Here is a 288358-nt window from a genome sequence, read left to right as displayed (position 1 = left end):
TCCTTCCCTTAAGTAGGCAACTTGGGGAAGTTCTTGACTGGAATGTTTGTGCAGATGCAAATGCTGTGACTTCCTTCTGGCAGGAATTTCAACCCTGACAGGATACAGAGAAAAGAAAAATCCCAGTATCTACTTCCCAGCAGCTCTAGAAAAAATGCTGTCAGTTGTGTTTAGGCCAAATGAGGCATATGAGTTGGTCTCTAGGGTGAAGATGGTAGACACACAGAACCTGAGAATATTAGAATTGGGATCTTAAGGCTACCAGTTCAAACTTGTCACTGGACAGTGACTGACTCCCCAGGAGGTCAAAATGACTTGCCAAATGTCTCATAACTACTCAATGACAGAATTCATTGAGGATTATAGGATTATAACCCACTTCGTATGATTCCAAGTTTAGTGTCCTTTTCCCCTATGATGACATAGAAATTTTTTCCCTCATTAATTCATTTATACATCAAATATTTATTCAATACCCACCATATGGCAATCACTGTTCTGAGTGCTAGAAAAAGAACAAGGAGTGAGGGAAAGAAAAACCTTTTACCTCAATTAGCTTACTTTCTAGCAGGAGAGAATAACAAATTCAGATAAATAAATATATAATATTATGTCAGGTAGTGGTAAATGCCTCAGAGCAAGTGAACAAAGGTCAAAAGATAGTGGGGGGCCAGCTATTTAAGAGAGAGGGTGATTGGGGAAACTCTGGGGTGATATTTGAGCAGAGTCCGAATGCAGTGAGGGTGTAAGCCACACAAACAGCTGAGAGAAGAACTTTCCAGGCAGAAAGAACAGTGTGTACAAAGCCCAGAAAGCTGGAATGAGTTTAGTGTGCTTGGGGGGTTGGATGGGGAAGGGGTGTGTGCCTGGACTAAATGAAAGGGAACAGTGGGGGTGAAGTCAGAGAGGCCAATAGAGGGCTTTCAGAAGGGGAACAACTTGATTTTAGATTTTTAACAGGCTATTCTGGTTGTTAGGTAAACAGATTAAACAGAGGGGAGAGAGAAGGAGACCAGGGAGCCCAATAAGGAGGCACTTCTCTAAGACAGAATTTAAGTTCCTTGAGATCAGGCATTTTTATGTAGCTTGTTCATTGTTCCAAAATCAGCACCAAGAAGAGTGCCTGGCACATTGTTGAGGTCTTAGAGGTGTTTACTAAATGAATGGCTACCTGAGAAGTGAGACAGAGGGGAAAAGTGACAGTGGCTTGTATTAGGATAACAGTACTAGAGACAGTGAGAAATGGGTAGATTTGGGTGATGTTTTGAAAACAGAAGTAACATTGGGGCACCAGAGTGGCTCAGTTGGTTGAGCGTCTGATCCTTGATTTTAGCTCAGGTCATGATCCCAGGGAGTCACGTGTCAGGGTGGATCCCACTGAAGATTCTCTCTCTTTGTGTGTGTGTCTGTCTCCCTCTGCCACTGTCCCCAACTTGCTCTCTCTTTCTCTCTCTCTAGACAACAATAACAACAACAACAAGAAAGAAAATAGAAGTAACAAAAAGTTTCAAGTTTGGATATGTATACTTAGTAAGAAAGAAACCAAAAATTGCTCCTAGTTTTTAGCTTCAACTCTCCAGATAAATAGTGGTGAATTCTCAGAGAGAAACAGATTCAGTGGGGAGAATTCTGTCTTGATCATGTTACATGTGAGCTGCTTATTAGCCTTTCAGATGGAAATACTGTATTGGGTAAGCAGTAGAATTGAAGTGTCTGGAGCTCAGGGAAGATATTAAGGTTGGAGATATAAGGGATACTATTTAAAACCACTGAACACTACAATGTCACCCAAATAATAAGTATTGATAGGGAACTGATGGGGTCCAAGGAGCCCCCGGGACGGACATTCCAGTGTTTCCAGAGGGTAGTAGAAGAAGAACCAGCAAAGGACTGTGGCCTAAGATGAAGCAGGACAGGCAAAAAAGCTCGACAAGAGGAAAACCAGAAATTGAGGTATCCTAGAAGCCAAGCAAAGAAAGTGTGTTTCAAAAGGAAGGAGTGATAAACTGTTTCAGTTTTTCCTGAAAGGTCAGGTGAGGCCTGAAAATTAATCACGGTATTTGGTCGCACAGGTCATTGGTGACACTAACACGTGCAGTTTCAGTGGCATGATGGAGACAAAATCCTCACTGGAATGAGTTCAAGAGGAAAGGAGAAAAAAGGACGGGGAGGGCACAAGAATCGACCACATCTTTCTGGGTAATTTGCTATAAAGGATGTAAAGACATGGGGAATGATTTGAAGAAGATAAGGGAATCAAGGAAGGGTTTGGGGTTATTTTTTTAGGAGAGGGTCATTACAACAAGCTTGTATGCTGATAGGCAGATCCATTGGAAGTGGAGGAATTCATGGAAAGAAACAGGACACCTATAAGAGAAAAGTCACAGTTAGACTAAAGAAAATGGAATCCACTGCACAAGTGGAGACCTTAGCTTTGGAACAAAGCAGGTGTCATTAATCTGAAAGGGAGGAAAGGCAGAATACTGGTGAAGATATAATTTGGTGGCATAAAAGACAGCAAGCCCAATCTGATTGCTTTTTTTCCAGTAATATAACAAGGTCATCCACTGAGAACATGGGGAAGGAAAGGGTGTCTGAAATCTAAAGAAAGAGGAGGAGATGAGGTTACAGATGTGGAAGACTGATTCCCAGAAAGGCACTCTGTGCAGCACCAGAATCGAATGCAATAACACTAGATAATATGAACACTCATCCAGTTGCAAAATAAATAAATAAATAAATAAATAAATAAATAAAGTTAACACTGGTAGACCAGGTGTGGGCACTTAGGGGGAGAGCGGCTCCGTGAAAAAATAATGTGCAGAAAGAAGCCGCAGGAGGTGTTTTAAACAATGTTATAGCAGCCCTATAAATTTCAAAGAGAACATCAAGATGAATTATATCAATGTTGCCTTTCATGTTTAAAATATTTAAAAGCAATAAATTATTTTTTTCTGAATTTAGGAGGAAAACACTTGTTATGCAAAAGCATTAGTTCTTTCATTTATTAACTTATAATGAAATAATATAGAGCCACACTTTGAACCAGCAACCATGAACACATATTAGGACATTTAATTATACAGTATTACGTCCTGTACAGAACAGAAAATTAATAACTTGTTAAGTTGAAGCAATTATCTAACAATAATAATAGCAACAATGACAGAATTATATGTTCCTTCAGAGTGCTTTAGAGTGTAGGAACTGGAAACACTCATTTAATCTGAAGAGTTCTATTGTTTATTTTCTATGGTAGTTTTTATTTTTAGCTGCCTGATTTTTCATGGAAGGTTTTAATTAATTCCTTTTACTGCTTTATAAATCTTTCTCTTAAGTACAGTTTTAGATAACACTGCAATTCAAATCTCTGAGTACTTTGAAGGTTTCCTTTTTCCTTCAACACTTTTAAAACACATAAGTTCCACTGTGAGAGATCCAAAAAAAGCAATATAAATAGCTTAGCAATTTTGGACCTTCTTTGGGTTAAAAGAACCACAACATTGCCAGTTTCAAACCGGCTTCTCACCCCACTTTGTGAGGTAGGGGATTAAAAAACAAACCACACACACACATCTACTATCTTAGTTCTTTCAGGCTGCTATAACAAAAATACCATAAATTGGGTGGCTTAAACAACAGACAGTGATTTCTCACAGTTCTGGAGGCTAGGAAGTGTCAGGGCAGGGTGCCAGCATGGCTGGATGTCTGGTTCAGTTGCTGACTTCTTACTGGGTCCTCAATGGTCTTTCCACATGGTAGAGGGGTGAGGGAGCTCTTTGGGCATCTCTTTTAAAAGGTACTAATCATGAAGACTCCACCTTCCTGACATAATCACTAATCCTAATTACCTGCCAAAGGTCACATCTGCTAATATCACTTGGGAGGGTCAGATTTCAACATATGAATTTGGGGAGACACAAACATTCAATCCATACATAACACACACACACACACACCCCTTATAGCTTTTTTTCAAACTCGATGAGATTTAGAGCAATTCACTGCCTATTCTTTAGATTTCATTGCAATAAAATGCCCTCATAATTTACTTTCATTTTTATTCTGAATTAAAAACAAGCTTTCTATCTGAAACATCTTGCATTGTGCTAACCCAGGTCTTGATAGAATATTTTCAAAGCGGTTCAATATATTCTAAGCTGAAATTCTTTTCTGACTTTCAAAAGAAAATATTTCCTTCATTTCCACTATTAAATTTCTCCTACCTTTTTTGCTGATCCACACTAACATTGGGTTTTGGGAAGAATATCACTACACACACAAGATAGCACCTTGTTATATCCATCTGGATTCCCTTGGGTGAAGTAGAAGCCCTCTTGTCCCACACAACCAAGACCGCAGCCAGGTGAACTGAACTTTGAATGAGCTGAACTCAACAGGACAAAAAAGACAAAAGGATTATTGTTCTACACTGTTCACTATGATCAATGCCCTCTATCGACACTGTAATCAAGTAAACTGCACAATTTCAGGGCTGACCAGGAATCTGAGAGGATGAGGGTTAGGTGAGATAAAGGCTTAGAAATCCAACCGAGTTGCAGAAATAGGCCTGGAATGGGTAATTAGCTAATAATCCAATGTCATATAATGTTAAAAGCTTAGTCTTTGACATCAAGCCTATATTCAAGTCCTAGCCATACATGTTGGTGGGTGTTTAATCTTCAAAATGTTATTAATTTTTTCTGACATTGTCAAGTGGGGATAATGGTCTTACGTTAGAGAGTTGTAAGGATGAAAAAAAAACAATTTTCATGTAAGGTATTTAGCATAAGGGACTGGATTATGCTTTTGTTGGCCCACTTTGTAGAGAATGGATCTCAGTTAATACTCAAAACAGTCCTGTGAGGTAGGCTCTATTATTACCACCTCTGTGTTATAAACAGATAAATGGAAGCACAGAGAGTGAGAGCAAATTGCTAAAGGGCACAGAGCTAGTCAGAGTCAGAGACAAAATTTAAACCCAAGCACAATGCGGCTCTGGAGTCCGTCCTAACCACTGTATTAAACTTTGCTCATAGTTCTTTGTCCTGAAATGTCTGTTGAAATAGAAGTTAAAGCTGTGATTAGAATCAGTCTGTAGGTAGGGGACCTGGGTGGCTCAGTCAGTTAATGATCTGACTTCAGTTCAGGTCATGATCTCACAGTTTGTGGGTTCGAGTCCTGTGTCAGGCTATGTGCTGACAGCTCAGAGCCTGGAGCCTGCTTCAGATTCTGCATCTCACTCTCCCTCTGCCCCTCCCCAGCTTGCACTCTGTCTCTCTCTGTCTCTCAAAAATAAATAAACATTAAAAAAAAAAAAAAAAAGAATCAGTCTGTAGGTAGAAAAGAGGACATAGCAATAGTGGTACCAGCAGAAGTCAACTTTAGCACCCAAATAGGCAATATGTGCTGTTCTGGGTGATGTATCCATATAAGAATGGACATCAGACAATGGGCCAAGAGCTAGCAGGAAAGGCTAGAAGAATCTTTGGGTCAGCCAACATCTCCCCAGTATCCAGCTCTCAAAAAATAAGACTTCAAACCAGTGTATAGACATGAACAATGCTTCAACTATAGGATATGAAGGAAGAGACCTTCCCTTCATTGCCCTAAATCCTAAGTCCAATTGGTGGGGGAAATGACTTGGTGCACATAAGATAGCTATAGACTTCAAAGAAAGAGAATCAAAGCAAGGACTGGCACCATCAATTCCAGGGCATCATCCTTAATATGGCAAGAATTATTGCAACCTTTCCCAACAGCAGCAGGAGATTTTATACTTTCCACTGGTTAGCACTTGATAGTTACAGATGTAGGATATTAGTCTGGATATGCTTGGCTGAGTTTGCTTAATAGCAATACAACCAGAGGCTCCAAATGAGACACAAAATATTATGCTGTCTTTGTCTTCTTTTTTCTAAACCTCTGAGTGCCTATACCCTTTTACACAACCTCCACCTTCTCTTCTTAAATTGTACAACAGCTTGAAAGTATAAAGTTATAACTAAACTTCCTTTTACTACAGTTCTGACCTCTCACAAGGTTGTTTCCTTCAATAGCTTATTGGATATATGGCAAAACAATTCCAGGATCAGGTTGTGTCTGGTTTCCCTCATATAGTCAAGCTGATATTGAGATTCTCCCTTGATTACCTGGAAAGGGGCTAGAAAAACAGCCGCCAAACTGGACATCTTTACCCAATTTAGAATTAGATCTATGCTATTCGTCTCCATTCCTTTCTTCTCCCTTCATCTCGTATTCTTTTCTCTCCCCAGATTCCTCGAGATAGGACTCACCAACACTACCAGCTGATTAACACACACTTTTTCCTGTTCCCTGTAGGGCAAACAAGCTGTGGGCAGTCAGCACCAAAACTGAGGACAGCTCCTTTCCCTGGGGCTTCCTAGCGTGGTTCCCAGTTGTGGTTTTACTGCAGGACTTTAGTTGGTAGCTAGGAGGTTCTCCAAATCTCCCACCCTCACCGTGGCTTTTAATATCAGAGTCTGAATGAACTATTAAGTTTATCTGCTATAATATTTTCAGAGCTCTCAAGGTCTAATGGTAGATAAATAGAGTCAGTAGAGGCTCACAGGAAATGTTTCATCCAGTCTTAAGTTAGCACTTACAAATCAAAGACTCTCCACTGCTGTTTTCTAATCTAATAAACCTCAGATGGTTGCTTAGGTACACTTACAATAATGGAAAGGGGTGGGAAAAGAATAATAACCTCTGCATCAGTATGAGTCCATCCTGTTCTGAGTTGAATATGCTAGGTTGAGCTCCTGGAATACCTACCTCACTGCCTCTAGGGCCTCACTAGGTTTTGTTGATACTTCTATAAACTTCCAAAATGTCAGGATATATACTTCCAGTGCTGTTTGGACATACCTTAGAAGCTTAAACTAGCAATTCTAGAGTTATTTGAGCATGTATCAGGACATACCCCACTTTTTTTGGTATATTTTAGACAGTCTCTGGCATTCCCATCTCAGGCTTATATGTCCTCTGTGGGCAACCACAAGTGACTGAGTTGTAATGTGGTTCAGAAGCAAGGGATGCTACATTTGGGGGAGTCCATATTCCCTGGGGAAGCTTAAGGAGCCAGTTAAGACTCCTCAGGTAAAAAGAGACACTAGAAGATACTCTGGTTTGGGAACACTAGCTATAACAGAGAGTATTGGGTTGTTGCTGAGTAATCACTAGATTATCCAACCTACCTGCCCTAGCTCATGGAAAAATTTGGGACCAGAAATACCACCTAGGTAAAAAAAGTTTCTCCTATGTGAATTGTACTAATCATGTCAATATTCTCCATACATGCAATGATAACTCCTGTATGTGTCAAAATTACTTGAAGTAATGATGTCTTGAATGTTCTACCAACTCAGCTGGGTTTCCAACATGAAACCTTCTATAATCTCAGGCATGGGGAGGGAGGGCAGGAACTAGTGAAAGTATATTCATGGGAACTGACTGACTACAGACAAAGTCTTGGCCAGAGTAGCTGAACACATTTATTTTGGAATTATAAGTGTATAGATGTCAAGTGATACTCCGCCAGACTTGATCTCTATTTGAAGTCCCTGTGAACCCCAGAAAGAGTAGACACATGGATTTAGAGCTCAAGACCAAAGCCAGAGCTCCAATTCAATCCCTCATAACATCCACAAAACAAAGATAACTTTCCAAAATCTGACAGGGCCAAGAAATTTCTTGAAAATCCTAAGTGGATTTGCAGAATCTGTCAGTCAACTAATACTACAATAATACTACATAACAAATATCCACAAAACATCACTGACATACAACAATAAGCACTTATTTAGTTCCTGCAATGCAAATTGACTGGAGGTTAGCTAATTCAGATTGGACTTGGCTGGACAGTTCTGTTCCACACGTCTCTCAACATTCTCCTGAGACTAGCAATAGTCTGGGAATGTTCTCATAAATATAGCAGAAGCACAAAAAAGCAAGTGGATACATACAAATACTCTTAAGGCCTAAGCCTGCAACTGGCACATGGCACTTACACCTGATGCTATTGACCAAAACAAGCCTCAGAACCAATCCTAGAGTCAGGAGATGGGGAAATAAACTGTAGGCCTTTAACAGGAGAAACGGAATAGTTACATGGCAAAGAAGAGAAGTACAGGGAATGTGATCTGCCACAAAGGTGATCAACGAGCACACCAAATGAGAAGCCGGCCATAATGAGACTTCTGCACAGATGTGACGATTACTAGCAGACCTGTTGTCCTAGGTCAGGGTTGCTTCTGCAAAATGCATTCCTTTCATATGACACCAGTACTTTGTTACTACTGACTCCAGAGCAAGAAGAATGAATATTTAATCAAATATCATCTGGTCAAGGCATATCTTCCAAAATAGCTCTTTAAGAATGAAATGGTGTTCATCCTTCCCCCGAAACATTAGTCTTTAAATTCACTTAGCATACCACTAATATATGTGAATGAGTAAAAATATCCCAAATGCCTTATAAATCTTTTATTACCTGGACACGGAGTGTACTCACTAGTTATTATACAATAATTACATGGAAAATAGACAAGCTCTCTGTCTTTGCCAGGCTTTGACAATCTGACCATCTGGGTGTGGATAGAATGAACTTTGAAATTTCTCTTCAGAGATTTCCAAATGCATTAAATTCTCAGTAGGTTTGGCAGTAATTGTAGAAGTGATTGTGTTATGACTACCAAGTGAGAAATCTAGGTCTATCATTTGGCTACATAGAAATTATTATAAAATTAAAAGCAATTCAGTAGGGTCTTGGCAACTTAATATCATATCCTTGAATTTTGAAAAGGGTATGAATCCATTTAAACTGGCTTTCTTGAGTATGATTTTCTAGAATCATAGAGGAATTAAGACAACCCTTGCCATTTCTTTGATTTTTGGATCATACCTTAAAGATTGTTCTGTGTCTTCACAAACTTTCTTACTTGTTTTTCTCTTTTATGTGTCTTGCCAGAATATTTTATCTCAGAATATTTAACCAAGTGCAACTCAACAGCTGTTCTCAGTTAATATCTTCAGGTTAAATCAGTACACATACTACAAACTAAATAAAACCTGCTTGGGGTGTTTGTTTTTAAAGTCAGTAAGTGCATGAACAGCTTTGAGACTTATATTCTCACCCCTCCACCACCCCAGCATTCTCCAAATAATCGGGATGTTCCAAGGAGATCAGGCAGATCATTGTACTTGCAAGAGAGTATAGATTTCAAAGACATAATCATCATTAAGGAAAATTATGCTGCGTATTGTGTTGATTACCTGGATTACCAATGATTGTTACTAGAAAATGGGTCTGCCTGTGTAACTGTAAACACATCTAGACATCATTAAATTTCATTCACTAGTAACCCCCTTTATTTTTCTAAACAAGGCCATGTCACTTAGTTTTAAGGACAAATTTCAAAATATTTTCTCTATCATGGCAGCTAACAAATATAATCTGACCCTATATGGCTAAACTATATGAAGGCTATTGTGACATTTTAATATTTGCTAAAGTAAGGAGATAGGCCATCAAAAAATTCCACAGGACATTTGTGACAGTGCAACCAGAAGGCACAGTCATCACATGAACTCATGAACTCTGTTCCCACTGGCCTAGACCAGTGGCCTTCACACTTTTTTGACCAGGACATACTGTAAAACACACATTTAACATCACAACTCAATATACATACTCACATCCTCAAACACACACACATAACTGAAATAACAGTTTCAGGAAATGGTACTTGACCTCACTACATATGATACACTCTGATATTTTGCTTCTCTTATATTTCATTATGTTTCCAAATGCTAATGGCAGTGTACTGAAAATGATTTCATAGCCTACTAATAGATGGGGACACCTGTTAGAATATTGGAGGAGTTGAGCCTTTGTGGATGTCAAAGTCCAGGTTCCCTGGAAATTGGACCCCAAGGCAAAGCTTTAGGGCTTTGGAAGTTTTATCTCAGGAAAGCAAGAGTGAGAGGAAAAGGAAGTGAGTCAGGGAAAAAGAACACATACAAAATGGTGCATTGCCAAGCTGGCCACAGCTCCATAGGAAAGCACAGCTGGTTACTCAGTCACAAAGGACGGACATCTCCAGCATGTCTGTATGGAGCCCTTTTTGGAGAGTGGAGGAGGAAGGCAAGCTCTTTCCCATGGGTATTCTCCTCTTGGTCAAAATTTGCCCCTCAAATTCCCTCCCCCCACATTTCTGGATTGTGTCGCCCAGTTCTTGCAGGCAGAATCTCTTCTAGTAAGGTCAGACCCCATGCCAATGCTTCTGGGGAAGAGATGGAAGAGATGCTGACACCCAGATCTTACCCCTAAGGGAGACTGAAATAATCTGAGATGAAGGGATGATTATGGCAGCTGGTTTTTAAGACCCTGGAGATGACACAAGTTGGCACTGTTCTCTAGCCAGGAAGTGGAAGGAGCAGCCGAGGCCCAGGAGTCATGTAGAGCTGAGCACATCTGGGAAGCCCCCAAATCAGGCCACTATTTTGGGGAAAACAGATTGTAGAGTTAGGAAGCCTAAGTTCATATCCCTCTACCTCCACTTCCCATATATGTGGTATCTGTGTAAATTGCTTTACCTCCTTGATGGATGATATTAATAACCTTGCAGAGCTGCTATAAAAACTAGAGATAATATAGAATTCACTCCAAAAAGGACTTTTATATCTTTTGTTAGGCTTATTAATAGATAGCTTATATTTTATGCTACTATAAATGGTATCTTTTTTCTTTTTGTTAATACAATTAAATTTATGTACAGCAAACTTGCTAAGCTTTTGTTAATTTTAATATTTTATCTCTAATTTTTTATTCTCTATGCAAAGAATCATTATCTGTTAATGAAACTTTTGCTTAGTACTTTCCAATCTTAGTGCTTTTTCCCCTCTCTATTTTACTTTCTGTGCTAGCTAGAGCCTTCAGTACAACACTGAATACAATTATAAAAACAGGCACACTTGTCTTATTCCTAATATTGAAAGGAAAACTTTCAGTGTTTCATTATTTAGTTTATTTGGCTTATGTGCTGCAGGCTTTTTAAAAATTCAATTTAATTTTAAAAAATAAATAAAATTTAATTTAATTAAAGAATGACAAACACCTTTTTATTTCTAGTTTTTTTCATGAATGGATGGCGAGTTCTATCAATTCATTTTTTTCAGTATGTATTGACACATTATTTGTTTTATCTGTTAATGAGGAGAATGACATTGATTTTTCTATTTTTTTTAACCTTGCATTTCTAGGATAAACACAACTAAATATCTATGATGGATTATTTTTTTAACATAGCTGAATTGACTTTGCTAATTATTGTATCTATGCTCCTGAATGATATTCACCAGCAATTTTTCTTTCTTCCACTGCCCACATCAGATTTGGGGGGTCAAAGTTACACTAGCACCATAAAATGAGTTGGGAAATATTTCCTCTTTTACTCTATTTTGAAATAGTTCGTGTAAGATTGAAAATATTTGTTCCTTGAATGTTTGGTTGGGCTCCATGATATAACCATCAAAAGCCTGGAGTTTTCTCTGTGGGAAGATCTTCAACTACCTGTCAATTTCCTTAGTGGTCAGATAACTTTTCATGTGTTCCTTTTCTTCTTGACTCCATTTCATTAAGTTACATTTTCCTAGGATTTTATCCATTTCATATAAATTTTCAAATTAACTGGCATAAAGTTGTTCATACTATCCTTTGATTATCTCCTTAATTCTGGCAGTTACAGCCCCTTTTATGTTCTTCAAATTGTTTAGTTGGAACAGTTCTTTTTTCTTCATCAATCTTGTCAAAATTTGTCAATTTTATTAGACTTTCCAAACAACTAAAGTTGATTTTGTTCGTCCATGTTTATTTTCCATTACATTAATTTTGGCCCAAGTCTTCATCATTTCCTTTCTTCCAGATTCTTTGCATTTATTCTGCTCTTCTTTGCTGATCCTCTTAATACATCACTCATTAGCTTTCAATCTTTGTTTTTGTTTTGATATAATCATTAAAAGCTAAAATTTCTTTCTAACTGCTGCTTTATCTCCATCTCATAAGTTGTGATAGCAGTATTTTCACTATCACTCCATTCTAAATGTTTTCTAAATAAATATTTTCTTTGATTGTGATTTAATGTATTTTTTAATTTCTCTCTATATGGGGTTTCATTGATTATCTTTTGGTTATTGATTTCTAACTTAACTTCACTGTGTTCAAAGAACAATACAGAACATTGAAGATTACTGAGATTTTAGTATATGGCCAATTTTTGCAAATGTCCTTTTTATTCTTATACATAATGTATATTAAGCATTGCATGGGCATGTTTTTATACATGCCCATTAGGACATGATTTTTAATCATATTGTTTAAATCTTCATTTTTCTTACTGTATTCCTGTCTGTACCACCACTCAGTTTCTGAAAAGTATATTAAAATCTTCTATAATTGTGAACTTATTTCTTTATTAGGTCTGTCAATGTTTTATTCATTTTGATATATTTCATCAGGTACACACAGATTTTAAATTATTATATTTTCCTAGTGAATTAAATATTCTATTACTAAGAAGAGATTAATTATGCTTTATACTTTAAAGTACATTATGTGTGACATAAAAATAGCTACAGCATCTTTCTTTTGGCTAGACTTTGCCTGATACATTTTTCCATCGTCTTTTGTTTTATTATCCAGTCTAATAACCTTTATATTTTAGGTAAAGCATTTCCTTTACATGTATATTTTTTGTAACTGACACTTTTACTTATATCTGCTATCTTAATTGGTGTTTTCTATGCATTCTGCTTTTTCCATATTCCCTTTCCTTCTCATTTCTTATCTTTTAAAAATTGATTATTTTTTTTCTCACTTCTATTTTCCTTTAGCAGTTTAAGTTGTGTACTGCTTCTATTCCTTTACTGGTCTTCCTAGAAATTACAGCATATATGCCATAAAAATAAATGTCTTTACCTCCCCGCACAACACAATTTTAACTTCATTCATTTCCCTTCCAACTTAAGTTTGGTTGTTTTCTACTATTTTAGCTTTGCTATTTCAGCATTTTGGTTTTAACCTACTTCTCATCCCTATCTCTAAGTTTACCAATATCTTTGCTCACTATTTCTTACAAAATCTCAGATTCTCCATCTAGAATCATTTACATCATTGCCTAAATATATCCTTTATAAATTATCTTAGTGATAATCTTTTGGAAGTAATATTGATACAGGTTTGCCTGAAAATGTTATTTTGCCTTTGTTTTCATAGGATATTTTTAGGGTGGCGCAGTCGGTTAAGCGTCCGACTTCAGCCAGGTCACGATCTCGCGGTCCGTGAGTTCGAGCCCCGCGTCAGGCTCTGGGCTGATGGCTCAGAGCCTGCAGCCTGTTTCCGATTCTGTGTCTCCCTCTCTCTCTGCCCCTCCCCCGTTCATGCTCTGTCTCTCTCTGTCCCAAAAATAAATAAATGTTGAAAAAAAAATGTTTTTAAAAGAATTTCTAATTTTTGTTACATTCACACAGTGAAATACTAGTGAGCAATAAAAAGGAACAAGCTATTGATTCATGCAAGAACCTGGGTAAAGCTATAGAGAATTATTCTTAGTGAAAAAGCCCACTGCAGAATGTTAAATACTGCATGATTCCATTTACATAATACTCTTAAAATGACAAAAGTATAGAAATGGAGAACATACTAGTGGTTGCTAGGGCTTAAATAGTAAGTGCAGGGTGGGAGGAAGTGGGTGTGACTATAAAAGGGCAATATGAGGTGTCCTTGCAGAGATAGAACTGTTCTCTACCTTGACTTCAATGTCAACATCATGGTTGTTGCTATTGTACATAGTTGTACAGATTTATAATATGTCACCATTGAGATAAACAAAGTAAAATGTACAAGGGATCTCTCTGTAGCATTTCTCACAACTGCATGTGAATCTACAATTATGTCAAAATTAAAGTTTAATTTAAAACTGACTTTAAAATATATTATGCATGCATTATGTATGATTCCATTTATAGAAAGTTAAATACAGCTGCACATTAAATTAAATTCTTCATTGGCAATTATTTTCACTGGCTTCTGGCTTCCATTATTGTCATAAGAAATCAGCTATCAACCATCAACCATCTCTTATTAGTGATCCATTTGCTCCTTCTGACTACCTTACAGATGCTTTCTTTGTGTTTTGTGTTCTCTGGTTTCAAGCGAACGTGTTTCAGTGAACATTTCTTTTTAAATATCTGCTTTGGATTCATTGGCTTTATGTATCTGAGTAATTATGTCTTTAAACAATTCTGGAAAAATTTCCCATTCTCTGTATTATCTTTTTATAAAATGCCAATTAATCTTGTGGTAGATATCTCACTCTCTCCTTTGTGTCTCTTACTCTTTTCCATATGTTCCATATATTTGTCTCTAAGTGGGGCAGGCAGCATTTTCCAGTTCACCTTTATACTGAGGGCAAAGTGCTCTTGTCCCAGCTTTCTAAAAGAGGTTCCTTTATTAGACTTCACACCTGAGTTTTGTGTCCTGTCTCATAACTCTGTGAGAAAGCTGAAGGTTACTAGCTTCATTAAATATCCTCCAGACAGAATGAAAATCTAGAGGTAGCCTAGCTCTCTGGATTTTTATCTTCACCTGTCTTGATTTTAGTCTGATAATTCCTTACTTCTGCATACCTGGCCCACCATATTATAAGAAACAAAAGGTAAAATTATTCATGTAAATTGTCAGGTACACATAAGGCATTCGATAAAGATTACCTGTTACTATTGTTCAATGTCATTCTCCTAGCCTAACTAGCCTGTTACCTTCTTTTCCTCATGGAATCATCATGTATTTTAATCAAATTATATATTTTTAAATCAGTTTTTAAACCAATTCTTCATTGGTTTTTCTATTAATAGAATTGCCAAGGCTAAGTTCTGAATTCTAGTAATTTGAACCAGAAAAGCAAAAAGCCATAGTCACTTCGAAACAGCATACCTGTATCCCGTGAACATAAGGGAAGGGAAACAAAAATAATGTAAAAACAGGGAGGGGGACAAAATAGAAAAGACTCATAAATATAGAGAACTAACTGAGGGTTGCCAGAGGCATTGTGGGAGGGGGGATGGGCTAAATGGGTAAGGGGCATTAAGGAATCTACTCCTGAAATCATTGTTTCACTATATGCTAACTAGTTTGGATGTAAATTTTAAAAAATAAAAACAAAAAAAAAGCCATAGTCATACGTGTGTTCCAAGGCTCTCTAATAGGACAGGAAAAAGGAACCAGCTCCACTGACTTTAGATTTGAAAACAATACCTTTTATCATGCAAAATACAGTGAAGAGTTGAAAAAACAAAGACAAAACAAAAAACTAAACACAGATCAAATTACACAGCAAATTTCTTCAGGAAAAGAAAATAAAAGACCTATTTTCCAAGTCATAAATTTTATTTGATTAATATAAAATAAAATGAGTTTCATGGCTGTGTACCTGTATCTGATCAAAACTCCAATGTTGGTGAATGTTGCTGTCTCTGTCTGGAGGAATGGGAAAGAGGTTTGATGCTGGAATTTCAGAAGTTCTAAACCAGACAGGGTCACTGTAAGGATACATGAAAGTCGTCATAATTCTAAATCACAAAAGTAAATATGAACATGCCTAAATGCCAATATCTCCTTACTATCATCTCTTGCCAAGTTTCTACTGACAGAACTAATTAAAGGAAAAGTGACATTTTTCCACATTTATCTCATTGGCAAAATATCAACCATATGACTTGCTTTTGAACTGTCAAGAATGGCAACATTTAACACTTCTCAAGGGAATATGTCAAAGAAAGACCCAAACTGCTACTTAATGCTATTGCCCCTTTTCAGATGTGAAGCTATGATTCCAAGGACAGCAGTATGTTAAGAATGGCACATCTGTAAAAACAGAATCAATCATGATAGAATAGTTCTTTTATTTATTTGTTTGGTTTTGACCAGATATGTTATATGGTTCAAAGTTACTGAAACCCTAAACTCTTAACAGCTCTGAATTATGAAACAGTAGTTAACTACCCTATGGAAAGATATAAACATTTATGAGCACTTGGATATTTCCTCACAAGTACAAGAATCATAAGGAAAGAGAGCTTGGGGTCATGTAAGGTGCATCCCCATTCTCAACTGAGAGATAGGTGGTAAAAGGAGGGGAAATAAGCCAGTCAGGAGACAGTTTGGAGTTAGTGCAAAGTGTACAGGACCAGTTGTTTGCAAGTTCCCAAAACCAGCCCCAGGAGAGGAACTGATAACTGAACTAGTGGAGATCAAAAGAATGAGGAGGCAGGCTTCAGACACCTGCCTGGCATATGTGTGAACTTTATTCTAGAGTATCAAAATGCAAAGGCAGGACCAGGACACCCTGTACAATCTGGAATAGTTACAGGGGGATAAATATTGGTAACTGGATTGGACACTAATATGAGTCACACTAAGGCAAGAGCACTAATTATGCATAATTATATTAAAATTTTGAGCAGATATAATTGCTGAGTTTGCTTTACACCTGAATCATATGCTGATGTTTAGAGAATTTGAATCATGAGCGATAAAGACTCACAGTTAATCTTAGTTCCAGAACCAAAGTAGAAATACTGTATTTTACGAGAGAGGAAAAAACCCATTGCATTTAAAAGATTTTTCTCATCTTTACCTATAATATAAATTGAAAGCCAAACCAGGAACCAGAAAGTATTCTCTAAAGCATGATTTTCAACATACAATGAAGTCTTTAGCTTTTTACTCTCTAGCACTGTGTACTGTTGAGCCAACAGTATTATAAAACCATTCAGCTTAATAGAACAAATAGGGGCTGATACCTATTGTGTGCCAGGAAGTTTTCACCAAACAGACGAATAAAACATGGAACTTAGTATTGGAGCAAACATTCTTTATCAACAGGCCATAAAGCCTCAAAGAGGAGCCTTGTATAATTTCTTACTTTTAGTAGTATTGAGTGTGTGTGTCCATGTGGCTCTAGACATTTAGACACCAGGCAGGGGCTCCATAAATGTTGCTGAATGAAAAAGTACCACTTATTTGGCCCATATATTAGTTTTCTATTGCTGCTGTAACAAATAACCACAAATTCACAGGCTTAAAGTGATACTCACTATCTTGAAATTCTGTGGGTCAGAGGTGCAGGCATAACATCTCTCAAAATATCTCTACTCAGAGATCATAAAGCAGGTATTAGCTGGGCTGGGACTTTATCTAGAAGTTCTGAGGAAGGTTCCACTTTGAGGTAGAATTCATTTCCTTGTTAATGTAGGACTAAGATTCTCATTTCCTTGACATGTGGTTCATCTTCAACCCGCCAATAGCACCTCAAATCTCTGACTTACTCTTCTGCTACAAGGCAGAAAGATCTCTGCATTTTTAGGGTTTGTGTGATTAGATCAGACCAGCCCCAGATAATTCTGGATAGTCTCCCTATTTTAAGACTAGCTGATTAGCAACCTTAATTACATTTGCAAAGTCCCTTTTTCTATGTAGCATAACATTCACAGGAGCAGCATCAGAGGGCCAAAATGTTCTGCCTACTGCAAATCATTTGATTCCAAGTGGTATAAATGGTAGTTTAAACCAAAAGGGACTTACTAACTGGGAAGTTAAGGAATGATGCTGCCTTTATCATGGATGAAACCATGCCTGAAGATTTAGATCTTAGACTCCATCTCTAAGCTTTGTCCCCTTCTAGGTATGGGGAGAATGGCCTCATTTTCTCCTACTACAGATTGATTTACTTCAATTCCTATTTTGTATCCTCCCAGATTAGTGACCCACAGAAAAGAGGAACTTCTTTATTCTAATGTCCAATCAGAGTTTCATGTTTTGGACTCTGAATTTAAGCAGATGAATGGATAAAGAAGATGTGATATATATATATATATATATATATATGCATGCAATGGAGTATTACTCAGCAATAAAAAATAATGAAATCTTGCCATTTGCAACTACATGGATGGAACTAGAGGGTATTATGCTAAATGAAATTAGACAGAGAAAGACAAATATCATATGATTCACTCATATGAGGAATTTAAGATACAAAACAGATGAATATAAGGGAAGGGAAGGAAAATAATATAAAAACAATAAGGGGGACAAAACATAAGAGACTCTTAAACACAGAGAACAAAATGAGGATTGCTGGAGGGATTGTGGGTGGGGGATGGGCTAAATAAGTAAGGGGCATTAGGGAAGACACTTGTTGGGATGAGCAGTAGGTGTTACACATAGGGGATGAATCACTAGAATCTATTCCTGAAATCATAGCACTATATGCTAACTAAATTGGACAGAAAGAAGGAAAGAAAGAAAGAAAGAAAGAAAGAAAGAAAGAAAGAAAGAAAGAAAAAGAAAGAAAGGAAGAAAAACAAAGAAAGATTTAAATCCACAAAAGACACACTCTTAGATTTGGTGGTGTTGAAACCCAGTGGTGAGAACCACATCTGCATCAGATGTGATATCAGAGTCAATGTTTAAGAATGATGGCACAGTGAAGAGCAGCACCAGAAGTAATGTAAGGTGGTGGAAAGTGCATGGGTCTGCAAGGCAGACCTGCCTCAGGGCTTGGATCTGCCACTGCTGACTGCTGACTTTGGGCAAACCATATGATTCAGCTGGACTGTAATTTTTTCAATGTATAATTAAGTCAGAAGGACCTATAGTGACCATTCGACCTCCAATTCCCTCTGTATCCCTAATTTAAAAGTCACTGAAGGGACACATGCACCCCAATGTTTATAGCAGCACTACCAACAATAGCCAAATTATGGAAAGAGCCCAAATGTCCATCAACTGATGAATGGATAAAGATGTGTTGTGTACATATATATATACACACACACAAACATACACATACATACAGTGGATAACTACTCAGTGATGAAGTGGAATGAAATCTTGCCATTTGCAACATGGATGGAACTGGAGGGTATTGTGCTGAGCCAAAAAAGTCAATCAGAGAAAGACAGATATCACATGATTTCACTCACATGTGGGATTTGAGAAATTTAACAGATGATCATAGGGGAAGGGAAGGAAAAATAAGATAAAAAAAAGAAAGAGGGAGGCAAACTATAAGAGACTCTTAAATACAGAGAACAAACTGAGGGTTGATGGGGAAGGGGGAAGGAAATGGGTGATGGGCATTAAGGTGGGCACTTGTTGAGATGAACACTGAGTGTTTATGTAAGTGATGAATCACTGACTTCTACTCCTGAAGCCAAGACTACACAGTGTGTTATCTAACGTGAGAAAGAAAGAAAGAAAGAAAGAAAGAAAGAAAGAAAGAAAGAAAGAAAGAAAGAAAAAGAGGAGTTAATGGGAAGGTGGTTGGTTCTCATTCATGCTAATACCATAATAACTCATTCTGATACTGAGACCCACTATATCCCTCAAAGCACTCTGGGTCTTGACCTTTCCTGACTCTTAACTTCTTGCTCCTCTATAGTAGTTCTGTGGTACCCCATCTATAACCCCTTTATCAGCTAGTGTATCTACTACCCAGCCTCTGTGTGTGCTGCATCTAACAGCTTATACCTGCAACTTTCTCTAGCACATTGCCCTTGGCTGATTGGGATATCTCATTCGGAGATGCCTGGGAGGTTTCAGTGTCCCCCACTTGAGGTAGCCAATGATTGACTGATAGGGAGGTATATATACACCTCCAAGCCAAATGTAGACTTTACCTAAGACCACATCTTTGCATAGCTCTTTGCTCTTAGCTATACCACTCCCCTCAGTTCCTTACAAGTTTTCCTGAAGAGCAACCCCTCAATAAACCATGGACACTTCAATCCTTGTGTCAGGCTCTGCTTTTAGAGAACTTACCTAAAACACTTTCTAACTCTAACTGCCTTACTGTCCCACCCAAATTCTCATTTTTGCTTACCTCAGCCAGAGTTCATTTCTGTTGCCTAACAATCAAAGAACTCCAGCTAATACCCTTAAAAACAGGAAAGGAGAGAAAAGGAGAGAGTGCTTCATGATCACAACACTACTAGGGCCACATAAAGTGGAAAAAACAGGTTGTGGTGAGAAAACTAGTTATTTTTGAGTGTCTTAAATCCCTGACTAGTTTGTATGATCCAAGACAGCAAGAACCATGCTTGCTAGCTAGTCACCTTTTTTTAATCTTCCATAGCATGTAGCACAAGTCCTTGAACAAAGCAGATGTTTAATAAATATGAATCAATCAATTTCACAAAGGTAAATTCCCCAGAGTGCTTATTCCATCACAAGACAATGTGAAAACAGATCAATTGGAAAGGAATGAGAGTGTTTTTCTTACATGGATCATATTAATTACAACTAATATTTACCTAGTAAACTATAGTTTGCAAAGCATGTCTACATACATTGTTCAATTTACTCATTTCAGCAATCATGTAAGGTGAGTTTTAATAACAGCCTCACTTTACAGATGAGCCTCAGAGAGGCAGAGATTTGTCCAAATGGCATAGATAGTAAATATTTAACAAGAACATCTGCTCCAAATCCTATATTTCTTCTTCTGAGTTAAGATCTCCCTGGCAAAGGGGGACACACACACACACACACACACACACACACACACACACCTGGTCTTGTATTTTTCCAGAAAGGACCTTATGCTTGGTGTTCTTGGAACCTGAGATTGAAAAGAGTGACTAGGCTGTGGAGACAACAAAGTGTGAGGTGTCTGCAGTCTGTCACTTCTTTCAAAAAAAGAGATTAATAGCAGCATAAAGAAAAGCCACAAGATGCCTGAATGATGTGTGAAAGACAGCAGGATGAGGCAATCAGAGGTATATGAAGAAGCAAGGAAGACTTTGCCCCATTCACAGATCTGAGTCAGATGTTATTGTTATTCTCCTCTAATTCCTGGCATCTATTGTTTCAAGTGTTGAGCACTTTGAGTTTCTTCTCCTAGAAAAAAGCAAAGCCCATCCAGTTTCTCTTCAATTAGAAAGTTTCACTCACATCCTTTAAAACATAATTAATCAGGGTGGTGTGTGGCCACTTCCAAACCAGGAACCAAAACTTTTCCTTTAACCATTAGGAAAACCTCTCCCACCCAGGGAGAGAGCTCTCCTTGCTCATTCTCAATGCCAAAAAGCAGAGAGTGAGAACAGGTCGTCTGTCTAAAGTCTACAGGTATCATGTGTTCTAGATATAGGTATCTAGTCCTCGAGGTCTGAGAAAACACAGGTCATCTGTCTAAAGTCTACAGGTATCGGGGCGCCTGGGTGGCTCAGTAGGTTAAACGTCCGACTTCGGCTCAGGTCATGATCTCGCGGTCCATGAGTTCGAGCCCCGTGTCAGGCTCTGTGCTGACAGCTCAGAGCCTGGAGCCTGTTTCAGATTCTGTGTCTTCCTCTCTCTCTGACCCTCCCCTGTTCATGCTCTGTCTCTCTCTGTCTCAAAAATAAATAAACGTTAAAAAAAATAAAATAAAATAAAAATAAAGTCTACAGGTATCATGTGTACTAGATACAGGTATCTAGTCCTCGAGGTCCAAGAAAACACAGAATCCATCTGAATAGCTCCTGAAAACGTCTCTGCAAATGAAATTGTCTGCTGGCTAGAGCTTTCACATTCACACTGATGGTGTCTGATTTTCCATTCTTTTCGTTAATAATATTCTTCTACCTAGGACCACTTATTTCAGGCTATTTTATTCTAGGGCTGTTGGGCTTCATTCCAACTAGAAAAACAGGCAAACGTTTCCCAGGCACATTCCCCTGACGGTCTACCACCCACCTAAGTACTCACCAGGAGTCACTCTGATCTTGCCTGGCAATGTCCTCAATGTCAGCCAGAAGATCCTTCCAAGTGGATTCCAAGCACTCACAGATGACAAAATTATCTGCCTTGATCTATTTGTCCTTTGACCAAGAATTTTAAAGCACCTCTCCAAGAACCCAAAAATGAAACCTCCCTCCATAGATAGCATTTTGTTGGCCAGCACTATTACAGCCAAAAGGGTCTCAGCCACACATCTGCATACATTATGATTTAAGGGTGAGAGAAGTTAGGGAATGCACCCTAAATCAACCAGGGGTTAAGCAGTCAAGGGTAGAGTTTCTTGTCCACACTACTCTTCCTAAGTCTCAGCATGGTTGTTTACAAATACTATTCTCTGTAAGTTTTTTCATAAGTCAAACCAGTTATCTTGGTAACAGATTCCAAATATAGGACCACTTCACTACTCTTTTTGTCTTTCATCTTCATTGTTTAATATGTTTTCTTTTTAACTAAAAGAACATCTAATGCTCATATATTTCATGGAGAGAGGATGTAGGGCTGAGGAGAAAGGAAGTAAAATCCATTGGTGGTCCCAAAAAGAAAGTGAAGACCTACTCTAAGTAAGATGATTCAGAGAGAGGTATTTCAGCAAGATGATTCACTAATGTGTGGATTTAGGGGAGCTACAAAGGTGAGTGCAATAACCTAGAGACAGTGGCAGTTGAGGTCTTACCACTGGTGTACCTGAAGAGAAAGGTGAGAGAGTTATCGGAATTCAGCAGGAGAGAGAGTTGGGTGCAGTCTGCTAGCTTGTGAAGAATTGTGACTTGTGGTAAAGGGACACAGAGCCAGGTCTCACAGGGAAGAGGGCAAAGGAATATACCCCTGAGCTTGCTGTCATCCCCTTCCCACAGCTTCCTGTAAGGGCTTCCCTTTGGCCAAACCTGAAAGAAAGCTTGTGGGCTTGGAGAACCCTGGTGATGTAGTCTATACAGGTCAGCCTCTCAAGGCTGACAATTTTACTAGGTTCTTGAGATACTTAGAAATGATAATACCAAAAACCTGATAGGTACCAGGTACTCTTACTTTATTTCTTCTTTACCATCTTCTATTATAGGCATTTTATATCTGTCTTACAGATGTGGAAACTGAGGCTCAGACACTTTCAATAACCCAATATGTCACAAAACTGGTAAGTGCCCCATCCTGGTTTTGAACTTCATTCTGTCTACCACCAAAACAAGTATTCTTTCTGGTTTGTCCCATTGCATATCAAGTGGCCATCATTGTGTTTAGTAAATAATAACGTTCAATAAATGGTAGCTTGACAAGTATGTGCTATGTACTGTGCTAAGCCCTTTATATATATAATATATATTATATATATTATATATATATATATAATTATATATATATAATTATATATAATATATATATATATAATATATATATATATATATATAATTATCTCAGTTAATCTTTAAAACCACCAATAGATCTTATCCAAAAGAAAAGCTTCAATTATCACTGAAGAGATGCACAAATTTTTACCAAGGACTATGTGTTGGCCATAAAAAAAAAAAAAAAAAAAAAAAGCCTCACAGAACTCCTTCTTCAGGGAGTATAATTAAGAGTCCTAGGGTCTGTATTCTGAAATTTCATCATTCCCTTTACTCTGAGGTCACAATTTCCACCAGCTACTCCCAATTAATGACTGAGTGCAAAAGGGACACTAAAGTCAAGCCCTTTCCTGGGAGATGTGAGATTCATTTGATAAGAAACTTTGGCTTGAGGACTCCTCAGTGGCCTCACCAAACTCTTCTTAGAATCAGTCTAAGATGTTTTTGCCCAAACTTCCTTCCCTCTTTCCCTCATTTGGTATCAGACCTGCATTAGTCTGAAGTCTCTCCCAGACTTTCCCAGTTTCCTCTCCTTTTTTGCTCACAGGCATTTCTCCTAAAATTTTCTTGCAAGTTTAATTCTGTCTTGGTATCTATTTTTTTTAGCCTATCTGATTCTTAGCAGACCCTGCTAACACAGGAGTCTCACTGAAATTGTAGTCTTAAATATAGCATTTTATAGATAATTGTTGAGTATCTGTTACTCACAGAGCTGTATAAAAGGTAAAAGAGAAATCAAGCCAGCACCTATCCACAAGTAGCTTACAATCTAGCAATGAATTTGTTATATACAAAGATACGCTATTAGATGGTTACCTGATACGCCAGAAGGAGAAACCATCGTGGGCGGTCAGATTCCATCCTTTTGTGTTTTATGCTATTATCAGTGGGAATTCCATGCATGTTCCCTGGCAGTGTGTTTCTTTGAAAACTTGGTTCTAAATCCAATATCAAACTGTGGTTTTTTGAATTGTAAGTGGAAATGGCTTGGCAGGAAGAAAAAAATGAACCAGCTGTCTTTGTCCAACTGTTTGAAATATGTATTTTCCAAGTATCCATTCTTTCCACTATTTTTTTTTTCCAACAAAGACCCCACAAAATATGTTTGCACTCAGGAAGTCCTCCTCTCCTCTGAGGTAGATGAAGGTAGAAACAAAGTCATTGACCTAAAGCATTCCTTTCTGTTTATAATAGACTACTTTCTGCATCCCCCCAACCCAAATAAAAAAAGAAAAAACTTTCCATGAAATTTTCTTATGTAGATATTTGACCAGTATTCTTTTCTTTCCTCATAAAGAATGTTTGGGGTATTTGTAAAGTACACACACACACACACACACACACACACACACACACACACAAACACACTGAGAGAAAGATAATTCTAGTTGCCTTTTTTGTTGAGTCTGAGAATTAAGAAATGAAAGACAATTCCAATTTTCTATCATTTTCTTGCTTGAGGGAAGTCATGGACTTTTATTTTAAAAAATAGCTATTTTCTTTTTGTGAAGTCCTGAAAAATAACAACCACCTTTTGACTGGCATGGAATCTATAACGACTGATTAATCATTCTGGAGAAAGGATGAAGGATGAATATAGATCATTTCAGTAACTTCTAGTTATGCTAAATTAGTTTAATGACAAGTGATTTCTCACCTTTGATATGTTATTTTAAAAACAAACACATAAAAATTTAGTCAAACTATTGTCTGAAGGGACATAATGCCTCGAAACTTTAAGATGTCTTCTCAACTGCTAGTATGCCTCTGTTTATACAGAAAACAGCCTACCAAATATAAGTAGGAGGTTAATGGGAAAAGCCTCTGCTTTTTCAGAGGCCTATTAATGATCTGGCTAGAGGTCTTTAGTTATTACACTTGTGGATCTAGCTGATTCTGAGAATCCCAGCATGAGTTCTGACAAGAACTCAATGGAACATGGGTCCCAAGCTGGGATGACAAGGATCATCAACTAGGATGACAAGTGATACCTCACCAGCTTGATCTACCAAAGTCTCTGTCAGCTGCCTGGCATCCAGGACACCAATCTAGCTGAAGGAGCAAATCTGTTCTATCTTATGTTTCACTCCAAACAATTACCCTTATTTGAAAATAATTCTTGACAGAAGTAGAATAAAAATAAGAAAGTGTTGAAAACTCAATGAAATGAATAAAATTTCATGAACGTTATTACATCTCAAGAAAAGCCTATTCCTTTTACAGAACCTTGTCTCCCTACTCTGTGGTCTAAACTTCCACGGTCTTAACACATACAGCAGCTCCCCAACACCTGTGGGGGATAATTTCCAAGACCCCTAGTGGATGCCTGAAGCTCCAAATAGTATTAAACTCCATATATACTATGATGTTTCCTATACATACGTACATATGATAAACTTTAAAATATAAATTTAGTAACAGATTACTAAAAATAACTAATAATAAAAGAAGACAATATACTATAATAAAATTTATGTTTAGTGTGAAGAAGAGGTGAGAAGAACCCCTGAACTGACCAAGTCCACGTGCCCGTGTCCAGTGCCAACGCCCCACTGCTGTCACCACCAAGCCCAAGTGAAAGTCTGAAAAGGGGATGCTAAAGGACATAAAGCCGTGGTGAAAGATGAACCACAGAGAAAATCCTCAAGGTTATCTACTAAATCTGCTCCTCCAAAGCCAGAGCCCAAGCCTAAAAAGGCCCCTGCAAAGAAGGGAGAGAAGGTACCCAAAGGGAAAAAGGAAAAACCTGGTGCTGGTAAGGATGGGAATGATCCTGCAGAAAACAGAGATGTCAAAACAGACCAGGCACAGAAAGCTGAAAGTGCTGGAGAGTCCGAGTGAAGTGTGTGCATTTTTGATAACTGTGCATTTCTGGTAAATGGACAGTTTGAAACACTATTTTTTATCAAGTGCTATAAAAGTGCAGAATTTTTTTTACTTTTTTAAAGCTATGTTGTTAGCACACATAATACTATATTGTTGTTTGGTGGGAAGGGCATATGTCACTAATTAAGTATCTCTGAAGCTAGACTGATAACAAGTTTGCAGGGTGGACACCTTTCCTTGCTAGTTTTGAGAAACTTCCTCTTGGTTCCCAGGAGGAAGGATTCCTTGATGTCAACAGACATTAGCCACCTTGGCACAAATGCCTTGTGGTGTGGAAAAACTAAAGTTCATTTTTTTATGTCTTCTTCTCCCTCTCTGTTGGAACCTGACTCCAATATACTTCCCAGTATATTAGGCAATCTGGACTTTACTGTCACTATTGAGATGGCATTCCTCAAAAGAGTTCTTTAGCTTATGGATCTTCGGATTGATAATTCTGCCATTTTCATGTTATTTCCTGAAAGTCAGGGTTGGCTTGTGAAAAGTTGTTGCACAACGTGCTAAATGTGAATGTCAACCCTCATTCCTTTTTTTTTTTTTTCAATATATGAAATTTATTGTCAAATTGGCTTCCATACAACACCCAGTGCTCATCCCAAAAGGTGCCCTCCTCAGTACCCATCACCCCCCCTCCCCCCCTCCCACCCCCCATCAACCCTCAGTTTGTTCTCAGTTTTTAAGAGTCTCTTGTGCTTTGGCTCTCTTCCACTCTAACCTCTTTTTTTTTTTTCTTCCCCTCCCCCATGGGTTTCTGTTAAGTTTCTCAGGATCCACATAAGAGTGAAACTATATGGTATCTGTCTTTCTCTGTATGGCTTATTTCACTTAGCATCACACTCTCCAGTTCCATCCATGTTGCTACAAAGGGCCATATTTCATTCTTTCTCATTGCCACGTAGTACTCCATTGTGTATATACACCACAATTTTTTTTATCCATTCATCAGTTGATGGACATTTAGGCTCTTTCCATAATTTGGCTATTGTTGAGAGTGCTGCTATAAACATTAGGGTACAAGTGTCCCTATGCATCAGTACTCCTGTATCCCTTGGGTAAATTCCTAGCAGTGCTATTGCTGGGTCATAGGGTAGGTCTATTTTTAATTTTTTGAGGAACCTCCACACTGTTTTCCAGAGGTCAACCCTCATTCCAAACTTTCCCTCTTGAGAGCATCAAATGAAGACTTCATTGGGGTTTATAGTGGCTTTCTGATTTTGGTAGTCCATTGAAGACGGGAGTTTGAAAATTGTTGTACACTCTTAACGATTGTCTCCCATGTCCTGCCTGAAATACCATGATTGTGAAAAGTATCTTTAAAAAGCTGGATATGGTTTGGGGAAAAAAGTTATGTGAACATGTCTCTTTTTCTTAAAATATCTTCTTGTACTGTACTCGCCCTTCCTGTGATGATATGCAATGAGAAAATGCCAAAGTGATGAGATGAAGCAAGGTGAATGACGTAGCATTGTGCTACTAATTACCTTCTGAAAGTAAGTCAGAAGGTGACCGCAAGTAACTGAGACGGTGGGGGGAAATTAGTCCCAATCTGCTTTAAGTGAGCAATTCTTAGCTTCCTTTAATGTAGCTCCTTGAGGGTAAGAATCAGCATGTATCCTCCTGCCCTCTTAACCACCCCACCCAGAAAAGTACACAGTGATTTGCACATAGACCAATAAATAGGAAATGAAAATTGGATGTCCTAGGAAAAATAAATCAATTATTTTTGCCTTCGCATATATTTTAATTTTCTGGACTACTGATTGATGAGCAAATTATTAAAAGAGAAATACTTCAAAAATCCACAAAGATCTTTTCTTTAAAAAATATAGACAGACATTTGTAAATTGAACAATATTTATCTTTAAATTTCTATAACCAAAATTATCTGTGTGACCACAGAATTGTTAACTGGTTACTTTTGTCATTTAGAGTCATTTTTTAATCACTTTCTCTTTCAAGAGAAAGTCTCTTTCAAGACTTTCTGGGAAATTTCCCTTTCAGATTGGGTCAAAGTCGGTGGATTTCCTACTTTCTGTGAGACAGCCCACTGGAGGAAAACACTAACTGACCAGGATGGGTAGAGATAAAATTCCTGTGAGGAACAGTTGAGCTTGAAGAGGCATTCCCAGGGTTATATTGGAATGACATTTCGAGGTGGTTAAGTCAGAATTGTAGTGGTTGGAAGAAATCAAGATTATAGCAGGAAGGTTAAAGCATTTAAAAGCTGAGGCAGCACTGATCAAGATTTAAGGAGCCATCTGGGAAGCAATTCTGACTCCACAAGCAGCATTTGCCAGTCTACCCCTTTTGTTTCATGCCCAGAATTTTTGGAGAGGAGTTGATAAGAGGAGAAGCAGTGCAGGAAGAGAGAAAGTGCTTGCCATGCTAGTGGCTTTTCTCTTCCTTTCATGTTCCTTAACTCAGCAACAAACTATAATCCCTATTAAACACAGATACAACGGGGGCCTTTTTCACCTGAGAGGAATTGCACTCTATAACTGAAAGCTATCATATGCTTTTGCTAGCACATTTGGTGTTACTAATGACTTGGAATACTGGAAGATTTTTCCAGTCCCTCACACAAAAACAGAAGTGGCCACATCAGTAAGGCAGCACTAAAGAGAATTTTGAGCATCTGGATATTTAAGTAATTAAGATGGCCCAGAATACTTCAGTCTATTATTCAGCACAAACCAAAAAAGAAGTCGTTTCCACAATTCACAGCTATATTCCCAGACTTATCGTACTTATGTCTTCTATAGGCTGAACACTGGACTCAGAGCCCCAAGAACTGCAAATGAGCCTGATACCACTTACTATCTTGTAACTTGGGCAAGTTACTTAGTCTCTTCAAGCCTGAATTTCCCCACCTATGAAACTAGAATATTTTTATCTGTTGTACTTAGACAAGAGAAACCTTGTAAAGCTCAAAAGAGGAAATGGATATGAAAGCATTTTAAAATTCTAAATCACTATGCAAGAGATGGTGTTAAATGAATTAGTGGGGGTCCTTTGCTGATCTTTGATTAAGTTCCACTAACCGTCCAACATTTGGGTGGTCCTGACCTGACCATTATCCAGTCCTCAGGCAGACCTTTCACTGTCTGAATCTAGTATTGGGTGGAGCATGAATTAACTGAAACCAAATCAAATCTCTGTCCTGCTTGTTCCTGACAGACCTCCTAGTAATTAGCATTCCAGAGTTGCTTTCAAAGATGAGAACTGCAAGAGAAATAATAATTGCATGGTTTTTTAAACTATAGGGAATTGTCCATCTCATGTATTCTATTATCTGGGAGCATCCAAATTAATGATATCAGTTCATGTATTCCATAAGAATGTACATAAATATACATGTTCTTTGCTCGAGTTCTAAAAAAAAAACTGTAGTGAAAAGTATTCCTTTGCCCCTTGGATTTCAGTAAAGATGTTTTATTCTTCCTACTAAATCATTTCAAATTATGTTCCATGCCCGTAGTGTGCATTATATATCCTGCCAGTCAATAGCTAGACTGCAATGGCATTCATCCAGATACTCATTTTTACATAAATGGTTTTAAAACACGTTCTCTATATTACATCCTAATCTCATGCTGGCCCAGCAAAATATACATGATTCAATATAATGCAAATAATATTATGATGAGAAAAAGTTACCAAGGAGTCAAAATGGTGTTATAAAGACTTACTATAAAATCCATATGCTCACTCTGAAAATGTTCCAAATAAGCACTAGAAACTGACAGTTTAATGTGGTACTGAAAAGGTCAGATCAAGAAGCAGGAAGGCTCATGAAACCAAAGCACATGCAAAAGAAATAGCCAAACGAGTATCATGACTCCTGTAAAGAATTCCATATAACACAGGACCTGAATTTCTAGTCCCAAACTTAATTTACTTCTGTTCATATCAGAGACAAAATATCTTTATTAGAAATACTGGAAAAGCAGAGTAATGTAACTATTGTGTGTTTGCATTAATCCAAATGAACGGAAAATTTAGCCACAAAATACCTTCCTTAGAATAAATGTGAACACCTACACTTTAAATCTCCCCACATACCAAGATTTTACATGTCCATCTGCCATTTAATTCAGTTGTCTGATGAGAATTCTCCATGTGCATCACACTTGACTATGTTTTCTGTACAGTTTGCAGCTGGCTTTCTAGAATAATGTTTCAGGCATGGTTATTGGCTTATATATTCCTATGGTGCTTTCTCAGAGTGAATATCTTAAATAATTTTCACTTACCTAAGTGTAGCTTCAAATATGCTTTTAAAAGGGACCCTGAAGGATTTGCCAAGACCTTGTATTTTAAATTTATGGCCTATTATGACACCATCCCTATATTTTATTGCGTTCCCACATTCCTGATGGAGAAACTGAGGCAGAAAGGGGAGACTCTGATTCAAAATACTCAGCGATTGAGTCCAGCAACGGAACTCAAGTTTCCAAATTCCTTTTATTATAATAGTTTTCTCAAGTTGCCTTAGAAGATCTTCCTCCAGGCATGATCAGAACTCTGACAAACAACTAACTGCTTTGAAAAACAAGAAATTATCTGCTGGAACTCCCTTAAACTGGCATATGTGAAATCAAAAGCCAAAAGGACCAAATAATCTTGGCTCAGGCTGCATGATAATTCCGACAGTAAAACTCTGAAACGCAAACATGCAACCGTTCAGAAAATAAAATAAAATAAAATAAAAGCTTCAACATTTCTCTCAATCCAACATAAATCAAAACAAACAATAATGGTCATGAGAGGTTTCCAAACTGGCCTGGATAGAGCAAATCCCTAAGCTCCAATGTAAAATAATTGAGGAGAAGCTCTCTTCTCTGAATCAGGCAGCAAATCCCAGGGTAACAGGCCCTCTTCTCTTCTACTTTCCCACCAATAAATACAGCCACCTGATCAGTGGGAATCAGGGTGTACCTGCTCCAAAGGGAAGTGGCAGCCAGCCCCCAAACTCCATTTAAATGAAAATAGGGGTCAACAAAGTAGTCAATCAATCACGTATTTTTTGTATGGAGGGAAAGCACAAGAAAAATAAAAAGGAACATAGAAATCGTAAGCAGAAAGCAGTCTAACCCAGCTTTCTCCTAACTCTAGAATGAGAACTTGGAATTATGACAAGAAAAGATTGAATTTTGAGGATTCTTTGGTTTGTGGCTACTGCTAAGTACCCTTATATTTTGATTCAAGTTATTTATTGACTCTTACAGCAATACTGGTAGCAATGTGCACTTAGGAATTCGACCTTTTTTAATTCTAAAATTGATAGACCTTTTCTGCCTCAAAAATATAGAATGAGAATCAGTAAAAGACAAACAACAATGTCACAGCAATCAGTTGTAAGTCAGCAAAAATAATAGCAATAGAAACAAAAATCCTAACTTGCTAGCTCAGAGACACCATTCCCTCCCTTCAATAATGTTTATTACAGTATAGGTATAATTTTATGTGTACTTTGTGATTCTTTCATGACAAATTCTGCCTCCACGTAGGAGTCATTTTGAAAGTGTTTTGAATGGCAAAGTGTGTTTTGAATCATTCAAGAATTCATAGCAAATTAAACTATGCAAAACCAAATTTCATACATCTCCTAGAACTATTTCTAAACTGAGAGCCATTCAAAGAAATTTTGTGTTCATGTATATTCCATCTGTTACAAATTCATGACTTTTTAAAGGAAACTGTTTATAACGAGCATAGAATCATAAGCTTGTAAACGAAGTCTTTGGAGACCACCTACTACAACCCGCTCAACAGAAGAGGAGACTGGGTTAATAGGCCAAACCCTTACCTTCAACATGACAGTTTAAAATAGAAAATAAATCTATTAAGGCATTGCTAATGGCTTTTTAAAACATATTGCAAGCTATTACTCTTCCATTAAAGGCTTGTTCTGATTCTTTCTAACTCCAAAAGAGAAGTGTGCAACTTGCTTCCTAAACATAAGCCATGTGTACACTTAGCGAACTGTTTATAATTCTGATTTTCATACGTTATTTGTATTTTATTATCCCTTAAGGTATCATTTTCTAAATAGTAAATGGGAAATGTGTATGTACATGTGTGTATATGTACATGTGTGTGCGTGCGCACCTTTAAGAACTATCATAGGCACAGAGGAAACTTGAGTAGTTGCCTCTTTGTGGCCTCTGGAAGACAGCAAGAATTAATATTCATGGCTGCATGTAATGAATTTTCACTGTCAAAATCATTGTGACATTTCAAGGGAAAAAGCCCCACAATTTCTGAGTAGCTATAGTGAATGTAACATAAATTATACCAACTGGTTCTACTTTCTTCCTGCAAAGAGAATGAACCGAATTGGTGGGTGTAAGCCAACATCTTAGAATGTGCCAGTTCGTGGATCTCCTTTCACCCAAATAAGAGACTCCATTTGATAACTATTCTTTTATGCCAAATAAATCCAGATCTTAAAAGCCGTTATTTCAGTAAAGTTGAAGGGCAGAGACAAAACAGCACGATTCCTGCAAATCCTTGGAAACAGAATGAAAACTTATCTGTCAAAGAACTGCAGAACTCTAAACTTGAGACCATCTTGTTCAACATCCTCATTTCAAAGATAAGAAATCTCCAGCTAGAGAGGTGAAGGGCCAATTCAATGCCCCCCAGACAATAAAGTGTGGCTCATAACTAGAACTCTGAAGACCCATCTACCTGAGTGGTTTTTCTGACTGACAAATGCAATGAGAGAAGTGGCTAATTGTGGTTCTTCCTGAAATCAGAATGTGACCTCCACATATACTCACATCTTTTCATCTCTGATTTTCATATTGATATTCACATGTTTATAAAATAAGCCTACACTCAACTCCTTTAGACTATTCCTATTTAAAACAAATATTTTGTTTCCTCAAACTCAGTAACCTTGCTCTTAAAACTTCCACATAAAAGTCCCCTCTATAATTTAAAGATCTCCTACATCCATCTCCTCCATGATGATTTCCTACAGGATTCAGCCAGAAAAGGAACCTTCTAAGCCCTAGGATATCCCATTCACATCTCTTATTTAGCATCTGTCACGTGCTTCGTCATAGTAATGTTATTCTATGTGCATTTCATCTGCCTCACCATGTCTAAAACACCTGGAGGTTAAGTCAGAATAGTATTTCTCCTTCAGTTACATTTGTAAAGCACAACATTTGTCTTTTGGGGAAGCCTGTCAGCCCCTGTGAAGTCACAATCTGATTTGTATCATAGTGAATTATTTATGAATCTGGATCCTGCAACAAATTAAGAAGCCCTCACTATCTAGGATTATGTTTGTTTTTAAGATTTTTTTTTGTTGTCCTTTTTTTTTCTTTTTTTTTTAGAGAGGGAGAGAGAAAGGCAGAGAGGCAGAGAGAAGGGGAAAGAGATGCTCAAGCAGGTTCCATGCTGTCAGCACGGAGCCTGAGGTGGGGCTCCAACTCATGAACCGTGAAGACCTGAGCCACAATCGAGAGTTGGACACTCATTTGTTTGTTTTCAAAACCTCCTATTGCACATAATTTAATTAATTAATTTTATATATTCTTACCATAAAAAAATCACCTGGATATGCATAATTGTGCAATAAAAATGACAGGGCTTGTCAAGGTAGGGTCAGGGGCGCAACATACAAAAAAAAAAAAAAAGAAAACATTAAAAAAAAGATAAACTAAAAACAATGGTAGCACAATTTTAAATATGATAAGTGGTTAAGAAATACATAAATATTACAATAGATATTTAGATATAGCACTCCACCTGGAATTTCCTTGAGGAAGTGGGCATCAGAAGCACTGTACCTTGTGAGTTACTGTAAAGTGGTAGAAGGAGGGTTATCTGGAATCAGATGGAAAGTTTAACACCAGATGTGGATGGGTGTGGCTCCTGACACACACAGAGAACTGAGGTAGCTGGAGATGTATGAGGTGTCCATGTTTTGTGTTTTCCCAGGCCACTTGGTTCAGCTGGGTGCAGTTTCCTGCCATCCCTTAGTATTTCTTTCAGAGGAAATTGTACATAAGCCCAAGCAAAATTCATGTTATGCTCAAAGTGTTCCCTAATATATCAATTGCACTGGAAGAAACTCACATTTTTAAAGTAAAGCGTTACAGCAGAAGTGACTGCATGTGTATCTTTAGATGCCAATGCTTTCATTCCTATGGATTCGATTTCCAGGACAGAGATTGATGGGTTGAAGGATTTATGTCTGTGGTTTTCGTTTTGTTTTGTCTCAGATATTGCTAGATTGCATCTTGGTTTTAACATTTTAAGATATTTTCTCTTTTCACATCCTTAGAGAAAACAATTCAGTCCCATACTGTACACCTCACATTTTTCCCAATTTGAGATAACAAGTGTGAGACTGGATGAGATTTTCAAGACGGGATCCTAGATCTTGCTTTGCACTAGCCAAAGCAGCTAAACGGTTAAAGAACAAGGCTTTTTCTAGGACATCTAGGGAATGAGCCGCTCTTACTCATCTGCCCTTCGCTTCCATCTGGGTAGCTCAGGACCAGAAAAGAAGATTCTTAGAATATTCTTCAGACCCCAAGGTACTTTTTAAAATAAATTTTCTTCAGATTATAAAAATTAAAAAATTCTCTTTGGGACAGGGCTAAAACAGATTTTAAAAAGAAAGAGAAATAACATTTACTTATGACTCCACCAAGTGGAGATAACCATTTTTAATATATTGGTGAAGTCTATCACATGTTGACATCATATGATATTTAGTTCTATCTTGACTATTTTCATGTCAAGAATGAAATTAATATAAATATAATTTTATATTTATGTTAATATATTATTAATACTATATTTATAGTATTTAATTATATTTTATATAATTATTTATGTTTATATTAATACTATATTAATTATATTACCTAGAAGGATTTCTGGAGCATATGGTAGTTCATGTTAAACTTTGTAAGAAACTGAAAAACTATTTGCCAAGTGACTATAGATTTTTGAATATCTTCTAGCAGTTCCAGCTGCTCCAAACTCTGTCAGGACCTAGTATTCTCAGTTACTTTTTTTAACCATTCCTATATATATATATATATATATATATATATAGAGAGAGAGAGAGAGAGAGAGAGAGAGAGAGAGCTGTCAGCACAGAGCCTGAAGTGGGGATCAAAGCCACAAACCATGAGATCATGACCTCAGCCAAAATCAGACGCTTAACTGACTGAGCCACCCAGGCGCCTCGCATAGGCTTTTTAATGTTGCCCTTCCCTACACACAGATTAAGCCTTTTGTTTCATAGACGATATAGGAAAGAAGTGTCCTGGTGGGCTTCTGGACATTCTTCAGTGATAGCAGCTCTAATACAATTAATGAGTGAGATCCCATACTATCGGGCTTATGCATAACCTCCATCCCTGCCACCATAGCTCATTGTGTCAGCACTGGAGAAACCAAGCAAAGGCTAACTGACAATAACTGGCCAAGACACTGTGTCCACTGGGGTTTAGTGCTTATTCTACGGGTGATGCCCTCTGGTAAGAGATAACATTTCATAAAAAGACTTTCATATTTTCCCACCTCGTAGGTCTATCCATGCGCCTCTTTCCCAGACGTCCTTTTCTCCATTCAGCATATCCACTTCCACCCTGGCCCAGCCACCAAACCATTAGTTACAACTCAGGAGTCCATGTATATTCTTATTTTGGACTGCTTTTCTTTCCACACAAAGTGGAATGACCAAAGCTCTGCTTATTGGGAGAATATTCCTTCCCTACTCCCTTTCAGCACTATCACAGGTGAGATAGCAGGAATCCTTTTATAGCTTGCCCCTATATATCAAGCCTACACGTATGTGAAACAAACTCTGCTTTTATTCTCCGTCCATTGGCTGATTTTAAGGAACTCCTCATGACTGTAAAACGAAGGAGAGAGGTTCTGGTACATGGTTTCAGATGGCAAGTGTCTACGGACCACCACTTCAGGCTTGACCCCAGATGTGCTACTCCCTTCTTAAAAAGGATTACTGTTCTCCGTCTGACCTTACAGCTTCATGAGTCTGACAATATTCTGCTAATGATAAGCAGCTCTAGCTGCAAGATCACACTGTGTCTCAAGGTGAGACATTCCACCTCCACTCACACCCAGCAGAAAACCAAGAGCTGTTTCCAGCCGGTTTGTATAGTTCTCTACTGCAGATACATTACAACATCTACTGCATTACAATAATTACAGATGGTATTCCCCTGTTTCAAAACCACAATCGACATTGTGATTCTCCTACTGGAGTTTTTCATAATCTCCACAGGACATCTTGCCCCACCACACATACATTATTACCAAAAGGTCTCCTGAACTGCAGGCCCAACTGGCAGGGCTTATCCTATAGCTGAGCTGCCACCAAAACCTTTCCTGCTCTGGGCCTCACTCAAAGCCAGCAGGCTTCTGTGTTCCTGGGACATATTACCAGAGTAGTATATCCAAGTATAAAGTGTGCTGTCTCTGAACCAGAGAGGCCCTCAAAGCACTGTGCTTTATTCTTAATGGTAGGAGTTTCCTTTACATTGGAGGGATATCCTAGTCACCTCACTAATGTGCTGGGAAAATGAATCTGAAGAGTTTATTTCCTACCATGTTTTGTACCAAGGCCTCCAACATACTTATTTGTCTAGTCCAAATAACATGGTATCATCAATAAATCAATGTGATGTTTTATGGGACATCCAGGTGGTCCAGGTCCTGTTGGGATCACATTGTGACAGAAAGTGAAAGTTAATAGGGCCCTGATGTAAGACCATAAATGTATACTGTTGTTTCACTCATGTGAATGAGACCTGCTTCTATCTTCCTAATAGGTATCGAAAATAATGCATTTTTCAGATCAGTGGTTGCATGCCTTGTACCTGAGGTTCTTCTCTGGCAAAAATACAGCAGCTATAATTGAAACTACCCTTTGGTTGAATTTACTCTCCTCTAGGATCCAATCTGGTTTTTGTAGGGGCCAGATAGGTGAATTAAATGAAGATGTGATAAGGAACCCTTCCCCTGACACTAAGTCTGTCACCACCCCCTCTACTCGAGATATATATTGTTTTAAATTCACTGGTTTGACAGTGGAGTGGGGGCCATTTTCAGATGCATCCCCTAAATCCTTCCCAGTGGAAATTATAACAACAATTACCCAACATGCTTAGAAACCAGTATGTATATTCTTCCAACTACCGAGTATGTATATTCCAATTATACATTCAGGGACTGAGGAAATAACAGTGGGGTGAGTCTATGGTTCTAGTGAATCCATGTGACCTAGTCTTGGGCCAGGACTCCATCTCTTACCTGGATCCCACATATCCCCACTCTGATAAGGATACCATGATGATATTTAGTACCAAAGTATCAATGTCAACTCGGACACTGTACCCACTAGCCCTCAAAATGTCTAGGTATCACCTTTTTCCCAATGGACAGTTACCTGAGTAAATATTCTAAGTCCCTTTGGGAAAGGGCTGAGTAAATCATTGCTGTATACACTTGCCACGGTGTTGTGGGCTCCTTCCTCATGGAGACCAGGCTTCTCGTTGTGTCAGTGGCTCCAGGAAGCACAACTTTCCTTTGGGTGTCTGCTTTGACATCTCGATCAACCACTCTTGATTTCTTTTGTTAGCATAAGTTAGGTAATACTCTTAGTGGCTGCCATCTATCCTGCCCCTGGAAACATTGATTTTTTTTTTTAAACCATCGCCAGAGATCTATGCAAGTCAGGTCCCCTGGCTGCCAAGCCAACCATGCTATTCATTATGATAACTGCACCTACCTTGTTTATGGTTAATTGCTACCACATGGTGGTTTTACCATCCCCAACTTAAACAGGACAGCAATAAGCTTCTCAGCCATGCAGGTGCATGTCTCCAAAATTCTTTACCACTTTGGTAAATAGCATGTCCATAAGGCCTTCCTATGGGGCATAGTCAGCTGGTAGATGTTCCAGCCTTATTTAGATATCCACTTGAGCAGGCCCTGATCCCTCAGTCTTTTGATCCCTGCCTCTACCATCTGCCACAGGAGTCCCAACATTTCTACTTCACTTAATGTGGTCTGTCATTTCTCTGAAGATTCTGAGCAGCATATTAGCTCTATCTCCTGGGTTCTTGATAGGGTGTCAAATCTTATAACCTGGAAGAATGCTCTCATGCAGATAAATTCTCCCTTATCCAACTTGATGTTCTACCTCCACTCCTTGATCCAGCACCTTCATGATATAAGTACATCATACACACCCTCCTGACTCCTGCCAGTACATATTAGCCGGGCCCAGTAGTTCCTCGGGTATATATTCTCTTTGCTCCCTTAGCAGGCCCAGCCCTCTCTGGCTGGGTTATGTTGTGAATTAGCCCTAGTTCTCGGTCTGGTGTCCAGGGTTAAGGATGGTTCCTGAAAAGAGCGTGTAGTGTCTCTCAAACCCTGTGTGTCATCTTCAAGCAGCAAGGAGGACTAGCATTTAAAATGTGGAGTGGGCCACTTCTGTGGGTCCAGAGCTTAAGAAGATCTGAAGATTCAAGGTTTTTAAAGACATAAACACAGATGTTCCCATTTCAAGCCTCAAAGTTCTGCATTCTAACCAGGGCCCTAATCTTGTTAAAGTAGACTTGTAGGGGTTGAAAATTAACCTTCTCTGAAATTCCACTAAGCTCATAATCAAGTCTTGGGCTCGATCCTCAAATTCTTCTTCCTCTGCTTGTAGGAGATAAAATTCTTTTTGTATGCTTCCAAGGCAGCCCTCTGGCCTGCACACTTCACCTTAAATTTTTGATTAGCCATCCTTAACTTTTAATTGTTTTTCTCCAACGCAGTGCTTATGCACAGCAAAAGCCAGCTGATTCCATTGGCTTAATAATCACTTATTTACTGCAACTTCTCAAAGGCGTGGGATATTGCTCCTACCAGAATATTGCCTTCCACTGTATCCCATCTTAATTCACCACTTGAGAATGTTCTAACTGCACTGCCACACATGCCAGAGGCTCAGTGTCCAAGCCACCATCAGGGACAGGGTTCTCACTGCCCTCCAGCTAGCAGGTGATCCAGCTCTAAAATTCCATTGTAGAGGCTCAGACCACCACTGACCAACTAGTATTTAAGCTGGGTTCCCTAGAAAACAGACTTACAGGCTGAACAACACCCATAAAGAAGGAAGTTGACCTGCAGTACAGTTGCAACAGGGGCCTCAGCCAATCCTGCAAGAAGCCCTGGAACTAAAATAGCTTTTTAGAGTTTTCTAGAATTAAGCCAAGGAGGCAGGGTCTCTGTACCCCCACATATTTCAATTATTTAATATGAGCGGTCTCCAGGAAGAGAGGTACCCTTGAACAAGACAGCTCCCTTTATTCTACAGCAATGTCCAGAGATACTCAGCTGTAAGTTGTTTACAGCCATTATTCCCCACAGGTGTGGGAATGGGTGCCACAGACCTGTAGGGCGAATCTGGATGGTACATCACCGTGCTCATTACTCACTTGCACAACAGCAACATTACACACTTTTCCAAATATCTTGGAAAAGATATTTATAAAAGTCAATATGATGATCAGGTAGGAGAAAAAAATGACATCCTAAATGGGGAATTCAACATGCTCAAGCAAAAGTGGAGTTTGAATATTACAACTATCAGGAAAGATGTTCACAGAAGTCCACATAATGAACACAAGTGAGAATAAACTGTTATAAATGGAAAGATATCATCATATAGTCAAGTAGTAAGTAAAAATAGGAAGGACCAAACAAACTCTGGCTGAGATGAGCTCTCATGGCACCAGAGGCAGTGTTAGTCACACAGTCTCCCCAGGCCAACCACCTTCCAGTTGTTACAGTGTATCTAAACAGATTTTCTCTGCTTACCTTCTGTCCACTCACTGTTCTGCCTCAGGGGCAGGGACAGCAGTAATGATGGAGGTCTGATTCTAAAATGGATACTGTTCTGTGCAATTACATCAACTAATACTATCCAGTCATCTCTCTATTTTAACTGGGAAAAACTAGCAAAGAGAAGAGATGGGGATGGGACATCTAGTTGCTGGTTCATCATGCAAGGAGATTGGAAGCCACCACTCTGTCCCAACAACAAGCAACAAGTTGAACAGACTAAAAAAATCAACAACTCATCATTTATCCGTAACAGAGGAGAGGACACAGGGAAAACCACTGCCTCCAAGATTAGAGAGAGGCAAATACAGGGAGTCACGGCCCCCTGGAACAGAGACTTACCTTGGGAACCAAGTGCAGGGCAGGAAACAGGGAACTGTAATTGACAGATTTCTGGAGGCTCCACACAGACAAGTTCGAGAGTTAAACACTCCACAGGGACCCCGTCACAGAGGACCCCTACAATATTGTGAGATTTACTTCCACAAGCACCAACCAGACTCCCTCAGAAAACATCAGGAGAAAACACTCTCTTCTGCTTCCACTGGAGGGAGGAAGAAAGGAACCATTTTGAAATATCCCAGAGAGCTCTGTTCTTCTCTGACATTGGGGAAGAGAAATACCCAACTCCAGCCCTCTCTAGCCATCCTGTACCACCTAAGGGGAGGAGAAAACAAACAAAAAAACAAAAACAAAAATAAAACAAACCTGAAAAACACTTCTAAGTTCACAGTCGAGAGGCACAGGCTTACCAAAAGACTGAGACCTAATCATAAGACTGTAGAATGCTTCTACTCCCCCAGGACCTCACCACCACATTACTAAAGACTGATTATATAGCAATTCCTTTTACCTGGTACGTCATGTCCAGCCACCAAGAAAAAATTATAAGGCACAAGAAACAGCAAAAAACAATTTTAAGAAGCAGAGCAAGCATCAGAACCAGACATGGCAGGGATATTAGGTTTATTTTTAAAGTTTTGTTTTAAGTTTATTTATTTATTTTCGGTGGGTGAAGAGGGGCAGAAAGAAAAAGAATCTCAGGCAGGTTCCATGCTGTGAACACAGAGCCCCACGCAGGGCTTGAAACCACGAAGTCAGACCTTAACAGGCTGAGCCGCCCAGGCGCCCCTGATGGGTTTATGAGTAAACTAGACACAGCTGAGGAAAGAATCTCTGAGCTTGAGGATATCTCAAAAGAAACTCTCAAAACTGGGGCGTGTGGGTGGCTCAGTCAATTGAGCATCTGACTTTGGCTCGGCTCAGGTCATGATCTCATGGTTCATGAGTTCAAGCCCCGCGTTGGGCTCCGTGCTGACAGCTCAGAGCCTGGAGCCTACTTCGAGTGCTATTTCTCCCTCCCTTTGCCCCTCCCTCTCTCATGCTCTCTCTCTAAAAAATAAAATAAATAAAAATTTTAAAAAAAGGAAACTCTCAAAACTGAAGAACAAAGACTAAAAAAACAGAACAGGATATCCAAGGACTATGTGACAATTATGAAAGGTGTAGCATTTGTGTAATGGGAATACCAGACAGAGAAGAAAGGAATAGAAGAAATGTTGGAAACAATGACTGAGAACTTCCCCCAATTAATATCAGATACCAAACCACCAAACGCAGCAAGCTCAGAAAACACCAAGCGAGATAAATACCCAAGAAAAGAGATTGAAATTACCTGAGTCCAATCTAATATCTCCTCCCAATCTGAGGGTTATTAGCACAGATTATAGGAAGCATGCATCTCAAAATTCTGGCCAGTTATTTAGATCAGTCTTCTTTCAATTTGGTGTGTCAACTATTATAGTCAAAAACACTTGAGATCCACCAACCCCACTTACTCTGTTTGCCATGCCAAAGAAAATTCTTAACCCCATTAATGGTAGGAAGAGTGCAATTTTAAATAAAGAGAGCTGAGTAAGGTATTTTCTGAACTTTAAGAAAGTCATAGATAAATATCATGCTACAAAATGTAAAGAAGTTATCATATTGTAAATATAAATATTCTACTAACCCACCCAAGGCCAACTTTAAACTCTGCAAACTGGCAATACAGATCAGCATGATCTTTAGATTTAAATAAACCTAGGTTCAAATCCTGGCTCCACTTCCTTGTAGCTTTGTTTTCATGGGCAAATTCAACCGGTCTAAGCTTCAGTTGCCTCTTACATAAAACAGATACATTACTGATGCCTATTTCCATTGAGTGCAGTAAGGATCATTTTGCAAAAGCATATGCAAATAGCACTGGATTTGGCACTTAGAAAGTCTTTCATTAACAATACATACACTAATTTATTAGTGGTAGTGTTAATATTAGTTACTGTGTAAGCAGTCTCCTTTCTCTGTGTTCCTGGTTTGTCAGAACACAGCCTAACAGAAGCAAGAGTTCGTTTCTTAGCGTTTTAAATTGTGGCCCTCCAGAGGACCAGCAACCCAACTGTGCTTGTTTAATGTGGTTTTTTCTGCACCATATGCGTGTGGGCTTTTAATAAATGCTATTTGATGATGATGATGAGTTCCTGGAGACAGAGCTGTGTTCAGTAGTCACTACATTATGCTTGGCCTAACTTTCTGCTACTCAACTCCAGGAATGCTCTTGTGAACAGTACAGAAACTTCTGAAATTTCCATTTGAGGTGAAGTACCACTGCCAGGAAGCCTCACAAAGGGAGTCATTAACCCTCACCCTTTTTTCTGGTGGCCCCTTCCAAACTGACCCTCAGAAGGGCCTTCTCAGCAGGCTGCCCTGGAGCTCGCAGAGTTCGGTGCATTCCACAGCACGCTATCTGCCGTGCTTCCCGGGAAAGCAAGGGGCTCATGGCTGCTGAGCTCAGTGGGCCAACTCCCAAAGTCCAAATGATGGAGAATAGTTTATTACAACTCCACCAAAAGGAAAAACACGACCAAGGCCTCACAGACCTCAGCCCCTAATCGATACAAAAGGAGATTACAGGGATTCAGACAAGGCTTAAACTTTTAAAAAATATTTGCATTAAAAACAGTAATGTATTAAAACACCAAGCCCGACAACTAAGATCAAAAGCAAAGACTTTTTCTCCTCATAACTTACATGAAAGTGACTGGGAGGTATGAAGGGCTTTTCATCCCATGGGATTAGGCTGCTCAAAAGAGCACAGGCTCTTTTCATAGGTAGTTTGCTTTCCAAGCCAAGAGGGCCTGGGTTTTCTGTTGGTAAGTTCTCCTCACTGCTATTAAAACTATATTTGCCAAATACATTTGAATTAAAAGTCTGTTTTGTTTCAGATGTGCACCCTTATTTTTAGAAGATAAAGAATTTCTTCTTGGGTGAAATGTAAACTTTCTTACCTATGAAAACTTCTACCCTCCTGCCCAAGACTCGTAGTTGGAAGAGGTCTAGTGACCCCTGGTACAACCTTTCCAAGTAGGATGCTTTGAACAGAGTGCTGTAAATGAACAATGCTTCCTTTCAGACAACCTGGCTTCTCCAAACACAGAGATAGCTGTGATGCTTTGCCAGACCAAGAAAGAGCCCTGAGTTTAACAGTGATGACCGGGACTTGCAGCAAAGTTATGAGCTTTGCAGACAGTCTGTCTATGCAGGCTTAGACCTGGTTTCCAAGGTTCACTGAGACTACTGCCTGAAATAGCAGGGAAGAGTGAAAAGTGATTCAAGAGAGTAGAAGGACATCAAATTACATCTGAGGGCAAAAAAGACACAGGGAGAGGCCCGAGACCACTGTGCCTCTCCTTGGAAAACAACAACAAGATTATAAATTTAATATTGCAAAAGTCATAGAAATGAGAAATTTTGACTTATTGCACCTAAGTTTATGTTAGCTGTTATACTCCAAGCCATTTAATCAAATTTTACAGTCACTTGATCAATCATTTCATCAAGTTTTAAAATTCATCCACAGAGATTTTGCAACAATATCCTGGAGATTTTTTTTTGTATTGTGGACTAGTCTGTTGTTACTGGCAATGCGTGTAGGAACTAGTCCTGGTGACCTCTCTGTGAACCCACCAGAAAGTCAAAATTTGCAATTTCTTGTTCAGTGTAAAGCTGAGCTTTGACCTTGAGGACTTTGTTGTGGTGGCTTTCCCCAGGAAATCAAAGAGACTGGTCATTTCCCAAGTCCCCAGAAGCAGTTCTGTTGTGAGAATCTATCAGAGGCCTCTGAGTGAGCATCTCTCAACTTAATGGTTCAAGTACAAATTTTCATTGGTATATAGAGGCTATCATCTAAATCTCAAGTCTTGTAAGAGGTAACAGGAAGACAAAAGGATGAGGGGAAAAAAAGGAAACTTTTTGAGAAAAGAAGAGGTGAGATGTTATAAACTGTAATAGGAGAGTGTCTGTGCTGCATGACAGTATCAGTCTTTCTATCTTTTTGGAATGTCTCACTTCTTTTGTCCAGTACCTTCCATTGTTCTCGCTGGCTCTTCTCATGTTGAGAGCAAATAGTTTCTCTGCCAATTGCAATTGAATGTCTTACACCTCTGCTGAGAACATTCTGTAGATTGGACTTCATTCCAATTGACTTGGATGCCCTTCCTGTTGGCCTTATTTTCCTTGTGTCTCACTTATCAGCCCTCCCTAAGAAGTCGGGGACTGCTAATCTACACCTCAGATGTTGACATAACTTTTGTCACCAGCAATTCGACTTGTCAAGAGCAGTTATGCATGCAATCAGATATCCAGAGCCCAGAGGTTCATCCTTATGATAAACTTCAGTGAGATGTTCAATTTGTAGATTTATTCACTCCCATCCTCACATCCTCTTCCTTTTTTTACCCAACCCATGGGATGACTTCTCTCTCCTAGAAGCACAAGGCTTTGTGAGGGCCAGCATCAGTAAGACAGTATTAATTGAATCCATTATTTGCTAAAACTTTGTGAGAAAAACAAAATATACATCATGAACAGAGCTGAAAGGGACCCTACAGCTTCAGTCTAAAAGTGTTATGTTTCCGACAAAGAAATTGGGATCCACAAAAGTAATTTTTTCAAATCATCCTGCAGTATTGTGGTGGGACTAAACAAGAAAACGGTTCTTATCGCAACTGCTGAGCTCCCCCTCACACGATCATGAGGCTTCCCATTTACTTGTGATGACACCGTAAATTCTGTAACATTATAACCCAGAAAAATTTCCATATAAACTTACACGGTGTCCTCCAGTTAAAACAAAAGTCTATGCTGTTTGAAAATGTTTATTGATGGCTCATCTTCCTGATCAGATTCTCCACAAAAGCGAACTCTAAAGAGCTAATGCATTATTTTATTCTTTTCATTGTTCAAATTCTCACTGACCTCAGAGGACCCAGGGAATCTTTTCTATCAACAGTCCTAAGAGAGTCATAAAAGAATACACAAGTCAGCAGTGACCTCAGTGAATACAGAGCTGCATATGACAGGAGATCTGAGTGGGAAGCTACATGTAATAATTGAAAGATGGTAACTCTTATTCTGAGCAGCAAAAATTATGGCAAATTAGGCTTAGTAAAGCATGTAGTTATATCCAAAATTTTAATCCAACTAACCCATTCACTACTAAACACATGTGTCTCAAGTTCAGTCCAGAGTTCCTTTGAAGGAAGCATGTGTGTGTGCATGCGTGTGCATGCATTTCATCCATACAACTTTCACTTAGTGAGAATTTGTGGAATAACTGCAATGTGAGGAATAGAAGGATTTAGAGAAGAAACAAGAGAGCAGAGTCCCTGTATAGAAGCCATCTTGCTCAGCCGTCAGTGCACTTGCCTTCATCCAAGTGTCTCATCTTTTGACTTGAACTAGATATAGCCCAGATGCTGGGAAGGAAACATAAAAAGAACAGTCTTTACTTCAAATTTTCCCTACCAATACTTCATCTCTGCTAAAGCTCATTCTTGCTCCTGGTGTGTGTGGTCCTACTTTTTCAGATCTTTTCAGTCAAATCCTTAGCCCCTTGTTGTACAGAATCACGGTTGGTATTACTAAGGCTACATTTTCTGATACTGCCTGGACCCTTGAGTCTTTAAGGGTCTCTCTGTTTCCTGGTCTGGCCTCACTGTCTCTGCAGCCCTCATTTCTTACTGACTCTAACTCAAGATACCTACTTGTGTTATCTCTGGACTTCACCAATTGTGCCTTTGATACTGTCATTGCTAGACCCTCCTGACATTCCAGTATCTTCTATTCCTGATATTCTAGAAAGAAATTAATGTTGACAGATAAGACATGTGAATGAGGTCTTAAAAACAATATCAGGGTGTAGATAAAAACCCTCTGGATACCAGCATGATCAAAAGTCATTCATTAACCTTTAGAACTGCTCATAAATTAGCAGAACCTACATAACTCTGACTTCTAAACAATCCAAACATTTTTATAACATTTTCAACATTTTGTCTGAATAATTAAAAGGCATTAAAACAGACTTACATAAAGAATTTTGTCTAAAAATTTTGTCCTAGATATATGTTCTGGGGTCAGGACATATTCAGAAAGATCTCTTGCATTCTATCTAGTCAATTCCAGAATCTCACACCAATGATCCTGGAGCAATGATCCTCTTTTCTTCATTTATTTAAGATTAAAATGGCCCTGTGGCCTTGTACAAACACACGGTAGTAGCAGATATCAATGTATGCTGAAATAATTTTCAATTATTTGATTCAATTGTTTGATCTCTTAATCTTTCAGGAAAAAAATTAATTAAACAGACAACATTAACTTCTAATATTCCAGTTAACTGAAATGTTTAAATATTGAATACAGTGGAAATCTATTATAACTTGCTTTGCTAAATGACTTATATGTCATTTAACTGACTTGTAAGTGTCAGTTCCCTAAAATATGCCTGAACTGAGAAGACCTCACCAATTCTGCATCTACCAGTAACTATATTTAATCAAGTAAATTGAAGCCTTTAAGCCTCAATTCTCTTACGTGTAAAACAGGGTGGTAGACATTCGACTGAATGAAATTTAAAGTCCCTTCCCAATGAGAAGTTGTTTGATTATGTGGATTTTATAACACTATTTGTGTATCACCCAAATATTAACCCTGTTCTTTGGCAAAAAAAATTTTTTTTAATTAAAAAAAAACATAAGCACAACATAAAGGCTCCTACAACATCTCAGTGTGCTAAAAGCCTGCAATTCTCATTGACTCTGAAAGGAGTTCTGCAGATGTGGAAGAACATAAATACTGGGGCTCTGTGAAGTGAAACTGAATGACTATGAACCAGCCAGCTGCACCAAGACTGACTTCACTTGAGCTGTGCTTTGGTGCCTTGTACTCACACCAGCTGTGCCCCAATCTCTGATCCAATTTTAGTTGGAACAAGAAAATGTTAGGAGAGGCAAGAGAGATGATTTACCTGTAGGAGATTAGACATTGCAAAATACCACAACTAACTTGCAAGTCATTGGTGATTAGGAAATTTCTCAGAGATATCTGCTAGGTTTCAAACTAATATCCAGTTGAATATCGACTATATACCCGACTCTGTAGGACTGGAAGGATAAATAAGGCATAGCTCTTGCCTTCAACTCTGTAAAAGAGACAAGACTTACACAAATAGATACAGCAAAATGCAATAGGGATTGACCCACAAATAACTGATATGACATTCTCCAAGAACTCCAAATAGGTTTTTGGCTTATCATGATCAGATCACTGTGATATATATCACATACACATAAATGATATGTATATACACACACATATATTGCAAGTCAAGAAATATGACCATGGTAATTAAATATTTTTAAAAGAGCAATACATAACTGAGTAAACGTGGGGAAAATTCAGTGTGGCATGTAATTATAACTCTAATGACTTTGTCTTATGTCACTAATAAAAGTGTTGGCATTTGTTACCTTAACGGAGATCAATAAACATGTCCAAGGTAGACAGACATTTCATATATGTCCCTGTATTAAATTAAATGTTTCTTGGAAGCACTTAAACTAAAAGCAAAATAGATGACTCCACCCCTAACACATTGTTCGTTGGGATTCCTGACAATCTTGTTAAAAATTAAAGGATTACAATTTCTAATTTTCATTATTTTCATGCAAATATTTTTTAATGGAACCTACAATATCTTTAATGGAAATGGCATATTAAGTAGAAAATACAGAATAAACCTGGATGTCTGTAACAGTTTAAACTTCCTTATAAGATTGGCCACATGCATATAACTCCTCTCTTCAAAAATGTGCTAAATGTCAGCAAAGAAACTAAAAAATGTACATCTTGGAAGGACAAAAAAATGCGAAAGAAAACAACAGAGTTTGAGAGAGTTCAACAACTTTTTGGAACACTGATGGAGCATGGTAATTAACACCTGATGAAGGAGTAGTAACTAAATTAACTACAATCTGGAATGCTTAAAAAATGAGGGCCTGAAGTCAAGTTCCTTAGAAGCAGAGACTGAAATAGGAATTCCTGCATATATGATTTACTGATAGATTGCTCTCAGGAGAAACTTGTAAGGGCAATGAGGGAATCAGGCCAGAGCAGAAGAAAAAGTGAGTCAAACATGTGATTTTAGAGGAAGTCTAGCCCAGCCTGATCCCACAGAGAGCTCTGGAGGATAAAGTGTATTAAAAAGCTATCCCATCCAGACAGTAGAAGGCTGAGCTCTTATACCCCTGCATAGTTACTCCATGGCCTAGGAGCTGCCCCAGGCAGAGAAAGAAAAGTGTCATCTCCCTTAGTCCAGGACCATCATGCAAAGAACTATGTGCAGCCAGTATCTGCAGCAGCAGGGGCTGGTATATACCTCTAGTAAAAGGGATTTGAGCAGGGTACCACCAGTATCTTCTACAGTACACCCTTGCCCAGCTGAATCCACTTGTTTCTTATATAAAATTTACTACATCTGGTCCCTGCTTCTCCAGAATTCTGGAAGTTCTACAATTTCCAGTACAACTTACAGGAGGAGAGTTAGTGACATGAGCTATTATCTCCCTGCTGAAGTTGTTCCTAAAACCATATTGACATACGTTTCCCTCCACTGTTGATATATGCAACAACACAAACAGCATGGCTGAATCTCACATAATTATGCCAAGTGAAAGAAGTCATACAAAAAAGTGTACATCCTGTATGATTCCGTTTATACAAAATTCTAGAAAATAAAATCTAATTGATAATAAGATTAGGGGTTGCCTGTGGAGAAATTATGTGGACAGGAGAAAGTGATTACAAGGAAGCAAGAGGAAACTTTTCGGGGCAATATATATGCTCACCATATTGATTGTGATGATAGTTTCATGAGTGTACATGCCCAAATTGTATACTATAAATATGTGCAGATTACTATAGTCAGTTATAACTCAATAGAACTCTCAAAAAATACACTCAAAAACGAATAATTTTCAAATAAATATAGGAAATAAGTAACCCATATTATGCAGATAATGTAATTAATTAATTAATTCAATAGTTACCATATGGCTACTGAGTGTGAGGCACTGCATTAGATGTTGGGATCAGAAATATTTGTAGAATATGACATGCTTTCCCAAGGATTTCACAGATTTGTGAAATAATAGTCACCTACCAGTTGAGAAAGATAAGCTATGATATTTATTTCAAAGATGATAGTTAATGTTCCCTATATTTCCTTTATACCAAAATATTGAATAAATCTAATAATGTTTGCAGTTCCTTTCACATAAAGCCTTCTTTTATTAGTAACTGTTTCTGTGTTATCGTCACTTTGCTAATCATTGCTCCTTGGATGGCCATAGTATCTTCACCTTTCAACACTAGTATATTAATATTCCAAAATCATCATTACTTATTGACCATCACTAATAATGCAGTCACCTCTTAATCCATATTTTGACAGTGGATTTTCCAGGAACCTAGCTTTGGTCCTTGCACCCTTCTGCTACTTGCATTTGGGGGCATTTCGTTGCTTGTTAGCCTCTCTATAAAGTAGGAAAAAGGAGGTAAAAAATCCATCCAAAATTCTGCTGAGAATAAGAAAATCTTAATATTGGAAGTAATCTCCAAAGCTATCTATTCCAACAACTACCCAATACTAGAATCTCCTCTAGCCGGTCACTGACATATTCACTCAAACCAGATCCTGCTTGAACATTCTAAATAATAACAGAGCCAATACTTAGCTACTACAATAATAAAATTTATGGTGCCCTAGTTTAGCTCTTTTCCATGTTGGCGGTTCAAATAGAAGCTCTGAGGGGTTATTGGAAACAATATTTAAACTTTGGTTAGGAAATAGTAATATGTATCTTAGTTATATATGTACACACACACAATGTTTGGCAGAAAGAAAGAAAGAAAGAAAGAAAGAAAGAAAGAAAGAAAGAAAGGGAGACAGGGAGACAGGGAAGAAAAGAGAAAAAGGAGAAGGAGGAGGGTGGGAGAGAGGGAGGGAAGAAGGAAGGAAGGAAGGAAGGAAGGAAGGAAGGAAGGAAGGAAGGAAGGAAGAAAGACAAGCATTCCTCCAAAATATGTTATAAAATACCTCACCCCCAGTATTCCCTGTAAGTAGAGGATGAAGGGTGAAAGGGAGGGAGGGAGGGAGAGAAGGAGGGAAGAAAATGTTAAACTAAAAGAATGAGTCCATTCGTGCTATGGGCTAAATTGTATACCCCTCCAAATTCTTTTGTTGAAGCCCTAACCCTCAATGTGACTGAACTTGGAAATAGGGCTTTGGGGTTAAATGGGGTCATAAGGGAGGGTTCCTGATCTGATAGGATTAGTGGCTTATAAGGAGAGGGAGAAGAAAAAGGTCTCTCTCTTCATCACTTGAGGACACAGTAAAAAAGCAGCCATCTGCAAGTCAGGGAGAGCCCTCACCAGAACCTGACCATGACTCAGACTTCCAGCCCCCAGAAATGTGAGAAAATAAATTTCTGTTATCGGAGCAAACCAGTCTATGGTATTTTGTTATTGCAGCCCTAGCCGACTAACACATTTAGTCTTAGTAAGACTTTTTTGAAGTCTATCAAGGCATTTGAGAGCTCAAAATACTTTTTTGTAAACCTCAGGTCAATTTAAAAAATGTTAAAGACTCACTTTTGTTCAGACCACTTATTTAGTCTTAACCTGATTTTTTTTAATAAAGCAAAAAGAATATGGATGAGAAAGGAGCCCGGTAAAGGGGAGATAATTGATGCTCAGTTACTCTTCAGTAAAATGAACAACTGAAATTTAAAGTGACCCCAAAGTTTTCCTCCATTTACAAACTCTCTAAACATTTAAATTCAAAAGAATCTTGCAATATTGGAGGAAAAGGAACAGATTTGTAGTCAGTTTGGCTAAATGTATAAAGCACTTTGTAAAGATAATAGGGAATGATAACTACTTGCTAACAATGAACATTATGGAATTCTCCACAAGGAAGCTGAATTTTTCCTATTAAGGATTAAAGTACCCTAAAAGTGAATCTTACTATTATTTGGAGCTCAAGTGAAAAGAAAAATTATAGTTGAGGCCTCCAAAACTTTAGTCTGTAATTTTCCCCTCTATCTGAAATGATTCATTCATCCAACATACACTGAAGACTGAAGTACAAAGACAAAGCCTCCCAAAACTGGGAGTCAGGAACTGGAGAGCACACTATTATTAGTCAGTTTTTCTAATGAACTCAATAAACATTAATAAGTGGAAGTGTATATTTTTTATGTACAATATAATCTCCCCATTAAATACAACAAAATATGCACACTGAAAGAGACAGATATCCTAGATTCAGGGAATTTTAATGTGGGAGACACTTTAGATATGCTTGTTCTTTTTTTTAAAAAAATTTTTTTTTCAATGTTTATTTATTTTTGGGACAGAGAGAGACAGAGCATGAACGGGGGAGGGGCAGAGAGAGAGAGGGAGACACAGAATCGGAAACAGGCTCCAGGCTCTGAGCCATCAGCCCAGAGCCCGACGCGGGGCTCAAACTCACGGACCGCGAGATCATGACCTGGCTGAAGTCGGACGCTTAACCGACTGCGCCACCCAGGCGCCCCAGATATGCTTGTTCTTGAAGTCACTTCATACGGCCTCAGGGACAGCAAGCTGCCCCCTTGTAGGAGTTTCCACAGTATTTGATTCTCTTCCTTGTGACTGCATCTTGTTACATTATAATATCCTTTTTTTTAAGTTTATTTATTTGTGAGAGAGAGTGTGCGTGCAGGGGAAGGGCAGAGACAGAGGGAGAGGGAGAATCCCAAGCAGGCTCTGCACTGTCAGTGCAGACCCTGATGTGGGGCTCGATCTCATGAACTGTGAGATCATGACCTGAGCCAAATTCAAAACTCGGATGCTTAACCTCCTGAGCCACCCAGACAGACCCATTATAATATTCATCTAAATATGTCTACATATCAGGAGGCATCAGGCACAGGAACCAAACCTTATTCATCTTTGTTTCCCAGGACTTTGCACCACATCTGACACATAGCTGGTGCTAAATACCACATTAGTGGAGTAAAGAATAAACTTGGCTGAACTGCATGAGGAGGCTGAGGTTCACAAATACTTGTCCAAGGTCTCATAAACAGGTATGGCAAAGCCAGATTCAGGCCCCGGATCTCAGGCTCACAGTTCAGTGTTCTTGCCTTCAAAATAGCTTGCAGGTAAAAAAAAAAAAATGGTACCTCACCCAAACCCCACTTCTGTGTTAATTTGGGGATAACCAGAAAGACCAGCAGTATAAAAAAAAACAACAAAATTTAAAACAAGAGGAGATGTGTAAAAAGAAAAGAAACTGATTTGAATAGAAACTTCTCTAAAGAAGATATTCAAAAGGCCAATAAGCACATGAAAAGATGTTTAACATCATTAGTCACTGGGAAAATGCAAATAAAAACCATAACAAAAACCACTTCATACCCACTAGGATGTCTGTGATCAGAAAGACAAACAATAAGGCTATAATAAAAAAAACACAGGCAATAACAAATGTTGGCAAAAATTTGGAGAAATTGGAAACTTATACATTGATGGTGGAAATATAAAATAGTGCAGCCACTTGGAAAACAGTCCAGCAGTTCCTCAAACAGTGAACAAAGAGTTACTATATAACTCAGAAACTCTACTTCTAGGATACTCGAAAGAAATGAAAACATATGACCACACAAAACTTGCACATCAATGTTCACAGCAGCATTATTCACAATAGCCAAATAGTGGAAATAATCCAAATGTCCGTCAACTGATAAATGAATAAACAAAAATGTGGTATATCCATGCAATGGAAAAGTAGTATGGCAATAAAAAGGTAGTTGGAAGTACTGATATTACATGTATACATGCTACAACATGAACGAACCTTGAAAACATCATGCTAAGTGAAAGAATCCAGACCTAAGAGACCACATATTGTGCGATTCCATTTATATAAAGTGTGTAAGACAAGAAAATCCTTAGAAAAAGAAAGTAAATTAGTGGTTGCCAGGAGCTTGAAGAAGGACAGAATGGAGGATGACTTCTAAGGGTCTTTGGGAGTGATGAAATGCTATGGAATTAAATGGTCTGCATGATTTTGTTAACATGACAATCATTAAATCATACACCTCAAAAACATGAATTTTATGGCATGTGAATTATATCTCAATAAAAAATTCAAGGAAACTACCTAAAATGGCTGAATTATGTGAAATAAGTGCCTTTATAAAACAATTTTTTAAAGGTACAGTCTAGAACCTGTACAAAGTAAAATGAAACATTAGTACCCATGGGGCACCTCGGTGGCTCATTTGGTTAAGCATCTGATTCTTGATTTCAGCTCAAATCATGACTTCATGATTGGTGAGATCAGGCCCCATGTCAGGCTCTGTGCTGACAGCATGGAGCCTGCTTGGGATCCATTCTCTCTCTCTCTCTCTCTCTCCCTCTCTCTCTCTCTGCTCTTCCTCCACTGACACACTCACATGTGTGTGCTCTCTCTCAAAAAAAAAAAATTAAATAAACATTTAAAAAAAGAAATAATAGTACCTATTACGTCTCATGAAGGAAACTGAAGGAACCTAGTGTTTATTTAGAGCCTAGTTGTGTCAGGTCCCAGAATAAATGCATTTTCTATATTTTCTCATTAATCTGTCAAGCAATCTACTACTCATTTTACAAATGAGAAAAAAGTCACAAAAAGGTTAACTAATTTTCTCAATATCACACAATAATGTAGGGCAGACATGGAAATCCAGTTCAGATATACCTAACCCCAAAGCATATATTCTTTCCATTCTGGCATAGTTTCCTTAGGTAGTTTTCAAACTCCACAAAATTCAGTTTCTTGCAAGTTCCTCTCGAACTTGTGAAGTAAACTAGAACAAACCTATCTTCAAAGGCTTATGCAAATGCTGTGCAAAACTGATAAGCTCAGTGGACTCCTTTATTTTTCCCACCTGCCTTCTTGATCACCTTCTTCATGATTGTCAGAGTTGGGGAGAACAGTTTACTCCAAAGCCCCTGACTATAGCTGGTGGACACTGTATCTCTGTAGGATGTCTGGTTCATCATTATAGTTCAAAGAACTTGGTTGTACTTTACATTCAGTAGAAGTTCAATGAATAATTGTGGAATATGAGTGAACACACATTTTCTTACCCTTAAAGTACTCATAATCTATTGGGGAGAAAAGTATTGAGGATATAGTAAAGTTAGCCATTTTACCATTTTATGACCAGATGAACCCCAAGGAACTTTCTTTGCAGGAGATTATCACTGTGGACAGACTTGGTTGATGGAAAGCCATTCCCCAATCCTTCTTATAGAGGGTTAGAGACTGACAGAAATGACCAACCTTTACATAATTGATAGGATTATATCCTTTAGTCCTCTCCGGCGGGACCATATGGCCAGTTCTGGAAAACAGGTTGAAAGTCAAAAGAACAGATACTGCTTGTGGATTGAACATAATTGCTGATCTCATACACACCTCTCTTTTCTGCTGCATAGAGACCAGCAGTTGCTGAGATAATAGCTGCTCCATCAGTTACAGAAAGAACTGTGGAACAGAGCCCCCCAACTGGCCCACGCAGAGATTTCACTAGTCACTGAAATTTTGAGATAGTTTTTGTTTCTACAGCATGACCTAGCCTGTCCTGACTGATTCAAGTCTCTGGAGTCAATATTATGTGTTAGAAGCAGTGCAATTTAACTAAAATGTGCTTGACCATGATAGGATCAGAAAGATAGTTTGGGGTCAAATAATACTAAGCCTCGAAATTCACACTAATGTGAAAGGTATATTGAAGGAGGCAAGTACTACAAGAAGGAAGAGTTGGGGCGCCTGGGTGGCGCAGTCGGTTAAGCGGCCGACTTCAGCCAGGTCACGATCTCGCGGTCCGTGAGTTCGAGCCCCGCGTCGGGCTCTGGGCTGATGGCTCAGAGCCTGGAGCCTGCTTTGGATTCTGTGTCTCCCTCTCTCTCTGCCCCTCCCCCGTTCATGCTCTGTCTCTCTCTGTCCCAAAAATAATAAATAAACGTTAAAAAAAAAAAACTAAAAAAAAAAAAAAAAGAAGGAAGAGTAATGGCATTAAATCCATAGAAACTATTAGAAGGAAAAAACTAAAAGCAGAGGAATGCACATTAGTAGCAGACACTGAGACATGGATGATGCCTTTGCTTTGAGAGCCAAGAAGGACTAAAGGTAGATAGCTGAAGACAGGAAGTGGCCACTAGGCAGGAGATGCTAGAAGTCAGTCTGAGAAGTACAAAAGCCCATGGCTAGGAAGGGAACTGCATTAACTGTCTATTTCCATCATGTCAAGTTACCACAAGTGTAGTACCTTACAACCACACAAACATTATCTTACAGCTCTGTACATGAGAAGTCTGACCTGGTCTCACCGACTAAAATCAAGGGATCAGCAGGTCTCCATTCCTTTCTAGAGGCTCTAGGGCCTCACCTAACTTCTAGCCACCACTTGCATTGCTTGGCACTGTCTTCAAAGTCAGCAAGGTAGCATTTCTCTGACCTTTATTCATCTGTTTACATCTTTCTCTCTTAACACACTTAGGAAAATGTTCTCTGTTTGTGAGGACTCATGTGATTATATTGGGCCCACTCAAATAATCCAAGATAACCCCATCTCAATGTCCTTAACTTAATTTTATCTGCAAAGTCCCTTGTGCCACATAAGGCAACATACTCGCGGGATCTGGGGATTAGGACCTGGCCATCTTTGAGAAGCCATTATTCTGTCTACCCCAGTAACGAAGTATTAAGAGTGAGGAAGAGTCAAGGTATCAAGAAACTAGAGTGTGGCACAAGATGGGAGAATGGCTCCATTTTTATTTACTCTGAACTACAGCAGGCCAGCCCACTATGCACAGTGGCTCTTGTTCTGAGGCCCCAAAAGGGTAAGTTCAATGGTAAGAATGAGAAGTGATTAGGCCTTTACTTTGTTAGTGATAGGGAATGCATACTGCAGATAGCAATGCCCATAATGCCCTGAGATTACCCCGTGGCATGCACATCACAGAAGTTTAATAAATAAGGCTGAATGAATGGATACGTAAATGAAATGCTGACCAAATAAAAAGGACTCAAAAATAGTCTGGATACAGAAGGCACAAGAAAGAGAAGAATAAAAATATTTGACAACCAATGAAGCATCTAGGAGCAGTACGAGGCTAGACCTTTAAAAAACATGGGAGAGAATTACACAGAATTTCTTCCCCACTGTGCTCTGAAAATTTTATTGTTTTTCAGAATTTAATTTCTTTTACATAGCTGAAGGCGTAAATATGCTGGCAGATAGATGTAAGCCAGAGAAATGTAAGAAATCATATTCATTATATGTTTAGAAAGGGATTATTGGGCACATGCTTTTCAGGAAACCAAAACTAGACATAATATCTGTGAGAAAGAATTGGGGAAACTTCTAATTTGAAGAGTGTGATCACTTTTAACGTTTTTTTTTTTTATTTATTTATGGGACAGACAGAGACAGAGCATGAACGGGGGAGGGGCAGAGAGAGAGGGAGACACAGAATCGGAAACAGGCTCCAGGCTCCGAGCCATCAGCCCAGAGCCTGACGCGGGGCTCGAGCTCACGGACCGTGAGATTGTGACCTGGCTGAAGTCAGACTGCTTAACCGACTGCGCCACCCAGGCGCCCCGTGTGATCACTTTTAAAGGAGATTTTATCTTTAAAGAAATCTGAAGAGACAGGACCATGTTTTAATTATGAAACAGTGTTTCTGAATGTGTGTGCCTTAGATCTCTCCAGTCGAGGTATTCCACATCTGGATCGATTGAGTCAGTAACATGTAGAGAAAACTGAAAACTATAATAAATTACAACCCCCGTGGGCAACACCCGATTAGATTTCTTTTTGGCTTTTGCACAATGGTGGCAATGGCTGTAATCCAAAACATAAACAAAAACTCACATGGAAGCAACAAACACATTTTTTTTAATTATATTATTCCCCAGTCCAAAGAACTTTTTGTCTAAGACTTTGTCTGTGGTTTATTTATATTACTGAGTAACTCCACCCAGTGAACATAAAGCACAGATGACTCCAAAAAGGCAGCATTTACATAGTCTAATGACTCCCATGTATGGATGATAGATGTGGACGCCAAGAAGTTGGGCAATTCCTTTTGGGAAATTGACTTAATAAGATGGTGACAAGTGAAGTGTGTGCATGGTCAGTCCCATGGTAACCCAGACATTTCTATTCTCATCGCAGGAAAAGCAAGCCATTCATTCTCCATTACCAATGTGCTTTAAAGCAACATGTAAATAATGGGCAAACTGCCACAAGTTGGATTTGCTAAAAACAGTCCCATGGTATAAATAGAATCCAGAGCTATAAGCATTCCTAATGCAATATGATAGTTGATGAGAATGACATAAGTCTTAAACCTCTTGTTTCTTGAAACTTAATCTAGAGAACTGACAAACATCGATAAAACAAGAACCAGAAAGAATCAATTTGGCCTGTCGCTTGAATTATGAGTTCTTCCAGATATCCACGTACATTATCCTAGATTGTCTCTGGTTAAACTTTAACCTTATGCTGGTTTTCCCTACCACCCAATACATTCTTGTTTACCGGGAATCTGTGGATGAGAGTCCTGCCTTACCTAGGAGCACTACCTACACAGGAGGTGAAATAAGATTTGAAATTCCCATTGGGTCTTTCTACTACTTTATCAATATCTAATGGGACCTGCATAATTGGGGATTTTATAAAGATTAGTTGAGAAGAGCTGACCCCCCTACTATGGAATAGTTAACAAGCTCATGCAGGTATACATACATATGACTTACAAACATGAGAGTATTTATCTGGAGTTTACCACCAATCCATAGGCCTTTAATAAGGGAAGCTACAGTCATACTCTTAACACACTCTTGGGTTTCTTCTGTTTCTATTTCCAACACTATGTCACTTAATCCAGACAACTTGGTACAATGAGCTTTCATCATTTAATCTTTGATGCCCTCTTAGACTGGTAGCACAACACCCTGATTTCCATCTTCTTACTTACTTGGTGCCTGTGTCATTTTAATTTGTTGATCCATATTTTCCCATAAATGTTTTTTGAAATAACTCTGTGTACAGGCACCATGGCAGGCACTAGAAATGTACTGGAGAACAAGACAGATGTTTGACTCTCAACTTTCCTTGGCAGATCAAATCTTAGACTGATTCTTCCAGCTATGCCCCCTCCATCTTGAATAGTTCAATGCCCCAAGAGAATCTTACGGCCCACTGTCATGGGATTGGCAATGATCATCAGGCAAGCATACCAACCAAGCTGCCCCTGAGCCTTCAATGGGGGCATAGAGAAAATCTATACAATGTTAGACCTCTGCCCTGTGTTGGCACTTCAACGTCCCATGCTATATTGTCTCTTTTTGGTGCCAAGGCAGATGCTACAAAGCATTTGTAGCCACTCACCCTGCAATTTCTCAAAGGTCAATGCCTAAACTATGTTGAAGAACTCCATTGCACTTACTTATTTTTTACATTAGTTATTTTTAAATTTCTGTCTTTAGTAGCTCTGCGTAAATCTGTGCTATTCTGGGGTATCAGGAGATGAATCTCTTTGGTACTACTCACTCCTTTTACACAATACCACTGCCTTCTGTTTCTGGGATGTACATGGAAAAAATGGATTAGGTGGGTAGAAAGGAATGTATTTTTAGATAAATGCTGTCTAGAAGACTCACAAGCCGTTTCCTCGCTGTCTTTACAAATGTCCCTTCAAGAGGAAACAAAAACAAAAACTCTGGTTACTAAACTAAGTATACAGGGGCGCCTGGGTGGCACAGTCGGTTGGGCGTCCGACTTCAGCCAGGTCACGATCTCGCGGTCCGTGAGTTCGAGCCCCGCGTCAGGCTCTGGGCTGATGGCTCAGAGCCTGGAGCCTGTTTCCGATTCTGTGTCTCCCTCTCTCTCTGCCCCTCCCCCGTTCATGCTCTGTCTCTCTCTCTGTCCGAAAAATAAATAAATGTTGGGAAAAAAAAATTAAAAAAAAAAATAAACTAAGTATACAGATAGATAATTGCTGTTTAACTTTTGCTTGCCCACAACATGTTATTTATACCCACCCAGAGAAAGTAGCCTCATGTTAGTATTAAATGAAAAACAAATCATAAACATTAATGGAAATTTAGCACAAACTATACACATCAAAAATATATGGATATCCAAATACAAATTAGGGACAGAGGGAAGTTTCTAAACCATCCCAATGAGTTGTCTATGTTAAGAATTTCTTACAAATCTGCACAAAATTTCCTGTCATAAATAAAATGCTTTTGTCAAATTTCAAACTTTTTCTCCAATTTTCTCCCATTATATTATGGTCTAATATTGAATCAGTCTGTTTTACACAGACAAATGGATTTGGCACATTGACACTGAGTCATATCTCCCTCCACATGGGACAGTATCTGAAATTATGCATCACCACACACAGTAGAACAGTTTTCTCTAGGAAGAGTGTTTAAAGGGAACAAAATGTTTGCAAAATAAAAAAAGAGAAAACTCTATCCTTTAAATTCCAAGAATTCTCTAGCCATGGACCTGTGTTCTCTTTACTTCTACCCAACTCAATAATTTTCTGACACACTAACGCAACAACTATTAGAATAATGTCTCTCTTTTCTCATCTACTAAGGTGCCCTACATTAATCACAGCTAATGAAAATGAAATGAGATTATGTATGTGGAAATGTTTCAAAAAGCTTCCAGTGCCATCCATACTTATGAGGGAGGAGTGACAGTGGTGGTCCCAGTGGTGGGGATGTGGCAATTTCTTTGACAGTGTTTCCCCATTTAGGGCATACAGAGAACTAGTTCTGTGAAAAGTCCCTTGAAGAGTCAACTCAGTGTGGGCTTGGCTCTGTAACTCGAATAATCTTAGAAAACACTATGTATAATACGTCTACCTTTCAGAATTTGAAAGAGCACATTAGCCACTGAAGGCTTAGAATAGCCCTACAATGAGGAAATTTTATTAATAATACAATAATTAATTTTAATAATCCAGAATTTCTGAAACATAAATGCTTTGAACATATCCTTTCTATACAACAGCTATTAATATTCCTAGGCACTAGAGTCCCACAGAGTGTTGTTGTTATTGTTATTATTATTATTATTCAGAAGGAACTTCTGAACAGCCAATTTCTTTCCCTCGTGAGACCCCAACCTCTTGCCTATACTAACAACATGACAGGTGAAATTCTTAATTTATGAGTAAAACTAGTGATATGGACATCCCCTTCAAAAATTAAGCCCCAGATTGGAACCTAAAAAGGATGTTCCAAATACCCATAATTTATCATTTTTTATGTGTATGCCTATACATACTTTTGTCATAAAGAGGAATATTCAGATGAAAATATATCCATAGATTTTAAAGATGGCAGTCTTCATAGTCTCAAAATGGAGATAAAGCAACAAGAGTTTACTAGTGCAGTCAGGCCTACACCAGTGCTTTGAGCAACATGATTTCCTGCTTTGAAGGAGCTTGCAGTCTTTTTGACTTCTCAATTTGAGGAGTTTATAATCCAGAAGGCAGAAGTTAGCGCAAGATAACACAAATTAAAATAGCAAATAATATTCATTTGTGTTGATACAAACACGCATTATCATCAGAAATGTCCAGTAAGAAATAGTCTTGGTTTAGTTGTTGAAAGTGGGAAAGGAGGAAATCCATCTGATCCTGAACAACGCTCTTCCTTGCCACATAGCCAGATGCGATACCAGTATCCCCCTGGAACTCCCTGACAGTAGGTCTAACACAGAAAGTCTAATAAAAACCAAGGTTCCAGAAAGGATGCAAAATATACACAAGATAAAAGTAAATTGAAAAACTAAGAGAATAAAGAATTAGAACACGGGAGAAATGAGGATGTGAAAAATAATATGAGACTAAAAGAGGGTGGCACAGACTGTTCTCTAAAGTCCAATGGAAACAAAGCTATAAGTAACAACTTACAAGAGTTTCAAGAGATCTGGCCACTTTTTGTATAGAAATTTAAGTCTCACTTCTTAACAGGTCATTTCTCTTCCTACCCCCTTACATAGTAATCTAAAGCCCATTTAACCACATGTCGATAGCAGTGATGTTGTTAAGGTTTCTTGCAGATAGACTTAACTATTCCCTTATGCATGGAGTGAAACTCCAGGACTGTGACTCTCCTTCTAGGAAAACAAGTAGGCTGCCAGAGATGAAAAGATCTGGTATTGGCACACTGAGTATATTCACAAAACCATATGGCGGCTCTAAGCAGAAGTGACAAGGGCTAACCATTATACATCCACATTTAAGAAATAAATTCATGAATAACATAGAAGCCAAGGTATGTAGAACTCTAAATTGTTCCCCTTTTTGTCATGGAAGCTCTATAAGGACATCTTGTAAAATGTTTCCCTTAAAAGGAAATAGATGGGAACGAGACACCATGCGATGGTATCCAGCCATCACGGAGGGTCCAAAAATAAGTGGCCACAGTTCTTAAGGGCATTCAGCATTAGCTGCAGACTGTTGTTTACTCATTCAGTCAATCAAAAGTCTTAGATTGTGAGGGTGTATACCAGGAGAGTGCACTGGGACCCTTTTTATTTCAAAGCAATATTGAAACACATCTGCTCAAATAACCTTTGTACTTCAGCGGACTTACTTACCAAGCAGGAAGACTCGGTTTGCAGGCCAAAGGCAGACTGACCCTCCTGATCCCCGACCAAAAACCATAAAGTATATTATTATATTTTCACCCAAACAAATACCAAGAACTAAGCTCTTCTTTTTTGTATGTTTCTTGATTCCATCTTCTGACTTACATTTAGCATTCTGAGTAACCATTTCAAAACTCTCCTAAATGAGCAAAGGCCTCCTCTGAGCCCTGTCATAGACCCCAGTACTTATTTCACCCGTAGAATTGGCCCTGTTGAATACAAATGGTGTATTTATCTGTATCCCCTACAAGACTGTTTAAATCCTCAAAAATGGGAACCAAACCATATTGGTCTCTGGAACTTCAGCTTCTATAATGCTGCCAGAAATATACCAGCAGCTCTAAATGTTTTGTTGTTGTTGTTGTTGTTGTTGTTGTTGTTGGTTGGTTGGTTGGTTTTTGAGCTGAATGTAAGGGGCACAAATAGAGAAAGGTAGGGAAGATTTAATTTTTTTTTAAAGTTCTACAATCCACAATACATATTGACCACCTATTCTATGCTGGGCCTAGCTTCAAGAAAAGGGGTTAAACCTTCAGGGAGAAAGCAGTGAAGTTAAGGAGAAAAGAGGTGAGCATATGTATAAACCAGTAGATAGTGGAAAATGTCATAAGAGATGTACCAACCTCCCTTGGAGCTTCAGTAAAAGAGAAGACATTTCCTGAAGAAGGTGGTATTGAAGTAAATGGATAAAGGAGGTGAGCACGTGTTCACGGGCGAATCTGGCAATAGGAGCTACCACCATATAAAAGATGAAGAGTCGACGGCACAGACATTGTAAAAAGCAAATGGTCTCCCCTGACAGAATCACAGGGTATGTGAGTGAGATTAGAAATGAAAACTGGGCTTGAATCATGGAGGAGAGACTTAAATACCAGAATACGAATTCAGATTTTTTTTTTTTTTTTTTACAAATCGGGTAATGTGCTGCCATCAAAGGTGTCTGCAAGAAAAAAAGAAAAAAGAAAAAAAAATTTTAAAAAGGTTGGGGGGGGGCACCTGGGTGGCTCAGTTGGTTAAACATCTGACTTCAGCTCAGGTCACGATATCATGGTTTATGAGTTCAAGCCCCACGTCGGGCTCTGTGCTGACAGCTCAGAGCCTGGAGCCTGCTTCGGATTCTGTGTCTCCCTCTCTCTCTGCCCCTCCCCAACTTGCACTCTGTCTCTCAAAAATAAATAAACACTAAAAATTTTTTTTAAAAAAAAGGTGTCTGCAAGAAGGCATGATGTAATCACTGCTGGACGTAGGGAGACTCCTTTTGGGGCAACATGCAAGGTGATCTGTGGATAGGATGTGGTAGTCTAAGGTCAGGACACGTGTTAGATCTCTCATCTCAGATAAATATTTTTGTCGGTCAAACTAGAGTTTCTCATGAAAATCTTAAGTTGTGTAAGACATAACTCAGAGCAGGAAATATAGGATTTATTACAACTGAACAGGAGGTAAATATTAACAAGGACCTAAGAGAGTAAACCACAATGAGAAAGAACGGAGGGTAGAAGATAAAGCAGAGTTAAGAATTATTTAGCGAGGGAATCCTGGGATCAAGACAATTCCCAGACTGTAGACAGAGTCTAAGGTGCATAAGTAAGGGTGAACTATATTTTACTAGCACCCTGGAAGGCCTTTACTTTTCCACTCCTGAGTAAGAAAAAAATCCCTTGACTATATTACCCCTTCTTCATTGCACTGCCCCTATGAGAGAATTCCTACAGTGAATTTTTTTTTTTAATTTTTCAATTTTTATTTATTTTTGAGAGAGGGAGAGAGTCACAAGCTGATGTCAGACGCTTAACCAACTGAACCACCCAGGTGCCCCCAAATTTTTTAAAGTATAAAAAAAGAACAGAATGGGCCGTCTGGGTGCTCAGTCTGTTAAGCGCCTGACTCTTGATTTCGGCTCAGGTCATGATCTCCTGGTTTGTGGGTTTGAGCCCCGCATCGGGCTTGCTGCTGTCAGCGCGGAGCCTGCTTCTGATCCTCTGTCTCCCTCTCCCTCTGTCCCTCCCCTGCTTGTTCTCTCTCTCTCTCTCTTTCTCCCTTTCTCAAAAATAAACACTTAAAAATTAATTTAAAAGAGCAGAGTGACTCTAGTTGTCACTGGTTATGGGGAAGGTGAGGGTCAGAAAAAGGCTCAGAGATGCTAGAAAAATCTAATAGTTTGGGAAACTAAAGGAGCTATAACAATTTAGACTATATTGAAAAGGGCATTCAAACTTTTCCTCATTAAAGTAATAAAGGGGTGAGACACTGGGGAGATGAAGGAATTTACAATGGGAGAAGATAGAGAGCCTCTTAGGAAATCAAATTGATCAATTTGGATATCAAGTAAATCTGGCACCATGGGTAGAATTTTCAGAAGCTAGGAATAGGTGTGGTGTGGTCCCACTTCCACCAGGCAAAAGGAGGATTACTACTCGATTCAGAGAAAGAGAGTTAAAGGGCTTCCAGGTTTAGACGCTGACAGCTAAACCCAGGGGACTTCTGGGTGACTTAAGGTCACTGTAAGTAGTGCTTATAGTTAAGAGCCAGCTGAGTGACAGAAGTACACCCCACTTCGGGATTCTATACCTAGAACACAGACAAGGTTTGATATTGGGGTGTAATCCCCTTGTAGCAAACACTGGACTAATGCGTTCTGAGCTCTTAGTCCCATGCCCAAAGTTGAGCATGTGCATCTCTGAATGTTGAGTTGACATCATGGGGGAAGAGTAGAAGAATCATCTACTGACTGGCACAAAGTAGACATCGGAAGGGTAGAAAGAAGTTTAGAGAATGTCTGGTTAAGCCTTCTTATTTTATGCACGGACACTAAATCCTAAAAGGATAAAACATCAGCCCGGAGTCTTCACAGGTAGTTAGTGACCTAGCTGGGACTAAACCCCAGATTTCCTGACTCTCTGTGCAGTGCTCTTTATAAAGCCAGCGGGAGCTATGAGGCAGTTGTCCGTAGGATCACCCAAGTCAGCTCTCTACCATCTGGGCCAACAAGGAAAACGGTGACTCACAGAATCCAGCCTTCCTTTGGAATGCAGGAGAGGTGTGCCTTTCTCCTGTGCTATAAGCCTTTTCAATTTTTGTAAATAAAACCCTATTTTAAATTCCCTGGGAGAGCTGGCAATTGTGAGTGCCTTGCAGGCCAAGATCATATCTAGTGATACTTAGAACAAGCTTAGGCTGACTGACCGATGGATCATTTGGTAGATAGAGAGCAAACGTCTATACATCAAACTTACTTCATGTTGTCAATGATTATTGCTTAGACTAAAAGTCATGTTCATTTGCATTCTAAAGTACTTAGGAGTGTCAGAAAGAATCAGGCTGAAATTTGCCACGGGTAACACATATAAAACAATTGAAAGTTAGCTGTTTAAAAGCATACATGTGAAGGTACAGCTTTTAATGCCAGGTTCCATCGCTTTCTAATCCAGGAGCCCTTGAAAACTCAGTGATCTCATTCACCAGACCTACTCAATCTGGGAGTAGATACTTTTTGAGAACCTCAAAGCTACCACAGGGAAAGAAGAGTCAGGCTTCCTTGACACAGAGCAGACACCACCCTTCACATGAATCCCATCTGTCATCCGGGCCATACCCTGGGAGGGCGGGGGGTGGAGGGGTCCTGTCTTTCTCTCTCCTTACAACCACATAGGGCACCGACAGAGACAATGTCACCACTCTTTCTGCCACCTCACACAGACAGGCCTCCAAGTCCGCAGGACAAAGACACTCCCTTTTCTTTAAGTATGCTAATGGCCTTAGACATACCATACACATTTATCTGCAAAGCTACCAGAAAGATCCTTTTCAAAGAAAAGTGAAATCTTAGTAATATGCCATTTCCATCATGCCATTGTACTGCTCAGAAGTGTTCAATGACTTCTCACGGCCCACAGCTATGACAACAACAACGACGACTACTATTACTATTACTACAGTTCAGACTACTGAGGTGATGTAGAAGGCCTTCCATAGGCAGGTCCCACCTCTCCTGCCCTGTTTCTTAGCCTCATTATTTTCCTACATAGACCCTTCCCTTTAGTCATGCTGGCCAATTCACTATCCTCCAAATATCCCTGTGTCTTCCTCAGCTGAACACATTCCCTTCCTTGCCCTCCTGTTCATCACGCATGTATCCAAACACTACTTTCCACGGCCGAGCTCAATGCCAGCTCCTCCTCAAAGTCTCTCTGCTACCCAGCTAACAGGATTTCATGCTTTTTTTTTTTCCTTCTATGAGAACAGATCTACATTCTTATTTTCCTCTGCTTTGAATACTCAACACTGTCTGGTATCCATTCTTAATCAATATTTGTTAATTATTACTTCTAAATGAGCAAAAAGAAAAAGGGGGGCGTTCCATATCCAAAGCTGTTTAAAATAAGGTAATAATCTGGAGTTGTTATTATATTATCCACACAATGGAAACTTCAGAGCATCTAGTGTGTTGTCATTGGATTCCTTTCTTTCCACAGAAGACCAAACTAGGTCATTTCAAACCTCAGTCACCTTCAGAGAGATTCTAGAAGGGCACGCTAAGAACCAGCAAAGGAATCACATTCCTGGATTCCTTACTTGTTGTCCAGATCTGCTACTGAATCAGATTCAGGCAAGTGTGAACTAGAGAAATGAACTAACCATTAGCACCATCCAAACAAAATGAAAGGAGCTCTTTTGTTATCTTGGCTGCATATTCAGGTTTGAAAGGAGGGAGTAAAGGAAGAGAAAGGAGATAAAAAATACAACCATCAGTTGCCTTCCCTTCCAACGTGCTTTTCTTGCCTTTTGTTTCTATTTTTCACAACTCTGTGATGAAACTGGACTATTTGGAAGGCATAAAATTGGGACTGAAAGGATGATTTGCTGTAACCTAATGAGGATGTTTACTAATGTGTTAACCACACAGATGCTCCTCTAACTGGGTCCTGTGTAGTTTGTCCAGAAAACATTTCTTTCCTAAGTTAGAAAGTGCCAGAAGTGGTACCCTGCCTATAAAATCACATCTGATTTCAGGGGTCTGCCCAGCAGCATCAGGCAGTTCTCTTTCTAGGACCAGTAACAAGGGTTATTCATTTCATAGACTTAATTTAATGTGTTTGGCCACATCCTCAAAAGACAAACATACTATTTGGAAAGAGGAAAACTGAATTATGGAGGATGAGAAAACAGTAAAACCAAACAGCAAGTGGGCATGAAAGTTAATGTGAAAATTCTACCTTTCTAAGTATTCATTCTTTTTTTCAATCATTAAGCCAATAAATATTGTCCACTCTCTATGTGTCAGTGCTCCATAGTGTCATTTATTCAATTACATGATATGTATCCAGTGAGTACTTATTTTCTGCTAGCTAGTTAACCACTAGATACAATTTCTTTGCAGCCAAAAATTTACTGACTATAATGTAAAATAGCAGGGATACACAGATATGAAAAATTATAAATATTAAAACAAATAAGCAATGTCTAAAAAATCATAATATTTGGAATAATTATTCCAATGTCAAATTTGTTTATGATAAACTTTAAATTTTTCATCTAATCCTCCAGGCACATGGCTTTCTACTTTGTTGATTTTCACATGTATCCAACGGAGAATAAGCTTAGTTACAAATAAAGCAATCAAAGCTTTGGGCTCTAGAGGCAGACAGATGGGAGTATGAATATGTAAAAAACTAAGTCTAGTGTAAACTTAAGACATGTGACAACTAGTATTATTGTTACCCAAATGCCACTATTGGGTATTTTCCTAATGGATTTCTTTCAATCCTTTTTTATAGGTGTGACCTTTAGACCAATGTTTCTTACAGGGAGGAGAGAATTTTGCACAAACACACACCCCCACCACCACCACAGGGACATTTAACTAAGTATAGGGATATTTTTGGTATTCACCCCTTAGGAAGGATAGTGATACTGGCATCTGGTGGGTAGAGAGGCTGCTCAATATTGTGCAGTGCACAGAAGAGGTCCCCACCACAAAGAATTACCCTGCCTGAGATGTCATAGAACCTAGTTTAAGAAACCCAGCTCTTGGCCGTCATTTTTCCTTCTCTCAGAGCCTGGGAATCCACAGACATCAGGATCTAATCTGAGACCAGGCTAGGTGTTTTACAGGACAGCCTCCTGCACAGAGTGCACGAGTTTTGCAAGCTCACTAGCTGTGACTCTCCATTCATCTTGTTGGTTTGAGCTAATTCCTTCACCCCTGTAAGATTAACTTCTTTAAAAACAAACAACCAAAACTACACAATACTTAACTTCATAAGGTTGTGGTGAACCCTGAATCACATTGTATCTCTCTCTCTATATATAGATACATTCATGTAGAGAGCTGTTCAGTGAAAGTCCTTTTATTCTTCCCAGCCCACTTACCCCACTCCTCCCTTTTTCCCCTCAGTAATCCCCCCCCCCCCCCCCCCCCGCCCATTCTTCAGGTTCAGGTTCTCTCTTTTTAAATGTTTTAGTTCCTTTGGTGGCAAAAATCGAGCTTGGACTGGGAAGTGAGTCACCACTCAGCAGCTAAAGGAGCTTGTTTTTCTTTCTCTGAATGTGTTTCTTAAGAATTTCAGCCTGATCCTTCTGCCGTTTGCTGGTTGAATCCTCTCTGAATGTTTAAGACACACAGAGAGTGAGCTGTGGCACCAAGACGTTTTCCAATTGTTAGGAATGAGAGTTTTTTAAATACCGAAAATAACCAGAGGGCAGAGTCCTGAAATCCTGTTACATAAGCAGATGTTGGAGGACCGAGGCTGGGTTTGAGGTTCCTTTCCCCACAAGCCAATCTCAGCTGATCCTCCCGAACCTTTGCTGGATTTACCTTAATGCTGCAGAAGTCTCAAGAGGGGCCTCGGGATGCTGCACAGTACCGGCAGCACAGGGAGACCTTTCTTGTCAAATAAGCTCTGGTGGGAGTGAGGAGTGGAGGGCGGGTTTCACCCGCGGGCAGACGGGACGCACGGGGGCTGCCGGCGCCGGGGGCGCGGGGGGCGCCTGCTGCGCGCACTGCGCTCCGCTCCGCGCCCGCCGCTGCCGGGTGGGTGTCCGCCAGCGCTCGGGCCGTGCTCCTCGGACGCCCCGCTTCCCCTCCGTGGCTCGCTCAGGAACCCTTCCGTTTCCCTGAACCGTTATTTAGTGTTTCAAATTCACAGAAAACACCTTTAGTCATCACAGTCACCTACAACTCCCCTCTCAAAAAAAAAAAAAAAGTCATACAAAAACAAAATAATTCAATTCCCTTTTCCTTCCAGATCTTGCTGGTCTCTCTGTCTTCTGTTCATTTTCTCCCCAACCTTTTTTCCCTCTGTGATCTACATCCTTTCTCTATTTCTCTTCGTTCTCTCTCTCTCTCTCTCTCTCTCTCTCTTTCTTTCTGTTTCTCCCTCCCTCTCCCGTTTCCATTCCTTCCACCGCTTCTACACCCCCCCCCCCCCTCCGTCTCTCCTCCCTCCTTCGGGCTCCTGCTCTGCCCTCTCCGCCCCTCCCCAGAGAAGAGTGTCCAGCTCCACCCAGGGCTGCCCGCCCGCCGCTCCTTTCCTGCCCACCTACTATGAGGAGCAGCCCCTCCCACCTGCCCATAAAAGCCAAGTGCATGTTACCAGCCGAGGATCAGAGCACTCTCCGGGTCCTCTCCTGTGGGAGCCCCCAGCCTCTCTCCCGGATCTTACGTGCTCAAGGTAAGAGAACACTTCTGCAGGCATCTGACCTAATGGGGGTTGCTGCGGGGGTGGGAAATACGTCTCCTCTGGTCAACATGCTTACCGTTGGGTTCGACCTGATTCTTATGGATGCCAGATCAGCTGCTCCTTTAACTAGCAACTGGTTGGAAAACAAACTTCTGTTTGAACGGTAAAATAAAAGTTCATTTTGGGCAAGAAACAGCAGCATAAATACTGCAAAAAAGCTTCTCTCTTTTTAAATCACTTTTCCCCATTTGCTGACTGTTGCTGAAGTTAAAATGTATCTGTTTGGGGTGTTTTACGCTTTTCATTGTAACTATCTCATATATCAGTGGGGGCAAGGAAAACTTTGTCCCATTGTCAAAAACGTACTTTAGAAGAACACAATTAGTTTCCTAAAAATAGCAGTCAAAAGGTCTGCTAACAATTTTGCGATGTTTTCCAAACCCCCTAAGACAGCTTCTGTGAGTCCTTTAAAAAGTATCTTTCCAGGTTTAAGTGCTTGGAAAAAATGATGTGAACGGGTGCCCTTTGCACAGGGACAGTAATCAGGTGGCTGGTAGATAGGAAAGAACAAACCCAAATTTACAAGCTGGGGCAAAATGTGCTCTCACAAAGCTATCTTTTCAAGACTTTCTAAAATGAGAACGGTGTCAGAACCCAGAAAGTGTATAAAGGAACTTCATGAATTTCTATACATACACCTAAACATAAAGCGTTTCAATATGTTTCACAGCAAGAGAAAAATACAGGCCAGATTATACAATTCTTCTGTGTACACCAGACGGTTGTAAAAAAAAAAAAAAAAAAAAAAAAAAAAGATCAGCTTGAAGGCTTTGGAAGTTTGAACCCTGCTTGCCACCCTCCTTTCCCTCATCTAGTAATTAACATCGACCTGATTAGGACTGGATTCTAGAGCTACGCAGTAGTTAAGCTACCATCATATTTAAAGACTGCCATACCTTCCTGTTTCTGAGGTCGGAGAATGAATACCGTGCACCTGTGAGAGCTTCTGTGAGTAGCTCCACGGCTACTCCTGTAAAACCAGACGCTTGGTCCATGAAGTTTGCCATCAAAATCTGTGGGCTGTGTGGGATGAAACTCTCTCATGTGGGAGAAAAACCCTCTTCAAATATTTCCTCTGGGGAATTAATTGCACAAGACTGCTTAGAGACGGCAAACCAAAGGTTTGGTCAGGAAACCAACCCACTATTTCAGCCCTTAAGATTCTTAAAGTAAAAGAGGAAAAGCTTCATTTTTTTTTTCTTTTTTGGTTTGTGTATATTGTTTCACTTAAAAAGGGAAAAGTCACCAGAGCTGTAAATAATTCTTCACTATTAAAGTAGAATCAACAGAAGTTTAACTGAGGGTCTTTCAAAGCTTTTCTCCGTATCATTTGCATATCAAAGGAAATAATAAAGATGTATTAAAACTCTGCTTGGCAGGGAAGGAATTCAATGCTGTGATTCAAATGAAAGAGTTACATATAAAGGTTTCTGTCATGTAAAATTTTGCTTCATTGGAAAAAATTATTGCAAGGAGTGTGGTTTCCTTTAAGAAAATGATATAAAATTACTATTGGCTGAGATAGTATGTGACCTGAGCATATTAAAATACCTTTCATCTTCAGCCACAGTGCAGTCTGCTTGCTTCGTATCCGATGTAAGTGGGTAATCAACCATGACAAGAGCACAGGTATGGGACAAGGCCAAACCAAGTGTGTGGTATGTCCAAGTTAATTCTTTTTTATGGTTATGCCGGACTCAAACCCATCATCGCAAGAGTGAAAATGCACTTCATTCACCAGATTTCCCTTGAGGGAAGTTATCTTTTCTGGGAGAAGAAAAAAAAAAAGTGTTTCCAATGTAAAAGAGCTCCTGTTATTCCTAAATTTGGGGATGAAAAGTGTTCTCCCAGAGTTTGCTTCTGCTTTTCCTGGCAGCTAATCCACTCTACCAGCTACGAACCATTTAACAGTAACTGCCTTCCCCATGTGCCATCAAGTTCAACACCCTAAATAACTGGGTGAGATCATGTAGATGGCTCATGACCTAACTTTCCCAGGGCCCTTTACTGGACTCCTAAAGTGAGTCTTTCCCTAGAGGGCACATATCAGGCAAGACGAGACTTCTTAAGTCTTTAGAAAAATCAGTGCTGGGTTTCACATAGTAGCCATCCCAATGTCTCTCCTTTGCACACAATGTGGCGACTTCACATGAGTCTTTGCTCTCTGCCGTTATATAGCTGCCCCTGAATTGGGTTCATGACCATACCTATCTAACACCAATCGAGCTGGCTTGACCAACTCCTTTAATGTTTCTCAAAAAAGAAAAAACGGGCAGCTTCCTTTCACTAGAGACACAGAGAAGGTGTTCTGCTCACTTCAAGGGCCTGCTAACCCTAGGGAAACACACATTTGGATTGTTTTCCTATTGTCACAGTTACAAAACAGTATTAGTCTTCCAATGACCAGAAGTGTATCCCACTTTATGTCCATTGATACCCATGAAAATCAAAGAGGAGAATGGGGATGAAACCAAGTGGGAAGCCGAGAGGAATGTCTCCTAGGAAGTGCCCCGGGAGAAGAGAAAGAGCAGAATCTGTTACAAAAGCAACTTCTTTTTGCCTTTATTTGTATGAAATATGAAGAGGTGCAGAAGAGCAAATAGTCATATCTGCTCTTGGTTTTTGTCTTAAATCAATAAGAATAGTTCCACCAATACGCTAAGGTCCATCTCTTCTGTGCCCTACTCTAACAGAGGATAGCCCAGTTCTAAAGACCAAAACGATTTCAGGTCTACCTCACATTAAAACCCCTAGGACTTTGCCACTTACAGCTTTTTTAAAACTATATTATGAGTATAAAAACCCTCAGAACATTAATGGGTGGTTCACATCAACAAACCCACCCCTAACCTTCCGAAAGGGCCCAAAGTTGGGTGATTATTTGCAAGTGAGAAGTTAGAAGCAGCAAATTACTCCTTCTTATCTATGGTCACCCTCTTTGGTATGGCAACTTGCAGAGTGATTGAGATAAACACTTATTTCCCAACCTCTGGTCCTCCCAGTAATCCTCTGAAAACCAAGCCTTTTTTCATGCCTTGACTTCCTTCTCATCCATCAAGTCTTCATAAACACACATATGCATAATTTAAAGAAGGTACAGATCTTGAGACTAGAATCCAGTCTTCTGAGAGGTGCCTTGTTCTAATTATGAGTGAAAAGAAAAAAAAAAAAAAGGAGAGGAGAGGAGAGGAGAAGGTTAAGGGGAGAATGAATGCTCTTTGGAATTTAGAGAATGTTTTACTTTAGCATTTTGTGAAATGGACCTTTTGCTACCCAAAGCATGTAGAACTTAAAAAATAATAATAATAAAAAGATCAGCTCACAAATGGTTACAAAATGCTAAGGATATAATGAAAAAGATCTTCCAATGACCTGGCAGTCATTAACACCAGTTTATACCCCACAATACTAAATGAGAGCTCTGCTAAACTTGCCCTTTCCAGAGAGGCAAGGAGTGAAGAGTGGGAGAGAAAATTAACCACACTTCAGCACCAACAAACAGAGAAGGCACTAATCAGACATTCCACTATCACTTTGGCAACGGTGTTCTCCATTTGAGGAAGGGGGTTCTTTAGAATCTATCCTTAAGCAAATAGATTTGTGGGAGGGGGGTTAAAGGGAGTCACACAAGGTCAGAATGTCTATAATCTGGGGGCCCTGTGTATGCAAATCCACAAAGCCATTGAAATTGCATGGAATCAAACTGAGGTGACTGAAACAAAAATGTTTCCCAAAACTGATTATAGAGTAACCAGCTAAAATAATAATGAATTCTAACTGCTCAGTGTAGCATAATGGCAAAAGCAACTCAGAGCACCTATAGCTGATTATATAAAATATTTAAAGACATCTGATGGTTCACCTTCAATCTCCCCTATTAATTTTGGGTCCACTTCCATGGTTCTTCCTAGAAAACGAAAACTGCCCTTTTCTCCTTCATCATGGGATTTGCAAATGCATACGTGTCCCCTCCCCACCCCCACCTGCCCCGTGCTACCCCATTTTTCTTTCAGTGGAAGAAATCTCTTTTCAATGATTACAGATCAAGTTTCTAGAGTACCACTCATATTTGTGGCTTTTCTCATTACCCAAAGTCTCATACTTCTCTTAAACAGACTGTAAATTTTTACTCCGACAAATAAAAAGGCTTTACATTTTTGTCAATCTTCATTCATCTATCTAGAAGAAATCTAATTTAAAATTGCTACTTGCCTCCAACAGGCCCTCTGCAGTGACGTTTCTAAACACTTTATCTAGTCCTTATTCCCCTTTCTTGGGTATTAAACTTATTGAGAGAAACACAGAATATAAATGCTGGAAGGATCTTTGGGGCTAATTTTAACTAATGTTAATTTTACAGCAAAAGTCAGAGAGGTCGATGTCATGCCCAGGGTCACCCAGACGTGTGTAGCAGAACCAGGAATACATTTCGTGCAGTCAAACTCTTCAAACAATGGTCTGTCTTAGATAACTATAGTGTGTCTTTCCCACACAGTATGTATCTAAGATGTCTTAAAATCTGGTTCCAACATTTATGTGACAGAACAAATGTTTTCTTGTATAATAACCTTCTTCTTCTCCCACTCAATAGACAATGTGTTGCCAATATAACCACCTTACACCTTCCCAGGTCTTTAATGAGAAAAAAGACAAAATATGCGTAAAGAACAATCAGAGGAGACTTTGAGGGACATATGGTTGGAGGGGTGTAGGCATGAAATGTGTCACGTCAGAGGAGAGGCGTTAAGGGGCCAAGAGTGTAGAGACAGGATGCTGTAGCTAAGAGGGCTCATTCCCTTAGACAGAGGAGAGAGAAACTCCATAGAGTTGAGGTGCTAAAGAAGCGATTTTTAATGTGTCTGATCCAAGAGCCTGTCAAATGTTTGGGAGATAAAATCCTATTTGGGTCAGCCTCCTTTCAGTATAACGCCAGTTGAGGACTGACTCACATGGGTAAAAGCTTTACAAGTATTACATCTTATTAAAACTCTTCTGAACCCTTGACTGAACTTCTGCTGGGAAAAAGAGCCTTATCTGACCCCTGACTTGACTGACCCAGCAATACTAACTCCATGGAAGTCATGCCATCACAATGCTCTCTGCTAAGATACAAATACAGTTTTTGGTGATACACAAAGTTAATCCAACATAGAAAATGATGAAGGTAAAAGGAATATTCTTGTATCATTTCTGGAAACAATTTGCCCTGAATAAGTAGACAGATGTTACCCCAGATGCTTCTTCACTTTCCCCTAAAGCCTGACAATTGTTTGCGTATCTTTGAAATAGTACTTTTGTTTCTGAAATTGATTTATTGTATGTTAAAATTTACATAGTCTATGACTAAGCATCATCATGAAAACATTCTTTTAAGTAAATTTCTTGAAGAATGCGTCTCTTAAGCTCTCTATTGATGTGTTTACATCACAGGATATTTAGGCATTGGCATCACTTGATGTGCTGAGATTAAAGACAGTCACTTCATGTGCTACTTTTCCAACTCAAACTGAATAGGCCTGGGTGTGGGTGTCAGCTGTTGGCTTCTCTGGGAAATAAAATGTGTCCAGCCTGTTGGGGCGCCTCTCCAGTCCTCTCTGTTAGCTAGATAAAGCAGCTGTTTTTCTGAAAGACTGAGCCAATGACCTCCGTAATTCAGGTTTCATGTACTAGGGCAACTATGGCTGGCTTATGCAGAAATTATGCTACCCTGCAGCCGAGTGGGTAAGTCACAACTGCCTTCAGTTCCATAGGAGGACACTGAATCCTAAAATCTGGCTCAAGAGCATTGTCCTGGGGCAGCAGGAAGACAGCTTGGCAGCAGCTGATCCACTTCATATGTGCCTCCAACTATCATGCCATGTGAACTCTAAAAAGATAAATCTAAACTTGGTTCATAAATTGAAAGTGATGACTGTATACCATTATATTTCTTTAATGATCTTTACTTAGCGATTAACTAGTCTTCAAATCCAGAGGTCATGGTGTTCATCAGTGCTATAAATCCAAACAAGTGGCCTCTTGTTAAAAGGCAGATGAAAGATAAGGCCAAGACCTACATGAAGGGAGATGCTAGGTAGAGCTAAGACTTTGTGGCTTAGGTGGCCAAAATTGAGGTTGGAAGAAGAAGAGATAAAAGGAGATCTTTAGCAAAAATATGCTATTGGATCCATAATTCCTAATTTAATGACATGTCTAGTTCCCCTTCTAGCTCCCAGTTTATTCCAATCACCTCAGGTTCAAAAGAGTGGGGAGAGAAGTCATTGACCAGTAGAGGGAGCCACGGGGCTGAGTGTCTCAAAATAAAAACTGACTTGTTCCTAGAGGGGGCCTTTTAGATTTGAATTCTTCTTATAAAAGACAGAGCCAGGTGTCCTTTGTTACCAGTGGCTAAAGTGTACAATAGGAGCATATCACATTGTTGGTTTTCTTTTTGAAAAAAAAAAAAAATACCAATTTAAGCCTCTAGGAATAAATCACCTGCGCTTCAACAATGCCAGAAATGTCCAGGCTTGTAGAGGTTTATTTGAAAGAAAACCAAAGCAATCTTAGAAAATGTTCTTTCCAAGGCCACCACCAGCCAAGACTAAATGCTCCAGACTAAATGCTCAACTCAGTGAGAAAGAAACTCTGGAAGCTGGGGGTGGGGTCAGGGAGAGAAGAGCAGAGAGGCTCAAGCACTGAGAAGATTTCATGAGTTTTAAAGGGGAAGTCCTGGTGTCCTGCCATGACCAGACCCTCCTGTCAACAAGAGCAGGAAGGGAGCCTAGAGAAAGAAGGAGCCAGAAATGGGCCCAACGGGTTTCTCTGAGATGGCCCAGAATCTGCACTCCTGGATCCGGGTCTCTCCAGGGAGCAGCCAGAGCCTTGCCTAGACTGAAGTGAATACCTTTCCGTTGAACATTTCCATTGCACAGCTGTGTTGGGGATGGCTTGTTAAGACTTGAGACACTTGCATAATTCAGAACCCTTTGGGGGATAGAGATCAATTAGGACCATAAAAGAAAAATCCCTGGCACACCAGAGAAAGGCTGCTTGCTTTTTAAAACTTATGACATCCACAGGAATACAGAGCAGTCCTCTTTCTATTTCTGAGGTCAGTGGAGACGAACCTATAAAGTTTGTGTGCACGTAGCCTAAGAAGTCCCCATTTGAGAAAATCTTGCGTTTTAATCTCAGAAACACCTTGACTCTTTCTGGGATCTTTGGAAAGCCACTGATCATCTCTGTGCCTTAATTTATTTATCTTAAATAGAAGAGCAATTTTCAAATAACCACTGTCTTTGTCATTTAGAGACACTTGAGGTGTTGCCAATTATTTTGCAGACTGATACTCCTTAAACATACATGGTTGCTGTTACTTATATAGTGAATGGATTATACTCACAACACCTGGTAATGGCTCATGGTATTTATGCAGAATCAGGTCAAAATGGAATAAAATTCCAAATAAGCACATAACCTTCCAAGATGTAGCAAGAACATTTTTGTTTCTTAAAGTACGAAAGACAATTCCTCATGTGTCCAGAATCCAGACAAGGTCAAGGGTAAGTAGAAGAGGGAAAAGAAACAATTTATGGCTTAAGAATCTCAAAAGGCCTATATGTTCACTTGTCCATATTTTGACATCAATTAAAAGCTAATTCCCCACACACGGAAGAGTTTTTGTGGTTTTAAAATTCTACTTTAGCTAAAGAAAGATGATATTTTCAATAATGATGTTATATTATGTAAAACCCAAATGTTACTTCTTCAACATTTTCCAAAGTGTGCTTCAGAAACAGTAGTACCTGAGATATTACTATGTGTTTATACAGAAAAAGCTTCTATGGTCTATTACATTTCAGAAACAGTAAAACAACGTGATCAGTTTTGTTCACTGCTAGACTTCACAAAGACCTTAATATGCTAATTATATTTTCATTTTTCGAAAATGTTACAGTCAGTAGTGTGCCCTAAACTTATTTGCTGACACCTTCCCACCCTGAGAGCATCTCTTGGAACCAGTATTCTATGGAAAAATTTGGGAACAGTTTAGGAATCACTGTCCCACGTCATTGTTTCAAGATCTACTGGGACATAGTAAAGTCAGTATTGCTAGTCATTATGTAATACACATTGAGTATCACAGATATAACACAAATTATGTGCTATGTCAAACCATAAAGTAAGAAACAATCCCAGTGTAATTTCCAAGCCCAGCTGAAAAAGGAACAAAAGAAGATGATGAACCTGTCTTGGTTCAATGGCTCAGTTCTTCATAGTAAAAGCAATAGCAGAAATGCCAGAATAATTTAAGATTTTGAAAAGCTAGGAAGATAGATGATGGGAAGGAAGGCAGGAAGGGAGGGAGCGAGGGAGGGAGGAAGACTGGACAGATTGAAATGATCTCTTCCTTCCTTCTTCTTTCTCATTGTCTAGATATTGTAATGATCATCAATAAGCAACAAGTTTGGTAAACAAGGAGCCTATGTAATTTCATGAATTAGCTCAGTAGTCTCTGATCTGATCATTGTTTCACCTTAACTACTATTAATGACCAAGATCATTAGCCAAACTTCTTCCTTGAGCATTTACTTTCTCACTATAAATAGGGAGCTAACTCCTATAATAAGATCACACTTACTGATATTCTAGTATATCATGCTATATCAGGGATTCTTTGGTTTATTGATAACACTCAGACCTCCGACCCCTATCAAATTCCCTGTTTCTCTTAGAGCCTTACTCTAGTAATTCTCTTTCCCCTTCACAAAGATTATACCTGGAGGCCAGTGTCCTAAAAGTGTCAGAATGGAGCATCCTCTCCTTTAAGAAAATGAGTAGTTCACAGTCACTCAAAGGAGAACTGAAGCTCATCATTTGTAGTTACAGTAATAGATACTATTTATTAAGTGTCTAATAGGATCAGACCTTGTACTGGTATCTTTATCTCTATTCCTTAAATCAACCCTACAAGAGCAATATTATCATTCTCAATTTAAAGAGGAAAGAAACGGAGCCTCTACTTGGTCAAGCAACTTGCCCAGGGTCACACAGCTAGGAAGTGGCATAGCCAGTATTCCCATCAAGGTCACATTCCAAACTTCAGCCTTCCTGCTCCTCCACACTGCCTTTCATGGTGTCTTCTAGTGTTAATAAAAGAGAGAAAAAACATCAATTCCCTGTGACAATGCTTCTGACTCATAAAGAAAGTGAGAGAATTCCAGTGGCTCTGTTCCTAGACACTGCCGACTGGCTCTGTTTCTTGTTTAATACTGTGATTTTAATTTCTTTTTCTTTTCTGTATTTTTTCCTAAAAGCATGCTGTCATTTTGGAGCCAAAAAAGTAAGGGCTGTGTAACTAGAAAAACCAAAAAAAAAAAAAAAAAGCTATCATTTCTCCCTAGAGTAATTTTTAAGGGCTAAGGTTTCTCCATAAATTCTCCCCAAGTGATCCCAAGTTGCTTGGCATCAGTCTGGGAGAGAGAGTGACAACCTAGCATGTCATTCCTAAGGCAGTAGAAATTCCCATGGTTATATGAGAAACAGAACAAAGACATTACAGCACGTTAAACAAACTTGAATCTGGCTCATCAGATCATTCTCTTTGGCGTTACTTTTAGTAGCATCCATAGCCAGCTGACGAGAGTCAAGACAACTTAAATGATTCCCTCAGCCATGTGAGTCACCTAGAAAAGTGTCTATATTGTCTACACCTGCTCCTTAACCTGCTGTGAGGGTCTATATAGAAATAAGTATACCTCAAGCCCTTCCTTTGTGTTATGCCAAAGACAAAAGAAGAAACAAGGGCTGGTTCTTTCCATATGATCACATTCTGCATACTTTTTTGCTTTTGTCCTTGATCTTCCCTCTCTGCATGTAGTATTCCCCACTAAATCTATGGAATTAATCTGTACTCCTCCTCCAAGGTTCAGATCAGGTATCTTCTACTTGGAGAAGACATGCCTACAACCTGCCTTCCCCAGGCTGCATTGCACACCTCCACCACGCTCCCTAGTACTATGTGCACAGTCCAGTCATGGCCGTGTCCACTCTGTAATAGCACGGGCTTGTTCTCTGTGCAGAGCTGTGAGCTCCTTGAAAAAGGATTCAGGTCTCATTTACCTCTGCACCCTCAATACTTAACACATAATAGGAGCATAATAAATATGAACAAGAGGAAAGAAAAAAGGGACGGGGGAATAAAATACAGTGATGGTGAATGAGAAGCCTCTTACTTTGCTTTTCTCTATCCCTGTAGATGGTTCCAAGAAAACATAGTTTTACCGAAGTTCATTAACACCAGTGCACACACATATAGTGTTACTAGTGTTACACATTGACGTACAGTGTTACTCCACCGGAGCTAACCATGGGGCACAAGATGAAGTCCCATTTGTAAGCTACTATTAAATATTGGCCTTCCATATACAAAATTATGTAAGGAAAAATTACTTGTTAGGTGGTGCCACTGTCCCAAGACTGTCAGTACTCTGCTCAAAAATATGAGTGACATTATGAAACATAGAACAAAAACCTTAATTTGCCAGTCAAGTATCTCAGTCTCTCTCAACCTAACCCATGCTTCCATCTTCACCTGTCTCCAGTCTACAGCAGGAATTTGACCTAAGCCACAAGGGCTATTATTCGCCCAGACATTCTCTTTCCTTTTCTCTACTAAGTGTCCCCCACTTGCCCAAGGAACCATAAACTCAAGGTCTTCTTAAAGTCATCCCAAATGTTGCAGTCTGCATTGATCCTTCTCACTTCTCAACTGACAAGCACTTACTATAAATGTCACTTAATGTGTTGCCTGTACACTGTATTGAAGACATCGGAGCTCTCTGCTAGAATTTTCTGTAGTGATGAAAAAGTGCGATATCTGAGCCACCCAACACGATAGTCACCAACCACATAATGGCAACTGAGCACGTGAAGTGTGCCTAGTGGAACTGACGTACAAAATTTTAAATTTTTATTTTATTATAATCTATTTTTTTAACTTTATTTATTTTGAGAGAGAGAAAGAGCACATGTGTGTGTGTGTGTGTGTGTGTGTGTGTGTGTGTACACACACACGTGGAGGAGGGGCAGAGAGGGAGAGAGAGAATCCCAAGCAGGCTCCATGCTGTCAGTGCAGAGCCCAACGGGGGGCTCAGACTCACAAACTCTGAGATCATGAGCTGAGCTGAAATCAAGAATTGGACACTTAACTGATTGAGCCATCCAGGTGCCCCTTATTATAATCTCTTTAAATTTAAAATCAAATAGCCACATGTGGATAGTGCCTACTGTATTGGGCAACACAGAATATTTACATTTTGATGTGCTATGTCTTGTATCCCTTGATGAGCATATAAGCTACCAAAAAAATTGAATAAGAAGCTTTTATGTATCCCAGGGGAATGCCATGACCACAGCAGTGCTCTTTAAATTTCGTGTTCAGTGCATTGCTTGACTACATGCCTGCCTCTAATTGTTCTATTATCTTAGAGAAGTCCTCTTCCCTACATATATAATTTTAACAAAATACTACAGATGGTATTTCCTTTTTTTTAGTGGCTTAAACTCACACAGAATGGCAGTGTACTGCTATCTGGGTCCTTTATCACTAGACAAATAAAATTAAATATAGACTGATTTCAACTGAATCTCTCCAAGAGAAATCTCCATTATTCATTTCCACCTCTTCTCTTTTCCCTTTTGTTGGAAAAACATGTTTTAAATACCTGCATGTAGAAATGCTTCAATTTTATGTGTGACTGTTCTACAGAGAAAGACTATCTCAGGTTATCTGAAACAAGTTCAGTAATAGATTTTTCTTTTATCTCCCCCCTGAAACCCCAAGACCTTCTGAAGGAAGGTAGTTCTATATTGTAGATTTTCCCAGAGAATTTTTGTCTCTATTTCTAGTGAACACCCTGAGGTTCTTTGAAGAAGGCTCAACCCTCTACTAGAAGGTCAAGGGAGGTCACATGTCTTTGGAATTTAACAATGATGTGCCCCTGGCACTTGCTGGCTTACCAATGGCCCTTCAGGAATCATCATGCCAACAGGCCAACCATGCAATAAAATCCTGTGGCTGGCAAAGCCAAGAGCAAAGTGATCAAACAGTCTGGCTGCAGATTAGATTCTAACTTATTAATAAGGCTTCAGAAAATAAACCAGATTGAGTCTTTAACAGCAACAGTTTACAGGAGATGTTTAATGATTTCGGAGGTCGGCCACACCGCATGCCTTCCTTCTGACTCAGTGAAGAGCGGGACAAGGGCAGAAGACACGCTCAAGAAGCCAGAGCAATCAGCTGTATCTTTTCCATTTACAGCTAAGTTTATTTGGAGTGACTGGAAAAACTTTCAATGAAATATTTTTTTAAAAATAATAAAATAAAAGAATTTACCCAACTATCATGAGCCAGACAACATCGAGAAATAATTATGGGTGTGTATTTTCCCCTGCCTTGTAAAGTATTTACAAATTGTAGCATGAGCAAGCTCTAAAGTAAATGGTAAAGATAGCAATAACATTTAACTTGTAAATTTTTTATATTTAGCCATAAAAGAATCACCATGTGTTTAAATCACATTTGAATACATATAAATAAAATTCTCATCTGCAGACGTGAGCCAGTGGCTAAAGAAAGAATCCGTGACTCCTTCTCAACAGAGCAAAAACACTGGAGAGGCTTAGTACCTTGTTTCTATAAAATAGAATTCATTGTCACCACATCAGCAAAAGTGTTAGTATCTTAATTTGGGAACTTATAAAAATGAAGACATTGATAGTGACAATAATAAACTTTGTAGAGAAATTTACAGTTTATGGTGTGTTTTATATACCTTCCTTCATTTGTATTAGATAGAGGATGACTTTATCTACATTTACACAAGAGACAGTGGAAGCTTAGAAAGATTAAGTAAATTTCCCATCATTCAGATAGTGAATGTTGGAGCTAGAATATGAACCTGGCTCATCCCACTCCTGAAGTCCTCTTCATTCTACTAATTCAGGCTGAGCCTTAACAGTATCACATCCAGATCATCCTGGCAGCATAAAGCAGAAACTGCAGCAAAGGAAAGCAGAATGATCTGAAAGAGTTAGTTAGCAAAAAGGATTCAATGACTGAGAATGTGCTTTTCAAGAAGATAGAATTCAAATAAGATATTATTCAACAGTAATAGCATTAATGTGTATTGAAGATTTACTCCATGCCAAACAGAATGCTAAAGCTTTATATATATATATATATATATATATATATATATATATATATATATAGTATTGCATTTTATCCTAATCATTTTCCTTATAGACAAGAAACTATGTAGGAGAGTTAACTAATTTCCTCAAAGTCATATAGCTGTGGGTAAAGGACCAAGAATGTAAAACCAGTAGATGAGATTCCTGAGTTCTCCTCTTTAACTGCTACATCAGTGACATTTTGTCCCCAGAGAATCACTCATAGCATCCCATTACTAATCTCTAGCAAACAGATTTGCAGTGGTGATAGGACAAGGGACATAAGAAACGCCACTGATAACCAACAGGAATCATTTTATAGGTTGTCTTCTGTACAGTTTATGATTTTAAAGGACACACAATCCACTTTAAATCTGACTCTAATTTTTAAAGGGTATTTTTTAAACCCCCTTTTGATTAATACCAAAATGCGTGTCATTTATGGGGGCAAAAAACCAAAAGATCTTAAATCATCTATGAGAAGCCATTGTAGTGTCATGTATAAAAGCACTGAGTTAGACGTAAGAAGTCATGGGGTCAAGTCCCATGATTTCTGAGGGAATTACTGAATCATGGCTGAATGTAATTATTGACATATTTAGTGGTGTCTTTTAAGAATTAAAGAAATTTCATATTTTAAGTAGATGTTATCAAAACAAACATATTTTGATCCTCACAGTTGTAAAATATCAGCTTTGGGAAATTTTTAATTATCTAACATGTCTCATTCTCTAAAAGATTTGGGAAGGTTGAAGCTATTCTAATATATATGAGTGTGTAAACACACGCACACTTATGCATATAAATTATATGAAGTAGAATTTATGTTAAGCTAGAAAATCTCATGTCCCTAACATGCAGTATAACGGATTATTAACTTTTTGGTTGTCAGCTTCCAATAAAAGCATGATCAAAGTAGTTACCTGGGGGGTGCCTGGGTGGCTCAGTCGGTTGGGCATCCGACTTCAGCTCAGGTCACGATCTCGCGGTTCGCCAAGTTCGAGCCCCGCATCGGGCTCTGAGCTGATGGCTCAGAGCCCGGAGCCTGCTGCCGATTCTGTGTCTCCCTCTCTCTCTGCCCCTCCCCCGTTCATGCTGTGTTTCTCTCTGTCTCAAAAATAAATAAACGTTAAAAAAAAATTAAAAAAAAAAAACAAAAAAAAACAAAGTAGTTACCTGGAATCCAAAACCTTGAGTTCATGCTTTCTTTTCATCTAATGCAGCCGAGATCAGGGAAATTACCTCACTGCTCAGTGACTCAATTTATCTATTTGTGTAATGAGAAAAACAAAGGGTCTGGGGGACTTTGTTCCTGTTTCAAAATTTGAAAATGCTTAATGTAAGTCCCAATAATAGTCTGATTTGGGGTTATTATTTTTTAAGCAAACATCCCTCAAGGAAAAGATGCAAACTAGTCTTTCCCTGCTTTTCTTTCCTTACAATCTTTCCTTTCCAAAGATCACCACAAAGAAACAAAGAGCCAAACACACTGACTCACGTCTTTTTCTAATAGTGTTGTGGTCAATTTGCTCCCGCATAAAAAAGTAGTAGTGAAGCTTTGAACTCTGGGTTTTGGAAGGCCAAGAGTGGAAAAACGTCTTTAGCAGAAAGAACAGCACATTCCAAATCTGTCCAAATCTGTCCAGTGTTAGAAAAGTCTGCTTAGGCATGCAGTTCCCATTGAAGCCCTTTTCTGTTATCAACTTTCTGACAGAAGAAGAGGCTGAACTTTGCCCCTTTCAATGATATCTTGAGTTTGCAGGGGTTTTTTTTTGTTGTTTTTTATTTTGCTTTGTTTTGTTGTTTGTTTTGTCAGACCTTACTCATACAAGCCTTAAGATGGTTTCTCAGTTTGAACTTGCCTTTAGGACAAATGGGAAAATGGTGTAGTTTTGCTCCTAGAAAAGCTGGTTCCATCCTTTTTTTGGGAGGAAAAGTTGTACATGGTACCGAAAGTTGAAGATACACTGAGAGTCTTCACTGAGAGATTTCTGATACTGAAGTTGGTTATTACATTCTATCATTGATCAGATGTCATGATTTTTGTTTTCTTAGATGCTGCTTTCTCAAAGTCTGTTGCTATCTAATATAGCCATACAACTTTGTAGTGTACAAAAGTACTTTCATAATCTGAAATATATATGTATGTAAGTCTTGGTACATTTCTAAGTCACTAGTGTCATTCTTTGACTACTAAGATTGAGCAGCTGGCTTATCCTACATATCACCCAATTGAAGAAATTATCTCAGTACTAAAACCCTATCACCTAAAGTGCTGGAAGGATGTTTCAAAGGTCTTCACTCTTTTCTCCCTGGGAGGAAGTTTCCATAAAACCACTCTCACCATACTGTTACTCATCACACATCTTACCTGCAGGCCATCCTGGCCTTGGCTTCTTCCCTCCTGTCAGTGGAAGAGACATTTCTCACATATTTTCTGGGTGCACCTCTCCACCCCTCCTGCCTTCTGGGGCCTTGACTCTGAATCATCTGCACCATTGGTCTATTGCAGCTGTAGTGTTCTGCAGTGCAGCCCAGGTTGTGACTCACCCCTGTTGAAAATTTTTCAGAGCTATTACTTGGCCCTCAAATTAGAGTCCAAACTCTATCACGAGATTTGTAAGGCCTCTCGTGGTCTGGGCCTGCCCAACTTTGCAGATGCCTTCCTTGTTATACCTCCTGCTGTCACCAGGCCCACTCTATAGTCACAGTTCTCTCTCTCTCTCTTTATATATACATCTCTTTTTTTTTAATTAATTTTTTTTAGAGAAAGAGCAGGAGCAGAGGAGGGACAGAGAAAGAGGGAAAGAGAGAATCTTAAGCAGCCCAGTGTGGAGCACCATGCGGGGGGCTTGGTCTCACAACAGTGAGATTATGACCTGAGTGGAAACCAAGAGTGGGACACTTAACCGATTGAGCCAACCAGGTGTCCCCACAGTTTTCTCTTAAAGTGTCATAGCTCTCATCTTTTAGGGCTTTTATCCACACTGTTCTGTCTTTCTCCCTGGAATACTCTGCCTTCTCATCACCTCTCAGCTCCCTAATCATTCCCAGAAGCCTTCTGTGTGGCCAGGACTGGATTAGCTGACCCTGCTGTTTGCTCTTACATTGCCCCAACCTCTCTCTATGGCATCTAACACTCTCACTATGCCTATTTCATTAACTGACTGTCTCTTCTGCTGGTCTATAAATACCATTATGGCCTGAATTGAGTCTGCCTTACTAAGCAGTGTGTCCCCAGCACAGGATCTGAAACTGGTATATATATATATATATATATATATATATATATATATATACCCACCCAATATTTGTTGAGTGAAGGAATAAATGAAGGATACCTGAATGATAATTAGAGAAACACAGATAAGAGACAAAGCAGCAGATTCAAGGATCAACCAGAGTTTTAGAAAAGGAGAGTGGTCAAAGTCTGGCCAAAGAAGTCAGAAATCAAGAAGTCTTTAGCAACCAACAGGGTAAGGTAGGAATAAAAGGTGTCTAAGACAGGCCCATAGACATAATATATTGTTTAACCGACTGAGCCACCCAGGCGCCCCTAACCATAATATATTGTAAGCAAAAACTGATCATCACAATCCCCAGCCAATCTCTCTCGTCATCATCTTGGACACAGTTTCCCAAGAGTATATCATAGCATAGACCAAGGAACACCTGCTTCATGGTTGCACACCCCCCCCAACCAGCCTTACTGACTCAGGATCTCATGGGCTGGGGCAGAAATGAGCATTTTTAACCAACATCCCAGTTATACAACTTACAGCTCTAGGTGTGAAGTGGGGACAACTACAATAGCTGACCGAGTAGGGAGAACAAGAAGAGGAAGCAAGTACCCTTCCCCAGTGGTGGCCAACTCAGTATTGTGAGACCCAGTTGCTTTACGTATGATAAATGACTCATGTAGAAGGACTACTTTGGCCTGGTTTATCCATAATGAGCTAATGCATAGCTGTCCATGGTTGGCCCTTAGACTCCCAATGGGAGTCTTATGTCTGGGGGGAGGGGTGCTTTCACAGCACTTTAATCATAATTCCCACTTAACTTGTCACTGTGACCTCCATTCTCCTGTTTGAGGCATAGCCCAGCATAATCCATCTATGCCTTCTGTCTGGACTAATGCATATTTAATCAACATTCAATAAAACGATATTCCCTTATCCGTGACCTGCGCAAAGGGCTAATAATAAATAACTATGAAAAATTCATTGTAAGCTATTACTCCTGTGAGAAAAACAAAAATGTCCCCTTTATCCCCACTGAGCCTGTGGTTTTAAAGCCCTTTCCAATTTTGTGTTATTGTCAAAGAAAAATAATTAGATATGGCTGACTGGAAAAAAAAAAATCTCGAAAGTTCTATCTGAGGAAAAGAGGCTCACCTCAAACCAACATTTCCTGTTTTGATCTTATGTTCCAAGCAGTCTCATTTTTTCCTTTGGGTTTTACATATAGTTTTGTCGTTTATGGGCATGCCTGTAATCTGTCATGCTCACAATGAGTCCAGAATAAACACTGATTTTTGTTACTGTTATATTATTTATAGCTTAAGCTTGCTCTTCACCTTTCTCCCAAGACTCTGCTCTATCACTAGCCATTTGACGTCAGTACACTGCACCTTAAGTCCATGATAAACCAGAACGTATGTGATGTGGGCAGAAAAAAATACTACATCTTGACTTTACCAAAATCTTTTGAATCAAATGTTTTAAATGTAATTGAAAACATATTTTTACAAGCAAATAGAGCCAATAAACTAGAAAAGCCGTATGGAAGCACCAGTCCCTGCTTCTCTGGTTTTTAATAAACTGCAGTAGAGGACCTTGGGAACAGTGGGACGCTTGTGTTGCATCACAGACTCATACAGGAGGACAAGTGCTCCCCCACAAGTATGGCTCATCTGTCACATGTGCTCTGTAAGAAAAGTGTAGTAGGGAAAGAAGAGGAATACGTAAGGGCACCACAGCTCTCTATAACCTTCCTAATGTCAGTGTGGGAATCTCATATGGTCTTACACAGGTAGTATGATTAAAGGGGGAGAACCTCACTGCCTTTGTCCCCCTCTGATCCCTGGATGGAAAACCATTATTATCTTCCTATAATTATTATTTTTAAAAACATATCTACAAAGGAAATATCCTTCTGGGCCAGGTCCTCATCTCCATAGCAGTGACACAGCTCTCACCAAATCTATGGGACACTGTTGCCCTTCATCCCAGTGTCAGATATTTCTGTTGGCTTGGCCTTTCCAGACCCTGGAACTGGAAGTCTATGGTGCTGCAGTGGGGCTGGCAAGCAGGAAAGGATTCTGGGCTAAGAGATTAAATCCTTGGCATACACTGAATCATCTGGCATACTGGCTTCTCCTATAATTTCTCTAGCTATGAACTGGAGTGGGTTTATTTACTCAATTTTTAAATGGCACCATTCATTGAGGTAAATCACTTGACGTAAAAGAACTAATTATAGAGCTTTTAGTAAAAGGAAAGTAAAAACTTTTCAATCTAGGTTTAGGGGCAGAACAAATTTCTGAGTTTTAGGTTTTTCCTGTATGTATGTGTTAAAGTTCCAAGGGACATGATTTGACCCAAATTTGTTGAATTGCTAACCATGATGCGAGCAGAGTAGCTATGTATAAAAATAAACTTTTCAATGTGTATGCCAATTTTTAAACTCTATCTCTTATACATGCTGACAAGGGAATGGATATGGGGGAATGATTCTACATTTATTGGTAAGAGTCTAACTTGGTACAACTTTTAAAAGTTGAAATAGTAATTACACCCAAGAGTCTATCCTATAGAAATATTCACATGTTTGTCTTAGGACATAAGGATGATGATGTTCACCAAAAGATGAAATCTACAGAGTGAAAAGGCAACCTGTAGAATGGGAGAAAATATTTGTAAATCGTATATTTGATGAAGGCTTAATTGCCAGAGAACTACTACACCTGAACAGCAACAAACATTTTAATGGGCAAGAGACTTGAACAGACATTTCCCTAAAGAAGATACACAAATAGGCAACAAGCACATGCATGACAAGAAGCTCAACATTACTAATCATCAAGGAAATGCAAATCAAAACCACAGTGAGATACCAGCTCACACCCATTAGCATATCTAGTTCCAAAATTGTTGGAATGCTTTTCAGATATCAGTGTGCAGAGCACGATATTTTATATGTTCACCAAGAACAGGGCTTGTGAGTCAGTGGCAGGGTGGTCATAGCAGTGCACTAGAGGTCCAGAGAGCCAGATGGAGTTCCGTGTCAGGCACTAGCTGGCCGTGTGACCTTAGGTTCTTTGCCACACCAGCATTTGCATTTTTATCTTTAAATATCTATGTACATTTCAGATATGCAGTACCTTGTTCTGTGTTTCTTGAGATCTGGCTGATACATGTATGTTGTATACCCCTACAAAATTTGACTGGGCCTGAAAACAGCCAACCCATCACTTCTCCTAGGCAGTGATCTGAACTCGGGAGGCCATGCATGCTTAAAGGACCGCATTTAGATGTTACATGATCAGGCATTCTGATTCTTCCACTCAGTCTCCACTGTCGCTAAAGAAAGGGCAAGTGCCACCACAGACTCATAGGACACGCAGAGCTGAACTCTTCAAACCCATGGCAGCCCTTCAGAGCTTCTCTTCATTCCTCCGTTCAATCAAGAAATAATTATTCAGTGCCTACTATAATAAGCCAGGGCTCTACCAAGCCCTGGATATTCAATGATCAGAAAAATAAACAAGGCCCTTATTCAGTTCAATTAAGGTCAAGAAACAATGTGAAATGTGTTGTTGGTAATGGAATTACAGCGTTCCAGGTGGGGGCGGGGGGACATGGGGTGGGCAGCACTCTGAATTAGGGGCTCCTAACGCAGACTTCAAAGGTTTCCTAAAGGCTTCTCATCACAGAATGGCATCAACTCAGCTTTGAAATCATGAGTTAGGTCATTTTGCCTACTAACCATTAGCTTTCCAAGGAGTCTGTCTTCCAGTCGTCTCTGGCTGCTGGAGAAGGGCATGCATGGCTCAGGCAGGAAGTAACCAAGCCACTGTGGTTCAGCTGCTCAAAGAGAAACAATGGCATCTCCGACTGATGTGTTGTAGCTGACTTTCACTCTAGGTAGGAGAATCCACTCTGCCGAATCCAGGTGTAAAGGGCTTCAGATATAAAACCACCAGAGCTGAGAATAATGAGGAATACTGATTCTTTCCTCACCGAAGGCAATATCTACCATAGATCACTCGTCATTTTTACTAACCATCCCATCAAGCACAGAGTATCCGTTTGAAAGTCTTCAGAGTGCATGTGTATCCATTTCTTCAGGCATAGCACGGGCCAAGCCGATAGGGCTCACAACCCTCTTCTGTTTTCTCCAAGTCCCCTCAGAATTCTTGTTTCCTGTCCTCATAATGTTTTTTTAACATTGGGTTGCAGAGCTCAAATAAATACACAATTGTTGTTGTTTGTTGATTTTTAAAGGAGTCCTGATCAAACAGGTGGTGGCAGTATTGTGTTTTGCCTTTTCGCTGCAATAGGCTCTACAAATTTATCAAATCCCAATTAAGCCAAGTCTGAGTCTTTGACCTATAATTCTTACTTTCCAGCAATGACCATTGTTATTTTGTTTTCTATAACTGATTTCTAAACTCATGAAAAACTTATACTAGAGGAAACAAGCTTGATGAGAAAGAGATGAAGATCATTAAGATTGTTTTTCCCACAGAAAGGGATATACCTGGATCCGTCACAGGAGCCAGGTTTCTTTGGAACTTTTAAAAATTTAGAATATGTTCAAAATTTGCCCCACACACATTTAAAAAAAATAGTTTCAGCTTTTTCCTAATCTTCCTTCCATTCCGTAAATTTTTCTACCTCTGTTTTCTGCATACAGTGGAAATTACATCACAAGTCATTGATTTGGAGCCTGCAGGCCCCCCTTTTTGCAGGAATTCTCAACCTTCCTATGAGGTTCTTGGAGCCCCTCACTCTCTGGCACCCACTCTGGACTTTGGGGAGTGGAAAGCATCCACCATCTCCCTCCCTGTCATAGGAAAAGCTTCTCACCAGAAACACTGACTCCCCCACAATTGATGTTCTCAGTTCCTAACTCTCCCCATCTCACACTTCCTCAGACAGAAGGGGATTAGGGCAAGGGATAATGGAGACCAGAAGAAACATTAAGTTTGATTATCCCACAGCTGGTCCTTCTGGGATCTCCTTAGTAAGGCCACATTGGGGTATGAGGAACAATTGGGGAATCTTTTCAGATTTACCACTTCTCTGTTTTCAACTGGGACCCTACACATCAATTTCAGTGCCAGAGGACAAGTTCCATCAACATCTTGTTATTTGTTATTTACAAAAAAGATTTTCTGTCTCTTACTCACATCTCTCCGGGCCTACCATAGTGCCTTTTTTTTTTTTTTTTTTTTTTTTTTTGTAAGCAGTGATGGAAACACTCACTAAGTACTTATTAAATTCTTAATATAGGGGCGCCTGGGTGGCGCAGTCGGTTAAGCGTCCGACTTCAGCCAGGTCACGATCTCGCGGTCTGGGAGTTCGAGCCCCGCGTCGGGCTCTGGGCTGATGGCTCAGAGCCTGGAGCCTGTTTCCGATTCTGTGTCTCCCTCTCTCTGCCCCTCCCCTGTTCATGCTCTGTCTCTCTCTGTCCCAAAAATAAATAAACGTTGAAAAAAAAAATTAAAAAAATAAATAAATAAATTCTTAATATAGAATTAGGTACTTGAGATATTGATCAGAAACTCTAGATTTCAATCTGAAACCTGCTGAAATAAGCTTGTGGGTATCACGTCACAAATCCTGATGAAATCATAGAGACCTCACACCCAGAATTCCTAAACTCCACTCTGAACCTTCACAGCATTCTCTAAATGCTCCAATCATCAGAAAATCTACCATATGGGCAAAGAGCAGGGACAGTGTTTTAAAAATGACATGCATTCCTGGTGAGAAATTAAAAACAGAAACATTTGATGAGACCATCTTTTATGTCTGTTTGAGAAAGCTCCTTGGGCTTCAACATGTTTCATTAGCTCCTGGAGTCTAATGTCACCAGAATCCCAAATTGGAAACATTTTGCCACAACTCACAATTCACAAGTAAGAATCCTGCTTGGGATTTGATTCATTTTGTGGGCCTCCTCACTGGGTTTTCTCCCCTTCACAACTCAGATAAATAAAGTGTGGCAGTCCGTGTGGTTTTGCTTTCACATCCATAGCTTCAACTAACTTTTTTGGATCCTCACATTAGATACATCCCTCTGTAATATATGCATTCAGAGAACAAAAATTCAGATTAGTGTGGAAGGTTTGGGGGAGGCATGGCTTCATTTAATTTTGTTGGTTTCAGTTTTCTGTTGAAACTTGTTTCACATCCTTACATAAACCAGTTTCTCTCTCTGTATTTCCCTCACACTCTCACAAATAAGGGACATGTCTACTTTTCTCAAACAAGTGCTACAGCAATTGAAAAGAAAAATAGTTTTAAAACAAAACTTTGAGTTTATGGAAGAAATCCCCTTTGTGCCATCAAAAATTTTGTAATTAACCACATGTCCCTGGCATGCCTTAACCTCCAGTCTTCATTTCCCTCATCTGACAATGTAAGGCCAGGCTAATGTATTGTCCATTCATTGCTTATTCTGTACCATGTACCGTGGAGAGCATTTATCAGATGTGATGATTTTGTTTTGTATTCATGATCATGCTATACAAAAGGAATCCTAATCTGCATTTTGTAGATGAAGGAAAAGATGCAGGAATGTTAGGTAACTTGCACAGCACGTGCTGTGGCTAGTCAGTGACAGAACCTGAACTCAAGCCCTCCTTCACTTAATTCCAAAGCCCTAGTTCTACCTGCTGTAATATGCTGTCACCTAATGGAGCTCTGTACTCCCTAAACTGTTCCTTTAGGTTCCGTTCTGAGCTCATTTCATTGCAAGAGACATCATTGGTAAACTATTATTGCTGGTTTTATGCATAATAAAAATCATATACCCGATGTTGTGAATAGTGGAGAAAACAGAAATATCAGGAAGCTTCATCTCCTTTGACCTTTTCTTCCAAAACTATTCTACCTAAACGAATGGTTTTCTTCTTATTTTGTAGGTACCCCCAAATAGTGTGCAGCCTCCCTTCAGAAGACCATCCCTACTGTTGGGAGGAAGAATTTTTCTCTGTCTGTGGCTCCCTTCTATTCTAATTTACTGCCAGTACTTTAGGGTGAATTTGATCATTGTTTCCTGTCCCTCTCTTATGACAGGAAATAATGGAACAGGATGCTCTTAAGGGAAGATATAAAAATATTGTATTGGGACACCATGAGGAATGTTAATTCCTTCTTTCAATCAGTGTTTCAGGGGTTGTCTGTAAAGATTAAAAACAGAAGGAATGAAATGTCCATAGATGGACATATGAGGAACCAAAGTCTTGTATAAAAGTGTTCTTCACCATCTACTCTTCTAGTTTTTTTTTTTTTTTTCAATTTTTTTCTTGTGATGAGGGCTTGTGAAATCAACTCTTTTTAACAACTTTCAAATATGCAGTATGGTATTAGTAATTATAGTCACCCTGATATACATTACATCCCATGACATATTTATTTTATAACTTGAAGTTTGTACCTTTCAACCTATTTAGCCCACCTCCACCTCCCACCCCCACCTCTGGAAACCACCAATCTGTTCTCTGTAGCTTTGCCTTCTCTTCTTGTAAATAACAAAAATTCAGTATCACCTGTGCCTGCTTGGTTGTCCTTGGGAAAATAACACTTAAGGAAGAGGGTGGAGAGGAAGGAAAGGTAGCTCCAACTGAAAATTAACTGATTTAATCACAAATTATCTAATGTGTTTAATAAGAATTATCTTCTCCGTATGTGCTGGCCCAGAAAATGAAAAATGTCTTGCCCATCAGGCTTAAGGAGTGAATCATGATTTTCCTATCAGCTAAACACTCAGTGAAAGGGAAGAAACATTTGAAAAGATAATGCAGCAGCAATTTTTTTAAAAATTAAAAATGAATGAGAATTTGTAGACCTCTTTTTTAACTTTGGCAAAGCTATTATAAATAGCATTTTTTAAAACAGTCTCGCTAAAACAAAACAAATGTTTCCTGTCAGTATGGAAAAAGAAATTCCTGTCTAAAATTGTGTTATCGTGTTATCTGGTTTTTAGCCCACTTAATTAAGAAAGCTGTTGAATGTTATGCTACATGTCATCAAATGCCATTTTTAAAACTGATTTCGATTTTTCATGAGTTATTTCCAGTTTTGTGTTTTCACTATTTAATCCTTTAGGTTTTTTTTTTTTTTTTTAAGTAGAGTCATCATTTTTCAAAGTCAAAGATACACTATTCTTGGTGTCATTCAGTTTAAAAGATACCCTAATATAGAAATGCATTGAAAGCCAAGTCATCTACTAAAATATAACACAGCCTCACACACATCATTAATACTTACTTTTAAACCAAAAAACTGAGCTATGGAAAATGCTTAAACTGAGTTGAGGTACATTAAGTCTAATATACTTATAATTTTTCACATAAAAAAAAACATGAGGCTCAGAACTTGAATGAAACGAAGTTATAAAGTTGGTGGCAGAAAGCTGAGTTCCTTTCTACAAAGTCAGTGTACTTGTTTCACAACCGCACTCTTCAAAAAATATTTATTAAGCAGCTACTATGTGCCAGGTATTGTGTTAGGGTATGAGGATACAAAAGTAAATAACACAGGGCATCCATTCTGAAGAATCTTATAATCCAATGGAAAAGTAATAAATAAATTGGTGATGTGCAAGTTTTTATGTAACAAGCAACTTACAACCTTAGCAGCTTAATACAATCTACAATATACATTTATTATCTTATAGCTCTAGTGGATCAGGGATGGGCATGGTTTAGCTAGTCCTCTGTTCCAGTATTTCTCTCACAAGGCTGCAATCAAGGTGTCAGCCAGGGCTGAGGTCTCATCTGAAAGCTCAACTGGGGAAGGATTCACTTTCAATCTCATGTGGTTGTTGGCAGGATTCAGTTCCTATGGCCTACTATACTGAGGTCCTCAGTTTTTTACTGGCTATTATCCAAAGGCTACTTTAAAAAATCTTGCTACACGCATCTCCCCAACATGGCTGCTTCTTTTATCAAAGCATGCAAGTAAAAAAGGCAATAGGGAAATTTCTGCTAACAGGATGGATTCAGGGATTATTAGGGACCATTTTAAAGTTTATCTGCTGCAGAATTCTATAGTAAAACATAATAAATGCTGTGAAAGAGAAAGGCAAGGGAGCAGTAGGAGCACAGGGGATAGGCTCTGCACCAGATTAAGGAGGCTGGGCTATCATTTGAGTTGAATTTAAAGGATGAGGAATTATCAGATCAATGAAAAAGGAATGAAAGTGATTCTGAGCAGGAGCAAGGTCTGTTAAAGCATAGTATAGACTCCAGATGGAGACTATCTTAAGGCTAGCATATGTTGAATGAATGAATAATATGCCTTTGTAGCACTAAAAGTGGGATTCCACTCTGATATGCCACATAATAACCATGTAAGTCATTCTCCATCTCTTTAAGGAAGGTAGGAGAGAGAAAATTACAAGTGTTCGGAGTTAGAAGGAAGATGTGTTTTATAATAAGAATTCTAGAGAAAGCCAGAAACGTCACTCCATTCCAAGAGGAAAAAAAGTTTCCCAGAGCCTTTTTGAGTTCACCAAAATCCTCTACAATGTCTGACTTGAAAACATATGTAATATATCACCTCTAGGACCCAAGACAAAAGATGGTTTATAGTTCACATGTTTATTTCAGACTTGGCATTTTTGCCTTGATTTGCAATATATACATATTTTGTACTTCAGCTGAAGACCTCATTTTTCAAATAAGGTAAAATAATAAAAAGTGATATCACTTGCATTAGCAGTAATTGCATTAAAGACAAATATTTTTAAGTTCTAACCATTATAGGAAGTTTGTGCCAAAAATTGAGTAATAATGACCATATCTCCTCTTGCATATCAAATATGATTATATGAAATATATTGAATGGGACTACACATTTATTACTCTTCCATTCATAGAAAGTCAGACCTAATATTAGTCAGAGTTAGTCATCCTGCTATCCAATGGTGATAGGTAATCACATTTGGTGCCAGCTTTCAGAGAGAAAGCAGAGGATTCTCACAGTCTATTAGTAAAGGCACCCTCTTTTTACTGCCTCTTGGGATGCTGGATTGTTTGTCTTCTTTCCTTCACCAGTTGTGACATATGCAATTTCTTCTGGGGTGGGTGTATGTGTATGTGGAAGAGAGAGAGGGAGGAAAGAAGGGGGAGAGAGAGAAGGAGAAATACTGTGTAAAGAGGTGTAGAGAGAAGTTTCAAAAGTATAATTCCTTTGTAACAACTTTCTACAAATCTACAACAGAACCAAAATCCTTGAAGAAAAAAATATGTTTAAGAATAGGAACATGGACCAGTGGAAAGGAAAATAATTTCAAAGGAATAGGAAAAACATTATTTTTTAAATATAAAAAAATAAAGGTAATAATTAAGATATATGTAATATCAAAACATTCTTTGAGAGTATTGTAGAAAAAGCAATTCTCCAGGGGCTCCTGGGTGGCTGAGTCTGTTAAGTGTCTGACTTCAGCTCAGGTCATGATCTCCCAGTCCGTGGGTTCGAGACTCACCTTGTTGGGGTCTGTCCTGACAACTCATAGCCTGGAGCCTGCTTCTGATTCTGTGTCTCCCTCTCTCTCTGCACCCTCCCCCACCCCCACTCACACCCTGTCTCTCTCAAATATGAATAAACATTTTTTATAATTTTTAATAAAAAAAGAAAAGACAATTCTTCAGATGATTTAAGGAACATAAACATTTTTAAATTTCATTGATGAGAGGATGTTCCAAAGTAGAAAACTTAAAGCTCTTAATTATGTACACCCAAGTTTGAAATAACTAAGTATTCAATTATCTAGACTGTCTCTCCTAAACCTGCTACAAAAGAAAGAAGCAAGACTTTGGGAACTTAGTTATTCAGTTGATTATCTATAGAACACACTAATTGAATTATATGGAACTTACCCACTTTAGAGCCTTACAACTTTTAACAGAGAAAAGACACAAGTAATCTAGAAATGGTAAAACCTAGAAGGCTCTGGATATCCCAACACAAAACTAACAAATCCACAGGGAGTCTCCACAGCTCAGAGCAGTAAAATTTAATTAGTAACTTCTGCATTTTCAAAGCTATTGAAAACCTCTTCACTATGTTAGTATCTAAATTTCCTAGACGACATCACTTGTTTCATGGAAAAAGAACCATTACTTTGATTCATAAGGCAGATTTTGGTACTTCCATTAAATGTGTATGGAAACTACTCATCCCTGACTTCTATGCTTTCTTAACTTCTATTTTCCATCTCTTTATGTCTTCAGATTGCATTTTTGAGTGCTTTCCTCATGCCTTCAGTTTATCCAGTGCTTTATTTAACTCATCTCTTGGGGTCTTATTTTAATAACGTATATTCATTTTTAATGAACATGTCTTTTCTATAATTAGTATTTGATTCTTTTTTTAAAAATCTGTCCTTTTGTTCAATATGCCCTTCATTTTTCCCATGAATTTATTCAATCTTTTATCATTAATCATTTTTTACGTAGTATATGTGCTTTTTTTGTTTTAAAATGTTACTTTTAATGTTTCTGCTGCTGTGCATTCATCATTTACAATATTACCTGTGTTTTTTAAGGCTTTAATTTTATTATTTTTTTATTGGGTGCTAAATATACTTTAAAAAGCTATAACATGTGTAAGGTTTAAAGAATAACAATACCATGAACATTCATATATTAGTTTTATATCTAGTTTTAACATCTAGTTTTAACATGGACTGTTACCAGTGCACGTAACACTGCCCTGGGAAGATCTGGAGCCAAATCCATGCTGTGTGCCTCTTTGGTCTCTTCCCTCTCTTCTTCCCAAAAGTAACTGTGATCCTGAATTTTATGTTTATCATTTTCTTTTTCTTTATGATTTTATCACTCCTAATACACTTATTTTTACACTTATTTTAAGCCTCTTTTAGATAGTTATACCATCAAGAATTTAATTTATCTAATAGAATTCTTGCATTAGTTGCATCAACTAACTCTCTCTTAATCAGTAAGTTCCTGCTTGTGCTTTGTAATTTCCAACTGCAAGCTCAACCTCAGAGAAAACTGCCTCTCACCTCCATACTGATTACACACTGATGTGTGGAGCTTCCTCTAGGAATAGCTTTGCATTTCTTCTGCTGTAGCTCTACAAGTTTCACCAGTTTTACTCCAGCTTTACCTTAAACTCTGAAGTTTTGTTTCTACACTACTTGGGTTATTCAAATTCAGGTCTCACAGCGAGTGTAGATTGGACTTTCAGTTTCCACAAATCTCTCCACCCATGACTCAGAGCAGACGATGTTTCCATGCCACATCCCCATACCAGGCCTGTCTCTGGAGCAGAGTTTCCTAGTTCCCTTCATGAATTGGACAAACTATTCTGGATATATTTATCCATTGCACAAAGAGCTTTAGATATTAGCTTCTAAGGCCTATATCCATTCTACTACCTTTAACCTGCTTGGCATCAACCACTGCTCATTACAATGATTTAAGTTCTCTCCATTTCCTGCTACTCAGAGATTTCCCTTTCTGGCATTTGAACTCATCTATGTAGCTAATATTTTTAAATCTATTTTATAGCTGGCATTACTATGAATTTCAAGTTAGAAGATACATTTCTTACATCTACTTATCTAACCAACCTTTCCAGAAATCAATATTATAGCTGAAAAAGTAAATCTGGGGATTTTTATAGGATTTTGTTCAATGCCTTATTGAAGTAATGCTTTGTGAGTAAGACATAGACTTATTTCTTTGAAATATCAAACTTTCTCTTGACTCTTCCATTATTTGTGAAATTTTTTAACATTTAAGAAACACTTTGTTGTGAAAAATGGTACAAAATCATAAGTCTACAATACTACATGTAATTAGTAAATGGGCAACACATAGTTTAGTATCACTTTGGCAGACAAGTATGAGAGAGAAGGGCTTGGTTGCCCTCCTTGATTAAGAGTTAAAATCTTTACATTTTCTACTAAAAAGGAATCGGAGTGAGTTTTCAGACTCAGATATTAGGGACATCTTTCTTCCTTTCAAAAGCCATTGTGGAACTACCACCCATGAATTTGTCTAAATCATTTGATAGATCCTTATATATTAAAACAGTTCTTGCCTTTGGTGTGACTAACATGTTTTTCATTCACTATATTGATCAATTTCCCTATTATTAGTTCTTAATATAAATATGTGAAAGTAAATCTTGATGAACAATATTTGGAAAGAATTTTTTTCCTGTTTTTTTATTATTATTTTATTTTCCCACCTTTGTTTCACTCTGATTTTGAGGTAATTGTTGATTTGGGGGTATTTTTTCAAACCTCATTTTATAAGCCATTTTTAAAGAAGTAGCAGAACATATATGCTAAGATTCCCAGTTCTGGAGTCACACTGCCTAAGTTTCAAATCAGACTTCACCACTTACTATGAATCATGTTACCACAGGCAAGTTTTTTACCCTCGATGTACCTCAGTTTCTACATCTGAACAATAGGGATGCTGCTGCTGACAATGGTGCCTACCACACAGGGCTGTCATAAGGACTGAATGAATTAATACATATAAAGCACTTACAAGAGCCCTTAATATATGTTATTATTATTATATTTAAATTTTCCATGAGAATTTTACACAGGCATCTCTAACAAAGCGTTCCTAGCCATAACCTAGCCTAATGATTTCATGGTTTTATGGGAAAATCTCAGGGCACAATATCTTGAAGCATATAGAAATAATCTTGTGCTATCACTTTTCATGATCTCTTGCTTTTTTCATGAATGGACATCCTAAAAGTAATGAATCCAAATAAGCCTTATTTTTTTCAATCAAAACCCTTTGTTGGGACTGTTTACAGGAAATCTCTTGGGAATTGAGGGAGTTGAGGCAACAGAAGAACCCTTCAGCTCTGTGGCCCGAGAGGGCCCTCACCCCCACCCCTGCTGGTCCTGTGGGCCAAGATAAACATGTTTGGCAAGGAGTGCCTTGCTCACTCCACCCTGTCAACTCAGAGGTGAAGGTTTTGGACTGTGGTATTGCCACTCCACCCAACTCTGTTCTATTTTTAATATACCTTTGTGATAAAATGTATTGTGTCCATTTAAAAAGAAAAGTCTGGAAGGTGTGGCTGACAAGAAGGAAAGCAATATCCTGCTACTGCCTCAGACATGAAAGCCTCAGCTCATGGCCCACCCTCTCTGTACAGCTCAGGCTCCACATTTTGTTCAATAAAAGCAACAACATTCACATACCTCACCACCAGGGAAAATGCCATAAATTGTCCCAGTCATGTGTGTCCTGGTAAACACCCAAGTATATGACTGAGCTCTCAATAGCCAATCACAGAAAGAATATCGGCACACCTTGCTTTCCTTAAAAAATGTGTTGCTAAAACTGCATGAAAATAAAATGTAAGTTAAATCAATTCTTAAATGCATTAAGAATGTGCTGCTTAATAAATACTGGAGGACTGAATAATGAAATCCCTTTGTAAAGTAATAATGACCCTAGTTTATCTGTTTTCATGTCTAGAATTTTGGAATCTGATTTTCCTTAAAGAATGACATACCAATAACATTAGTTTCTCCACTAAAGGTGTTGCTTAAACTTTGGGCACTCAGTTTTCTTTAGGGGAATACTAGGGCACAAGATTCAGTGACCTCTGCAAGTCCTTTCAAGCTCAAAATTCACTGTCTTCTTAGGGCAGTCTAGTAGTAATTAGAGGAATGTCCTCTTGTTTGGTTGTTCTTTCTACTTATCATTCCCTCTGTAGTCTGGGGGAATATGTACTTTCCACTATCAGTTTCTCAGATAGCCCCATGACACTTCACGAGAGGGCTGGACTGAATGCCTTGCAGATGTAGCAGAAAGAGCCAGAACTATGGTACACTGAGGTTCTGAAGCTCCCCCTGAAATCTCTTTCTATGATGATCTTTCCTCTTTGTTTTTGACCCAGAGTGGGGGGGAAAAAAATCAAGAGTGCCTCTAACAATTTCATGGATTAGGACCTTCTTTCTGGATGACCCCAAGAACAAAAGATACTACATACAATATTCCATTATATGCCATGAGCACCAGAGATGCACAAAGGGAAAATTATATTAACTCCCCATCAAATACTGGGAAAAAGTACCATAAGGTAGTTAGGTTATTCGCCCAAGTTACCCATGCGTTACTAATAAAGCTAAAGATGCTGAATTCTGTGACAGAATTACTAAGCTATGCTGTTTGATGTTGAAATATCTGACACCAGAAGTATTTTAGTTAATAACATTGCCTAGCATCCTCACTGAACATCACATTCTTCATCCAGGGTGTTCATACGTTTACCAACTCACCCTTGGAATAATCTCAAGAACAAAAGGCAGCTGGAAGGTAATATTTTAAACATTAATGAGATATTGGTGGTGTACCTCAGTTCACCCAAGCCCCAAGCCTCCAAACACAAACATAACTAGTTTTTGACTCCCCCTGTGGCTAAAGAAATACTTCCATTAGTGGAAATACTTGAAATCACAGAGATAAAAAGAATGTGTGATTCACATCAGTGTTATTTCGTCTCATCTAATGACATAAATAAATGTGATAATCAATATGAAATGGCTTGGCAAGCTGCAAAGAATGAAGAATCATTTTTGGCATTACTACTGGTTGTAAGAATAATAGCATTGTAAACTATCAGCTGACATTAAAAAGATCATTAGAAGATATTACAAAACACTTTATGCCAGTAAATATGACAACTTATATGAAAGTGTTGCCAAACGGACACAGAAAAAGACAGGAAAACTGAATGGCTTAATATCATTAAAGAAATTGGACCTATTTTTATAACCTTTCCACAAAGAAAACTACATCCAGGTAGTTCACCTATAAATTACCAAAGAACTTAAAGAATAAATAACTCCAATCTAATACAAACACTTCCAGGGATAGGAAAAAAAGAATAAGAGACACTTCTGTATTATTTATCAGCCCAGCATAATCTTGATGCCAAAACCTGAAAGGGATGTTACAAAAAAGAAAAATAGCAGACACATAGGTACAGAAATCATAAACAATATTAGCCTGACCTAATTGGCTTTATTTCAGAAAAGCAAGGTGGTTTCTGATTCAGAAACCAATCAATGTAATTTACCACATTACCATTAAAAAAAAGAAAGCTACATAATAAATTCAATAAATTTAGAAAAAAAGCATTTGGTAAAATTCAACACCCATTGATGATAAAAGTGCCCAGCAAACTATCTTAAGCTGATAGCATACTTAGCAAAAAGTTCTACAAATATTAACAGTACTTGTGACTTTTGGGACAAAACAAGAATGCCTACTTTCACCATTTTTTGTTCAAATTATATTGGAGGGGCGCCTGGGTGGCTCAGTCAGTAGAGCCTCCAACTTCAGCTCAGGTCACGATCTCGCTGTATGTGAGTTTGAGCCCCGCCTGGGGCTCACTGCTGTCAGCACAGAGCCTGCTTCAGGTCTTTTGTCCCTCTCTCTCTCTCTCTGCCCCTCCCCAGCTTGTTCTCTCTCCCTCAAAAATAAAGAAAACATTTAAAAATAAATAAATAATTTCTATTAGGGGTCCCAGTCAGTACAATACATCAAGAAATAGGACTAAAAGGTATAATCATTGCCAAGTAAAAAGATACTATTTTCATTAGTTATTATTGGAATGAAGAGGTGCATTTATCAAACCCATTGGATGCAAGGTCTCATATTCAAAAAGCAATTCGCTTCTGTATACTATAAACATGAAACAAATATAAAATAAAACCTTTTAAAAGATACCATTACAATAGCATTGGAAACATCAGTTTGGCAGCTATGTGCAAAGGAATTTAAGGAGTAAGCATCAAGAAATGACTATTCTAAGAGTAACAATAATGTGATCAGATTGTACTTCAAAATAGATCCAAAATTCATGTAAACATAACCAATTTTTAATAATTATTTTCTAAAATCCATACCCAAATCTTTCCTCCTTCTCCTCCATTTTGTTATCTGCTATATTTCTTAAAAACAAGATATCACAATTATTTAGAAATTCACCAGCATTCCCTAATGACAGCAGAAAATAGAAATGTGCTTCAGGAAACTTTTCATGGAAGCCACTGGTTTTAAATTGGCTTCATGTCTTACAGGGAGAGTACCAAAAAGGACTGAATTAATACATGACAGTCACAGGTCATTGTGGATCTCTTAGAAGTATAATCCTCCATTTACTCAGATAGCTTCTTCATATAGGACATCTTACAGTATATCTCATGAAAATATACAAGGTGTCTAAAAGCAATTTTGAACTAATAAATACCTAGTAGTGCAACTGCTTATTCATAGGGTAGGTCTATTTTTAATTTTTTGAGGAACCTCCATACTGTTTTCCAGAGTGGCTGCACCATTTCACATTGTTCACCAACAGTGCAAAAGGGTTCCCCTTTCTGCACATGCTCGCCAACATCTGTTGTTGGCTGAGTTGTTAATTTTAGCCATTCTGACAGGTGCGAGGTGGTATCTCATTGTGGTTTTGATTTGTATTTCCCTGATGATGATGAGTGATATTGAGCATCTTTTCATGTGTCTGTTAGCTATCTGGATGTCTTCTTTGGAAAAGTGTCTGTTCATGTCTTCTGCCCATTTATTTCTTCACTGGATTATTTGCTTTTTTGGATGTTGAGTTTGACAAGTTCTTTACAGATTTTGGATACTAACGCTTTATCTGATATGTCATTTGCAAATATCTTCTCCCTCTCCATGGGTTGCCTTTTAGTTTTGCTGATTGTTTCCTTCACTGTGCAGAAGCTTTTTATTTTGATGAGGTCCAAATGGTTCATTTTTTGCTTGTGTTTCCCTTGCCTCTGGAGACATGTCTAGTAAGAAGTTGCTGCAGCGGAGGTCTAAGAGGTTGTTGCCTGTTTCCTCCTCTAGGATTTTGATGGTTTCCTGTCTTACATTTAGGTCTTTCATCCATTTTGAGTGTATTTTTGTGTATGGTGTAAGGAAGTGGTCCATGTCACTGATCTATTACTTTGGCTATTCAAGGTCTTTTCTGGTTCCATACAAATTTAAATTTTTTTCTATCTCTGTGAGGAATGTTAGTGTTATTTTCATAGGAATTGCATTGAATGTGTAGATTGCTTTGGGTAGTACAGACATTTTAACAATGTTTGTTCTTCCAATCCATGGGCTTGGAATGTTTTTCCATTTCTTTGTGTCTTTTTCAATTTCTTTCATAAGCTTTTTATAGTTTTCAGCATACAGATCTTATACCTCTTTGGTTAGGTTTATTCCTGGGTATTTTATGGTGTTGGTGCAATTGTAAATAGGATCAATTCCTTGCTTTCTCTGTTTGCTGTTTCATTATTGGTGTATAGAAATACAACTGATTTCTATACATTGATTTTATATCCTGCGACTTTGCTGAATTCATGTATCAGTTCTAGCAGTTTTTTGGTGGAGTCTTTCAGGTTTTCCACATAGAGTATCGTGTGGTCTGCGAAGAGCAGAAGTTTGACTTCTTTCTTGCCAATTTGTATGCTTTTTATTTCTTTTTGTTGTCTGATTACTGAGGCTAAGACTTCCAGTACTATGTTGAGCTAATAGAGAGCTTCTGAATACCATCCCAGGCAAGCTGTAGAGTACCCAAATATTATGTGACTTTAGGATGAATATGCTAGACACTGGGGCCCTCTGTACTTTTCCATACAGTTCACACTCAGAACAGCTCCAGCTGTCTATGGGAAGGTTCTGAAAGACAAAGAGCTAGGGTTTGGCTATTTACACACAGACCATAAATGAATTACCACAAGTGTGTTGGCAGAGAGATTTGAACCTAAGGACATGGGACAATCTGCACAGGTTGCCAATGGTTTGTGACTTGTGAGAAAAGAAAAGGGAAATTAAAAAAAAAATCTTGCTGGCATAATTTACATTGGACCACATGAGCACATTCCAATCAATCCACTTCATAGACATGATCTCACTGGTCTCCCCAACATCCCTACAAGGAAATGAGGGGGACAAATGTGACTCCACCCTTTAAGCCAAAAGCCCCATCCTTCACTCCCACTTGTGGCTAGGAGTGGGTGGAACATATTTATACAGAGGAACAAATTACCATCTTCCTTGCTTTCTGGCCCCTCAACATGTGGGTGAACAAGTTTGCCTTTCAGTGCTTGAGGCCATACAATTCCCAAAACAACCAGTCTGAAATGTTGGGGACTGAGTCACTGGCCAGTGATAATTCTCAAACAAGTGCTGGTTTGTTTCTCAATCATTGTTTGGCCTTGCTAACTTGGACTCAATAACACCATGGAATATAAGCGGCTGGGATGAAATTTTCCTCATTGGCCTTGAGGAGGCTTTTTTCCTGAAAAGTAGCTTCTTAATGTTGTTGTTGTTGTTGTTGTTGTTGTTGTTTGAGTATAGTTGATGCACAATGATACATTAGTTTCAGATATACAACATAGAGATTCAAGATCTCTATACATTATGCTATGCTCACCACAAGTGTAGCCATCATCTGTCACCATGTAAAGCTATTACAATATCATTGACTATATTCCCTGTGCTGCACCTTTTATTCCCATGACTTATTCATTCCATGGAAAAGGAAGACAATAGTGAATATGGAAGCTAAAGCATTTTACACCTTTGCACTAGAGGATATGTTGATAGGACTATGCTCTTCTAGAAGATAAGATTTGAAACCAGGAAAGTAAATACTTTGGGCATCCAGAAGTTCTCCCAAATAGTAAACTAGATCATCGTTTTTCTATTGTTGTTGTGGGGTGTTTTTGGTAATTATATTGCCATTCCAAACTTCACTCCTCCCTATGTGTGATTAAAAAAACAAAATCTGTGGCAGAATTTTTCAAATTCTCCATCAAAATAGTTACTAGTACGTATAATGTTGTTGAAAGGTCATTTAGAAAAATAACAGTATACCAACAAAAATTTATTGGATGGTATTTTTCACATTAGGAAATACAAAATAATTTATTCATAAACCTACTCCTCAGGATTCATGTTTGATTCTCCTATACTGAAAGACATGTCTGGATTTTCTTTCTCCCACTACAAATAAAAATGTCCCAAATATTGAGAGATGAAAAGCACAGAAGATCATTCTCCATATAAATGTTGACACACATACATATTCACTCTACCAGCATATGGATACATACTACAGATACAGAACTCAGCAGCTTACAGCAGTATTCTGAGATGAGCACCATATGTGACATAATAATGCATTATTTCACTAAAGCTTTCAGAGCTTAAGAAAATAGCCTGAGGAATAAGACTGCTCTTTTCTGAGCCAAGGTTGCAATCTTCTAAGTCCAAGACGTGCTTGAAAACAGTCATTAGGTAATTGTAAAAGCCAAGGGAAATCAGTTTAAGAATATTAAATAATATTACTACTGACTGCCCTTTTCCATGTTCAATCCAGATGGAAGCTGGACACATGGGAAGTGACATTTTATAATAGCAAAGAAAAGGAGAAGGAGCGAGCAACCTTCCTGCCTATGTTCTCTCTGCAGGATTTTGTAACTATCTGCTCTTTCTAGTCCCCAGAAAATGGGGATATTACATCTGTTCAATATTTTATGGAAAGTCTCCCCTTGTCTTTTTATAACATAGTTTCATTTTATTGTTAGGCAATTTCATTTCATATGTCAATAATAGCCTATTAATTTATTCAAATCAACAACATGAAAAGCAGTTCTTGATATCAAATAAATATCCTTAAGGGCAGTCAGAATATTTCACTGTCGCGAACTTGGTGTATGATCTGGAGGAAGTTACTTAACCTCTCTAAGCCTTGCTTGACTGTCCGTCAAATGAGAAAGAGGAGATAAATTATCTTCGTAAGTCTTTCCAGAATTCTTCTATTCTTTTTGCAAATTGGTTTCTGCTTGCAGAAAAGGTTCAATCTGTTTCTGGCATGGCAGTGACCAAGTCACAGTCTCTATTTGGGATAATGAGAAAAATAGGCCAACACATTTACAAGATGAATTACTGTGGCCAAAAGATACATAAATATGGATTGAGTGTATTTTTAATATTCAGAGAAGTTTCCATCTCTGAGTTACTTCATTAGCAACTGTTACTTCACCTACCCCTGGCTGAGATTTTCCAGTAACACTAGGTCAGCAATTGTAGACTCCATTTTCTAAGAAAAATCTCTGTATTTTCCATCTGCAAAATTTTCACACCCAACGGCCATGTTCCTTAAGGGTCCAATGGAGACTGGAAGATTAGAGGGAAGGAAAAAAAGGTTTATGTAGAAAGAGTTTCTGACTTGGGAGTACATTTAGTTCAGAAACAAAAACTCTGAAGTGTGGCTGGCTTAATAAAAGCCATCAAGAATATAAAGGACCAGCTGCTCCATATTTCCTCAGAGACTAGAACCTGAGGAAACTGCTTTCAATTATAGCAGAAGGCGGCACTTTGAGTTAGACCCAAAGAATTTCATGGTTAGGTCTCTGAAACAAGTCACTGAGGGAGATTTTCGCCACCCTCAAGGATATCTTGAGACTTGGGACAGCTACAATCGAATATTAGCCCATGTGTGTTCAGGGCTTCTATATTCAGACTCTACACTAAGGACATTGCATGTGCTACCTATTTTTATCAGCAGAACAGCCCCATGAGAGAAGTGTTATTGTTATTGTCACTTTATTGATGAGAAGACTACAGGGTTTGTTTTTGTTTTCATTTTTGCTTTGGTAGCTAGCAAGCAGAGGAGCTTGGATTTGAACCCAGAGCCAGTTCTCTTCATCATTAGGCTCTAAGGCCTCTCTGCAATGGATTGACTGTCAACTAGTTAATTGCAGTTTTATAGGGAATAACACAAGGAAGCTACTGGATTTGACCAAGTGTAGGAGGACCTTTTATACAAAGAAATATAATCTGATGTTCATCTCCACCAAAGCATTGGAAAAGCATTGGAAAAGGCTTTAGTGGCTTAGAGTTGTGTAAAGACCACAGAATATATGAGAATTTACTAGCTTTGTGACCTCAGATATGTCACTTAACCTTTCTGATGTTCAGTTTCCTCTTTGACCCATTCAGCACTATTCACTGAGTACCTCCTTACATCAGAAATTCAATGGTGAATAAAATCTGGAAGATGAGAAAAATAATACCTATCTCACAACATTTTTGTGCTTACCACTCAGTCAGTGTGAGTTCCCTTCCCACTTTCCCTCCTGCACAAGGGACTTGTGTTACAGAAGGAAGAACTTTCTGACTTTAAGGGTTGTGATATATGCTTCTAAGTACATAAAGGAGAATAAAGAATTGTTATCTCCCGAATGAAAGATGCTTTTTCCAGAAAAAATCCAGAGAGAAAAGCACCAGCAAGTTTGTTACTTCCTTTCTCCTTTGTACTCTCAGAGAATTTTTTCATACCTCTATTATAATGTTTATCATATTTAAGTTATTCTTTTACATATCTTTCCCCCCATGAGATTCTGGATTAGAAGATAACGTGTATCCTTTTCTCCTTTCTGTATTTGCCAAAATCATACCAAGCCCTAGGCCTGGTGCATCGTGGACACTCATAATTTGTTGAATGAATGAATGGGTAGGTAGGTTAGGTATGTGGGTAGATGGGTAGGTGGATAGATAGGTAGATAGATAGATAGAGGTTCCTGGTTGGAAAAATTAGAATAAAATCACAAGAGAGAAAACACAAATTGAAACTTACTTCACATACTAAGACAAGTAGACCATTCAGTTTTTGCTTTATTTTGATGTAGGAAGAGCTGTAACTAGGAACAATATGTACGTATCTTTCATGAGTGTTTGAAATTTCCAGAAGTTCCTTCTCAGCAGCAGCACTTGGGGGGACAGGATAAATTCTAGTTTGTGAAAGGAGTGGGTGGTCCTGCCAGGAAGCAGGTGGATAGGACTACATGATTTCTTCCAGCCTGAGCTTCAGTGACTCAGTAATTCCAAATGAACCCTCGGGAATCCTTCCAATCGAATGATTCTTTCCAGTTACTCGGACTGGGCCTCAAACAGGCTCACATTAAAAGAACCCAAATATTTAACCCAATATTGTCATGTTGCAAAGATTATTTTCACATCAGTGAATGCCCTCAGCCAAGCAAAAGTACTGTGTATGTGGGCGGGGAGAGACTGTAACGTGGTCTCTATCAGACCAAAACAGGCTGAAAACTCAAACGTTTCATGAAAGCAGGTTTGGGGGCTTCATTTGAAATGAGCTAATTTTTTTAAGTGAATTGATGAAGTAAACTCTTCAGGAAAGTCAACTAGATTGGGGTCCTGGGACTGCACCTCAGTGACATCAGATCTGAAATCCTACGGTGCTCCTGCATTCACGCAGGCCTTTCAGTAGCAGATGGTGCAAGCCAGCCACACCACAGGGACCACACGCAGAGTGTGAATTTATAAGAACTCTCTTCTCGAGTTGGATCACTGGGTATCGAGAGCCTCCATGGTGCCTGGAACTGTACTAGACATTTTACATCTATTGTCTATAACCCTAAAAACAATCCTAGAAAACAGGGGTCATTATTCTCATTTTGTGTCTGGAGAAATGGGGCTTCAGAGAGGTTGTACAAACTGCCCAATGCTGTCCAACTACTAAGTAGAGTCAGGATTCAGATCCAATGTATCTCTCGGCTTCCCTTCCTAAAGTAAGAGGGTCAGAAGATTGCTGGATTATTTACAAGCATTTGAGCCTAAATGCTGTGACCAGGAGACACAAAGCCTTATTTCATGAGAAGTTGCTATTCTTTAATAAGAGTTTGTCATTTGGTTCAAACCAGTTGCCCATCTTTTTCCTACTGAAATGGAGAATTGTCAAACCTCAAGAACCCATTTCCTGTTGCTATTTGCAAATTGTCAGTATTATTTTATGATAGAATCATTTCTTAAGGTAGAGTTGTATGTTTGCTTTATAATGTCTGAGTTTGGCACCTTGCAGAATAATTTTCTGAACGGGAATTGTGCTTCCATTACCTAATTGCAAAAAGCTGCCAAAATTTTAAAAGGCTCTGGGAAGGGGAGGCAGTACAAGAATTCAAGTGACCTCAAGGTCTCACTCTTAAAAGAAATGGAAATATTCTTGGACTGGATCGTCATCCTATTTGTTGGTGTAACTACAGCTGGAAGGGGAGAATAAAAGGCAACACTTTACTCCCCACTTTCTCCAGTAACACATGCAACTGAATTATGCTCTTCATGAAGAAAATATTTCCGAGCAATTTGCAAGTTTTACCATCGTCTAAAAAAAATGTGCATGTACCAGTTTAATGCCTCACTCTGAGGAAAAAAGTAAATTTATTTTTAATATAACAAAGACTCTAAGGGAAAATGTCAATCAACTAAAGTGAAAGCTCAGGCAGTGAGAAGACAAATGTGAATAATGCAGAGAATGGCATCAAAAGCTGATGGAAAGGGATACTGTTTAACACAGTCGTACCATTATCCAAAGTGCTGAGAGGAAAGAATAAGAATTTGCATATTCCTGGTGTGTTCAAAACATGAATATCTTCCAACTGCCACACCTTTCAGTCTTTTATTTTGGATTTTCTTTTATACATAGAGCATAACCATGAAGTAATATTAATTTAATCACACTCTAATAAAAGTTACTCTGCCGTTATTTCCATCCTTGCTTATCTTTCTTTCTCAGTTTCCTCATGAACTTAAAGCTTTGCCAAATACAAACGTATCAGTGTGAAGAAAGGATATGAAGCTAACCCTTCCCTACATGTTCTACACCACACCTTATGCCAATATTACATTTTTCTCCCCCTTTCCTCTGTGTTGTAGAATTTGAGTCTTCTTAAAAATTCCCCTACATTGGTTTTCTATTTCTAATTCTTCTGATGGCTTCCCACCTGGAATAAAAGATTTTACTTTCAATTCAAACATGGAGAATTTACCTCTGGATATGAAAAACCTATGGCCATGTCATGTTGATTTTGCTTATTTAAGTCGGCAGTATGGTAATAAATTGAATAGGTTCTTAGAGCGCTAATTCATCTACCATGGCAGTTTTCTGTGATTAAAAAAAATATGGCTCTAATAGTCAGTCTACCTTACCCACGTGAGGTACTCAACTGGGGACTTAGCAACCTTTACAACGATACAAGTGTTTTTATTTTTGTCTTTTTTGTTTTCAATATTACATAAAAGAATTTTGCCTCTAATAAACACCCTAATATCCTTCTTTATCAAATGCTGGAATGGAAATCTCCAAAAGGTAGCTACTTTTAAAAACTTCACAACCTCGCTTTATTGGAACTAACCATGTACCCCTAAATTGATCGTACAAATTCCCAGAAAAGGCAAAATGAATTTAAAGAACATGTTGCATCTTTAAAACAATAGTAGAATGAAGGGTTACGTTTTTTTACCAAAGACCTGCATTGAGCTTTTTGTAGAATTTACCACAATACCATATAATTTTAGTGATACATATTTAGCATTTAGTATAAACCTTTTTACAATATATGAAAATGAAGCAAGAGAACAATTAAGTAGCTAATCACTTATTTCACTTCATATTGGCTTATTTAATAGATTTCAGAGAGCGTAAGTTCATAAAAGGGTCCATAAAGTAAGAACTAGAGGACCCTGGGGAGAGGGCTGTATACTAAAGCCAGAAGCCAGAGAAATAACTTACTTTCCCAAGACTAAGAACTGTGAAGATCTCCAAGAGGAGATCTCCCAAGGTCCAGAGGCAGAGACAGAAAGTCTTAAAAGCAGGAGAACATTAGAGGGCAGCTGACAGGGCCACATGGTAAAACTTCCCTGCTCTAAGTTCTCAGTGTGATCACCACGATGACTATGGCTGAGCTCTACACCTGTCACGTGTCTCAAAGTCCACATGCAGTGGGGCCACCTAACAGCAGGTGGACCCGTGATTGCTAAGTCAGAGAAAGAAAATTCAAGGCCCGCCTGCCTCCACTGCCTTTTTGACATTAGACATATCACCGGGGTTCTTTTAGTCCCATTTCCTGATCTGTGAAATATGGGTAACAACAATGTGCTAAGGATTGTAGAATGGAGGTGAAGAGCCCTTGGTGGGCTATTAGGCACTATGCAAATGTTAGTTATGCTCTAAACTGTGACATTTCACAAATGGGGAGAGGTAGATGAGGCAGTTGCACTCCATGAGCTGAGGGGTGTGGGGAGCTGTGACTGGGCAGGAGGCTGCTGCCGTGCATGCTGGCACACCAATGAATACATATACTGTGTGTTACAGTTGTAAGACTCCATGCTGCACTCTGGATGCCATCTAATTGCTTACAGACATACTTGATATGGACCAGAAAAAACCTGATACCATCATTATTCGGGATTCAAATTGAAAAGCAGCACTACAGTGAGGCTTCGGTAAGAAACTTATAATAATCATCTTAACAAGTAACTTAATATGGTTGTTGTAAAAATTAATGAAATCGTTTTAAGTGAGAGCACAGCAAAGGTTTGTCATTTTGGAGATTTCATGAATAACTGTACAGCCGCTGCCACAATAGTTCCTTGTGTTCTGCATTTTCCGACATACCTGATGAATTCTTTTGCCCAAAAACTGCCTGTGAAAGTGGCACAGAGAAAGTTAGCTTGAGTCTCTCAACCAGCCGCTAGGCCCACCGGCATCTTCATCAGTATGATCATCGATGTTCATGCAAAACCCCAAAGTGCCTCCCATGCCCTTAGAGAAAAATGTTCCAAATAACTATAGGTTTAACTGCATATTGTGTTCTCATACACTAAAAATCTGAAATCTGACCTTCCCACTTCCCTCTTATAAGAATGTTTGTAATTAATTGGGCCCATCCAGACTATCCAAGATAATCTTCCCATCTCAAGATCCTTAACTTAATCACATCTGCACAATCCTCTTTGCTATGTGAAGTAATATATTCACAGGCCCCAGGGATTAAGTCATGGACATTTTGGGGGTCCAGTATCCAGCATACCACAGATGGTTTATTGTGTTATCATTACTTTTTCTCTGAAGGAAAATAATGCATTGGGAGCATAAAGAATTTGGTCAAATACATCCAAAGAGCCCGTGATGGAGTTCTGCAATCATTATGTCCAATTCTTCCTGCCCACATCAGTCTGGCATAAGGTTTCTCACCCTTGGCACTGTTGACATTTAGGGCCAGATATTTCTTTATTGTGGGTGCTGTCCTGTACATTGTGGGAATTTTAAAAACACCCATGGCCTTTTCCCACTAGATGCCAATAGCACTGCCCCCACAGTTGTGACAACCAAAAATGTGTCCATACCTAGCGATGTGTACCCTGGGTGGAAAAAAATCAACCTCAGGAGAGGAGTATTCATGTAACAGAAAGCAACCAGATTATTGTAATTAGCTCCTTAAAGGCAATAACACACAGAATGCAAAAGATCTAGTGGTATTAACCGATGGCTAATCTTAAGTGGGCCCTGATAGTCTAAAAACCTTTGCTAGAGCTGATCTCCTGAAGTGCATTAACAGACAGCTGTCAAAATTCATGGAATCAGAAAACAGGCATTGTCCTTAGTGGACTCTTACTTTCTCTCCATGCACAGAACATAAACCTCCAAGGCTCGTTCTATCCAAGATTAAGGCAATGAATTGAAAATTAGTTAATCTGTCAAATTTAGTTTTTCTAGCAACTACTGCATATGATTTGACATAAAACTGTGAGAGTGAATGAGATAGTATGGCCAAAATACTGAGTCCAGAGTGGCTCCAGAGAAATGTGAAGCCACAAAATATTATCACCCAAAGTTTTAGCATTGGAAAGGATAGAAGAGACGTAGAAAGTGACATTGTCATCAAACTGCTAGTGATAATACCAGAAATTCTTATATGGGGTGAACCACTCGATTATTGTCTAAGTTTGGGAAAATCACTTTGCCTGTGTAGGACCCACTTTCATCTGTTGAATGAGAAGGCTGGGGGGTGGTGCGGGGAGAAAATCACCTAGCTCCTCACTACCGAAAGTGTGGCACATGGACCAGCAGCATCGGTATTACCTGGGATCTTATTGGAAATGTAGAAACTTGGGCCTCACCCTAGAACTACTGAGTCAGAATCTGCATTTTAACAAGATGCCCAGAGGAACTAATGCACTGGTTTTCTAAGTTTTTCTGAGTACTTCAAACCACCTCCTTACATTCCCTTACGGCCACCCAACCACCCTTGTGGACAGGGAACCTAAGGGCAGAATTAACAGTAAGGATTAATTTTTTAAAAGCTCTGGTAATCCAACCTTTCCTTTGACAGATAAGGAAACAAACGCCCAAAGAAGTAAAGCAGGTTTCCTGAAGCCACCCAGCCAATTAGTAGCAGAACACAGATTTTATTATTAGCTTTTCCAGTGTAGTTGACGGTACTGTTTCAGAAAAATGTTACCAAAATGGTGGGCTTAAATTGCCAAGTGTTACTCTTACAACTAATGAACAGGAATGCTTTTTGTGTCTCGGAAAAAAAAGGCTTTTTCCCCCCAAGTTTAAAAATGACTGCTTTTTAATGAAATTATGTTATTCCTGGAGGTACTTAGAGAAGAATCAAGTTACAGGGTGTCTCGCTCCTGATCCAGGCAGTAGGAAGGCCTCTATACTCAGGCCAGACACTTCCTCTCCCCTTTCCTCCCTCTCTCAACACCCACTCACTCCTCCCGCACACGCACGCTCACTCCTCCATGATGGTGTGTAATTCAATTACAAATAACTGTAGAAACCACATAAGTCCGTGATCGAGGATACTCACAAGTCCAGTTTTAGCCAATAACCCCTTTGCAAACAGCAGCCTTGACTGAGACAACGGAAGCCTTTTGTGGCTTGAAAATCAAATATATCTCAAATAACCGCAAAGAAACGGATGGATGTACAGGTTAAGAGAATATTGTGGTTTACATTTAAACAAATTTCACTAATCCAACACTGGGTGTACAGTGGTCCCCCCTTACCCATGAGGGATATGTTCCAAGACCCTCAGTGCCTGCCTGAAACCACAGATAGGACTGATTCCTATATATATACTATGTTTCTACTTATACATACGCACCTATGATGAAGTCAAATCTATTAATTAGGCATAGAAAGAGATTAGCAATAATAACTAATAATAAAATAGAACAGTCATAACAATACACTATAATAAAAGCTATGTGAATGTGTTTTCTCTCTCAAAATAGTTTATTGTACTGTCTTCCTCCTTCTTGTGAGGACATGAGATGATAAAATGCCCATGCGATGAGATGAACGGAGGTGAATGACATAGGCATTGTGACAGAGTGTTAGGCTACTACTAATTTCTGATGACATGTCAAAAGGAGGATCATTTGCTTATGGAGGGTGGATAACTCAAAGTGCCAGAAGAGAAACCTTGGACAAGGGGGGAAGGGACTACTGTAATGGGCATTTGTATGTTCCCCAGTGACAAGTGTCTCTGCCTTGGGGCAATCTTTTCCATTTTGTTTCTACTCTTCTCCTCCCTGTTGTTATTGAGTAATGACCTAGAAACAAGAGATCTCAGTATGACCATAGCCAGGAAGAATAACAAACTATTTGAATAATTGAGCATACTGTATTTGGCCTCAGTAATACTGTCAGATACGTTCTTTAATTTGCCTCCAGACTACTCTGGGTTTTGCCTGCAATAAAAGTCCCAAGAACTATATTTAAAACAAAGGGAAAGAAATAATTGCATGGTGCCATGTTTACTCTTTGAAAATGATCTTTTTATCTCCTTCTTCCTCAAACCTTTATATCACCTGAGAAATGTCAAACCAAATGTGTCAAACCAGAAGTGCATTTCACATTTCTTTTATGCTTGATAAATCTAAACTATCTTTCTCATTCTTCAACTCTTTCCTATCTACAAATCAAATATGGGGGGTTCTTAATCTTTTTCTCTTATACAAAATTGTGAGGCTTCTTGATAGACCAGCAGGATTGTGACAAGATTAGCTAATTTACAACATTTAGCCAAATAATACAACTGTCTAGCATATGGATAGGAAGCAAAGAATAGATCAAAATGCATACCCCCTTTTTTGAAGACATTTTTGACTACTGGCAGAAGTAAACACTGCAGTGGATTTTTATAAAAAGATGTTGGGATATAATTAACATCCTTTCCAGCCAAATTATACATTTTCTCTTTTTTTAGTAATAATTATCAAGGGTGTACATCTTAAACCACAATCCATCCAAATAATGAACAGATTTTCATACGAAGATTCTATAGCAGCCAACTCAGTAGAAATATACTGAGTCACATTTAAATTTTTCTGGCAGTCACATTTAAAAAGTCAAGTGAGGGGCGCCTGGGTGGCTCAGTCAGTTAAGCGTCTGGCTTCGGCTCAGGTCATGATCTCACAGTTCATGAGTTCGAGCTCCACATTGGGCTCTGTGCTAACAGCTCAGAGCCTGGAACCTTCTACGGATTCTGTGTCCCTGGCCCTCCCCTGCTCGCGCTCTGTCTCTCTCTCTCTCTCTCTCTCTCTCTCTCTCTCTCTCAGAAATAAACCTATATTAAAAAAATTTAAAAAGTCAAGTGAAACAGGTAAAATTAATTTCAGCAATATTTTATATAACCCAATATGTCTAAGATATTATCATTTAAACATGTAATCTAAATTAAAAATGACTGGGGCACCTGAGTGGCTCAGCCAGTTAGGCATCCGACTCTTGATTTTAACTCAGGTCATGATCTTATGGTTTGTGAGATCAAGTCCTGCGTCAGGCTTTGCACTGGGAATGCAGAGCCTGCTTGGAATTTTTTTTCTCACTCGCTCTCTCTGCCCCTCCCCTGCTCATGCTGGTACACACACACACACTCTCTCTCTCAAAATAAATAAATAAACATTTTTTAAAAATTAAAAGTTACTAATGAGGTATTTCACATTAGTGATGGTAGCCTCCACAAAGTATATTAGTCTTAAAAGATTAGGAGGAGAAAATGGTTATAATTCAGAGAAAAGTATGAATTATTTTTAAGCAATTGAAAAAAAACATTCTCAATAATAAACTAGCATAAGCCCTAAGATAATTGAATTGTAACGACCTCTTGTTTGTTTTGGGGGTTTTTGTATCGATTTCTCAAAACAAACAAACGAACAAAAAACTACTTATTCTATGAATGAGACTTGCAGTTAGTTGTCAGGTCCTCCATTAAAAAAATTAAAAATAAAACATAATTTACAATCATAAGACAACTTGGATGTTCTCTCTCTTCCTCCTTCCCCCATCTTCTCATTCTTGTGTTTGTTCCCATCAGAGCAAGACCACAATTATTAATCATTTCACGTATTCTTCGGTTTCCTTTCTCAACTGTGTCCCATAGAACGCTTTGTTAGGGTACCTGCCCTCCTGCCTGGCACATGAGAATCACTCAATATTTGTTAAAAGAATTTAAATAACAAATTAAGGAGCATCAGCTAGGTCAGTAAAAGGCAAAGGTTTTTTTTTTTTTTATTAATAACATACCTAGAATTCTAAATATTACTTATTCTAATACTTGAATTGAAAAAAAGCAGAGAGTCAATTTGGTATCACAATTTTCAACTTCTGTAACACATTCCTGGATATTTAAAAATAACTTCTTCCTCCAAATGTCAAGATTAATGAGAGTTAAAGCTTATCTAGGTCTCATCCCCAGGGTTAGGAAGGATCTGCTAGGAACACCTACATGAAAAGCCTGGACCAAGGAGTAAGGTTCTGAGGGTTCAGATACTTTCACCCAGAGCAGCCAACAGCAGCCAGTCAGGGGGAAACTTTGAAACAAGGTCAAAGGTGGAACCAGAGCAGGGCTGAGTGACCCTCCGAATATCCATCTGAGGGGACAGGCAGAGGGCAGTGTCTGGAAGGATTGGGGTCCTGTTTGCATGTGGCCAGGGGCTCACCAGAGACTAGACCTGCCAGGCCGCTCTGCAGGGACATCCAGAAGTCTCCTCAGGCCCTGCACCATCATACCAGAATCTAACACCAGTCATGGTCTCCCCAGATTATGACTATCAGACCTTCAGGTGGTAACTCAGGTAGAAACAGGGGTATTTATTTTGGAATTCATGTGACGGATTTCAGCATAACACATTCAGATCTCTTTTGCCTTACTTTCCGAACCATCCTCCTCTCTGACCCACTTTCTTAAGTTGGTTTTGTGTTTTTTTTTTTTTAATTTAAAAAACTTTCTGTGCAGTAATTTAGTCAGTTTGCTATAATCCTCCACCCAAAAAATATGAAAATGTGAAATCCCACACAAAAATCTACAGGCTTATTTGAGGTATGAAATGTTTCCTTCAACTCCATGAGAAATTAAAAGAGTAGCTGCTCTAAAGAAACTTTTGGGATGATTAGATCTGCTAATAAACTTTATAGGTTTATGACTCAGAATTAAATTCATCAGATTAGAAAGTTAAAAGGGAAGCAACCAAATTGTTTAAAATGCTGGCATTACCTAAAAAGAGCAAGGAAGCTGAGATAAAAGCATGTTTCAGGGAGTTAACTGGAAATACTTTGGCACAAGAGAAGTAGTTTGAGAATCTTTCAGCACCTAGGAGTGACTCTAGCTTGAAAAATACACAATTTTAACAATGAGGGTTATAAATTCTCACTGACAACAGACAAAGGAGCCTTGAGATACTCAAGAGTCATGCAGCTGTTTACATCTAGAAGACCAATTCCTTTGGGAAGATTTGTGAAGACACATCTGTGCATTTCTTCTTCACTTCCTAACACATGACCCTCTTCATACCAAACCGTATTTTTCCTCCATACTGATAGCACTACTGCTATCTGGCCAGCAAAGAACACAGATATTGTATAAAGGAAATACCTGAGTCGATGATAGAAAAGGATCTAGAGTAAAGCATTCAACACTCATTTATTTATTCAAAAAAGAAATTTCATAAGCTCTTACTCTGTCATCAGTAGGCTGCTCTGTGCTATGAAGGATGCCAAAGTAACATAAAACCGGCCTACCCTTGAGGAACTTACGGTCTAGTTGGATAGAGAAATAGTTATAAGCTACAGCAGTCCATTAAAAAAAATTCAGCAGTATCTCCCAGTCTCTATCATCACTCTGTTTTATTGTCACTATCTGAAATTGCTTTGTATGTTTATTGTATCTTTATTTGTCGCTTATGATGTGTCTCTCCCATCAGAATCTAAGCTTCATGTAGAGAGGGATTCAGTCTGTCCTCCCAGAACCTAGAAACACAACATTAGTTGAATGAGTATATCAATAATGAATAAAACAGATCACTTGCAGCTGTATATCATCAAGGACTTGATGAGTGATAAGTGATAAGGACAGTAAGAGCTCCAAGCCTTCAGTGGAAGAGCAGAGTGAGATTTTATTGTCAAGGAAAGCTCCATAAAAGAGGGGAAGCCACTGAAGATGAGTCAAATTTGAAGTAGTGGAGGACCATTGCCAAAGTGAGGTAGGAAGTTAAAAATAAGTACCACTGGTAGGATAGTTACAGGTAAGCTCCCAAATTTTTCCATGGGATCAGTGTTCAGTGCTAAAACTTCCCCTTGCCACATTCCTCTGATCTTTAAAAATGCTTTTCTTTCCATCACTTACGCTCACAACTCTATGGCCACCTACAACTCCTGTCCACCCTTTACTACTGTCCTAAAGGCAAGGAGTGTCCAACCTCTAAAGACTGTACTCAAGCTATTTCTCTTTCATCTCTACCCTGTCCTCCACTCACACTGCCAACATCTTGACCAAGCCCTTGTTAGCGTTTTTTGAACTAGTCTTCAAAGCCCCCAATCTACTTTCCAAGACCTGATTTTTTTTTTGTCCTAGCTCTGCTTTTAGGTTACCTGTGTGACATTGGGAAGAGATCACAAATCTGTCTATGCCTTAGTCTTTTTATCTGTACAGAGAGGACCTGGGATGGACTAGACCATCCCCACAGTCCTTTCCTATCCTCAGACCTTAGAATCTTACAATCCTTGGATATCTGTCCTCTACAGACCTCGCACTGTACTTTGGACAGAGGGAATGTACAAAGCTTATTTAACTTAATGTAATTGTGTTGTATTTTCAAATACTGTTGAAAAATTATCTTAGAATTTCAAATAAAAAATCCTTTAAACATTTCTTTCCTAGGCTTTATTTTACTTTCTCAAATACATTTTTACTCTAAGCATAGAACTATCTTCATTCTAAGAAAAACATAGTTAATTTTCCATTCTAAGCAAAAAAGTCAAGTTAAGTTTAAAAATCTCATTTTTGGGGCGCCTGGGTGGCTCAGTCAGTTGCGCGTCCGGCTTTGGCTCAGGTCATGATCTCGCAGTCTGTGAGTTCGAGCCCTGCATCGGGCTCTGTGCTGACAGCTCAGAGCCTGAAGCCTGCTTCAGATTCTGTGTCCCCCTCTCTCTCTGCCCCTCCCCCACTCATGCTCTGTCTCTCTCTGTCTCAGAAATAAACATTAAAAAAAAAGTCTTTAAAAAATCTCATTTTTAAAAACCTGGTTAATTCTCCATTCTACCCAAAAATCTCTCCCCCATTCCATGTTACACACATATACAAACACACATTGTTTCTTACTCATTTTAAGTGTAGATTAAATACTCTAGTCATGATCAGTATGAGTCATGTTTATAATGTGTTGAAATTAATGATTGTTGGGGCACCTGGGTGGCTTGGTCAGTTAAGCATCCGACTTCGGCTCAGGTCATGATCTCCTGGTTCTTGAGTTCAAGCCCTGCATCAGGCTCTGTGCTGACAGCTCAGAGCCTGGAGCCTGCTTTAGATTTTGTGTCTCCCTCTCTCTGCCCCTCCCCGACTCATGCTCTGACTCTCTCTCTCTCAAAAATAAACATTAAGAAAAATTTTTTTAAGAAATTGATTGTTGATGAAATAATTATATGAATAAAAAAGAACATTTGAGCACTCAATGCATTTTAAACATTAAGGTGCACATGAACCATCTAGGGGTGTTGTAAAAAGACAAATTCTGATGTACTTAGTCTGCGGTGAGGCCCCAAATGGCATTTCTTTTTTTTTTTAATTTTTTAAAATGCTTATTTTTGAGAGAGAGAGAGAGAGAGAGAGAGAATGAGCAGGGGAGGGGCAGAGAGAGACAAAGACAGAATCCAAAGCAGGCTCCAGGTTACAAGCTGTCAGCACAGAGCCCCACACAGTGCTCAAACTCATGAACCACTAGACCATGACCTAAGCCAAACCCAGTCACTTAACCGACTGAGCCACCCAGGTGCCCCTCAAATGGCTCTTCTAATAAGCTCCCAAGTGATGTAGATGCTGCTGCTCTAAGAACCAAGGTGGCAGTGACAAGGTGTGAGAACACAAGGGAACCTGAGAGATTGTCATATTAAGCTTCCTCATGTCCACAGGAAAATTGAGGCCTAGATTGGGAACTAACTGTGCCCCAGTCCCTCCAACTAGTACTGGCAGAAGTGAGACCAGCACAGATGCACAGACCTCTCACTAGGGCTGGCAGTCTGCCCGGTGCCATGCTGTTGGTGCAGGGTGCAGCCCTACACCCTTCTCCCATGTGACCTACATGGTGTGAGAGGTCACACTTTTGCAAGAGCAACATGTTTCTTATCACCTTCTACTGTGAGAGGAGCTTAAGTCCTCAAATCTCATCTTCGTCACTTATTATTGTTAACCTCCAACCCACCAATGACAGAATCAGGAGGAATATTCTTAGTTCTGCCAAATCAGCTGGGCTCCCTTTTCTCTATTTTTGCCACAACATTACCAAAACCTTGGGAGAAAATATGACTTTTCATTAAACCAGTTGATTGTAAAATCTGAGAGGCCCAGACTTAGACACACTGTCACTACCAAGCCGCATTGCTGAGGCATCCTTTGAGTTGTGTGTACATGTGCCTGAATACACACACACACACACACACACACACACACACACACACCCCTATGTACCCCTGGCAGTGTGTGTACTTGACCACATTTGGTTTACTTGGTGGAAGCTCCATGTTTACAGACAGGCAGGTTGTCTGACTTACACTTAGAAAGTTCTAACAGTTTCCCATGCATAGGCCCCCACTCTTCTCACCATAGATTCCTAATTTTGTATCTGGTTCCTAAGTGCAGAAAGAGCTTTATTATACAAAGAAAGGAAAAACAAGAGGAATGTTCAGACAATAGTATAAGTTTCTTTTCCTGTGATAAGGACCAGTGGACAAGCTCACTGGAGAGGACCAGTGAGGACCTGGGTGAGGGGTCTGGGAAACAGAGTGCTCATTTTCAGTTAGTCTAGTAAGCAAAATATCAGCTTTGAATTCATTTGGTTTCAATTTACTTTCACAAAACACATATATAGTGAAAGATCTTGTTATTTCTGCTTTCCTTTCTCCTTGCAGATTTTACCTCATTTAAAACATAAAAGGAGAAAAATAAAGGTGCTGACCAAAGCCAAACATAACATGATATGGGTGGACACACTACAAACTCTCCCTTAGAAACTTTTACCCCCAGACTTCCCGGGTAAGACTTTTTCCTAATGGAAAAAGAAAAGTATGTCCTCTGGCAGTGGAGTGTTTCAGTGTCTATAGGATACAACATATACCTGAAAGGATCTTCATTCTCCTTCACTGTTGGGAACCCCATCCTCTATTGTACAGAAAAGAAAATTAGGTACACTGAGGAAGCAGTTTCACTAAATGAGACATATCATCCTCCTAAATTTGTCCTCTTGAAAATAGAAGTTTAATGATTTTTCTTGAATTGCCAGATTCCTTCTCAGGCTGCTTCTGAATCCCCCCATGGCATTTACAAAAACTTATGCCCACTCTCTCTTACCCTCCCATTAAAAAAAATCAGCTATCCTTACCCATTTAGCCCATCCCCCCCTCCCACAACCCCTCCAGAAACCCTCAGTTTGTTCTCCATATTTATGAGTCTCTTCTGTTTTGTCCCCCTCCCTGTTTTTACATTATTTTTGTTTCCCTTCCCTTATATTCATCTGTTTTGTCTCTTAAAGTCCTCATATGAGTGAAGTCATATGATTTTTGTCTTTCTCTGACTAATTTCACTTAGCATAATACCCTCCAGTTCCATCCATGTAGTTGTAAATGGCAAGATTTCATTCTTTTTGATTGCCGAGTAATACTCCATTGTATCTACTCCTGAAATCATTGTTTCACTATATGCTAACTAATTTGGATGTAAACTTTAAAAAATAAAAAATAAAAAGTGCACTTTTTATTAAGTGCACTTAATTGCACTTAATTATGGAATTCTAGAAATCATTAATTTTAGATCTTATCTGGAAGATCATCAGCCACCATATCCCATGCATGTGTGACTGAGGCCCTTAGCAGTGAAATATTAACATTTCTTTTTTTAATTTTTTTACATTTATTTATTTATTTATTTTGAGAGAGACAGAGACAGTGCAAGTGAGGGAGGGGAAGAGAGAGAGAGGGAGAGAGAGAATCTCAAGAAGGCTCTGGGCTGCTAGCACAGAGCCTGACATGAGGCTTGAACTCACGAAACTGTGAGATCATGACCTGAGCCAAAACCAAGAGTCAGATGCTGAACCGACTGAGCCACCTAGGCACCCCAGAAATATTAATATTTATCAAGTAGAGGCAGGGCCAGAACTTCTAACTCACAATTTTATGCTTTTTTCACCACATCAGTTTCAAAACAGAAAATGAAAGCATTCACTGGAGAGTTCTTAGGTGTTATTGGAGTCCATTTTTGTCCTCTGCCCTCCCATACCTGTTATTCAGAAGGAGTAAGCTTATAAGTGAAGAATAAAGTAATCAAGGCCACCAACTATGCATAAGCCAAAGAAATCTCCCTGATTATGTCACTTAAACTGCAGTGGGAAGATTTTCCTGTCTGCCTCGCAATTCCACCATACTTCAATAGCTTCCACCATTAGGGATTCTGAGCATCAGGGTACATATTACCTTATCCCTACTGTCCTATCTTAAAACTCAAAAATTCTGAGAGAGATGATATTTTAAATCACTAACAGCTAACTTTGAAATTTGTTTATAAGACAACTTCTCTCCAGGATAGGAGAAATAACCATTGATCTAAGTGACAGAAAACTCAGAAAAGAGAAAAATTCAGAAAGCAGAGATGAAATATGCCAAACTTAATCTGCTTCCATCTTGCATAAGCCAGGCCTTGGCCATATTAAAAACATTGTTGATATGTCATAATATACAAGGCACAAAATCCACAGAGCTTCTATTTGTCTCTATAACTGTAGCTAAGGATTGACTAGTGCCCAAAGAGAATATAAAGACCTGTTGTCATTTCCAATTGAATCAAGATATTTTTTTTGGCAACTAACATTCCAGAGAAAATCCAGGGGTGATTGCAGCTCATGTGAGATAGAAATAAAGATGATGAGGACAACAGGCAACATCAGGTGTGGCAGATACTATTCTGAGTGTATTTATTCATGCATTCATTCATCAATAAATGCTCACTCAGTACTACTTCCTATGTGTAAGAATCCTGGGGATTCAGTGGCAAAAGAAAAAGAAAGCTGTCACCTTGATTAAGCTTGCATTCTAGTGGGGAGGCAGATAACAAGTTAGCAAGTAGATGCCTAACATGTCAGGTGGTATAAAGTCCTATGGAGAAAGGAAAGGTAACAAGTGTTGTCAGGTAGAATTGCTTTATCTTTCTTTTTTAATTAATTTGTTGGATAGCTATGGGAAAGGAATTGACAAAGGGCACATATCCCAAGATCCCTAAATTTGGTTAGGTGCTCTTTTTTGGATATTTTTTACTATCAAAAAATTTTTTTATTCGACTTATTTAAACATAAGAAATTCACCCATTTCTCCCACCCCCACCTCTTACAAACCACAGTCTGTTCTCTGTATCTATGAGCTCGGTTTTTGCTTGGTTTCTGGATTCCACATTTAAGAGAGATAATATGGTATTTGTCTTTCTCTGACTTACTTCACTTAGCATAATGCCCTCAAGGTCCAATTGTGTTGTCACAAATGGATTTGTGACATTTCGACATTTTTTCACATGTATATATATGCATATGTGTATGTGTATCTATATACATGTATATAAAAATATATATGACATACATACATACACACACACACACCACAATTTCTTTATCCATTTATTGATGAACACTAATATTAGTTCCATATCTTGGCTATCATAAATAATGCTGCAACAAACATGGGAGTGCACATATCTTTTTGAATTAGTGTTTTCATTTTCTTCAATAAATACTCAAAAGTGAAATTGCTGAATCATATGGTAGTTCTATTTTAAACTTTTTGTAGAAACTCCATACTCTTTTGCATAGTGATTTTACTAATTTACATTCCCATCAATAATGCAAAAATTCCCTTTCTCCACATCCTCACCAACACTTGTTATTTATTGTCTTTCCAATTATAGCCATTCTAACAGGTATGAGATGATATCGCATTGTGGTTTTGATTTACATTTCTCTGATGATTAATGATGTTGAGTGTCTTTTCATGTACTTGTTGGCCATTTGTATGTCTTGGAAAAATGTTTATTCAAATCTTCTGCCCATTTTTAAATCATATTGTTTTCTGGCTATTAAGTTATATGAATTTTTAAAATATATTTTGGATATTAGCCCCTTATCAGATATATGATTTGCAAATATTTTCTCCTGTTCAGTAGGTTGCCTTTTCATTTTATTGATGGTTTCCTTTGCTATGGAGAAGCTTTTTAGTTTGATATCCCACTTGTTAGTTTTTGCTTTTGTTCCTTTTGCTTTTTGTGTGAGATTAAAAAAATCATCACCAAGATCTGTGTCAAGGAACTTACTGCCTATGTTTTCTTCTAGGAGTTTTATGGTTTCAAGTCTTACTTTCAACTTTTTAATTTTTGTGTATGGGGTCAGATAGTGGTCCAATTTTCCCATTTATTGAAGAGACTGTCCTGTCACTATTGTGTATGCTTGGCTTTTTTTCTCATAAATTAATTGACAACATACGTGTGGGTTCATTTCTGGTCTCTCCGTTCTATTCCATCAATCTATGTCTATTTTTATACCAATACCATACTGTTTTAATTACTAGCTTTGTTAATATAGTTTGAAATCAGTGAGATGCCTCTAGTTTTGTTATTCTCTCTAAAGTTTGCTTTGGCTGTGCAGGATCTTTTGTGATTTCACACAAATTTTAGGATTGTTTGTTTTATTTCTGTGAAAAATACTGTTGGAATTTTGATAGGCATTGCATTGAATCTCTAAATTACTTTGGTAGTACAGATATTTTGACAGTGTTAATTCTTCCAGTCCATGAACACAGAATATCTTCTCATTTATGTGTGTCGTCTTCAATTTCTTTCATCAATATCTTGTAGTTTTCAATATACAGATCTTTCACATTCTTGGTTAAATTTATTCCTCGGTCTTTTGTTCATTTTGATGCAGTTGTGAATGAGATTACTTTATTAATTTCTTTTTCAAATTTCTAGTTTGTTATTAACATAAAGAACAAATTTTTGTGTATTGATTTTGTATTTTGCAACTTTACTGAATTTATTCGTTGTAATGGTTTTTTGATGGAGTCTTTAGGGTTTTCTATATATAATATCATGTCATCTGCAAATAGTGACAGTTTTACAGCTTCCTTTTCAATTTGGATGCCTTTTCTTTTTCTTGCTTAATTGATCTGGCTAGGACTTTCAATACTATGTTGAATAAAAGTGATGAGAGTGGAGTTGTTCCTAATTTTAGAAGTAAAGCTTTCAGGTTTTCACCACTGAGTGTCATGTTAACTCTAGGCTTGTCATATATGGCCTTTATTATGTTGAGGTACATTCACTCTATACCCTCTTTGTTGAGAGTTTTTATCCTAAATGGACATGGAATATTGTCAAATGCTTTTTCTGCACCTATTGAGATGATCACATGATTTTTATCCTCCATTTCATTAATATGGTGTAACACATTTACTGGTTTATAGATGTTCAACCATCCTTGCATCCCTGAAATAAATTTTACTTGATTGTGGTGTATGATCCTTTTAATATATTAGTGAATTGGGGTTGCTGATATTTTGTTGAAGATTTTTGCATCTATGTTCATCAGACATACTGGCTTGTAATTTCTGTGTGTATGTGTGTGTGTGATCTGTGTCTGATTTTGGTATCAGGATAATGCTAGCTTCATAAAATGTGTTTGGAGGAGTCCCCACCCCACTTTGTTCTATTTGGAAGACATTAAAAAGGATTGGTATTAATTTATTGAATGTTTGATAGAATTCACCTTTGAAGCTGTCTGGTTCTGCTCCTGTACTTTTGTTTATTGGGAAGTTTTTGATTACTGATTCAATCTCCCTGCTAGTTTAGATTTTCTGTTCATCATGACTCAGTCTTGGTAGGTTGTATGTTTCTAGAAATTTATCCATTTCTTCTAGGTTGTCCAATGTGTTGGCATACAAATGTTTATAGTAGTCTCCTGATCCTTTGTATTTGGGGGATATCAGTTGTAATGTCTCCCTTTTTGTTTATGATTTTATTTGAGTCCTCTATTTTTCTTGATGAGTCTAGCTAAGGGTTTATCAGTTGTATCTATCTTTTCAAAGAAACAGTTCTTAGTTTTATCGATATTTTCTACTGTCTTTTAGAATTTATTTCATTTATTTCTGCTCTAATCATTATTTTCTTCCTTCCAACCTTGGGCTTTGTTCTTTTTTTTAGTTCCTTGAGGTATAAAGTTTGTTAGTTTATTTGAGATTTTTCTTATATCTTGAGTTAGGCATTTGTCACTATGAACTTCCCTCTTAAAACTGCTTTTGTTACATCACATAAGTTTTGATATGTTACATTTCTATTTTTGTTTGTCTTAAGGTATTTTCTGATTTTGCTTTTGATTTCTTCTTTGACCCACTGGTTGTTTTTAGCATGTGGTTTAATCTCCATGTATTTGTGAACTTCTCAGTTTTCTTCATTTAATTAATTTCTAATTTCATAACACTGTGGTTGGAAAGATGCATAGTATGATTCCAGCCCTCTTAAATTTATTTAGACTTAATTTTGTGACCTAACATATGACCTATCTTGGAAAATGTTCCTTGTGCACTTGAGGAAGATGTGTATTCTGTTGCTTTGGGATGGAATGTTCTGTAAATATATGTTAAGCCCATCTGGTCCAACATGGCATTTAAAGCTGATGTTTCCTTATTAATTTCTGTCTGATCTATCCATTGATATAAATGGGATATTGAAGTCCCCTACTAATATTATATTTCTGTGTATTTTTCCCTTCAGGTCTGTTAATATTTGCTTTATATATTTAGGTGGTCCTATATTAGGTGTATAAAAGCTTACAAATGTTATATCCTTTTCTTGGATTGACCCCATTATCATTATGTAAAGTCCCTCTTCGTCTATTACACAGTTTTTGTCTTAAAGTCTATTTTGTCTGACATAAGTATAGCTATTCCAGCTTTATTTTTGTTTCATTTGCATGGAATATCTTTTTCCATACCTTCACTTTCCGTCTGTGCATGTCTTTACATCTAAATTGTGTTTCTTCTGGGCAGCATATAGATGGGTCTTGTTTTTTTAACCCACTCATCCATTTTATGTCTTTTGATTGGAGAATTTAGTCCATTTACATTTAAAGTAATTATTGATAGGTATGTGCTTACTTCCATTTTGTTAACTATTTTCTGGCTGTTTTTGTAGTTCCTCTGTACCTTTCTTCTTTTGCTCTTTTCCTTTGTGGTTTGATAATTTGTATTCCTTTCTCTTTCTCTTTTGTGCATTTGCTATAGGTTTCACTTTGTGAAACCACTTTGTGGTTACCATAAGGCTTATATGTAACAACTTATATTTATAGCAATCTATTTTAAGTTGATAACAACATAAGTCTGATCCTATTCTATAATTCAGTATTTTTATTCTCCTCCACTTTCTTGTTTTATGTTTATGTTGTCACATTTACATCTTTTTATCTTGTGCATTCTGTAACTAATTATTATAGTTATAGTTATTTTTACTATTTTTGTCTTTTAACCTTCATACTAGTTTAATAAGTAATTTTACTTATAAGTATATTTACTTTTCTATTGAGATTTACTCTTTCATCTGTATTCTTGTTACTAATTAGCACCCTTTCCTATCAGATTATTTCTTATAAGCCCAGTTTAGTGGTGATAAACTCCTTTAGCTTTTGTTTGTCTGGAAAACTCTCTCTCTCCTGTAATTCTGAATGTAAACTTTTCCAGGTAGAGCATTGTTGGTTGGAAGTTTTTTCTTTTAGTACTTTGAATATATTGTACCACTCCCTTGTGACCTACAAAATTTCTGCCAAAAAAATGCTGATCATCTTATTGGAGTTCCGTTGTATGTAACAAGTTGTTTTTTTCTTGCTGCTTTTAAGTTTCTCTCCTTGTCATTAACTTTTGACATTTTACTTATAATTTGTCTTGGTATGGTTCATCTTATTTGGTTGGAACACTAACAGGATTCCTGGATCTGGATGCCTGTTTCCTTCCCCAAGTTAGATAGTTTCAACCATTATTTTTTCAAATAAGATCTCCACTGCTCTCTCTCTTCTCCTTTTGGGGGTCCTATAATGCAAACATCAGTCTATTTGATGTTATCCCATGACTCCTTAATCTATCTTCACTTTTTTTTCTTTTTGATGCTCTGATTAAGTTCTACTGCTCTGTCTTTAAGTTTACTAATTCTTTCTTTTGTTTTTCCTAAGCTGCTGTTAAAACCCTCTAGTGTATTTTTCAGTTCAGTTGTTGTGTTCTTTCCCTCTGTGACTTCTGTTTGGTACTTTCTTACGTCTTCCACCTCTTTGTTGAAGTTCTCACCATATTCAGCCATTCTTTTCCCTAGTTCTGTGATCATTTTTGTGGTGATTTTTTTCATTCAATCATTTCATTTCATTAAGATTTTTTTTCTGAAGTTTTATCTTGTTCTTTCATTTGGAACATATTCCTGTTTCTTCATTGTGCTTAATGCTCTGTTGTGTTTTTTACACACTAGATGAAACAACTTCTCTCAGTCTCGAAGGAGTGACCTCATGTAGGAGATGAACCTTTTGTTGAGCCCTGCTCCAACCTTGGTCATTTCTGAAACCTTTGTACTTTTTTAAGCAACCTAATAAATTTTTAATAGTTGCTAGTGGTTGAGAATGTGCCAAGACCTACCTATCAGTGTCCTAAAGGAGACAGGCTCAGCACATAGGTTCAGGCTGACTGGAAGCCAGACCTGCAGACATCAGGTTTAAAGTATGCAAATATATAGTCGTGAGGGGCTGCAAGCATAAGCCCTGGCAATCTGGAGGTCTTCTGTGGGCAACATCCACAAATATTTGGAGTCTAGGTGAGTATATAAGCTCCTTTATGGGAGATACTAGAGAACTAGAGCAAAGCAGAGGGAGAGTGCCAAGGTGGCATCCACAGCCTACATTTCTTGAAAGTAACTCCACTAAATGTGTGCCAAATCTGAAGCCTGCCTCTCAATCCAAAGCCCCAGGATAAAGCCACCTCTTTCACAGAAAGACTGGAAGGTGTGCCTCAGTCCACTATTGGTGCAGTGCCCTGGAAGTGGTAGCCTGCCCTGCCAAGAACTGTCCCTCTGATTGCCACAGTCTTTTGGGACCCAGGAACACAAGCCCTTCTGGTCACCAGAGCCACGTGATTAAGGAGCATCCCCTAGGTATCAGCCACAAAAAAAAAAAAAACAAAAAAAACAAAACAAAACAGGTACCAAATGCATGTAAAGATCCCTCCAGGAGACAGTGGTGCTCTGGAGCATGGTAGAGAGTGAGCATGAAGCTATCACTCACCCTTAAAGGTCTCCGGAAAGGACTGCTGTCAGCCTCTCTGTGTGTGTTTAATTAGAAGCCTGCCCCTTATCTACCACTTATCAAGAAAGATGTCAAAGGCTGAGGCAGGGAAAATTTATGCAAATATCATTGGATGGAGACCACTAGGGGTAGTCCTAATTGACAGAAAAGCTTCCTTTTGCCTCATTCCACTTCCATTATTTTATGGACTGTATTGCACTTTCTAGGCAATGAGTCAGAAATACATGCCTGTGTCACATTGTCTTTTTACAAAAAAAGTCTATTACAAGTTGGGAATATAGGTGTTATTAGCAGAACCTAATAATAATTTTGTAGCAGGTACCTAACCCGTCAACTGCAAGAGTGGAAGGGGACCTTGTACATTTCTTTGCCTGCTCAGTGCAAAGTTAAGGGAAACATAGAAAGGGCTGAAATTCCTTTTCAGTGATCATTCTGTTGATATTACTCATAAGTGACTCTCAGCCCTTATTCCCAGATAACTCAGATTTCTCCAACTATTTAAAACTTACAAAGAAATTCTTTACAAAATTTGTATTGTAGCCATGTCAAGTCTCCCCTTCAATTCTTTTATTTATTTTTAAAAGGGCATTTTGTTTTAATGTTTATTTATTTTGAGAGACAGAGCACGCACATGCATGTGTGCAAGGGAGAGGCAGAGAAGGAGAGAGAATCCCAAGTAGGCTCCACTGCTGTCAGCACAGAGCTGGATGCAGGGCTCAATCCCATGAACTGTGAGATCATGACCTGAGCCAAAATCAAAAGTTGGCTGATTAACCCACTGAGCCACCCAGCCACCCCTCCCCTATAATTCTTTTAAAGATTAAACACCTGATTGTCAAAAGTTTAAAGAGAAAGTTATCTGCATTAAATCTTTTAACCACCATCTTTGAACACAAAGAAACATAACTTAAATAACTCTTTCTATGATATGCCAGAATTTTAGATCTCTCAAAATTAGAATTCATAATATTAGTAAAATGCCATCTTTTTTACATAAATAATTATGTAAAAATGTTTACCTGAATAATTAGGTGGCATATAACATTAATAATTATGTAATAAAGATTGTACTTCAAGAATGGTGGGGATTTTTTCTCATTTTTTAGACATCGCCAAGTCAATTAAATGAATTCCACCAGAGAACCGAAACTCAATTCAACTCAAAGAGAATATGTTGAATGCCTTAACACTTTGAAGGGGAAGCTAAACAAATATTACACATGGGTTTTTTTTTATACTCAAGGAATTTACAACCTGGTAACAACAAAAGGTTTATATATCTTATATCCGAAGGAGGGGGAAAATGCAAAGAAAGCAGTTAATAACAGTGCTGCATATGTAGGGCATCTGCCTCTGTTCTTCAGCCTCCAGGCAGTTCTGACCTGCCTCAGTATTCACTTCTTCCTTCCAGTCAGGTAACTTCCACTCTCTCCCCAAACTCTCCAGACTGCAAACAATCTGGGTCATTTTACATTGTATTATTACACTTCTGCACTACTCTCCTGAATCTTGTAAATTACTTATGCACACCTCTAGAAGTATGAAGGGGCTTCCCTCCTCTTATAGTCAGAAGGCCCCTCCACTGATAGAGTAAGAGTTTTGATTGACTTGAGAGAAGAAAGACTGAGCCAGGCAATTTTGAACATGGACACCATAAATAGGTATCCATGACGGTCTGAGACAAGGTACCCAGGAGGCAGCTTAGGACAACAAGAAGGTAGGTACTAGGCATCAGGAGTTTGGGAAAGAAGATGTTAAATGGTGGAAAAGTTGCCCTGTAACCCATGTAGGGGGTTCTCTTTCAGATTTGACAGGCAGGACCATATACCTAGGAAACATACGACAACTTTACATGTTATTCTGCTCCTGGCCCCCATAAAATAAGCTAATGATAAGAGTTATTTGATTCCCAAACCTCATTTCCCACTATAATCCTCAGGTAGTTCTAATGTACTGACTCACTGTGAGAGTTTATTTATTCATTTAACAAATTTATGGAGCCTCTGTTATGAATTAAGTGTGCCTCTGAGAACCAGATTGGAGCCCAACCTCCATCGTTTCTATAGGCAATCTATGTTCTGAATTCCCAACTACTGATTTACACCTTTGGGAGCTCTTCTCAGTAGTAAATAGAAGGTTATTTATATTCTTTCTCTATTAGAATTTGCATGCTGACTGCTCCTTAGTTTAAAAACAGTATGAAAGTCCAGAAGAAGGATACACACCACTTTATTTTATTTATTTCTCTCCCTTTCTTTGTATTTGAATTATTTGCATGCTGGGAGAAGCTCATGTGACAGCATTTTTTTTAAAGTTCCCAAGAGACATATCTATCACAGTGGGGGTTGAGAAAACTATAATACAAGACAGAATATTTGATTTCTATAACAGTCTGCACATAACAAATATGGTTTATTTTTCAAAAATTGGAAGAAGTCAAAAGTTCACTTTTTCTTAAGAAGTAGGGGGACTTCGGGGCGCCTGGGTGGCGCAGTCGGTTAAGCGTCCGACTTCAGCCAGGTCACGATCTCGGGGTCCGTGAGTTCGAGCCCCGCGTCAGGCTCTGGGCTGATGGCTCAGAGCCTGGAGCCTGTTTCCGATTCTGTGTCTCCCTCTCTCTCTGTCCCTCCCCCGTTCATGCTCTGTCTCTCTGTGTCCCAAAAATAAATAAACGTTGAAAAAAAAAATTAAAAAAAAAAAAAAAGAAGTAGGGGACTTCATTCTGATTTGCAGGGGTGAATAAACTCCTCCCCCAGGTATATTCCTTTTAATAATTTTTATTTATTCATTTCACCCAATTTTAGCATCTTTCCAGCATAGAACAAATATTATGATAACTAAATACTTATTTAAAAATGTCAATATATTTTTTTACAGTACACATTATATTTTTGTACCTCTTTCTGTGTTTTTAGAAACATCTTAGGCATTTTAGGAAAAAGTCCAAATTGTATGGTTCTTAATCATAATTACATTGAACTGAGTAACAGGTAAGTAAATTATTATTAGGTCAGGAAAAATCTGTAGGCTGTGTACACATTGCAGAAGAGCAAAGGGCAACCTAGTCTGTCCTCTCTACAACTCCCCCCCGCCCCGCCAAAAACCACAAAGACATTTATGTTTGCAGTTGCAAACTGGAAAAATAGAAAATAGTGACAGCATGAACTCTTGACAGAAACATCAGAAAAGATGTTAATCTCCAGTTCAAGTCTTCTATTTTCCTGACATAATCTTATTTGGAAGAGCAAGGGAATTTTTCTCAATGAAAACAAGCTTTGTTTCCAGAGTGGTTTTCCTCTCTTCTTCTTTTTTTTTTTTTTTTTTTCCTCCTTAGTTAGAACCCAGCTAACAAGAGTTGCAAGTTCAGAGTCATTTTCTAAAACATAGGAGCTCAACCATCCTTGATATGGTCATTCTCCCAAGGAAACATGGAGAAAATTTTCTGAACTCTGGACGGAATTCCAGAGTTAGAATTGCAAAACTCTAAACACATTTTCAGACTGATGGCCTTGTGTTCTTACCAAATGACCTTTCTGTTTGATCTTGATGAACAGTTCTGACTCCTTGGCTGGTTAAGGCAGTTAAGTTTAGAGTTTGTCAGCAGTCTTCTCAATAGAACACAAGTTACATCAATTCAGTCACCTAAATGTTCATATTCTCATGTCATATCTAAATAATTAACTCAGACCTAACCTTTACATCTCTGCAGTAGTAGATTCAGTAACTACTTAAGAAAAGTATATAAACTTGGCTGTTCATGAGTAATACCTGGGCTTTCTTGGAATCACTGCAAAAGGGACAAACCATATACAGGCAAACCATAAGAGACACTTAACTATAGAGAACAAACTGAGGGTAGCTGGAGGGGAGGTGGGTGCAGGACAGGCTAAATGGGGTGATGGGGATTAAGGAAGGCACTTATGATGAGAACTGGGTGTTATTTGTAAGTGATGAATCATTAAATTCTAATCCTGAAATCATTATTTCACTAACTTGACTCCAAATTTAAAAAAACTAATTGAAGTAATAAAACATAATTATAGGAAAATATGTATACATAAATAAATAAATAATAGAAAAAGTTAAAAAACAAAGTGTCAAGAAAGAGAATGAAATGTATGTAAGGGAGTTACCAGGATCTGCACCAATCTCATTGAATGACCAATGCCTTGGATTGATGTACAGAATATGTGTTTTTTAAATGTTTAACTTTCCTTGCTCCTTGGGTCAGCTTATAATGATGCAGACAATGCAGTAAGATTACATAGATTACAGATAAGTGAAAAAGATGGATCAAAGAGGAACTAAAGGTAGAAAAGTAAAATAGAGTATGGAGAAAGAAGGGACATCTAACGTGCATCGTGACAGGCTGTACAGTTGCAAGAGGCAGGCCACCTATGGGGCCCGGATCTTTCTAGCAGGCCATATGTAAATGGCAAACAGGATTGGTTATGAAAATTTACACACATGAAAATACACACATGAAATTAACCCTCTGCTCACACCATGGCTGCCATGAAGGGGTAGAGCTGTGCTGGTCTGATGAGAAGGGTTACAGCACACCAGTCTGGATGGGATAACCAGGCCCTCATGCCCTGAGATGATGTCAGGTACTAGTTCAATTTCACATGCAACAGAGGGGCACCTTCCTCTTCATACTACAGGTGAAACCGAAAATCTTCAAAATTTCAGGGAGCTGAACATTATCCTCCTTATCCATCCTATAATGACCCGTTATTTCTTAGGGAGGGCAGGGGCATAACTACCTCCCCAATAAGCAAGTGTGTTCAAGAAGAGGTCACTGCCCTATCCCGTGCTTCCATTTTATTTTGGTCCTGATGCATTAGACCTGGGTGTAGGAAAGTCAGACTCTGATCTACAGGATTCATCCCAGGCCCTGACTAACTTGGGGCACTATTCTGAGAGAGAAATTTGGAGAAAGTGCCATCAAGTAAGAAAAATATAAAATAGGGGCACCCGGGTGGCTCAGTCAGTTGAGGATCTGACTCTTGATTTCAGCTCAGGTCATGATTCCAGGGTCATGGGATTGAGCCCCATGTCAGGCTCTAACTCAGTGTGGAGCCTGCTTAAGTTTCTCTCTATCTTTCCCTCTTCCCCTCTTTTCCACTTGTGTTCTCTCTCTCTAAAATAGAAAGAAAGAAAAATATAAAATAAATAAAAACATAATTAAATTAAATGCCTGCTAGTCTACATCAATGTATATATGTTTAATAAGTTTATAGTTAGCATCTATTAAGCACTTACTATGTGCAGATACTTGTCTAAGATCTTTACATTCATTCATTTAATCTTCCCAACAACCCTGTGAGGTGGATACTATTGCATGTATTGTAGATGTAGAAACTGAAGCACAGAGAGGTTAGGCCATCTCCACAAATCACATAGCTGGAAAGAGATGCAGTCAGGATTGGAACCCTAAGGGTCTCATTCCAGAGCTGCTCTCCCACCTGTGAACTCCAAAATCCACTTGTCATTCTTCACCCTTTAACACACATTTCTGGGACTACCACTTTGGACTTCCTTTCTCCTTGGATTAGCCTCCTGATTCCCCCTCCATTTAAAAAAGGGGGGGGGGTGTTAAGAGAAACCCTGGAGTATTCTCTGTGCTGCCCATACATTATCCCCATATCTCACAGATATGGCTGCTGGTGATATGTGGTGAGCAGGCATCTGAGGAAGCACTGAGCAAGTTCTGTTCTAGAATTGGAAACTGAAAAAGATGCCAGAGACCTCAAGACAGTCTGTGGTCAGGGATATAACTCAGGATGAGTGACTATGCCTAATTCCTCATTTCTCCTTCATCCCTAGGTCTCCGTTCCTCTTTGCCTCACATCAGAAACTTAGGATATTCACTTCTCTCTTGGCCCAATGACTTACCTTGCCAGAAACTCACCAGCCTGAATTATTCTGATGATAAAACCTTCCTCCTCAGGCTAGAGCCCACTTCTTCCACCCTTCTTTGATCTCTGTAGAATTTTTCTTTTTTGGAAAAACCATGCTGGCAAACACACCAAACTCCTTCCACATACTTGAGATTTTACAGTGGCTTTTTTGGAACTCCACTGTATTTTACATGTCAGTCGATCTCTGCTGGAGAGAGACCCACAAAGACCTGTTGACACCTCGCGGCAGAATTTCACAGAATGTTCTAGGAAGAGATAATTTTCTAATTATACCACCAAATTCTGCTTATGAAGGCATTTTCCAACCACTCCATTTCCAGTGGTGGGAATGTCTGAGGGTGAGGGTGAAATTAGACCCCGGGTGCATACTTTCCTTTCCTTTCTCCCTTTTTTTCCTTTTTCTTTCTTTCTTTCTTTCTTTCTTTCTTTCTTTCTTTCTTTCTTTCTTTCTTTCTTTCCTTTCCTTTTTTTTTTTTTTTTTAGCATTTTGGTGTTAGGAAGTATTGCCTGAAAAAGTAGGCCTTGCTTTCCAAGTGCTCACCTAAGAAGGCAACCCTACAAAAATGCTGTTTTCCTCAGACTAACACCTAGAAGCAATGAAACTGGACACACTGGGTTTAGGGTCCTCCAGGAAGGAAGCCCATCATTCTGTGTCCCTCTTTCCCATCTCTAACACATTTCTTTCTGCTCTTGTCTAACAGAATAGCTCTTCTCCAGCCACCAGTTAGAGACCATTCTTTCTCATCCTTTAGATCTTAGCTGAGCTTCAATTCTCAAAGCAGCCTTTCCTGAGCCACTTTACCAGTGTTCCCAAAGTGTGGCTCATGGACCACTACATCAGAATGACCAGGTCCCAGAAAACCAAATTGTAACAAATTCCAAAGAGATTCATATGCACATGAAAGTTTAAGAATCTCTGCTCTACCTGGAGCCTGCTTCAGATTCTGTGTCTCCCCTCTCTGTCCCTCCCATGCTCACTCTCTGTCTGTCTCTGTCTCTCAATAATAAATAAATGTTAAAAAAAAATTTTTTTAAGAAGAATCTCTGCTCTAAACTGGGTGCATTCCTATGCTCTACCCTCCCATAATCCCTATCTACTCCCTTATCATACTAGTAATTGACTTGTTTAGCATCTGTATTTTACATCAGACCATAAGTTCCATCAGGACAGGGAACACTCCTGAATTTTAATACCTGTCACTTTGTGGCTTATAGTAGATGCTTAATAAATATTGTAGAGCTAAATTGAAGCAAACCACTTTCTTAGAACTGTTTTTTTTTTTTTAACTAATCCTCAATTTCAGGAATTAATCTTTCATTTTTAACAAAAGTCATAAAATAAATAAAACAACTTGATAAGAATAATTTAGTCAGACACCAGAACCCACAGAGTGATCATGAATCTTTCTGTATTGAATCAGACCTCATATCCATTCTGTTTGACCTGTGCAGTCACCACCAATGTTCTGAATAGCAACAGGGGTATTATCTGGTGATTAAAAAATAACTTTTGCCCAGAAGATGAGCCTTTTGTTGTAATGTCTTTTAAAAGATATTCAAGGACAAAGCTTTAAAAAAGTATTTTTAAAATCAAAATCCAGTTAGAGAATGACAATGATACATAAGGAAATTCCTGTTAATCACACACTCAAATCCCTTCTCTTGTGTGAGGAGAGCCTGGCTATTTGACTCACTAAAAATGTATACCCAAGAAATTCTGGGTTATATGTTAAACTAGAGAGAGATGACTGAGGAATCCTGGAGCAAAGCACTGTCATCGATGAATCTGGGGTATTTCCCACATCTTGACCAGGCTACTCCGCAATTCTCTCTCCTTATCCCTCCCAAAAGAGAAATGGCATCCATGGAGGAAGAGCAGGTGGTGACAGATGGAAAGCCACACTACATATAAAATAAACCAGCTCTGTTATCTCCATATATTCTCCAAGTACCACACACTTTAATACAGATGATTATAAAATTATAACTATTTTTTAAATGCCAGTTATGTCCAAATGCAAGGGACATTGTCAAACTAAGTTTCCAGTGCCCCATAAACAAAATTCCAAAAAGCACACTGAATGAGCCAAAGTTGAAGAAATGCAAGCATAGAGGAAGAGGTTTCCACTGATCTTCCAAGAGGTTAATCCACTTGGTAGCTAATGTCAGGAAGGAATGACCAGTCTGCTGACTTATAATGCTTGTACTAGGCACAAGTATTATTATTATCATCACCATCATTATTACCATTACTATTACAATTATTATTTTATAGGTGAATTACAAATGCTAAGTAACTAGCCCACGGTCACACAAATGGAAAGTACTAAAGTTAACATCCTGGCTATATGAGTCCAGGGCCCCTGCTGCCTGCACTGTTAAAGATTTGGGAAACCTCTGCTGTTAAATCATAATTTTTTGATGAACTGGGGAAACGTGAAGTAGAAAAAAAATACAATATTCTATTGTATGATGTCTGGCCCCACTCCAAGGCCTCACTTATAGAATTCCATTCCATATAGAAATTTTATTTTGGAATTCTATCTGAGTACTAACAGGCAAACCTGTCCTCAAATCAGAAATGGGGAAGGAAGGGTCCTGAGAAACTTTGGTTGCCCAGGCAATTTATTATGACAATTCTAAGAATCTTTTCTAGACTTTTTTTTTCTAATTGCAGATCTTTGCAGGGGCTCAGGCCTTGATTGAACACTGCTTTTTCACTTCATTATCTCACATATGAAATCACTTCCTTTTCTGGTTCAGGATTAAGAAGGCAATTTGAAACTCTTCTTTCTTTTTGACTTTGAGAAACAACAACAATAAAAGAGAGAAACAAAGAAAAGAATTGTGATAGTCATTCAGTAGTTACATAAAAATAGAATTGAAGTTTTGTCTAAAAATGCAGAGAAAGTGAGTCACCTTAATAGAAACAAGGGTAATAGTCACCATATGATTAATTGTTTTGTTTTTAGCCCTCTAAAAACCCTTTGTCTTGTCTTCTCAAAAACCCTTTCCCCTTTCTTTCTTTTTTTCAAAACTCCTGGGAATTTTTTGCACATCTGCAAAACCAATGTCAGTTCCAGGTTCCTATTCTGGTGATGAACCAATCTGGCTTCCAGCCTCAGAAAAGGAAGCCAGTTCTCACCAGACAAACAAATGGAGGTGACCTAATACCTGAGGGAGGTGAGGGTGGGGCCCCTTATTGATAAATGGCAAAGTATTTAAGGCCTGTCTGGTCCTCAGACTAGTGACAAACTGAACCACACTAGGGCTTAGAGACAGTTTATGGAGTCATGTAAAAACAGGTGAATTTTATTTTCAAAGTAAAGGGAGAGAATATGGGCTAGAGAGAATTATAAGATTAAGCTAAGGAGAATGGTTCCTTTTTTTTCAAGTTTTTATTTAAATTCCAGTTAATTACCATACAATGTAATATTAGTTTCAGGTGTACAATATAGTGATTTAATGCTTCCAGACATCACCCAGTGCTTATCACAACAAGTGTATTCCTTAATCCCCATCACCTATTTAACCCATCCGTCCACCTGCTGCCCCTCCAGTCAGTTTGTTCTCTATAGTTAAGAGTCTGTTTTCTGGTTTGCCTCTCCTCCTCCCTCCCGCTCCCACTCTATGTTCATTGGTTTTCTAAGAATCAATCTTTTTTAACAGAATTTTTTTAGGAAAAAATAAGCAAATTAGGAATAACATTTTCTATATATCTTTCTCTCTAATAATGATTTATGCCTTGAAACTAAGTCTGGCTTTAAAAAAATTAACAAAAACAGCATTTGATGCTATCAATACATAGAAGTAATGTTCTTGGTTTGTGACTTCTTTTTCCACTAATAAAAATACTTGAGCCTGTCAGGTTTTTGTTGACCTCTATTAAATTCAGGTAACTTGGAAGTGAACAAGACAGAAAATCTGTACTCTCTGGAAGGGGACAAAGTTATACTTTGGAATAAGAAATTTTAAAAGGTTAGTAGAGAATGCTCTTAGGACCATTTGGGGCAGAAACCAAAATCAGATTTTATTATCCCCACCAAGAACCATGAAGAAATACTGAGTTATTTGTGACTATTGGAGTCGTACTTTCTTTGAGGAAAAAGATTCCAAACAATTCCTGGAAACTCTACCTCTCTAAGAAGATGGCATTTTTGTGAATTGAGGGAAAAGGCGTGAGCAACATATGGAGTACATTTCCCCTTATAACACTGATCTGTTTAAAATTGAGGGAAAAACCTCTTGGCAAGGTGTACTGGCCAAGCCAATGGCAAAAGTCATTTCAGTTTATCCTGATCCCTTTCCATGGTCCACCTCCCAGCCTGCCGGACGTCCGGGCCCATGATTTATAAGCCCTGAATTGAAAAACAAGCTGCTGAAGATGCCTAGAGAACCCCGCTTTCCTTTGGCGTGTGAAACACAGCACTGTCTTTTGCCCCATGTCTGCAGAGATGATGTAAGGGAAAGATCTAAAGATTTTCCAGAAACAAGGTAGATTTCAAAGAGCATCAGAAGTGACTATTTCTTGAAGGATTGCCTAGCCTAAGGAAGACCTCACAGAACTGGGAATCTGGCATGGAACCTTTCCAAAGGTAGAGTGACTGCCCAGCCCAGTTTGCCCTGGTCTCTCCTGGTTTTGGCACTAAAGGTCTGGTGTCCATAGGAACCTCTCAGTCCCAGGCAAACTGGGACCATCAGTCACCCCAGCAGGAGACTCTGGATGACTTTGTGTCTCAGGTGTTGAGAAAGAAATTCATAGCAATACTGAGAACAACTTGTCCAACCTGAGCAAGGGAGGAAATAGAAATAAAAACTCTGATAATAGCAGTTAACATTTATAGAGTCCTTGTTTTGTGCTAGGCTTCTGCCATGTGCTTTGCAAATGTTATTTCAGTTAGTTCTGATTACATCCTTGAGAGTTACTTGTTACTATACCCATGTTGCAGATTAAGAAAACTGAGGAACAGAGAAATTCAATTAAGATACCCAAGTTAACACAAACAGTAAGGATAGAGCCAGAATGAATATCATGAAGTACATTGAACTTAATAACCAAGAGTTATCCCTCCCACCTTCCAAGACTCAAAATCTCCTCACACCCACATGCAACCTGTTTAAGCTTTGAGATGGAATTAGAACAGACACTTTTTTTTTTTTTTTTTTTTTTTTTTTTTTTTTTTTTTGCTATCCCAGGAACTTGCTAAATGCCAGATGCTCCCTCAGGAACAGAATCCACAAGTTTTTATGGAAGAAAGCGGTAAACTCTTACAACAAGGTTACTTGGGTCCTGAATTAGTCAAGACCTCCAGTAACTTCTCTCTAAAGCATTCTTTCAGTCGTTGATCCTGGGCACTGGGCAACCTCTCTGAGAGCTAAGTACCCTGTCAGACAGCTGCCTGGGGGCCCTATTTAATCTCTCTTTCAAGGAGCAGTAGTATTGTTTGAATTAAGTTGCCACTATAATCCCTTGGCTTACCTTTTAAGAGTATTACAGACTCTTGGAATAGATTTGTGGAGAAAATACAATTAAAAGAAATGTTAACAGTGTTCTATTCAAATACAGAGTGTGTCGTTCCACAGGAGGAGACAGCTTGCCCCAGACTGGCCACCAGAGCATTTGTCTTATGGAGAGAAGCCGTTTTACTTAACCTGGTTTCCTGTATAAAAACAGAATGCCAAGAGCCTGTGTCTTTGATAGAAGGGAGGAGAAAAGGCAGTCTGGACGTCTTTCCAGGTTAAAACTTAGAATCCAGCAAATGGAAAACACATCCAATTGGGAGTCTAACCATAGACATGTTTGAATGACAAATTCAGACTTTCACATTTTAAATGAGAGACCTTGACATATCTCTGTCTCATCGAGTCTAAAAACACATGCATTTATGACTAGTGGACTAGAGACCACCACCACACAATTGTGGCTGTAATACAAGTAGCTATATTCCTTTTTGTATCCAGACCATCTGTTTTTGACTTAGTGCTCTACTTCCTAAAACTTGACCCACCTCAACGTCATGACATTCTATTTTCCCCAAGGGTACCCTCCGCTGTGAAAGTAAAGCACAAGCATTAGGACCCGCTGGCTAGAAGGAAGCACTTTCTAAAGCCAATCTCATAAAGTTTCCAGGTTCTCAAGGAAACAAATGACTCATGGAGCTCTTGGTGTAAGTATCTAGTGCTTCCCAAAGTTTCCACAGACGTAATGATGAAATGGAATCTATCTGAGGAACTGACCTTTGTTCTGGGGCTATTACAACTTAAATACACTTCTGCATCCTACTGACCACCTGTGAGCAGCTCCCTTTATGTTTGTTGGCCATAGTCCCAGGGATCTATTTCCATCCATCTGTCCATCATTCATCTCTCCATCCATCTACCCATTCATTCATTCAACAAATATTTCAGGAATGATTTTAGGCTCTGGGAGTACAACAAAGACCCAGACAGACAAAGTTTGTTCTTTAAAGTAGCTCATAGTCTAGTAGAGAGACAATAAATAAGAAGAAAACAATTAAATAAGCAAAATATCTTCAGATAACAAGTGCCATAAAGAATAAATAGGTGAATGCTATAGAGAATTATGTGGGGAAGAAGGAGCCTCTTTACGTAGGGGATGCCCTTTAAGGCAGTGACATTTGAGTTCAGACCTGCATCATTTAAAATTTTGAAAGAAGAATATTCCAGGCCAAAGGAATTATAAATTCAAAGTTCTTGGGGACAGTAATAAGCTTGGTGAGTTACAGGAATAGCAAGAAAGTCGCTGTGGTTATAGGTAAATGAGCACAGTTGAGTAGGGTATAAGAAAGAGTTGGAGGTTCATATAGGGCTTTTTCAGCTAAGGGGAGTTGGTTTTTCATTCTAAGTGCATCAAAATGCCATTGGAAGGTTTGAGGGTAGAGGAGTGATATTCTCTGACTTATCATTTTAATGAATCTATACAGCTGCCAAGTGGAGAATGAGTTGTCAGGTGGGATGGGGATGAGAGAATGGTCTCAGGCAGAACATTTAAGAGACTCTTAGAGTAAACAAATAAGAAATGATAGCGGTTTAGACTACTAGTAGAGACAGTGAGAGGTGAATATATTAGTGATGTATATAAAGATAGAGCTGACAGGTATTACCATGGTTTAGATATGGGAGATGAGGCAAGAAGAGAATCAAGAATGACTCTGAAGTACTGAGATTATGCCACTGGGGAGGGGGTAATGCCATTTCATGGCTCTCCATGAAAAATTCTACACCAGGTAGAGATAATGAATCCTGTTAACTTTTCTCCACTTTATTCCATGTTTTCTTGAGACGCAAGAGGCTATTTATGCTTCCAGAAGTTAGTGTCTGTAATGAAAGACTTCCAGTGCAACCCTTTTTCTGCGTGTGTTTCAGAACAAGCAAAAAGTTGTTGGAGCCAGGGCTGCATAAATGGTCAGCAAAAAGAAAATTCTTTCTCTTAGGATCTGAAAAAAAATGAAGGAATAAACAAAGGCAGGCATTCTGATTTTGCAGTCTCCTTTGCTCCCTGAAAGGGGCAATTTGATTGAGTCATTAGTCAGTGGGAATGGAAAAAGTGGCACTGGGTGAGGATTTGAAATGTTTACTCTCTAGAACGATCTGCAAAGCCTAAGGGACTCCTAGAGATTGCTTCTCTGAACAGTGTCTTCTTTTTCCATATTTCATGTAGTCTAAGACAGAATATAAAAGGTCTTATGTATTCACTCTGGGGCACTTCTCAGATTGCCTTTATTAATATAATGACCCTTTACAGTAGTATAACCCCTTTCTTCTAAAGGCAGAAGAAGTTGTACTCAGCAAACTCCTTACTATGTGGTACCCATTTGAATCTAAATTAAAACCTAGTGTGCCACCACTCAGTTTCCATACTCTGCCATACATAGGTTGGTGACTACAGGGCCAGAAGTAACCTGGTACAGAGTAGGGCGATAGTTCTGTTAGTAGACATAAACTGCAACCATTTGACACATGAACATATGCAAAAGACTTCTCTGAGAATTCTCATGTTGGTTGGGAGCACCCTGTTTATCTGAATTCCTTCAGCCAGCAAAAGTTCATCCATCAGACCAGCATCTTAAATAAGCACCCAGGGAGTTGCACTGGAAAAAATTACTTCTAAGACAAACATTCCATCAGAATGATTAGAACCAAAATGCAAAATCATTCACTCTATGAAGATAATACCTAGATTCATTGAATAATACTGACAGTAAAATTTTTCTATGCACACTCAAAAGTGTGCCACAAAAAGAAAGCTTATTAAATAGAATTTAAATAAGCATACCTTTTCAACAATTTTGGAAAAAATAGAAACCCATATAGAAAAATGTAGTAGGTAGCCTTTCTGTCATATCAGACAATTCATGACTCCCCTCCTCAGAAGACTTCTCAATAGTGTAAGCCATAATTATAGTCAGTCCTCAGCATTGCTTTGCACGACATTTGAATTTAGGAAAAAGAGTATTTTGCTAACCCCTTAGTGCTGAGTGTTTGACCTTAAAGCTTGCTGTTGCTCCTTTTTTGTCTCAATCCTCGTGACTACAAATGCTATTAGTCATAAGATTGTTCAGTCACTTTTAAATTCCAGCCATGGTATTTGACTCTCTGGCCTAAATATAAAGGGAATTCAAACTCCTAATGATTTCTGAAAGGCCTAATTCTTTCATCTTTCCTACATACTTTGAATTTTCCCAGCTCCACGTGGAACCAGGACCTGTGTTAGCTTTTAGCAATGTATGCCCCTTAATCCTTCGCCAAGAAAAGAGACATTTCCTAGTGAAAAATGCAGAGGTTTGTGTGTGGACATCCCCGGAAATGAATCTCAGCATTGCTACTGATGAGTTAAGTTACTTTGGGAGAGTCGTCAAACCTCTATGTGGTGTAATAAATAGATCATATTTATATGAAGGGATATTATATAAATGATATATATTACATGTAAAATGCTTGGCACAAAATAAGCATTCAGTATATAGAATATATTATTCATTATCACAACATCACTCCATTTATATAAAGGTAAGAGCTGACTGAACATGGTTTTCCATTTCAACCTATGCCTGGCAAGGCTTACTTTAACCTTAAAATCTTTGATACTATGATTTTATTTTTCACGGCCACACACAGTCCTAACACATCCAATATGTTACCTGGAACAATCAATTTAAGAGAAATTCAAGCTAGTTTTTTCATGTTTATTTATTTTGAGAGAGAGAAAGAACATAAGCAGGGGAGGGTCAGAGAGGGAGAGAGAGAATCCCAAGCAGGCTCGACGCTGTCAGCACAAAGCGTGGTGCGGGGCTTGATCTCATGAACCGTGAGATCATGACCTGAGCTGAAATCAAGAGTCAGCCACTTAACTGACTAGGCCACCCAGGTGCTCCAAGAAACTAGAGCTATTAATTGAGTTTAGTCTGAAAATCTATCCCAGTACATCCATTGTAAGTGCAAAAATGCAAAAGGAATCATAAAGTCCAAAATCTTAGAGTTCAAAGTGTCATTAGAAATAAATGCAGCAACAGAAACTGGATGGAAGGTATTAAGCTGAGTGAAATAAGTCAGTCAGAGAAAGACAGATATCATGTTTTCACTCATATGTGGATCTTGAGAAACTTAACAGAAGACCACGGGGGAAGGGAAAGGGAAAAAAATAGTTACAAACAGAGAAGGAGGGAGGCAAACCATAAGAGACTCTAAAATACAGAGAACAGGGAGCCTGGGTGGCGCAGTCGGTTGAGCGTCCGACTTCAGCCAGGTCACCATCTCACGGTCCGTGAGTTCGAGCCCCGCGTCGGGCTCTGGGCTGATGGCTCAGAGCCTGGAGCCTGTTTCCGATTCTGTGTCTCCCTCTCTCTCTGCCCCTCACCCGTTCATGCTCTGTCTCTCTCTGTCCCAAAAATAAATAAATGTTGAAAAAAAAATTAAAAAAAAAATAAAATACAGAGAACAAACTGAGGGTAGATGGGGGGGTTGGGCGGAGGAGAAAATGGGGGATGGGCATTGAGGAGGACACTTGTTGGGATGAGCACTGGGTGTTGTGTATAAGCGATGAACCACGGAAATCTACCCCAAAAACCAAGAGCACACTTTACACACTATATGTTAGCCAATTTGACAATAAATTATATTATAAAAAAAAAGAAATCAAATGGTTCAACAACTACTATTTACAGATGTAGAAACTGAGGCCCCACTTAAATAAGTAACTTTAACAAGATCATACAACTTAGTGGTGAGCTAATATCAGAAGACCAAGTTGCAGTTAGCTTTGTAACTCAAAAACCTCTCCTAATCTTTTTTTTTTTTTTTTTTACCATTTTACTTAATTTATTTTTTTTATTTTACATCCAAGTTAGTTAGCATGTAATGCAACGATGATTTCAGGAGTGGATTCCTTAATGCCCCTTACCCATTTAGTCCATCCCCCTCCCACAACCCCTCCAGTAACCCTCTGTTTGTTCTCCGTATTTAAGAGTCTCTTAGGTTTTCCTCTTCCCTGTTTCTATATTATTTTTGCTTCCTTCCCTTATGTTCATCTGTTTTGTATCTTAAAGTCCTCATATGAGTGAAGTCATGATATTTGTCTTTCTCTAATTTCACTTAGCATAATACCCTCTAGTTCCATCCTACTCTTTTAAACTAATGGTAATCTACTCTGGAAAACAGTAGGGAGGTTCATTAAAAAGTTAAAAATAAAACTACCCTACAACCAAGAAATTGTACTACTAGGTATTTATCCAAAGGATACAAAAATTCAAAGGGGAACATGCACCCCAATGTTTATAGCAGCACTATCAACAATAACCAAATTATGGAAAGAGCCCAAATGTCCATCAACTGATGGATGAAGAAGATGAAATGGAATATTACTCAGCCATTAAAAAAAATGAAATTTTGCCATTTGCAACAATGTGGTTGGACCTAGAGGGTATTATGCTAAGCAAAATATATCAGTTAGACAGAGACAAATACCATATGATTTCACTCATAGGGGAAGGGAAAGAAAAATAAGATAACAGAGAGGAGAGCAAACCATAAGAGACTCTTAACTATAGAGAACAAGCTGAGGATTGCTGGAGGGTTGGGCTAAATGGGTGATTGGCATTAAGAAGGGCATTTATTGTGATGAGCACAGGGTGTTATATGTAAGTAATGAATCACTGGGTTCTACTCCTGAAACCAATACTACACTATATGTTAACTAACTTGAATTTAAATAAAATATTGGGAAAAAAATAAACTAGTGGTAATCTTTCAGAGAACTTGACGTTCCCAGTATTACAAACCAATAATAAATTTGGGGCTAGATCATCTGTTATCAGTGGGATTGCCCAATTCAGATACTCTCCAAGGACTCACCTAGCTCTAAATATTTTATTTTTCATCTTCTTGTTATTCAAGGATACCCTTCACTACATGGACACATGTTGTTCATCAATCTCCAAAATATTTCTTCTCTTCTAGCCAGACCACTGTGTTTATTATCCTACAAATTTTTATTCCATTGCCAAATATTTCCCCATATGCACAATCTCCCCTTTCTTCTGTGTTTATACAACTCCTATTCACTCTACAAGACCCAATTTCCACCTCCTCCCCAATAGCTTTCCTCATTTCTGTGGCTTTCATGAATCTTCCTCTCTTCCGAGCTCCTACAGTGTTCAAGGTGAGTCCGCACAACTGAGAACACACTTATCTGCTGTGTATGATGTTCTCCCTCATTGTTTCTTGTGCACATCTTATCTTCCCAATTACATTGACAGCCCCTTGAAGACCAGCACCATAGCTTAGACTTCTCTAAGTGCAGTGGGACAGAACACTGTGATGAATGCTCATCGTAGGTACTCAGTTAATATTCAGTGGATTGGACAAGAGGGCAGAGAGGAGAACAAACATTTTCTTGATTCTGTAACCACTCTTGATTAACTTCTGAAAATCCACAAAAGTGAATACAAAAACTTAAAACTGCTAAAGTTGATTGAGGTTTTGAAGTAATTACAATCAATGAGGGAGGAAGGGGAAGAAAGGAGATAGGCTAATTGTAATCCAATCCTACAATCTTTTCTTCGAAATGTAGAGAAAATCCCACTTGAGACTGCGCAGGAGTTTACAGTTGTATCTAAATGAGGTGTCTACTTCTGTATCATCAGTTTCTGGAAATAAGTCTTGTCTTTAGAAGTGTACTTTTTTGTCTGGGGTAAGAAAATATTTATTGAATCCATGTGATGAAAGACGAATAATATAGAGCTCTATGAGCCAAAATTAGTAAAAAAAGAAAAAATTCATACTTATTCATACCAGAATGCCACAGTTTCTTCATTATATAAGCATGAAGTAGCATCAGGCACATTTTAGGAAAAGGTTTCTTATTCCAGCTTCTTTTTATTTGGTATGTATTTATTTAGTGGCTCGTGAAAATGATAATGATACTAATAGTAGAATATTAAGTATTAAATAAATATAATTAAAAATTAAGAGCCAAAGTGCAAGAGTCAAACAGTCTAAGTTTGAATTTGGTTCTGTAACTCGGTAACTGTGTGGGCATGTTACTTAACATCTCTCTGTTTCATTTTCCTCACCTATTAGGTGGGGATAATAATAGTGGTAGCTCAGAGATTTGCTGTAAGGATTAAAGTGAGATAATACATGAAAAAAAAAAACACTTGAATAAGTGTATAATACATAGCAAGTACTCAGTAAATTTTATTTATTATTAGTGTTAAATACACTATCAGACACTGTGCTGAGCAGCTTCTGTATACTTTAGCAGATATAAAGTTTATAAAAGTTTACCACTGTGTTCATTGTTATATTTCAGACATCAAGAGGACTTCCTTGCTCGTGGTAGGCACCGAGTAAATAATCCCTAAATGGATGAGTGGTTTCATTTACTCCTTATAACAGCCTTACAATGTGGTGGTCTCTCAAAATATAATATTGAGCAAGACAGAGTTCTAACCTTCAGGTCTTGTGCAGAGAAAGGGGGGACATGCAAGGAAGGCAGAGAAGTCAACAGACAATCCCAATACAGTGTGATTGTTCTGATAAGGTAATAGAGGGCATTTGGTTGAAGGTATAAGGAATACCACAGTTAAACTCAAGGGAACATACAAGGTTTTCTGGAGGAAATGACATCAATACTGATGACTAAGAGTTAGTCTGATAAATTAGAAGTTCAGTAGTGGCCCCTTATCCAAGGCGGATACGTTCCAAGACCCTCAGTGGACACCTGAAACCGCAGATAGTATTGAATCCATGTTCTTCCTACACATACATATCTATGATAAAGTTTAATGAATATATTAGGCACAGCAAGAGATTAACAATAATAGCTAATCATAAAATAGAGCAATTATAACAATATACTAAAATCAATTATATGAATGTGGTGTCTCTCTCAAAATAGCATATTGTATTGTACTCACCCTTCTTCTTGTGATGATGTGAGATGATGAAATGCCTGCATGATAAAACGAAGGGAGGTGAGTGATGCAGGCATTGTGACGTAGAGTTAGGCTACTCTTGACCTTCCGACAATATACGTCAGGAGGATCATCTTCTGTGCCACAGTTGACCTTGGGTAAACTGAAACTGAGGCAAGTAAAACCACCGAGGGGAGGGAAACTACTGCAGCCGCGTATGGTATACCCAGAAGGTGAGAGTATGTTACTTTCTTTAACTGTATGTAGTTCAGTGTGGACAAAGTGGTAAAGGAGAGAGTAGAAATGATGCTGCAGAGGCCAGCAGAGCTCTGAGCACAGTACCAGGGACGTGGACTTGGTTCTAATGGCAATGGGCCAGTTAAATGGGCTTCAGAATGGTCACCACTGATGGCTTCCTCCATCTCTCTGGGTTTTCAGAGTTCTAACAGTTGCTTTGAACTAGATTAATTGTGGTATTCCTTTACATGTTTGCACATGTGTGAGTTCATATTGCTAGAATTATAATCATTTATGGTTTTCAGATCCAGGCCTGTATTTTACCATCTTTGTGACAGAGGTCTCTAAGACCAGCACTGTCTTGAGTCTTATGGAGGTTGGCAGTTCTTGATATATCAAGAGTAGATCCAACTGTGTCACAGAACTTGTCACTTGGCTAACTCACTATTACCATGTTATGATTCAGTCAGTTGATCTTACTCTGCTAAAGTTACAGCAAGGGTGGCAAGCTAAGTTATTGTTCGTGACTGGCCGAGCCTCAGAATGAGCATATTTTATATTATTTTGTAGTATTAAATGATAGGTGGAGAAATATCAGAGAAGACAGTGAGTGGCAAGATGTGGAACAAAAAAGCTCCAGAATCCTATATACCTTTCATTTAATGTGTTCTTGATGCCAAGTTTTAATGGGCACGAATACTGTATTATTCTGGATGACTTCCTAAGTAGTCCTCCAGCCAACCTGAATTTCTCTTTATCAACATTCAAGTAGACAACATTACACAAGGAAAACAATGATATATAGATCTTCAGCGTGGGATTTCAAGGGAATTATATTCACCTCAAAGCAGCCTTTCATGTAAATGTATCATGGAAATTAGCATAAATATCTAAGAGAACCTAAATTAAAACAATCTTTTCCATCACCCTGAGGTATGTGTCAATTGGCTTATCACTGAAGAACGAGCTGCTTACTGGTTAGTGTCTCAGGAAAATTAAAGAACAGGTCATGTGTTCAAAACTGGAAACTAGTACTAGACTATGAGCTAAGAAAAGGTAAGCTTTGTTTCTGGAATTAAAATCCGGGTGGAGGGAACATCATTTAAGTCATGACCTTAGAAGGACAGTGAGGAGCTTCAGAGAAGCAAAACAAATGAGGGAAAAGACCTGCTGACGATTCTCTCCCCATTTCTCCCTCACTGCTTCATTTTGATTCCAGTGTGGGGAGAAGAATGACCGGTGGGAGATACAGGAAACAAAGGGCAGGAGAGGAGGAGTGGGGAACTGGAGGTAAAGAAAAGGATGACAAGATTAAAGGACTAGTGGAGAGCATTCTCTAAACCATCCATAATTTAAGGGGTAGTGCTGAAGATAGGGGAATGCAATATGCCATCCCCCTTGCTCACCACCAACACCAACACCAAGCCAGGAGGCATGCCTATTGGTCAAAAGTCCAAATGTCACTCGGGGTATATGCACCCCAATGTTTATAGCAGTGCTATCAACAATAGCCAAAATTTGAAAACAGCCCACACATGTCCACCGACGGATGAATGGATAAAGAAAATGTACATATATACAATGGAATATTATTCAGTGATCAAAAAGAATGAAATCTTGACATCTGCAATGTGGATGGAGCTAGAATGTATTATGTGAAGCAAAATAAGTCAGTCAGAGAAAGATAAATATATGATTTCACACATAATGTGGAATTTAAGAAACAAAGCAGATGAACATAGGGAAAGGGAAGGAAAAATAAGATAAAAACAGAGAGGGAGGCAAACCATGAGAGATGATTAAATACAGAGAACAAATTGAGCGTTGCTGGAGGGGAGGTGGGGGAGATGGGCTAAATGGGTGATAAGCATTAAGGAGGGCACTTGTTGGGACGAGTAATGGGTGTTATATGTAAGTGATGAATCACTGGGTTCTACTCCTGAAACCATTATTACTCTAGATGTTAACTAACTTGGATTTAAATAAAAACTTTTTGGGGCGCCTGGGTGGCTCAGTCGGTTAAGCGTCCGACTTCAACTCAGGTCAGGATCTCGCGGTATGTGAGTTCGAGCCCCGCGTCAGGCTCTGGGCTGATGGCTCAGAGCCTGAAACCTGCTTCTGATTCTGTGTCTCCCTCTCTCTCTGCCCCTCCCCCGTTCATGCTCTGTCTCTCTCTGTCTCAAAAATAAATAAACGTTAAAAAAAATTTTTTTAATAATAAATAAAAAATAAATAAATAAATAAAAACTTTTTTTAACTGTCACTCAGGGACAAGTAGCGTGACCTGTGGGGTACAAGACATGACAAAATGTGAAAACTACCATGAGAAATGTCAGTTGATTGCTAAGCAGACCGGTCAGCCAGCCAGTGATTCCAGAGCACTTACTTTGTGCTCAGTTGCTACAAAAGCCACCAGGCCTGAGAGAGGCCCGAGGAGAGGAGCATGGTAGTGGCCACAGGGGGGGTGAAGGCAGTGGCTTAAACCTCAGGTAGATGTGTTGTTTGAGGCAGACAATAGAGTGTTGGCAACCTTGTAATAGAAAGAGTGGCTCAGATTCATACAATTTGATTTGATATCTGGAATATGATTAAATTCAGACTTCCCCTGTTGAATTAGCCATTAGATTTGACGAAGAACATTTTTCAAGTCACATAGAAAATGATGTGAAATAAGGTATACCTGCCAGAGAAGGGACAAGGGAAGGCCAGGCTATGCATGAAAAGACAAAGAAGCAGAAGAAAATATCCACCTTTAGTATAAAATCCCTGAGCACATTTCAGCAGACACTGGGTTCTTTAACTGAGGGAGGTGGTGTGGCTAACCTGATGTGCCTGTTGATGTTTAATTCAAAGTTCAGTAAAAGTTTAAAAGGAAATGAAGTGAAAATTGATCACTCAATATATTATAACTGGAGAAAGAGATCCACCCCGAAAATATTTCTGCCATGGAATTTTTTCAATGTCCTACTTTTGAGAATTCTTTCAATAATATAATTTTTTTAATTCCATACTACTGAAGCATTTGAAATAAATGAATTATCTTTTTTTTTTTTTTTTTTTTTTTTTTAAAGAACATTGCAGTGTCTTTTTTTTTTTTTTTCAACGTTTTATTTATTTTTGAGACAGAGAGAGACAGAGCATGAACAGGGGAGGGGCAGAGAGAGAGGGAAACATAGAATCGGAAACAGGCTCCAGGCTCTGAGCCATCAGCCCAGAGCCTGACGCGGGGCTCGAACTCACGGACCGCGAGAGCGTGACCTGGCTGAAGTCGGACGCTTAACCGACTGCGCCACCCAGGCGCCCCTAAATGAATTATCTTTTAAAGGGAACTCTATGTGTCATCACATTCTCAAAATGCTCATTTTGGACTTTAAAAGACCACAGGGCATACAATGTGGGGAATATAACCAGGTGGATAAAGATAGAGACAGACTCCTTTCCAGTGGACTAAAAGCTATTTAAAAAAACAAAACAAAACAAAACAAAAAAACATTCATCTATAGTATCAATGATGTTGTAAAAATATTTAGGTCATAATAAACTGAAAAATGGTTTATCATAAGCAAAAACTTGTATCCTTTGACATTAGTGTATCATATAAGCAGAAGTAGGTACCCAAGAAGGCTTGTATTAAGATATGTAAGTAATACCTTAATCAAATTTTTTTGAATAGAACTTAGAGGTCGTTACTTGAGAGATCCATAAGAGGATGACACACACTGGCCATTGTGAGTAAAAAGAATGGTAGTTAAGAGGAAATAGCATTCTTTGTTGACAAAAGAACTACTTAGAATATACTCAGAATTTTTTAACATTAAAAGTGATTAAAACTTTGAAATTATCTTGTTCCTGTCCTCACTTTATAGTTGTGAAAAGCAAGGGATTTCCACATTGTGATATCTAGCCGTAAATTGCTTGCCTGAGGTGGGAAGGGCTAAGACATGGCCATTAATACATTGAGACTATCATTTCACCCTTTCCAAGAAAGCATGCAACATAAATTCCAATGTTCTTTTAGATTTTTATGACCTAATACATAAGATCTTATTGGAACTTCAGAAATGAGACATCTTAACACGTCAATACTTGTAGAACGAACCTTGCAAAATCAACAATGGAAATTCACAATGTTAAGGGATCATAGCAGATTATCTTACCTTGAGAAAAAGGCAGTAACCAATGTAAAAAAAAAAAAAGTTATAGGTAGATGACATCTGGGACAGAACTCCTTTGTGTCCAGGAAGGAAGCCTGAGGTGTGTGTTTAACAGCTGTATTTGGAGGAATGGCTATGGGAGGGTGGGGTGGGGGTTGGGAGAGAGGTGGTACTCTCCTCCCTAATGAGGAAAGAAGAGGAGGAAATGAATTTAAATTACAACCAAAGGAACTTAAGTTAGATGGAAAGATCTTATTGGCATTGACAGTTTTATGAACCCTGGAAAAGATTCCAAGGGAAGTTTTCAAATTCCCTGTCTGGATATATTTAAGAGACGAGAGATACCTATCAGCCCAGGGTGGTTGAGGTAGAAACCTGCCTGGAATTCGCTTTCAGCTGAATTCAGTAAGTCCAGATAAACTCCTGACAATGTTTAAGGGTTGATGGGAGGTGGGAGGGAGGGGAAAGTGAGTGATGGGCATTGAGGAGGGCACCTGTTGGGATGAGCACTGGGTGTTGTATGGAAACCAATTTGCCAATCAATTTCGTATTAAAAAAAAAAAAAAAAGATGTCAAAGACAGTAAATGCTAGACAATGGTAAGAAATGTGGTTCCTTAGAAAACAAAAAACTCACCCAAAGTAATCATTTCCTCAGAAAATCAATTGGCGTATGATAGTTGGTTATAAGTGGAATGTAGAATTATAATACATTCTGGCTTTTGTTTTCTTTTTGATCTGGTTTCCAGGGAAGAGAAGGCTTATGAAATCTCTCTGGCAGTCCATGCCCTGCTTAATAGATTTTTATTTTTCTTCTTTACTCTGGTCACAACCAAATCTCTTAGAAGAAACTAGGCTTAAGTAGCAATACACGTGCCCTCAGAGTAAACACCTCTGCAGGAGAAAACCTTTCCCCACACTCCAAAAGAAAACTTCTTTGCCTCCTAACTGAAAGAAACAGATGATTCTGTTCCAGATGAACAGATGATTCCATCACTGTCACCCTCTCCTTCCTTGCCCTCCCGCGGACTCCAGCACTCTCTCGGCCATTTGCAGTACTTATTTCCAGCTCACGAACAGCACTTGCACTCACAATTCATACCCAAATTCTCTAATTTGTTGTACTTCTCTGTTTATACAGCTGTGCATCTGTTTGCCCCATTGTGTTAACCACATCTATTGTCTGGTTTTTACTGTGAGCTCCTGGAGGCAAGGAATGAAGTCTATTTAATTTGCTTCGCACAATGCTGCGTATACACACGCAGGTGGACACCGTGTGACTGTGCTTGACAGTGATGGTTCCTGGCATGACTAGATGCTCCAAAAAATAATAATATATTTAAAACTTCATGGATTAATCGAAGTTGGAGAGAGAGGACTCAATTCAAAGAGGCTGTGTAGAGTCACCTGGGTGTCTCAGTCAGCGAAGCTCTGACTTCAGCTCAGGTCGTGATCTCAGTTTGTGAGTTCGAGGCTGGCATCAGATTCTGTGCAGACAGCTCAGAGCCTGGAGCCTGCTTTGGATTCTGTGTCTCCCTCTCTCTCTTCCTCTCTCTCTCTCTCTCAGAAATAAATACACATTAAAAAATAAAAATAAAGTATATTCTGTTGCTTTGGGATGCAGAGTTCTAAATATATCTGTCCAGTCCATCTGACACAATGTGTCATTCAGGGCCCTTGTTTCTTTATTGATCCTGTGTCTAGATGATCTATCCATTGTTGTAGATGGGGTATTAAAGTCCCCTGCAATTACCACATTCTTATCAATAAGGTTGCTTATGTTTGTGATTGTTTTATATATTTGGGGGCTCCCATATTTGGCACATAGACATTTATAATTGTTAGCTCTTCCTGATGGATAGACCCTGTAATTATTATATAATGCCCTTCTTCATCTTCAGCCTTTAATTTAAAGTCTAGTTTGTCTGATATAAGTATGGCTACTCCAACTTTCTTTTGACTTCCAGTAGCATGATAGATAGTTCTCCATCCCCTCACTTTCAATCTGAAGGTGTCCTCAGGTCTAAAATGAGTCTCTTGTAGACAGCAAATAGATGGGTCTTGTTTTTTTATCATTCTGATACCCTATGTCTTTTGGTTGGAGCATTTAGTCCATTTATATTCAGTGTTATTATTGAAAGATATGGGTTTAGACAGCAAATAGATGGGTCCTGTTTTTTTATCATTCTGATACCCTATGTCTTTTGGTTGGAGCATTTAGTCCATTTATATTCAGTGTTATTATTGAAAGATATGGGTTTAGAGTCATTGTGATGTCTGTAGGTTTCATGCTTGTAGTGATGTCTCTGGTACTTTGTGGTCCTTGCAACATTTCACTCATAGAATCCCCCTTAGGATCTCTTGTTTGGGAAAACTTTTAAAAATAAAAAAAAAATTCTGTGTCATCCCAATGTCCTCCCATATGCAGCACCCTAAAGTCATAATGGGTGCCAGGAACCATTAGAAACTGAGCAGTGTGGACAAAGGTCCAGTCAACAACTGGAAAATCTGATAATTCACTGTCTGAAAGGCACAGAAAGCAAGATAGCAATTATTTGGGAGATTGTCCTCCACTATGGCCTTCTTTTCTGTTGGTGTATAAGCCCAACTTTGCTGGGGTTCTCAACTCAGAGCATCATCTGTCAGTGCCCGCCGCCCCAGGAGGTTGTTATGTTTGACACTCCATGCAAGACTATCAAGTTCGTAGTGTCTTTGCCTTATTTCTTTGTTTACAGCCCAGAAAGAACCAAAGTCATATTCACCAGAATTAATAATTGTTCCTTCTTACCAATCCCTGCACAGCACCCCCAACCTTTTTTTTAAATCAGTCTTCCTTACTGACCCAAGAGGACAGAGATGAGTCAATCCACGTTTCTTAGTATTGGGTTAAAATTTTCCAATGTCTAGGGGTGGCTCAGTCAGTTAAGTGTTCGACTTTGGCTCAGATCATTAACTCACGGTTTGTGGGTTCGAGCCCCGCATTGGGCTCTGTGCTGACAGCTCAGATTCTGGAGCCTGTTTCAGATTCTGTGTCTCCTTCTCTGTCTGTTCCTCCCTTGCTCACACTCTGTCTCTCTCTCTCTCTCAAAAATAAATACACATTAAAAAAATTTTTTTCCAATGTCTATTCATTCCTAAGAGTCTCAAAGTTACATCAAAGGACAAAATGATTGATGAAAATCCTTCCCTCAGGGGAAGCACAGGAAATGACATTTCATTTAATTCAACAAATATTTTCTAGGCACCAATTATTTTTAGACACACTTGTTGTGGGCTAGGGAGGGAGAAGAGAGCAAAACATAATCTATCTTCAAAATGTGTGTGTGTGTGTGTGTGTGTGTGTGTGTAATGAGTTCATTTAAAGTTTGAACAATCTTAAATATAAGAAGATTGCTTTAATCTAGGCTCATGGTGAAGATTAAATGATGTAATATATAAGTAAAATATACTTAGCACAGAGCCTGACTCATAAGACATCCTCAATAATTAATAGCTATTACTATACTTACTGAGTTATGGCTTACTTTAGAGCAAGTTTTTGAGAGCCTCCCCCCTTGGAAACCAAATTTGACCTTAGATTATGAACAATATAGTTTGATTCTCATAGGGTTAAGGGAACCATCACATTCAAGTGCAAAAATAACCTATCATCTAGAACATTGAAGTAAGTAACTTTCCACCAGAAATGGAGCTCAGCCATGTCCTGATGTCCTGAGAGAGTCTGGTTCTCATCCTGCTTTTCCTATGAAGGTTCTGGAGTGTTTCAGAACCTTGATCATATCCCAAACACACACAGCATGTATTTTTCCTTCCTGCTTCCTCCTACCATGATTTGGGTCATAGTTATTCCATAAGACAAGTGACTAAAAAGATACACTTGAGTTTTTTCACATATACTTAAAAGGTACATCAAATGATTATTTTAAGGCATTTTAATTAGTTGGCTGCTACTGAATTGGTATCATCCATTAGTCTTACATAAGAATAAATCACCTTTTAACTGGAGGTAAAGCCAAGTCAAATTTTACTCACCCAAGGCACTAAAAAAAAAACCAAAAACAAAAACAAAAAACTTGCCCAAAACAAATAGCTTTGTAGGTCATCTTAGATGAGGTATATTTAATTTATCAATTACTCAATTAATTGCATAGATAAGTATATGAATACATTATAATGCAAATGGAAATATGATTAAATCCAATGATGTCATAATAAAGTTAGCCCAAAGGAATCCATTTACTTTGCATTTTTTGGTTCAGTTTAAGTAGTGCTCCACAATGCCAAATATTTGAAGAGAGCTATAATCTCTGGGCAAAGATGAGGAACTTCTGGGAAATATTTGATATATTTCTATCTGTTGCAAAAGTATCAGCAAGATGCACCTCGAATGAAAATATCAGACTATTTTCTGTCAATTATCACCTCTTAAGTTGCACGATGAGGGCCTAATTTTAGGTTTCAACGCATGAAACTTCAGCTCTCCAGTTCTCTGAACTAAAGTCACTATTTCTCAAAATTTTCACACCTTAAAGTGTTAATTTCTCACTTCTACTTTCCTTATTCCAAACTAACAGAATCCAAAGATTTCAGATATACTTTAGCTGTTTAGATCTTTCCAGTCTTTTCCTCTACCAGATCATTTAGATTTAGCATTTTTGAACTGTGTGACATAATGTGTATCTTAAATTTTTTTTTTTCAACGTTTATTTATTTTTGGGACAGAGAGAGACAGAGCATGAACGGGCGAGGGGCAGAGAGAGAGGGAGACACAGAATCGGAAACAGGCTCCAGGCTCTGAGCCATCAGCCCAGAGCCCGACGCGGGGCTCGAACTCACGGACCGCGAGATCGTGACCTGGCTGAAGTCGGACGCTTAACCGACTGCGCCACCCAGGCGCCCCAATGTGTATCTTAAAATAAAGGAAAATTAATGTCTCTACAACCATAATGTACTTAAAAGAAGGCCAGTGATCCAGCAGGCCAGACCTTTAATACTGACTTAGAACAACCTCAAGGAGATTGTATTTTCTCTCTTCTAATTTATCAGGACTTTGTTGATAATTAAGAATTGATCCTGTTTTAGGGGCCCCTGGGTGGCTCCATTGGTTAAATTTCTGACTCTTACTTTCGGCTCAGGCACGATTCCAGGGTCTTGGGATCAAGCCCTGAGTCAGGCTCAGTATGGAGCCTGCTTGGGGTTCTGTCTCTCCCTCTCTCTCTCTCTGCCCCTCCCCCACTCACGCCCTCTCTCTCAAAAAAAAAAAAAAAAAATTGATCCTGTTTTAGTAGAAATAGAATTCTCAATCCTAGTTTTATCTTAAGTTTTTGTAAAAATCAACTGAAGGATAAAGTCATTCTTTGGATGCGGAGAGAAAAGGAAATGGGTCCTTCAGTTCTCCAAACATTATTAATGAAACCAAATCAGATGTACTACTCTGTGAGAAGATAAAAACAGCTTCCAGAAACCTCAGATTGCCTCACCCAATTGTCTTTTTCAAAATCCCACCATTTTTAAATGACTCAGATGCTCAATTTAATAGTATTATTAATCAATGAACATTTACCATGCTCCGTACAACTGCCTAAGTGAGTAAAGTGGAATATTGTGTTGAAAAACTTGAAACTAAACCCTGGGATAATGTCAATGGGATAAGAATAGGTTGTTCCTTCATCTTGCTGATTCCTGATTCACCAATTTTGTTCCCCATTGTGTGAAAGAATAGATTCTGTCTTCTTCTTGCCTTTACTCATTTGTTACACAGTCATAAGGATTAAGTGAAACTGTACAGATAACACAATTAGCAAGACTAGCCCAAAGGACATGTTTAATAAACATGTATTTCCTTTCTCTTCAAGAATCATAAGAATGTGGCCAGCCTGCTTTGTGGAGGAAATTCAAAACTGGTGAGGACAGACTATGTTGAAACACTTCTCCAAACTTGCGCCTGAGTGTCTGAATGTTATATAATTTCTGAAATGGTATGGCGTGTCTATAAATAGCAATTCAGATTTTTCTCATGGATTTTATAGAAATGGATCTCACTACTATAGAGTCTTGTGATCATCCCTGGACATTGAGGCCCAACTGCTAAGGGCTTGCAATCCCCAGAGTGACTGACAAGAGGAACAGCTTTAACTCCCATCCACCCAGCGGGGTAATTAGGACATGTCCTCATTCTAGAGGCTTGTGTTAAACCAGCCTCAAAACAGAAATCCTGTTTTCAACACTTTCAGTGCCGAAAGGGGAGTCTTTTACTAATACTTGTTCCCTATCCAATAAATAAATCACATGTTCTGCAGCAGGAAAAATACTGGTGGGAGGTGTGTATTTTTCATTTCAAAGCAAGGAGCCTGTTGAGTGGTGGTATACTTTGAAAAGCATCTGGTTTGACAGGGGAGCTCTCATCACACTCCTGAAATAATTTTACACTGTTATGATTTTGTTTGTGGTTTTTTTCTTTATTCAAAATTGGAGCAATGTACTTAACTTTAATCAGAACCATCAAAGCTTTAAAAAATGCCCATATAATTTAAAATTTCTGCGTTTTTTTTTAAGTGTCAAATGCTGTTTCTGTTGCACTGCTAAGCTATGTTTCAGAAGTACAGGAAGTATTTCCAGTGCATCCAATGTATGGAACACCTACCATGTGTCAGACCAGTTCTCATTGCAAGGGATGCTACAGTAAACAAATGAAACAAGTTCCCTGCTCTCAAGGAGGGGTGGGGGGAGAGGAAGCATTGGTGTGGAGGCAGATTATAAATGAATAAAATATATAATTAAGTCAGGAAGATATAGCTGCTACTGTGCAATTAAAGAGGATTAGATTAGGGATACATGAAGATGAGTGACTGACTTTGGACTGGATGGTCAAGAAAAACCTCTCTGAGGAAATGATATTCACACTGAGATTTAAATGGTGAAAACCTCAACCATGCACTATTCTTGAGAAGAGCATTCCAGGCAGAACAGAAAAGGCCTGAAGGTGGGGATCAGCATGGTGTTTTCCATTGGGGGAAGGCCAGTGTGGCTGGAGAATAAGGGGCAAGGGGAAGAAGGGGTAGAATCGGGGGAGGGAGGGTAGGCAAAGTAGGAATCATATGGGGCACAGAAACCAAAGAACAAGGTTAGGTCTGTTCTAAGTACTATGAAGAGCTATCAAGTACAAGGGATGGGGATAGGGGGGTAAGCGGGAGCATACCACAATCTGATTCACTGTTTCAAAGTTCACCCAGCTGCTGTGTGGAGAGTGGGGCAAGAGTAGATACGCTTTTTTAATGTTTATTTTTGAGAGAGACAGAGCTTGAGCGGGGGAGGGGCAGATGGAGTGGGAGACACAGAATCCTAAACAGGCTCCAGGCTCTGAGCTGTCAGCACAGAGCCCAACTGGAACTCACAAACTGCCAGATCATGACCTGAGCCGAAGTCAGACGCTTAACCGACTGAGCCACCAGGTGCCCCCAAAGTAGATAGATTTTTAATGCAGTTGGAACCATTGAAGAATTGTATGCAAGAAAATGGACTCATTTGTGTTTGCTTTTGTGTTTGAGATATCTCTAAGGTGTAAGGATTGGACGATGGTACAAAGGGAAATATAGAGGGAGCTAGAGTGGAAGAGATTTCAGTGAATTTGGAAAATGATGTGAATTTGGATATGGAGCTCAGATAGTGTCCTTGGATTATAAGAAAAGAAACAACACTTATTGAGACACTATTATGCTTATTTTTATATATGTAATCTCTTTTAATTATCACTACCGCCAATGGAATAGTTACTTAGCCCCATTTTTCATATATGAAAATGGAAACTCAGAGAGATAAGTAAAATTTCCAAATATCCAGCAAGAGTAAATGGCAAATCCAGGATTCAAAGCTTGGTCTATGTGACTTAAAGCCCTGGTTTTTCCTATTATACTATGGTTTCCCTATGGAAACAGAATTAACAAATTATCTTTGAAATTGTATTCTAAATTTTAAATAACATTCTGTAATATAAAATATGCATATAGTTTATTTTATGGTACTGATTGACACTTAGCTTGTTTCTATTTTTACTCCTAAAAAATAAAACTGTGATAAACATTTTATATATTATTATACCTCATTTCTCATTACTTTGTCACCTGAATTCCTAGATTCTTAGCTGTATCAAAGAATATGATTTTTTTAATATTTGTTTATTTATTTTTAGAGAGAGAGAGTGTGTATGGGGGAGGGGCAGAGAGAGAGAGAGAGAGAGAGAGAGAGAGAGAATCCCAAGCAGGCTCTGGGCTGTCAGTGCAGATCCCAACACAGGACTCCATCTCATGAACCATGAGATCATGGAGCTAAAGAGTCAGACACTTAACCAACTGAGCCACTCAGGCACTTCAAATAATAGGATATTTTCAAAACCCTACTCTTGTAATACCAATTTATTTTCCAAAAGATTTGTGCCATCTGTACCCTCACTTAACCCAAACCAACATTAAATATAATTTTTTACCTTTGCCAATTTGATAACCAAACTTTTAACTCTATTGTTTAATTCACATTTCCTTTACTTACTAATGAGATTGAACATTTTTTGCATATGTTTCAGTCTTTTCATTTTTCTTTTGTGAATTTTATGTTCACTTAATCGCCCATTTTCCTACATGGTGTTACTACGTTTTTCTTGGTGATTTTTAAAAAATTTTTTAATGTTTATTTTTGAGAGAGAGAGGCAGAGCGTGAGTGGAGGAGGGACAAAGAGAGAGGGAGACATAGACTCCAAAGCAGGCTCCAGGCTCTGAGCTGTCAGCACAGAGCCTGACACAGGGTTTGAACCCTTGAGCCATGAGATCATGAGCTGAGCCAAAGTCGGCCACTTAACTGACTGAGTCACCCAGCCACCCCTTTCTTGGTGATTTGTAAGAGCTCTGTATATAAGACAACTATTAACATGGTCTTAAAAAAAATAAAAGACTGTCTTTATCAATTTTTGCAAATAACTTTCCAGAATGTGTTTCACTTTCAAATTTTAAATTTTCATTGTAAAAACATCATACATTCAGGAGGGTATGCTCCACTCATCTGTTGCTGCATAACAAGCCACCTCATAATGTAGTGGCTTAAAACAACAAACATTTTATTTTATCACATAATTGTATGGGTCTGGGCTGGTTGCTTTTTCTGCTCTTACTCCTCACTTGCCTGGCAGATTGGCTGCTCTAAAGGACCCCAAAGGGCTTTACTCACATGTTTAGTGAGCTGGCAAGAATAGAAGAAAGTCTAAACTCTGCCAACATTGCCACCTGGCCCACCAACATGTGTCTGCTCCTGCACAGTGGTCTCAGGGTAATCTCACTTCTTATTTGGAGGCTCAGGACTCTAGAAGGCGGTATTTTAGAAACAAGGAAGCAACTTTGTGGCCTTTTTATGACCCAAGCTCAGAAGTTACATAGTGACATCTCCACTGTGCACCATTGGTCAAAGCAGACACAAATCCTCCCAGATTCAATGGGAGGAAACACAGAAGAGGATCAAAGAACTTGTGGCCATGTTTTCAATCCTCCCTAAAGGCTGGAACTGTTCAAAGAATAAAGCAAACTCCGCTTTACCTTTTAATTTTATTCATGATTTTTAATATGCAACTGGTTTTTCAGTATTTATATAACTTTATCTCTTTTTTTTTTCTTTGTGAGTTTTGCATTGTTTTGTGAGCCATTTTTTTAAATTATTTTCAACGTGCCTGTCCACAAAATCAGGGACATTATCAAATAATATATTTGGAGAAATGATTTTAAGGTTTTTAGATACTTTGAGTATTATGTATTGTAGTCAAATTCACTTAATTTTTTAATCCTTTTCATCCTTAAATTTCCATCAGTGACACATTTGAAAATTCATCTAAAAATGCAGGTTGAACCATACATTTAATTACATAATTGCTGTAGAGGCAAAAGAAAAAAAGAAAAAAAGAGAAGTCTAACTAAATTGTTCTTGCTTAATACTTTGCCACATTTCTGGCTCAGTTTTTCAAAATGAACTAAAATACAATGATCTACTTTAGGCCTATGGAGCTAATCGTCCTTTTCAGGTCTTGCAATCATGTTTAAATATTGAATAATTTCATTCATTTTTATTTATTATTATTTTTTAATGTATATTTATTTTTGAAAGAGAGAGAGAGTGCAAGCAGGGGAGGGGCAAAGAGAGAAGGAAACACAGAATCTGAAGCAGGTTCCAGGCTCTGAGCTGTCAGCACAGAGCCTGACATGGGGCTTGAACCCACAAACTGTGAGATCATGACCTGAGCTGAAGTCAGATGCTTAACCAACTGAGCCCCCAGGTCCCCCAGAATTTGATTCATTTTTAAATGGTAATTGTAGCACTCTTTCTTACAGTGTTTCAACTGGCAAAGAAAAAAGTGTCATCCCATAACAGCAACAAAAAACTAGTAAAGGACATTCTTCTGGCTAATAGGAAAGAACTCATATTAAACATATGTTGTAAACACTCAGTAAATGCTAAATGACAATACTCATCTCACGTTCTAAAAATGCCATTGAGGTCTTTTGGGTTATTTTCTCTGCCTCCAGTATTGCATTTCAAAAACTGATTTTGTCATCTCACTGGGTGCAGGGCTGTGAAAGCTGCAGAGAGAAATAAAACGAGTAAGATGTATGATACACATGTAACAGTGATCAACATTTCTATCTCTTCTGTGTATCTGTCTCCTATTTTATTTTCACCATATCCTGGAAAAAAATGAATTTTGGAAGAAGACCTTGGAAGAAATCTTATTATCTAATACAGTTAGCCACCATGAGGGGAGGGGGCTGTGTTTTATTTTATTTTTTTCAACATTTTGTTTCCAACACAAAGCACTGTGCCCTGCACATAGCAGTGCTCAATGAATATGTATTAAAGAATACTTTGGGCAAAGGTGCAGAAGTGTGTATCAGCCTTTTCCTCCTACCCAATCTGATTGTGAAGAGTTTCATTTTCATGGAAGCCGCTGTTTGTGCAGAATCCCCCTCACATTTCTCTTTATTAACTGCCAATCACACCATACAAGGAATGAACTAGAAAAGTCAAGCCCTTGAGTCCATTTACCATCATTGAACTTTATTATTAGAGATAATTTGAGATCCCATGGCCTTCTAGAGACAAAGCATTCTCAAATCACATATGGCTAACCCAGCCTTTATTTATGTCTGAATATCCACCAGTTGAACCAAAGTTCAGAATGTTGTTATATCCAGCCATCAGGCCTGTGCGCATACATCAGAGCCCAAGACTTGTGTTTTGGGGACACATGTTTTGTAGACATTCAACAGCTAGAAGACATTCAGGTACTTCTTCATTTCATGTTAAATAGAGAATACAGAAAAACTCTAGATCTATATTCTTCACTAGCCACAAGTACACATTTAAATAATATTAAAGTGAAATAAAACTAAACATTCAGTTCCTCAATCATACTAGCCACCTTTCAAGAACTCAACAGCCATATGTGCCTAGTGGCTACCATCTTGAGTAGTGAAATATGTAACATTTCCATTATCACAGAAAGTTTTACTGAATATTACTACTCCAGAATATATCATTTATATCACATTGCAGAAATTTTGAATTGGATACCCAGTTCTGCACTTATTTCTTGACGAGCCAATCTTATTACTGATCTAAATGTCTGAAGTTGCTCCTGTTTAAATCTTATTTGAGCAACAAGTGTAGAGAATATTTCCTAACCAAGTCCTTATGAAATATACCAAAATAAAATAAAGAGTACCTATTATCCAAAACACAGAGTTAAATATCTGAAAATTGATTTTAAGTGGAGAGAAGTCCCACATGATTTGAAAAGTTGAAATTACAGATGATTTCTAAAGTATATTCAGCTAATTAAATTACAGCAAAAGGTCAGATGGAAACCCAAAAGTGTTGCCAAATTAAAGCTCTATCAGATCTGACTTGATAAATAACAAAGAATAATTTCTAACTCAAATACTGTTCTATGCAAATTAGATAGAAATGTGTTGCTGGAAAAGTTTAATTTTCTTAAGTAAATCTAACTTTTCTCCCTCAGGCATTACTTCCTCATAAATTTTCTTCCTCTATAGCAAATGCCAAATCCTTTCTAAATTATCTCAAATGTGTATCAATGGGAATTAAATTAATGAGAACTTAACACATAATATAACCATGAAAAACAATAAAAATATACAATAGATTGCTTATCTGGACAAAAATTCTATATACTGTATGTGTTAAAATAAATAAGTGCATATTTGCATACATAGAAACACAAAAAATTATTCTCTTCTAGTCTGTATACAAGGATCCCTAATATCTCCTAACAGTTCACTTACATTCTGGTAAATAATAGCAAATTTTTATTGAAGTGTGTATTTATACATCCCTATTATATAATTTCACCTTTGATCCCAAAACAATATACTTTGATAATGATTCAGCTTCTTGTTGTCTCCCATTTGAGTAAAAGCATCCTCTTTTCTCTACCTCAGAAGCTGTTCAGGAAGTGAAGCAGCATCTAGTAAAGAGACAGAAATCAGCCCCAGGAGTGCCACAGGAAGGCACAAGAAAGGACACTGGTTCTCGGTTCCTCAGGCCGGCCAAGTCTCAATGTAAGTGTGAGAAGCAATGGAGGGCAGTGCAGTGGCCCGTCCCTGGGTGGTCCATGGGCCAAGTGCAGACGGAAGGATGTTGCTGTCCGGGAACACAGGGGCGGTTGGCAGAAGTGGGGTGTATCCGGCCTGCCTGCAGGTCCTGTGTCCCATCCCCGTCTTCACTGCTGCAAGAGCCTTGAGACCACGGCTACTAATGCCAGCCTTTAAAATCCCCCAGGGTAAAATACATGTGCAGAGTCTGATTCTAGCTGATTTTTAAGCCCAGGCATGTTGAATACAGTCTTAAAATAATTATTTCCATAGGACCTGACTGGGTATCCAAGTGTTCACCAGATGCTAGCAGCTAGATTTTGCAGAGGAAAATTGCTAACTTAAGCTTCTTTTCATGATTCAGCAGAGGGTTTTAAGTAATAAAAGATCTGGAGATTTGTAAAATAAATAATTCCAGTGCAAATGGGAAAATTAAAATAATCTTATCATCTCCCATCATGTCTGTATGTGCTTTCCTACCATTATCGAATTACTCTTAATTGGGCCAAGTTTGTTTTTGTGTTTTTTTTTTTTTTTTTCTGGCTGATACTTTATAGTTTTAAGTTATGAGCTGTAATGAATAAATGATTCCTTTCAGATGACTGAAGTGACATATACTAAATTTTCCTAACAACAATCTAGGATCTATGAAACAGAGCGTGATATATCAAGTACAGTTTTATTTATATTCAGTATTGATATATCCACAATTTAAAAACAACAGCATGCCAGTACTTCTTATTCCTTAATTCATCACTTAGTAGAAGCAATTAAAATATAAAGCACATCATTAGCTTTTGAACTTCAGTTGGAAAGAAAAATACCATTCATTTCTGAAGAGTAGACATTATCTCATAGTATCCCCAGCCATCCTATGCTTATTACCATTGCCTGGTCTTAAGTGTGACTTTTGGACACCCAACTCATTATTTCCTAATATTCAATAGTACAATGACTTTTCATAGTCTATTTAATTTTATTTAGTCATTTAAAGAGTAAATAGTTGAGATTCCTCAGATTCTTACATTGTGCTCAAGGTGTACTTGAACAAAAAGAAAAAGCACAGCATCTGGCCTTAATGCCACATGACCACATCCTGTCTAGAATGAATTCATTCAGAATTTTTGAAGAAATGCAAGTACATTAATGATTTTCCTTAGGTATCATATTTTTACTACAGGTACCTCTAATTATTTTGGCTGGATTCCATCAAAGCCAGATGTTAATCAAATGAAATATTTATAATGCAAAACCATTGAATAAAAAATATATGTTCGTTTAAGCAACAGCTTATAGGACTGAAACCAATCGTGTATTTTGGAAAAGCTGATGAAGGAGGTATGACTCTGTTACATTCATAATGTCAGGGTAAGGCTCTGAACTCAATCCAGAGAAATTTTATAATTGTTGCAATCAACTACAGTCTCAGCTTCTGGATTTCTTGTAACAAAATCTTGCTGCCAAGGACATTGATGGGCTCACCCAGTAAAAAATTACAATAATAATGTTAAACTAAATCATAAAAATGCAGGAGGTGGTTATTATAGGGCAGAAGAGAGGAATTGCTTGTAAAGTTATAGTGGAAATATCAAAAATACACTTTATTGAACTTTTTAAAAATTAAGGTTTGTTTTTAAACTAGGGTGCAAAAGCAATAAAATGTAAAGGTTACACAAAAAATGATTTCATTCAATCGTCAACAGCAATGATTCAGCAAATGAAAATAGAAATTACATTTATTCAGCACAGTCATCAAGTCAGCAGACTTGAAGCTTATATATGATAGTTTTCTAATAAAAATAACCAGTTGAAACTCATTTTTAAGAAGGAATTTTGACAGAAAAAAGAATAAAGAACTTTTGAATGTGTCTCTTCTTAGTGAAAATGAACTTGGTTTGTGCCTAATTTCACATAGTATAAAGCTCTAAATATTTTGTGTGGTTTTAAAGTTCTATGAAGAAATTCATTTGAAAGGAATGTAGAAAATAACCAAAAAAGTGTAAATATGAAAACCACGATTGACTTCCAGTTAGACAAATGGAAATCGTGAGAGCTAATCTGCTGTGTGCCCTTCAAAGGTAAAGAATGTCACTTTTAAAAATATTTTTGTGTCTGTTTTTTTTTTAATTTGTTTAAGTTTGCTTATTTTGAGAGAGACAGAGAGAGCGCGAGCAGGGGAGGGGCGCAGAGAGAAAGAGAGAGAGTCCCAAGCAGGCTCTGCAGGGTCAGCTCAGAGCCCAGTAGAAACTGTGAGATTATGACCTGAGCCAAAATCACGTTGGACGCCTAACCGACTAAGCCATCCAGGCGCCCCTTAAAATTATTTTTAAGTAATCAGGATTTATCCTTCAGATCATCTTTTCACTTTCTGAAAATATAGATTACTGAATCATATGTCACAGACATTTTGGTAGGTAATTTCCGTATTTTCTTGAAGTTAAATAATAAATATCTCTAAGTGACAATTATCATAGAAATAAACTCCTTTCACTCATTGAAACACCTGATGTGCCTTTTACACACAGTAAGCACTTTAATAGTATGAAGTGAACTGAATTATTCACACTTTTGTTTAGAGATTAATGTGTCTCTTGGATTCACACTAGCAAGGTGTCTCACACATGAGAATTAATGAGCTACATCGGTAACCAAAAATATCCATGGAAAACGTGCTGAATTGATCCATATCTGTTTTATTAATCAGGCCCACTACAGAAGGGCTTTCTTGTGGTTGTACTATATTTGGGAGATAAATCGAGTGGGGAAACCACAGTTCAATTTAGAAGTTGTTTGAAACATTGAAGAATGTGGGGGTTTATGTTATATGACAGCAATAAAGTCCAATCCTTAACGGTCGTAATTCTGATTTATAAGTATATAAATATCCTGTATGTTTAATTTTAACTTCAGAGCATTATAACAGTGGTCAATAAGACCCTATTTAATATGGATTTACTTCTTACTGACACCCTCTTCCTTTTTTTTTTTTTTTTTTTAATAAAAAAGGCTTGGGGTTTGTTTTGTTTTGTTTTGTTTCTTAAAGTTAGCTTGGTACAAACAGCCTTTAGTTGAAGCAGATGGCTGGAAATCAGAAGCCCCAGATTCTATCCTTGATTCTCCTACCAACTGGGAATGTGGCCTTGGGCAAGTCATGAGAGTAAATCTACAATAACAGGAGTAATAATGCCTTACATATGTATGGTGCTTTATGATCTAACAGAGCACTTTCACATACAATATCTTATTTAATCTCCACCCAGCCTCCTATGAGGAGTATGGCAATTATTAACAACCTCCATTACAGAAAGTAGAAATTTGAGACCCAGAGACACTAAATCACTTGTTCACAGTCACTTCAATATCCAATGTCACAGCCAGGAACAGGCACACATGATTCCAAGCTGGTCTTTGTCTTTTTACCTCTGCACCACACTGCCGCCCTCTGGTGCCTCCAAAGCTGAAATTACAAGAGCAGCACTGCCCACTATGGTAGCCATGAGCCACAGGTGGTGATTGAGTGCTTGAAATGTGGCTAATCCCAGTTGGGATGTATTATGAGTGTAAGATACATGTGGGATTTCTAAGACTTTGAATGAAAAAAGAAAAAAAGAATGGAAAATCTCAATACTCTTTATATTGAGTGCACATTAAAATGATAATATTTGGGATATCTTGAGTTAAATAAAACATTAAATTAATCTCACCTGTTTCTTTTAAAATTTTTTAATGTGGCTACTAGAAAATGTGAAGTAATACATGTTTCTCATTGTTTCTGATGTTTGAATGGCTTGCATTGTTTCTGTTGGACAGAGCTGGACTAGAGAATTCCATTGTTCAGAGTTTTCACAGTACTAGGCTTGTTTTTGCACCTGTCTTGTTGTGGTTGAGACAAATTTCCAAATATTCTGCCAGAGTTAGAGCAATGCAGATTCACATCATTGATTTGATCATTTTCATATATCTTCCACATACAGGGGAAAAACCAGACTTCATTAGTTGATGCCTCAAATTGCTCATTCATTGAAAAGGGTCATGTTAGACTTGCTGGATGCTTAAAAGGCTTGGAGTAAAAGTACCATGGAAAGAACTATAAATTATATTTATGACTCTGTAACACACTTTATTTTAAAATATGTTCCCATTAAACATTATGAGTGAATGAGACATTGGAGTATTAGGTGATATAGGCAATGTAAAATAGTAATTATATATAAATTTAGTATAAAATATAGTATATTTTATTCCCCCTACCAACTCTTTAAGATATTTTATATATAATCCCTAAAGAAGTAGCTTATTCCCATTTTGAAAAATCTAACAGAAAGTCCTCAGGAAAAAACAGGTTCTTTTTAGGGAGAAAAGTATATATTACAGTAAAAAATAGCCCAAATCACTGAAAGTTAACATCTACTTGGCATTGATTATGTGCACTCAGCACAATGCTGAGAGTTAAACCAAGATTATCTCATTTGGGGATTTGAAAATTAGCAAAAGGGAGCAGAAGCTAAACTCTTAACCATTGCTGCTTTTTACTGCAATGCTATTTGAAATCACAATGCAACCTATCACAAAAGTATTAAAATATTTGGAATTGATTCCATTTAATTCATTTCAACCCCACAAATGTTTATCCAGCAAACACAATGGATCAGGAACAGTTTTAGACATTGAAGGCGTATCAGATAATAAGACCAGAGCTCTGCCCTCAAAGAGTACACAAGTTGGTAGGCTTGTGAACATGTTTTTGAAAAATACATACTTATAAATAAGATGATATGAAGGAGGAGTTACTGTTCACTTTCTAAAGGCAGCAATAAAATTGTTACCTTACTTATGTTACGATATGTTCCTATATATTGTAACAGAAATGTTTATGGCTCTGCTGGCAGGTATTGAAGCTTGTCTATTGTTTATAATGCAAAGGTTTCATGTTAGAAACAAAAAACAGGGGCGCCTGAGTGGCTCAGTCAGTTAACGAGTTCATGAGTTCATGAGTTCATGCAGAGTCAGTCTCCACGATGGCAATGAGGAGCCTGCTTGGGATTCTCTTTCTCTCCCTCTCTCTCTCTGCCCCTCCCCCACCTGCACTCACTCTCTTGTGCTCTCTCTCTCAAAATACATACATGCATACATACAAACATACATACATACATAAACTTTAAAAACAAAACAAAAAATAACAAAGCCTCCAAAACAATGTGATATGAATTTCAGAGGTATGCTTTCTTCTATATATTATACCCATTTAGAGGAAAGTGGGTTGAAACTATCTTAAATACATTCTAGAAAAAGGAGGATGAAAACAAACAGAAAGGAATTGAAATCAAAATGGCACTGAAAATGACAAAACTGAAAACTAAAGAATTTTATAACTTTTAATACAAAGATAGTAATATGTTACCTTTGAAGGTAGAGATTAAAAATTGTGTAACTTAGCTAATTATATATTAATTTTTAAAAGAAGGTTTCAAAATATAATGTAGAACTTGTTGCCAATTTCTTAATGTTCTTGCTTATGTAGAAGAAAAGAAAAAGAAAAAAGAAATAGCCAACTGTGTGTGGCAGAATTTTAGGTGTCTCTATGTCTTTATTTACACTTTTCTGTAATAATTCCAGAATAAACACGCATTGCTTTTATAATAAGTAAAAGGAAAAACTTTTGTAATCCACTCCAAAATTGACTGCAATCAAGACAGGCAAAAATCGTATCAGAGGAGTGAAATGCAAATTTTCTTCTCAATCACAAAATTTCAAAATAATAACACATTTCATAGGTTCTCCTTTCAGGGATTATTGCACTTCCTTTGATTCAAGGTAAAGCAAACTGTGGACTATTCAAGTTCTCTAGACAAGAAAGGTGAAAACTGAGTTAGGTTTTCTCGATTTTCTTGAGACAGTGGTTTAGCCTCCACTGTGAACGTAACTGTAAAGATCAAGGTTATAAAATGAACTCTAAGTTGTTATTGCAGCAATCAGAAAAGCAGAGCATCATATAAGATGCACCTCTTCCACCTTGAAACAAATTGGCCATCCATCATTTTCAGTGGCATCTGCTTCAAACTGGCCTTTAGTTCTTAGCCTGGAGATGTATAAAATGCCATATGGGAATATATCGTATAATCACCTCTTTGAGCTGGATAAGGTCTTAGTGATCCTAAAAAGGGAAATGTAGAGCTATTCTAAGCATCCCAATTAAAAATTCAGGGAGAAATATTTGGTTTGATAACTTCTTTCATGGAAACAACACGAAAATTTTACTACAAAGAAAACTCAGAAATGTGCTTTGTGTGCCATTTAATCATTAAATCATAAATCCACAGACCATTAGAGCTGAAAGGAGACTTCTAGATTATCTCATCCAATACCAATATTTTGTAGATGAGAAAACTAAGGAGCAGAAAAATTAATTTCTCAGGAAAAAGATGAAATCACTGAAAAATATCACAAAGAATCCAAGAATTTCTGGAAGCTTACCTAGGAACAGCTAGGTATTCCAAATCCTACGAGAACTTTAAAACCTGAGTTTTTGGTTTGGTGGTGGGTACTCGTATACAAGGAAGGAGAGATACTAGGATCGACTAATATCCATATAATATGTGAAAAGCACATTCATAGTGAATGCTTATACAGCAAAAATAAAAAATATAACAAAGCCAATGATAGCAGACCAGATCATTCACTCGTTACTTAGCTTCCTTTCTTCAGTGAGTCAAATAATTGAAATGAGCTTTTCTTTGCCACTTTTCTGATACAAATAATCTATTATCATGAGAAACTGGCTACTTCCACAGTTTCTGATAGACCAGAAAGTAATGCGACATTCAATCCTTGAGTTAAAAAAGACAGGCTGTCAAAAGCCTCCTGATTTTATGCATTTATGAAAAATATGCTTATAATAAAATTTTATTATTAAAAACATATTCCTCTCATCTTCAAATTATATACTTACTATACGTTATATACATTCTGGAACAAGTAAATATCAAGGCTCTTTTTCCAAGTTCAATATCTGGCCAAGAAATAGAAATAGTAACCCTTGATTTTAAGGAAAATAGAACAGTACATGTGTTTTTATTGTCATCTATAAAATAGGAATAGGAGTAGATTCTCATAAAATTGTTTGATGATTAAATTAATAGTATATGTAAAATGTTTAGTGCAGTACTTGATACACAGTTAATATTCAGTAAATGTCAGCTATTGCTAATAGTAGTAATATTATTATTATTTCTGACATGACAATTCCTCCACATACATACTTCCCTCAATCAGACCAATCTCTTGTGATTCCCCACAGTTTCATGGCCCCATGCCCTTGCTTATGCTGATCTCTCTTTTTGAATGTCCTTTCTTTGCTTCTCCTGCTGAACTCCAACCCATCACCCAAAGTTTAGCTCTGGAGGCTCCTCCTCTTAGGTATCTTCCCTAATCACTTCACCTGTGTTAGTTGCACTCTTCTGATACCCAGGGTACCCTGCACATATGCCTCTCCTGGCCATTGAGAATGTGACTTTTTTTTTACTTGATCCTCCCTCACTTCCAACACACACACACACACACACACATGCACGCACGCACACACACACATGCACGCACACATACGCACACACTGACACATAGAACTGAAAATGCATCACACTCCATTTTTTTTTATCCCTGTAGACATGTCAATTGAATGAACCCACTCCTGTATAAAAAGATAAGTTAGTTTTCCTTCATGAGTAGGGATTGGTCTAGAATGTGTACCTAGTGACCTTAGTTTTGAGGGGAAAATTGGGTAAGGGTGGGAATAGCTGGGAGATGCACCTTGGAAACCCTGGGACCTGGTTCTGCCACAAACCTAACCCTGTGGTCTTCAGCTCATGTAACTTCTCTGGACTCAGTTACCTTCTCGGCAAAATGAACGGGCTGTGCAAAGTATTCTCTGAGGATCCGCCCAATGCCAACATTTATATGATGCTAAACATTGGTTCATCTCAGTGGTTCTCAAGCTTTAGCAGATATCAGAATCATCAGGAGGGGCTTGTTAAAACACTGATTCCTGGTCAGCAGGTCTGAGATGGGGTACTAGTTATTTGCATTTTAACAAGTTCCCAGTTGATGCTGACGCTGCAGGTGGAAGGACCACATTTTGAGAACCACTAATTAAGCTTCTAATCTTGTGACACTGTCTCATAGTCACCTTGGTGAGAGCACTCCTGATAATGCAAATTCACAGTAGGATGGAGGCAAGTGAACCCAGGCTTCTGTGAGGCTACCATCAGGAGGACTGAGAGCCTGTGGGTGAGTCCCGGGAGAGGACTCAGAAGGCAAACGTTGCTGACCGTAACAGTTTTGTTTAAGGCCCATCTTGTGGGGAAGAGGCAGCCTGAGTTCACAGTGCTGCATGCGAGGCACAGAAAATAGATTGTGGGTTTTGACCCATCCACTGAAACCTGCTGCTGCTCAAGTCACAATGGATTACAATTGCCATCTAGTGATGGTTTTGAATTACTGCATCTAGAAACAACAATGAAATGCTGCTTTCATTTGGACACTGCTTTTTTGTTATGAAACTATATTCAAGATGAGAACCCCTAAGAATAAGCTCTAATGTACTCTGGCATCATTTACATTTATATCTAGATACTATGCGAATAAACATGTATATGTTTATTACTTACTGTGTACTAGGCACTGCTCTAACACTTTATATATGTTGTTACACACAGCAACCCAATGAGACAGATACAGTTATTATCCCCATTTTTCCAGAAAGGAAATATAACTACAATGTACAAAAAAATTAAGAAACTTGCCTGAAGCTGCACAACCAGTAACGTGTACAGCTGCAATTGAACCTAGACAGCTCCTGGAGAGAGATTACTCTAGCCAGCCTCTCTTATGTTGGCAATTTAAAATAGTTACCAAAACAATTGTTACCTGTAAATAGTTATCAGGCCCAAGCCAATTGTCTGGGGAAAAAACTCATAAAATACATACTGAAGCAATGAGTTTTTTCTGATTCTTCCAAATGAAATCAACTGATGTAAATAAAGAAATGCTTCTACCCACCCAAAGACATTGTCATGCAACAAAAAGAGCAACAATTTAGAATCAACTTCCAACTTGTTATGCAACCTTGGACAACTTGCTCAACCTCTCTGGGCTCCACTTTCTTCATCTATAAAGTACAAAAAAAAATGTAGTTTACATTCTTTGGGGGTTCTTTAAAATCAGATTGGATTTTAGAGTTAAGAGTTATCCAGTGTGTGTGATCACAAGAGGAAATGTGGAAGCAATGGGCAGTGATCAGTTTGGTTTTTCTTAAATGGTCCTACATGTGGAAAGGAGCCAAGACAGAAGATTTGATCTTCTGATCTACTGTCCAGCAGTGCTAGCAGTAAATAGTAACACTCATGGCATTTGCAGTGAAGTAGATCAATGCTTCACTTCTCTTCCTGGATGCACTTGCCTGTGTGCCCGAACTCTGCATCCCTGCCTGTTCCAGCCTCCCAAGAGTCCTCACCAAAGGGCAGGAAACTCACATCTTTGCTGGGGGATTGAAGTTCAACCCCCTTCACTTTAAATTCTGTGATCAGAGATTTGCTTGGATTTAAAAACCTGGTCCCTGCTAATCCTTTTAGCTTCTTATCTAACACTTCCATTACTAAACCATTTCTTACCTCAATAGGCCAAACAGTACAGAATGGTTACCAAAACAAAGTACTAACGGTTTCTTTGTATTGTGTATGTATAATATGCTAAGATAGGCTGATATAAAGATTCTTGATCATGAAGGAAAATAAACATGTAGACAGAGCTCAAGGAATAAAGGGGAATAATTAAAATATAGTAAAGTAAAATATCACTATCTCACTGTAATAGATTTTTATCGCATTCCAAGTACAGTAAAACTTGGATTGCGGTAACTTGTTCTGCGAGTGAGTGTTCTGCAAGACAAGCAAACATTTCGAATAAATTTTAACTTGATAAATGAGCAATGTCTTGCAATACAAGTAGTATGTGACGCTGAACACCACATGATCACAACTGAGCCAATGGTTCTGTCTCTCTCTCTCTCTCTCACTGCGGGATTGTGGGTGATTGTCTCCTATGTTCGGATGCTTGGTCTCAGGCCATGGTATTTGGCAGAAATCAGTGATTTTTCAGGAAGTTAGAAGATACCCACAACTAGCACTAGTGTATTTTTCATTGCTTCAAAGCACCTATGGATAGTCCTTTGCTTTTCCATTCAAGGGTAAGCTTAGGAATGCTTGCTTCATTCTAGGTCAGGCTGCCTGCAGATAGAGACCCTTTCCTCTGCTGCCTTATTGTCAGTTACATGAAATACAGTATATGATAACAGTTGTTAATACTGTAGTCAACATCCGTGTGAGCATATACAATGGCCCCCATGCAGAAAAAGACTCCTTTGAGCCAATAAATAACAGTGATTCTGTTAGTGATAGTGAAAGTCATCCAACACAATAATCCTCCTCTCTTGTCTCCCTCACACCAGCCATGAAGGTTTTCAAAAGTAAGTGCAGGTTAATTTATTTTTGCTTATATTTTGTATTTTCTTCATTATTTCTATTATATTCAGTATTGTAATCATTTTTATATGAATATTTTTGAGCTGTGGAACAAATCATCTGAGTTTTCATTATTTTTTACGGGGAAATTCGCCTTGATACACAACTGCTTTGCATTACTAGCATATTTCCGGAACGAATTATGCTTGCAAACCAAGGTTTGCAAATATATTTGCATATATATAATGATCATAGCAAACTCAGAATTAGGCTAGGTAAGTGTTATTATCAACTTTATTTGAGCAATGAAGGAAATTGAAACAAATTTTAAAAAGCTTCAAAAAATAAGTAAATAATTGAGGGTCCATATATCCCAATTTTTAGTCTATGCTTGCCCCATAATTATAGTTTCTTTTAACAATAAAACCTTGACACAAAATGACTACCTTGTGATACTTTGAATTAAAAAGATTAATTAGAAGATTAATTAGATCCTAAGCATAGTAGAAAGTCTACATTAATTCACTCAACAAACATGTATTGAGAATCTACTGTGTGCCTGGCACTGTTTTAAGTGTAGGGGATTTAAGGGTGAAGGAGGTCAGAAATGACATTCCACCTTCAGAGCTTACATTCTATCTTGTTGAAGAGAAGACAATAAACGAGAAAACAAATAAATATGTAATACTGTGTCTAGTAATAAAGAAAAACCACGACCAAGAGAGTTGAGAGCATTGCTTTAAATCAGATGATCAGGGCAGACCTCTCTGAAGAGGTGACATTTGTTCACACGTCTGAAGGAGGCCAATTCATGTAGAGATCTGAAAGGGAGTTCAAGCAAAGAGAAGTGAGTGGAAAGTCCCAGGGCTGGGAGCCAGTTGGGCTTGTTCCAGAATAGCAAGGGGACCACTGGCCTGAGCACATTGACTAACAAGATGGTGTCTGGGAAGAGGGCAAGGCCATAGTATGCATGCCTTGCAGGCTGTGGAGGCAACTCAGAGTTCATAGGAACTTCAGTAGGGAGGCACAGGAGGGTATTGACAGGATGTCTTTACTGGTCTACATCTTTAAATCATCATTCTGGTTTCTCTGGGCAGATTAGACTCAGGCCAAGAGTGGAGGCAGGGACTCTAGTTAAGCTACTGTAACAACAGTCCAGGCAAAATATGATGGTGCCTTAATAATAGTGGCTCAGGATGTATCTTTATGGAGAGGTCCTAAAACTTGTTGATATATTGGCTAAGTGAGCAAAGGATAAATCAAGAACATCTCCTAGGCATCTTAAATAGTCCAGTTCATAGAAGCAGAAACAGAATGGTGATTGCCAGGTATTGGGGGGAGAAGGAAATGGAAAGTTGCTGTCAAATGCATATAAAGTGTCAGTTATGCAAGATGAATAAATTCTAGAGATCTACTGTATCACATTGTACTCAAAAACTGCAGTAACTCTGAGAAACTATTTTCTAGGGAAATAAAATTAGTTTTCAACATTATCTTGTGAATCATGCAATGTCATTTAATCATAGATTACATCAAAACTTAAATTTAAAATGTTATGCATTTACCAAAAACAATTTTTTTAATTTAAAAAAGGGCTACATAAACTCTCAGAATTTTTGATGGGGGAAAAAAAAAGAATATCTCCTAAGCTTTGAGCCTGAGCAACTAGATAAGTAGTAATATCATTTTCCAAAATAGGGGAGCCTGAGGTAGAATTAGTTTCCTAAACCTTGTAACCTTCTAATTACACTAGTTAATCTGATTTCAGAATTTTAAATTCAAGAATCATTAAGCTACGTTACCACTTTTGAAAGAATGAGCCATGTATAGCAACAATGATACTCTGCTATCACATGGAGTCCCACTCTGAGATAGAATTCTAAACTAGACAAGCAGCCTAAGCTGGTGTGATGTTTCTAAATGTTCTTTTGTAAAAGAGTTTCAAAGACCCATGACTAGAGAATTATGAAATCATGCCTTCTGTTTAGGACATGTTTTATAAATATGAGTAATGGAAGCATAGCTCTCCCCGCTCTCAAGAAGTACAAGGTACAAGTCCACGGTTCATTTCAAAGGAATGTTAAATATCGGCCTGAGATTTATACTCTTGAGAAAGAAATGTTACAGTGGAATCAGGGAAGAAATGTGCTGGGTTTGAGCCAGTGGCTCTTTTGTGGGAACCACAGTCTTGAACACGCAGGCAGCTGTGTTGTACTGAGCCCGGCCTCAAAAGTTTGGGGACAGTGTCATCACATCACCCATGCATGATTGATAAGAGCAAGAAAACACTTTTGGAGTACAAAGACTTAGCCAAAGTCACCAGTAAATCTGAGATGGAGCCAAAACTGAGTAAACAGTAGTTTTTAAATGGACACAGAAATTTTTTGATTCATATGCAGAAAAAACAAAAGGGACACCAAAGTCCAAGGAAATGTAGTTCCTTTATCAGGCCCCACTTATACAGAGAGAACAGCTCCTTTTCAACATTTTGGCTTGTCTGATGGATACTAATGAGCTCTGATCATTTGTGTAGAAGAAGAAGCAACGAAATTTAATAGTGTATAAACTATATAAAGACAGGGGCCTGTCTTCATTATTGTGTGTCCCCAGCAATTGCCACTGTACTTGGCACATACTTAGCACTGAACAAGTCCTCGCTGAATGAATGAATGAATGAATGAATACACAAAAGCCTGAATAAATGATTAAAGCTAAGGAAGGAAAGGAATCTCTTCTTTCTATTTGTATATATATATGTATATATTTGTGTATATATATATATTTATATATATATACACACATATATATGTATACATATGTATATGTATTTGTATATATCTATGTGTGTGTATATATATATATATATATATATATATATATAAAACCATGTTATCAGGTAAAACGTAACCAAAATGACAAGAGGGAACCATTCTTTTTTTTTTTTAATTTTTTTTAATGTTTATTTATTTTTGAGACAGAGAGAGACAGAGCATGAACGAGGGAGGGTCAGAGAGACAGGGAGACACAGAATCTGAAGCAGGCTCCAGGCTCTGAGCTGTCAGCACAGAGCCCAACACGGGGCTCGAACTCACGGACAGTGAGATCATGACCTGAGCCAAAGTCAGACGCTTAACTGACTGAGCCACCCAGGCACCCCAAGAGGGAACCATTCTTGTCTAACACACTCTTTTCCTCTGATGTAGCAATTCAGTTCTCACTGCCTACATAGTTATATCATTCACTGACATTGACTGAATATTAACAGATCTTTATCTCTATCTTTCAATGGTTTTTATGTGGTCTACATTTCCCACCTATTCTCTGTACTCTTTGGTGAGGGGATTACCAGCCTGAAGAGTTAAACAAAAGGTTGAATAATTGACAGGCTGCAGCTCCAGAACTTGATTTTTGTTTTGACCACCCTCTCAATTCTAAGATTCTTAGCTCCATGTCCAAGACTCAAGTTTGCCTTAAGCTTACATCAGTTTAATCACCCTTACCGCTTCTGACCTCCTGCTCAAGGGCAGCCTTTTTTCCATTGTCATCATTCTATCTGGCCATAGCTGTTGAGTAGCTATGGATGGAAATGAGTAAAGGGAGAAAAATAAGAACTTAAAAAAGAATTAAATGGGATTCATCCATTCCCAGACCAAACCCTCTATAGGAGAGTATTGGAAATCTCATCTACAGCATAGACTGGCCTAGGATCCAGTCTGGGTGTTAGAGGCTATTGGCACTCCGCCTTGAATAAATGAGCATGAACCTGTCCTTGTATCAAATGTTCTTCGAGATCCTTGCACCTAAGCTTTTTTAGAAGTGTATATAAGTCATTCTAAAGTGAGAAAATGAACAGGATACACTCTAGTAGAAATCCAATGACAGATAATAAAATAACTCTTTCCCATCTCCCTTTTTGATGACATTACACTTTAAAAATAGGTACATGGTGGAGCCCAAGGGAGGAATTTCAGTAAGGCAAATTTACTTACAAGTAGAATTTCTTCCAGAATACAAGAGCCTTTGGCAAACATTGGTTGGCACATTCTTCCTAAAAGGTAAAAGCCATTTTTTTTGGCAGGTTTTAAGTGACACTTAAGAGTGTCAGGCAAACCTTCCAAACCGTAGCCAAAATGCAAGTTTATCCAAAACACACAGCATCCCCAGCCAGCTCAAGATCAACAAAAAAAGTTAGGCCTAACCATTACAGAATGTTAATTGTGAAACATAATTCCTTGATATTTATGGCTCCATAAACTGGGCAAAGCTACTGAGTATTAAGAAGTATTCTGCAATGGAGCAATTGCTTACCCTTAATGCTATAACATGTGCTATATTAAAGAGAACCACAAGTTGGTCACACTCTATCCATTAGGACATGGTTCTCTACTTTTAGTGTGCCTAAAAATCAACTGGAAGCAAGCTTGTAGAAAAATGTGGGTTTCTGATCTGGTCCCCAAGGCTATCTAGTTAGGGTCTGTTGGGGGAGGGGATTGGGACAAAGGAAGGCCAGTGAGTAAGACGCACATGGTCTGTAAACCATACACGGATTGAGAATCACTTGCACCAGAGTCTGAAGTGAACACCCGAAAGTTGGGAGTCTCCGTGCAACTCTTTAATCCTTGCACCCAGCACTGACACTGGAATCTGGGAGATACTCAATGAATTTTTAATGAATGAAAAGCAGTTAACATTTATGAATGCCAGGCACTGTTCTAAGTATTCTACACATATTAACTCATTTAATCCTCACAAGAAGGAACTATTATTAGCCTTGACACTTGCTTGGCACTCTGCCTGCACACTGTCCAGAGTGTCATGTGGCTGGCTCTTTTGTTACATTCAACTGCTGCAGAAGAGTCCCCACCCGGACTGCCTGTCTAAAGTTGCATCAATGCCACTCCCGTCCAGTCGCAAGATCCTGTTCCTTTTCTCTATAGCCCTTGCCTCCATCTAAAACTATCTGGTTTGGTTTATTGCATGGGTCCCTCCACTAAGATATAAACACCATGAAAACAAGAGTCTTGCACCATGAAAACAAAATCTGTCACCGTATCTCCAATGCCTAAATCACAGTAGACACCAAAGAAATATCTGTTAAATGAATACATTTGACAAAACCATAATAAATGCAAAGTAAAGGAGTTGTGTTTGCTATATAATTTTTTAGTTCTCTCAGAGCTTCCAGAATTTATTAGGCTATATGTAAAAAGCAAACCCCAAAATGTCCTCAAAATTATTCCCTAATCCACCTTGCCCCAGGTCATAGCATGGACATGAAGGAAAGGGAAAACTAAGTAAAGGTGAAAATGGACAGTCTGGATAGATTTCTCACTCTATAGCTTCAATATTTTTTTTTAAATTTTTTAATGTTTATTTCTGAGAGAGAGAGAGAGAGAGACAGAGCATGAGCAGGGGAGGGACAGAGAGAAAGGGAGACACAGAATCCAAAGCAGCCTCCAGGCTCTGAGCTGTCAGCACAGAGCCTGGCACAAGGCTTGAACTCGTGAACTGTGAGATCATGACCTGAGCCGAAGTTAGACGCCCAACCAACTGAGCCACCCAGGCTCCCCTATGGCTTCAATATTTTGTTTGAAATGAACTCTTAGGACATCACACAGCCCCATTTTCAAACATAAGTAGAAAACACATTCCAAGATCAAATGTACATGATTTTCTTAATCTGTTTTTCTTGGCCACACAATGACTCTGCTTTACTAGTTCAGAAAGCTGTATCTGCATGACACCAAAAGAGCTAGTTAAATCAATGAAACTCATACCAGTCATCTCAATAGTAAAAAGAATGGATATACCAGTTCACTCCAAGTGGCAAATGTGTCAGAATCATTGATTTTACCCCGTGCCAACAGATCAAAATCAGAAACTGACTGTAGACTAAGGAGAGAGAAAGAAACTCCTTTTAAATGGGTTTCTCATACAGTATGGCTCAAACCCATGGTTCCTTTTAAAGAAGCCACTTGCCAATTGACCTCATATCAATGCTAGCCAATCAATGCAGATTCTGACCATGGAGGAGCTAAATGATCTCCTCTTTGTGTATGGTGTGGGTCTCAGACAAACAAGAGCTAGGACTGAGGGGTAGCTGCTGAATGAAGCGTTTTGTTCCAAGCAATTTTTACCATTTCTACTAAAATGCCAGACAGTGAACGTTTTCAGTAATGTTGTTGGATAGAACATACTCAAAAGCAACTACAAACTTAAAAAAAAAAAAAGGAAAACTCTTTTTTGGGGAAAGACATTTTAGGAATATCTTTTCACTATGATCATGTACAGAGTTAGCCAGACCTGAGTTGGCTTCATTAGTCATCTCAGAGAATGTGGATAGATCTTGGGGAGATCGTTCCATATCTGAAGAATTGCTGATCCCGAATCTCATTCATTTCAGTCAGTCACTGGGGGTTAGTATGAAACTTGGAAGTACCAGAGTAGATGCGGGAAGGGGTGGAGGAAGCGATGCAACCGAGAGTGAGATCCGTTCTTACTACAGGAAGGCTGAGATCCTTTGCAAAGACTTCACCTAGGCAAAGTCTTGCTGCCACAACCCTCCTCCCCCACAATCGACAAAGATTTAATCAGAATATTTTAAAAGATAAAGAGGAATTTCTTTTCATTCTAAAAATTTCCAAGTGCAATCTGGTCAAAAACAAAGATGTTCACTACCCAAGCCCTCAAAACCATCTGGGTTAACTCAAAGCCAGGTTTAGCACTTTTTGTTTTCCATTTTGTGAGGAAAACATGATTTGGATTACAAATTTCTCCGAGGTTCATACATATAGCTGAGAGACTCTGTCATTTCCTTATCAGAAGCAACAGGAGAAATTCCAAGTATGAGGAATCACAGAGATTTATTGCCTCAATTCCCAGCTTGACACTTGGCTCAGCACAAAGTCTAAGCAGCCAAAAAGAAGTCCTTTACTAAGGTACGAAAGGAGCTGGCTGCTTGTGAAGTCCAGACTTGGGAGTGACACAAACGGGGGTTTGGGTTTTTACACAGCCAGCAAAACCTAGTCTGTTTGAAGTCGGATCAATTGATTTCTTGAACATTTCAAATAAGCAAAATTCTGCAGGAAATGGAAGCCAGATGCATTTTTAACTCAGGAGATCCTTGGAAGACAGGCAGAAAATAATCAAACAACATCCTCTAGTTTCATTTTGGCCCTCCTCCTAGACTTACTCTCCAGAACTATACATCCCTACATGATGTAGAGACAATGAATGAATAAACTTGGGGAGGGGGAAGAGTAGAAGTTTACTTTTTAAATAATTTAAATTTATTTAAATAATGATTTTAAATTTAGTCACATGCTTATATTATTAAATTAAAAAAGACACAGTATGTGTTTGATATAAATGTATATCAATTTTAAAATACTGCGTTATTTGAAAGAAGATCCGAAACATTTTAGGAAGCATCTGTTGTAAAGCAGGCACTGTGCTGGCAACTTTCACAATAACCCTCTGAGGTAAGTTTTTATTCTCACAGTACACACAAAGAAACTGAGGCTTACTGAGATTTACTGATTTGCCAGATGCCACAATGATTGTGAACAGAGAGGCTGAGGTAGATTTTTTTAATGGTTTTTTAAAATCTGTTTATTTGTTTTTGGGAGAGAGAAAGAGACAGAGTGCGAGTGGGAGAGGGGCAGAAAGCGAGGGAGACACAGAATCTGAAGCAGGCTCTGGGCTGGAGCTGTCAGCACAGAGCCCTGTGAGGGGCTTGGGGCTCGAACTCAGGAACCGCAAGATCATGACCTGAGCCGAAGTCGGACGCTTAACTGACTAGCCACTCCCCTAGATGGACTTACCAAAGGAGTCCCCAGCTGATCCTCAGGATTGAAATCCACGTGGAAAGAATCTGATGTCTGAGACTAAGTTTCTTCTACACTAGCTGTTGCTAGTTTCCACCTCCTGGTGCATGGTACAGAAATAAGTTGGCAGCTGGTATTGAAGTTGGATCTACTAGGTCAGGAGTACTTGGCAGTTGAATGCATGCCAGAAGTACCACCATGCCAAGTAGGCACATGCAACTTTCCCCCAGGAACTCTAAGGGAAGAAGGAAGGGGTACTCTCTTCTCTCCAATAAGCTTTGGCATCAGACATTTAAAGAAAATATAAGAAACAGGAGAAGAAGAAAACAGACTCCTCCTGCCACACCTAGCTGCTACCTTGTTAACACCTTGTTCTTTGTACTTGTGACTTTCACAGAAGATGAAATATTTCTTTCCTCTTGACTTCACATATGCTGTCCAGAAGCCCCCAGGTTTCCTGGAACTTTTGTTAAGAATTCCAGATATCCCAGCAATAATTTTCAGACACCAAGCTTTGGCTGACAGAGAGCAGATACAACCAATGTCTGGGGATTTTCCCCCTGCTTTCCTCTACTTTTTCTTCCAGTGAAACTGTCCCATTATTGGTTTTGATTTATTAATTATGATCATACTTTCCTTTCTAGAAATCTCATTTGCAAAACAAAGAAAGAATAAAAATAGTAATGAATAGTCATCCACGGTATTTTGTTAGTTCTTCTCGGCTCTTCCTTTTGAACTGTCTGCTGTTTCTTGGCCACTTCTTTGTCAGTAAAGAACATCATGGACATAGGATATTTTATGTGTATCTATGTTAATGAGGCCCACCTCTCATGTTTGTGATAATTTGGGCAAAAGTACAAATGGAGGCCCACTTTCCATACATTTAAATCTTTAAAAGTTATGAATCAAGCAACTGCTAGTTTATGTTTTATTCCTCTGCCTTGGCAAATATACATTTCTAATAACCCAGAAGGCCACGTCCAGATTTAGAATTCTCAGACTCCTTGAAGTGCAACACCAGAATGCAGAGGCTTAGGGAGATCAGCCTACCACCAGTTCATTTGTTCCCACCTCCAGCTCCGGTAATAGACTATGGACCATAGGCCATGCAGGTTTCACAACCATGCATGTGAACACCCTGTCGTACAGCCAGCTCCATCCACAGTCCCTAACAAAAATCTACTTCCTGGCTTCATGTTGGACCCAGAGGTTGCACACCCAAGGGATAGTCCATCTTAGGAGGGTGAACCCTAAGAAAAAGCCTCTGCAGTCACTGGAAAAAGCTCAAGATCATCTGGGTAGAGAATTCTTAGGTCTTGCATATCCAGAGCAGGTCTAGAAGAGTGTGAGCTCTGGACAGCACAATCCCTTGGCTCCTTACTCGTGGCAGTTGGAGGAGGCACATTTTCAGGAAGGTCAGAGCAGAGGCACCTGTTGGCCCTATCTGAGTGATACTTAGTGTCTGCTCATTGTAATGGCTAAGTGAGAATTAACTTCATTTACTGGATGTTTTTCATCCATAGCTTCCAAGTAAGAGTGAAAGGCATCTCAGAAGAAGATTTAGAACTAGATGCTCAAGAGCCATAGTTTCACATATGGCAAAGCATTTGTACCTCAATATCACTGAAGATTATGCAATTTGCTCTTTGAATTGCAAGTGCAGTCATCTGATTTCCTGCTCCAGTTTCCATGGTCCAAGGCCAATGAAGAAACAGAATCTGTTAAATATTTGAAAGGTGACATCATTAACCATGAATTATCATCTAACATGGAAATAACTTCAATTAAGAGGAGGGAGTATACACACATATTTCATATTGTCATACATTTCTTTAGAAGATGAAACAAGCAAGAATCAGAGAAATGTACTCTGGGAAATGGGAGGGAGAGAAGAATGGGTTCCTTGGGTTTACATTTGTTCCAAGTGAGGTAGGCTATGCTCCTCCTGCCCATCTGATCCCCTGGACTGGCTCCTACCTCTATCAGTGATGATAGCAAAATAAAAACAGCTAATACTTACATCCTACTTACCCTGTGCTAGATACCTTTCTAAGCCCCTAATCAGTCTTACTTATTTAACCTGCACAAAAACCCTGTGAGGTTGGCATTTTTATTATTATTCTCACTTTATAGATGAGGAAATTGAGGCATAAGAAGATTAAGAAAAAAACAAAACCTTGCCTAAGGTCTTGTAGGAGGTTCAGAGCTTAGATCTGAACACAGAGGGATCCTAGAGTCTGCATTCAGCAACATGTTCTACTGCTCCTTGAGATGATCTACCATCCAGAGACTCACCAGCTCCGTCACTGGTCACCTTCCACTCTGCCTTGCTTCTCCAAATAAATGTGCTTTTGCCCCTAGTAGCTGAAGGTTTGACCTGGAAGATCAGTTATCTCTTTGGCTGACCTGAACTTTTCATTTCCTGAGGGATAAGGACAGTTTCCCTCTTCTAAGTTCCAATGGGCGTTACCCACCAGAGGCTACAGAAACCATAACATCCCCCAAATTCTCTCAACATCTCACTGGCCTTTTTATTTTTATTTTTTAAATGTTTATTTATTTGTTTTGAGAGACAGATAGTACAAGTTGGGGAGGGGCAGAGAGAGAGGGAGAATCCCCAGCAGGCTCCCTACTGTCAGCACAGAGCCCCATGATGTGGGGCTCAATACCACAAACTGGGAGATCATCACCTGAGCCGAGACCGTGACCTGAGCAAAAATCAAGAGTCAGATGCTCAGCTGACCAACCCACCCAGGTGCCCCTCTAACTGGACTTTTTAAAGAGGAACTTTAGGGGCGCCTGGATGGCTCAGTCAGTTGAGTGTCTGACTTAGGCTCAGGTCATGATCTCCTGGTTTGTGAGTTCCAGCCCCACATCAGGTTCTGTGCTGACAGCTCAGAGCCTGGAGCCTGGTTCGGATTCTGTGTCTCCCTCTCTCTCGACCCCTCCTCCACTTGTGCTCTGTCTCTCTCTCTCTCTCTCTCTCTCTCAAAAATAAATAACATTTAGGGGCGCCTGGGTGGCTCAGTCGGTTGGGCATCCGACTTCAGCTCAGGTCACGATCTCACAGTCTGTGAGTTCGAGCCCCGCGTCAGGCTCTGGGCTGATGGCTCAGAGCCTGGAGCCTGCTTCCAGTTCTGTGTCTCCCTCTCTCTCTGCCCCTCCCCCGTTCATGCTCTGTCTCTCTCTGTCTCAAAAATAAATAAACGTTAAAAAAATTTTTTTTTAATAAATAACATTTAAAAAATAAAAAAAAATGAAAAGGAACTTATATATGAGAATTTACTTATTCTCTTGCCTTTAAGGTTCCCAAATGATTAGGGGTTGTGTCTTATTTTTCTTTATTTCCAGTTCCTATTAGAGTTCTTTACATGAGAGAGGTGTTCAGAAACTTTGGGAAAAAATGAGGTTTCATTCTATTCTTCAATAACCCTGAATTTTAATCTGGCAGGCCAATGAATATATAAAGAGCAGAACAACAATTGTATAAAAATTCCGAATTCAGTCATTGCAGGTGAGAATGAATATGGAAAGTGTATATATATGCCAGAATCTATTCTATATTCAAAATTATGATTCAAAGAGGTGATATGGTGTAGTAGTTAAGTGCCTAGACCCTGGAGGCAACCTCCCTGAATTCAAATTCCATTCTTGCTACTTGCTGGCTATGGGACTGTTGACATGTTATTTAAACCCACTGTGCCTCAGTTTCCTCATAGGTAAATAGGAATAATTATGATAACAGCCTCCTTTTCAGGGGGGTTTTTCTGAAGATTAAGTAACTCAATCAACACAAGGTGATTAAATGAATTAATCAATATAATGTGCTTTCAGTACTCCCTGGCATGTGGTAAGTCCTCCATGAATGCTAGCTGTTATACCAAGTCATTCCATAATTTAAACACAAATATATCTTTTAACAGGTAAAATAGTTGTATTTTAAAGGGATTGATAAAGCAGTTAATGATATCTTCTCTTTATGGTTATTAGAGAATAGTTATTATTAATAACAATGAATAGAATTCAACCAGGAATAACAGAATCTAATTCCTGCTGCCTTACACCGAGTGTAGGCAAGTAATAAATTATGCCATGAAACTATGGCTCACAGAAGCACCTGGCTCATTATCCTCCTCTCTCCTGTGAGCAGGCTGCACCTTTATGAGAATACAAGGAGCAGGGACGTCAATCTTAGCTTCAGTCAGCTACAGGTGCTCGAACACACACCGACAAACACACTATTGCCAGACCAACATCCCATTTAGCAAAAGGTAGCTAGGGGGACAAACAATGCAATGGGAATCCACAAGCATGTACTGTTTTGTTGACATTCTCCGCAATGAAGCCAGAGGGAATTATAGCAGGGCAGTAATATCCAAGATGTTCCAAAGCATACACACCAGTTTAAATCCTTTTTGGAGCCCAAATTCCTTCCCTCTTAATTTTAACCTTTGCTGTACAAATTCTTCCTAAACTCCTTCCGAGGCCATTATTCAAGATGAAGCTTGAGCACTTATTGTACTACATCTAGTTGTTGTTTACTTCACTGGCATGTGGGTTTCTTTATTAAATAATATCATTAGCATGAGTCAGGGGGTTCCTGCTGACAAGGTAACCAGAGTAATGTACAGTTGATACTTTAAATCCTTTCAGTCATATCTATGTTCTTGGATTCCACTCTAAGAATGTTAACATTTCATAGCTTCCTCCTATTTCGTTGTATATTTCTCCATGTAGTCTCACTGGCCTATTATAGTTTTTCCTAAATTATTAACATTTCATTTTATTTCTACTAGATATCCTCAATACCTTTCTCTTCTCCAACACAACAGATTTCTCTTCTGAAGCCTACTCAAAAGCATCAAGATCAAATGTTTCTTTCAGGAGAGTGTTCCAAACATCATTCGACGCAAGAATTTATATATCAGATGCTAGTTCAGCAAACCCAGATCAGATTATTTCTTTTAAGGATGGTTTTGTTTATGAATATGTCTAAGGTACCAGAATTGGTTGGTAAAAAAATATATTAATATCCTATTGGTTCCTGGAATTATAGTAATAGCAAGAATGTAACTATATAATGTTTATTATAATAGCTACCCTTTATTGAGTTTCTGCTAGTTTTCAGTTAACTATCAGTCATTTGTTATCAAATAATATCCTGATAAAGATGATTAGTCTCATTTTCTAAGCTAGGAAATGGAGGTTCCAAAGGTTACACACCTCATAAATGGCAGAGCCAGGATCCAAATTCAGGTAGCCCGGGCTTCCCAGCCCACAGACTGTCTCTACTTCACAGGCTGCTTGTCAGCACATGTTCCCCAATTAATGCAAGTCATTTAATAAGGAAAAACTGAAACTCAAACAGCTCAACCAGTCCGTGAATTCAAGGCTAGGAAGCAAAGGATCACTAGAATTAACCTAGAAGTGAAAATTAAACTTTTTATATTCCCGGTTCATTGTATAATCCTTCAACAGTATTTCATTTTTCTCTAGTGTTTTTCTTGAGAAAGATAATGAATCTCAAGGGAAAATGTGCTGCTATTAAAATTAATACTCACCATAATAATTGGATTCAACTTTTGGAAGCCAGTGCTACTGATGATTAAAGATGATGTCCTCTAGGGAAGGAAAACCCTCTTATAGCATTGCATTGCATGTTTATGCAAACATTAACTGCTTTGGCGCTTTCAAATATTTGTGTGTGTGTGTGTGTGTGTGTGTGTGTGTGCACTAGCTTAACAATAAGTGTAGTACCACGAATCCCTTAAAGAGATGCTGCATCCTCCAAGCCTAAAACAATCCACGGTCCATCTTTTTCCTGGGAGTTTTATCCCATAGCTCAGAATGTGACACTTAAGATACAACCTCATTCCTTTCGGAGATGTTTTTCTCTGATGATTTGGGAACTTACCTATTTTGCCACAGTTTATTAATCCTGGAGTTGTTCAGACACAAGGTTTTCATTTAATATTTGACTTTGGCACAGAGACATTTTCAAGTTTCTCCAGCCCAAAACTTGGAAAAGAGCTAAGGAAAAGTAGCCAGGAGAACTCTACACAATATTTTTTAAACCTTCATATGTCCAGATTTAAAAATACATACATTTATCTTTTCTTTAGGAATAGCAATAACTGTGAGCTGACAAGATTTTTAATAATTCTCTTGGTAACAGTTGGTAGACCAAACATGTTTTTTTGAAAGGGAAGAAAAGGGAAAGAAAGAAAGAGAGAGAGAGAGAGAAAGAAAGAAAGAAAGAAAGAAAGAAAGAGAAAGAGAAGGAAAGAAAGACGGACCTCAAATACCCCCCACTGACCCATGATGACCTGGCTCAATCCTGGAGAGGATTAGGAGTGTTCCTTTTATAAGGTCACATTTCATTAGGATTAACATTTTGCTCCAACCCAACTGTATTGCAGCCCATCATTGCCATTTCAGTTGATCATCACAAAGCAAATCAACACATAATGCATTCTGCCACTGGGCCTTAAATCATGATGTGCAAAGTAATAGAGTACATGATCTTTCAAAAGACAAAGGAAATGTCCCAAAATAAAGGAGTGAAAAGTAAACATAATACTAATGGTAATCATAAGATACATTTCTCAGAATCAGTAAGCATGAGAAACCAACACTACAAAAATGATTTAAATTCTAGGACCTGTGAAAAGAATATTGCCACATTCTTCTTTTGAATGTGATGTAAGGAGATTGTCATAAACTGTAAAATGCTGTGAAACTCATTAGCACATGATGAAAATTTGGTTGAGATGGGCACATAACCAATCTCATTTCAAATGAGATAAGCTATTGCAAATAGTTTAAAATCTTACTTTTTTCAAACTAAAAAAATGATTGGTGACATTAAGGTAAATTAATTGAGTTGTAAGAGCAAATTAAAGTTGCTTTTTTTTTTCTTTTTTTTTTTTTTTAATTTTTTTTTTTTCAACGTTTATTTATTTTTGGGACAGAGAGAGAGCATGAACGGGGGAGGGGCAGAGAGAGAGGGAGACACAGAATCGGAAACAGGCTCCAGGCTCTGAGCCATCAGCCCAGAGCCTGACGCGGGGCTCGAACTCACGGACCGCGAGATCGTGACCTGGCTGAAGTCGGACGTTTAACCGACTGCGCCACCCAGGCGCCCCATTAAAGTTGCTTTTGCAAGGAATTTGAAGTTTCTTTCACCCAAAAAGTCCTTCAGTCCTGGATATGGGGACCTCACAAACCCAAACTACAAAAGCTGAACTTCAAAAGAGACTTTCTTTTTTGTGTGTGTAACTGTCCCCACAGTCAAGCACCATAACACCTGGTCTGATTCTACATGTTCCTAAGTGACCATATGAGACTCAGTGCTTGTAATCTGCTGATGGCAGAGGGGGACCTTCTGCTGGTATGGGCAGTCGCTCACCAAGGGCTGACATTTACAGATCACTAGCTACCAGACAATGCTTAGAGCACTGTACAGAGAAAAATTTCATGTACTCCTCACAACACCCAAGTGTAATACGCAGAGAGAGACATTAACTTGCCCAAGGTCACACAGACTACGAAAGGCAGATTCTGTACAGGTAACTGCCCTGTTCCCTACCAAGATGCGCCTCACACCATCCCGCCAGTCAGCCTGCCAGTCAGATTTCCCAGTAAACTGCCTTCTGAATATCTGATACGAAATGTTAGTGTAGACCTAGCCTGGTGAAGTCTCCAGACCACTGTCCTTACCTTTCTCATTGCCTAGAGCCTCTTACTGCCCATAGGTGTTCCCCCTGAAGGGCCACACCTTCAGAAACTTTCAATCTTCCCAGCCATCCATTCCTACCCATAGTTTCCTCATGGGATAATAACTTCTTTTAGAGAATATAGCAGCACTGTCAACAATAGCCAAATTATGGAAAGAGCTCAAATGTCCATGAACTGATGAATGGATAAAGAAGATATATATATATATATATATATACACACACATGTATGTGTGTGTGTGTGTGTGTGTGTGTGTATTACTCGGCCATCAAAAAAAATGAAATCTTGCCATTTGAAACAACATGGATGAAACTAGAGTGTATTACGCTAAGCAAAATAAGTCATTCAGAGAAAGATAAATATCATATCATTTCAGGTGTATGTGGAATTTAAGAAACAAAACAGATGAACATAGGGGAAGGGAAGCAAAAATAAGATAAAAACAGAGAGGAAGACAAACCATAAAGAGACTCTTACATACAGTGAACAAACGGAGGGTTGCTGGAGGGGTGTTGGGTGGGGGGATGGGCTAATAAATGGGTGAGGGTATTAAGGAGGACACTTATTGGGATGAGCACTGGGTGTTATATGTAAGTGATGAATCACTAAATTCTACTCCTGAAATCATTATTACACTATATATTAACTAACTTGGATTTAAATAAAAGTTAAAAATCTTGGGGGCGCCTGGGTGGCTCAGTCAGTTAAGCGTCCAACTTCAGCTCAGGTCATAATCTCACAGCTGGTGATTTCAAGCCCCAGTCGGGCTCTGTGCTGACAGTTCAGAGCCTGGAGCCTGCTTCGGATTCTGCGTCTCCCTCTCTCTCTGCCCATCTCCTGATCACACTCTCTCTCTCTCCTTCAAAAATAAAGAAGAAAATTTTAAGTTAAAAATTTTTAAAAAGAGAGAATAAATAATTTAATCTTATCAAAATTATTATTTTTTTAAGTTTATTTTGAGAGAGAGGTAGGGAGAGAGAGTAAGGGGGTGAGGGGCAGAGGGAGGGAGAGAGAGAATCCAAAGCAGGCTCTGCACTGTCAGCACAAAGCCTAGCTGGGGGCTCAATCTCATGAACCCTGAGATAATGACCTGCACTTAACCGACTGAGCCACCCAGGTGCCCCTAATCTTACCAAAACTATTAACACTAACATGTGGATGACTTAGAAGGATAACTCTGTCAGAGAGTATTTGCATTTCAGAAGAGGGTTTTATTAACCCAAATGAATCGTACTGGAGGGTATTCCATCATTTGGTTGCTTTATGGTGTCTATGGCATAAAGAACACAGGATTTGGAGTCAGAAAGAAGTTGAAATCCTAGTTCTGCCAATATCAGATATGTAAAGTTAGGCAAGTAAATCAATCTTCTGAGTCTTTGGTTTCTTATCCACTTAAAAAAAAAAGAGGGCAATAACTCTTTACAGAAATATTGTAACAATGAAATAAGATGCTGTATGTCTAGCACCTAACGTACTACCTAGTACATGACAGGCATTTAATCAGTGTCAGTCCTTATAATATTCTCCCAGCACTTTACAGAACATTAGAAGTGGGAGGCTAACCCATGCCATAGACTGCCATCATTTTACAGGGGAAACCAGATTAACAAGGCTTCTTGTTGTTGGTACGGGCAGACTTTCTGCTATCCGCCTTGTTGGCAGCCTGCCCTACATTCTTGAGCCTTCTGGAAAAGGAAAATGAGTCAGCAGGGACTTTGGAAGGCTGGTGAGACTACAGCTTTGCTAGAGACCAGTGTTCATGATGTTGGCATTGTGTTGGATTATATGTCAACAGGGCATAACCTGTTTTTTAAAGAGATTCATCAACATTGCCTACAAACTTATCCATGCACTCAACAACATGTGTTCACCAATGACTATGTGCTAAATGTTGTGCTAAGCCCTCAGGAATGCAGAAATAAAAGTGGTCAATGAACTGCCTTGTGCTACCTGATAGCAGAAGTGACAACAAAAGAGAGAACAGAAAAGAAGGACTTCCCTCTAGAGGTGGGTACATGCAGGCACACACACCCACCAAACAATCGTACTCGGAACATGGATTACCATCCACGGAGTCATGCATTCAATTATTCATTCTCCAAATTTTTACTGAGTACGTACTATGTGCCAGCACCCGTGGAAACACCATGGTGAACAAGACAGGCCAGCCCCCTTCTCTGATAGAGTTTACAGTTGGGGTAACAGTGATTTGGGGATACTTTTAACTTAGTTGAACTGCCTTCCTTAAGCATTGATGGCATGGATTCTTCTCCTAGCTTTAATCCAGAGTAATCCTAAAGAGTGAAGACACTGAAGCTAGGCCATCAGATTTGAATACTGGTATGCTACCTACTAGCTGTGTGACAATCTCAAGCAAGTTATTTAAACTCTTTGGGTTCTCATTTCCTTGTCTGTAAAATGAATATAATAGTTGTTGGGTTGTATTAAATGATGTCATTTTGGTAAAGCACTTAATACAGTGTCTGGTACTTGTGTACACTTATTCAAAGTTTATTACTCTTAATATTGTTTTTATTAATAGGGTCAAACGGTGCTTAAAACATTCTAAGCCCCCATGGAATATGTGTTCAATGAATTAATAATAACATGACTTCAATTAACCCCCTTCAATTAGCCAGTGGCAGGGGCAAAGGATAATACCTGGTTTCCATGTCCCAGTGAGCAAGCTATTCCAGATGTTAAGGGCAGTGGTAGCCAAGAGTGAGTCAAATCCTCCTTTAACAAGATTCTGCTGCACTTTGCATGATGCTTCTGCTCTCATTGTCATCTATACCTAAATGTTTCATGAACATGACAGGACACAAAATAAATGAAAATCCAGGCTATTATAATTACTATTCACAAAAGATCTTTTTTTGAGGACCTATAAAGTAACTTTGAAGGAACTTGAGCTCCTTGAAGGAAAAGCCTTCTATAAATTGTAACACATAACCATATTTTATGTGTTTAATCCAAAAGATCCTTTAATAGATGCTAGAAATACCCATTTCCATATGCAATCGGAGCTCAGAACCAAGCAAGTAGCCAACCTTTGTGTCTCTCTATCACTATGCCCACATTGATAACTACAGGTAGATGGGAAAGGAAATGATAGACTGGAAGATAAATAGGTGGTGGAATTTTCTTCACAAGTTATGTCATAATTTGATTTTGAAGATAGAATGCATAAAGTTCAGCAGTATGAATCTAGTATGGTTCTTCTAAAAAAATCCAGAGTGTGATTATATGCTAAATAATGTGTAGGTTTAGTCCTTCCTTGCCTGCTTCAGACTGCTTGTGTATAATTCATGTTTTAATGTGCTTCTGTATAACACCAGATGCTCACAGAGATAATTCAAAAGTTATTTATGTTTGCTATCCGATGTCTTCTATTTGCATTCTTTGCAAGTCTTGTTGAGACTGATATTAAAATAAGTTTGTTTTTTGTGGATACACATCAAGGACTAGAGTGCAGAAAAGGCCTTAATCACATGCTGGAAGATGGAGGGAAGCCAGCTTGAGATTGTAAAAATGCTGGCAATTGTCATGCAAGTGAGTCGGTCAGCCTAACACACATGAACAGGAGTTGAATGTTTCCCTGTGACTAATTTCTCAGAGATGGAAAGGAGTCTGAGCAGTCAGTTCCTCAGCTAGCCAACCCTTCTAGCCTGTAAGTCATTCCAGGACAGGGACCTCATTTTCCGCTCATTGTTGTATCTGTAGCACCTGGCATTTGCTAGTACTGAACAATGTTGAGTGAATGGATCAATGAATTAATCAATTAATTGGTGAGAGTATTTCTCTTCATTCTTTATATCTTAGAACTCCAATCTCCCAGTAGAGCACTGGGTTAGGATCTGGAGGTTGTTGTGCAAAGGCAATGGTCAAGCAGTGTTTATCAGGGAAAATTTATAGAGAGAGAAGCAATAGCAGTTACGGGGTTCCCTGTTGTGCTTAGCACATTCCAGACTAGCACCATGCACAAATATATAGCAGGCCTGGAAGTCAGACTCCAGGAGAAGGAGCTTTCCACTTGGCCTTGAGGCATTTAAACTGTATGACGAAGGAAGCACCAGCCCTTCCCCTGGCATAATCAGAGGCTAAGATAAAGGACAACTATGATATGGCAGAACATTGGCTCCATCCCTCTCCAGGCCACTCATCCATCATGGCTGAAGAGAGTGCCAGCCCTTCTCCTATCTGGGAGAGAGGGTCCAAGCTTTGGAGATGATTATGTTTGTCATCTTAAGCACAAACATAGAGCTAGGCTGCAGCCAGTTTCCATGGAGCTTTTCTGGAGGTGAACTCCTTTCCTGAGAGTCCAACCTGCAGGGGGTCCCTCTTGAATGCATAAACTCTTGCCTCTCAGTGGTAATGTGGTAGGCACAAATCAATCATGCCATCAGGATCAGCCATTCTCTTTAGGAGCTACTAGCCTGGTGACAGGTGATGGCATGGAAGCAGTTGAGGCTTCCTGCTTCCTCCTATGCCTCTGACTTCTCTAAGATACCTGTTACCTTGCATCTCCATGTTACTGTCTACCCATTCCCAGCTAGGCCAACCCACTCAGACCACCTAGACTTCCCCCGGCTGCATTCCCCTAAAATCCCTGAGTCCTAGGTCCTTGGACCCTGTTTTCCATTATCAATCACTCATTTGTCAAAAAAACAAAAAACAAAAATCGAAACAAAAAACAAACAAACATTGGACTGTATTAAATTTCCCAGATTCAGAAACTTTAACAGGAAGTTCAGGCACTTAGCAGAACTGTGAAGGAGATATTTTGGTTCTAGGTAAGGATGGGTGCTTTTTAATGCCACCCTAATGATGCTACATTGACATTTCTTCTTTGCTTATAAGAAGTCTGCCCTTGAATCAAGAGAGGAAGGAAGATGATTTGACCCATGTGCCCCACTGTGGCCTTTGAGGGCATTAGCTTTTATTTGGGCTCAGGTTCAAAATGGGCTGAAGAGGTTGTAAACTCAAAGTGAGATTCAAAAACGTGGAAGAGAGCAAGGGAGTTATGGATAGAGTTGGGAAAGAACAAGGAACAGATATGAAAGAAAAGGAGAAACAAAGCCAGATTAAGAAAGGAAGCAGGACCAATGTGTCTCTTTTTCACACATTTGTCTTTGACTTGGATTGCAATTGAGGCAGAATTAGCATCTTGAATCCTTCATAGTTGCTAGCATGGGGGTTCAAAAATTGTTTGTGAATGGGATGAATAAGAAAACTGAAGGGGCGCCTGGGTCGCTCAGTGGGTTAAGCGTCCAACTTTGGCTCAGGTCATGATCTCTGGGTTTGTGAGTTCGAGCCCCGTGTTGGGCTCTGTGCTGACAGCTCAGAGCCTGGAGCCTGCTTCAGATTCTGTGTCTCCCTCTGTCTGCCCCTCCCCTGCTCACATTCTATCTCTCTCTCTCTCAAAAAATAAATAAACATTAAAAATATATTAAAAAAAAAGAAAAGAAAACTGAAGTGGTTTGTGATAAGGAGCTCAGTGGAATCAGTAGAATGGGTCACAGTGACACTACCCCAATCCTCACTGAGTGTCATCTGGTTAGCTTCACCTTTTAAGCAAACAAAAGAGAGAACAAATGAAAATAGCTCATTCTAGTGGTAATCTCCATGACAGTAGCCGAACACTGCTCCCCCCACCCCCCCAGTCTCTGGGAATTTTTTTTTTTTCCCTCAATATCCAGATTCTATTGCTCTTACAGCAGAGAAGCCTAAAGCCTGGAGAAGTTGAGTGGCTTATCCAAGGCCACACAAAGGCAAGTGTCAAGCTCAGGACAGACACTCATATTTTCCAGCTCTCAGGGCTAGGGCTGTGAGAAGAGAAAACTGAACCTCTTAGGATGTTCTGCTCAGAGCAGACACAGATTAAATATAAGATTCAGATGAATTAATAAAATATAAAATGTGGTGAAATTAAAAATAAATTGTAGACTACACAAAGTTGAAATGGGATCATGACACCCGATCCTTAATCTGTTTGCTATTAGGGTGGAGAACAAGATCATGTTCTGCTCTTCTGGAATTCAGACACATTTTTTATTTATTATTTATAAATTTAAAGATTTAAAGGAATACGAGGAAAGCTCACACAGGCTGGGCAGGGCCTCTTTATAATGTAAATACCTTTCCAATGGGGAAAAAATACTGAAAGATGGTAGTTTGTCTTCAGACAACATTTCCCAGACATTTTTTTATTGTTAGCAAAGCTCTTTTGGAGCGTAACTAAGAGTTTCTGAGGAATGGTAACTTTAAAGCAAAGGGAAGGAAAATTTCAATAAGAACCAAGCTGCCCAACTCCCCCTTTATTTTTAAACAGAACCATCAAAGGGCAGCTAACGGAAATATACTTAAGTGGCATTAATTCATCCCTAAGAGGACTCTCCAAGAGTTTTATTGCTACATAAGGGAAAGCCATAAACCAGCAGGAGGAGAAAGCAAAGAAAATAAGTCTGGGGAGTCGTCTTGTGTAAGAAAGTGAGCAGGTGGTCAATAATGTGTCCTTGGCTGGCTTCCACAGCCAGGAGACAGAAACTCATGGCAAGGATGTGGCCCACAAAACAGGCAGTCACAGGGAAAGGAACCGTCAAACTTCACAAAGTGTTAATGAAGAGTTCACATGAACGTGAAGTAGTACAATGCCCATCTCTCCTCCCCCTTTCCCTGCCCATCCAATTTTATGTTATACTTGACTTCAGAACCTATTGTCTGCCTCTTTCCAGTCTCTCATATGATTAGGACAGAGCAAGAAAGGACTAGGTTGGATACGCACCAGGAGAGTGAGTTTTTAGACTGAAAAGTAATATTAATGATCATTTAGTCCAACACTCTCAGTTTTACAAACAAGGAAATGGATTCTTAGAGATTGCTTTCATGGATGGATTTTTGCTTGAGGTCTATGGTCCTCAGTGTTAAGACTGGGGATTTAGAAAACACTTCCACAATGTAGCCGTTCAGCTCAAGCCAAATCTAAGACCTTCCGAGTAGCAGCAGAGAGGCTGACAAGCATCTTGCAATGAGTGAAAATTATCACCAATCTCAAGGTTATTTTACCTTCAACCAACCCTTCCTTGTTCTTGACTAGGTTGTGGGGTTTTTAAATCAAGAAGAGCATTCTTTATTAATTTCCAAAGAAGAATGGCTATTATGTAGGATTCTCTATTCTTGTGAGCTGGCAGTGGACACCAGAACACACAATCAGGAGCGTGAGAACGAAAATAGTAGGCAGAGAGGAGAGTCACATTGATTTGGTGTTTGGAAACCGTGATGTTTTTCTCTCAACCTTCCCATCACCCAAGATCTAATTGCATTAGAAAAGAGGGGAGGGGGGCGCCTGGGTGGCTCAGTTGGTTGAGCGTCCAACTTCAGCTCAGGTCATGATCTCGCAGTCCGTGAGTTCGAGCCCCGCGTCAGGCTCTGGGCTGATGGCTCAGAGCCTGGAGCCTGTTTCCGATTCTGTGTCTCCCTCTCTCTCTGCCCCTCCCCCGTTCATGCTCTGTCTCTCTCTGTCTCAATAAATAAATAAAAACGTCAAAAAAAATTTTTAAAAAAAAGAAAAGAGGGGAGGGACAGGATGGAAATATGGTACCATTCATATATTCATTTGACAAGCATTTATAAAGCCTACTTTGTACACAGTTATGAACTGGGTGCAGAAAGAATTTGCAGAGATAAGTCTGATTGGAGTTCTCCGGACCCTTGAGAGAGCTTTTATATGGAGCTTTCTTCCTCATAACCAGCTCCCAGAATTTATGACCAAAATTCATTGTTCAAAATAAAATACATTAGAGATTTGCTGCATTATCTGGGAATATTTTCTATTCTAAATAATAGAAATATTTTCTATGTCAGTAAGTTCTTGCTGCTAAACATGGTTTGGGATTTATTTGGTAGTTTGGTTTGAGGTTACCTTTGCACTAACAATAAATGAAGTGTATGTTAAACTGAATCTGTAGTCTTTTAGATACAAAACTCAATGTAGTTTTGAATTAAGCTAAGGTCTGTGGCTAACTGGGTCTCCGGTGAGGGGCTGAGTGCTCAAATCTTTCAGACACAAGTCTTGGAATATGGTAAACACTAAATAAGTGTTAACTATAGCAGTATTGTTATTATCATCATTTGAGTCTCCAAAAATACCATGGAAAAGCTTCTAAAAAAGTGATCATAAAGGGCGCCTGGGTGGCTTAGTTGGTTAAGCGTCTGACTTCAGCTCAGGTCATGATCTCACGGCTTGTGAGTTCGAGCCCCGTGTGGGGCTCTGTGCTGACAGCTCAGAGCCTGGAGCCTGCTTTGGATTCTGTGTCTGCCCCTCTCCTGCTCATGCTCTATCTCTCTCTCTCTCTCTCTCTCAAAAATAAATAAACATTAAAAAAATAGAAAAATGATCGTAAGCTGCCAATTTTCTGACCTAAAAGTCCATAACAATTACACTTGCAAATTTTACTTCCTTCAGCAATAAAATATAGCTTGGTCCTGAAGCCACTTCCACAAGGCCAACCTGCAAGAAATGTCTTAGGCTCTCTGAATTTCAAAGCTAAAGCCTTTTGAGCTGCTCAGTAGTCAGTTCACTGAAAGAAGGGAAGTGGGAAGGCATCCAACATTTGAACTAGTGCCCTCATATGGGGGTGGGCAGGCTGTACTAACAGGTGGGAACGCAGACACAATACTTGTTACCCACTTATGCGGAACTGTCTTTAAGTGTCTTCAGAATCTCAACTGATTTTCATAATAAGTCTGGAGAAGAATGAGGACAAAAATCATCACCTTTCAAATTCTTCAAAAATGGGACAGCAGTAAAGCAGTGTTGTGGGATATGTGCTCATGACGCCCTCTGCTATTACTACTTTTCCTCCTCCTTCTCCATTAAGTAATATCTAACACATACAAAGTGCATATAGACCTAGGCACTCTCCTAAGCATTTTATGTTAGTCCTTCCCTTAATGTCCTTAACAACCTCAGGAAACAGGTAATGTTATCAACCTCCCCAATTTAGTGTGAGGAAATAGACGCACAGAGTATTTAAGTAAAATTCCCTAACATCACAGTGCTAGGAAGTAATAGAATCTGGATTTAATTCAGACAGATTAGCTCAGAGTTGCTACTCAAGCATTTCCCCTGATAGCTGCTCTTTAACTGTTTCAGTAGCCATTGTGTACTTTTAGATAATTTTGAGGAAGGGGCACAAAATGGCCTCCACTTGTCTCCTTCCTCTGCTGGACAATTCCCATTTATTCTTCAACCCTTAGCTCTAGACAGTGTCCCTCAAGGATCCTGTGTCTGACCAACACTACCCATCCAACCACCCCATTTAGGTTAAGGTCTGTTTTGTCTTTAGTGGGACACTTATACTAGATCAAGATTTAATTTTCAACGATAGAGTAGAAACTTCTTGAGGATAGATCCTTGTTTTACTTTCACTTATGTTTATATATTTCCAGCTTCTGACACAGTAGCTTACAATTTCAATATATGTTGAATTAGGGTGCCTGGCCGGCATAGTTGGTTAAGCGTCTGACTCTTGATTTCAGCTCAGGTCATGATTTTATGGTTGTTGGATCAAGCCCTGCTTGGAATTCTCTCTCTCTCCTCTGTCTCCCCAAATACATAAAGAAACATTTAAAAAAATAATATTTTTAAAAAAGATTGTTGAATTTATTAATTAAACTAAGCAACAAATATTGAGTAGAGAAACAATGCCAGGACTTAGAAATTTAAGCAAATAAAAGCATGGGACACCCCCATACAGCCTTTTAGAGCAAGAGAGATATCGAGACCATCCCGTATAAAAGTACCCAGCAGCCTAAAGGCTGGATCCTGCCCACAGAGTGATTTTTTTTCCCCTACCAGTCAGTGTTTAAAAGAAAAAAAAAGAATTGAGGGGTGCCTAGGTGGCTCAGTCAGTTGAGTGCCTGACTCTTGATTCTTGATTTCAGCTCAGGTCATGATCTGATGGTTCCTGGGATCAAGTCCCATGTCAGGCTCCAAGCTGAGTGGAGCCTGCTTGAGATTCTCTCTCTCCCTCTGCCCCTCTCCCTCTCTTCTGTATGCTCTGTCTCTAAAATAAAATACAATTAAATTAAATTAAATTAAATTAAATTAAATTAAAAATAAATTCAAAAATAAAAAAAAAAGAAAAGAAAGAATTGGGCCCAAATTTTTAAACAAAGAGGTTTTTTCCCAATGTGTGGCTTCTCCTGAAAAATTTGAAGACCTGCCCAAACTAGGTACACAATGAGTAGTTCAAAAGCTGGATGGAGCAGTGCTCCCTAGTTCACCATGAACTCTGCCCAGCCAACTCCCTCACTCCCCTATCTCCCTGCTTCTCCAGGTACTTGGGCTTCCCCCACTCCTTCTGATTCATCTTCCTCATTTTATAGTTTAGGAAGAGGAGGCCCTGAAGAGGAGGCCACACACAAGGGTATCGTGTTGGAGAAGTGACTACACCCCAAGCCTCTCATCTCCCATTCAGTTTCCTATTCACACTCTAGGCCCTCAAAAGAACATTTGTGAAACATGTTTATCAGTGAATTTCCATGTTTCTGTGAATTCTTGTGCCTTGTAGTGAATTTTGGTCATAAAAAGAAAAGTCTCTTACCCACTCTAAGCCTCCTTACCAGATGTATCTTCAGGAACTGGCGTTGATTACATAATTCTTTGTCCTTTCCTCTCTCCACTGCCATTTTCTCTGAAAAATGTTTAGTGAATTAACTGTGAAAACCTTATGATTTTTCCTCCCAGACAGCACATCCATCTCTCTCTCCTTCAAAATAAATTCCACCCTTAGAAAAAATGGAACTTTCAATACCAAGATAGCTGTGGTTTGGTTGCTTTCAGTGCTTTGCCTGTGTTCAAAGGGCAGGATGTTACCACGTGGGCTAATTACTTAGATGGAGCTGTGGTAGAAAAGTGGTGGATTTCAGAGACGGCCCTCTCTGTGGCTGACAATTTATCACAACTTGGTGTTTTAGGCTGAGCCCCAGCTTGAGAACTAAAATTTCTTTTTAATTTAAATTCACTTTTGGGAACAGTCTTGTGGAATTATCTCTGCTACTCTTGAAATGTGTAACAGAGAAAGAACAAATTCACATTTACTGACCAAGAAATTGTCGAGATTTTTTTTAGTTCTTTTATAATTCGGAAATTTCCAGGGCTAAAAAGCACAACTCCAGTAGGGTTACTGTTTTGACTAGAGATTAGCTTGGAGTGGGGGCTGGAGGGGCAATTTTGGAAGAAACTGATTAATTATTTTTATTTCCAAGTGCTGTTGATTTGATTTAATGTTTTGACCATGTGGGATAGAAATTCTAGGGCTTGACTTTTAATATTAAGTCATTCAAGGTTATGTGGCTCAGAGTAATTTTAGTTAAATAAAACTTCGACAATTGAACCCCAAAAATAACCATATCAAAAGTGAAAAAAAGGTCAACAATTTGGGGCCTCATGCCCTGTACCTGTCATCTTTAAACCCGCAAAGACATATATGCACCATACAGTAATTTAATTAATAAATATTTTAGTATTAATGAAATATGGGAAAGGCTTGGATGTGTTCCTTGGTTCAAGGAATTTTGTTTGTTTCACAGTTTCTTTTTTTTTTTTTATTTATATATGAAATTTATTGTCAAATTGGTTTCCATACAACACCCAGTGCTCATCCCAAAATGTGCCCTCCTCAATACCCATCACCCACCCTCTCCTCCCTCCCACCCCCCATCAACCCTCAGTTTGCTCTCAGTTCTCAACAGTCTCTTATGCTTTGGCTCTCTCCCACTCTAACCTCTTTTTTTTTTTCCTTCCCCTCCCCCATGGGTTCCTGTCAAGTTTCTCAGGATCCACATAAGAGTGAAACCATATGGTATCTGTCTTTCTCTGTATGGCTTATTTCACTTAGCATCACACTCTCCAGTTCCATCCACGTTGCTACAAAAGGCCATATTTCATTTTTTCTCATTGCCACGTAGTATTCCATAGTGTATATAAACCACAATTTCTTTATCCATTCATCAGTTGATGGACATTTAGGCTCTTTCCATAATTTGGCTATTGTTGAGAGTGCTGCTATGAACATTGGGGTACAAGTGCCCCTATGCATCAGTACTCCTGTGTCCCTTGGATAAATTCCTAGCAGTGCTATTGCTGGGTCATAGGGTAGGTCTATTTTTAATTTTCTGAGGAACCTCCACACTGCTTTCCAGAGCGGCTGCACCAATTTGCATTCCCACCAACAGTGCAAGAGGGTTCCCGTTTCTCCACATCCTCTCCAGCATCTATAGTCTCCTGATTTGTTCATTTTGGCCCCTCTGACTGGCGTGAGGTGATACCTGAGTGTGGTTTTGATTTGTATTTCCCTGATAAGGAGCGACGCTGAACATCTTTTCATGTGCCTGTTGGCCATCCGGATGTCTTCTTTAGAGAAGTGTCTATTCATGTTTTCTGCCCATTTCTTCACTGGGTTATTTGCTTTTCAGGTGTGGAGTTTGGTGAGCTCTTTATAGATTTTGGATACTAGCCCTTTGTCCGATATGTCATTTGCAAATATCTTTTCCCATTCCGTTGGTTGCCTTTTAGTTTTGTTGGTTGTTTCCTTTGCTGTGCAGAAGCTTTTTATCTTCATAAGGTCCCAGTAATTCACTTTTGCTTTTAATTCCCTTGCCTTTGGGGATGTGTCGAGTAAGAGATTGCTACGGCTGAGGTCAGAGAGGTCTTTTCCTGCTTTCTCCTCTAAGGTTTTGATGGTTTCCTGTCTCACATTCAGGTCCTTTATCCATTTTGAGTTTATTTTTGTGAATGGTGTGAGAAAGTGGTCTAGTTTCAACCTTCTGCATGTTGCTGTCCAGTTCTCCCAGCACCATTTGTTAAAGAGACTGTCTTTTTTCCATTGGATGTTCTTTCCTGCTTTGTCAAAGATGAGTTGGCCATACATTTGTGGGTCTAGTTCTGGGGTTTCTATTCTATTCCATTGGTCTATGTGTCTGTTTTTGTGCCACTGTTTCACAGTTTCTTATAAAAATACCAAAATGAGCAATCTATTGCTGTAATAGCCTGCTAATAAAAAGAAAATGCTAACATGGGAAGTTCACTTCATCTTCTGGATATACTGATAGAGAAGTACTAAGTACCAATCAGAGTGGGGCAGAAAAAAAAAAAAAAAAGATCTTCTCATGCTTTTCAGTCCTTGCTTGCCACCATCCTAGGAAAGTATTGGGAGAAACATCTATAGTGGTTAAGGGCTCTCTCTCCTGCTTCCAGGAAATGCCCATGCTGGCTAGGAACTGAGCACAGTGTTCTTTATATTTCAATCTTCTCAATTTTCAAAACTTTCCCCAGAACTTTTAATTGTAAGAACAACCACTAACTCATTTGAGTTTCACCTGATCTCTCAATCTTTCTTAAGATGCTGGCCGATAATGAAGCATCTAAAAGGTCAGAATTGCAGAAAAGGAGAAAAGGCAAGAGCTTCTAATATGACAGACTTCCTCAGAAAGTTGGAGTCCGTAAGCAAGCTATCTTCTCCTCTCTGTCTCTCCCTCCCACATCTAGAGGTTGCCCTAGAACCCTGACTTCTTAAACTTCAGGACCTAGATGAAGGCCATTCAGGGAACATGGTTACGTGCTCTTGTCTTTTTACCTAATTTGGTTTAAACTTTTTATTCTCTGTGACCTTAGATATTTTGGGAATGAGTATAATTTTATCACTTTATTCATTTGTTACTTACAAAGGACTACTTCAAACACAACTAGTGAGTTTTAACTGTCTGTGTGACAAGGATACTGCTGAATTCTGTTGGTTGAAATTCACTTGTAATCCCATTGGTCTGAATAAGAGTTCAGGGTGAGATAAAAGTGTTTACAGTAAGCAAATGTTCCATGAAATTTATATTTTACAGAACAGATTATGGCTATTTGCTCTAAATAAGTGATTTTACAACAACCAGTTCATTGGATTATATTAAATGAAACTTCTCCACACATTCTCCCTTGCAAAGGTCTAAAAACAGCTTTAGTTCACATTGTGTAACTTACATAAATTGTGTTAGTGAAGAGAAGGAGAAAGATGCTCTCCAGAGGACTTTCTAGTCCTTCTCTGGACACACCAGGAAATAATTCACCTTGCTACACGTCACCAGACCCATAGAACTGGGAGGACCTTACTCTTGGGATGCTCACATCAAAGCATACTTTACTATAGAACTGACTTTAAATTTTGGATCTTTAATTTTTCTTACAAAATGAACATTATTCTTTCTAAAAAACATGACTATGTCACACCTATTCACTACCCACTTCTCCTTCCTGAGAGCCATACTCTATTCATTTGTCATTTCCCTGCAAGGAAGTATACATCAATACTTGCTAAATGACTCTGAGGGAATTTTTGAGCTTACATATTATGAGAAGTTTTCTTTTAATCATTTGTAGCCACTTCTTAAAGATTTCTCTAAGTACGCTTCAATTTTTATTTAATCTTTCAATATGATTTTAAAAATTATAAATGGCAATTCTTTTTGTCCCTAAACTTTGTTTTATTATTTAGGTTCTTCCTTTTGTTTCTGGTCAGGTGCAGCTTATTTTATCAGAGGAATACTTAGGGGGAGGGAGGAGCTATTCAAACTCTTCCTGTTCCATCTCCAGCCGTAAGAAGGAAGATGTGAGATTAATTTAACTTGATGACATCCAAAAGGCTTGAACATGTACATTCATGAAATGATGTATCTATGAAGTGTGGGTATGTTATTCATGTTCACAGCTACCATACAATTTTAGAACTGGAGGGGACCTTTGAGTCACCTAGTCAATGTCCTCATTCTGCCAATGAGAAAACTGTTGCCTTGGCAGGATAGGAGACCTGCTTAGGTCAGAACTAGAATTTAGGTGCTCTATGCTCTGAGAACAATGTGTTCATGTTATGGGGAGAAATCAAAACAAAGCAAAAACAGGATTCCACTTTAGAAATTTCTCTTTTAAGGGTCCTTTCAAGTATTTTTTGGGGGGGGGTCCTCTCAAGTATTTGATAAACTATTTCACAGCTGACATGCTTCTATTTAGAGAGACAAAAGGAGCTAATTGTAGACCTCAAGTATGTGAACTATCATTTTAAGAAAAATATTCTCCAGATGTTTCCCACCTCCTTTGAGAATGGAAAAGGGGAAATGAGTTTAAAGTTCAGCAGGAAAGATCCAGATTAGATATTAAGAAATGTAGGTCTGTGAAATCCTGCAGTTGATTACTGGAGAATATTGTGAAATCTCCTCTTTTGGAGAACTTGTGGAATGTGGGGGTTGGTCATTTGCTTCAGAGGGGTTATGTGGGTGGCCCATTTCTAGACCTGGGGACACAACCTAATTGAGATCTCAAGTTCTGTAGGACCCGTGAGGTCATGCTCTGCTGATAGCTATTAGTGAGGTTGTTTGCTGCTCTTGGTTATAGCAGATTCATCTGTGAAGCATATAATTTTCAAGCTGCTTTGTACTTATATCAGTCTTGGTAGATGTAAATAAGCAGATTGATTAAAACTAATGAGTGCTTATGATGATCTTGCCCACTGCCTTCATTGAAGTGATTGACCAACATCTGATAGGTTTTTTTCTTTGGGCTTCATCTCAGCATATTCACCTTGCCAGTGGCTATCTGACTTCATGAATGCCTCCCAGCTTGTGTCCCTAGTCCAAAAAGCAGAAAGTAAGGGATCCAGTCCAAGATCTCATCCTAAATAACAGAGAATTTCTTTTCTTTCAGCTGAAAAGGCAGCCTTGGTATTTGGAGGACAAGATGGAGAAAAGTGACAGTATAGTTAGATCTCTGCCTTGTAAAACAAAGTAGAAAGATTTGTTAGCTAATGTATTGGAGGTCAGCTCCTAAAAGTAATCAAAGAATAATTTAAAGATTTTAAGTTGGAATCTAACAGTCTTGAATTTCAGTAAAATAATCAATTTTATAAATATAGGATGGGGAGATATCATTTGAGTTTAACATTAAGTAAAACTTAGTAAGTAGATATAAGATTAATGATATAATGTATTTGAGGTATGTTCATGGTGGTGGCATAAAGTAAGTGCTCAAAAACATAGCTAATATTATTATAACTTTTATGTTCATTGCCTCTCCTTCCCCAGCCATCCTCTAGTTCTGGTTTTCTCATATACAGTCACCAATTTTGCCCCTTGGCACCCTGGAGCATTGAACCATTCTTCCATCTAACTCCCTCAAAATCAGTTCTGACAGAAAAATTAGGTTTTCTTCGGAAGGATTAGGATTTCTTCCTCTCTGAGGCGATGAAAAAGGGGATTTATAATACATTCTATAATAAACTTAAAAAGCCCATCTGAAATGAGTTTTTTTCTTTTCTTGAGTGTTCCTCCACTGGAGGTCTCCTTTTCTGGGACTCTCCTCCATGCAGCAATCAACTCTGCTCACACTTAATCTCCTCCAGAATCCCCCAGAATTTCTCTATCCTCTATGATTTAGAGTTGCTTCTCTTTTCCTTTAAACCCTAGGTGCCAGCCCATCCAAGCACAGAAGGCTCAATTTTTTTTTAGTAAAAGGAGTTTCAGAGAACATCATCTCCACAAATGATAACCATCTATCTCCTTACCTACCCTCTCCTGCTTGGTTTTTCTCCATGTTTTCCAGAACTGCCTATATTTATGTATTTGGCTATTTTTTTTTGTGTCCCCATCAAAGCATAATTCTCAAAATGCTAAAACCACAATCCTCATTCATAAGTGAACATGCCAAAGTTTTATTTAACATGGTGACAAAGTTGGTTTGAAACAAAATATTAAAAACTTGGGGCTTTAGGGATGCCTGGGTGGCTCATTCAGTTAAGTGGCTGACTTTGGCTCAGGTCATGATCTCACGGTCTGTGGGTTCAGGCCCCGCATTGGGCTCTGTGCTGACAGCTCGGAGCCTGGAGCCTGCTTCAGATTCTGTGTCTCCTTCTCTCTCTGACCCTTCCCCACACATGCTCTCTCTCTCTCTCTCTCTTTCTCTCAAATAAAAAAAAATTTAAAAAATTAAAAAAAAATAAACCTTGGGGTTTTTATTATAATGAGCTGATAGAAAAAAATCCTGAGTTGCATACAGTTACATACAAAACTGGTTAACATAGCAAAGAGCAATAAAACCATATCCTTTTCAACATAGTTGACTTGTTATATCTGTAAAACTAATCAATTATGCAATAAAGTTACATATCCCTAGTTAGATGATCCTAAGGTAGTTTTATTTGCATCACAGTAAAAGATCATGTAACTATCTATCTTTTGCCTTATCCAATTTTGTGATATATTTTTAATGTCCACTTCTCACCTCCCGCTAAAAGTAAGCTACATGTACCCTGCCATATGAATCAAAAAAGGTGGTCTCTCCTACTAGCTGCTCCTACCAGGTAATAAAAATAACAATAGTTGTACAACAAGATAATAGGTTGCTTTATGAATGTTTCCATCATGATTAATATTCAAATAGGAAATATGAAGGCTTTCATATTTCAACGGGTGTAGGTAAGATTCTAAATGCAGAGTGAGGCTGAAATAGATATTTTCTAAAGCCCCATCAGCACTAAGAGTTTTGACTGTGAAGATCTATCTAGAAATAGATATTGAGAAAATGGAAAGAATATCACATAGTTGCCTTGTCCTCAGCTTACAATCATGTTGAAGTACAATGGACCAAACAAAAAACAAAAAACAAAAAAACAAAAAGCAATAGGAAAAAACATAAGGTTGATGAGCTGCATTTAACTTTGTGTTAAACTTTCAATAGGAAGAGGAAGATAATGATGGCTGAAAAGGTAGGGAAGACTGCAGAAGTAGGAATTGAGTTGGTCTAGAGGAATTGTCTAGGTGATATGAGCTGAGTTGTATCCACCAAAATTCCTGTGTTGAAGTCCTAATCCCTAGTACCTCCAAATGTGACTGTATTTGGAAAGGGTTTTTTAAAGAGGAAATCAAGTTAAAATGAGGTCAGTAGGATAGGCCCTTATCTAACATGACTAGCATCCTTATAAAGGACACAAACACACAGAGGAAAGCCATATGAAGACATAGAGAAAGGATGGCCTCTACAAGCCAAGGAGAGAGGTCTCAGAAGAAACCCACTGTGCCAATATCTCAATCTCTAACTTCTGGTCTTCACGATTGGGAGAAAATAAGTTTCTGTTGGTTAAACCACTTGGTCTAAGATACTTGGTTATGGCAGCCCTAGCAAACTAATACAGTAGGGTTAAAATGTGGAGGATCAAAAAGAAGAAACCCTTAGAATAAAAAGAATACAATGAAGATGTGAAAATGAAGATAGACACAGATGAGGAGTAAAGTTCTGAAACAATGGTTTACATTAGTGAAAGGCACCTATAACTACCAGTGTGATAAGAAAGACTGTGTGTGTGTGTGTGTGTGTATGTTGTGTCTTAAGAGAGACAAGTAAGCCTTTCAACTTTCACATCTCTATCCAAAATTTATTTCCCCAGAGATGTTTTACCCACCACTCTTTCCAGAACAGTGTCTTCTACCCCAAGGCATTCTCAAGCTCTTCACCCTGCTTGGTTTTCTTCATGGTACTCAAATCTGAAATTATAAAATTTATTTTTAACTTGTTTATTATTGCCTGCCTCCCACACTAGAAAGTGGTTCAATAAGATCTAGAACCTCATTTGTTTCACTCCTCTCACCAGTACCCAGTTTGTAACATTTAATAGGCACTCCTTAAATAACTATACCTAATGAATGAATTTCTCTGAGAAGTGTAATCAGAAGAGAACCTTCTTCGAGAGGCATGGGAAAGCCAAGAAGACAATTCTGGTAAATATCACAGGAGTAGGATTCTGCCTGACTTCCCCTTGCTTCAGGGGTGATATATCTGAGGCCTTGAGAAACTATAGCTCCTGTGGGAGGGACTACCCAGGAGCAGATGAAAGAGGCTTGACCACCACCACCACCACCACCACCACCACCACACACACACACTTGCGTGTGTTGTGTTAGCCTCATGTGAAAGTGAAAGTTGGATTTAGGGCAAGGACTGAAGGTTTAAATACTTAAACATTCTTTTGCACAGCAAGCCAAAAATCTCACGGGGATAAATACAAAGAGAAAATGCTGAGGGGCATTTAAAATAATATATATCACATTATTCTGTTATATACATCACAGGTCACATGAGGAAACTGAAATTCTCCGCAGCCCTTCCCAAATATAGGGAACCATTTAGAACTATACAAAATGATTAGGATTGGCAACTCTGACACCAGAATGAATAACTGCCTTGGTTCAGCTGTTCTTTCCTTTTTTTTTTTTTTTTTTTTTTTTTTGCCCTTTTTTAACAAGTATATTTTAATGGCCATTATTGTTTTATTCATGTTAGGTTTATCATTACTGCAGTTAACCTCACATTTATTTTGGCTAGTATCTTTCTTTGAAACTCTTTGACATTTCAGTTGGTTTTGATTTGTCTTTTTGGTCACACTCCATTAATAATAACTTAAATTTGAATGGTGCTTTTCAGCTTACAAAAAAATTCCTACTATCATTTGTGCCCTCAAACAGCTCTGTGGGAGAGGCCAAGATTATAATTTATTTTTTATAGTTGCTGTTTTATAGGTAAGGAAACTAAGACCTAGTGAAGATAAGGCACTTACCCAAAGTCATAGACATGGGGAATGGTATAGCTACAACTCAACTTGGTCTTCTACAGGGCATGAAACCCATCACTAAGTTGGTCTGACTGGCAAAGATCCACTGTCTGCACACATTATATACGTTGGTGTTCACGTATACTCGTGCACACGTGCACACACACGAACACACACATACCAGTTATCAAGTATAAATCTAAGAAAACATCAACTAGAATTCACAACATTATTGTATCTTGCGTCCTCGGTGGGGGGGGGGGTAAAAAAAAGGGGGGGGAGCAAGAAAATCCATTACCACCATTTTTTTCCCAGTAGAAATTCCAAGGCTCCTTCCTCCCACCAGGTGTTTGTATAGTGTTACACAAATCTGATGTTCTTTTGAGTGATTTGGGGAGAACCACCACACCACTTTGACCACCAAAACTATCCTCAGGGACAAGAGGGAAATCAGTAAGGGTAAGTCAAGCGGTAAATTCTAACCAGGGCCCCTACATAAATATTCAAGTTAAAACTGAACAAAGTTTATTTAAAAAAAGAGCCAGAGAAATGGCAGATGGCAGACCTAAGGAGGTGGTTTTCAGGAAAGGCCAAGACTACAAGAGGAAATAATTGTAGTAAAGTAGGATCCCACTGGGCCTTTGGTATTCAACTGGTCTTCTTCCAGGCATTTTGCTTCCTTCCAGTTTTCCAATGTTTCGTTAGATTGTCCTGGTTTAAAAATTATTAAGTATAATCCAACACATTCACTGAATTGATGGAAGGGTGAAGGGCCAAGTATGCTAGCTTATTATTAAAGATATCACCACAAGTTTAGGGTTTAGTAATTAAATTCATTCATCCCCAAAGATAGAATTCAGTCCCAGCTCATACATTACCAGGTATTACCATGTATTTCTGGTATAGATTAATACTTCCAGCTCTCTGGTGACTGCCTTAAACCCTGAATGTTAAGGACTCTAGAGAACAATTGAGTCTTATTTTTAACAAATAAAGAACCTGAAGAGATCTGTTCAGATACACAAAACTAAAATGAGAAATAAGGTCTTAAGCTCTGGTCTTCTGAGTGAACAAAGTAAGGAATGGTGGTTTGTATAGTACGTTGTAATTTGTGTCTTAAAGGAATATGTATTATATGTGCATATTCTTAGAATACCTCTGGAAACATATGAGGAAAATGGGAAAAGTTGTTGCTTCAAGGGGAAAGGATTAAAGATACTGGAGAACAGAAGAGGATGGGAAATACACTTTTTTCTGCTGTCAATCCCTACTAAAAAAAGTATAAGCTCTGTGGGGGCAGGGCCCATTGACCATATTATATTTATCTTTATAATCCCTAGCTGAGTCTAGCATTGTGTTTGATGAGTAGTCAATAAATTATCATTGAGTACTTACAACAGATGTTCTTTTCCCATCTAAGATAAAAATGGACCATAGGGGCACGTGGGTGGCTCAGTTAAGTGTCCCAACTCCTGATTTTGGCTCAGGTAATGATCTCACAGTGTGTTTGATCCCACATCAGGCTCTGAGCTGAGATTCTCTCTCCCTCTCTGCCACTCCCCTGTTCATGCGCGCTCTCTCAAAATAAACTTTTCAAAAAAATAAATAAAATGGACTACTGAGTATAAATCAATACCAATTTTGTGGCTCTTTCCAAATGGTTTATAATAATCCTTCTTAGGAAGACAGAAAATAACAGCATTCTATCTTCTCCCATTTACCAGCACATGTACTATGTAGAATACACTTGAATCAAATAGTTCTTGAGACTATTCTGATTTATGAAATGGAGAAAGTTTTAAAAATCATTTTACTGACAGATGTTTTGGGGAAAATATGGTTAGTATATTTAGAAAAATTATAAAGCAGTGAATTTTGTGGTAGATATTCCATTAAATATTTTCTTAGGTGCTTTTTATTAACCAATTCTCCTGTAGCCTGTTCACACTCTTGGCATCCCTCTTGAATAGGATGTCGCAAAGTCAACACATATTTTCTAAGTGGAAAACTGTGATCCAGAATTAAGGCAGAAGCAAAGAAAACAAACTCGCAGGAGATTGGAAATTAAATTATTTAGAGATAGTTTATTCAAAGTTCTTCAGAATATTCTGACATTAAAAATTGTGAGAACCTTGCCACTTCTTTCTCCAGCATAATGATGACACTCCACTTAGGATTCAGATTTTCAAGCCCTTTAATAACGTGTGGGGAGCGCCTTATTATGTCCTGTCAGTACCAGGGAGAACAGACTTCAGTGTGTACCACAGTTGTCCTCTAGTGGGCTTTTGTGAGCACTGCAGTTCCCTGGGCTTCTGGGTCTTCAGCCCTGGGCATTTCCAGAGGTCTTTTTGAGTTGGTTTTTATAAACCTATAAGCCCCATTTGCATTTATTCTGTTAAATGTCAAATTGCAAAGGGTACTATTAAAGGGCTTGTACAGTTTAAGGGCTTGTACAGTTTATTCATGTGAGTAGTTACACAACCCTATTTTATGCAACTAATTTGCTTTGTAAACGCCTTTCCTTCATAATAGTACAAGATAAACTTCAATGGACTCCCGGTCCAAATGAGCAGGTTCTAAACTAATGACTTTACGGTATTTAAATATTACAATGGCATTTTGGGACTGTCATATTGTACTTTCTTTCCAATTCAGAAGACTTCTGTGGTTTGCATTGTTGTTGTCTGCTTGCTCTTCAACTTTTACATTTATTTGTGACCACACCAAAGCAGCTAAAGGGCAGATGAAAAATCTCAGTCCCTGGCATAGAGCCTATCAATTACTTACCATTTCCACTTAGAATGGAATTTTGGCACATACTAACAAAGCCTGACTGGCCACCAAGTTTGCCTCCTTTTGGACAACCTACTCAATCCATTAGGATTTAGTGCAAATGTGATACTAAAAAGAATAATGATTTAAAGAGGATAAACCTTTAGCTCTTCCTTGTGTAAACAAATTCTAAATTTAAGGATTAATATGGGACCTTCTTGTTCAGCCAAGGCTGAGGTCTGTTCTAGCTTGTTGCTCCACCATGCTCAGTGCACGGATTTCACTTCTGGTCCCAGATGTCTGCTCTGCTTCCAGGCAAATGTATCCACATTTCAGCCAGCAGGAAGGAGGAAGAGGAACAGGGCCACTCTCTTTCAGGGTCCTTCTTGGAACTTGTACCCATTACAACCACATCCATTTGTCACATGGCCACACTTGGCTGAAATGTCTTTATTCTGGGCTGTTTCGTTCCAGCTAAAAATCAAGGGTTCCAGTACCATGGAAGAAGGCAGAATTGATATTTCCCAGAGCTTATAATCCCACCAACTGCCTTCATTTGACAGTTCCTACTCTTTTCTGTTTTTTGCTTGTTTTCTCCTGAAAAGGCACCATCTTCTTCCTTTTCATGTATCTTCCACTGGTGATGTTCTGCTGATAAAGACTGTTTCCTTCTTCTCCCCCTTCTTTCTCTAAATAGACGTGTCTATTGGCCTGTAAGGCTTTCACCATGTTGGTGCATTCCTTCCTTCCACAGGTGATGGCTGTGCCACCTGGCCCTCTGCAGCTGCTGGGAGTGCTGCTTACCATTTCCCTGGGCTCCATCAGGTTCATTCAGGCTGGTGCTTACTATGGGATCAAGCCGCTGCCACCACAAATTCCTCCTCAGATCCCACCACAAATTCCACAATACCAGCCTCTGGGCCAGCAAGTACCTCACATGCCTTTGGGCAAAGATGGCCTCACCATGGGCAAGGAGCTGCCCCACATGCAGTATGGCAAAGAATATCCACATCTACCCCAATATATGAAGGAAATTCAGCCAGTGCCAAGAATGGGCAAGGAAGCAGCACCTAAGAAAGGCAAAGGTAACATCACATTCCTGTGCTGTTATGAAATGGCAGCTTTCCAAAATCCTCAACTATGAGATCAGGGGAAAAGCTACATTTTATAAATTTTTATTCTTGAATGTATTACTGATATTCATTAAGTGTTCACTGTGTTCTAAACTCTATCCTCAAAAAGTTCAAGACCCAAAAATACAGACAAAATTAGTTTTCTGTTGTGCTTTATTTTAATAGCATTAAATGGCACAAAACATATTTAATAACAAATAATTTATTCTCTTACTCATTATCTGTTCAAACATTTGGCAACTATTTCATGAGCATCTATTTTTGTGTCAGACTCTGGGCCAGATGCTGGGGGGATTAAAGCAATGGGGGAAAAAAAGGTGATAAGTCAGTCTTCTGAATTGGGACACCAATGTTGTAAGGACCTACTGTGTTAAAAATACATATATTTGAAAGCATTTTGCGATCTAGGAGCTGGATAAATGTCACTGTTTTTAAGAGTGCTTGAATTAAGCTACTACACCTGTTAATAAACTGATAAAAGGAGACTATAAAAGGTAAGGACTGCATGACAGATTAACATTTTTCCCATTGCTTTCCAGCCATATTCATTAGTTATTCAGCACCTACAACATGCTTAGCACTGTGAGAGACACTTTCTTAAAATTTCAGTTGTTTTATCTGGATTCTGAGGAAACCTAGCATTTATAGGAAAGGAACTGCATCGGCATAGCAATTCCCTTTGAGAAAGTGGAGGCCATTCCTACTGGTCCCTGCAAAAGCAGGAAGCTCTACTTCTGGGGTACGACTGGATTTGGTGCTAAGAGGCCTAGAGGCCAGAAATGAGAGACCTGAAAATAATATAATATTGTATGTCAACTATACCTCAATGAAAAAAAAAAAAAAAACCTCTCTGAAACTACTTTTCTTCATCTGTAAAGTAAGATTTGTTGAGAAAAATCAGTGGCATAAGGTAAGTAAAATGCTAAGTAAATACCAAAACAACATAGAAACTTCTGACTTGCTACAGTTGGTCATTCAAGAAACTCTAGATAAGAAGAGTATGTTCAGGCACTGTGCTAGACATCAAGGATTCCTGATGAGTAAGACATGACCCTGTCCCAGAAGTTCTTGATATAGTAGCTACACACTGCTTAGAAATAATATGTCTTAATAGCACTAGAATATCTACTTAGCGTAAAAGAAGCATTCCCAATTTTCTTCTCTTTAGGAGCTGATAGCCCACTTAAGGGATTATCAGGATTGTTTTCCTTCCTTTCTTGAGTGGCCTGCCTGGCTTGTGGAACTTCCTGTTCTTATTCTGATGGGTACCAGATTGCAATTGGGGAATTTGCTAAGAATATAAGTTCTATGGTTCTATTTTGTTCCCTGACAGTAGCTCAGTGAAAAATATAATGGTCAGGATTAAGATATGACTATTTGTTAAAATGAAACTTTGAGGCCATAAATTTCATTTCTTTGTGTTTCATTTCAGTAGCATAGAAGATCCAGAGTTGTATTGCCGTGAAAGGCACAGCATAATCATCCTAACAAACATGTGCTTTGTATTTTGATAACAATCTGAGAAAGCATAACATCTTTCATTATCTATTATCTAATGTTGTAGTGTGGCTATATTATCCTTGCTGCAGAGAGGCAAGCAGAGACAGTGAAGGCTTAAATGGCCCAGTCCAGATCTCATTTCAAGTCCAAGAAGAGCTTCCTGCCCCTAATCCCAGCTCAATTCCTTCTCCACACTGCTTGTCAGCCTAAAGTACCTTACTTCTCCTGTTTGAAACCTAATTTGCAAATGAGGAATAATTTATTAAAGAATTCATATTTGAGGCTCAGGAAATCCTATAGCACATTAAAGGAATTAAGCAAATGTATTTGGCTCTAGAGACAGACGTGGAAGATGTTATTAAACCACATACAAGATAAAATGCTTCTATTCTTCCCTGAATCCACAAGATAATTACTTTCATTAAACACATCTACTGCTTTTCAGCACAAGAGGAAATATTATTTAGCCACAAAATATGTATTTAATATATAAGATACATTAAAATATTATTTAGCCAAAAATATTATTTAATAGGAAATATTATTTAGCATAAAATATATATTTAAATATATATTAAATACATATAAATATATAATTATATATAAATAAGTATATAAATATAAATATATTAATATATATTTAATATATAAAATGTATTAAAAAATCAAGGACATGGAAAAATACATTAGGTAGAATAAATAATAAAAAAAATAAAAACACCAACACTGTTTAACACATACACACACCTAGAATACATGAGATGAAAATACATATAAATGTCAAGTGATTATCTCTTGAGTAGTGGGCTTATAGGCAACTTTGATTTTTCTTCATCCTTCTTTGAATTTTCCAAAATCTTCATAGCAAACACACCATCTCAAAACTTCGGAGTTTTGTACTTGGAAAAATGTTTCCTCATTACTTTTTAGCTTTTTTATATAACCAATGCTGATAAAAGCAGCTACAGATATCAGTTCTCAACAGTATTTCAAACATGACAAAACAGTTATCAGCCTGATTGTCCTTTAAGTACGGATAACACAGTCCCGGAAGATGAGCACATTATTCCTAGTCTCTCCTTTCAGTAAGTAATAGGCTAAGGTGTCAAAATTAAATAATGATCATCATGACTTCCTTAAGTAAGGAATAATAAATACTAATTTTTCTTTCTCTTTTTTTTTCCCTCCTTGCCCCCACTCCCATTCCCTCTCCCCCAATAGAAATACCATTAGCAAGTTTACGAGGGGAGCAAGGTCCGCGTGGAGAGCCTGGCCCAAGAGGACCACCTGGGCCCCCTGGCTTACCAGGTCATGGGATACCTGGAACCAAAGGAAAGCCAGGGCCACAGGGATATCCAGGAATTGGAAAACCAGGTATGCCCGGAATGCCAGGAAAGCCAGGAGCCATGGGAATGCCTGGAGCAAAAGGTGAAATTGGACCCAAAGGGGAGATCGGGCCAATGGGGATCCCAGGACCACAAGGACCTCCAGGGCCCCATGGACTTCCTGGCATTGGAAAACCAGGTGGGCCAGGATTACCAGGGCAACCAGGTGCAAAGGGTGAGCGAGGACCCAAAGGACCACCAGGACCTCCAGGCCTTCAGGGTCCTAAAGGAGAGAAGGGCTTCGGGATGCCAGGTCTGCCAGGCCTGAAGGGTCCTCCAGGGATGCATGGCCCTCCTGGCCCTGTTGGACTTCCAGGAGTCGGCAAACCAGGAGTTACAGGCTTCCCTGGGCCCCAGGGCCCCCTGGGAAAGCCAGGTCCTCCAGGCGAACCTGGTCCACAAGGCCCTATTGGAGTCCCAGGAGTTCAAGGGCCTCCTGGGATGCCTGGAGTTGGGAAACCAGGCCAGGATGGGATCCCTGGCCAGCCAGGATTTCCAGGCGGGAAAGGGGAACAAGGACTGCCAGGGCTGCCAGGACCCCCAGGCATTCCAGGGATTGGGAAACCTGGCTTCCCAGGACCCAAAGGTGACAAGGGCATAGGGGGTCTGCCTGGGGCTCTGGGACCAAGAGGGGAGAAAGGACCAGTAGGAGCCCCAGGAATGGGGGGTCCCCCAGGAGAGCCAGGCCTGCCTGGAATCCCAGGTCCTATGGGCCCTCCAGGTGCTATTGGTTTTCCCGGACCCAAAGGAGAAGGTGGGGTTGTAGGGCCACAGGGGCCACCAGGCCCCAAGGGTGAGCCAGGGCTTCAAGGCTTCCCAGGAAAGCCAGGTTTTCTTGGTGAAGTAGGGCCCCCTGGCATGAGGGGTTTGCCAGGTCCCATAGGGCCCAAGGGGGAAGCTGGGCTCAAAGGTTTACCGGGGCTCCCTGGTGCTCCTGGGCTGCTTGGACCAAAGGGAGAGCCAGGAATCCCAGGGGATCAGGGTTTACAGGGTCCTCCAGGCATCCCAGGGATTGCGGGCCCTAGTGGGCCCATTGGACCACCTGGAATGCCAGGCCCCAAAGGGGAACCAGGCATCCCAGGGCCCCCTGGGTTCCCTGGAGTAGGGAAGCCTGGAGTAGCAGGACTTCATGGCCCCCCAGGGAAGCCTGGTGCCCTTGGTCCTCAAGGGCAGCCGGGCCTTCCAGGGCCCCCAGGCCCTCCAGGACCCCCAGGTCCCCCAGCTGTGATGCCCCCTACACCACCACCCCATGGAGAGTATCTGCCAGACATGGGGCTGGGAATTGATGGAGTGAAACCCCCCCATGCCTATGGGGCTAAGAAAGGCAAGAATGGAGGGCCAGCCTACGAGATGCCTGCCTTTACAGCTGAGCTGACTGCACCCTTCCCACCTGTGGGGGCCCCAGTGAAGTTTGACAAACTGCTCTATAATGGCAGACAGAACTACAACCCACAGACGGGCATCTTCACCTGCGAGGTCCCTGGGGTCTACTACTTTGCATACCACGTTCACTGCAAGGGGGGCAACGTGTGGGTTGCTCTGTTCAAGAACAATGAGCCCATGATGTACACGTATGATGAGTACAAAAAGGGCTTTCTGGACCAGGCATCTGGAAGTGCGGTGCTGCTGCTCAGGCCCGGAGACCGAGTGTTCCTCCAGATGCCCTCAGAACAGGCCGCAGGACTGTATGCTGGGCAGTACGTCCATTCCTCCTTTTCAGGATATTTATTGTATCCCATGTAAAAAAGAAAAGAAAGAGAGATTTAACAGAAGAAAAAAAAATGATGCACCGAAAAAATCCAAATGAAAAATGTAATTGCTTCAAAACATTTATATAGTTGGAAAGTTATATTTCAGTGAAAATTTGAACCATCGTGTACAAATAAAAACTAAGATGCATGTTTAATGCTCTGCACAGCAGCCTATAATTGAAAATGATGGGATAGATTTATGTATCAAGTACTGACACTTGTGTTGTACCCACTGGAATCATATTAGCTGTTGTATTGTTATATGCTTCCATAACCTGCTTATTCAGATCATTCAGAATATTTCAGTATGAAAGATCATAGCTAATGAAAGTCATTTGCTCATACTGTTTAAAGATTTATCAATATGGCTTAAAGAAATGTCATTGATAACAATTACATACCGTATTTACTTGCATAATTTCCTCTGTATTTGTGCAGATATTTTGCCATGGAATGTGGGTGAGGGGTTCTGCTGTGTTACAGCCCCAGCGGGAGGGAATCAGGGGGGACCAGTAGGGTTTTAGTCCAAGGGGTATTTCCCTTCTGTCAGAGGCTGTATCTTTTCTCAGCATGAGTCCTACTCAGAATTGTCTATCTTGTCTCTCTAAAAGAACAAGTGAACCAATCGACCACTGTGTAATTTACTCAGTGCCTCCTCTGTGCCTTGCACTGGATGAGACGTTTGAGGGACATGAGACAGTGCCACGAAAGAAGCTAAACAACCAGCTGGGAGACAGGGGCAGTAGTTAATTCACCTTCTTCTCAAGGGTTCTTTTTGTTTTATTTTCTGTAATTTTTTTTTCTTTTTTCTTCCCTCCTTCCACTATGATCCAACCAACATAAGCACGTGGAAGTCATAAGAAAAAAATAGTAACTTTCCAGTTTTGTGGAATGTTCATTATCATCAGTTTTCCATTGCTTACATGCCTATAAAAATCCCCCTTCCTTACCTACCCATACAAATGACTACAATGAGGTTTCACCCATGAAGGAGCTTTAAGTGTTTCTCAGTAGCTGTTGAATTTTGAAGAAATTTCCCAGTGTTGTATATATGCAAATTGGTATGTCTGAGGTTCCAAAATCAATTTCCAAAACCCAAGTCATTTTTTACTTGGGGAGGAAAAGAAGTTTCAGAATTCCATAGGAAAATAATTTTTTTGAAAAATTATTTCTCAAGTTTTAAACTAAAAAAAATGGATTTAGTATTTTCTAGTGTAGATACTAGGAGGAAAAGGAAAGTTGTAGGAAAAAAACTGTTTCTTTAGAAGCAACCTGTGGAACAGCTATCTGAAATGTCAAACGGCAAATAAGAGCCCATGCTTCTTTTTCACCTCATACTCAGCACAAGTCAAGGGTCAATACAAGTTTAAAGAGAAAAATAAGTGTCTTTCCAGGTTTTCACTTAGGTACATATTAACTGCTTCGGGCATTCAAATCTGGTCTCAAAACGCAGACAAAATATTTCAGTCAGCTATGAGTCTGCCGCTGACACTATAAGGAATTGGGGATATAATGTGGGGTTATAGTGGTGGACTCTTGTATCTCTTCCTCAAAATTAAAAGTGAGAAGTTGAGGGGAAAGGTACAGATGGAAAAATACACAAATAAATACGGTATAAACACACATGGAAATGTGTCTATGTCAAATCTGAATCATTTTAACCATCAAGAAAATCCTCCCCAACCTAATAGGTGTCTTTTCCCGTATATGGTAAACGAGCACCATTTCTTCTCAATTTCTTAAAAAGAGAAATGAGTTCATTACCAGAGGGTTTCTTATTCACTGCTAATTATATGACAAACTTTTCCCATCAAAAGATATCCAACCCAACTTTCATTTTCAAAGCAGACAGCGTTTCTATGGCCAAATACCCTTCAGGTTGGTCTTGAGGATGCTGGTTTTGGACTGATGACTATGGAGGCAATAAGGACCCACTGGGCTCCTTCAGCTAAACAGATGCATTGAAATGGCTTGGAAGCAAGTCAAATCAGCTGATCTGTAAATCCGTATTTATCTGTACATGTATGGGCTTTTTCTTTCCACCAAGTAAGAAAGTACCTCTTTAGGTAAAACCAAATTTCACATTTTAAAATACCTTCCAACTTATTTATTGGTTGTTACTCAATTGCATATATATATATATTATATACATATATATAATATATATATATATATGAAATGTGTGTGAGTGTGTATATCATCAGGCATATGCTTCTAACTTTTAGATAGGGGAGGAGCAAAATTTATGCCAAATACTGTGTATTCTACAATGGTGCTAATCTCAGAACTAAATGAATTACTCCATTTAATTTAAAAAAGAGTTTTAAATAATTATCTGTGTGTTTGTGTTTCCCTTTTAAGTGTTGCACATCCTGTTAACACATTAGTGTAAAAGCAGATGAAACAAACAACCACATGTTCGAAAATCTAGGGATAGAGCTATAATCCCTATTTAATTCAAATTCAACCAGAACTTTTCCATGTGAAATGAACAAAATTGGCATTGTTATTTAAACACAGAGTTTTAATGCAGTATGACATCCCACAGAGGAAAAGAATGTCTGTAGTGGGTGACTGTTCTCAAATATTTTGCAGAACACCATGAAAGGTGAATAGACTGGTAACTTTTTTGAGTTTCCATGATAGATTTGAGACTTGTCAATAGCAAATCAATTTTGTATTTAAATTTTTGTACTGATTTGAAAAAAAGACTTATTAAATATCTTTAAAAGTATGTTTCTCATCTTGTTCATATCACTCAGCTGACACTGAACCTCATAATTTTTTTTTTATCTCCCTATGTACTAATGAGCTGCTGAAACAGAGACCTAAATCATAGCTTAAACAAGACAATTATTTCTCTTTGACACAACAGGTCTGAGCATCAGCAGTCCAGTGCTCATGTGGTAGCTCCAGTCAGGGCCCCAGATCCTTTCTATCTTTCTGCTTTTCCACCCTAAAGTTGTTGCCCTCATCCCCAAGGTCCAGGACAGGTAACCATCACAGCCACATTCCAGGCAGTGGAAAGGTGAAAACATCAGGAACGGGAGAGCATGCTCCCTAATTGCTTACATTACTCCCTCCCACATCCTATTGCTCTGAATTTAGTCACATTGCCCAAAGCTGCCAAGAGAGTGTGGGAAATTGATATTTATTCAGGGTAACCACATGCCCAGCTGAAAATCAGGGATTCTCTTAACATGGAAGAAGGGAGAACAGATATTAGGGGACAATGAATGAGCTGCTGCATCTATCACCTCCATCATAAAAGGAAAAAAAAAAACTGCCACAAACCTCTGTTCCCCCGCAAGAAACCAATCCTCAAATACTCTAGTCTATTTTAGCCGGCCACACTAGAGCCAAATATTTTGAGGGGAGATAGTGGTGAGTAGAGCTACAGAGCAGAAGCAGACCTGTTTCAAGAATCTAAGCGTCTTAAGTATCACTGATGAAAGAATTCTGCTGTGATGATTTATCAAGCTCAGAATGATTGTAACTTACATCTATGATATTATGAAGAGATCATTTAAACCATTCCATAAACAAGTGTGTATCACCCGTCTATGGGCTGATTAACTCACTTGCTTAAACCAGAAGTCTGGAAGCTCAAGACCACAGTTTCCATTCCCAATCAGCCCAATTAGTTCTATTTCATTCCACAGCTCTTCCATAACATGAACACACTGTTGGTCACAAAGGTAAACAGAAGGGTGGATACAGGTGACACAGGCAGGGAGGAATAAATAGTTGGAATTCAGAATGCTGGACAAACCAGGCGAATCCATCATCACAATGGGTCTGTAGCATCCCCTTGCCTTAAAACAAAACACAAAGCAGGCCTACTCTGCACTCGATACTACTAGTACTACGAGGCAATGTGAAGGATACAAAAGCAACAGAAAACATGACCCTTCCCCTTAAAAAAAAAATCATCTTCTGTTTGGAGGAAATTAAGATGTTTGTTAAGCAAAAGATTAGTTTCCAGGTGATATACAAACAAATACAAACAGATGTGGTGTGGTGCTCAGAGGATGCACACTAGTTAGATTCAGGAAGAGAAAGACCATTCCATGCTGCTGCCTTGCTAGAAATGCTCTGACATGTCTCCTGCATAATTCCTCCTCACCCCTCAAAACACAGCTCAAGGATCACCTCCTCTTCTGTACTGCTCAAAGTCAGTCATCTTCTCCCCTGTGACCACCCTGCCTTGTATAGACTTCTGTCCCTTCACTTTCCCTACCTTGTAACTGACCTGTTACTGTCTCCCATATTTGACAAAGAGTAGCTTCTTGAAAGCAGGCACTATTTCATCTTTCATCCATAGCCCAACACAGAGTGCTGGTCCAGTACCAGGTCAGAAGGAAGAATGAAGAATGAATCTCTCAAGGCTGCTGTGGGAGGCAGTGATAAAGTCGGTATGAGTTGCTCTAGGATTCCAAGATTCTACAGAAGGTTATATATTCCAAGATTATTTAGAAGTTTAATGTGGGATGAACCTAATAACAGACAGTGTTTTGGAGATGATTTTTAAAGAAATCACTTTTAATGTGATGGACTTTGAATAGCATAGGGACATCCCAAGAGGAAAAGGTTCTATTCCTCTAATAGAGAGGAGGAAACTGGTATTTTTGTGAGTGAGCGAGTGACTCTGTGCGTGCGTGTGTGTGTGTGTGTGTGTGTGTGTGTGTGTGTGTGTGTGTTTTGGGGCAGGTGGTGAACAGGGCAATCTGGGATAATGGAAATAGCCTCACTAGATTGGAGGATCTACCCAAGCACTAGTAAAGGAAACTAATAACCAAAGAAGGGTCAAATGATATCAGGCTTTACATATAGGAAAGAGGCATTTATACTTTATCAAATATACAGTAAGAATACATTGTAGGTCCTTAAGTGGGAAAATGGTATGAAAATAAGTATTTTAGAAAAGTTACCTTGATGATTCTATGAAGAAGGTGAATTACAAGTAGTAAAACTAATGAGGAAATCAGAACCGCTTCAATCCAGAAATGGGATGGTAGGTTGGTGGTGTATAGTCCCAAACAAGTCTCATGAGTAAAGGTCACATGTCAGGTCAGGTGTCAGGATTTAAGGAATACAAAACAATGGAGCTAGTTCAAGGGTGAGGAAATAAAACAAAGAAGAATTGAAAATTGAACAAACAGTTGCAAGACTAAGGTGAACTTGGGGACAATCCTAGGATGGCCTTATGAAGGAAAAGGAAGCTTGTCCCAAAGGTGGTTTCTTCTCATCTATACACCTGGAAGACAGGGATGGTGCCCTATCATAGACAGACACAGGTTGTCCACTAGCAAAGCCCACTCCAGGCAGGGAAATGAGAAGACAACTCAGTTTATTTACAGGCTTGTGGGATTTCCCTGATAGTGGGATGAAAATGCATTTAGTAGGAAGATGAAAGGTAGATCCACGATCCTGGAGAGAGACCCATGGTCTATTGTAATAAGGGAGAAAAAGGCCAACTTGAAATTAGTAGCACCGTTTGCAGATTAAAAAAAAACAACAAACATTAAATTGCTTTAAAATATCTTTCTTTACTTATTGCAGGAATTTATTTAACAAATCCTTCATAATAGAGACAGCAAAGATAGATATCATCCCAATCCATATGTAATTACAATGAATTACATAAGTACACAGGGCCAAAAAAGAATGCAAATCAATCATATTTTACTATATTTCAGAAAAGTTTTCTTCTTAATGGTTTGTGACACTAAAAATACAAATGTTCATGTCATTCCCTATCATGAAGAAGAAAAATATCTATGGAGTAAGATTTAGGGTTATCCTTCTTTTAGCAAAGAGTTACACAAAATTTCTGATGGTTTCTTTCACTTTCAAAACCAGTATTTATATCAGGGTAAATTTTATCTTCAAACAAGTTATTTTTTATGATATCAATAGCTCTTAATGATTTTTATTATCAAAAAAAATTTTTTTTGCTAATTCCTGGAGATAAATGTAATGGAATTTAAATCAAAAGTGGGGTATATCATTCCATTTTAACAAGGTATTCAGAAGTTTCTCATGTGTGTTACTGAAACACAGGACCATCTAATCAAATCTTCCATTGAGGCATCCAGAACCTTTCCAGAGATTTTTTTTTTTTCTTTGCTATCTTACTGCAAGTAAAAATAGATTTTTATTAGAATCAAAAGCAGTTCTAAATTAAAGTTTATGAAGTCTGGGAGGCTTACATTTCACATGCCTTGAAAGACCTAAAAGTTAATTTTATAATGAGTATGGCCAAGTCACTTTTCATCTGACAAACTGGCAGCATGTGCACATCTGCACTTTATTCATGGGATGAGAGATACAAGAGGGAAAGCTGATGGAATGCTTACTCTACCAGTCTCCAGTTGTCTACTAGTAATAATAGTTGCCTTTTGACATCAAAGATGAATCTGTCCTTGTCATTTGCTTTACCAAACCAGAGTCATCAATATAGAACATGTTAGGAAAGGTCTCTGGGGTCAGACTCAGAGAACAAATCTCAACTCTTCTATTTACTGGATGGTCATCTTGAGTCAATTATTTAACCTCTCTAAACTTTAGCTTTTGCACCTGTAAAATAGTAAGTAATAATAATAACTATCTTTTACAATAGTTGGAAGAATGGATGAAGTAGTAGGGTATGGTACAGAGAGGTAACAATTGTTATCATTGACTGAGTGCCAAACCATGTACCAAAAACCACTTTGTTTTTATGTATTAACTTAGTTACTCCTCATAGCTAAAGAAATTGTGCCATAGTAACTTGTCTAAGAGCTAATAAATGACAATGCCAGGATTTTAACCCAAGCATCTGGCTTCATAGTCCACATTCTGAGCTATTACACCATATTGCCTCAAGGCAGAAGATAAAACTTCTCAGCTATCTAAGTAACTACCATTGAAGGTTCAGAATAGTAGCTTGCCTCAGAAGAGAAAGAGAGATAACCAAGTTCTGAAGTTATTTCTTAGTTATTGGCATTACCAGAGACAGTAGAAATAGCCAACTACCAGAGGACTATATTGACAGATTCTGGTGAATCTTAGGAGATAAGAGTGCAGATATACATGGCTTTATTTATTTATTTTTAATGTTTATTTATATATTTTGAGAGAGAGAGAGTGAGAGAGAGCACACATGCGAGCAGGGGAGCAGCGGAGAGAGAGAAGAGAAAATCCCAAGCAGGCTCCACGTTGTCAGCACAGAACTGGGCTTGGGACTCCATCTCATGATTGTGAGATCATGACCTGAGCTGAAATCAAGAGTCAGATGCTTAGCCAACTGAGCCACCCAGGCGCCCCTATATGTGGCTTTAAAAATTAAACCGCTGATGGGAATGTAAAATTAGGCAACCACTATGAAAAACAGTATGGTGGATCCTCAAAAAATAAGTAAAACCACCATATAATTGAGCATTTCCACTTCTGGGTATATACCCGAAAGAATTAAAAGGATTCAACAGATATTTTTCCATTCATGTTCATAGCAACGTTATTCATAATACCTAAAAGGTGGAAGTTATCCAAATGTCCATTAATGGATGAATGGATAAACACAATGTGGTATACATGTGCAATGGAATATTATTCAGCATTATAAAAGAAAAAAGGAGGGGCGCCTGGGTGGCTCAGTCAGCTAAACATCTGACTCTTGCTTTAGGCTAGGTCATGACCTCATGGTTCATCAGTTCGAGCCCTGTGCAGGGCTTTGCGCTGACAGTGCAGAGCCTGCTTGGGATTCTCTTTCTGTCATCCCCCACCCAGCCATGCTCTTTCTCTCTGTCTCTCAAAATTAATAAACTTAAAAAAAAAAAAAGAAAATAGGAACTGTGACATCTGACACAACATGGATGAAACTAGAGGTCATTATGCTAAGAGAAATAAGCCAATCACAAAAGGACAAATATTGTATGATTCCACTTATATAAGGTACCTAGTCATATTTATAGACATAAAATAGAAGGATGGTTTCCAGGAACTGGAGGAAGGTGGGAATGGGGAGTTATTGCTTAATTGTTATAGAGATTCAATTTTGCAAGACAGAGTTCTGGTCATCAGTGGTGGTCATGGTTGTCTAACAATGTGTATGTATTTAATGCTACTAAACTGTACACTTTAAAAATGGTTAAGATGGTAAACATTATGTTATGTACATTTTACCACAATTTTAAAAATTAAAAAAAAAAAAAAAAAAACTAGAAGGAAAACTACCTGTTAATAGGAATAGTCCATGATGTAGAAGATAACTGGAAATGACTCCAGCAGCTTCCCTTACCACTGAGTTCACCACAGTGTTCACTAAATGGGTAAGGAATCTAAGCAGCACCACTGTGGTGGTCCAGAAGCTACAAGTCCCACCCTCTGCCGTGGCAGGTCTGTAGACCGCTATGGGGACTGCCACTCACTGCACCTTCTCTACTTCAATGAATGTTACCTTCCCAGGACCTTCAGACCTGACTGCCAGACAGTCCACCTTCACCCAGTGGCCCCAAAATGCAAACTAGAATTGAGTTTCCTTTCTTCTTCAAGCATAAACATGAAACCTGCATGCCAATTTTATGATACCAAAGGTGAAATTAAAGGTAGGGTTTTTCATCCTATAATAAAGGGATCTTTATAGAGCCTATATATACTCAAGATATGAGAGAAACAAAAGTAAGTTTTGCTTCAGCCACCTGACTTCACCAGAAGAAAGGGAAAACTCACTGCCACCATAGGCAGATACCTGGCCTCAGTTAGAAAGGAAGTGAGCATGGTTGAGCAATTTACAGGTCACCGAGGAACAAGAGCTCCCTCTCATGGCTGAAAGAGGAAACGCAGCTCCACTCGCAGATATTTTTCTACCATGAATTCAGTGGGTCAGGAATTTGTAGAGAACATAGTGGGGATGGTTTCTCTCTGCTCTGTGATGTCTAGGACTACAGCAGAGGGTGAATCAACAACCAGGGCCTAAAATCACCAAGAGGTACCTTCATTTACAGGTCTGGCTATTGATACTGGTTGTCAGCAGAGACCTCAGCTGCACTATAGACAGGAACCTCCATATGTTATTTTCATGTTGCTTATCTGTGTGGGCTACTTTGGGCTTTCTCAAAGCATGACATCTGGGTTCCAAGTGAACCAAGGTAGGAACCACGGTAGGAGTGTCACATTGTAAGGAAAGGTCACATTGTAAGGAAAGTACACAGGATGGGAAATATTAGTGGCTATCTCTAGAAAATACAATGTGCCATATCTACCTGGTTGTCCAGTGTCTTGACTGTGGTAGATATGCTTTGGTGGACTTATATTGGGACACAAAGACCCACACATTTTTGCCCACTCCCTTAGGTCCCTCCACCTGCCTCTTCCCAGCTCTCTGCTGCTGAACTTCAAATATTGTGTATCAGGCCCTTGACCCACTCAACCACACCAATCACTATTGCTCAAGACTGTTCATCCTTGGCGCCCAGGTGGCTCAGTCAGTTGAGCATACAACTCTTGATCTCAGCTCAGGTCATGATTCCAGGGTCATGGGATCAAACCCTGCATTAGGCTCTGCGCTGAGCATGGAGCCTGCTTAAGATTCTCTCTCTCTCTCTCTCTCTCTCTCTCTCTCTCTCTCTCTCTCCCTCTATCCCCTCCCCATCTCATGCTCTCTCTCTCTAAAAATATAAAAAAAAAATAAAGACTGTTTATCCTGATCTCAGACACCTTATTTTTCTATTCAAAGGAAATGATTAAATGTACATCTTGAAGCTCTGTCCATTGTCCTTACCACTGTTCTTTATGGCCCCTCCCCAAGGAGGATGGTAGTACAGTAGCAGTGCATTTTCAGTTCTACCAACATGCCAGGCTTGAACCAGTCTTGAATATTTTCCTCTAACATCAGCTGGTCATAGGGAAAACCCCATGAGGCCATAGGTGTAAGCTGAGGAATACAACTGACATGGAGACCTGGGCCATTTGTTCATGTATTTATTGATGATTTCTGGGCCTGCTTAAATGTGATCTCATGTAAACCATTTCTATTGTTCAATGAATTACTGATGTGTGCACCCGACTTTATCAAACCCAGGTCCTGAAGGGCAGCTCTGTTCATAAAATTATTTATGTTCCATTGTCAAATGTTCAGTTTCTACTAGAGCTTCGTATCATGCCAGTAGTTGCTTTTTGAATGGTCGAGCTGTAGAAGGCATGGCCTACTCTAGAACCTTAGGAGTCTGTGCTGTGATTCTCCTTTTAGGTCTAGCCAGATTCTACACAGCATCATTATCTTTCACCTAGCACCTTGGGATCAGCCACATCATTAGGAACTGAGTGGAAAAGCAGTTTGTATCACAGCTTGGAACTGCTGCTGAGCCCTCTCTTCTCAAAACTAGTAGCCTTCAGGGGTGCCTGGGTGGCTCAGTCGGTTAAGCAACCGACTTTGGCTCAGGTCATGATCAGGTCACGATCTCACGTTTGGTGAGTTCAAGCCCTGTATTGGGCTCTGTGCTGACAGCTTGGAGCTTTGGAGCCTGCTTCAGATTCTGTGTCTCCCTCTCTCTCTACCCTTCCCCCACTCACACTCTGTCTCTCTCTCAAGAATAAATAAACATTAAAAAAAATGTTTAAAAAAACTGGTAGTCTTTTGAGTCAGTTGACTTAACTGGCATCCAATAAATGCCTTTTGAGGTCACTTGATAAATGGGTTAGAGCAGTGTTTATAAGTGGCTACCTATAAAATCCAGAAGTGCATCAAATACCATTTCTATTCTTAGTTGTAGGAGATGAAAGATGCAAGAACTTTTCCTTTATCTTGAAGGAGATATCCAGGCATGGATCCAGATATCCAGACATCCATATATCATCCCTCAGGTACCCACACTCCTAAAAATGTGATTGATCAATGTTGCAGGCTCTTAAACATCTGTAACTTATCTCAGCCTTGGGCATACATGTATTTTACTAGGGCACTTAGAATACTTGCCATTTCCTGCTCCCTAGATCCAGCTAATATGATATCATCAATACAATGGATCAATGTGATACTCTGAGGAAAAATAAAGTCCTTTTGAATTATATTATGACAAAGAGCAAGAGAGCTGACCAACCTTGGGAGTGTATATAGGAAAGCATTCACAGTTTTGAGTAAATATGAACTCAATCTTCCCAAGTGAATGCAAATTGCTTTTGATTTTCTTTCCTGCTGAGGATTTTTTTTTTAATTTTTTAACATTTATTTATTTTTGAGAGAGAGAGAGCAAGCATGAGTGGGGGAGGGGCAGAGAGTGAGGGAGACACAGAATCAAAGCAGGCTCCCGGCTCTGAGCTAAATCACATAGCAAGTGCTAGAGGCTATGTTGATAGATTCAATCAAAGATAACAACACCTGGTATCGACTCTATGATTACATATACCGTTTAATTTTGATAGCCCATCATTTCTCATGGTCCATCTGGCTTAGGATCACCAACCCCCTGCAGCCTTTAAGTCTTTTAGGCGGACATTAATCTCTGCATTTCCACTGGTGTGAGATAGGGTTTCCAATTTACTATCTTTGCTCAGGAGTCGGGTGGAGGGAGGCAGTTTCAGGGACTTCCACTTGGTTTTTCCTACTCTAATGGTTCTTAATTCATAGATCTGAGAATCAGTGTGATGGTTCTAACAGTTGCTAAATATATCCATTTCACTTACGCACTCAGCAACTGGAGAGATGACCATAAGTTAATTGGAGTCACCATGGCACAGATTTGGGCCAGGATTTTATCACTTTGCAACTATATGCCTACTCTAATGGGAGGTTATAGGATTTCCTGCATCAATGCAGTTCACCCTGTATTCAACAGCCCTTTAAAGAGCTGGGTATTGGGGCGCCTGGGTGGCTCAGTCGGTTAAGCATCCGACTTTGGCTCAGGTCATGATCTCGCGGTCCGTGAGTTCGAGCCCCGTGTCAGGCTCTGTGCTGACATCTCAGAGCCTGGAGCCTGTTTCAGATTCTGTGTCTCCCTCTCTCTCTGACCCTCCCCCGTTCATGCTGTCTCTCCCTGTCTCAAAAATAAATAAACGTTAAAAAAATTTTTATAAAAAAATAAAGAGCTGGGTATTTTCCATTTTTTCAATGTACCATTACTCTGAAGAAAGGCCACAGGTTACCTTGGAAAACGTATGAGTACGCAGTGCATACACTGGTGGCATTGCAGAGAACTTCTTCAGAAGGACTCATATTTCCTTTAATCAATGGGCTCTGGATTTGAGAACTGGCTCATATCTGGAAACAGGTCCAGAGACCATGTTTTTCCATTTTGGCAGTTCACATCTGCCTTGTGCTCACCAGTTCTTAATTGTGTTGTTTTTGTTGTTGTTACATAGGTCAATCAAGACCCTCGTTAACTTCTGATCTATCTTGCCCTTAGGAATATCCATGGTCTATAGAATATCATAGATCCCCTACATTTTAAGGATCCCTGACTGATAATTACATTTGCTTTTGATGGTTAAGTGCTGCCAACTACCTTTGCTGTTCTGAAACTCTATCACTCACTGACATTATGGCATCTCCTACTGTCATTTCTGGCCTGCACAGGACAGTTACCATTGAGCCCATCAACTATGTCAATACCTACTCACTACTGCAATCTTACTGCTTTAATGAAAGGATGTCCTCTAGGCTCTCTCAGGGAACAGTCAGCTGGTAGGTTCTCTGGTCATACAAAATAAAACCATTCTAAGAAGCCCACTACTCTGAGCCTCCTGACCCTATCCTTAATAATCTGCCAAAGTAATTCTGACATCTCCTTTACTATAGATTACCAGCGTGTCTAAGCTTCACGCTGCCATTCTTAAAGGGTGTTAGGACTTACTGAGACATTAAATCATTAGTCACTGCAGAGTGTCCCTATATCAATAACCTCTCTTCTACCCAGCTTTACACACTGCTAGTCTAGTACTCTCAAGATCCATTACCTTATGAAATTCTTGGTTCCTATTGACACATATATTAATCTGTAGCTTTTCTTGTGAATAAATAGAGACTACACTTTTTACTGTCTGTGCTAAAATCTAATTGTAGTTATTGGTGAAGAAGCAATGAGGGGAGGTGAGGGCTCAAACATGATCTTGTGAGGCAACTAAGATGAGACCTTAAATGATCTCTAGGTAATGGAAGGCCACTTTCTTCCAGCAAGGGGGAAAAGACCCTTCTCTGAATTCCCAGAAGGCTCAGAAATTCAGAGGCTCAGAGATCTCAAGTACATCTGCCCAAATGTCCCCATCTCAATCTCAGAGTCTCTCTCCTTCCTTTTTTGGGACTTGACATTAGCACAGGAAACATGTCAACCTGAGCATTCAATCTCTTTATAATTCTGCCACCTTTGAATCAAATTTTTGGCTGAATGGTAAGTACAGTATGGCCTCTAATTACCGGAAGAAGAATTTCTGGCTTTCTTAACATGTTCAGAGTTGATAAGAACCTATCATTCTCTTTCCCCAAAGCTGTTAGAGCAGTTAACAACACCCAGCCAACTCCACAATCTTTATAATTACAATTGCCCCATACCTTTTAAGTTCTGAAGTTATTACACACGACACAAGTTTTCCCTTCAATCTGTACCTCATCGTAATCTGCCACAGGTAAAGTGACTGTGTCTTAGTAGATGTGATGCTACAGTACACCAGAGGTTTTTACCACTCTTTTTCACCACTACCAATCACATCTTTGCTGCCATCTAATCAGTGTAGTAAACAGATACCAAAATTTTGTCTTGAGGGTCTGCTTTCTAGGGTATTTCTAACTATCTTAGTTTAGGTTGTTTCCAAAGCAGACCCTATGACAGACTTGGGTGCAGCTAGATTATGTGGGAGATGATCTCAGGAAGCACAAGTAAGAGAGTTGGGAAGAGAGACAGGAAATACAGAAAAGGTGATAAAGTGTCCATCTTGGGACACTTTAAGAAGCTGTGTAAAGTGCATCTCAGAATTGTCCCACTGAAGGACAGAGAACCTGGAGCAATTATCTACTAGTGCCTGTTTCCCTTTAGTTGCCCTTGGGAGCCTTAAGTTCTTTAAATCTTGGGCTCAGCAAGCTCCCATGGTGCCAGAGAAGCAGACAGTAGGGATGCTCAGGGGGAGAAGCTGTCAGCATGATGGAAATGGTCTACCATAATTGCAAGGAAGCTTAGACATGGGCCAAGGAAAAATAGAGCAGGGTATTCACAGTATTGCTTCAAAATAATAGTGAATAATAAAAAAAGAGTGTGGTTTGAATAAAAGGACAATGTCTCTGCCCCCCATTCCTGGTACTAACTTCTAAAACCCTAGGAATTTCCTAAGTGATAGGGCATAAGGAGCATCTTTTGTTCTAAGATTTGGTTTTTGACCCGGGCTCCTGACACACAGAACTTCTAAATTCCTTAGAATTTCCTGCATGATAGGAGAGTCTTTCTTTCTAATAAAATGTCACTTGATGGGCTCCTGGAGTGGGGCTCATTACCAGAAAGATCAAGTCATAATTCGAAGCTTGTAACTTTCAGCCTCACTCCCCACTCTTCCAGGAAGGGGAAAGGAGCTGGAAATTAAGTTAATGAGTCATGCCTATGTAATAAAGTCTCTGTAAATATCCCAAAAGTATGGCATTCAGAGAGATTCCGGGTTGGCGAACACATTCACACATGTGGAGGGTGGCATATCCCAACTCCTGCACTTGAGACCATTCTGGACCTTATGCATATTTTCATCTTCCTGTTTATCTGTATCCTTTATAGAATAAACTGATAACCATGAGTATTTCTCAGTTCTGTGAGCTGTTCTAGCAAATGATCAAACCCAACAAGGAGGTCATGGGAACCTCTGATTATAGTCAGTATGTCGGAAGCACAGATGACAACCTGACAATATGAGGTGGAAGGTGGGCTGTCTTACAAGACTGAGCTCTTAATCTCTGGGGTCTGTGCTAACTCTGGTTAGTGTCAGAACTGAATTGCATTATAGGATACCTCACTGGTGTGGTGTCAGAGAATTGTTTGATATGTGGAAAACCCACACACCTTGTATCAGATGCCCAGTGAGTGTGATATTAGTGTAAGAGTAAAGGAAAAATACAAGAGTGTTTTTCCCGGAATATATACAATCTATTCTGAATCTACTGGGTTTAGCACTGCATATTGTTATAACTGAAGAGACAGTTAGTGAACTAGCAATTTTACCCGGAAGGTAAAAACAAAGAGATAACAGTATGGAAAATATCAAAAGGCTAATGAACACACTGTGGCATCAGAATAGAAATAGAAATGACCAGCAGAGCAGAACATGAGGTCCTAAAACTATCCCACAAACACACGGTCACTTGGGTCTATGACAGAGCTACACTGCAGGTTATGGAAGAAAGGAAAGACAGTTTAAATGAATGGTGCTAGGACTACTGCTTTTCCAGGAGAAAAAGTGAAATTGGATTCAACCCTAATACCATCTACACAAATCAAATCCAAATACCTTGGTAAAGAATAAATTTCAAGGGAACCCCTGGTTTCACACAGATGTCAAAGATGGTGTGTGGTGGGGAAGAGAGAGGGTGTGTCAGTGGTTATTTATTGTGGACAAAATCACTGTAAAGGGTCACTTGATAAGAAAAACACACTAGCAGAAAGATATCATGGCAACCTACTTGATTCATTTCTCCCCTATCATTTTTGCCATTAAAATGTCACTTAATGCCAGAGATCTGTCATTCCCCAAACTGGCAGCACATCAGATCTCCAGAGCATTCTTAAACTGAATTCTCAGGTCCCAACTAGGACTTATTCAATCAGAACCTCTGGGAGGCAGTACCTAGGAGTCTGAATTTTTAATAAATCTTTCCAGGAAATTCCATCATAGAGCCAGAATTGGGAACCACTGTCCCAGATCATTATTAGATCTCAGAATTCATTGAGAAAATAGAAGCTACAAGACAGGAATGCCATTGGGGCGCCTGGGTGGCTCAGTAGGTTAAGCATCCAACTCTTGATCTCTGCTCAGGTCATCATGATCTCATGGTCTGTGACTTTAAGTCCCAAGTCGGACTCTGAGTGGCAGTGCGGAGCCTGCTCAGGATTCTCTCTCCCTTTCTCTCTAACCCTCCCCCACTCATGCTCTTGCACGCTCTCTCTCAAAATAAAAAATAAAATTACAAAAAATAAAAAACAAGACAGGAATGCCATCAAATCTGGTTGCAATCAAGTGGCCCTGCTCCCATCATATTGTATCTCTCCATTGGCTCTGGATCTCCAACTGTTTCTCTCTGTAAGAACCTGATTCCTATAATTATCCCCTCTCTTTCTGGACTCTTAGAAGCACACGTTTGTTTGGGGACCACTCTTCTTCCTTGCTTCCATGACATCACATCTGCCTGGTTCTTCTCTTCCCTCTCTAGCCATTCCCCCCTGGGCTCTTAGGTTTCCTCTATCTGATGTCAGAATAGTGGACGCTCAGTATCTTAGTCATTTCAGGCTGCCATATGCTTTACCATTGACTGGCTAGCTTTCTCACAATTCAGGAGGCTGGAAGTCCCAAGTTCCTGGTGCTGGCATGGTCAGGTTCTTGGTGAGGGCCCTCTTCCTGATTTAGAGAGGGCCATTTTCTTGCTGTCCACACATGCTAGAAAAGAACTAGCTAGCTCCCTGGCCTCTTATAAGGGCACTAAATCCACTCACGAGGGCTCCACCCTCATCATCTAACTACCTCCTAAAGGCTCCATCTCCAAATACCATCACACTAGCATTAGGATTTCAACATGAATTTGGGGGTGGGGTAGGAGGTGGGATATAGTCAGTACACTGCACGCAGGAACCCTTTCCTCTTCTCTGCATTGTCTAAGTGATTTCATCCAGTCTCACTTCTCTTCCATTCTACATCTACCATCATATTGCAAGTAACTGCTCTCTTACTTGGGTAACTGCCACAGTCTCCAACCTGGTCTTCTTGCTTCTACTGTTCCTGCACACTAGGCAGCTTTGAAAATTCAAACACATCTCCCAGCCTAAAAGTCTCCCATGGCCTCCTCATTGAAATCCTTACCATGGCTAAGAAGCCTTTCCAGGTCTGGCCCTGCCTCCCTTTCCATCCTCCTGTCTTGCCATGTTCCTCCACTAACCTTTCCACCCAGGTCACAAGTGCAGCTTATTTCCCTTACAGTACTTCTATCATTTGAAATTTTCTATTGATTTGTTTGTTGTCTGTTTCCACGCCCTCTAAGAGCAAATTCATCATTTCACCCCTAAAATGTTCCCTCATTTTTGTTGTGCTAGTTTCATCAAAGATGATATCATACTTTCATTTTTTAGGACTTGAAATGATTTCTCGGTTTTCTTTTCCTCACCATTTTATTTCCAAACCATAGTAACAAACTGATGGTGATGATCTTCAATTCAGTTCTTCCTTTTTTCTATACTGTTTTTTCCCTATTCCAGTGGACGCGGGTCATTTTTGTTATGAAAGCCATAGGCAGATGGGAAACCACCTACTGGATGGGTGACTAGAGCAAGTTACTTAATTCCTTGTGCCTTAGTTTCACCATCTATAAAATAGAGAGAATAACAATACAAACATGGAGCAGATGCTTTTTGTGCCCCTCAGCCCACTTTGAAATCAGCCCAGCAATGGGAAAAAGTTCTGGGAAGTTGCTAGCATTCCACTTCAAGCATGATAAGTTACGTAATTCTGCTCTTCTGCCTCAGGGCTTTCTCCAGTGGCAGCATAGCCTGGGAAGTATCTGGAAATTCAAATTCCTGGTGACAACCCTTAACCAATGGTGGATGGCAGTCAGTGGATAAATGCCCTAGACTTCACCTTCCTGAAGATAATTCTGAGGCAGAGTCTACATTGTTTCTCAGAGGATTCTCAAGAGGATAAAAAACCAGTTATATAACCAGTTTAATATTCATCCTTCCTTCCTTATCTCCTTCTCCCTGCCTTTATTCCTGCCCCCTCCCTCCCCCTCACCCGATCACATCCCAAATAAACTACTTATATCCATGCCTGTTTTTAAGAGACCCTAAAGTAAAGTAGTAAATCTATCAGTTAGGGTCCAGGCAGGGAAAAAACAAAGGAACAAAGAAACAAGCAAAAACAAGCCCTTTAAGTTGTACAATTTTAAAAAATTTAGTAAAAGTATTTATGAAGATGAGGTAGGGTTAGGTAAACAACAGATGGCATAGAACCCAAGAACTAGTAAGAGTGGGAACTTGTTACTACCCCTAAGTCTGAGGGAGCCTTGGCCTCCAGTGGAAAGATAAGTGCCAGGACGAATATGAGGCAAGCAGGTACCTCCAGAAGAACGTTTAGGAGGCACTTGCTCTCACATTTATTCAAGTGCCAGCCTGTGAGTGAGTGCCCCTTTACATTTTGCATATTAGGCCTCTGCTTGCGGCACCCTAGTCCCAGCCTTGAAAAGAGGACAACATAGGGTGTCATTTTTCTCTCATCCTTTGATTTCTTCCTGATGCCTCCAACTTGCTGAACCTAAATCTGAAATCAGAGCTTAGGGGAGATTTACATCAGCCTTCTAGGAAATGGAAATGTAGAGAATGGTAAATGGAAAATATCCAGTCCAGCATAGTATCTCATGGAGTTAAGATGATTAGATGATTAAGATATAAAGTACTTAGAAAAGTACCTGAAACATGCTGTTGTTGCTGTTATTATCATCCATATGATGCAAAAGTTTAAATACATTATGAGGGGTTCATGGACTCCCTAAAGTACATGTATAGACTGGGTTCAAGAACAAAGAACCTCAGCCTTCAATTAAGCTCTTTTCATCATATGGTAGGCCTTCACAAGCCAGTCTTTAAACTTTTTTCTTCCCTTCTAACTCAGTCTTTCCCAGCCTTTTTACATCATGGCACCCACAGAAAGTGGCAATATTTTAAAAAAGAAGAAGAAAAGAAAAGAAAACGGCTATATTCAACACTGGAATGAAGAGATGAGCTACCCTCAACCTGAAGCAAATGGATCAGAAAGCTGACTTGGGAAACAAACTTATCAGGTTGTTTGGTAAATAAAACAGAGTAAAGGAAGTTCAAATTCAGTGAGGCAGTCTGTAGATTTTGAGTATCTATTAATGCCAGGTACTGTAGTGGTCCTAGGGCCACAGTGGTGAACAGGAGAGATGAAATTCTAATCCAGGGAGGTCATAGGGGAGTGGGTGTGTGGTAAGAGGTAACTAAGGCATTTAAGAGGAGTGAGATAATGATTCCACTCCTTTTGTGTGGAAGCAAGACTGAGGAAAGAGAAAAGGCAGGGGAATTGGTTACAAGACTATTACAGTGGCTCAGACCAAGGTTGAGTGGTGGAAGTGATGAGAAGGTTAGTTAAAGGGTTAGATTTGGGATATATTTTGAAGATTGATCCCAACAAACTTACCAATGAATCAGATGACAAAGCAACCAAGAGGGCGATGCTGCCACTTATTGAAGTGGAAAAGGTTAGGTGAAAGGGATTGGAATCCAGGGCACAAGAGGAAGACTGATCGTGGGAAAAGATCAGGGACAGTGGGAAAGTGTACTCACATGGGAAAGGCAGCAGAACTGTCTGGAAGCTGTGAGTGTCGTTTGAGATTTGGGGTCGTGAATTGGAATTCTTAGTGAGTTCTTAAATAGCACCTAATTTAACTCTACTGAAAATACCTATTTTGTATAAGTGGATTTTTCCCTTATCTTGTACCTGTGCCAATAACTTACATTTACTTTTGTTCTTCTTAATCCTATCTCCTGGCCACTCCACATTCTAAATTTTGTGTTTACCAGTTCCTTAAAATCACATATGTATTTTTTGGTCTCAACAGTTTTTGGTTTTCCCTGTATTTGAATGGCAAAATGGCATCTGAAACTTGGCATTTAACTCAGCATTATATTTCCAAAAATATATCCATATAGTTATGTGTGTTAATTCATTTCCTATGCTTAACTGAATGATGATGCTATAATATAGCTATCCATTTTCCTATAGAAACACATTTGGGTTGTTTCTGCTTTTTTGCTATTACTAACAGTGCTGCTGTGAATATTCTATAGCGTTCAAAAGTTTCCCAAGTATATCTATTTAGGAGTGGAAACTGCTGGACCATCAGGTATGTAGGTTTACCTTTACAGGGTTGTGCCTAATTGCTTTTCCAAGTGGTTATTACCAATTCACACTCACAACAGTCAAGTCTAAGAATTCCCACTGATGCACGTACTCTCTAGAATTTGGTAATGTCTGATTTTTAAAAGAAATTTTAATATTTATTTTGGAGAGAGAGAGAGGGACAGAGCATGAATGGGGGAGGGGCAGAGACAGAGGGAGACACAGAATGGGAAGCAGGCTCCAGGCTCTGAGCTGTCAGCACAGAGCCAGAGGCAGAGCTCCAACCGAGGAACGCCCAGATCATGAACTGAGCTGAAGTCAGGTGCTTAACCCACTGAGTCACCCAGGAGCCCCAGTGTCTGACTTTTTAATTTTGTCAATTTCTGCATAAAAAAAAGTATCCTATTGTGGTCTCTTTTTTATTTCCCAGTGTCATTTCATAAGTTTATTGGTCACCACACTTCCTCTTCCACACTAGTATTTCTTATTTAACTTTCCTTTTCAATAACCCATCAATCATCGAAATCTTCTGCCATCTACATTTTCTCATGAAAGGCACATTACTTTTGATGATTACAGATTATTTTGTATTCCCCACATTTATACCTAGTATCTTCCCTTTCAGGGCATTTAAGGCATACTTAAGGCATACTGATAAAGTCTAATCAGTAACGCATTTATAAGCCACCTATTAGGTGGATTTGGGGTAATTTTTTCACGTATGGCTAATCCTATCCTCATGATTAAGATCCTCTGTCCTTGTCATTTCCAAGGATCTATCCAATCATTCCTTTAGATCTTTATTCTTACAAATTCTATCTCCTGTACTCTTGTTGGTGACATCTGGAAGGGGGCTCATAGCCTACTCATCTTTAAACCATTTATTCCAAGCCCTGTGCGTGTATTTCACACAATTTCGAATGATTTTTGTGTACGCAGACCATTCTGAAAAAATATTGTCCACACTTACTTTACAGGAGGCCTCAGCACTCAGCAGCTATTTCCTGCCCATCTCTGCCAGTTCACATCGGAGGTGAGTTAAGAAGTACTAGTCTCTTACCTGCAGTTAAACAGTAACGGACTCCCTTCTTTTGTTTCACAAAACGCGGTAACAAACTTAATGGAACAGGGCGTAAGGGAGACGGACGACTCAACTCTCCGGACCATTTGTGTCTTTTCGTGGGTGAGCCCTTCCGTACCAGTCAATATTTTCTTAACTCATATAGTAAAAAAAGAGCAGTACACCAATCTACAGCAAAGGCCCAACATTCATGGTCATGAATGCTTGTGCACGTTTCCTAAGAGCAAACTATACAAACACAGGCGCCCAAACACAGACACACAAACGAAAACATACCCACGTGCTGAATTTTTTTCCCGCTGCACAAGTTCTTTGAAACGGAACAGGGAAAAATTGTCTTAGCATCCTGTTTCACACTTTCGTCAATAGCTTTTCAAGAGGGGGAAAAAAAAAAGAAAGAAAGAAAAAAAAAAAACTAAGAAAGTTTTTTTTTAAGTTATTTAAAAAGATAATAATCTTTTTTGGAGTTATGTGCTTTCTTGTCTTTATGCTTTTCTGAGGGTGAGTTAGGAGACAGATCTTGCCCATCAGTACTTGTGTGGAAACTGCGACAAGATGGGCGGGGAGGCCTGCCCTGGGGAGGCGGGGCGGTGTGTGACGTCATCGCCACGGGGCGGAGGCGACGGTGTCTGAAGAGACTCGGCGCGTGCTGCCAACGCTGGCCTCCCGGCTTGGAAGCTGCTAGAAGACCAGACGCTGTCCGCTTTCCCTTGGTGGTCCACCCACACCTAGTCCCGCCTGGAGATGGCAGACGATCTTGGAGACGAGTGGTGGGAGAACCAGCCTGCAGGAGCAGCCAGCAGCCCAGGTACCCGCTCTGCCCACCCTGCTGCGGGGCCTCCTCTGAGCTCCCTCCGCCCCACCCCAAGTGTTTCGATAAGCCTGTGCCCCTGTCCGCTTCTGGCGGTCAAAGCGTTTGTCCCCGCGGTGAGGTGCCTACCTGTGGGAGTGCAGGAGCACCGCAGAAGAAGTGGTGCGAGAGCTTTATTACAACGTGAAACCGTGTGACATTAACTCAGTTCTGCCCGCCAGTCAGGAAGGATCCTTTTCCCAAGCTCTTCCTTTTACATATTTAACACATAAGAGATTTTTCGTGAATACAGGGAGTTTGGGCGTATTGGTTAAGGGTAACTCCTAGATTCAGACTGCTTCTGTTCAAATCGCAACTCTAGCTCTCTTAGACTGTTTTGTCTCCTTTTCCTCATCTGTACGTGAAGGATAATAATGCTAATTGCGAAGATTGTTGTGAAGATTAAATAAAGATAATACAAATGGTGCACTTTAGCGCAGTACTTGGCACCTAATATGTGCGAGGTAAATATATACTGTGTTTTTTCTTGCTATCATCATCATGTTATTTGGACTGTTAGACCCTTAAGGAGGTTAAGATAGAGATCATCCTGTGAACTCAACCATTTTATAGAAGAGGAACATGAGACCTAAAGATGTCAGGTTACTGACTTCGAACTTTTCAGATTCCATAAGGGTTAATATACAGTTACCTTTTTAAATCATTCTCCAAAGTCTGCCTCTCTTCTCTACTAGATCCTAAGATTTTTTAGGACAAAACCAAAATCTGATTCGTGTATACAGTCCACTGGGCAGTGTACATGATTGACACTTGATCCATATATGCTGCAAATATTAATTTTGAAATTCTGTGTTGTGAAATATCCATTAAAAAATGCAAAGTTCTACAGCATTGTTTCCAGAAGGGCATCCCTCAGGTACAGACTGAGCAGATGTCATTCTTAAAAAGGTAGCCAGTGTAATACTTCATTAAACTTTCTCTTTTGCAACTTGTTTCTAGGAAATATCGTTCTGTGCTTAAAGGTACAAACACTCTTCTTTGCAGGCTATAGTGTTCCATATTTACTTTAATAACCCTTCCCCCCCACCCCCTCAACTGAGGTGTTTAAAGCTATATTTTATGGTGTGATTTAAGTATAGAAGTCTGTTAAGAAATTGAATTCCTTTTGAGTGGTGAAGGGGATCCTATTTCTTGGTTCTAGCCTTGCCTCTTGCCCCTTACCAGCTGTATGTCTCTCAAGTTAGTCACCCTTTAGAAGGAAAGAAATTAATGTGTATTGAGTGTCTATTATGTGCCAGATATTTTCATAAATACAAATTAATTTAATCTTCATAATATGCTTAAAAGATAAGTGTTACTTTCAATTTTATGGATAAGAATCTAAGAAAAGATCAGTAATGTTCTTGGAAACATACAGCGAGGAAGAGGTCTGGGATGAAGTTACGCAAGTGTGCCTGAGTTTCCAAGTCACACTTTATCCCCTATTACTATGTGGCTTTGCCGAGCCTCAGTATCATGATATGTAAATTGAGGGGTCCTTAGAGATCACGTTTTTCAGGGTTTTAATCAACCAACAGTTGTAAACATTGGATCTAGTTAGAATTTTAAAGTGCTGCAGCCTCCGTCATCTAGGTTGCCAGAATTCCCATCAAGGTGGTAAGTTAGAATCACCCTGCACTTCAGATTCCTTCTAGTTGTATGATTAAGGTTTGAAAATTGTTGACTTGAAGTGTTTCAGGGGCATATGCTTAACTGCTTTTAAGCATAGTGAGCATTTAAGCTTCCTTGAGATCTGCTTGATTTTTTATTGGTGATTTGCCTAAGTAATCTGTATTGTATTTCTAAATCAGAAGAAATCACAACTGAACCAACTCAGATTTCCTTATTCTACTACATTAATGGGGTCATCCTAAAATGTGTGAACTGTATTTTGTTTTGAAGGTCAAAGGGGAAATAGTGCCTTAAGTCAGAGAAAGGAAAGATAGTTGCAATGATGCCTTTATTCCGTTGTGTGCTCTGCTACTTGCTTATGAAAGTAAACCTATTTCCTTATGATCTGTTTTCCATTCACACTTATGGTAGCAAGAAGCATTTAGTCATTCACTCAATAATCTACATCTAGAACAAAAGCTCAACATTCGCAGACATGAATTCTTATGCATGTTTTCCAAGAGCCAACTATGCAAATATACAGATTCCCAAACACTGACACACACTGTGGATGACATCTGTCTAACATATCCAGTTATCTACTTATTGTCTAAGGAAATCTACTATTTTTGCTGGTCTCATGTCTTCTTAGATGTGGTAAGTAACTGAGAGGCTTTTACTGAAGCTCTCGATCTGTTTATCATCCTTTTTGCATACATCTTAAGGCCTATTCAGGACTTACCATTTTTGTGCTAGAATCCTGCATTGCACTGGAGACCAGCATGGGACCTAGCACCTGGTGTTAGAGAGATGGTAGCTGAATAAGTGCACACATGCCTGCTGGATGCTATAGAGTTCTTAGTGACCATGTATATAGATAGACGTATAGTTTCTCACCCAGTTAAACATTTTTGAGAACAGCAGGCCATGCTATTAGAATTTTGTTGGGACTGCCCTAGTCCACCTGGGATGTCATCCTTTTGACATTATTGTTGGTGGTTGGAGTCATGGCCCAGAATAAGACAGCCGAGAATTGCCTCTGCTGCAGAGTGTGCAGCCAGTCTGCTTCACACAACAGAACCTAAGAGTCATCTAATGGCATCTGACATTTCATTTTATTTCATTGTACTTATTTCCTTCCTTCCTGCCCACCTTAAGAAATTATTTGAAGTGATTTATAGTATACAGTACATGTATTAGAATCATAATTTCCAAACATTAATGCTAAAGTGAACAGATAAAACGCCTGAGGTTTCATGTAGTTGACCAAACTGCACTTTCTCAGTATGAAGCTGAAAATTGAGAATGTCATTCCCAGCATGGATCTGGGACTCAAGGAGCAGAGCCAAGAGTTTCTGCAGTTGGAATTGGTCATGTGATCGTTCAATTACTGAAGGGAACATTGATCGTTTTCCCTTTTTATCCCCAAAACTTGCCTATTAAATTACCAAGTCAAGTGTCCAGCAGGCATCTCAGTATACGAGTCTGGAGCTCCTGGGTTGGGTCAGGTCTAGAGTTAGAGATTTAGGAATGACTGGCACATGTATAGCTACTTTTAAAGAGGATATTTTAGCAATTTTCCAAATTCTCAGCCCCTATTTTTTTGAGGAGTGCTTTTCATATGCTTCCCTAGCTCATTCTGAATCTTCAGTGCTACTTCTTACCAAGCATCTAACTAGAAAAATCAAGTGTAAACACACTTCTATATACAGTATAGGGAGACTATAGATAATAATACTAACTTACATTTGTTGAGTGGTTTTTATGTGCCAGATACTGTGTTGACTGCTTTATGTGTACTAGCTCATTTAATCTTCACATGTATACCATGATATAGTTACTATTATCCCTGTTTTATAGGTGAGGAAATTGAGGCACTAGGTGGTTAAGTGGTTTCTCCAATGTTGTTTAGTTGGTTAAGTTGGAAGGCTGTGATTCATAGGCAGGCAATCTGAAACCAGTCTGTGCACTTAAATTTCTTATAATTATTCTAATTATCAGTGGTAAGAATCTCATCTCTAAAATAACAATCCTTTATCAATTACAAGAGGCTCATAGTTTACAAACCCTTTTGTTTATATGCATTGTTATCAAATTGTGTCTATTAACTCCTACTCTCCCAAAGTTTATTCTTTTAAAGAACATTGACTACTCAGAGATACAGATAAGTAGGTTGTATCATTGGGCTTTGAGAACAATCTTTGCCAGGAAGTCTAACTTGATCCTAGAGCTCAAGACTCACACACCTGGCTGTCTTCTTCAAGTCTTTGCTTATTTAATAGCAATGTCAAATGAAAATGAGAGCCATCTACTGAATTAGTTGCTTTTTCTTCAGACTTCTCTCTCAGTAAATTAAATTACCAATTACCCAATTTCACAAACAAAAGCCTAGAATATCCTGATTTATTCATTTATTTTTTTTCTTTCACCCCTCATGTCTGATCTATCAAGTCTTGTCTTTGCCTCTAAGACATCATAAATCCCTTTTTTTCCATTTTTCTCCTAACTCCCTCAGAATACATGTTATCTATCGTCATCATGCGCCTTAACCACTGCAATAAACTAATAGGACTCCCAGTTTCTGTCTTGTCCTTCTATGGACTGTTCTGTAATTAGCAGCCAGAGTGACCAGGGTGATCAGATCTCATTCCTGCCTAAACCCTCCAGTGGCTTCCCTCTGACCCACACAATACAACCCACGTTACTTACATGACTGGTATCTGCCAAGATATTCTACTACTTACTCCCCTCTAGTTTGTGCTCTTCTACTCACACCAGCCTTTATTTTGTGCCTCAGTAGGCCAAGCTCATTCTGTCTTGGCTCTTTGCAATAGCTATTCCTTTTTCTTTCTTCCTGTATTTCTGATGACTGGCCTTTTCTTAGAACATTAAGACCTCAGTTCAGACATCACCAAAAGAGAAACATTTCCTGGTCAGCCAATCTGAAGTAGCCATCTGGTTGTTCTATTACATTATCATGTTATGGTAATTCTCAGCAGAGCACTTACCACCAACTATTATTTTCCTTGTTAAATTATTACATTTGTTAGTATATTACATTTTCTTGTTAAATTATTACATTCTGGTGTGATCCCACACTAGAATATGAGCTCCCTGTGAGCAGGGATTTGTTTACCTTGTTCTTTGCTGTATCCTCAGTGCCTACATTAGTATCTGGGTCCTAGAGTAGTATCTGGGTCCTAGTACCAGTAGTATCTGGTGCCTAGAGTAGCACTCATTTCATAGCCACATCTTGAAGACCTCAGCACGGAGTTCCACATCTAAAGAAATTTAATCCACTGGAAGAATTATCAAAATCTTGCCCAGGCGTTTGACAGATTTGGTAGATTCTAGTTCTCTCTGAAAATACATTGAAAATCCTTGTGTATAACCATGTCTACTAACCTTTTATTCTAATCATATTTGTATTTAGTTTTATACATTTTGTTTTGAAAGGAGAAAACAGAATTTTGCTTTATAATCTGATAATTTCAGGGCACTTGGGTGGCTCAGTCAATTAAGTCTGACCCTTGATTTTGGCTCAGGTCATGATCTCATGGTTTTGTGAGTTCGAGCCCCATGTCAAGCTCTGTGCACTGACAGCGTGGAGACTGCTTGAGATTCACCCTTTCTCTCTGCCACTCCCCCTCTCATGCTCTGTCTCTCTCAAAATAAATAAATAAAATTAAAAAGTAATAATAAACTGATAATTCCTTTTGTTACCTAGAATCAATGTGACTGTTCATTTTGTTTGAGAATGCTGAAACGAGCATTGTAATTTTTGTTGTTGTATTACCATTTTATAGCATTGCCTTCAAATCATTGCTTTATCTGTGAATTCCTCCAAGAGATGAAGTAGGGGAACACCTTGGATCTTTTAAACCTGAATATTTCAAGTGTTTGATTTTTTTTTCTTCTTCTCACACTGAAGTTAGACCTTTACAGTATTAATTTTATCTATAAGCAGCCATGCAGAGTAGATGTTGTAAAACATTGCTTCCACATGTGGAATTTAGACTTGGAATAATTGCAGTAGATTTTGATAACACACAACAGAGAATCAATGTCAAAATCATTTATTGAGCTCTCATGCTTGGCCCTATTTTAGACACTGTGGTGGAATTAGAGGGTAAAACATCTGCTTACATTATGGAATTTATACATTGATATGGTTCAACCAAAATACAAGTGTTATTATTTTAAGACAAATGTTCAAGGGCAAAAAACAGGGACAGGATACATTTTAAAAACTGAGAGGAAGGAAAGAGAAGAGAGCATGTGCTACATTAACAATCAATGTTCTGTACTTAAAGATTATATAACAAATGGACCCACAGAGAACCTTCATGGGCTAGTTTTACTTTACTATACAATTTCCATGGTTCTTACAAGTGATTAAACAAGTGGTTCTTGACAACAATTGTGAGCATTTAAAGATACAAATTTATACGTCTTTCTCCAATTACATGCATAGTAGTTCTATAATTTTGCAAACTATCTCTGAATCTCTTGAAAAATACCAGGAATTTGGAAGGCCTAGAAATACTTCCATTTCCCCTCTCAGATTCAAAACAACACCGTAAAGTATTTTGTGGCACAAATCCTTTGACCTGTTCTTATCTTATGTTCTTTAGTTGAACACTTTAATGCATTCATAGATTTTATACATTTTACTAAATATCACAAACAGTTTGAAATATAGTTTCCCTATTTTCATCAGCTCTCACAGAATTCTTAATTGAATTCTTAAATTACTAGTATTTCTTTTAAAAATTAGTTGATTAAATTATTTAAGCTCTTATTGAGTTCCTTGCTAGTCTAAATCACACTAGACCAGAGGTCAGAAACCCTCTTTGTAAAAAGCCAGATTGTCAATATTTTAGGCTTTGCTGTGCAGTCACTGTCACAACTACTCAACTCTGCCATTGTAGCATAAAAGCAGTCATACATAATAAATATGTAAACAGATGAGTGTGGCTGTGTTCCAGTAAAACTTTATCTATGGACAATGAAATTTGAATTTCACATAATTTTCACATCTTGTAAAATATTCATCTTCTTCTTTTTTTTTTTTTTTTTTTTACTATTTGAAAATGTAAAAACTATTCTTAACTTGCAGGGCATACATAAACAGATGTTTATGGCCACATTTGACTTGTGGGCTGCAGTTTGCATACCCCTGCCCCAGATTCAGTGTCAGAACCTGAGTTGTATGTCACATGTTCCTTAAAATAGGAATTTGAAACATATTCCAGAGAGGATTGCATTTTACATCAGTTACTCCATTACTTAGTCCATTATTATCAGTCATATATTAGATTAGTCACATTCTTATTAAAACAGATACTATATTCCAAATAGTTAAAAGGGAATTAGTTCAGAAATCACTGAAGCTAAACAAATGAAGGGCTGAGGAAGGACTCCAGCACAAAAGTTTCAGGTTATTAAAATTCTTGTTACAAATTGGATTTGTTTTTATTCACTTGGGTTTTTATCTGCTTTCTTTTAAAAATTTAACTTAAAATTTATATTAGGATAGATTCTTTTATTTTTATTGTTTTCAGAGGGTCCGCATTTCTGCAGAAATAGGATTATGTTCAGGAGACAAGATTCTTCATGTTTCAGTTGTGTTACAGATCAAACACCATTTTGTTGAACTCCAAATAGTATTCCCAGTTGTAAGCTGCTTATACGTTTTTATTGTGTCACGTATTGCTGTAAAAAAAGCACGGTTTGGGGTGCCTGGGTGGCTCAGTCAGTTAGTGTCTGACTTCAGCTCAGGTCATGATCTTGCATTTCATGAGTTCGAGCCCTGCATCAGGCTCTGTGCTGACAGCTTGGAGCCTGGAGCCTGCTTCGGATTCTGTGTCTCCCTCTCCCTCTCTCTCTGCCTCTCCATCATTCACGCTCTGTCCCTCGCTCTCTCAAAAATAAATAAACATTAAAAAAATTAAAAAAATTAGCTTGGTTTTTGGTTTGTGATCCTTTTGTTGAAATAGACTTTGTTATTTTAAAGACTTTTGTCTTAATTGGATTAGAACTGTTACCATTTAAATACAGGATTTTAGTGCTTGCCATAGAAGTGTCACTATTTTCCAACTCTTTTTTAGTACTTTGTACAGTATCTTGTCTTTCTTTTCTTGCTTCTCTTTAATTTATGGCAGGTTGGCATGGCACTTTAAGGAGTCTCCTGACCTAGGAGAAAACCATTTAGAAATATCCAACATGCAACATATTTTGTGCTCCTCTACAAGGTAAAAACGTTCCCAGGGTCTTTTGCTTTTCTGGGAATATTTCTGGTGCTTGTTTTTCCTGTTTTATGCTTCTTTTCAATCTGTTCAGTTTCAATCTGTTTTTTTATCTCCTTTAGCATAATTATCAGTATTGAATGTCACCTGGCATAATTGCTTTTCCAGACCCTATCATATACCATTATCATCTCTTAGCACATTTTCTCACTTATATGTTGACTGAATGGCCCTTCTCTCCTTCATTCATTCATTCTCTGTTCACTTAACATTACCTGCATAATGCAGGCTTGGCACTAAGCACTCTACACATTTTCCCATTGCAACATCCACCTGTTATTACTCTGCACTTCCTTTTGAACTGTTTCTCATTTTTATGTTAGAGCTTCATCACCTTCTTTTGTAGTCTACTCCCTTCCACTAGTCTCTTACTGCTTTTCAACTTAGGCTTTTCTGCTTTAGGCTTTTAACTCACCTGACCTCCTCTGCATTCTCCCTCTGCCACTTGCCTGCTGGGACTGCTGCACATCATCTCTCTCTTTAGCTTTCATAGCTCAATGCTACCCAAATTTCCTGTTCCTCCTCATTGAAATTGGAGTGGGCCAGGGGTGTTTGTACAGTGACATGAGCACATTGAACCAGGCTCGGCTGGATGAGTGTGGAGAGTGGTATTCCTGGCTCCATCCCAGGATAGAAGGTTAAAACACTGTCCTTCAGGATTTCTTCCAGGATCATGTCTCCAGTTCTTGGTGCAGAATCACAGAGATCCTTGCATCATGCTCTTCATAGAATTTTTTTTCCTGACTGCCGCTTAGTGCAATATACCTCTGTCTCTCATGTCAAAAATGCCTTATTTGTCTGGGCACCTGGGGGCTCAGTCGGTTGAGCTTCCAACTTCGGCTCAATTCATGATCTTGTGGTTCCTGAGTTCGAGCCCCACATCAGCCTCTGCTGTCAGTGCAGAGCCTCCTTCGGATCCTCTGTCTCCCTCTCTCTCTGCCCCTCCCCTCTCATTCTAGCTCCCTCTCTGTCTCTCTCAAAAATAAATATTTTTTAAAATGCCTTGTCTTGTAACATTATTGTGTTGCTCTGTCCACACTGAATTATACACACCTTTCTCTTAATTGAGTAAGAGAGTTTTAAATGTGATGAAAGAATTACTTTAGCTTACTACTGCCAGGGGAGTGAGTCTCGCCTTGTAGATGACTGGTGGAATTCAACATTCTTAGTTGGACGTATTCATGGGTTATCAGAACTGCAAGGTACCTAAAGAATTATTCAGCTCTTTTGTTTTACATACAAGAAACTCAAGGCCTACAACGATGAATGCCAAGCTCATTGTCAAATGAGTAAAAAATTACGATTGGAATTTGAGTCTTGCTGAGTTGACTGTGTTTTTCTATAGCACTGATTTGGGGAAGTGATGTGATTGAAGAATGTCTGATGGGATGATAAATTGTTGCCTTTTTTTAAACACCCAGGACAGTGATTTGTATCTCCCTAAAAGATCTCAGTATTGGTGACCTTTGACTCTTAAATGTCCTGATTGCTTTAGAAAGCAGAAATGCCGATTTAAAATGGTTTTCCTTATAAGTCTAGCAAAGTGATTCCATGGCCGGGCATATATAGAAAGGGCAACTTACTAGAAAAAATGGACAGAAGACTAACTGCCAGTAGTCAAGTGTGTATATTACACCAGTGATTATCAAGTCCGACACAGGATGTATTCAATAGTTACTCATTTTTGTTGTTCCTTTCTTCTTTGTAACTAAGAATTACCACTTTTTTTTCTCCTCCTGGTTGTAAAGAAATCATAGTTCTAGACCTTAAAGTATGATTTTAATTGTGCTGCCATTTTGATGGAAATAATCTGACTTAGTTGAAGCAGATTAGGAATTCTTGCTAGCATATCCTCTTAGCAAAATATCCAGTAAAGTTCTGTGAAATGAAAGAGTTACTTCTGAGTTCACCAGAAAACTTTTGAACCATTCTAATGAATTCAGTCATACCCCATGGTAATGATAAAAGGTCCAACTTTGGAGTGGATTACAAATAGAATGAGGAATTGGAAGAATTTGGGCTATGTACTCCTGTTTGTGTGTATATAAAAATACACACTACAGGTAAAACAATCGTAGATGCGCTGCTCTTTTAGGATCCTGTTTACCGGGTCCAGCAACCTGTGAATGCATTATTTGTCATTTTGCCACTTCACCATTTCTTAGAGAGATGGCCTTTCCTCTTTGGCCTTCATACTGGTAATTTTAGCTTTCCAGATATTTCTGTAGATGGATGTATCCAGACAGTGCATTGGTATGACTTACCTTTTCCCTCCCATGTGGAGGAAAGTGTTAGAGGTGACAGTCCTTATGATGTGTAGCTTCCCACAGCCAGTGTGGTGAATGGACTTATCCATAGGCCCTGGGGGAGCTTTAGGGGAAAGCTTAGTGTTGCCTGTAGATTTTGGTTTGGGGATCCGTGTTGGGATTCTCTGCTTGCATACCTCCTTGATCTTGAATTAAACAGAAGAACAAAAGGTAGTTAATGGTACAGCTGGTGGAGAACCAGACATTGTACAGGACATAGAGTCAGCCTGGGATTTGACTTCTTTGGAAACACTAGATTCTGGGGACACATCAGATTAAAGACTGTCAAGTTGAAGAAAAGTATTTACTAAAGCAATTCTGCCAGCATGTGTTGAGTGTGCTGTGTGCAAGGCCCTCAATAGTAGACGGTACTAAATATAGAGATAAATTGATTGTTTCTTGCTTTTTGGCAATCGTAGTATAGTGGGAGAGAAGCAAGAGTAGTGCCCAAATTAATCTCAAAGGGTCATGAGATTGTCAGGGAAATATTAATTTCAACCGAGGGGTCTAAGAGAGCTTCATGAAGAAAGTAGCATTTGACTTGAGTCTCTAAAAGCAGGAATGGGAGGGTAATTTTAATAGCAGGAATTTTTAATAGCAGGAATGGGAGGGTATTCTAGAGTAAAGGAATACTTTTGGCACCGGGATGAGAGAATATTTTTGGCAGTGTCACTGAGGTAGGAAATTGGGCCCAGTTGAGAAGTGGAGTGACTTCAAATTAGGTTGTATTCCACAGGCAAAATCGGACCATAGACTGGGCCTAGATAGGGAAAATTGTATGTGATTCTACAAACTCTATGTGTTGGGGGAGGGGGGTGGTATGGAGTGGATAGGAAGGACAAAGTCTGGGGGAAGACACATTGTGGAGGTAGAATTGTATTAATATTTGTTCTCTGTTAATATATAAGGAGTGAGGTAAGAGTCACAGATATGTTGAATGATCTTGAGTGGGAGAGTGAGTTGTGGAGTGTGAAAGAGTAAAGGCTTGATTGAGTTCATACTCAGAGATATACTCTTATTTTCATCTATTAGGGAAAAATACTCTTGGATAAAAATACTTGTAAAAAAGATGGGAAAAATATCTCAGCTAACTGTAGTTCTCCCATTGTAATCCATATTTGGTGATGATGATTATTTTCTCCCTCTTTGGTTGCATCATCCTTTCTTTACTATGAGCTGAAAAATATAAATCTTTTAGGGATGCCTGGGTGGCTCAGTTGGTTAAGCGTACGACTTCGCTCAGGTCATGATCGCATGGTTTGTGAGTTCAAACACCGCATCAGGCTTTCTGCTGTCAGCACAAACCTCACTTCAGATCCCCTGTCCCAGTCTCTCTCTGCCCCTTGCTTGCTCATGCACACTGTCTCTCTCTCTCTGTCTCTCTCAAAATAAATAAATATTTTTAAAAGTTAAAAAATATATAAATCTTTTAAAAGGCATTGCGGTTTCATCATAGATTTCTAATACTGATTTTATGGGAATCCTTCTTATATTGTTTTCCATTCTATAGAAATTTGTTTCCATGTTTTTATTATACTGGTAAAGTACAGTAAAGTCTTTTTGTTTTGTGTAAACATTTACTTACTTGAAATGCCGTCTAACTTTTATAGCAACCATATTTAGATTTTCAAATAAACATTACATGGACTTAGCTAAAAATATGAATCCTTCAATTAAGGATAACTATATGGTGCATATGCTTCATATGCTTTCTTTTGGTACATTTAGTCAATCTTCTGTATGCCTAGCTGCTAGAAGAGTTTTTGCACCTTAGTGTTCTTACTAACATTTAAAAAAAATTACTTTTATGTTTTTTTAAGTTTATATATTTATTTTGAGAGAGAGAGAGAGCACACGAGAGAGTGCACAAGAAGTGGTGGAGCAGAAAGAGAAGGAGAGAATCCCAAGCAGGCTCTGCTCTGTCATTGTAGAGGCCGATGCCAGCCTTGATCCCATAAACCGGGAGATCATGACTTAAGCTGAAGTCAAGAGTCAGACACTTAAGCAACTTTGCCACCCAGGTGCCCCATCTTATTGACATTTTTTTGATACTTAATCCTAAACATAGCAAAGATATGCTAATACTCTGATATCACTCTCCTCATTTTGTAAATGGTATCCGTATTCCTTCCTTTCATCCTGTCCTCATGGTCTCCGGTGCCAGAATACTCACTCAATATTTTTACCTCTCAAATAGGCAGAATCTTGTTTGTTTGTTTGTTTGTTTGTTTGTTTTTTAAATAATAAAACTCAGTGCCCAGTAAGGATTTGGTGAGATGGGTGGCCTCAGCAATGACTGGGATAGTAGTTTGGTAGCATGTATCAAGATCCCTAAAACTGACATCCTGTGACTCACTCATTTTATTGCTAGGAATCTTTTTTAGGAAATAATCAGAGATGAATTACAGATGCATTATAAATAGCAAGGCTATTCATTTGTGCATTATTTATAACAAAGGTTTACACTATTTATTACATTATAATCACGTGAAAGTATACTATCTTTAAATAATGATGATGCTTTTGAAGATATAGGAAAATGTTTATTCAGAAATGTTAAAAACAGGATTAATGTGGGGGAATAGGTTCTACTTACATACATAAGTAGAACTTTTCTAATCCAGATAAAAGGCTTAGAAAAAAGCTTAGGGCAGAAAGCTGCCACCAAGGGGCAAAAGCTCTTGGGGTTAGCTAGCGAATTATTGTAATGGGATCACAAGTAACTTGTTATATCACCTGCAGGAAATTACTTTCCATCTGATGCCATTATACTATTGTACTTAGATCACAACCTCCACTTGCCCCCTAGACCCTTTGCTTATTACGCAAGTTAATGAGTACTGTCTGATTATTTTCTCCATGTTCACATGTGTAAGATCTTGTTTTCTTTTTTTTTTAATTTTTTTTTCAACGTTTTTATTTATTTTTGGGACAGAGAGAGACAGAGCATGAACGGGGGAGGGGCAGAGAGAGAGGGAGACACAGAATCGGAAACAGGCTCCAGGCTCTGAGCCATCAGCCCAGAGCCTGACGTGGGGCTCGAACTCACGGACCGCGAGATCGTGACCTGGCTGAAGTCGGCCGCTTAACCGACTGCGCCACCCAGGCGCCCCAGATCTTGTTTTCTTTATGTTCACCACATAGGTAATATCTTTTGAGCTCAATAAATAAGGACATGAAAAACCCTTGTTCGTGGCTCTTATCTCCTCCCAGACATTAGCCTCTCTCGTCTTCAATTCTGCATCCACTGTCTTGCTAGACAAGAGAGAACTCCAGACTCATAGTTTGCGACAGATTAAAAACTATATACATGTTTGAACTCTGTATGTTTGAAGAGAAAATACTAGGAGAAAATATACCAGTGCTGTTAGGGGGTAATTCTGGTTAGTGGAGTTATAGGTGCTTTTTATTTTTCTTCTATTTTCTGTATTCTCTACATTTTCTATAATAAGTGTACAACTAGGAAAAAACAACACCAAGTTATATTAAGAGATAAAAAAGGAAGGAAACACTTCAGAAATCAGAATACTATGTGAACATCAACCATATTGTCCAAACCATGAACAAGCAGTGGCAGCTGCAACTGAAATGAGTGATGGACTAATTCAAGTTGGCTGATCTTGTTGCCATAGCATTAATAGTCTTTCCAAGATAGGTTTTTGTGATATCCTTTAGCTTTATCAAGATTTAGATTGGTTCTCCTACTTAGTGTACAAAAATCTATGTTGGAATCCCATTTAAATTGTTGATTCCTGGGCCTTACCCCTAGAAATTGTAATTCATTTGTCTGTTGATGTGCCTAGACATCCACATTTTTAAAAATTATTTATTTTGAGAGAATGAGAGAGTGTGTGCTTTTGTGCACGTGCATGCAGGCGCATGAATAGGGGGAGGGGCAAAGAGGGAGAGAGAGAATCCCAAGCAGGCTTTGCATTGTGAGCTCAGAGCCCCATGCGGGGCTGCATCTGATGAACTGTGAGATCATGACCTGAGCCAAAATCAAGAGTTGGATGCTTAACCAACTGAGCCACCCAGGTGCCCCCGGACATCCACATTTTTAGTACACTCTCAGTGATTCATCTGATGCAGGTGGTCAGCCTGCCACACTTTGAAAGACACTGCCATAGTTGAACCTCCTTTAGAAGTAAGCTTTAAGTTTTGGGGTGCCTTGCTGGCTTGCTCAGTGGAGCATGTGACTCTTGATCTCAGGGTTGTAAGTTTGAGCCCCTCATTGGGTATCGATAGAGATTACTTAAAAATAAAAAAAGAAGTTTTTTTTTCACTGGAACCCTGTCTTGCCTGGGTGTGGGAAGTCCAACACTGTGAAGGGCCAGGGCTTCATGGCCCCAGCATTTTCTAGGTGTTCATCAAAACCACCTGTAGGGGTTTTTTAAAACACTGCAGATGTCTGCATCCCATTTTAGAACCTCCTGACTCCGATTGTCTAGGAGTAGGGTATGGGCATGTGAATTTTTAATGAGCACCACAGATTACTTAGAACTTAAATGTACCTGATAAACCAATTGGTATGGAACACAATATGGTACAGCTTCTTTTAAGCTATACTGGTATGCTTTGGTGAAGACAATGTGGCTTGGGATGATGGTCATTGTAGGCTTAGTTGCTGGAAAGTTACTGGGTTCCCATTGTTTCTAGGCCATGAATAGTGCAAGTTAATTTTGTTTTCTTAATAACTTAAATAACTCTCATTTTCACTACATAGTTTTTACCTCTAGGTGGCAGCAAAGGATAGTTATTAGAACAGTCCTAGATGTAATAACCAAATCTTTAAAAAATGATGCTGTGGGTTTTTTTTCCCTCCATATGAATTTTATTCTTGGATGTATTTCAGTAAATGAGGTATGGAACTTCAAAATGTGTCATCTCTTGGATAATTTTTATAGAACATTATGTCAAATAGTTCCAAGAAAGTTTTATCCAAATTTGGAGTGCATATTGCAAGAGGAATCCATGCATATGTCTGTTTTAAGACCACACAGTGAACATTCTACTCAGAGTTGTAGGCTCCTGGGTTTCATCAGAAAGCAGATGTCTTGGAGGAGATTAAGCAAGTTGGAAAACTCATTCACAGAAGAAAAGATGTTTTAATGTTTTAACTCAGTTCAACATGGAGATTGGGATTTGGAATGGATTACAGGTCTGAAGGATGCCAAGTTCAGTAAGGCAGCGGCATTGGTTTTATCTAGGGAGCAGTAGAAAGAAAAGGAGTATATGTGTGGAATGTAGTCACTAAATTCTTAAAATGTTGGCTTATTTGGTCCATGATTTCTTAAAAGAAACCAAGTGGTCTACAAGACACCCTAGTTACAGTAAGTCATCAAATGGCAGTGAGACTTTGTGACCAAAGGAAGTACAGAAAGGTGAAAATATTTTCTTTTATTTGAAGTCATAATTCAATAGCCCAATTTCTACCTGATCCTTGTGCTTTTTCATATTATCATAGAGGGCAAGCATCTGAAAGTATACCAGGTCAGAATCAGCATTTATGGGGGAGCTATTAGATCCTTGTTAGGCAGCTGGAGTCAGGATGTTTCCCTTTCTCTAAATGAAATTCTTTTGTAAGTGCTTTGAACTTTTTGGTGTTGCATTGGCAACATATTGTCTAAGAAAGCAGTGTTGTCTCAGGAGTGTTCCTGACTACAAGGACTGCAGCAGACCCCTCATTACACCTTTAGCTGTGGAGGTTGAAAGGATGAAGGTTCCCAGAGACTTCCTATCATTTGTGGTTTTTGGGGTGACGCAGTGAGGGGCAGATTCAGGGCTACCTGACTCCCTCGGGGACCCAGCTGTGTTATCAGAACGACAATATTTAGTATTTTGGTTTTTATCTCTTTTTAATGGGAAAGGACACAAGTATTTATGATATATGTGGTGATGAAAGGGAGGAAATGATAAACTAGAAAAAACATCTTTGAAATATTATTGCCTTTGTGTGTGTGTGTGTGTGTGTGTGTGTGTGTGTGTGTGTGTGTGTGTTTTGTATTGTTTGGTAAATCACTACTAATTTGTATAAAGAAAAAAAGTGGAAATAATAGATAATGAATATGGCAGATAGCCCAGAGTTTCATATGCTGCTTTGGCTTTTTTTTTTTTTTTTTTTTTTTTCCTTGACTTTCTCCGAACTTCCTCATTATGCAATAAAACTTTATCACTAAACATTTTACAGTTTTATATGGTAAGAGGTCTTTCAAAAGGAAATTCTGCAGTTGGATTAGCTCATTCCTGTTAACCTCCTGCAAGAGAACATTTGGTTTTAAATAGAGTTGCAGCACTATGATTTATGTTAAAGAGTTGTCCGATTTCTGAGGAAGTTAGAGGAAATTGATGCCTTTATTTTACAATGTAACATGGTTTGTGGTTGTACCTAGTCACATCCCAATCTCTCTGTGGTAATTACACCATGGGCAGTGAGGGAGTCTGAGAATAAACATTGAAATATAGTTTTCAAAAATCCTTCCTAATCCAGTTGCTTCCATTTGGTGCCCAGACACATAGCATCTCATGTAGAAATAGTATGCTAAAATAAATACACTAACCTTGAACTTTTGTCTTCTTTGTTTGTCCCCTTTGTTGTTGTTGTTGTTGTTGTTTTAAGATTTTATTTTTAAGTAACCTCTATACCCAACATGGGGCTTGAACTTAGAGCCCCAAGATCAAGAGTTGCACACTCCACCAACTGATCCAGCCAGGCACACGTCCCCTTTCTTGTTATTCATTGTCAGATTTTTTTACCTCAGATATTTTTTTCTTTTTTGGTACTCTTCCCACTCTTTCCTCCCCATATCTTCATTTGCAACCATTTAAGGGTTTTTTTGATCGTTCACAGGCTGACAGTTTACAACAGCCTTGGGTTAGTGGCTAGAGCAGAGGCTCTGGTGCCAGATAGACTTGGGATTGCATTCTGTTTCTGGCATCAACTAGCTGTGTGTCCTCAGGCAAGACTTCAGACTTGCAGACTTCAGGTTCCTCATCTGTAATCCTTATCTGGAGATTGGAGTACCTACTTCTTGGTACCTACATTCTTGGGGGTGGGGGGGGGGAGTAGGAGAGACCCATGGCACATCAAAGTTCCAGATAAGTGTTTGCTGTTAACAATGTTAATGTTATGAAGTTTGTCTTTTTCCTTATATCTCTTAAGATGCCTATTTCTTGATAATAATCATAACTTATTTTCTTTGGTTATTTTAACTTTCTTATTTTTCTGCTTTACCCCTTGTTTTCCCCCTCTCTAATTAATTATTGGAGACATGTTACCAAGCATAGGAGTTGAGGCAGCTGACAAGCAATGATGTTTACTGGGCCATGTTTCTAACCAATCTGACCCACAATTGTCCCTTCACACAATCTGCCCCTTCACACATTCTTTTCCTTCTTTATCCTACTTGGTCTGATTGTTATGAGTCTTTCTTTTTTAGAGTTTACCTGAAAAGATACTATTTTCTACTCTTTCTTCTTTTCTTATCTCTTAATTGAAAAAATGAAGCAGTTATAGCACCTATAAAGTCCTTTGGCCCTGACATTCTGTGAGTCTATGAAAAGAACAAATGCAAGCCAGCTGTGCCCACCAGGTATGTTGTTAGCCACATGAGCCTTTGTTGAATACCTACCACCAGCAGTATTTACATTCTGGGTAATGTAGTACAGTGGCTTTTAAACTTTATAAGCCCAAGAATGAAGCAGGCAGGTTGTTTAAATGCAGATTTCCAGCATTGGTTTCCAGAGGTCTAGGCACATGGAAATCTGTGGAGTCCTGAGTGATTCTTATAAGGGCGATCAGTGACTGCATTTGAGAAACATTGATATAAGAGTTTTAAAAATAAATGATCGCAGATTCTTCCTCTCAAGAGATTATGGTATAGGAGGGATAACAAATAAGCATAAAAAGAGGCAAAACGAAGTGCTATAATAGAGGTACAAACAGAAGCATTTTGGAAACTTGGAGGAAGACTGTGAAGAATAGGAAGGTTTTCCAGAGGTATTGGCCTTGAGATAGGAGTAAGATTTCAATAGGACGAACAAAGAGACAAGAGTATTCTATCCTTAGGAACAGCGTGAACAAGGTGTGAGGTAAGAAAGCTCAGTTGTATGTGGGAGGATGGTCAGTACTGTGTTCTGGTGAGGAGGATACAGGGTTTGTCCAGTTTCAAAAGGAGATGAGGCAAGAGATGGAGGACTAATCTAGAAGGTTTGGACTTTGTGATATACTCAGTGATATAAGTGCGAAGTAAGTGCTCTTTTGGGTGGGTGGGGGGTGGAGAGGACTGGAGAATTGCCATGATCAGGACAGTATTGTAGAAAGATCACTAGCAACATGAGCAAAGGTTGGATTAGAGAGGTAAGGGGTTAAATGTAATAGATTAATTATTTTACAGTACCATCTGTACTGAGGTCTGGATGTGGGGAGTAGTAGCACAAATAAAAGAGGGAGGGAGAGTAGCACAAATAACAGAGAAAGAAATACCAGGGCAGAGTGGCTGACTAAATCTGGGGCATGAACAGAAAAGTGGAGAATGGCTCCCAGATATTGAACCCTGGCAACAAGGAAGGTGGTGGACCATCACCAGAAGTGAGACAAAAAGGAACCCAAAAGCAGCAGTGCACTGGAGTGTGGGCACATGCCAAGTATGAAGTATAACTGGACCTTCCATGTGGAACTGTTTGGTAGGCATTGAAAACTTGGAGATCTGGCTTTGAGAATCATCATAGAGAAATAGTTGATACCATTCAAGTGACTGAGAGCACAAGGGGAAAATATAGTTGCTCTTCATCTTCCACTCTCTTCTTTTATGATAGATACTTCTAGATTCCTTTCCCATAGTTTGAGAGGTGAGTTTTGTTGGGCCCTATTCTTTGCCCACATGCACCTCTCCATCCCCCACACCCACCCTGCCACAAGTCCACCAATCTTACTGATAAGAGTGTAACTAGTTCTGAAAGGAGCCCCCAAGGAGATATTTCTTCCCAGTACTTGAACAATGCTTAGTGATTGAATCATTATCCAAGCACTGATTGGCTAGCAGAGAGGAAAGGAAATCCTGCCCCTCTCCTCCAGTGACCACACTGGCCCCTCTACCATTGTGTCTGGGCTGAGCAGACAGATTACATAAACTTGTACTCTGTGGGGGGGGTCTGCCACTCCTTGGCACAGGGGCATTCGGTAATTACAGGATGACCCCCCCAGAGCACATTTCCTTCCACATTGGCAGTCTGAGAAAACCTGGAATAGGGCCATAGTTGATAAGTTGGCCTAAAAAAATAGTAATAATTGTCCATTGTTCTCCCTAGTCCTCTCATTACTCTTCATAGAAGCTAAAGTCAGTGGCTCTGGCATTTGTATCTTCCAAAATTTGTGTTATAAATAGGTATTATTCTTATAATCAGAAAAAAGTTTTATATAAAAAAAAAAACAACTGTGCTGCTTATGCCTGTCACTGTGAGAGATGCCATCCTTCTTCACTGAGATCCCTACCCATTTACCCCCTCCTTGTTGCCCTGAAGTTGTTTAAATTTTTCTAATGTTTTATGGACCTTTTGGGGATTGTTGAAATTTTTAGTTAACCCCTCTCTCTATAAACTAATTTTTTGCAGCCTCAAAACTAATATCCATGAATTCAGTCAAGAACACCATTAAAAGGCAAAGAATGGAAAAGGAATAGCTCTTTTCTTTCTTTTTTTTTTTTTTTTTTTAAGAGAAGAAGGAGAAAAGCAGCCAACTTACTAATAGTGAATGATAGCAATTTACTCTTGAGGAATTGCTGTGAATTGTTTGAAGAGTGGCTGCAATGAAGCAAGTTTTTTTTATGCATTTAATTGTTTCTGAGAGATATATTGGAGACCAACTTAAAGACTTTCCTCTGAAGTGTCAGTTTTATTTGTGATGCTTAATTCTGAATTGGAAGCAGAATTTAGAGACTGACAAAGCTGAACACTAACACTTTCCCCCTGAGCTGGGAAAATACACAACGCTTTTTTTTCTTTCTTTCTTTCTTTTTCTTTTTCTTTAAGGTGATTTTGGGACCATCATTCTTTCCTAATAAGTTATGGTGTTGCTTGAGAAATGGAAACTCTAAATTAGGGTATATCATCCAGGAAGATTTTCTAGTCTTCTGGAAAGGCCGAAGTGCCACTACCCATGGGCTAAGTTGGTGGTTTTTGTCTTTATGGTGGCTACACCTTGATCCTTTGATTGCCTTTTCTGGAGGTGTCGGGTCACTATCAGGACTGTCAAGGCAGCTGCTATGTATAAGTTTTGATGTGCATGGTCATGATGTTCTTTTTGTGGATCATTTTTACTCACTTCTGATGCCTTTCCTCCAACCACCTCTGAGGCCCATCAGATACCTCCTCCAAGCTCATTCTGCATGCCCTGTATTTGTGCCTTTGCTTATCGAACCCTGCTTTAGGATAGAGTGGACTTTAACCACCACCCCAGTGCTCCCTGAGAACAGTCTCCTGATGATGAGGAATTGTGCTTCTCCTTGGTCTTGCTTTCTCCCATGTCCTATCCACAGCACCATCCTGTCAGTCTTCCCCATGCCTCCCCATTTATGTGAGGCTCAGCCTCTCACATTCATAAACCTTTGTTCCCCAAACAATAACCTCAGGGAGATGGGAGGAGTTGGAAGGGGAGCCAGATCACTCTGGACTGTGGTGATCATGGAAGTTTTCAGAAAGGGTAAGGCTTGAGCCAGATCTTTCAGTGTGGATCACGTGATGAGAGAAGAGAAAATTATCCATGTGGAACAGCTGGGAGGGGGTAGGAGAAAGCCCTGTGTATCTTTAGGGGAATTCTGAGTGTTCTGGATAAAGTGGCAGACTTGTGAGACCGAGTGCAAGAATGTAATGTTAGACATCCCGTCTATGCTCTTAAGTAATGGAGAGGATCAAAGGCAATTTATTATGCTTCCCACTTGCACTGAGGTAGCTTCTCAGTATGTTGCCATGGAAAGAGAATGGGACAACAGAATTAAATTTGTGTTATATCTTTCTCATGTCACATACTAATAGAACAACCTGAAGCAATTTTCCTTGCATCTCAGAATTAAACATTTTTTATCTTTAAAATTGTGGTGATATATAGGGTTGTTGTGAAATGAAATGATAGTGTATAAAGGATTAGTTATTTCCATTATCTCACTACCCAGAAGTCTTCACTGAAGACACAGAGTGCTCCCTGCCATTGTATTCAAGGCTCTTCACAGTCTGACAGGACCAGGCCCTTCAAGCCTACCCCTACCCCAACCATCTGAGCTGAAGCCACACTACCCTGCTCATTGTTCCTTGAACTCTGGTTTTCTCCTCTCTTGCTTGGCCTCACATCTCTGCTTTTGTCTCATTCTTGTCTCATTGGTGTCACTTGACAGTACCCTGGAACACCTTTTGTCCTCTGTTTATCTTAGTCTTCCTCATCTCCCAGCCCCTGCTCAAATCTCATCTATGTCTGAAACCTAACCCCTGAATCTTGTCCCTGGAGTAACCTGCTCCTCTTCCAAATTCCTGTAGTATTTACTCTCTGTAGAATCCCTTCTCTGTGTTGTGCTCTTAATTACCTTTTAAGGTAGTCCTCAACTCCCACCCTAGATTCTAAATCTTACACTTCCATAACTGCCTCACATAGCACTGGGTAAAATTAGGTGCTTCATAAATATATTTGTTGGTTCATTCTTATAGGTGATTTGTTGAAGAATGAAGAAAGCTTGTATTCTAATAGACATTTGTGCCTCTGGTGGTTATAAGCTACTACAGAAGGAGTTGAAATTTCTGAAAGAGGACTCTTTGGAAAGGTCTAAACAGTAAAGGGTTATCTCTTAAGTTCTTAGGAATCCTCCTGAAACCCATTTTTTCCCACTAAGGCAAATGTGGTTGGTTGTCTAGACTTTTATTTCTCCTGAAGGCATGTGAGAAATGGAAGCTTATCTGAAAACATTAGTTTATATCTGGTATTGAAACAAAGGTACAGGGTATTAACACAAATACAAATATTCAAATACACATATGCCTTGAGCCAATCTGTCAGGTTAGTGGAAACAATCCTTATGCAACTAAACTCTTCAGTGCAGATTTTTAAAGTTGCTTTGAGGCTTATATTTAGTCAGATTCAAGATTTTCATCTCTACATACCAGACACAAGAGTTTTCAAATGAGCTGTCAGATTTTTCCCACAGCAAGTCATGTAAAAGAGGAACTGGCTTATAGAGGTAGTCCATCTCTCTCATGCAGTGGTTCTCAAATGGAGGTGATTTTACACTGCAGAGAACATTTAGCCATGTCAGGAGCCATTTTTGTTTGTCACAGTTGGGAGATGCTACTTGGCATCTAGTGGAAGCCAGGAATGCTCCTAGATGTCCTACAGTGCACAGGACATCCTTCCACAACAAAGAATCACCAGACCCATACGGTTAATAGTCCTGAGGTTGCAAAACTTTGCTCTAATGAGAAAAGAGCTGATATGTTGAGGATTAAAAGGCTAATTCATAGAATCTTAAAGAAGAAAACAAATCTTTAAAGACCATCTAGTAGTTAGGACACCTATAAGTGGGAAAATGAGGAAGGAGAAATATAATGGCTGAAAGGAAACTCATGTAGATAATTGGTTTGTTTATTTATGCTCAAACGTATTTCTCAAAGGAATTTTAAGTGATTAAAAGAGGGTGTTGAGACTTGGAAAGAATTCAGAAATCATTGGAAGTTAGAACTAGATATGATCATAGAGATCACCAAGTCCAGTTGTCTTTATTTCACAAAAACTAAATGACTTTTTTAGAGCTGCATTGCTGACTGGGAAAGGCATGAACTAACCTGATCTTCTGTTTGCCAGCCTCAAATGCTCCCTCCCCACCAGTTACTCCCCTTATCTAAATCTTTCCTTGATCAGTTTCAAGTCTCATTTGCTCTGTGAAGCCTTGTCTACTGTAGTCCTGCTTAATCTCTAGTTTATTGTGTGAATTTAGTTTGCCACTTGATTAAATGTTGTCTCATACTCTTGTTTCTTGTCTCCTTTCCTTGCTCAGAATAATAAGCTCTTCAGGGACAGTGAATCTTTTGTCTCCATATCTGCCCCAATGTTGGATAGAAGGTAGGTAGTTCAGTGTGTCATGATCAGTGTATTAACCAGTTGTATCCATGTGGTGCTTTGAAGAGAAGATATCCTGCATGTCACTGAGACATATGAGTGGTTTGTCAGTGAACCCATTCCACCTTTCCAGAGTCCTAAGGGATGGCACAGAGTGAGACAGCCTTTGTAGGTCTAGGGCCTGTATACATTGTTAGTTATGCAACGATGACAAGGCTTTCAAAAGCAAAACAAAACTCAGAGGCAAAAAAAAAAAAAAAAATCCTAGGTAATGTTACAGAAATATCATATAGGACCATTTGGCTATAAGGGAGAAAGGAACTTACTAAAATAAAAGTAAAAAAGCTTTCAAAAACTTCCTCAATTAATCAGACAAATTTTATTTCTCTGATAATAATTTCATTAAAAAATAAGTGAAATTTTAAAATGAAGCCACAAGTAAAGAAAAGAAGATTATCCCTAGGATAGCTGATTGCTATGCCAAAGGTTAGCCCAGAGTACATTTACAGCACCATTTTAAGTATAAAAACTGGTATCCTGATAGAATGTTGACAGATTTAAATGTGCTGCCATATGAACGGTGTTAATTCATTATCAAATGATAAAGTACTTAGAAATGTTGGCCAGTTAACTGGCTAGACTCCCCAAGGATTCCTTACCCCTAGTGTGTTGCCCTTGGGGGATATATTTCACTGCACAGTGGAAGTTCCATCAGTTGGAAAGGAAAGGATTTGGAGTGTAATCTAAATGAAAATGAATTTAAGGCGGTTTAGGGTTGGGGACTTTATTGAACCACTTATCTTCCTTGCTCTTTCTTGGCATTTGCCTCACTGTGCTCTAAGGTGAATGGAGTCCTTTGTTTTGGTTCATCCAAACAGCTCTCTTTAATGTGTGTTCTGGACAATTCCCAAGAAATGCCGTAGGGTTATTGAGGGCCTGGGATCTCAGGGAGAAACAGCTTGTAGGTGTCAGACAGCCTGCTACTGCTCAACTGAAGATTCAGGCATCTATGCTTTGCTACAGTTATAAACCTAAGAACCTTCCCACCTTATAAAATGGTAGTTTTTATTAAGCTTTTTTCTGAATAAAAAGAAAACCTGAGGAATGAGCTGTTTGTCATGCTAGCCACCAGAGGGCGGAACAGTCACACTTCCTTGGACAGGGGTAATTTATTTTGACTGAACAGGACTATAGTCAGAACACATTTGCTAATGTCTATCAATATAGGAATTTCTAAAATAATGAAATTACTACTTTAGGGTGCATACTAATCAGCAGAGTAATTTGTTAAAAGTGTAGCTTCCTGGGCCATACCCTCACAGATTCCAATTTGAATCTGGGTGGGACATTGGGAGTCTCAAACATGTATCTTGTATTTTACTTTGAGAAACACAGATCTTAATGTTTTGGGCATGCATTTTTGCCTGATTATGTTTTCTCTTAGGATTATAAAGCAAAATGATTTTTGGCGAAAAAACAATAATAGAAACCAGGTATAGGTAAACTAGAATGTTGTTAAAGATCTTTTCTTGCCTTTGTCAAACAAGTTTCAAAAGAAACTCACTTTATAAAGATTCAGAATCAAAGAAGCTACCAAAACCATGCTTTTGTCTGGAGTTCTACCTCAGTCAATAAAGATCATCAAATCCTTAGGCTTGAAACCTAATAATTTTTAATGAAATATCCCCTTTATGACCATCTTACAATGCAACATAATTTTATCCTTTGAGTGTCATGAAGACCTATGCCTGATGTCTTGGCAATGTGAGATGTAATTGCAGAGACCTCCTGAGTAGATTTATGTAATCCTTTCATCATCTTGAACGTATAGAGAGAGATCTTCCTTTATATGTAAAGATCCAATTACAGTGATGCACATTGTCCTAGTACGGGTGATGATTTTATTTTTGCCAGTGCCCCAGAGAACGGAGGCATCCTAAAGGAAACTTTTGCCTCTGTTCTTAAAAGGACAGAAGAATATGGTGAAGTCTTTTAAATCTATGATAGGATGCTGCAGCTTAAAAAGTTAAAGAATTGGAGGTACTGAGTAAAATGAAAATTGGTTCTGAAGCTGGGACTTTAGATGAAATGAAATGAAAGGAAATTATGATTTTATCAGATGTTTATAAAAACTATCTTCTGTGAGATTCCCATGGACCTATTCTAAGAATACAAACCTTCACTCTCACATATTTCATATGAAGATTTTCCAATGTCACTTCCTTTCTCCTACTTTTCAAGGTTCTTCTGTGAGTATATATGAGTTAAAAAGAAAGTTCTGTAACCTTTCACACACACACATGGATAGAAAAATTTAATTTTGAAATTAAGGACAAAAGATCTAGAACGTATGAATGGGAAGATGCTTTTTTTAAATGTGAGATTTTATGGAAAAAGGAAGATGTTTTCTATCAGAAATGATGCTGTCCTTACCATAAATTTTAATTAGTAACACTTTTAATAATCTATATATGTTATGAGTATGAAAGTATTTCTAAATTTTGATGCTGATATGAATTATTATACTAAAATAATCCTCCCAGTAGAGGAACCTCTAAGAGAAGTTCGGTTCCTTGAGGTCCAGTAAACTTCTGGTAATGTTACATTTCAGATGCCTATTAATAGTTAATATGTAGAGCATGTGATGAAATGAGAATTTGTTCATTATAATCATGAAGCACAGATCCTGTGGTGTTAACATTATTGTAGAGAATTGTTCTGGCTCACATAAGAAATTAAATCCTTACCAAATGGATGAACTATTGAATAGCCCAGAGTTTTCAAACTCTGTTAGTTATAGGTGTGCCAGAAATGGATCTTCCCCCTCAGCACTTGGGGCAGCCAACAGGAACCTATCGGTTGCTCATTTCTACCTCTCCATTGTATCCAGTGCTGCGGAAGGATATTTTCTTTTTGTGCCATTATCTGACAAAGGTTGGGAAGTACTGCAAAGACTTTGTTCTTTGATTCTTCCTAGTTTTTGTCACCCTCCAAAATGTTACGTGTACCCTCTCTTGATTATTATCTAGAAAAACATCTTATGCAGCAGGATTATCAGTGTCTACTTTGAAAGATGTAAAATTAAGTATGCCATTCCTTCTAAAGTTCTAGCCCAAGGTGACTTAAAAATAAAAGTAGTTTTGAAAACCATTTAGACCATCATGTATTTTGTAATACAGTTGGGTCACTGCCGATTCCCAAGATAAATGTGTTTAAACAGAAGCTTTCTCATTCATCACCAGCCTCAGCTTTCATCCAAATTTATTTAATGATGATGCAAGCCCACAGCATTGGTGTTGCAGTTCATCACCATGGAAGTGTTTCTGTCAACAAATCCTCGCTTTGCTATCATGAAATTGATTTTGCAGGGAAACGGATGATAATCATGGAAGATTTCTTTTACTTCTAAAGAACTTCACAGTTTGCCTGGGTGTCTAAATGGATTGTGTTTAAAATCAGTAACTGGCAATAAAATTGACCAAAGTAAATTAGACCGTTAAGAGGTTGGAAAAGGGAAAATGGTAACGAGCTACCTTGTCTGAAACCTTTTTTTTTTTTTTGGAATGTGACATGGAGACCAGATTTATAATTTAAAACATTCCTCTGAAAACTGTTGTTCTCTAACTATGGAAATACAGAACATGCTCAAAGAGTCCTATAAGGTAGGTATCAGAATTCTTAGGATGCTTTGGCTGAGTTTTTCTCACTTACCTTGTGAATGGCATAACAATAATCATAGAGGAAACTTTCCTTAACTAACATAATGTATGATTTTTTTAAAAATATGCCTTTTCTATAACTTGTGTTTGTAGCTATCTTTGGCTTTTATTTGCTTGTTTAGAGGTTGGGGAGAAATGCAATTACATTGTAAGCTTCTGAGTATAGCTGACTTACAAACAAGGTAGGAAGCACATATCTTAAATAAACCAAACTATTTTAGGAATAGAAAGATGGGAAAAGATGGGATGGGAAAGAAGGACAAGAATGACACTTTTGCTTTGAAGCAGTGTTCAAGAGTATATATCATAGTGGCTGATTTCAGATGTGGATGCAAATATATATATATATATATATATATATGTTTTATGGGGGTTTTCATATGTAGAAGAAATACAGTCAACTCTTGATTGTCAAGGTAACTTGTATTTTCAAATGTGCTTTTTCTGGTTTTCTGTCACATTTCAAAGCTTTTTTACTTTCACTATCAGCTCATATGTGCTTATAAAAGCAAATTAATATTATATAATTCACTTACTGTCAGTAAACATTTATCAAGTTCTTAATATGTGTTAAGCACTTTACTGGTCATCATGGATATTGAGATACATCTCAAGAAGGAAGTTAAGTTTGCTCCTGAGAGATCTTATAGTTCACTTTTCAAAGAAAGAGACATAAACTTTATTTATTTGAACCACTTCCTCTTCCTCTAATAACATGTGATCAGAAGTTGACTGTAAATGGGAAGTAGGTGCTGTTTGTTTTTAAGGAAGAATGAATAAACCTTTTGAACAGAAAATAAAATACTATACATGCAAAAATATAACACAAAATGACCAAAAAAAAAAAAAAAATTCAGCAAGCAATGGTAAAAATAACAAATTATTTACTGCTTTAAAATGTTAAAGTATTTCATCAAGACAAGTTGCAGTCAAATTAATGTGAGTTATGGAAAATGAAATACATAAAGATGTATTTATACAAGTGCAGAGTAAATATTTCCATACAGGTATGTAAATGAAAAGATATACAGTAAGTGCACACTTGATAGGACTATGCAGGCAACACTTAGTTAGTTTCAGATACTCTTGGATAGTTCATGCACAAACCTTCCCAAAGTACAAGTTCAGTCAGTCTTTTGGGGGATGTGGAGGGATAATTAAAAAGGACTGAGTTCCTTGCAATAATATCACTATGGACTGGATGAGGGTGAGAGTCGTCAGTTATATATATTACTTACTGTAATTTGTGATTGTCGAGGAAGAGTTGTGGCTGTTGGTGTGATAGTAATACTGCTGGTGACTTTATTGGTTGTTTTGTTTAGTGCCCCATTAGTTAAGCCTTGAGTTCGGTTATCCTGTGGTGGTGTTGAAGGGCTGGCAGGTCTCACGGGGCTGGCCACAGCTTGCATGTAAGGACTTCCTAAGTGAATGTGGATTTTATTATCCTCAGTAGTTATCACACTTGAACTGTTGCTGTTTGAACGTTGAAACTGCCATGATGACTGCCGGTCAGGAGAGACTCTGAAAATCGCATGCTTGGCACTGATTTCTATCGGCTCTGGGGAACGTCCCTGCTCAGGAGAGCCTGCTGAACCAGTCACGGCCAAAACCTGAATAGGTGACATTGTCCTTTCTGGAGTTATAGAACCACAAGACTCTGGGGTCTGTGCTCTGGCAAAGGTTGCCATGGTAATTGGGGACATGCTTTGCTCTAAGTTCACGAGGCCTTCAGCAGAAGTTTTGGATTTCACCGGTGTTATGGAGGCATTTTGGAGGATGGTTATCCTTTGCTTTGGGGTGCCACAGTTTGGAATCACTGCAGTGCTTGTGTAAGAGTGAGGACTCTCTGTGGTTGGACTTGTGATTTCAAGAGTGGCTGTGTTTTGGACATGGTCTGGAGTAACCTTTATATGAAGTGGCTGCCCAGGTGTGTGGCTTAGGACTAGATCTCCAGGTTGCATGAAGTTGCCATTGGGTTTAGTTTGTATTTTTCCATTCTGAGGATGGCCCTCCTTAGATTTCATCCAAGGAATCCATAGTTTCCTGTTAACAGGACAGGGGGTAGATGAGTTGCATTTGAAGGACAGCACTGATTCCTCATCATTAGGGTCCTCATCCTGGTCCTCAGTCTCCTCATATAACTGACCATTGATGACTGCTCGTTCCAGAGGAATGAGACTCTTGTAATCTGGTGGCTCATTGTCTACTACTTCTGTCTGAACTTCTTTAGAAAATACTTGAGGGTCAGAGATAATTCTTCCATTGAGGCTAGGCCGGAGGCTCTTACTGAAATGCCGATACCTCTCTAACTCTTTAGTGAGGTTTTCAATCTCTCTTCCTAAATCTCTGTTCCTGTTTTCTTGTTGATGGAGTTTCTTTTGCAGAACTGAATGATCTCCCTGGAGATGACATATCAGGTCCTCAGTTGCCATGTATTCATGAATTTTCTCTTTCAATGCATCTACTTCTCTTGAGAGGTGTCCCGACTTAGCTTCTTCTTCTTGAAGCCTTTTGAAAAGCCATTGTTCATGGCTGGACTCTGTCTTTTCTGCTAACTTGTACTTGTCAAGTTCCATTTTAACTCGTTCCAGCTCTTCAGATAAAAATTGAGCTTTATCTCGTTCAGTAGCATACCTACGTTCTAGAGTCTCGTACTCATCTTCTGTTTTCATAAGGTCATCCTCAATGGCTTTCATATCCTTTAACTTCAGTCTCAGTCTTTCCACTTCTTGAGAGAGCTCTTTAATCTTATTGTTTTCTTGGTGTAATGCTGTGGTGGACTTACTAGAATCTTGATTTAATTTGTTTTTTAGGAAATCTTTCTCAATTGCTTCCAATGATTGAAGCCTATTTTTCAACATATTAACTTTGGACAGGAGATCATTTCCTTTCTCTTCTTCTGCTTTCAGTTTGTTTTTCAGATCATCTCTCTCCTTGGTGACACTGTACATTTTTTCTTCCACGTCAGTTTTGGACTTTAGTGCCCTTTTTGTTTCCTCAATTAACTTCTCGGTAACCGTCGTCACTTTATTTTGCTCCATTTGAAGCTGAGAAGAAGCAGCTTGCAACTTATCTTCAGTTTGCTTTAATTTTTCACTCATTGTTTTTCTTTCATCTACCAGCATCACAGTTAACGTTTTCAATTTAGTTAAGTCCTCTTTTAGGGTAAATTCTGTCTTTTCCAGCCGACTTTCAATGACTTCTAGCTCTTTGATCCTTACTTTTAAACTCTCCAGTTCTTGTGACAACTGCTTTGTGGTCATCCTTTCTTTTTCTAAATTGCATTTCAGGGAATAACATTCTTGTTTGCTCTTGTTGAAGGCATCTTCTAATCTTTCCAAAGCCATAATCCTTTTATTGAGTTTTTCAACCTCAAGTTTAAAGTCTTTACTCTGTGATGTTTCCTTTTCGAGCCTCTTATTGAGATCTCTGCACTGCTCCTCCATTTTTATGAGTTCTTCATCCTTCCCTTCCATTTCTAGCACACGTTTTCTGAGCTCCTCTACCTCAGCCATGATACCACAGTTTCCATATTCTCCCTTGTTAATTTTTTCTTTTATATCTTGTAGCTCCTCTTCTGCTTTTCGTAAAGACCTGTTTGTCTCCTCTAATTCATCGATTTGCCGGCTGAGTGCTGCCAATTTTTGTCGAAGCTGGCGATTTTGGCTGTCCTCATTGGTGAGCTTTGCCATAATTGTTTCTTGGTTCTGGTGAAACCTTGTGGTTTGTGTTTGCAGTTCTTTCTCTAGTCTGTTCGCCTTCTGCTCTTCTTCCTGAACTCTGGTTTCAGTGAGGGCTAGTTTAGCATGTGTTTCCTTCGCACTTGTGGTTAGGTCTTGGATTTTCTGTCTTTGAAGGGCAAGCTGTGCCGTCAGCCTTTGTTGTTCGTCCACCACCATCAAAGCAAAAGACTTCAGTTTGGTCAGCTCCACTTTCAGGGCGGTGACCTTCTTTTCCTTTTCTTGCTCCTTCTTCTCCTGGGACTCAGTTTTTTGGTCAATTAGCTTCTTTAATCTGCAAAATACAAGAGTGCGTTCTGTTGTGTGATTGGTACTTCAGCAACTTCCCAGCTGTGACTAAACATTTATGTAATTTAGAAAGATTTATCAGCTATACAGAATATGGAAAGGAATTCCTGTACTTGACTGGCAAGGAGAATCTTGATAAACAGCTCTGTTTTGCTTTTACAAGGTGGTTTGCCCCCACCCCCTTGCTGATTGGTAACAGTTGTAGCTCACCAGGAGCCTTAGTGGAAGAGTAAAGGCAAAAATAGTTGGTTTAAATTGCTAGTGTATGGAGCACCTGGGTGGCTCAGTCACTTAAGCATCAGACTTCGGCTCACGTCATGATCTCACGGTTCATGCGCCTGCATGGGGCTCTGTGCTGACAGTGCAGAGACTGCTTGGGAACTCCTCTCTCTCTCTCTCTCTCTCTCTCTCTCTCTCTCTCTCTCTCTCTCAAAATAAACATACATACATATATAGCTAGCTAGCTTGTGGAACAGAACTAGTAGACCGTCTAGCCTGAAAGCTGTAAAAATAGATACAAGTTTGAGGTTCAAGTTGACCTGGCTTCAATATTGGCCCTCCTCTACCAGCTAATTAACCTGAGCTGTTATTTAGCATCCTTGAGCATCAGTTTCCCCGTCTGGAAAATGGAGGCAATGATTGTATTATCTCAGCAGCCATTTGTGAAAATTTAATGAGATAATTGATCTAAGAGTCTCATAGTGCTGGTGCATAATAATAAGCATTTGGTAGGGTTATTGATGTTCTTTTTTATTAATGTGGTTATTGTTATATTGATAAAATTATTTGCTTGAACCATTATAATATGTATACATTATATTTGGTGTTCAATTTCTTGATAAAGAGAGATAAAATTGAGATAAAATTTTATTCACATTGCCTAGAAGTTATGTGCTTCACTGATGGACCTCTCTGCCAATTAAAACTTGGTTTACACTAGCATGACATTTTGCCAGGAATCACCCACTTCATATATATCTTTATCCCCATAGTGACTGTAGTTGAATGAGGGGAATTGAGAGGCATCTGAAGGGGTTTAGAATTTTTGTAACGTGGGAAGAACATACAGTTTGATAGGAAAGAGTTTATCAATTAGAGTCAGATGGTAGAAATGACGGAGGAAAAACTCTACGATCAGGAACATAATAACTCCCTCTTAAATGATGACTATTATAATGTTACTTTTTTCTTTTACTTTTTAAATTTGTTGGCATAACAGGATGTCATTTTACATGCAATATAAATTATCTCTTCCACACACCTTTCTCCTCAGCAGTGAGGTCACAGTTTTAAATCTGTGGCACTCTTAATTACATTGGGAATGGGCTGATTATAGAGGATGTCATTACAGCTTTGCAGTATTGTTATACAGAAGCTAATACAGAATGGAATCCCTGAAGTATTGAACTAAAGGACTTGTCGTGGATGAAAAGTTATAAATATTTGTTTTCTGATCAAGCATAAAGAGTTCATAATTTACTATTTCTTTTCTGTTAAGAATGAGTTAATTATCCAATGCAGGTCTTTAATCCTTGCCATAAAACTTTCTTTTTTAAAGCTGTTTAAGGGTTTGAAAGGACATTTTAAAAGGAAATTAATTTGGAAGAGTCTTTGTGGAAAAGTCTTTCTTAAGATCCTAATCTACTCTTTAATTAAACTACACAAGAAGAACATGTTTAAAGTAATTGTATAATGTAAGGATTCCCAACTGTTTTGTGGGGAGGATCCACTTTTATTTTTTCTGTTTTGAGAACCTAACAGGAGGCTGGCTCGAGGGCTGTAGCCTGTGAAATTCTGAAGAAGCTGAGCTGGATGCTGGGGTGGAGTTGATGATGATTTCATCCACAGTCTTGGCAAGGAGGCTTGCCCATGGCTTCTCGCCCTTTCCCACTCTCTATTTGAGACACCTGGGAGCCTGAGAAACATGGCGTCTCCTTCCTGAATGGTCATGGTACTTCACAACCCGGTAGTAAAGTCCATGGGCAAACCGCTTTGGTGGTGAAACAGTTACAGAAACTTTGGCAAAGCACTTCTTCCTCCCACCCTTAGCATTAGAATCATATTTAACAATGCTCTGAGCATAATTGCAGTGAAGTATTTTCCCCTCTTTACATCACAGTTCTTAGAGTTTTATTAAAGAATAGTTTCACAAAAAAAACTTTTCAGGATTTGTTTTAACTTATTAAATAATACCATGTGTGATATAATTTTCATGAGAAGGGCATGTATTTTCTTAGTATATAAAAGAGGGAAGATTATTTTGCAGTGCAGTGAAAAAAATCATTAAAACTGGTGATTAGTGAATCTTGGCAGAGCTGTAACTGGCAAAAAAAAGATTTTGAAGAAATTTAAATTGTTTCCATTGTGTTCATTGTTTTTGACAGTAAGCATGATGCATCTTTTTCATCATGGTTGCAAGGTCATGTATCTTTTTCATGCTTTCTGGAAATCAGTTGGCATCCCCTTATGTTCCCAAGCCTCACCTTACAAGGTAGGCACATAAAACTGATAATTTGAATACATTTGCTTTCAGTAATTCCTTACTACTTGTTTCCTAACAACCTGCTATTTCCCTGGGCCAATCCCATGAGCACATCATATGACAGTCAACAGGCTGGTCAGGTAAGACCTGTCAGGGAGAGAAATAGGAGTTTATATGCAGAAGGAATTGTACCCCCAACCATCAACTCAGGCAGGAGTGTAGGGCCAGCAACCAGTGAGAATTGAGGATAGAAGAGAGGCCCTGATGCAACCTTCTCAGAGCCAGTTGGGTGCCAGTACTGCTATTGCACATTGTGTGTGTGTGTGTGTGTGTGTGTGTGTGTGTGAGAGAGAGAGAGAGAGAGAGAGAGGGAGAGAGAGTGTGTGAAAGAGAGAGAGAGATTGAAAGATTGAGAGAGGTTGATTATACTACTGAATTGGAATTAGCACTTTTGGTAGAGTGAAAGGGCTTACCCTAAATCATTCACTATTTCTTGTCGTATATCCAGAAGTATTTGAAGGTTGAGATTGAGGTTAGTTTATGGACTTGAAGAAAGATTTTCTGTGCAAAGTTAGCAAGTCCTTATAAGATTTGAAGCTGCAAGTCCGGCTGGTTGTACACAGTGCCCGAAATAAGAAAGCTAATTTTTATACTGCTAATTACTAATGCAGGTGTGTGTGTGTGTGTGTGTGTGTGTGTGTGTGTGTGTGTGTGTGTATCTTTTTTCTTTCAAATATATATGAAAACTTTTAGCAAATATTTGCTATTGACTGTAGTTTAGTCATTTGAGGTCTACAATTACATATCCAAAACTTTTGAAGCCAAATGTTTTCGAAGTTGTAGTTTTTCAAATTTTAGAAAGGCACTAAAGAACATCTGTCATATAGAACAGCTCCCACCAAGCCTGTGGCACCACCTCCTAATACTTCTGCAGTGAACCATGCGATAACTGAGATAATAAATAGCCTTACATCTCTTCAGGCTTCGCTGCCAGAGGAGTTCAGATAAGAAATTCTGCCACAATTTAGGGGAAAAAAAAAGTGTTCTTATATTTTTAAAATTGCAGACAAGGGATTGTGGATGTTTGAAAATGAAGGTATAGACTGTTAGTGTCTTTGGATTAAGGAAGGTGTGGAGTTGAGGGTCCTCAAGAAAGTTGAGCCTGCTTTCTTCTTCAGTTGGATTGGGTTTGAAATGAAATAGTACCTTAATTTTCTATTTCCATTATTTTTCTTTGCTTCATAATGGGTTTTAGGCATTGATGCTGACTGACGTTATATGCTGATACAGATTATCACTGACTCTGGGTTTGCTGGCAAAAGCAGATAAATGATTTTGAGAGCTTTTAACCAGGGTACTCACAGTGTTAAAAGCAGCACAGACTTTGTGATGCAGAATGCCCAGATCCAAAATTCACACCCTCAGAGCTGTGTAGTCAAATTATTGCTCCTTTTTTCATGAATAGTTCCAATTAAGACACCTGTATGCAGGGATGTTTGTATAATCTATGTTAGGGTTTCTCTAACCTCAGAACTATTGGCATTTTGAGCCAAATTATTCTTTGTTGTGGGGGGCTGTGCCGTGCATTGTAAGATGTTTAGCAGCATCTGTGGTCTTGACTCGCTAGATGCCAGTAGCAGCCCTTCCCAGTTGTGACAACAAAAAATATCTCTAGACATTATTTGCCCAGTGTCTCCTGGCAGGGTGGGGGGTGCAGGGCACAAAATCACCCCTAGATGAGAACCAGTTATCAGTGAATGTGTGTCCTTATGGACATTTATATATGTCAGTCTGTCATTAGAGTTAGACTCGCCATCATTCCACCTTACTCAGCTTTAATTAAGCAGGTGCAACAGAAAGTTCCCACCTGAGATATATATATACCTGGTGATTATATCTTCCCTGCAAATGGCCTGTTCTTTACCAGTGCTTGTCATAGTTTAAGATGCATGTGAATCACCTAAGAATTTTGTTAAATTGCAGCTTCCCATTTAGTAGATGGGGATAGGCCTCAAATTTTGCATTATATGAAGCTCCCAGGTGATGCCAGGATTGACTATGGGTAGGAAGGCTTTACTATTTACACGTTAGATGTTTTGCAGAAATGGTACTCTGATGAATATTAACTCAGCCAGTTGTTTCTAATTGATCATACCCCAATCTGTGAACATTGCCTGTATTCCTGACCTACAAGGCCATCCATTTTTTTCACAGAGAACACCAGGTAGGAGACCATGACTAAAATCGCTGAATATCATCCAAACTACTAGAAAAAATGACTCAATATACATATCATAGGTGGTGGTTCAGTAGCTCAGTTTTCACCTAAAGAAGGCAGTAAATAATTTCAGTTCCAATTTGTGATTCTCCTCACCCAGCCCAAAGACTTAAAAAACAGGCGACTGTATAGTAGCTACCATTCTTTATTTAGTGCCAATGAGGTTCTGCCAAGCACTGAAATAAGTCTATGCATCTGTTGGTTCTAATTCTCATGGTAAGCTTATAGGGTTTGGGATTATTATCTCTGTTTTACAGCAATGAAAATTTAAGCTGAGATAGGTCAGGAAGGTGCAAAGCCCAGTATCACATTGCCTCTCCAACAAAGAACACAGACTTATTACCTCAACCTGCTCCACATACAGTGTCTTTCCCAAAAAAATTCTGTGTGTTGGAGAAACTATTAACCTAAGGAAAAATTCTCTTTGTTATTGTGCTTGTATTCTTTTTAGTTCATATCTCATAGAGCAGTGGTTTTTAAATGTTTACTCTTCTGTCTCCTAAAATAATTTTTTATTATGTACAACTAGTTTGTTCATATAAAGAATAGTCATAGCACTTCCCTTAGCAAATATCATCTACCTTTTTTCAGCTTGTTTTGAGGTATAATTAACAAATAAAACTGTAAGATATATAAACTATATGACCTGATGATTTGGTATATATACATTGTGAAAGGACTCCCACCAAGTTAACATGTCCATCACCTCACATATTCACCTTTTGTGTGTGTGAGAATGCTGAAGTTCTACTTGCTTAGCAAATATACAGTATTATCAATTGTAGTCACCATGGTATATATTAGATCCACAGACCTATTTCATCTTTATAACTAAAAATTTGTACCCTTTTACTTCTTCCTGTTTCCTGCTCCCACCTCCCACTCCCAACCCCTAGCAGTCTCCACTCTACTTTCTGTTTATAAAATTCAACTTTTTATTTTTTTAAGACTCCACATATAAATGGTCTGGCTTATTTCATTTACTGTAATGCCCTCCAGGTTCATCTATGTTTTTGCAAACACCAGGATTTCCTTCTTTTTTAAGGCTGAATAATATTCCATCATATATATCACATCACATTTTCTTTATCCATTCATCTGTTGTCAGACACTTAGGTTGTTTCCATACCTTGACTATTGTGAATAACGCTGCAGTGAATATGAGAGTTCAGATATCTCTTCGAGATAGTGATTTCATTACCTTTGGGCATATACCCAGAAATGGGATTGCTAGATCATGTGGTAGTTTTTTAAAAATTTTCTGAAGAACCTCTATATTATGTTGCATAGTGACTGTACCCGTTTACATTCCCACCAACAGTGTACAGGAGTTCCCTTTTCTTCACGTTTGCTAGCATTTGTTATCGCTTGTCTTTTTGATAGTAGACATCCTAACAGGTGTGAGATTTCATCGTGGTTTTCCTTTGCATTTCATTTTCCTGATGACTAGCAATATCAAGTACCTTTTTCATGTACCCGTTAGCCATATGTGTGTCTTCTTTGTTTTTGTTTGTTTGTTTTAAGATATTTTTAATGTTTATTTTTTATTTTTAAGAGAGAGAGAGAGACAGAGCACAAGCAGGGGAGGGACAGAGAGGGAGGGACAGAAAGAGAGGGACATATGGAATCCAAAGCAGGCTTCAGGCTCTGAGCTGTGAGCACAGTGCCCAATGTGGGGCTTAAACCCACAAACTGTGGAGATCATGACCTGCGCTGAAGTCAGATGCTTAAGTGACTGAGCCAACCAGACGCCCCTATGTATGTCTTCTTTGGAAAAATGTCTATTCAGGTTCCTTGTACATTTTTTAATTTATTTGTTTTTTTGCTTTTTTGGTTTTTTTTTTGCTATTGAGTTATAGAAGTTCCTTATATATTTTGGATATTAATCCCTTATTGAATGTATATATCATTTGCAAGTCTCTTCTCCCATTCCATAGATTACCTTTTCATTTTGTTGATAGTTTCCTTGCTATGTAGAAAAAAGGTTTTCAGTTTGATGGAGTTTCATTGTTTATTTTTGCTTTTGTTTCCCTTGCCTGTGGAGACTATCTAGAAAAATGTTTCATGGCTGATGTTAAAGAAATTACTGCCTATGTTTTCTTCTAGGAGTTTTATGGTTTCATGGCTTACATTTAGGTCTTTAATCCATTTTGTTTATTTTTGTGTATGGTATAAGAAAGCAGTCCAGTTTCATTCTTTTGCATGTAGCTATCCAGTTTTCCTAGCACCATTTATTGAAGAAACTGTCTTTCCCCCATTGTATATTGTTGCTTCTTTTGTCACAGATTAATTGACCATATAAACCTGGGTTTATTTCTGGTCTATTCTGTTCCACTGATCTGCATGTCTATTTTTGTGTCTGTATCATACTGTTTTGATTACTACAGGTTTGTAGTATATCTTGGAATCTGGGATTGTGATACCTCCAGCTCTGTTGTTCTTTCTCAAGACTGCTTTGGCTTTTTAGGGCCTTTTGTGGTTCCATACAAATTTTAGTATTATTTGTTCTAGTTCTGTGAAAAATGTTGTTTGATAGGTATTGCATTAAATCTGTAGATTGCTTTGGGTAGTATGGACATTTTAACAATATTTGTTCTTCTAATCCATAAGCATGAAATATCTTTCCATTTTTTGTATCATCTTCTATTTCTTTCATTAATGTTATATAATTTTGGAGTACAGATCTTTCAACTCCTTTGCTATTGACATAAAATCCAAAAAGACATTGTTAAGACAAATACTGAGGAGCTTAGCCCCTATATTTTCTTCTAGGAGTTTTGTAGTTTCAGGTCTTATGTTTAAATCTTTAATCCATTCTCAGTTGATTTTTGTGTGTAAAATAGTGATCCAGTTTATTCTTTTTCATGTGTATATTCAGTTTTCCCAGAACCATTTACTGAAGAGACTATCCTTTCCTACTGTATATTCTTGGCTCCTTTGTTGAAAATTAATTGGACATATTAGGATATCCACCCCCACCCATCCCCCGCTGGGCTCTCTTTTTTGTTCCACTGGTCTATGTGTCTGTTTTTTATGCAAATACCATACTGTTTTGACTACTACAGCTTTGTAATATAGTGTGAAATCAAGGATCATGATGCCCCCCCGCTTTGTTCTTTCTCAAGATTGTTTTGGATAGTCAGGGGTTTTTGTGCCTACATATACATTTTAGGACTGCTTTTTGTATTTCTATGAAAAATGCCATTAGGATTTTGATAGGGATTACATTGAATTTATAGGTTGTTTTGAAAAGTAATATTGTTACAATCTGAACATTGAATATCTTTCCATTTATTTGTGTCTTCCTCAGTTTATTTCATTAGTGTTTCACAGTTTTCACTGTGTAGATCTTCCTTGGTTAAATTTATTTCTAAGTATTTTATTCATTTTCTTGCTATTATAAATGGGATTATTTCCTAGTTCATCTTTCTAATCCAATAATCTAATAGTTCAAAAAGGATTTTTAGAAACACCTGGGTGGCTCAGTCAGTTAAGTGTCTGAGTCTTGATTCCAGCTCAGGTCATGATCTTGTGGTTCGTGAGATCAAGCCCCATGCTGGGCTCTGTGCTGACAGTGCAGTGCGGAGCCTGCTTGGGATTCTCTCTCTCTCCTCACTCTGTGACCCTCCCGTGCTTCTGCATTCTCTCAAAATGAATAAACTTAAAAAAACAAAAACAGGGGCGCCTGGGTGGCTCAGTCAGTTAAGTGTCTGACTCTTGGTTTTAGCTCAGGTCATGGTCTCACAGCTGCATGGGTTCGAGCCTTGCATTGGGCTCTGTGCTGGCAGTGCAGAGCTTGCTTGGGACTCTCTTTCTCCCTCTCCCATTCGCACTGTCTCTGTCTTTCTCAAAAAAAATAAATAAACTTTAAAAAATAAAAAAAAAAAGGATTTTTAAAAACTAAGTACCTCTTCACACATTTTAAAGCTGTCATCCAAAAATTCTTACTCAAGGTTTAAATGACCGCAAACGATATATTATTAACATTTGCCATATAATCTAAAAGTCCCCATTGGCAAACCAGTCACCCAAATCAGACATTCAAGAAAAGTCTGACTTCATTTTTCAACTTAGGTAAATGTGTAAATATCCATCTCTTTGGCAACCATTTCACTTCTAAAAGAGATGAGGCATAGCAGCTTGCCCCGAGTTGTTCCCAGATGAAGACACAAGCACTGCTTCCGCCAGTGGTTCTGAAGTTCTTGCTGCTCTGCGCTCATAGGACTCTCCCAGGTGTCTTTCTATAGTTGTACCTTTGTTCTGTATCCCAGAGAATTTTCCAGCCCAGGAAGATGCATTTGGTAAAATTTTGTTAAATTAGAAGACTGTTTTGAAAGGATTGCTGGGGAATTCAGTGCAAGCCCTTTTTCTGGTAGATCGGTTTTAGAAAGCATATGTGTGTGGATTGCAGATGTAGACATTGATTCCTTTAATGTTTTCCATGCTTATAACTCTGGAAAGTTTTTGTGTACCCTCAGGGGTATGTGTACCCCAGTCTGAAGACTGCCATCTTGGAGAATACTCATATTCATGTTCAAGTACTGATAGCACAGGATTATAGGATTATACACTGAATCCTGTCCAATAAAAACAGGTTGTGGAAGTTGGTTTCATGGACACAAACTGAGGTAGTTAAATCCAAACTGGCTTAAAGCAGTGTCTTGTTACAGCTTTTTATTTAGAGTTTCTATTATGGCTTAGAATTGTTGTAACTTACTGTGGTTTATCACTATTATGTGCAATACTAATTCCTTGTTTTTTCAAAAATATCGCATCTGTCATCTTGAACGTTCTTTGGTACTAATCATGAAGCTGGTTCTTTACTACAAATTATACATTCAGAGGGTCTTTTTAGTTTTTATTTACACATACATATGTCAGCACACATGTGTGACTATATTTTGTCTCCTCTTTGTGAGACAGTAATATTCATCATATAACACATATGAAACAGATGGTTTGTCTAAATGTTCTAATGCCAGTCATACCCATAGTAATTCATAATTTTCACCACTTTTGATTATGTCTTATTTATGTGCATTACAATCAACCCCACTAAAATACAAGCTTCTTAAGAATCGGGCACATGTCTGACTCATTTGTTTCTTCTACAAATATGTCTACTACATACCCTTACATGTGGAGAGTATCAAATGTTTTTTTTATTTGTTTACCAAAATGAATGTTTTTTGAAGGAATGAACAAATATGCCTTCCTGTGGAAAATACTGTAGCACTGACCTGAATAATTTTATTCAGCTTTAAAAGAAAATGCTCTCATGTTTACTATGTACACAGTTTTAAGTATTTTTAAAAAATGAGGTGTAAATGGCTTTCCCATTGGTGTTCTCCAAGTACATTGTTGGATTTTTGAAAGAATCAAGACTGTTGCAATATTTCTTTTTCCTTCTTCAGATTCCTGCATTAAATTATATGTGCTTGCTTGTTTGAGAAGGGAGATTGGTGGTAAATGTCCACATCCTAGGCCCTTACTCTCTTTTGGTTATTTCATCTCTGCAAACAAAGGAGTGATTCTTTTATTTTTTTCCTTACAGTCCAGAGCTCTATTGGACAAATATGTTCATTACACAAGTAACATTAATCAATAGCAAATGAAATTGAAAAGGAATATTCATCTATAATCTGACCACCCTAATACATCAATTGTGTTTCTACTTTTCCAGATTTTTTTCCACTTTTTTTGACACCTAGCCCATATAAATAAATGTAGGGTGATTATCAAGCAGTAAAACCAATTCCATAAACCATTAATGGCACTGTGTTGTTTCTCTTAGCTGTAGAAATCAATCTGTATGTAGGGAACTTCAGAGTCAGCTTACCATCTCATCTGTCATTTTTAGGAGACACCTACTCCATTGTATCTATTATATGGATCCTGAATCTAAGTTTTTGTTGTTATGAATATGGCAAGACTTGTTCATTTAATTTGCAAACAACAAAAGAATTACTTAGTACTGGGGCTATACTGAGATGAACAGGGGGAGCGTTCCTGTTCTCAAAGCATCCATAGGCTTTTGGGAAAGAATGAGCAGATAGTTCCAATGCAATTCAGTGAAGATTCTAGAGCACTGATTCTCAAACTTTTTGGTCTGATGACTCATTTATACTCTTAAAAATTATTGAGGATTCTAAAGAGCTTTTTATTATATTTATATCTATCAGTATTTACCATATTAGAATCTCAAGACAAAAATTTTTAGATGTTTATGTATTTATTAAAAATAATAAGCCATTGTATATCAACACATTGTATGAAAAATAACTTTTTCAAACCAAAAAACTAACTGGGAAGATTTGCATTGTTTCCTATTTCTGCAAATTCCAATGTCTGGCTTTGTCAGAGCAGTGACATCACAACACCTCATGTAGCCTCTGGAAAACTCCATGTATAGTTTTAAGAGAATGAGAGTGAAAAAGATAGTGTTACTATGAAAATAACTTTGAACTTGCAGAGCTCTTGAAAGGGACTACACTTTGAGAACCACTTCTCTCAAGGATAGACAGTCTGAAGCATAAATGACAAATATGTCCTTCTCTGAAAAAGCCTTTAGTTTGGGCTATCACCTTCTGCACGCTATCACTGAGTGAGCCCTTTGCTTCATCCAAAGCAGCTTCATCCACTGACCTAGTCACTGCTCCAGTGTTTCCATCATTAATAAAACTAGTTTTTTGTTCCCTATCTCAGAAAGGTGGAAGATTCTCTGCCTTTTTAATACCTGTCTTCCAGTTCTCAGAAAAATCCTAAATGACAAAACTGTCTCCATTAGACACTGTGTTTTATTTGAAACCATAATTTGAAATAAAGTCATGGAAACCACAAAGCTGCCTCATTTTTAAAATGCATCCATCCACAGTGCTGTGCATATCAGCTGACATTTGATTCATTTCATATTTTTTTGAAGCAGTTACAGCGAACACCTACCATGTACAAGATACTGTGCTTGTTATTTGTCAGTTTACCTTTTTCTGTCAAAACCAGCCTATATACTTGCATAGCTCTGATCATAACTTATAATAGTTTCCCATCAACAAGTACATAGTGTGATCATACCAAATTGTTCTCAAGATACATGAAATATTATATCTCTCATTCTAAGTGTGAAACTTCATTTTGAAGGGCCTCAATTTCTACATTTGCTTTTATTCTTCCAGAGCTAGTTAATACATTACTTTTTCTTCCTCATTTAAAATGTTAATCACTAAGCAGAAACTACATACATCACACTGCTTTATTCATTTTCATATCTCTTCTCATGGCTAGACTTTGATAGTGTGGTTATTATATTCCACCATATCTTTTAGCAATTCTTATCTAATATATAATTCTAATTGTTGCACTGCATTGATAGCAGCTACATTCATAGTTAAATAACCACAGAACTCTAAGCAGTTTGCAGAGTAATTACAAGCAATTTTTGGAAAGTTTCCTTAGTTTGAGATAGTTCTTGATGATCAGGCCTATAATTAGTGTTTTTTTGCTCTACTCCCTTATTCAATGGGACTTTTCACTGTTTAGTCTGATTTTTAGGAGCACTCATAAAAATAGCTATGACCAGTCTTTTTTATTCAATGTGTGCTGCTTCCTTTTATTTCTCTCACAAGTCAAAGGTTTTTTAAAATTACAGCTACAGCATACCATAGTCATAATGTAATGCTCAATTCATTTGACTTGGTCAGCAAGATCTAGAAGAACAGTAACACTTTTTTTGGCATCTGCTAGATGAATATGAGTGTACATCTGTGTCTGCTTTATGTCCTTGTTATTGAAGATCCTGTCATCATCACTGAGATCATTTAGACACACCATAAATGGGTCCATATCCGGCAAGCTGAGTTACTACTTTTCCTTCACTGTGAAACAAGAATTGGGGCATGAAGTGACAGAGGAGGTTTTGGTTGGTGTCAGAAGGAATATATTATAAAAATGGGGCACCTTGAGTTAGGACTTTTCATTATCTGAACAATTTTGTTTGGATCCCCAGGGATTAGGGGAAGTGAAATTTTAAGATACGCAAATAGTCAATGACCTATTAATTTTAAGGAGCTTGGAAACTTTTAGCATAAAAATAGGATCCTTACAGGAGCCTATAAAAACCCTCAAATTGAACAGAGGGACAGGGGTTGGGGCAATCTCTTTCTTAAAAGCAAAACAAAAAAACAACTGAATGGAAAAAAAGAAAACAAACTGACTGAGACTAAGGGTCTCCTGGGAAGAAAAACTGCTGAAAAGTGTGGTTTTAGAACCAGAAAAAGACCACTCTGAGAGCTCACAGGCACAGAGTTTGGGGAGTAAGGCTACAAGGAGAATATTTTCATTATAAGACCATGGAATCTGGGCTAGAAGAGACTCTCCATTACTGATCAAAGGGCTAAGTGGAAACTGGAAAAGGTGCACAGTTAAGGCCTAGGAAAGGAAACAGGAACTGATACAGAAGTGACAATAAGAATAGTACATGTAAATCTAGGATAATTACTTAAAGCTTGAATTATGTGTTATCTCTTCAGTGCTATAGTCAGTTAAGGAGCTTTCTAGAAAGAACCATAGGATGTAAGCTTATGCCTCTCCATCCCCCATTTTAATTATTCATGTTAAAAAATATCTACTCAAATAGATTTTTTCCCCATTTACTCAGATGGTTTTTTTTTTTTTTTGGCTTGTTTTGAATATATTATAGCTACAAAGGAGGAGTTAAAAAAAAATTACTGTGAATACACTGCTATGCTAAAGAGCCTACTCTTCTTTTGTGTTTTTAGCCTCTCACATACTCTGAATG

At 38.7% G+C, this 288358-nt stretch overlaps 3 protein-coding genes, 1 long non-coding RNA gene and 1 pseudogene across 9 annotated transcripts in view; 3 read left to right on the top strand and 2 right to left on the bottom strand.

Annotated features, from left to right (window-relative positions):
* The window catches only part of LOC147577494 (uncharacterized), a 234347-nt gene extending 216334 nt beyond the window's left edge, over nt 1-18013 (bottom strand). The window contains exon 1 of the long non-coding RNA XR_015240349.1: nt 15513-18013. This is a non-coding gene — a long non-coding RNA (uncharacterized LOC147577494). The remainder of the gene's footprint in view (nt 1-15512) is intronic.
* A 2815-nt stretch (nt 18014-20828) lies between these two features.
* On the top strand, nt 20829-26046 carry LOC147577493 (non-histone chromosomal protein HMG-17 pseudogene; annotated as a pseudogene).
* Nucleotides 26047-69612: 43566 nt separating this feature from the next.
* On the top strand, nt 69613-224475 carry COL8A1 (collagen type VIII alpha 1 chain). 3 transcript variants are annotated; one of them, XM_086675642.1, is made up of 5 exons: nt 69618-69817; nt 112540-112670; nt 167328-167447; nt 216727-217057; nt 219827-224475. In XM_086675642.1, exons 4-5 carry the CDS (start codon nt 216730-216732, stop codon nt 221731-221733), a joined length of 2235 nt encoding a protein of 744 aa, XP_086531768.1. In that variant the 5' UTR covers nt 69618-69817; nt 112540-112670; nt 167328-167447; nt 216727-216729; the 3' UTR covers nt 221734-224475. The 3 variants fall into 3 exon arrangements, with proteins under 3 accessions (XP_025769109.1, XP_086531768.1, XP_086531767.1); XM_086675641.1 differs by lacking the exon at nt 112540-112670; XM_025913324.2 differs by lacking the exons at nt 112540-112670; nt 167328-167447 and having other exon boundaries at nt 69613-69817.
* A 19013-nt stretch (nt 224476-243488) lies between these two features.
* Nucleotides 243489-288358, top strand: part of CMSS1 (cms1 ribosomal small subunit homolog) — a 382595-nt gene continuing 337725 nt past the window's right edge. The window contains exon 1 of one of the 3 annotated variants that reach the window (XM_086675631.1): nt 243489-243697. In XM_086675631.1, coding sequence (XP_086531757.1) covers nt 243634-243697 — 64 coding nt within the window. In that variant the 5' untranslated portion in view covers nt 243489-243633. The remainder of the gene's footprint in view (nt 243698-288358) is intronic. The other 2 variants (XM_086675633.1, XM_086675635.1) reach the window with 2 other exon arrangements.
* FILIP1L (filamin A interacting protein 1 like) overlaps nt 249411-288358 on the bottom strand; it is a 303663-nt gene continuing 264715 nt past the window's right edge. For both annotated transcript variants that reach the window (XM_086675626.1, XM_086675627.1), the window contains 2 exons: nt 272015-274790; nt 249411-254110 (listed from right to left, as the gene is read on the bottom strand). In XM_086675626.1, coding sequence (XP_086531752.1) covers nt 253919-254110; nt 272015-274790 — 2968 coding nt within the window. In that variant the 3' untranslated portion in view covers nt 249411-253918. The remainder of the gene's footprint in view (nt 254111-272014; nt 274791-288358) is intronic.

The sequence above is a fragment of the Puma concolor genome, chromosome C2 (assembly GCF_028749965.1).
Source record: "Puma concolor isolate L17-30 chromosome C2, mPumCon1.1.hap2, whole genome shotgun sequence".
NCBI lineage: Eukaryota > Metazoa > Chordata > Mammalia > Carnivora > Felidae > Puma > Puma concolor.
Note: the sequence above shows the minus strand (reverse complement) of the source record. Positions and strands in the feature narration are given on the sequence as shown.

Bases quoted from the DNA above. Each gene is read 5' to 3' on its own strand.
- COL8A1 (XM_025913324.2), top strand. From the start codon at position 216,730: ATGGCTGTGCCACCTGGCCCTCTGCAGCTGCTGGGAGTGCTGCTTACC. The intron at 217,058-219,826 runs GTAACATCACAT...CTCCCCCAATAG, and splicing joins AGCACCTAAGAAAGGCAAAG to AAATACCATTAGCAAGTTTA.